At 36.1% G+C, this 276424-nt stretch overlaps 25 protein-coding genes, 1 long non-coding RNA gene and 2 pseudogenes across 32 annotated transcripts; 16 read left to right on the top strand and 12 right to left on the bottom strand.

Annotated features, from left to right (window-relative positions):
* The first annotated feature begins 8852 nt into the window (after positions 1–8852).
* LOC130713848 (protein NRT1/ PTR FAMILY 2.8-like) lies at positions 8853–10553 on the top strand. Its single transcript, XM_057563661.1, has one exon. The coding sequence runs from the start codon at positions 8940–8942 to the stop codon at positions 10368–10370; it is 1431 nt and encodes a 476-aa protein (XP_057419644.1). The 5' UTR covers positions 8853–8939; the 3' UTR covers positions 10371–10553.
* Positions 10554–11260: 707 nt separating this feature from the next.
* Positions 11261–12852, top strand: LOC130713921 (expansin-like B1). The gene is made up of 4 exons (XM_057563751.1): positions 11261–11498; positions 11825–11934; positions 12059–12373; positions 12506–12852. The coding sequence occupies exons 1-4, from the start codon at positions 11363–11365 to the stop codon at positions 12698–12700; spliced, it is 756 nt and encodes a 251-aa protein (XP_057419734.1). The 5' UTR covers positions 11261–11362; the 3' UTR covers positions 12701–12852.
* Positions 12853–18403: 5551 nt separating this feature from the next.
* On the top strand, positions 18404–22421 carry LOC130710824 (protein NRT1/ PTR FAMILY 2.9-like). The gene is made up of 4 exons (XM_057560196.1): positions 18404–18678; positions 18762–18979; positions 20048–20607; positions 21359–22421. The coding sequence occupies exons 1-4, from the start codon at positions 18573–18575 to the stop codon at positions 22212–22214; spliced, it is 1740 nt and encodes a 579-aa protein (XP_057416179.1). The 5' UTR covers positions 18404–18572; the 3' UTR covers positions 22215–22421.
* Positions 22422–24483: 2062 nt separating this feature from the next.
* LOC130710825 (protein NRT1/ PTR FAMILY 2.11-like) lies at positions 24484–25976 on the top strand (annotated as a pseudogene).
* A 705-nt stretch (positions 25977–26681) lies between these two features.
* LOC130710826 (FAD-linked sulfhydryl oxidase ERV1-like) lies at positions 26682–31263 on the bottom strand. The gene is made up of 6 exons (XM_057560197.1): positions 31018–31263; positions 29980–30057; positions 29348–29395; positions 28389–28453; positions 27619–27696; positions 26682–26941 (listed from the first exon to the last, which is right to left on the bottom strand). The coding sequence occupies exons 1-6, from the start codon at positions 31180–31182 to the stop codon at positions 26827–26829; spliced, it is 549 nt and encodes a 182-aa protein (XP_057416180.1). The 5' UTR covers positions 31183–31263; the 3' UTR covers positions 26682–26826.
* A 5688-nt stretch (positions 31264–36951) lies between these two features.
* On the bottom strand, positions 36952–43273 carry LOC130712851 (ribonucleases P/MRP protein subunit POP1-like). The gene is made up of 12 exons (XM_057562667.1): positions 43066–43273; positions 42318–42423; positions 41542–42005; positions 41243–41339; positions 41003–41113; positions 40641–40925; positions 40054–40172; positions 39439–39963; positions 38767–38875; positions 38095–38678; positions 37492–37659; positions 36952–37374 (listed from the first exon to the last, which is right to left on the bottom strand). Exons 3-12 carry the CDS (start codon positions 41994–41996, stop codon positions 37176–37178), a joined length of 2652 nt encoding a protein of 883 aa, XP_057418650.1. The 5' UTR covers positions 41997–42005; positions 42318–42423; positions 43066–43273; the 3' UTR covers positions 36952–37175.
* A 2595-nt stretch (positions 43274–45868) lies between these two features.
* On the top strand, positions 45869–49027 carry LOC130713595 (protein NRT1/ PTR FAMILY 2.11-like). The gene is made up of 5 exons (XM_057563368.1): positions 45869–46027; positions 46432–46597; positions 46702–46919; positions 47178–47731; positions 47813–49027. Exons 2-5 carry the CDS (start codon positions 46444–46446, stop codon positions 48717–48719), a joined length of 1833 nt encoding a protein of 610 aa, XP_057419351.1. The 5' UTR covers positions 45869–46027; positions 46432–46443; the 3' UTR covers positions 48720–49027.
* Positions 49028–52690: 3663 nt separating this feature from the next.
* On the top strand, positions 52691–56276 carry LOC130711910 (protein NRT1/ PTR FAMILY 2.11-like). The gene is made up of 4 exons (XM_057561688.1): positions 52691–53359; positions 53462–53679; positions 54132–54691; positions 55273–56276. Exons 1-4 carry the CDS (start codon positions 53224–53226, stop codon positions 56138–56140), a joined length of 1782 nt encoding a protein of 593 aa, XP_057417671.1. The 5' UTR covers positions 52691–53223; the 3' UTR covers positions 56141–56276.
* A 4441-nt stretch (positions 56277–60717) lies between these two features.
* On the bottom strand, positions 60718–67263 carry LOC130710266 (ATPase 11, plasma membrane-type). Of its 2 annotated transcripts, XM_057559467.1 has the most exons (22): positions 67090–67249; positions 66821–66922; positions 66595–66714; positions 66400–66498; positions 66163–66300; positions 65876–66010; positions 65582–65761; positions 65278–65484; positions 65085–65204; positions 64882–65001; positions 64602–64724; positions 64405–64509; positions 64172–64316; positions 63434–63598; positions 63062–63300; positions 62826–62858; positions 62623–62704; positions 62355–62515; positions 61934–62119; positions 61667–61849; positions 61405–61580; positions 60718–60992 (listed from the first exon to the last, which is right to left on the bottom strand). In XM_057559467.1, the coding sequence occupies exons 2-22, from the start codon at positions 66875–66877 to the stop codon at positions 60896–60898; spliced, it is 2871 nt and encodes a 956-aa protein (XP_057415450.1). In that variant the 5' UTR covers positions 66878–66922; positions 67090–67249; the 3' UTR covers positions 60718–60895. The 2 variants fall into 2 exon arrangements, with proteins under 2 accessions (XP_057415450.1, XP_057415451.1); XM_057559468.1 differs by lacking the exons at positions 60718–60992; positions 61405–61580; positions 61667–61849 and having other exon boundaries at positions 61955–62119; positions 62327–62515; positions 67090–67263.
* Positions 67264–79453: 12190 nt separating this feature from the next.
* Positions 79454–80265, top strand: LOC130715057 (uncharacterized). The gene is made up of 2 exons (XM_057565049.1): positions 79454–79834; positions 79916–80265. The coding sequence occupies exons 1-2, from the start codon at positions 79667–79669 to the stop codon at positions 80117–80119; spliced, it is 372 nt and encodes a 123-aa protein (XP_057421032.1). The 5' UTR covers positions 79454–79666; the 3' UTR covers positions 80120–80265.
* Positions 80266–86417: 6152 nt separating this feature from the next.
* Positions 86418–88534, top strand: LOC130710119 (uncharacterized). The gene is made up of 2 exons (XR_009010299.1): positions 86418–86683; positions 87645–88534. It is a non-coding gene; the product is annotated as an uncharacterized LOC130710119 (long non-coding RNA).
* A 12860-nt stretch (positions 88535–101394) lies between these two features.
* Positions 101395–102247, bottom strand: LOC130713054 (DNA topoisomerase 6 subunit A3-like). Its single transcript, XM_057562856.1, has 2 exons — positions 101978–102247; positions 101395–101871 (listed from the first exon to the last, which is right to left on the bottom strand). Exons 1-2 carry the CDS (start codon positions 102245–102247, stop codon positions 101395–101397), a joined length of 747 nt encoding a protein of 248 aa, XP_057418839.1.
* Positions 102248–107416: 5169 nt separating this feature from the next.
* LOC130711237 (calcium-dependent protein kinase 10-like) lies at positions 107417–111893 on the bottom strand. Its single transcript, XM_057560769.1, has 7 exons — positions 110999–111893; positions 110755–110898; positions 110524–110676; positions 109915–110030; positions 109634–109801; positions 108435–108665; positions 107417–108183 (listed from the first exon to the last, which is right to left on the bottom strand). The coding sequence occupies exons 1-7, from the start codon at positions 111657–111659 to the stop codon at positions 108010–108012; spliced, it is 1647 nt and encodes a 548-aa protein (XP_057416752.1). The 5' UTR covers positions 111660–111893; the 3' UTR covers positions 107417–108009.
* Positions 111894–122288: 10395 nt separating this feature from the next.
* Positions 122289–133433, top strand: LOC130713885 (uncharacterized). 2 transcript variants are annotated; one of them, XM_057563705.1, is made up of 16 exons: positions 122289–122469; positions 122576–125300; positions 125394–125522; positions 125608–125796; positions 125875–125921; positions 126031–126325; positions 126516–126663; positions 126751–126960; positions 128393–128491; positions 129859–130055; positions 130159–130374; positions 130449–130724; positions 130843–130990; positions 131795–131928; positions 132119–132205; positions 132294–133433. In XM_057563705.1, the coding sequence occupies exons 2-16, from the start codon at positions 122619–122621 to the stop codon at positions 132378–132380; spliced, it is 4944 nt and encodes a 1647-aa protein (XP_057419688.1). In that variant the 5' UTR covers positions 122289–122469; positions 122576–122618; the 3' UTR covers positions 132381–133433. The 2 variants fall into 2 exon arrangements, with proteins under 2 accessions (XP_057419688.1, XP_057419686.1); XM_057563703.1 differs by having other exon boundaries at positions 126748–126960.
* A 3787-nt stretch (positions 133434–137220) lies between these two features.
* Positions 137221–139026, top strand: LOC130715985 (LOB domain-containing protein 27-like). The gene is made up of 2 exons (XM_057566162.1): positions 137221–138400; positions 138599–139026. The coding sequence occupies exons 1-2, from the start codon at positions 137616–137618 to the stop codon at positions 138699–138701; spliced, it is 888 nt and encodes a 295-aa protein (XP_057422145.1). The 5' UTR covers positions 137221–137615; the 3' UTR covers positions 138702–139026.
* A 750-nt stretch (positions 139027–139776) lies between these two features.
* LOC130715984 (zinc finger protein BRUTUS-like At1g74770) lies at positions 139777–151344 on the bottom strand. The gene is made up of 12 exons (XM_057566161.1): positions 150991–151344; positions 149852–150070; positions 148237–148431; positions 147813–148162; positions 147414–147642; positions 144959–146646; positions 144075–144293; positions 143841–143978; positions 142475–142709; positions 142336–142395; positions 140227–140298; positions 139777–140127 (listed from the first exon to the last, which is right to left on the bottom strand). The coding sequence occupies exons 1-12, from the start codon at positions 151279–151281 to the stop codon at positions 140026–140028; spliced, it is 3798 nt and encodes a 1265-aa protein (XP_057422144.1). The 5' UTR covers positions 151282–151344; the 3' UTR covers positions 139777–140025.
* A 3136-nt stretch (positions 151345–154480) lies between these two features.
* On the top strand, positions 154481–160171 carry LOC130711454 (protein EARLY FLOWERING 5). 2 transcript variants are annotated; one of them, XM_057561078.1, is made up of 9 exons: positions 154481–154770; positions 155025–155118; positions 155792–155877; positions 156945–156994; positions 157083–157152; positions 157276–157357; positions 157461–157873; positions 158394–158924; positions 159687–160171. In XM_057561078.1, exons 1-9 carry the CDS (start codon positions 154690–154692, stop codon positions 159906–159908), a joined length of 1629 nt encoding a protein of 542 aa, XP_057417061.1. In that variant the 5' UTR covers positions 154481–154689; the 3' UTR covers positions 159909–160171. The 2 variants fall into 2 exon arrangements, with proteins under 2 accessions (XP_057417061.1, XP_057417062.1); XM_057561079.1 differs by lacking the exons at positions 154481–154770; positions 155025–155118; positions 155792–155877 and adding an exon at positions 155905–156154.
* A 3531-nt stretch (positions 160172–163702) lies between these two features.
* Positions 163703–168142, top strand: LOC130710147 (HIPL1 protein-like). Of its 2 annotated transcripts, none has more exons than XM_057559306.1 (7): positions 163703–163953; positions 164058–164215; positions 164617–165306; positions 165488–165704; positions 166091–166269; positions 166597–166838; positions 167502–168142. In XM_057559306.1, the coding sequence occupies exons 1-7, from the start codon at positions 163863–163865 to the stop codon at positions 167881–167883; spliced, it is 1959 nt and encodes a 652-aa protein (XP_057415289.1). In that variant the 5' UTR covers positions 163703–163862; the 3' UTR covers positions 167884–168142. The 2 variants fall into 2 exon arrangements, with proteins under 2 accessions (XP_057415289.1, XP_057415288.1); XM_057559305.1 differs by having other exon boundaries at positions 164500–165306.
* A 364-nt stretch (positions 168143–168506) lies between these two features.
* On the bottom strand, positions 168507–173032 carry LOC130710148 (alpha-soluble NSF attachment protein 2-like). Its single transcript, XM_057559307.1, has 9 exons — positions 172697–173032; positions 172206–172255; positions 172040–172112; positions 171519–171598; positions 170925–171082; positions 170503–170662; positions 170374–170421; positions 170101–170181; positions 168507–168846 (listed from the first exon to the last, which is right to left on the bottom strand). Exons 1-9 carry the CDS (start codon positions 172842–172844, stop codon positions 168766–168768), a joined length of 879 nt encoding a protein of 292 aa, XP_057415290.1. The 5' UTR covers positions 172845–173032; the 3' UTR covers positions 168507–168765.
* Positions 173033–175488: 2456 nt separating this feature from the next.
* On the bottom strand, positions 175489–176081 carry LOC130713053 (glycine-rich protein 2-like; annotated as a pseudogene).
* Positions 176082–182624: 6543 nt separating this feature from the next.
* On the top strand, positions 182625–190854 carry LOC130711038 (DDT domain-containing protein DDR4-like). The gene is made up of 12 exons (XM_057560475.1): positions 182625–183228; positions 183323–183433; positions 184976–185062; positions 185157–185194; positions 185274–185355; positions 185639–185745; positions 185862–186027; positions 187016–187108; positions 187246–187369; positions 189278–189320; positions 189469–189660; positions 189743–190854. The coding sequence occupies exons 1-12, from the start codon at positions 182932–182934 to the stop codon at positions 190512–190514; spliced, it is 2112 nt and encodes a 703-aa protein (XP_057416458.1). The 5' UTR covers positions 182625–182931; the 3' UTR covers positions 190515–190854.
* A 5299-nt stretch (positions 190855–196153) lies between these two features.
* Positions 196154–197882, bottom strand: LOC130711868 (AAA-ATPase ASD, mitochondrial-like). Its single transcript, XM_057561642.1, has one exon. The coding sequence runs from the start codon at positions 197740–197742 to the stop codon at positions 196168–196170; it is 1575 nt and encodes a 524-aa protein (XP_057417625.1). The 5' UTR covers positions 197743–197882; the 3' UTR covers positions 196154–196167.
* A 5023-nt stretch (positions 197883–202905) lies between these two features.
* LOC130711164 (hydroxyproline O-galactosyltransferase GALT5-like) lies at positions 202906–206765 on the bottom strand. The gene is made up of 7 exons (XM_057560661.1): positions 205772–206765; positions 204873–205105; positions 204505–204795; positions 204285–204413; positions 204026–204199; positions 203459–203566; positions 202906–203343 (listed from the first exon to the last, which is right to left on the bottom strand). Exons 1-7 carry the CDS (start codon positions 206439–206441, stop codon positions 203134–203136), a joined length of 1815 nt encoding a protein of 604 aa, XP_057416644.1. The 5' UTR covers positions 206442–206765; the 3' UTR covers positions 202906–203133.
* Positions 206766–212773: 6008 nt separating this feature from the next.
* Positions 212774–214743, top strand: LOC130711165 (uncharacterized). Its single transcript, XM_057560662.1, has 2 exons — positions 212774–213641; positions 214366–214743. The coding sequence occupies exons 1-2, from the start codon at positions 212937–212939 to the stop codon at positions 214519–214521; spliced, it is 861 nt and encodes a 286-aa protein (XP_057416645.1). The 5' UTR covers positions 212774–212936; the 3' UTR covers positions 214522–214743.
* A 35247-nt stretch (positions 214744–249990) lies between these two features.
* LOC130711252 (transcription factor BHLH089-like) lies at positions 249991–254394 on the top strand. Of its 2 annotated transcripts, none has more exons than XM_057560791.1 (6): positions 249991–250386; positions 250498–250671; positions 250759–250824; positions 251002–251064; positions 251159–251236; positions 254008–254394. In XM_057560791.1, the coding sequence occupies exons 1-6, from the start codon at positions 250240–250242 to the stop codon at positions 254134–254136; spliced, it is 657 nt and encodes a 218-aa protein (XP_057416774.1). In that variant the 5' UTR covers positions 249991–250239; the 3' UTR covers positions 254137–254394. The 2 variants fall into 2 exon arrangements, with proteins under 2 accessions (XP_057416774.1, XP_057416773.1); XM_057560790.1 differs by having other exon boundaries at positions 249995–250386; positions 251002–251070.
* A 126-nt stretch (positions 254395–254520) lies between these two features.
* LOC130711250 (probable myosin-binding protein 6) lies at positions 254521–257009 on the bottom strand. 2 transcript variants are annotated; one of them, XM_057560789.1, is made up of 3 exons: positions 255892–257009; positions 254813–255606; positions 254521–254653 (listed from the first exon to the last, which is right to left on the bottom strand). In XM_057560789.1, exons 1-2 carry the CDS (start codon positions 256604–256606, stop codon positions 254843–254845), a joined length of 1479 nt encoding a protein of 492 aa, XP_057416772.1. In that variant the 5' UTR covers positions 256607–257009; the 3' UTR covers positions 254521–254653; positions 254813–254842. The 2 variants fall into 2 exon arrangements, with proteins under 2 accessions (XP_057416772.1, XP_057416771.1); XM_057560788.1 differs by having other exon boundaries at positions 254521–255606; positions 255892–257003.
* Positions 257010–261530: 4521 nt separating this feature from the next.
* Positions 261531–263055, top strand: LOC130714805 (glycine-rich RNA-binding protein 3, mitochondrial-like). The gene is made up of 4 exons (XM_057564752.1): positions 261531–261667; positions 261908–262135; positions 262222–262328; positions 262468–263055. The coding sequence occupies exons 2-4, from the start codon at positions 261922–261924 to the stop codon at positions 262834–262836; spliced, it is 690 nt and encodes a 229-aa protein (XP_057420735.1). The 5' UTR covers positions 261531–261667; positions 261908–261921; the 3' UTR covers positions 262837–263055.
* A 4705-nt stretch (positions 263056–267760) lies between these two features.
* On the bottom strand, positions 267761–268306 carry LOC130713051 (protein FAR1-RELATED SEQUENCE 9-like). The gene has a single exon (XM_057562854.1). It carries the CDS (start codon positions 268304–268306, stop codon positions 267761–267763), a length of 546 nt encoding a protein of 181 aa, XP_057418837.1.
* Positions 268307–276424: the final 8118 nt, after the last annotated feature.

The raw sequence follows: 276424 nt of genomic DNA, 5'->3' as shown, positions 1-276424 counted from the left end.
AAAATAATTTCAAATTTTAAAATGATAAGAAAAGGTAAAAAAATTAATTACTTTTTAAAATTAATTATTTATTTCCTTCAATTTCCTTATATAAACCACTTAATTATATTAATTTCCTTATTTAAAATCATAAAGACATTAAATGTCTTATGGAATAAATGCTATTTTCGTATTTTTTAAACAAGGAAATTTAAAATAATTAAATAAATTTTAATGCATTGACTATTTATTCAAGGAAAATATTTTCGAAATTAATTATTTATTTTTTCAATTTTCTTATATAAACCACATAATTTTATTAATTTCCTTATTTAAAATCATAAAAAACATTAAATGCTTTATGGAATAAATGCTATTTTCAGTTTTTTTAAATAAGAAAATTTAAAATAATTAAATAAATTTTAATGCATTGACTATTTATTTAAGACAAATATTTTCGAAATAAATTATTTATTTCCTTCAATTCTCTTATATAAACCACTTAATTATAATAATTTCTTTATTTAAAATCATAAAAGACATTAAATGTTTTATGGAATAAATGCTATTTTCGTTTTTTTTAAATAAGGAAATTCAAAATAATTAAATAAATTTTAATGCATTGACTATTTATTTAAGGGAATACTTTCGAAATTAATTATTTATTTCCTTCAATTTCCGTATATAAACTACTTAATTATATTAATTTCCTAATTTAACATTATAAAAGACATTAAATGTTTGATGAAATAAATTCTATTTTCGTTTTTTTTTAAATAAGGAAATTCAAAATAATTAAGTAAATTTTAATGCATTGACTATTTATTTAAGGAAAATATTTTGGAAATTAATTAATTATTTTCTTCAATTCCTTATATAAACCACTTTATTATATAAATTTTCTTATTTAAAATCATAAAAGACATTAAATGCATTATGGAATAAATGCTATTTTCGTTTTTTCTTAAATAAGGAAATTTTAAAAAATTAAATAAAATTTAATGCCTTGACTATTTATTTTAGAAAAATATTTTCAAAATTAATTATTTATTTCCTTCAATTTCCTTATATAAACCACTCAATAATAATAATTTATTTATTTAAAATTATAAAAGACATTAAATGCTTTATGAAATAAATGTTATTTTCGTTTTTTTTAATAAGGAAATTTAAAATAATTAAATAAATTTTAATGCATTAACTATTTATTTATGAAAAATATTTTCGAAATTATTTATTTATTTCCTTCAATTTCATTATATAAACCTTTAATTTTATTAATTTCCTTATTTAAAATCATAAAAAAACATTAAATGCTTTATGGAATAAATGCTATTTTCGTTTTTTTTAATAAGGAAATTTAAAATAATTAAATAAATTTTAATGCATTGACTGTTTATTTATGAAAATATTTTCGAATTATTTATTTCCTTCTATTTCCTTATATAAAACACTTAAATATATTAATTTCCTTATTTAAAATCATAAAATAAATTAAATGCTTTATGAAATAAATTCTATTTTCTTTTTTTTTTAAATAAGGAAATATAAAATAATTAAATAAATTTTAATGTATTTACTATTTATTTAAGGAAAATATTATTCAAAATTAATTGATTAATTCCTTCTATTTCCTTATATAAAACATTTAATTACGTGAAATACATTTTCTTTCTTTTAAAATAATTTTCATTTTCAAACTGGAAAAAAACATTTAAATAATTAATTACGTATTAAATTATCGATTTCCTTATATAAAAAAATTAATGACATGAATCCCCTTTTCCTTGGTTGTAAAATAATTTCAAATTTTAAATTATAAAAAAAGATAAAAATATTTAAAAACTTTTTAAATTCGGTAGCTAAGTGTTATGTAAGGAAATTAATTTTCAAAATTAATTATTTATTTCCTTCAATTTCCTTATATAAATTACTTAATTATATTAATTTCCTTATATAAAATCATAAAAGACATTAAATGCTTTATGGAATTTAACTCAACTTCCGGGATGATACTTGGTTCCATCAAATTAATGATTTTCCCATAAGTCGCTCACCCTACTCTTTTATCCGATTACCCGATGTCCTAAACCTAGATGTCGGCTACAATTGTTTAATCGATGAGACTTTGTTAATTCTTTTTTTCTTTTATGTTTACATTTATTCTATATTTTTCTGATTTTTAAAAATTATAGATGTGATTGGAGTTTTAACTAAAGTTGGAAGAGTTAAAGAATACAATGTTCACGGAAATGTCGAGAAGATTGTTCAATTTGAGCTTTCTGCAGTAGAGTAACCGTATTGGCCTAGATGTGAAAATAATTTCAATCTTTTTTTTTAGACCGAAAAGTCTAATTTATTTCATTATTTGATTTTGTAGAGCCAAAATAAAATGTGCTTTGATAAGGAACTTTGTAGACGAATACATTGATTTCGTCTCCACTGGTCGTGCACACAGAGTAGTGGTTTTGATTCCGCTTGGGAAAGTAAAGACGCACCTAGGTATGTTGTGTATACAATTTTTCATTGCCAAATTAGTGTTTTCAAATTTACTATTTAGTTATTTCTTAATTTATAAAATATGTGTTGTTCACCGATGTAGGCACTACTCACATATAAATAGCTGCAATATTTGGTCCAACCAGAATTTTTTATCGAGCAGCTATTTGAAGAAGATTTAATGGTGAAGTAACGCTCCCAGATCAATGTCTTCACCTTAACAGAATGAAGACCCAATTGTCTTCATAAATTCCAACAAATTTAGCATTTGAGTTGAAGTGAAATTTTGATGAACTTTGTTTCTGTTCTTCACTATGATAAACCTAATTCCTTTGTCAGTACTATTATGACGATCTGTTTTGTTTCTTAAGGGCTGCATCACACGAACTTGGACTATTTTTCTTTTTTTATTTTATTTTTAGACATTGATAAAAACAATGATTAGTATAGCTCAATCATTTTTTTATAAAAACAATACATAGTCACGCATTTAAAGATTTTTTCTATATCAAATTTTAGTTAATTAATAATAACACGCATTTCCTATTTTTAAAATTCAAAATGTTAAATCAAGGTCTTTATCAAACTTTAATTTATAGAAACAAAAAATTATTTTAATTCATGAATGTTTTTTACTATTGTTTATTAAAAAGGAAAACAACATTATTGTAGTTACATTACAATCAATTTTGTAACCAGTTTCAAGAAAAAATGTGGAACCAAACAAAATTACGTTCACTTACATTCAAGAAGGTCGTTAACTGTAAAAAAAAATTGACGTTCGTTTTAATGCGTAATAATATTAATTCCGATCATTTGTTACAAATTTACTGCATTATTAAGTAGTTACATTGAATTAATTACATTGACAAGCATCTTCAGTATAATGGGAAGTCTCTAAAAGAATTTACATGTTTCTCGGATGTTGATTTTTTCGAAGTTATCAAATTCACAACCTAAATAAATTCTGAATTTTATGAAATTTGTATGACGGTAAAATTTATAAGGCATCACAAATTTTCATAAATTAGTCAAATGTGATTAGTCAAATTTTAGTCACGCGTTTAATGATTTTTTTCTGCATTAACTTTTAGTCAATATATAATCAAACACATTTATAATATTTAGCATTTAAAAAAATAAAGGTATTTTTCAACCTTTAATGCGTAAAAAAACCCATATTTATTAAAAATATACCAATTTTATTGCATTAATAACGCGATAAAGTACATTAAATTCAAAATAACAAAATAGTCTAACTTTATTAATTACATTCAATTATTTTTAACAAATATTTCTTAAAAATATCTTTTCTTAAAACCGTTGACTGCTATTTAGGAAAGTCGAATAAAAATACTTTTAAATTAGAATTAAAAAAAATCATAACATTATTTAATTTTAAAATTCATCCATCACAATTAAGTACATTAATTACATCGATTTATTTTTAAAAAATCAAGCAACAACTTAGTAATAATTCCTTAATTACAATTACTTGATTATATACATTAATTATACAAAATTATGTGCGTTAGTTAAGTAAATAAAACCTACATACAAAAATGAAAAATTCGGAATCAAGTAAAAAATTGAATAACGCATTAAATTTTTAAAATTTTTCAAATTATACTAATAAAAATTCGAGCTTCAACAAAAAAAAAATCAATTAGGAATCACAAAAGAGAAATAAGCCTATCTGCCTATATATATACTTTAGTATACAACTCCTTTGATACACAAGTTCAGGCCCAAATCAACAACGTTAGTTTTCATCTCCAAAACTTCCATGCATCATGAATCCGAACTATAGTCTACTTGACCAACTAACTCCTTTAGCACATGATTGGACTATTGTCGTTCGAGTAATAAGGGTGTGGTTTGCTGAAGAAGAGGAGGAAGAAGATGAGGAAGGATACGACGGTTCGTTCTATAATCTGTTGTTGATGGATCGAGAGGTATGTAAACCAGAAACAATTTCGCTATTATTAAATATGTAATTGTATTTTAATTTAATTCACGGACATAAATTCATATGTAACTCCTTCATTTCTAGGGTCAAACAATCCATGCAGAGTGTACGCGTAACCTTCATGAACGTTTTGCCAACAGAATCACGAAAGGTTTGGTATAGCGTTTTGAATATTTCTGGGTATGGCATAAATTCCGAGGTCTTAGTGCATCTAGGCATATCTACAAGATACACTTGCAAAGTAGGACAAGGATGGTTCGATATAATAAAGATGTGTTTCCTATGCGTGATCTGATATTTGACAACGTACATGAAATTCTAAATCCTGACTTTGATGAGTGGTTCTTAGTTGGTATTTAAATACCTTCATTTAAATAACTTCAAATACATCAACACTTCCATGTATTGACATTACCATTAAACAGATGTTATGGAAGAAGTAACGCACGTCGGATATTACAACGAATTTGAGCGGAACCGAGTCCATATGCAGAGCAGAGACATTGAAATTGAATCTCAAGGGCAAATTTGCTTTTATCAATAAAAAATTAGTATTATTAATTTCTATAAATTCCTACGAAAGAAAGTTAACAACTTTTATTTAATTTTTTTTCCAGCAAAAAAATTAAATGTTTTTTATACGGCCAATTTGTCGATGAATTGGATGCACTTCTAAATTCAAAAGACCACAAACATGTTGTTATTATCATATTGTTGGAAGTTGTAACAATTCATCAAGGTACATTTAATTATTTTGAGCAACAAACAAACATAAACTTCTATATAATAAATCAACATGTTCAAACTTAAACTTACAATCGATCGCTAATTTTTTTTCCAGGGGAATATAAACTAACTGCTGGGTTAACTTGCACTAAAGTAATGTTCAATCCTGACATTCCACAAGTAGTGTCCTACAGAGAATGGTATGTATGTACTGTGGATTTCATATTACTTTGAACAAATTTAGATGACAAATAACAACATAATTTTTGTTTCTTCGCAGATTATTTGAGTGTGACGTCGTTCATACTCAAGTAATGAACGTTGTGATTGAAAGATTAATGTTGCTGATGATACTGGATCTGCAACGTTTACCGTTTTTTATCGGGAAGGTTGTTATCTGATGAACAAAAAAGGCTACGAGATATTGGAAAAAAGGGAAAAGGTAAACATAGTCATGTCAAAAAAAAGTATATTTTCATTGCTCACTTAATTCATAATATATTAATTTTTTCATTTTAATTTAAATTCAATGTAGATCGGGAACATGGAAGATCCCCACAAGAAATTTTTTTTTTGAAGGCAAAGAAATGTATTAAATAGAAGTACAAGGGATACTTCAACCCAATACATCAAGAGTTAAGAGACAAAAAGATAAAGTACAAGGGATAGAGCATGCAAATTCTCCCTATACTTCCTAATTTTCCCTGCCAAATGCATTTCAATTTAACCCCAGCCAAAATATGTATTCTATTTATGCAGACTACATACCCAGTAGCTTATCCTAAAAGCCTTGCTGTCATATATCTACTCAGCTAGGAACCCCACAAGAAATTGTAGATTTAGTGCACAAGGAATTTCTTTTCAAGGTTGAAGGGAATGATAGATGCGGAAGGTGGTTTAAATCAGCATTTAACGTCTTGAAAATTTGCAAGGACCCACAAATAATTTCAAAATTCAAAACAAAGGTAAAATTTTAAACTCTTATTGCTAAATAATGATTATTTATATCTACATAATGAATTTTGATATTTCCGATTCAAATGTAAAATCTCTGATTGAGGTATTGGTCATCACTATTGTCAAATATGTTTGTTTTAGACATTGGTCATCACTATTGCAAAATATGTTTGTTTTGCAGACAATCACTAAAAATGTTAAACGAAACAAACCTCCACCTATAATTGAAGACTCAAACACATTTATTAAACATCGTTCAGACGATGAATCCATAACATAAGTTGTTGGAAGTAACGATGCAAAAATGTTCAAAAAGATAAAGTTTTCAAAGAATTAGTAGCATTTTCTCTTACAAATAAAGAGCCTATGTGCTAAACTTTCACTTTTATGTCTTTACCCACGTTGACAATGTGTTTTTTTTTGGTAAATTGACCTCGGTGGTAACTTTAAAACATTTTGACATTTGTGTTTCATATATTGACCATGTTAGTAAAATATTCAATAAATCGTTTTATGTTTGCAAATCTTCGTGCATACGTCAATTTAAATGTGCTTTCGGCCCTTAAACACATTACTTTGCAAAAAAAAACCTACATCACAAATGTGCAAAAAACGAAAAATAAACCAAATACCTATATAGAATAAATAAAAAAGATATTAATTGATTAACAAAAATTAAAAAAAAAAATCTAAAATTAAATTCCCCGTGCAAGGCACGAGTTAAAAACTAGTAGTTACTCAATCAACAAGGTGTAGCATTATTGTTAGGTAATTTGACTCTTTAAACATTTAATTAAGATAATATTTCTCTGTGGTATGTATGAAGAAAATATTCCTTAGTTAAGATAATACAACATAAAATATAATAAGAGATCGAGTCAGATAAAAGCATGATATGATCAGTAGGAACATTCAACCTTCTATATTGCTTGATTCCATGTCTATAAATGTGGGTTTCAAAAAAATTGGTCGAAAAAAATGTCTATAAATGAGGAAATCAATCTATACTTTTGCAATTGGTCAGAATAGGCCGAAGCGATGCCTTTATGGATCTTTGCCTCATACATGAAGAAAATGAGTAGCCCAACCCATAAACTAATCAATTAATATTCCAAGTCTGTTTAGTTTGGATTTATAATGTCAACATTTATAGACAATTAGTAACTTATAAGAGATAGAAAGAAGAGTTGGGTTATTAATCCCCTTTAAAGAAGTAGAAACTAGAATAAATGATTGCTCAAAAAAACATTAACTCAAAGAGAAAAGAAAAGGAAAGCATAAAAATGAAAGAAGGTTTGAAAGAATTTTGGGTAATGGAATGAATACTCTGACCACTTCTGGTGAAAACACAAAGACAAAGTCAGTCCCATTAAAACATGGGACTCAGTTACAAACTTTCTTAGTGAACTTCAATCCCGGTATAAGGAGGACAGTTACAAGATTGTTCGTAAAATCAAGGATCACATGCCGAAATTTATTTAAAAGGCACGTGGAATATATATCCCAAATTCTGCATGAATATAATAAAACCACCTCCTTCTAATGCAAAATTACATCATGAGTCACACATGCAAAAAATCCTTCAGTTATTCTAGCTAAAAAATCTCAAAGCTTTGACTACTTCAAAAGAATCAAGTATGTAAAAAAAGTTGAACACAGTTAGAAACAGAACAGCAAAAAATGGAGAATGTGAGGACTCATTCACCTTCTGCACTGGAGGAGCAAGAACCTATTCCACACTGTCCTTCTCCTGTTTCACCTAGAGAACCAGGAGGGTGGAGTTCTGTCAAATACATCATAGGTATTTATTTGATCTCACTATTTAACAACAATCAATGTTGTCAGTAGTCACAAACATCATTAACTTCCCACTATTTTAATGCATTAATGAATGTTGTTGATTTCTTTGCTTTTCACAGGAAATGAGTCATTTGAGAAATTGGCATCCATGAGTTTGATATCAAATCTAACAATGTACCTGCTCACCAGCTACAATCTCAGTGGCATATATGTGGTTAATGTGGTTCAAATCTGGAATGGATCCTCCAACATTGCTTCATTAGTCGGTGCTTTCATTTCTGATACTTATCTTGGAAGGTTCCACACACTCCTTTATGGCACTTTTGCATCACTTCTGGTAAGGAAATCAACATCTATCTCCTAATTTCCATGCACATAACGTGTTTGATAAAAAAAAATTATCCTATGTACTTCCGCTTTCCAGAATATCATAACTTATAATGTAACCAATATGTATTGAAACAGAAATTATGAAAAGATGCTAACTTTGATTCATTGATTCACTGATGGGGGTATTCATACAGGTTTAGAATCTAATATACTAAGTGGTCTAACAGATGGTTAATTATTAATGTTAAATCATTAACAAAGTTTGAAGTTGTGAATCATTAACTGGTACAAAGATCCTTTGTCCTCATTTGATGTCCACTTCCTCATCTCACCAATAAAATTGTGCTGTGTAGGCATGAATGTGGCTATTATAACTTTACTTTAGGATTTCTCTCCCAGTCCCACTATCAGATGGCTAATTAACTTTAGGACAAAACTTAGGGGTGCAACTATAGCATGACGTGTGGGCTGAAAAAGGAGTAATTGAGGGAAGTTATGACATGAAAAATATTTCCGAAGTAAGTAATTCAGTATTCTATTAGGCAAGCATAAACAGTACACATAGAGTAATGTATCTAAGTTGTCTCCTGAACTTGTGTTATTGAGCATTGCATCAAGCTTTCAAATCCCTTATTGATTCATTATCAGCTTGGATTGTATTTGACAGGGTATATTGACCATGACCCTGACAGCAGCTATACATCAATTAAGGCCACTTTCCTGCAAAGAGAGACCCAATTGTCAATGGCCACATCCTTGGCAACTAGGTATCCTCTTTGCAGGTCTTGGACTCTTATCCATTGGAGCTGGGGGCATTAGGCCCTGCAACATTGCCTTTGGTGCTGACCAATTTGACACCAACACAAAAAAAGGCAGGGCGCAATTGGAGAGCTTCTTCAACTGGTGGTACTTCACTTTCACCATTGCACTCATTGGAGCACTCACATGTGTTGTCTATATTCAAACCAATGTCAGCTGGACCTTAGGCTTTGCCATTCCAACCATCTGTCTCGCTTTCTCAACGCTCATCTTCCTTTTCGGCCGCCACACTTACATCTACAAGAAGCCTCAAGGGAGCATCTTCTCAGACTTGGCCAAGGTGGTTTCAGCAGCATTTAGAAAAAGAAAACTAAACGCTTCTGGGAGAACCCTTTATGATCCTGCTCCTATAGATTTGGAAAATGCTCCCCTTGTTCAGACAGATAGGTTCAAATTCCTTGATAAGGCTGCTATAATAGCTGATCCAAGTGAATTGAACAACCAAGGCATGCCAAGGAATGCTTGGAGACTTTGCAGTTTGCAACAAGTCGAACGCCTCAAATGCTTGATGGGAATTCTACCAGTTTGGGTGACAGGAATCTGCACTTTCATTGTAATGGATCAGCAGAACACTTTTGGGGTTCTTCAAGTTATTCAAACCAATAGATCCATTGGACCACACTTCAAGGTTCCACCAGGTTGGATGAACCTGATATCAATGCTAGCACTTTCAATCTGGATATACATTTATGAGTGCATCTACATTCCTCTAGCAAAGAAAATCACCAAAAAGGCCACAAGATTAACCATGGAACAAAGAATCAAAATTGGTGTTTTTCTATCCATCCTGTGCATGATTGTGGCTGCAATTGTTGAGAAGAAGCGCCGCGACTCGGCTATAAGACACGGAACCTTTCATTCACCCATGAGCTTTGTTCTGTTGTTGCCACAGTTTGCACTGTCAGGCCTGAATGAAGTCTTTGCTGCTGTTGCTATCATGGAGTTCTTCACCTTGCAGATGCCAGAGAACATGAGAACTGTTGCTGGGGCAGTTTTCTTTCTGAGCTTGTCTATTGCAAATTACATTGGTTCTCTGATTGTCAATGTTGTGCATAGAGTAACATCACAGAAAGGAAGGACACCGTGGATTGGTGGTCATGATTTGAATCACAATAGGCTTGAGTACTACTATTATCTTATTGCTGCCTTGGGAGCTTTGAATTTTATCTACTTCAATTTCTTTGCTAAAAAGTATTTGAGAAATAAGAAGGTGCAACCAGTGGATTTAGATATGGTGTTGGAAATGGTAGGCACCGAGACAAAGGGAAACATGATCATAGTGTCCTCCTGATAGAGTTTTAATTACTCCAAAAAGTCAAGTTCTTTGGTGCTTTGTGTTTTGCTTAGAGAAGCTAGTTTTGGTCTGGTTGTAATATACAATTTATTATTATCCTTTTTTATGTCTTGAACACTTTAAAATGTTCCCAGTAAGATACTAGTAAATTAGTCTAGGGATTCAATTTGATTAAATTTTACCTCCACTAGGTATTGTTATTTGGTCATATATGTTAGCACTTCCTTTCACAAATTACTAAATAATCAACATTGTTGTAACTACAATTCTCAATATCATTCCAACTATCGCTTTTTTCTATTCCGTGTTCCAAATACCTGACCGGGTGCAATACAGACGTATGATCATTAGGCTTTAACCGGGTTAATTTTTTCCACCTCTTAGAAAGAATCAAAGAAAAGAACTTAAAACAAAATACTTAAAATTTCAGATTTAGTTTACATTAGATGTGTTGAATTTACTACCATTAATGAATCTATGAGTGCATTACAATAAAACCTGGCTGCTAGATTTTTTATTGGGAATGGAGTCTTGAACAATAATCAAGTTTAGTTGTTTCACCTTTCTTCTTAATCTATTTATTCAAATAATGATGGTGTTAGTAGCACATATGGATATACATTATAGTAAGAACTGAAGATTCCTTCAATTTGAGGTTCCTCTGGTAGCCTTTGATTTTGACCCAACAAACCATGTATTCATAATATAAATGAATAAATCTTGGACGTGTTCATTAGTGTTTATAATTTTGAACACAGAAAAAACTATGCTTTAGTGGAATAGTTCAAAACAAGTCTATATTAGAATATTTAGATAGACCCAGGTGTAAGAAAAAGTGGGCTATATCACCCCGGTATATATGTAGGAAGGTTGTGCTATAAATATGACTCCATATCTCAATTGCTTCACAAGTCACAACTTTCTCTGCTTCTTATTATCACATAAAGCATTCTCTCTACTATTTGCGGCTAAGAACTTGTCATTCAGACATGGAACTTAACTTCAAGCACCAACTTGGCCTTATTTGTGTGATATTGATATTTCCAGCACTGTGTAACTGCAAGGAGTATTATACTAAATCCAAAGCAACCTATTATGGCACCTCTGATGGCTATGGGACTCCAAGTAAGTGATATGCAAATAAGTTGTTTGTACTAGGAATCAGGATGGAACACATTTGCATTTTTCACTAATGAAACTAACTAATTGCTTTGCTTATGTGAAAACCATTTTAAGAATATTCATTTAAAGGTGCATTGTTTCACTTTTAATTTCCAATCACATGTATAAAAGTGCATTGTTGATAATGCAGATGTATGGCTGAAAATTCTCTTATAATTGACTCTAGAGCCAAAGTTAATTCTGTTAAGAAACTTCTATTAATAGCTTATGACTATCAAAATTGATTATAAAAAAACGTACCTAATTCAAACATGATAAATATATTTTAGTTGGAGTTTGTGGCTTCGGAGAATATGGAAGAACGGCCAATGATGGTAATGTCGCAGCTGTGTCTGCTAGGCTATGGAAGAATGGAGCCGGTTGCGGTGCATGCTATCAGGTATTTCTAATAATCCTTTGCAAAAGAAAGCTTCATCATAATTGAACATGGAAGAAAACCTTGCAAGTATCTCCACTAATAATTGTTTAAGTTCTAACAAAATTAAATGATGATGGTGATTAAGGTAAGGTGCAAAATACCACAATACCGTAATGACAATGGAGCATATGTGGTGGCAACAGACTATGGTGAGGGAGACAGAACAGACTTCATCTTGAGCCCACGCGCATTCTCGAAATTGAGATGCAACAAAACTGCATCTGAAGCATTGAAGAAACACGGTGTGCTTGATATTGAATACAAAAGAGTCCCCTGCACATTCAAGGGCAACAACATCATATTTCAAATCACTGAACACAGCAGAAACCCCGGTTACTTCGCCATCGTGATTCTCTATGTCGGTGGAAAATCTGATATCACTGGTGTTCAGATGTTGCAGGTATGCATAAACACAATTCTCACATAATAGTTTCTAATTTAATTTGTTCTGTTGAAAATGCTTCTTCTTCTATTCAATTACTTGTTTGTGGTTGTGTTGAATGTGTTTTGTTGAAATGTGTCAATGATGTAGAAAGAGTACCACAAATGGGAGCTTCTACGCAGGTCTTATGGTGCAGTGTTTGACATTGCTAACCCACCTAAAGGTGAAATCCGGTTGAAGTTCCAAGTGAGTGATGGCAGTGCATTGCCTCATTGGGTGGGGCCTAAGTTTGCAATCCCTGCAAATTGGAAGGCTGGAGCTACTTATTCCACAAAATTGGTGTAATTACAAGAAAAGAAACACTTTAAGATCCCAATAAGAGTTATTGCTCTTTTGCCAAAGGCACTAGAATAATGGGTTACTTGTACTTTTTTTTAATCTCAAACTACATATATATGGAGTATGAATAAAATAAATGTAGTACACTTTCTCTTTTACTCATATTTGATATTTGGCTTCCAATGCAAACATTTTTGTTTTTAGCACCAGCCTTGATATTGTTAAAGTTCATGACTTACTAGCCAAGGAACCTGTGATATGCAGAGGTCTTGTAATATTTAATGAGTACAAGTTAAAATTGAAGTATTCAAAAATTGAGTAAATATAAATTAGTATGTTCAATGATTATAATTACATATAGTCAGCATAGAAAAATGTTTGAATATGAAGATATGCTATTTCAATGAGAAGATTAATCTTGTACAGATCAAACTTATCTCTGCAATTACTAATTCACAACACTTGCTTTCATTATGATGTAGCTTTGTCTTGATATTTTTTCACAGCTTTTTAAGCATCAATTCAACACTAAATCCTGGAAGCATAGAAAAACCTACAAAAATAAGTCAAGAAATTAATCAAATAAAATAACAGCCCCTATTATTTGATTGTATAGAAACAAACAACCATATGGGCAGTATGGCACATCAAAGGTACACATTTCAATAAAAAACAATTGAACGAAACATAATAAAGTAATAACTTGGCTGACATGACAAAAGCCTTATCTTTCTGGTCACAGCTGAGATAAACAATCATAGAAACACACCATAAACATTAGGTATGTAATTTAATGGAAAAGCAAAGTCTACACAATCTTTCTGTTTCTGTTGACCCATTTGTTTTTGCTTCTTTGTTTAATATGATTTGTAAGTTGCATGACCACAATCAACATTAATTTGCATGTTTTATTAGAAAATGGTTTTTTTTTAAGGAATTAGAAAATGAATTGGATCAGGATACCTTACTTTTGTGTTTGAATCCCTCTCATAGTGTAGTTATGGATTAGCCTCACTGTGTTCTGTTGTCTTTGGCAAATGTAGTAACTGCGTGTTACCTTGTAAATTGGTATAATATTCATCTACTATTCTAATCATGTGAGGATGCATCTAGGATAATCTTTGAAGGATAATAGAATTTGTATTTCCTGATCAGCAAAGCATGCATGGCACCCAACAATTATTGTTCTGATCAAATTTTCCTTGATTATAAATTCTCAGTCATAACTTTTAAAATGCAAAGTTTATTTCCATTGTTGATTTGTTCAATATCAATGTCTTTACAATCACCAGAACCTATAACCTCTAGACATGGGAAGCTCATCAAGTTTTTACTTCTTCACTGAGATTGATGAACATCATCCGTTTACATTCTTATAACCACGAGGGACTGATCATGCTTCACTAAGAAATAAGTAGTCGCAGTACCACGATTTCATCAATCTAACCCAGCAGGTGCTCCACTCCAACCTTAATGATTTTCCAAGGAATCATTCATTCCAAGTTCCACAAGCCTCCTTCGGCCAGTTCAACAAGCTTCCTTTTTGGGCCAAGTCCAATTCCCCTTTATAGGCCAAGCTTCCTTATTGAAATGCTATCAATATATTTGAATTATTTGTCTGATGCAGCTCAAAGGTGGAAGGAAGAGGTCAACTTCAACTTCAACCTTTGGGCATTATCCTATGAAGCTTCAGAATACAAGCCACGGTCATCATAGTGTGTTCCCATGTAGCGTTCTAGCAGAGCTAACGCTATCTTAACTCTATCAAGGCAAAAAAGAACTATACTAGTATATGCTTGCAAGTTTTAGGATTTTTGGAGCATTCGATCTGCCTCTGTATTTTATTTTTCTTAGGTGTAAAGTCTTTTGGTAGTTTCCTTGTGTTGTTAGGCTTCTGCCTTTTCTATTGTTGGTTTTTAGCATGCTAGTCTGGGTAGAACTGCGTATTTGTGGACTATATGATAGTGCTATTTTCCAGGATAGTCCTGTGGCGTTTTCCTTCAGTGTAGATGCCGTATGGCTTGGCTTTTAGCCTTAACCTTAGAGACACCTATGAACAAAAAAAGTGATGCAGCTAACATTTTAGTTGCCCAACCAAACCTTATTGTAAAAGGTGGACCCTATTTTTAAGATAGAAATTAGAAATATGATTTTTATTATTAGACTAATATTTGAGATACAAACGAGTACTTAGTTTAAGTGGTATATATTTAATTCTCATTTATAAAGTTTTTTGTTCGAGTCTTGTATATGAATATAGAAAATTAGGGGCGTAACTAGGATTTTGACACTGGTGGACCAATTAGATCAAACAAAATATTTATATGTGTACAATTGAAAATACTCTAAAAAATTATAGTGGACAAAAACAATCCACCATAATTTTGGTTCACCGTGGTTTCTATTGTTTATCTAAAATTCATTATGACTTAAAAGAAGAAACAATATTTTTACCTCATAAATACAAGAGTATTTTGATATGAATCACATTTTTCATTAAATATGTTAAGGGAGAAAAATGTAAACGTAATTAAGTATGTTATGAAAGTGAAAACACAATTAATGAACATTTTAGTAATTTTATATCCAAAACTAATTTTATTTATTTTATCCCAACAACATTCTTCATTTTTTAAGCATTTGCGTAAGATTTTCATCAAACTTCATTACATCGAGCATAATTAGTTTGATTATAAGAGATACTAACCAATTTATAAGTTTGTGAAAACTAAAAGTCTGAATAAATAATAATCTAAGAAATGTGGTTGTCTTTCGGTATTATTTATATTTATAAATACATTAAATCAGTTTAGCATGTACAATAGTTGTGTTTAGCTTAATGGTAATTCATGTTGAAGAAGTCTTTTGTGTTGGAGGTTCGATTAATGTTCAAAACATTTTTCCTTTTTATAATTTTTTTTGGTTAAAAAATGAATTTAATACTAGAGTGAGAGGGTTCGAACACAGAGCAAACGGGAGTGTGAGAGATTCAAACACAGGAAGTGTATAGAAAAAAATTACAGATTAACCACCACGCCACCTTGTTTTTTGTGTAGAGAGTTGTCTCAGTATGTATATTTACTTTACTACAAGGGCTATAAGAAAATATACATAGTATCGAAATGAAAATAAAAAATATAGGGGGCGGCAGCCCAGTGAGCCACCGCGGTGCCTCCGCCCCTGCTCACTATAACGGACGTTCCATACCATAATAAGATTATTTTAGGTGAAAAACACTTATTCAGAAAAAATACTAATATTTGAAAGAGAAAGAACATAAAATAAAGGAAACATAAAAAAATGAAATACTTCGTTGTATTATGAGCGAGGGTGTCATTATTTTGATATGTTAGAGCTAAATTTAACATTAAAGTTATGAAACTGTTTCAAAACCAATTGTTAATTGGCAACTTTCATTTAAATATTCAATTAAGGATTGCTTGAGAAGTTAAACAAGAGTGATTACATAGCACTAGTAGTAGTACTGTAGCACTTTGGATAAGGGTATGCAAAGTAGGCAATATCTAGCCTCTCATATTTCCTTGAACTTCCTTGTTCAACTTGCTCTTTTCAACTTGGAAGTGGAGAAAACTTGAAATACATCCAAACAAAGGTGTCCCAGTTCGAAGTTGGAGTTAGTAAGTTAGTACAATAATTTAGCAAACATCAAACATGGATATTCCTTTAATTGCTTAATCATTACTCATTCACCATGTTACTTAGATCAACACACATTTAAAATTAGCTAGCTGCCATGGTTTCAAGAATCTTATATATTTGACCAAACCAAAGCAGTGAACATTATGTTCAACTCTGCCTGAATTTTACCCATTAACAGAAAGTTTGTTGAAAACATTGTATTTTAGCATTCTTCTTTAGGTCTTGCTAGCTAGAGCCCTGAGAAATTAAAGATTTTTTTTGTTGTTGAGAAAAACCATAACAACACATGAAGCCTAAAATGTTTTACTTTATGCATTCTTAATAATAAGTGTCTTAACGTTATATTTGTTGACATTTATCTTCTATGATTACTAATTAAGACTTGATAAAAAATATAAACCACATATTTTTGGACAACTTTAACACTCTTCTATTAGTAGAAGGAATCTCACTGTCACTCGAGGAATAGAGTATGAATACAGATACAAATTATATAAAAGAAACTCTATATAGTTTCATCAAATAATTTAAAAAAAAAACCAAAAGCGTCATGTTCTTAGAGTTATAATCTTTTTGACTTCTTGTTTTGACTAAAATGTTGGTCTATACTCGTGTTTTGACAAAAATCTATGGAGACAGATATGGTGAAAGTGTGAGATGGATACTGGATGATGTTATAGGCTCAAAACGCTCGGTGGACTAAGGATATCCACGGTATAGCACAGCAGGATGTGTATACATATTTATACAGTCTGATTTGAAGTGTAGTTAAAACACTTAACTTTAGTGAAGATATTGTAAATGACTTCCGAGTTGGTAGTCATGCTTGGGCAGCTTCGTATTATTAATTATGTCGACTGTTTTACTTGACTGGCTATTGGATGAGACAAATCTTGTTTTTCATTGTCCTGGTCGATCAACACAGCATTCACTCGGCTATGAATCATTTGAGTGGTCCATGATGATATTGGGTCATTAGACAATCTGGCTGGCAATAATAGATGAGAAAATTATCGTTTCACACTGAAGTGACTAGTGATGAGTGGTGTATAAAATTCTGAGTAATCTGGATAAAGTTAAAGGCAGAGACTATTTGGACCATCCCTCTTTACTATCCACACCATCCCCTTAAGTGCAAAAATACATTTATACCCCCAAATATTTTAAAAAATAACTGCTCCAATTAAAAAAAAAACCCTAATCCCAACATAAGGGAAATCGACGTCTGTTAAATTCAAAACCTTCCGCAATCAAGATAGCGGTAACTACCGCAGTCAAGATAGCGGTAACTTCCGCTATCAAGATAGTTGTAACTTCCGCTATCAAGATAGTAGACACAACAAACGTGAGCATTAGACAAAACATAAGGGAAATTGACGTCTGTTAAATTCAAAACCTTCCGCAATCAAGATAGCGGTAACTACCGCAGTCAAGATAGCGGTAACTTCCGCTATCAAGATAGCTGTAACTTCCGCTATCAAGATAGCTGTAACTGCTATCTTAATAGCGGAAGTTACAGCTACCTTGATAGCGGACGTTACAGCTATTTTAATTGCGGTAGTTACCGCTACTAAGATAGCGGTAGTTACCGCTACTAAGATAGCGGAAGTTACCGCTACTAAAATAGCGGTAGCAATTAAACGTCCGCATTTTAAGTGGCGGAACGAACCAGAACCCACATATTCAACCCAGATTTACGCGAAAAACCCGTAAAAATCCCAAAATCTCACCTATTTTGAGCTTCTAATCTTCTCTTGATCTCACTCACTTATCTTCTACACTGATTTGAAGCTTCAAGGTGTGTGATATATTGATTTAGAAGATGAAATATGGATGGGGGAAGGTGAGAGTGGAAGAGGAAGAAGATGAAATATGGATGTGGGGGGTATTTTTGGAATTATAAAAAAAGGGGATGGTGTGGATAGTAAAGAGGGATGGTCCAAACTCTGCAAAAGTTAAAATGGGACTCAATGATTGTCCAATAAGCAATAATTCATCAACATGATTATGAGAAAGGTGTGAGATTGCAAGTCAAGTATTACAATTTTCCAGAGCACGCAAATTCCAACCACTTGCTTTCTGTCACTTTAAAGCCACAAAGTACAGAGGATTAATCGATATAAAGAATTTAATATCATCTCATATGAGTTAACAATTCCAAAAACTTTGGAACTCTTGCTTTATCTCAGAAATATCTGGGGTAAAGCTCCAAAATCTTATGGAGAAAAATGAGCAGAAAAGTGTGGAAGACAATGAGAAAGGTGTAGTGAATAATGATTCAAAGATTAACTACAGAGGATGGAAGGTCATGCCCTTCATCATTGGTAAGCAGAGAAAGAAAAGCTTGTGCATTTTCCATTTTCCATTGTTGAACATGTATTTTTAGTGACTCATGTGCATGATACAGGAAATGAAACTTTTGAGAAGCTGGGAACAATTGGCACCTTGGCCAACCTCTTAGTCTATCTAACAACTGTGTTCAACATGAGTAGTATTACAGCTACAAATATCATCAACGTCTTTAATGGCAGTGCAAATCTAGCTACCTTACCAGGAGCTTTTCTTACTGACACTTATTTTGGTCGCTATAAGACACTGGGATTCTGCACATTTGCTTCCTTTCTGGTATTAGTCTTTGAGTTTGGAATATAAGGCTTTAAGCATTCATGGCATGAAAAGACATTAAATTCATTGGCAAACAGATATATTTCAGTTAATCCAAAGTATATCAATTTTCATTTAACCTAGAAACCTAGAAACAGATATATTTCAACAATGTTTGTATCACCATCTCTTTCACCAAAATTAATTATGAAACGTAGACTCACATAATTTTCTCCATAATTGATTATGACAGTTTGTAGAAGAATTTTCAAATATGCACTTTGCCGATGTATCAACACAAATTTTGACTGCAATTAATGTAAATCTATCACTTTTAGTTGAGCCATGCATCTCAATAATTGTAAAACTGAGTTAAATGTGAAGTAATTTATGTTTGAATGCATTTAGAGATTTTAGTGTAATGTTATAAAATTCATTTCTGAAATACTACAATTCATTTGTAGCTTCATCTAAAGTTGATCTGGGGCTCAAGTTATTTATAAAAGAAATTATCTAATGTGTTAGAAATAAATAATAATAATAATAATAAATCTTTGTGACCATTATCCAACAATTTTAAGTTTTTGGGATAATTGGTTCTTAATATGGTATCATAGCTTCAATGATCAAATGGTATAGAGTTTGATCCTTCTTACCCTAAATTCTTCTTAAAAAAAAGTTGAGTTTTAGCACATGGTAGGTGAATATGTTAGTTTTAAGCCCAAACAGGCTATTGTGCGAGGGGACACGTTAGAAATATTTGGTTCTTCCTTAACTTGTTAAGCTTTTGGCATACTAGGTTATTCACGTTCTCTTACCCAACTGCTTAATCTTTTGAGATACTTGATTGTTGATATAGTGCATATTTAGAAACTCTTCCCCAATTAATCTATGAAGTCGGAGTCAATTAAGCTATTGTAAGTAGCTTTTTAGTTTAGAATTGATTCTGATGATAGAATATGACCCAAACATGTTAGTATGTTACTAAATACTCAAAAGTTGATTATGACAATGAAAAATCAATTCTAACACTTGCAAACATCGAAGCAAACATGCCATAATTCTTGTATTTCATTGGCTTTCAAACAGGGGTTGCTTATTATACAACTAACAGCATTGATTAAGAGCATGCATCCACCACACTGTGAAAACGAGAGCACCACTTGCATAGGGCCAAGCACAGGGCAAATGGCATTTCTACTGATAGGATTTGGATTTCTGATAGTAGGAGCTGCAGGGATCAGACCTTGTAATTTGGCATTTGGAGCTGATCAGTTCAACCCCAACACTGAGTCTGGGAAGAAGGGAATCAATAGCTTCTTCAATTGGTACTTCTTCACCTTCACTTTTGCTCAGATGGTGTCATTATCACTAATAGTTTACATACAAGCAGATGTAAGTTGGGCACTTGGGTTAGGAATTCCAGCTGCTTTGATGCTGTTTTCATGCATAGTTTATTTCCTGGGAAGCAGATACTATGTGAAAATTAAAGCAACAGGTAGTCCAGTCACAAGTATGGTTCAAGTTGTGGTTGTGGCTGTGAAGAAAAGGAGCCTGAATCTACCAGAGTTTCCATTGGATTCTTCACTCTTTACCTATATGTCTTCCCAGTCTATTAACTCCAAGCTTCCTCACACTTCTCAATTCAGGTAACCTATTTAACATTTGCTGATTTCTTCATAGAAATGAGTATGGTCGGTTCTAAATGTAGGAAGAAGATTAAATCAAAATTTAGAGTTCCAAATTGCATATTTATTGTTATAGGCATGAATCTGAATTAGAAGCTTGAAATCCTAGCAATCAAGTGAGTAGGGCTTTCCTTCACAACTCTCAATGGAGCGAGATTGTGGAGCCGTAACATGATTACATATGGATTCACGCAGAGCCAAATTCACAGTCGATAGAAACAACTTCTCTTAGCTTTTGACATTTTGTGACTGTCAAGCGCGATTTTAACTTTATTGTCATTTTACACGGTATATCCAAACATACACTTCCTATCATAGACCTATAGGATAAGAGTCACATCGTAATACACACTTGCTTGGGCCAATGTTGTGAGAATTGATTTTGGATAGAGCTGATTTCGTTAAAATTAATTGTGAAAAGAGTGAGTTAAATCGAGTTTAAAGTGATGTGACTTATGATTAGATGTATTTATGGGAGAAGATGTCAGTTTTATAAGATAATGTTGTGAAATTCCGTAATGAAAAATCTCACAATTGATTATATTCTAATTTCTTGCATAATTGATTTTATTTCGAATGCCAACCATCTATTTAACCACCAATAAAAGTGATTCCAACCAATCAATGAAAATGAAAATTGATTCAAGGCTCCTAAACGTGGCACACTATGAATATTAGATAAATTCTAACACTAAAATGTTTATGTTTCCAGGTTCCTGGACAAAGCTGCAATTATAACCTCAAAAGATCAGATAAACCCTGATGGCTCTGCATCTGATCCATGGAAACTTTGCAGCATGCAGCAAGTGGAAGAGATGAAATGCTTGCTGAGAGTGATCCCTATTTGGATTTCAGGCATGCTCTACTATATTGCCATTATCCAGCAGAGCACCATGCTAGTCTTCCAAGCCCTTCAATCCGACAGGCGAGTCTTCAACACCAATTTCAAGATCCCAGCAGCTTCCTACACCATCTTCACCATGCTGAGCCTGAGCATATGGCTCCCTATATATGATCGAATCATCGTGCCCTCGCTCCGGAAGCTCACCGGAAAAGAAGGCGGCATCACACTTCTTCAAAGGATGGGAATTGGCATGTTCCTATCTGTGCTCTGCATGCTAGTTTCTAGTGTGGTGGAAAATCAAAGAAGGACCATGGCTCTGACTAAGCCTGTAGTAGGATGGGAACCAAGAAAAGGTGCCATTTCTTCAATGTCAGGGTTGTGGTTGGTTCCTCAACTAGCATTAGCAGGACTATCTGATGCATTTACATTGGTGGGGCAAGTTGAGTTTTTCTACAAACAGTTTCCTGAAAACATGAGAAGCCTTGCAGGGTCTCTTTTCTTCTGTGGCTTGGCAGGGTCAAGTTATTTGAGTAGTTTGCTGATTTCCATTATCCATAGGGTGACTGAAAAATCTGCATCAGGGAATTGGTTGCCTCAGGATCTCAACAAGGGGAGATTGGATTACTTTTATTACATAATTACTGGTTTACAAGTAGTTAATTTTGGTTACTTTATTTTGTGTGCTAAGTGGTATAAGTACAAAGGGGTTGGAAGTGCTAGTTAGAAGCAGTGGCCTTTGGCCTGATCAAGTATCAACACAATCTGAATTAGAAGGTTTATTGGTGTTTAATGATTTTATGTTGAAAGTTGATGATGTCTGAACTCTGAAAGGCATCTACTATATAGACAAATAGACATAATATGTTCAGAGAATTATATTTTATAAGAAAAAAATAGAAATTCAATATAAATTTTGGAATTTTTATGATTGTGAATTTGTGATTAAAAATAATTCCATTGAAAATATTTTGATTTTAGTATTCAGAGCTTGACCACCAAAACTCATGATCAATTGACATTAGGCTGTTTTCGGATGAAAATATATATGGTTTAAACTAAAAATATTGTTCAAAGTTTCACTTTAACCAAACAAAAATATCAATTCATTGAATCAATCCTGATTTTGGAACACATATTGACAATTTCACATGCATTTTTTTTCCTCTACTTAAAATTTATTTCTATATATCCATCTACTTAAAATTTCAAGAGCAATTTAAAATGTTCCTATGCAAAGAAAAAATAAAGAAATATAAAAATATATTTTAAAATATAAAATAAAATAATTATTTTTCTAAAAGTTCTAATATTACTTACATTTCTTAATATGTGATTAACAATTTACAAAATTAAGGGAGTATTATTATATATCACATATGCCACATTTTTGTTTCTTCTTTTTTCATGCTTTCATCAAGGTTGTAACTTGTAAATATAGTAACTTGTCAAAAAAGATTGATAATCTTAAATTCTTAATAGGCTATGCAAATATCAAATGGAAAAAATGCTAGCAATACAATTTTTGTAATGAAACACCCCAACTGACTTATTATAATTGATTTATTTTTAAACTCAATATATTTCTTTTCTTTTTTTTTGAAAATTACTTAATATATTTCTTACTTGTTAAAAAATGTGTTGATATTATAACTATTGCTAAAACTCGAGAATGCACATGCTTACCTACCATATGCTTTTAATTATTTTTATTAGAATAATTGGGAATATAAGAGATCGAACTCTAACTCATTTGTTCGTAGATGTGCTTAATTTTTTTTATTAGAATAATTGGGGAAGAAGATATCAAAGTCTAATTCATTTGGTGGTAGATGCTCGAATTCCATTCCATGTTAAACAAACAACCAGTTATCTTAAAATTCCTATCAACCTAGTGAACTAAGTCATTAGCATTAACTAAACAAGAGGACTAACTCTTGAGTAATGAGTAATGTACAAGGCAAAAAAGGGACACGCACTTCACTCGCTCCCTGCAAGAGGGATTATTGTCTTATTGATGATAGGAGCTGCGGGGATCCGACCATGTAACTTAGCATTTGGAGCTGATCAGTTTAATCCTAACACAGATTCTGAGAAAAGGGGAATCAATAGTTTCTTCACTTGGTACTTTTTCACTTTCACCCTTGCTCAGATGTTATCATTAACAATTATTGTCTACATACAGTCAAATGTAAGCTGGGCAGTGGGTTTGGGAATTCCCGCACCCACGGGGTCCGTTGCCAACCCTAACCGGGTGGCATCTGCGGGTTGTGCATGTGTTGGGTTTAGAAAAAAAAAACATGAAAAGAGAAGGAGGGTGACAACTTCGATCGTCGTTTTGGTGATGGCTTCTTCTAACTTGCGTGCTAACTTGGTGAGAGCTTGAAGCTTCCATAGATGGAGAAGATGGTGAGGGGTCGGGGATGGCTTCGAACAACAGGATCTGTAGCGACACTATGTTGGGACTTGGGGTGGTTTCTGAGTAGAAGGAGAGTGTTTGTTGATGGCAGAAGACATTATGTTGGTTGAAATAGAGAGTTAGCGAGTCTCGGAGAGAAAATCATAGCATATAGGAACACTCCAGAAGCTCAACCATGGTGCTTGGCTTGTTTAGAAATGAAACCAGATGCACTTTGCTGACTTGATTTTTTTGAGGTGACTAGGTGATGAGGGAGGGGCTTCCATCTAGAGTGTTCTCTTGATAATTCATGGAATTTCTATGTTAAAGAAAACCCTACTTTGTAACTTTAATAACATATGTAAGGGCTGATAATTACATGCATAAGGCTTCGGGTTTGGATTTGGGTTTGGGTTTGGGTTTGGGTGCAGATTTAATCAATCTCACACCCGAACCCAAAAAGGTTTTAAAATTCGGGTGAAACCCAAACCCCAACTCAAACCCAAAAAATCGAGGTTCCCCCGAAATTTCGGGTTGGGTTCGAGTCGGGCCCCGCGGGTTTGGGTTTTCCTGCCATCTCTACCTATAACTAGTATAGTGCAAGTTACAGAGGTTGCAGCGAAGAAAAGGAGGCTGAAGCTCCCAGAATATCTATATCCTTCCCTTTTCAGTTATGTGGCTCCCAAGTCAATGAATTCTAAACTTCCCTATACATATCAATTCAGGTAACAACATCAAGCCTTTAGCATTTGGTGGTAGATATGATTGGTTTTTAAGAAATCTTTACCATATGGCTTATCAACAGGTTCTTTGACAAAGCAGCAATCCTGACCATATGGCTGAAGAAAAGGAGGCTGAAGCTCCCAGAATATCTATATCCTTCCCTTTTCAGTTATGTGGCTCCCAAGTCAATGAATTCTAAACTTCCCTATACATATCAATTCAGGTAACAACATCAAGCCGTTAGCATTTGGTGGTAGATATGATTGGTTTTTAAGAAATCTTTACCATATGGCTTATCAACAGGTTCTTTGACAAAGCAGCAATCCTGACCCCACAAGATCAATTAAATCCTAATGGATCTGCTACTGATCCCTGGAACCTTTATAGTATGCAGCAAGTGGAAGAGGTGAAGTGCTTGCTCAGGCATTTTGTACTTTGTTGTTATTGTTCAACAGCATACTATTTTAGTGTTCTAAGCCCTTCTCTGAAACAGGCGTAAAGGGCAAAGCGAGTTCATGATCCCAGGACCATCCTACTATGTCTTCCTGATGATTAGCGTAGCAATTTGGTTACCCATCTATGACCGAAAGGTTGTTCCTTTTCTCCAAAGGCTCAACCGAAAAGAGGGTGGAATCACACTCCTTCAGAGAATGGGCATTGGCATATTTTTCTCTATTCTCAGCATGTTAGTATCTGCCATGGTTGAAGAGTGCCGCAGGACTCTGGCTCTAACTCAATCACTAGGGGTGGAAACGAGGAAAGGTGCAATTTCATCAATGTCAAGTCTGTGGTTTATTCCTCAGCTGGCACTGGCTGGACTAACTGAAGCATTTATGTCTGTTGCACAAGTTGAATTTTACTAAAAACAGTTTCCTGATCAGAACATGAGAAGCATTGCCGGCTCTCTTTACTACTGTGGCCATGCAGGGTCAAGTTATTTGAGTAGTCTGCTTATCTCCGTCATAACTCAAATCACCGCCAGATCCAAATCAAGAAATTGGTTACCAGAGGATCTGAACAAGGGGAGATTGGATAACTTCTATCGCATCCTTGCTGCTTTGGCGAATTCTACCATACCCCCATTGTATGGTACATGACTGACGCGATTTGGCGTGTACCAATAGGGGACCGACACCTGACAACATACTTAAATATTTGTTATATTTTAAAACATATACGGAAAAAAGGAGAAAAAGACACTTAAATGTTATTGGTCCACGTCACCTATTGTATCATACCCCAACTAAGTGTTGTGGTATCCTAGCAAGCACATGCTGCTTTAGAAGTTGTGAATTTAGGCTACTTTGTGTTATGTGCAAAGTGGTATAGGTACAAAGGAACGGATAGTAGTTCCATTGAACTTGATAAAGTGACAAAACAATCTGAAAGAAATGCTAATGGTGTTTGATGATTCGAGTCTCTAGCTATTGTGTGGAAAAATGTTTCAACAATCTTTCATTCATCCTTGGCCCAAAAATGAAATCTGATGTTCATCAAGCGGAGACCCAAGCAGCATATAGACAAGACCAGAATAGAGTATAGCAACAATGGCGCAGTTTGTGCTGTTTCAAATAGATAGACATTTCTTAGTATACTGTACATTACTTTTTTAGGAAAGGGTACCGTCATCCGTGTCTTAAGGCTCTAAATGGAAGATAAAGTAAAATTACATGTTGACATGGTTTTTTTTATAGGCAAATGTTAGTGGTTAGTTGTTAGTAAGTTAGAAAACCCCGTCAAATTTCCCTTCCAGGATTCGAACCCTGGACCTTCCCCTCCCCAACCCTTATGTCCCCTAGCTCTTACCACTTGATTAGATTTTAGTTTGCTTCCTACATTATTAAGGACAAGAATATACCTATTGGTTTGGAGACAGACTGTCTCAGTCAATATCAATCAACACACGAGCCTCTTCTGTTTGGTTTGTCGTTGAACTCAAGCAGATCACATTTGAGTTAACATAGCAAAAACTTATTTTTCTGTTGATGCGTTGGGAAGGGAGTTTTAATGTTTGCGGCATGGCAAATGGCAAACCAAACGGGCACATACAAAAATAAATTTCTAGAATTAGGGTAAGGTATGCGAAAATTTAATAAATTAAGAATAATATAAAAAATGGCTAATGGAATATCTGCACATACCTACTCATAGCAATTATCCAAATGTAGCACATACTTCACATGATATATGCAGCTATCATTTTTGAAATAAAATTCTACTATATCTTCCCAAAAAATGATGTGCTTCCAATAATTTCACATGCTTTCTGCTCACACTCCAGTTTGCCCCACCTTGCATCAACTCTTTCGCAGGGAAATACCGGTTTACCAAGGCTGTTTGAAGCATCGGGTGAATCAGTAACTACAGCACTAGTTTAGACTTTAGAATAAACTGTCAAGGACCAACTCCCCAAAATGTTCAAGTTATTAATGGAGTCTCACTAATAATAGTTTTATATTTAATTTAATACAATCCCTCATGCAAACTACTTTTGGGCTTGATGCATGGATCAGACACAAGCTGGTTTTACCTTTTGGTGAAATTCAACTTCATTTATGAGAATGGGTAAGGAAGGATCAAAATCATGACCACTTTGTCAGAGGCTAGAATACTATGTCAAAAGCCAATTCGTTCAAAAGCTTAAGTGATTAAGTTAAGGCTCATGCGTGGTTTTATTTCTCTGATATTACAACAGAAAATGAAACAAATTTTTTGACAAAACCTATCAGTTTTTAAGATATATATTAGAAGGAGCACTTGTTCTAGGTATGAATATAACAAGGACATTTCAACTAGTGTACGCCTGGAAAGGTGTAATAAAATAAATTTAAAAAAGGAGTATTTGTTGAAGATTTCACCCTTCAAGAAAGATATTTGTCAGTATTCCAGAAAATTAGATTAGTTTTAACAAGACATACCCATTATCATGCTATAAGTGACCCCCAAGCCCCAAGACACGGTGGTTATAGTCAACAAAAACATCTTACGAAACACAACAGACAGAACTTACCTTCTATTGACAACATTATGCACATGACATAGCCAATGAGAAAAATGAGCATGCGACTCAGCCTGGACAGGATTTGCTCTGCCAAACATATCAAGAAGCACACAATAGAGGTCATGTAGAACATAAACTTCAAACTACTCAATGGTGCAACAAGTGGAACTTATGTCAGCTCAAAAAAAGGTTAAGAAACGCAGATTAGTTCAGAAAACACTTTAATGTCTGTGAATAGAGCCAATATGTGGGAATTTGAACATGCTTAAAGTGATATTATTGATCTATCTTTACTACTTTGTATTGTTCCCAATGGGCCTTGTTAAAAAACAAAAATACAAAGACAAAACTGCACTTGATAAAAATTATAGGGAAGGATGAAATGAGATCGATTTTATGGATGATCTGGTTGACTTACTAGATTTTATTTGGTTGAAGCAAAAACAAGAAGTCTGAATTCGTTGTTGACAGGAAAATGCTATATATAAGAGAAATGACACACTTTCAGTTAGTACTTAATACCCACAAATAATTGCCAATGTTCAAACTTCCGGTAGGTTTACTAAAATCCATCTAGTCATGACTTCACAAATTCGACCCAATTCATTATATGTTGTCTGAATTAATACTAAAATAAAAATTTATAGACAGTAATCGTTCGACCATCTGAATAGAAAATGAAATTTTAAATGATAAAAGAGAAGGGAAGCAAAGCCAAGACAAAAAAATTCTATTAACAGATTATCAACTACGGGATGAAGAGTGAGAAATTAATATACCTAAGAACTTCTTTAAAGTGATCTGCGCATTCCTTGCAAGGGTACAATCGCGTCAAGATCTGTACCTGTGTTCCAAATACAGTCTGTTACAACAAGTTCCTTAAGGCCTACAAGGATAACGCAATGCATATACTACTACCATACGGATGGAAATTTTAACCAGTGTTACAAAACTCGAACAAGTTGTCAACTCAGTCAGGGTATTAGGTCGATGGGTCACTGGTCCAACCAGTGAGCCATTGGTTGGACTGGTTTTGTAAATAACATTTCTAAATTTATTTTTTGATATGATTTTATTTAAATATATTTAATTAAAATAGTTACAAATACTAAAATGTGCACTTATATAACTAAACAACAAAGTGGCGTAGCAGTCATACTCATGAGCACTTTGCTTTTAGGGCTGCGAGGTTTGATACTGGCTAGATAAAATTTGAACTTTTTATGACTTTTGAAGGGTAAGTGTGCCAGACTGAGTCAACACCAGGTCTACAGAGGCCAAGGCAACACGGGGTCACCGTTTTTGACCTATTCAAAGCCGTTTTGATGACATTTGATCTGGTCTGATTGCAAAAACGATCCATACCCATGATCAGACTGGCCATATGTCCGGTTCCTTTTAATAACACTGATCTTGACATAGTATACTTTATGTTTTATAGCCATCCATGAGTAGTCATTAGTGTAAGAACGATGTTTAGGACGTGCTAAATGTCAAGCATATTGGACCAGTCATATTTATAGCTCAATATCTATCTTTGTATTTGATTAAATGAAGGAAAATATTAATTTAAGGATGGGTATTAGAAATTGGGAGGCCTATACTCAACCCAAAAGCTACAATATTAATTCAACTGCAAGGGGTTCTCCTACAAATTACAATAAAGACTCAACTAAGACCATAGTGAGTTCAAACTTCTATCATTTATAATAAGGGATAAAAGAGGGAAAGAAAGTACATGTTCTTTGACATCCTTCTTCTGTTGTCTTGTAGGATTATCTGGATACTGAAAATAGAACCCAGGAAAACATCGAATATTTCATGTTGTTTCAGTAAGATAATAAGACATCAAAACCAGACCTGCTTACCACATGAATAAGAAAAAGATTACTTTATTTCACCTTCTGAACATCCTCATGTGTAAAAATGCAAACTATTAATTTACTATGCGGGACTCAACTAGGGTGTGACACCACTAGCAGAAAACAAAACATTTACTTCGTAGATGAAAGCAACAGCATGTAAAGAGTTGATAAGTTGAAAGTCAGCAACATAAAAGAACTAGTAATCCACTATCTTGGTTGTGGGAATGAAAGGAACAAAAGGTTCAAAGATATGGAATTATTTTACAAGAAGTACAAAGTAAAATCTCTTTAAAGTTAAAAGAACATCCCACATGAAGTAATTAACAAGCAATGTCATGAAGCAACTAACAAGGGGAGAAAATTATCACTACTCACTAATGTATTTGTTCCCTTCTTAGATAAAATAATGTGATCCTTATGCAACAGGTAAGAAGAATTTAGTGCACGTGATAAAACTACATGTTTGAAAGAAATAACAAAACAATAGTATCAGTGATGACAAAACCTGAGCAGCAAGAGTGTGAAGAAAAGTCCATGTTGCCCTCCCAAGCTCTTCTTTAGTCACGGGGGGAGCAGACTTTCCCTATAGAAACAAAACTGATGAAAGTTAAACCAATCAAAACATTTCATAAGCAAAAAAATACTCTGGACATCTGAATACATGATTAATGACTTATTGGACTAAACACAAATGCCCTAATAGGATTACAAGTAATCACTAACTTTACATATATCACAATAAATATGGTAAAATACACTTAAACTTTGAAACATTTAAACAATTGGTAACTGTAGGATATTTTTTATGTGCTCCTGCAATGTCCTTTCCTCAACTATAATTGTCCAGATATCCTTCACTATAGAAACCTTTATTCATGATGATTCAGATTAAGCAACATTTAGATTACCAACAAAATCAAACATAAAAGGAAAAATAAATAAAAAGCTAATGTATCATTTGGTTTCCTGCAAAGAAACCAAATTACTGAATTAATTTGGTTTCCTGTATAGAAAAAGGTATTAAACTTCTTATATCACCATTCACCACCAAAAAGCAGTAATCATAAATTTGAAGTTCTGCTTTACCTCCCACCCTTCCAATAAAAATGATAAATTCACTATTAACCAGTAAAAGAAAGCATTTAGGGTCCAATTTGATAGGCATTGCAAGAGAGAAACTTAGCAAACTAAAGTAGTTTATTATGAAAATAAAGCCCCTAAAGTTCTGCATGAAATTTTTTCCAAGAAGGCAAATTTATTATTCACTCTGCTATGAGAAATTGAGAATGTTTGTCCTGCCTGATTACAGAAAAAGGATACAAGGAGATCTAACCCATAATCATCATATGACAATAATAACTAAAGAAAATGTCAATTTCACCACAGCTACGCAAAGCATGAATTACAATACACATTTTATAAGAAAAACAAATCAAATTCCAATGGAACCTAATCAACAGTAGATTTAAGTTCAGAAGCCCAAAGAACCAATAACAAAACCACGCTCGCAGACACAACACAAATAGTCATTGATGATGGATACCTTGAGGATGTTATCGCCAGATTGTAGAGAAGATGTTGTTTTTGCAAGTGGGGCTTTGATGGAGAAAAGAGAGGCTCTACCAGAGGACTGGACATGAAGTCCTACGAAATTGGAGACATGGTCAAAGCTATGAAACAAGGCCTGAAGTGGATGATTCTCAGACATGTTACTTGATAGCTGAGTTGGGGAGAGAAAACATGGGAGAACAAAAAGTAACAATCACAATCACATTCAGCATAACCATAGCTCATCATTAAAACAAAAATTAAATCAAACCATATGAATTACATGTAACTAGAAATTAAACCCGGGACGCACGGGTTCGGTTTTAATTTGTATTTTTTAATTGTAATATTTAAATTTGCAGAAAGGTAAGAAAGCAATATTTAGAAAAAGATTTAAAATATATATATAATTAAATATAATTGAGTTATGATACTCTCACACTTTCTTTCTTTAATAAGGGAAAAAAGGATCAAACCAGTAGATTTCTTTTTTTTTCTTCATCGAAAGAAAAAAATAGGTAGATTTCTATTGAGATTGAAATGAGAGTAGTTTTTTTTTTGATATAAAAGAAATTTAATTACTTAATTAGATTAGTATTGAAATGAACGTGGTACTCTACTATTTTTTTTTTCTAATATTGATTTAGTCATTGCAGTGATGTTATCAGTTGTGCTAATTTTTTTTATCAAGATTGATGTGTTGTTTACCATTGCTGGTGGCATATGAGTTCTTTTAAAATCACTTTCACGAACATAAAAATAGATTCTATCTAACTGTAGGATGGACGTCATTTGTTCTCTTTGAATGATTAAGTTGCTATTTTTTTCCATAATATGACAATATTGAGGAGTGAAAGATTCATATTTCTTATCAAGAATATAGTGAGTACTACATTTTACACTTATCTTTCTAGTGCAGTATATAAATTTATGTGGCTCACACTTTGTTACTGATTTGTGTCATTTAAATATAGAAATGATGATATATTTGTATGATTTCAATTGAATGAGAAGAGTTGTTTAGTAAATTACCATATATGTGAAACTCACAGTATTATTTTCCAATCATCTGCAAGGGGGATATATATCACTAAGTAATTTGTGTTTCTTGTTGTTGTTGATGATCTTTCTCTTGCAATAAAGAAATAAGATAATTTAAAAAAGCAATTTTGAAATTAACTAAAATAATTAAAAATGACATACTTGTTGAAGTAGTTAGAGACAATTGTCATTTTTTTCTCACCAGCAATTGAAGTCTAAGAAATATGAATAATTTGAGTTTGTGAGTGATTTCACTGGTTTGTTTATATAGAGATATAATAGATGCATGGTTCAATATAATACATTTCATTTTTTATTTATTTAATGTAGATAGTTGAATAGCCTCTTGACATTAATAATTTTATTCAGTTTTTGACACTGGTATTGCCATCATGCCACTATTTTTAATTTAATGTTAGTTTTTCTTCGGAGTTACTATGTTAAGGAGTTCTAAGAGTTTGTGAGTTTAAGAAAAATAGACATATATTCCTGCAGAAAATTGGACAGCAAACTAAGACCATTGCATATCAAGATTAATTTTGGCGGAAGCATGCTTTATTGTTAATAGTTTTTTTTTCTTGGACTAAATTGATATTAGTTTAAAATTAACATTAAATTTGATTTTAATTTAAGGTATTGTGCTAAAACCATTTGCAGATATAACTTTGTGGCTTGTTACACTTTTGGCATGGATGTTACTCTTTTGCTTATACATTTGATACTTATTAAGTTTAAAACTGAAATCATTAGTGCACAAGTTTCCACTACCCGTTCATTGACTCACTAAGCTATCTCATTAAAACACCAGTTTTTTTACTAATGTATGTAGGTTCTCATGTGTATTTGTACTTAATACTTAACTCAAGTGAGCTTTACTAATATACTAGAAATAATACCCGTGCGTTGCACGGGTTTATGTACACTATTTTTTTTTTAATATAGTATAAAAATTATTACAGTGTAATTAAATTTCTTTTGTATTAGTATTAAATTAATTTTAAAAACTTTGGTTGTAATATATTTTATTGATTTGTGTTCTCTGTTTTTAGGTTTATAATTGTGGTTTCAACTACAGAGGTGTTGATTTATCATATATCCGGTTGTAAACATTGATACTCAATTATTGTCCCCATATGTTATTCTATTTTTCAAGTAATAAGGTTTTAGCTTAATTGCACTTTTGGTCCCCCAACTTTGGCCTTCCTGCGAAAATCATCTCCAAACTTTAAAATTAGCAAAAAACGTCCCTAACATTTACACCCGGTTGCAAAATTGGTTTTCCGTCCAATTCCATCCAATATTTAACGGAATATTCCTCAAAAAATTAATTAAAAAATTTAGTATCTGAAACATTCATCATCTTCATATTAAAAACCCAGAAATTCAAAAACTCAAACTCAAATTCACAATCTTCCCAACAACAAACCCATATTAAATTCAACCACAAAAATTTCCAGAAATAAAAGCCAATACTCATTTTCCCTCACCCAAATACAAAAATTCAAAAATATTGTTCAGAGGTGGGGTTTTGACATGCACCAAAGAAGAGGAGGTGGGGTTTTGACCTGGAATTTTGACCCACCTGCATTGAACCCAAATCTGAATCTGCCATAGACCACCCCGCCGCTCCTCGTCGTCACCGAAGCACCACCGCCGCTCCTCTTTGAATCCTCCATCTCCATCTCTCTACCTCCCTCGATCCTACTCTCTTTCTTTGCCTGTTTTTGTTTGGTTTAGAGTAGAGATGAAGAAGGCATAGGAGTAGATACGCGACGGCGGTGGTCGGTGACTGAAGAGCTTCAACAGAGGTGGTGATGGCGCGACGCTTCGTAGACTGGAGATCCACGTAAAGGAGGCGCTGCGAACCCAGAGGTGGTGGTGGCGGCGCGTTTGGTGGTGATACTGCCAGATCTTGATTTTGAAGAAGAGAGAGGAAGTGGTGGCAAATGGCTCTAGCAAAAGAAGGAAGTGGTTTCGAAGAAGAAGGTGGTGGTGGTGCTCGATCTAGATTCCCACATATCTGACCTCAAATCCTAAAAATGCACTCTGATTTCTTTGAGTGAAAGGAGAATGGAAAGGATTTGCTTTTTTATGTAAGGTGTTTGATGGTTTTTTTTTATGTAAGGTGTTTGATGGTGACTGGGTTTGAAGAGATTGATTTTTTTTTTTCTGGAATTTTTTCAGCTTTATGTTGAAGATGGTGATGAAGATGTTTGAAGAAGATGAACATTCATCAATTTTTAGGTTTTTGTTTTATTTTCTTATTTTTTTTATTTTTATCCTAGAATTCGTTAAATATTAGATGGAATTGGACGGAAAACCAATTTTGCAACTGAGTGTAAACGTTAGGGACTTTTTTGCTAATTTTAAAGTTTGGGGACGATTTTCGCAAGAATGCTATAGTTGGGGGACCAAAAGTGCAATTATGCCTAAGGTTTTAATATAAGTTATAATAACATTTTTTTTATACTTTTTATCCACAATAAAATAATTTTAACTTTTTTTTGAACTTGAAATAATTTTAACTTAAAAATTATAATAAGTTATAATTTTAGTATCGTAAAATATTATTTAGTAAATTTAAATTTATTCAACTTTTGTTATAATTATTTTTCTCTGTTATGCTTCCTCAAGTTATTTTTACTTCTATATAATAGATCAAAAATCATATTAATTATTTTTTTTCAAATAATATACACATTCGATATAGTAATAATAATATCTTATAGAGACATTTTTTAAAAAAAAATTCAACTATTTTTTCGATATTAATTATTAATAAATAATTTTTTATAAGTAATAAATAGTAATAAGTTTTATTTTTTATTTTTTTAAAATTTCTCAACTTATGATTAATAACTAATAAGATTTATAATTATTATTAACAATAATGTAAAGAGTATAAACAAATTATTATTAACAATCTAATATTGTCATTAATGTAAGGTAGTCAATTTCAATTATTATTATTTTTGAAAAATTCACCTCAAGTTGTAATGAATAATTAAAATTTAAATAATTTAAATATTTCATTTTAAATAAGAGAAATTGAAAAGTTTTAAATTTTAATATTTACTTTTAAATATGAGAAATTGAAAAGTTTAACAATTAATAATTAATATAATGAATAATTTTGATGTATTTTTTATTTTATTTTCAATTTTTTTATTTAATGTTTTTCATTCAAAATAAATTTACTATTTTTTATGTGTTTAATGTTATTTTTTCAAGTCTGCTTTACATATGTATATATATATATATATATAGAAATTTTTATTTTAAAAGTATTTTATCTAAATTAATTATTAATAAATATGATTTTGTTTTTAATTTTGATTTTTTAAATTTGTTAAATGCAAAGCTCAAGTCAATTTTAAGTCTATGAATGTTGTTATTTAATATAAGTAGTTGAATAGTTTTTTATAATACAAATTTTTTCAGTTTTTAATTTATTAAATTATATATTTTTTAATGTATTTAATATAAAAGTATGTGAGCTTTTATAATTTAATGCATTTATTGCATGCAAAAAGCACAAGTGTGCTTTACATATATATATATAGATAGATATAGATAGATAGATATTTTTTTTTTGGAAAAACCAAATATATATATATATATATAAATAATTACTTTGGGAAATAAGAGCCCCAAGTACAATATAGATAGATATATATTGATAGAAATTTTTTGATTTTAAAAGTATTTTATCTAAATTATTTATTAATAAATATTATTTTGTTTTTTATTTTGATTTTGATTTTTTTAATTTGTCAAATGCAAAGCTCAAGTCAATTTTAAGTCTATGAATGTTGTTATTTAATATAAGTAGTTGAATAAGTTTTTATAATACAATTTTTTTTTTCAGTTTTTAGTTTATTAAATTTTTTGTTTTTTAATGTATTTAATATAAAGGTATGTGAGCTTTTATGGTTTAATACATTAATTGCATGCAAAAACACAAGTGTGCTTTACATATATATATATATAGATATAGATTATATATTATCAGCTACAGAACGACGAGAGAGTGAGAGTTTTTTTTTTTTTTGGTCGAAGAGAGTGAGAGAGACGCTGTGAGGCTGTGAGCTATATATATAAACCTTGGTGTATTTTATTTTATTAAGAAATATTAAAATTCAAATGTAGATATTTTAATGTAATTCATTTTTTTTTGTACATTAGAAAGATAAATTGCACCCGTCAGGAATCGATCTCTGGACCTCTCCCTACCCAACCTAAATGTCCCCATATGATAGCTCAAGTGGTAGGAGTGGACCTCTCCCTACCCAACCTAAATGTCCCCATATGATAGCTCAAGTGGTAGGAGCTGCAGACATTTAGGTTGGGTAGGGGGCAATTGTGTGAGCTTTTCTGTATGATCTCATTGGATTTTTTGGTTTTATTTAAATAGGTTGGGGTTTTCACGTTTTAAGTAAAGTAAAAATAAATTTTTTATTTGCGAATGGAATAATTAAGGGTCTATTTGATTTGAGAAAACATTTTCAATTTTCTTTTTGCTTTCTCATTTTCTGAAAATTTTGTCTTTTTGTTTTTATTTCCACCATTGCCGCTACAACTTCGCCGCCACCCCACCACCACTGCCCCTGCCACCCACCACCATAGCAATTAGAGATGCTATCAATGTGAGTAATACATAAGCATCCATGCTTGTGGACATTTACGTCAATGGTTGGTTAACGTCATCAGCATGCATACCTTGTAGTGTGAAGACTATTAAGTATCACAGCCACGAATCCAACAGTCAGTCCTCCAACAGCTTGTAGCATAATGTGCAGCTAGATTAATCTCAAAACCTTTCAAAAAAAGTTATCAAGCTAGTTTTATTTTCTCTTCTCTCTATTTCACAGTCACTAAACAAAGACAATGATATAAAACCAGTAACATTGACAAAAAGTGATAAATAAGTTACAACGCTCAAATGTTACGAGCAATTACAACTACGGATAACTTCAAATGTATGATTATATAAAAGATTAAGCTATTTCCTTCTTTGCCGCTGCTTTCCTCTTTTTCTGAATAGGAAAGTTTCCAATTTGACTGTACATGTAGCAATGTAAGTTGCATAGTTCAGTTCAGCATAATAACATGTTAAAAGAACTCAACGTCAGTTTTTTGATTTTCCAGAACAACAGAAGCTAGAGCAAGTCTATATGCTACGGATCGTAAATTCCAGACAAGTACGTATATTTCCCTCCTCCTTTGTTTCACAGGCATCTCCTTCCACTGTTCCTCTCTTAAATGAGACAGTAAAACTGCCTCACAAAATCCCTCTGCTACGAGCCTCTTGCTGCAATGACATTGCACAGGGTAAGATTCTCCACAACAAGGCATTTAATGTGTACCTATTTTATATTCAGATTATTAGGAAAGAAGGGTCCAAAAAAAAAAGATAAGATTTCAATACCTTCCTTGAACCGAAGCTGTTGTGACAAAGCCAATAGGCCACCGGTGAGACGCTCTGGCAATTGAATCCTCTGGTATCTGCATTCCCCATTTACCAGAGGAATGCTCTTTGAAGTATAATTTCATAGCAGACTGAGACAGTTGAAGTTCCTTTTCGCTTTTCTCTGAACTGCAATGGCATACACAGTCATAACATATGGATTTAAAACACTAAAGTTACTCTTCATTGTAGTTTTCTAACCTCCCCTGTATATTGCATTTGTTGAACCAACCAACCTTCCCCTCCCCCCCCCCCCTTCAAAAAAAAAAAAGAAATTCTAACTAATTCCTAAAAAATCTAATTTTTAATGAACACTTCATGGAACTGTTAGTTAATGATCAACCATTTCTTGTGTGGAACTCATGAAAATAAACATTTTGACTGATTACACAAAACCCCTTTTATTTCTTAAACCATAAAAAATACCAACCTCATTTTACAAATGTAGAACAGTTAAATCCCTTCTATATTACATTAAAAATGATAGATGTTCTTAATTTCCAAGCAAGCAAAAAGTTCATAATTATTAATAACAAGGAATTCATAATTTCAAAGTTAAATTACCTTGAAGTCCACATAGATATATCAGAAAGACATGGCGCACAGATAACTGCTCCCTCTTTAAAAACGCCTTCCTTGAACGGGTGAAGAATAACTCTTAGAAAACATAGCTTATGGTCATAAATGACAGAGCTCTTATGCATGAGATCCAGATTTTGTTCTCCCTTAATGAACTTGGAGATTATGTCCTTTCCTTCTGCTACATGCGGAAACAATAGCAATTGACCAGCTTTGGTTTCATTGATGAAAGTAGTCAGCATATTACCTGTTCTTGCTATAGTTCCATCAAATGAATTATTCATACAGTTAAAATTTGAAATTTTAGAGCTTCCTGAGAAAGAGATTGGCAATGAATTAGCACTGGTCAAATCTTCCGTAGTCGAAAGATCAAGAGTGTCCATCGCACTAATTTCTTTATTGAAAGTAGTGCGAACAATGCCCCAAGGTGGCAGGATGGGAACTTTAAAACGCCTTACGGAAGGAGGACGTAGTTCTTCTTTTTTATTAAATACAGCATCTTTAGCTGCCATTTGGCATGAGTATGCCTTGCAATCTGGGAAATCTGAAGGGAAAGATGGTAGCTCTATCTGTATAAAGAGAAGTTCCCATGCAATATTTAGTATTTGACACAAAGGCAGCAAATTTGAATTTTTTGGGTAGGGATGCTATACTTACTTCACACGCAATCCAGTGCTTCTCTCGCAAACCTATTGCATGTGCCCCATTAGAGATGAGAGGAATCCAGAAGGCTTTGACCCAACTTAGGGGAAGTATAATGGACCATCTAAAAGATAATCACAGAGGCATTATTATATATCACATAAAAAGTGTTAAAAATATAAAATAAAATCATTCACGTGTCTTCAACCAACATTTAAGCTTTTGGGATAATTCATTAATGATATGGTATCAAAGCCTCTAAGACCAAGTGCTCTAGAGTTTGATACTTGTTGCCTGCATTATTCTAATAAAAAGTTGAATTTCAGCATAAGCTAGTGGGTATGTGGATGGTTCACGCTTTAAATCCAATTAGCTCTCGCATGAGGGGACATGATAGATATACAACATAAAATCGTCCATGTGTCTTCATCCAGTAGTTGGTTCATGAACATAAAAGTTTCAACACATACTTCACGCATCGCAAGGGAACAAGTTTGATCTCTCTAGGGTATTCAGACTTAAATTTTGATAAGTTCATCTTATTATTTCTCATAGATCTTAAGTAGGTATTGCAAATACCTATAGTTTTCAAATAGAAAAAAGTAAGCAAAAGTACTTGAAAGATGTTCATAAACAACAACAGTAATTTCAAAAAAAATTAAAGAAAAAATAGATTAAAGAAGTTACCCTATACTCAAATCCTTCATATCATTTTTTAAAAGCACAATAGGGCAAGATCTTGAGCACCGCACCTTGGTTGAGGAGTTCGCCTCCCCAGACTCTATATCATCAAGACAGAAATTAACCATGCGTTCACAGTGTTTCTCTTTAGCAAGGACACTGTCTTCCACTGGGGGCCTTAACCCTGTGGTGGAAGCATCCCATAGATCATCGACATTAGACTGGCTGTCTACAAGTTTTGACCATGATAATGAAGATAAGCCTTTATTGTTCTCAAACTTTCCACCTAAATTCGCAAGCTCATTGTTATTAGTTTCTTGTGCATCACTCCGTGCTTCAGTTGAAATTGGTTCTGTTGGAGTAATAGTCCTTTTCCCCAGAAGTTCTCGAGGATCCGTCACATTAAGAGATAACATCGCATGAGAAGAAAAATGCTCCTCACTTTTCAATATGGATGACTTAATACTCGGAGAAACAGAGTCTTCTTCTATAGCCACATGTTTCTTTAACTGCCAATGATTCTCTGAAATACTGTAATGTCAACAAGAAGATAGGGCCTTTTTATCATTATCATTATATGTATTTAAACAAATGAACTATTTTTCTATTTAAATAACAAACCTGCTGACAGGATGCAATATCTTCTGAAGAAGATTAAATGTCTGTGATCCCATCAATTCTAATTTTCCAAGCTGGCCCTCAAGTGACAAGCAATTAATTAGGACGCCGCTCTTTTCCATCTGAATAGAGATAAAGATAAAAAGCATATAATGTGAGTTTATATATAGTTTACAACTCTTAAGTTTTTCAACTTTAGTAGGGTTCCATGCAACACTAACACAATTATTGATTCATATGATATGTGAACGGAATATTTATCTAAAAAGATACATTACTAGCAGGAGAGTTACGGCATTTGAGGAATAATGACAAGCTAGGGAGACACATGGATCTACGATGAACCATGCTGATTATGAATGACATTCGCCACTGAAATGTGTCATTGAATGAAAGTCTTTCAAATAGGCAACGCGAATAGAGAATAGCTCAATAAATGACAATATTTGTTACATAAACCTACTGGAGTACACTGGTTCCCGGAACTTCTCCCTTTTCTATCTTTATCCAGAATAAATATACTATGAAAAGATAAAACAAACTAAATACAGATGGGATATCCTATTATAAAGATAAAGAAGAAAGTGAACCTCTTTCTGACAGGCAAATTTTAGACTATCATATCCTTCTTCAAATGCAGAAGCATGTATCCACACCCAAATGTGTCTAAATGAAGAACCACACTTCATCACATCTGATTTTTCACATAAATCAGCATCATGATTACTTAAGTTATCATTGATATCATGTTGACTTAAAGAAGTATGATGATTTCTGCCATCTAGCTCTGTACTCGTATTTTGAGGGAAAGTAGGTCGCCATATATAGGTCACAGGAGCAATTGGCTGAGAAACCGGTGCTCCAACTTGATAAAGCTGTTAAGAAAGAAAAAAAAATTATGTTTAACCAAATAAAGCTGGTACTTTCTAGAGTCAGTAAAATGATCACCCACCATTGCAGTTCCATAGGTTATACCAGAAAGAACAGAAAAATCATGATTTCCAGGCGTTTCTGTTTCCAGAGAGGGCAATAGTACCATTCTTAATACTGAAACTAACGAATCCTACAAACAAGAGGAAACCTTTAATTACACTGAGAAAATTAAACCATTATTATTTGGGGAAGAGAATCTGCAAATTCATGCACTAAATGTGCTTCGAAAATCTAAACAACGAAAAAGAAAATAAACTACCTCTGGACCCTCCAATTGGACAGCAGTATAATAGCTAGAATCATGCAAAAGCACACCTTCTTTGAATCTTTTCAAGACTGCCCTTGAACCTTTCCCTCTGCATAGATACACAGACAATCCTTGTTAGTGTTTCCAAGAGAATAAAAACACTTCTTGTATGTTGCATCAAGCTTCCGCTATACAATTTAAACCTCCAAGCTAAAGAAGGATTAGTTAAATGAACAAGCTTCAAGGCCCCCACCCCATCCAAAATGACTATTTAATCAGTTTCTATTTTTTTTAATCAAAATATGACCAACCTTCCTTGAAAACCCAGTGGAAGGTTGTAACCCCACAGCTTTGTCATGGCGAAACGCTTTGCATGCCAAACATGAGTTCTCAGTCTCTTGGTTCCATCCCCAGAAGTGCAAAAACCATTCTCTGGGTTCATTTTAAGTTCATATCTCCGTCGTATATGCCGAGGAAGCTTCTTTAACTGGTCCTTCTCCAAAACTGATTCATCATGGGCTTTATCAACTGTTCCCAGTTTCTGCCTCTTTCTGTTGCCCCCCTTTCTTGCGATTTGACTATCAAATGCAGTTGTTCTTCTTCTCTTGTTCCTTTGAGAGCTATAGTTGTTGTTTAATCTATTTTCTACGATAGATTGCAGGCTCAGGAGCTCCGGGGCACGTGATTTAGCATATTTCTGCACATTGATTTTGCGAGGTGGTATAGGTACTGAACCTTGAGGCTTTCTGGTTCCTTCAGTAAGCATGGTTAAGAACTATGTACCAAAAATAGATAGAGTTAGCTTACATTGTACTGGCACAAACTAATCTGTAAAGAGTATTTTTTAAAAAAAATTGGCCTAATCAGAATTAAACTAACACCACCTAGTCCAAAAGCAACTCGAGAATGCATAGGGAGTAGGACAGGGAATCAAAAACCATCAAATTCGACAGTATCCTCGTTTTTCATGCGTATGTTCGTTTAAGAAAATTTCAACACCAAGTCCCATATTCTTACATTACCTAACTAACCAGAGATAACCATATCACTTATCACCAACAATAATAAAATGGACACAAATACATACCTGCCCGGTACAACTGTAAAAGAGCCTTTAATGGAACCTGATGATGTTGGAGAGATGTGCAACTAAAAAAAGAAACTCTTTCAACACCAGGATGCAAAAGTGGGAACTGCAAAGACATAACAAAGAACTCAATAGTATGATACTAGATAGTATGATATTAAAAACCTGCATAATGCAATTATACAATACAACAAATAAAAATTCTGCTAACTAATAACAACTTATTATCAAAAAAATAAAAATAACAACTTATATCATCAAAATTCAAATATAGGCTCAACATCATAGATACAATAGCAAATATCATAACAAAGGTTGAATAGATATTAGATACTAGATAGATATTAAATCTCATACTCTCATTGAACATATTACATACCAATTACCAAAACATGATGACAAATTCAAGACTTGATATTTTAATTGACATGAAAAATAAAGTCTAAAGAGTAGAATTTAATCTAAATAACTAATCATCCAATCCCAATGTAGTGTAGTCAAGTTGAGTGCCAATGCCACTTGCACTAAAAAGGGGAAAGAAAACAGAGATTTAAGCAAACAGTGACAGAGGAGAAAGGAGAAGGAACAAAAGGTTGTAAGTTGTAAGTTGTAACAGAGGAGAGGAATCAAAAGTAAGTCAGTAACAACTGAGGAGAAGAAAAAAGCCTTTGGGAGATTAGAGAGAGAGGGAAACTGAGAAACAGAGGTGAGAGGACGCAGAAACAGAGTGGAAAAACGAAAAAATTACCTAAGACCTTGGATGGAGCAGAGACGCGGCGGCCGGAGACCGGAGTAATCGCCGGTGGCCGCGAGGGTGGTTGCCGGTGTTCTCGCGGCCGCAGGTAACCGGGAATGGGCGGAGCGGTGGTCAGAGGTGGATGGGGCAGCAGCTTTGGGAAGGAGATTGGGTGATTATTATTTATTTTTTTTGTTCGAAAGATTGGGTGATTCTGAATTTGGGGTTTAGAAGCTGAAATATGGACTTGGGCCATTTGCACATTTGTTTTTTTCAAACAAATTCGGGAATTTCCGCTATTTCATGTTATTTTCGCCACACGGCTATGGAAATCGCGGTCGCCCCGTCATGCCAAACCGCAACGCCACACACTTTTTGTGGTGACATGTTGAAAATCCGATATGGAAAAACATAATGGCTTTGCCGATATTTAATAACACTTTAACTAGTTTATACAAATAAAACACTGTAACTAGTTTCATCTCTCTGCCAATACTGAGTCACTTTTTCTTCACAATTGAGCAACCCCCACCGATTCCACACAATCGGAAAAACAAACCACCTTCTGATAGCCTCCATCCCAAGCTACCTTCAACCTGTCATGGAGAGCTCGAAGTTCCCCTGTTAGCACATCACTGTCACCCCAAAATGTTGCATACCCCAACAGTCATCGCCCCGCCTTGTCTCGCAAAACACCACCGCCACCAATGATATTCAGACCTGGCATCATACTCTCGTTTGTGCACAGTTCCACCGTACCGGCATCCAATGGCCCATCACCACGCCCCTCACTCCCAGAAGCATACTGCAAACGTCCCCACCTCTAAAACTCCACCACAACCACCTCTAAGACGTCATCACACTTTGATTTTAGTATTTAAAGTTTCACCACCAAGTATGTAAATCAATTTAGACGAGTTTGTTTTCAGTGGAGGATATTTGTGATTTAAACTAAAAAGAAATTAAAGTTTGCCTTTAACTGAACAAACAAGATGAATTTATTGAATCAATCATAATTTTTAAACGCGTATTGACATTTCACACACATCTTATTTTTCCTAATTTATATCTTTTCATCACATCATACTCCCTCTGTTTCATTTAAGTTGTTCACTTAGAGAGAAATTTTTATTTTTATATATTTATCTACTTAGAATTTTAAGAGAACATTAACTAGTTCTTTTCAAATAATGTCCATATGAGAAGCATAAATAAAGATAAAAATACATTTTAAACTGCTCACGTTCGTGAAACGGTGGGAGGGACCAAGTTAGAAAGCCCTATGTAATTAGGTTTCTAAACCTAGCCACCTCTCTCAGTATTCAAGTGAACATATTTATTACAATAGCATAGTTTTCCTTTTATAGAGGTGCAACCCGAACCCTAAATATCCAAGATTTAGGCCTAAGTTAAAATAAATGGCAAAATATATTCACAAATAGCCAAAAAGGGGTGTGAGGTCGTTAGGACACTCAAACATACAGAAATCACTAAAAGGGCGCGAGGTCGCCAAGATCGCTAGTCGTGCAAGCTTCGTGTGATCTCCCTGAAGTCTTAGTTGCAATTGCTCGCCAAAAACTTCTCAATGAATCTTTAATTCACCAGAGCCCAATAGACTTAACCAGAAGAATGAGTTTCCCCAATTTGCTAGTAACATTGATGACTCAAGTCGGGTCACCCCTAATAAGTCCACAAGATATTTTTACCATAAGGAAGGACTAATTGACTATTACCTCCGTTCGAATAGGTCCCCGAGGGTTTGAAGTTTGAACCCTAACATTTGCCATTAGTGGGTTAACGTTTTTTTTTTTTATACATCGGAAAATGAGTTAACCTTTACTAAACGACCAAGACTATTTGGACCATCCCCAATTACTATCCACATCATCCCCTTATAAGCAAAAATTCAATTATACCCCCAATTTTAAAAAACCTAAACTGATTCAATTAAGAAAAAAAAACTCCACACCATCTCCCTCTCTCATTCTCTCGGCCTTCTCTCTTCCTCTCAACTTTCCCAAATAAAAAAAAAACCCTAGCACCACACCATTTGTTGATTGAAACGAAGAAGGAGGGTCATACCAGGAGAAGAAGGAGGGCCATACCAAGAAGAGGAAGAAGATGCTTGAAGGAACAAGGAGGAAGAAGAAGCAATTGTAGAGTAAGCCCCCCCCCCCTCCCTCCATACATTTGCCTAATTTTGGGTTGCAATGGTTGAAGGCCATGGTTGAACTTTTGATTCTTTGAATGCTTTCATGCTTTTCATGGTTATCAACTGCCATAATGCTCCTAATAGACAACAAACTTCACCAAGTCAAACACCAAAACCAGAACCTGCAACAAAATTCGTAATTTAAATTACGGTAACCTCCGCTACTAAGATAGTGGAAGTTACTGCTATTAAGATAGCGGAAGTTACCGCTACTAAGATAGCGAAAGTTACCGCTGTTAAGATAGCGGAAGTTACCGCTACTAAGATAGCGGAAGCAAGAAAACGTCCGCAGTTTAAATGGCGGAACGAACCAGAACCCATATATTCTACCCAGATTTACGCGAAAAAACAGTAAAAATCCCAAAATCGCACCTATTTTGAGCTTCTATTCTTCTCTTGATCTCATCCACTGATTTGGAGCTTCAAATACCTCTAAGGTGTGTGATGTGTTGATTTAGAAGATGAATTAGGGATGGGGAAGGTGAGAGTGGAAGAGGAAGAAGGATGAAGAAGGTGAGGTTTTCTATGTTGGGGGTATTTTTGGGATTACAAAAAAGGGATGGTGTGGATAGTAAAGCGGATGGTTCAAATAGTCTTAGCCTTCCTACACACTCAAGAGTCAAGAGGACTAACTCTTGAGTATTATAGAAGGCAAAAAAAGGGACACGAACTTCACACGCTCCCCGTTCATCCTCTCCTCGTTTGCTTCCATGTTCTTCCTTCCGCAGCGGCAACATCTTACATCTACTATCTCTCCTTCAGGTATTGCTATGATGAATTTCCATTCACTTGTCTGAATTTCCATTTCTACTGATCGATTAGCTTTTGTCATCTCATTGCTTTTTATTTCCAGATATCATCTAAACATAAACTCAGTTGACTTGTTTTTACCCCCAATTTCGATTTTATTATAATCAGAGTGAAATGCAGCATTTAGGCAACAGAACATTGTGTATTGTCATGTTGTTTAGGTTTTGGTTTACTATGCGTACGTACAACACAACATTTTGTTTGGAAAAGATCCAGTTTGTTCAGGTTTACCTTAAAAATAAAATAAAAGATGTTGGACAAAAAATTGTCTGGGAAATGGAGACTAGGTTTGCAAACTAGCTACCGAGAGCAAATTTTTTGGTGGGTGTGGTGATAATACTTTGTGTGGTTTGTAGCACTTGTAGCATATGACCATGAATCCAACGGGGGAAAGAATGACGAAGAGAGAGACTTCGGAGAACGAAGAGGAAAGCTTACTGAAGAACAATGAAACAGATGATGATGATGGTGATGACATCAAGGTTAATTACAGAGGGTGGAAGGTCATGCCCTTCATTATAGGTGAGCAAGAATGCAAGAAGAGTTTTCTGTGCTTTTATGTGTTTTGTTAACTCTTGTTAGTTTTTCAACCTTAATCTTGAGTGGTTCATCTGTGTAACTGGCAGGAAATGAGATTTTTGAGAAGCTAGGAGCGATTGGCACTTTATCCAATCTCTTGGTCTATTTCACTACGGTATTTAACTTGGAAAACATTGAGGCTACAAATATTATCAACATCTTCAATGGCAGCACCAATTTTGCTACACTACTCGGTGCCTTTTTATCTGATACCTATTTTGGTCGCTACAAGACATTGGCATTCTCTACGGTGGCTTCCTTCCTGGTAAATTGCTGATGTCTAATGTCTCCGTCACTCAAATCCATTTCATTTGTTTATTGGAAACGCAATACAGTTAGATACAGTTAGGGATATCTGATTATGAAAATTACGGCTAAGGTTGAAAAGCATAAAATAAGAATTGATATCATCACAGTAGAAGTAATTCCATAAAGCTTACAAAAAAAGCTATCAATTGTACTTTGACAAGATTTGCTTGTTTAAGTTCTGCATCTAATTCCTTGATTTCCCTCTTTCATTCAGGGTTTGCTTGTAATACAACTGACAGCAGCAGTTGAGAAGCTGCATCCACCTCACTGTGAACAGTCCACAACATGCCAAGGGCCAACAGAGGGGCAAATGACATTTCTAAAGACTGGTTTGGGATTATTGATGATAGGAGCTGCGGGGATCCGACCATGTAACTTAGCATTTGGAGCTGATCAGTTTAATCCTAACACAGATTCTGGGAAAAGGGGAATCAATAGTTTCTTCACTTGGTACTTTTTCACTTTCACCCTTGCTCAGATGTTATCATTAACAATTATTGTCTACATACAGTCAAATGTAAGCTGGGCAGTGGGTTTGGGAATTCCCGCAGCATTGATGTTCTTGTCTTCTATAATCTTCTTCGTGGGGGACAAAATGTATGTGAAAGTTAAGCCAAGTGGTAGTCCTATAACTAGTATAGTGCAAGTTATAGTGGTTGCAGCGAAGAAAAGGAGGCTGAAGCTCCCAGAATATCTATATCCTTCCCTTTTCAGTTACGTGGCTCCCAAGTCAATGAATTCTAAACTTCCCTATACATATCAATTCAGGTAAACAACATGAAGCAGTTAGCATTTGGTGGTAGATATGATTGGTTTTTAAGAAAACTTTACCATATGGCTTATTAACAGGTTCCTTGACAAAGCAGCAATCCTGACCCCGCAAGATCAATTAAATCCTAATGGATCTGCTACTGATCCCTGGAACCTTTGTAGTATGCAGCAAGTGGAAGAGGTGAAATGCTTGTTGAGAGTGTTACCCATATGGGTTTCAGGCGTGTTGTACTTTGTTGTTATTGTTCAACAGCATACTATTTTAGTGTTCCAAGCCCTTCTCTCAGACAGGCGTATTGGGCAAACCAAATTCATGATCCCAGGAGCATCCTACTATGTCTTCCTCATGATTAGCGTGGCAATTTGGCTACCCATCTATGACCGAAAGATTGTGCCTTTTCTCCAAAGGCTCAACCGCAAAGAGGGTGGAATCACACTCCTTCAGAGAATGGGAATCGGCATATTTTTCTCTATTCTCAGCATGTTGGTATCTGCCATGGTTGAAGAGCACCGCAGGACTCTGGCTCTGACTCAACCACTAGGGGTGGAAACGAGAAAAGGTGCAATTTCATCAATGTCAGGTCTGTGGTTCATTCCTCAGCTGGCACTGGCTGGACTAGCTGAAGCATTTATGTCTGTTGCACAAGTTGAATTTTACTACAAACAATTTCCTGAGAATATGAGAAGCATTGCAGGCTCTCTTTACTACTGTGGCCATGCAGGGTCAAGTTATTTGAGTAGTCTGCTCATCTCCGTCATCATCCAAATAACCGCCAGATCCGAATCTGGAAATTGGTTACCAGAGGATCTGAACAAGGGGAGATTGGATAACTTCTATCGCATTCTTGCTGTTTTAGAAATTGTGAATTTAGGCTACTTTGTGTTATGTGCAAGGTGGTATAGGTACAAAGGGACAGATAGTAGTTCCATTGAACTTGATAAAGTGACAAAACAATCTGAAAGAAATGCTAATGGTGTTTTATGATTCGAGTCTCTAACTATTATGTGGAAAAATGTTACAGCAATCTTTCCTTCATCCGTGGCCCAAGAATGAAATCTGATGTTCATGAAGCAGAGACACACCAAAATATAGACGAGACCAGAATAGAGTATAGCAAGTTAGCAACAATGGCGCAGTTAATTATGCTATTTCAAATAGATAGACATTTCTTAGTTTAAGTTGATATATAATGATGTACATTATTTTTTTAGGAAAGGGAACCGTCATCCTGACGTTTGTCTTAAGGCTCTAAATGGAAGATAAAGTAAAATTACATGTTGACATGGTGATTAGATTTTAGTTTGCTTCCTACATTATTAAGGCTACGTTCAGAAGAGTTTTTTTAGATTATTTTATAGCATTTAACTTATGCAAGATTTTGGATAATATGAAAATAGCTTATGATTTACTTATTTTAAATTTACTTTTAGAAGTTACTCGTATTATTAGCTTATTTAGTTTATAAGTATTTGTACCCAAAAAAAATTAGTTTATAAGTAAGCATTAATTATACCTAGTTATGAATTATTGAGTTTATTTCAATAAGTTTATCGTTTAATAATTGCTTTTGTGGTAAGTGTTGTTTACCTAAACAGAACATAAGTCTTCCTTACTTTTCTTACCATAGGATGCTTACTGCATGTTTGGATACATAGTGAAATTTTGTGGAAGTTAAAATTATGGTGAACAATCACAAAAGTTAAAACAAAAGCTTCTATTCATAAAAAATTTGGTTCATTGTAATTTTTCACCATGTAGATTACTTACTCTGTCTCTTTTTTTTTTTTACGGATACTTACTTTGTCTCTTAATCATGAAGTCAGAAGTACGATTTTCCTATGTTATAATGAAATATATTTCGTGGTAGTCGCTTAGAGCTTATTGCAAGCACACCCACAAAAGGGAGATTAATCATTATTATTATTATTATTATTATTATTATTATTATTATTATTATTATTATTATTATTATTATTGACGGCGGATATTGAGCTAAAAATAAAAGACAAGCCCTAAAACGTGCGAAGCTCAAATAGGCTGTCAGTTCCAACTAGATTAGTTGAGTTGCAGCCGCACCCTCTACTAGGGTTTCTCCATTACAGTGCGATCTTCTCCCCTTGGGGGCTCCTCCCCCTTGAGGAGGCTTTTCTCCTCCTCTAGCGAGTTTTCTTTTCCTACTTAGTAGGTTTCTCCCACAACAGGTGGGTCTTCTTCCACAATAGGTGGATTTAATAGCCAAATAAGTGGGTTTTTTGTGTTTGGGTTTCATCTCTTCCCTCTGGCCACCATGTTCCTCCGTCCCCGCCGCCCCTTCCTCCATCATGGCCGCCTTGCCACTGTCGATGCCTCCTTCGTGACCATCCTTGCATCCACCCTCACCATCCTCGTCCCCCTCTGTTCAGGTTGCATGTAGTGCAGATCTGTTTCAGATTTGCAGTTGTTCTTTTTCAGGATCTTAATGTCTTTAGATTGACTCCCCATAGTGTTGTTGGAGCCACGATCTAGGCTCCCATGAAGGTCGTTCAGAGCGATGCTGCCCCAGCAGAGTCGGTGGAGTTGCGAGAAGTGGAGCGGTTGCTAAAAATAAAATATTAACACTGCTCAGAAAGTCAGTTTGACTCATTGGTGATTTTTGAAATTTTGGATCTCTGCAGGTGCCCAAGCTCCAGATCTAGCACTGTATGCTGTTGTTGTGGTTGGTTCTACATAAGTTTTCCTCATCTCCTTGTACTCAGAGTTGCCGTTTTGACCCCTTGTGGTGTTGTGTTCACCGATACAATACAACTCCGGCAGAGCCGTTTCGTTGTAGGAAGGGAGCACTGGTTAAAAATGTTATTATACCTTCTTTGCTCAAAAGTCATGGGGCTCTCTGTTATTTTGGGGCTTGAGGGGCTTTTGTTTAATTTTAGGGTTTTTTACTCCATGTTTTAGCTAGTTGTTTTCAGCTGAATGTAGGCATGTTTGTTCTTAATTTTCTCATTCTTTTGTGCATTGTAGTAGCACTTTTAGAGATGTTTTCTCGCACGTTGTAATTAAGTGCGGTTTAGCAAACCATTGAATTTAATCTATACACTTGTTGACAAAAAAAAATCCAACTAGATTTGAATATAATGGTGTGTTACTATTGTCAGTCTGGTGGTGGACTTGAGGTCACCAAGGACGATACAGATTATATATTGGGTCCAGCAAAGCACTTGAGTTCACACTTCACATCGTCAAATTATACAAAAACTAATGGATTTGTTGAAAATCAGTTTCTCTCTTTGGAGATCACTAAACCTATAATTTTGTTATTTAGCGGTAAAAATAGTAATATTTTATAACTTTTACGAGTGAAAAAGACTTGGCTAAATATATATTGATGAAAATTTTCATGTGAAAATTCAAACATATTCATTGTATGTATTAGCTGGATAACAGGATAAGGATCAAACATGGGTGGTGCCAATGCCATAACAATAATAATAAATATAGACCGCTTTTGACCATTGTATATGTCATGGGTGTTGATTAATGAAAATGGACCTAGCTAGTGCAACATATGCCATATCAAATCATAGTAATTGCATGCTTCGATTGCATTTGTTTGTATACCATTTAAGTGAAGGTGTGTTCATTCCACACTGTTCAGTTCACTGTTGACATCCGTGTGCCGACAAGACACGTTTCGTTTGCGGCAGTGTTGCGAGGTCTCAGTCTCAGCCCCGCCATGAACGCTGATCATTAACTGCATGCGTCTCATAGTGGTTGAGAAATGAACATTTGCGACGACAATCACAAATAAACTTTTGGACTCAGTGCAAGGGCAGTTACGTTTCAATTCAATGTCCAAACAGTATTAAATTTGAAAAAGACACAAAAGTGCTACAATCTCACTCCTTTTCTTCAATATAGACAAACAAGTGAGAATTTTTTTTCAATAATAACATAATGTTTTCCACACTTGATGTTCTTCCGGATATTGTCTGATAGCTGTGGTGGAAATTGTCTCAATGCACGGTGGTGTGTGAAACATTTCCACGAGGAGTATATTAGTGAAGTACTTACACTCTGATGATCAAGTTAATTTTTAAATAAGAAAATGAAACTCATAATCTGAGAAAAATCTTTGATAAATAAAATAAGTAATGCTTATACAATTAAATGATCAAATCAAACTTGTATTAATAGAGTTTGATTTGAATAATTAAACCATCAAGGAATGACATTTGAGTCCATGGTCACGCTTGAGCCGTATTCATATGGTTGTTTGTACCAATTTTGTTTTACTCGATTGACTATTTGAAGTTTTGGGTATGGTCAACACGAGACATTCATTTTCTCTTTAATAACGATACACAGACTACGCTATAATGTCGACTATTGGCAAATACCTCACTTTTTTTTACAGGTTTTGACTGTCATAAAATGAAAAGTTTGATAAAACATGTTTTCTAACGGTCTAAAGCCGTGATCCCTTGGTGATTTATAATATAGAATAATCCACCAATTTCTTTCTTTCTTTCTCTTTCACTCCTAACTAAGATTTTCTCCTTTTATATATTGTAATGGAATAATTATATTGTAATGTAAGGACAACTTTGCAGTCGGATCTCATGGCTGATATATGATAATGTTAGTAGTACTATTTTCTAAATTAAAAGGTACTTTCCATTTGCAGGGGAGACTTTTAAGGGACCGTGATCCAAAAACATTTAATATGGCACATTAAGTATTTGAAAAATATACATAGAAATTGATAGACCCCAAAATCAATTATGGGCTGAAAGCATTAATCCTGATCCTAAGCCCAGAGTGTGGCGCGTGTATGAAAGAAGGGGAAAGAAAGGAAGAGCCTAGAAGGGAGGTGAGCTGGCAGAAAGAGGGAAAGATGCTCTAGGAAGTTTGTTACGGGAATCAGGGGATGGGGTGTATAAAGGGGTATTTCTGTTAGCCTTTAGAGGGTATCTGAGAATTAGCTATGTTGTAATAGAATAGAGAGGACTTGCCTTCTCTATAGGAGCTCAGCTCTGGAGTAGCATCAGCTACTATTCTCTTGTATCCATTTTTCCAGTTAATCAAATCACTCATTCCTTCTTAATTCCTGTTATTTCCATACACTGTTACATTGGTTTGTATCAGAAATGCAATTTATCATAAACATATTACTATATGACGGTTTTTAACTCTCACGACTCACCATAAAGTTGTATGTTTAAAAGATGTTTGACAATAAATGTATGTCCGAATCATTACTTTTAAATATTTTTTCAATTTAGTAAAAAATAATAATAAATTCATTGAGTTCTGGTGTGATATATTCAATGTTCATAGTTTGACTAATTTGAGGGAGTGGTTTTAGCATGTCATAAGCAAAATAAGAGTGAAATCTCACTCTCTCAAATCTGTATATAATAAACTGTGTCCTTTTGCTGTCTATTTCAACTACATTTCTTCTTCTCTGCCGCAAGAGAAGAGAGTAACAGGGATTGTATATAATCTAGAAAAGATGGGGGAAAGTGAGGCAGGGGGAATATCAATGAAGACAATTGAGCTAGAAAGAGTGGAGAATAATGAGAAATATCCGACAGATGAAGATCCCAAGGTTAACTATAGAGGATGGAAAGTCATGCCCTTTATCATAGGTAAGAACTACTAAAGAGTGAAAAACCTTATTGTAATCTCTTTGTCTTTTTTGTGTCTGTATTTTTGAGTCACATCCTTGAACTTTTGAGTAACTCATATAGGGAATGAAACTTTTGAGAAACTGGGAGCCATTGGCACTTTATCAAACCTGTTGGTGTATCTTACAACAGTGTTCAACCTGAAGAACATCACAGCTGCAAACATGATCAACATCTTCAATGGCAGCACCAATTTTGCTACCTTGCTTGGTGCTTTCTTCTCAGATACTTATTTTGGTCGCTACAACACACTGGGATTCTGCTCACTCACTTCCTTTCTGGTACTATTTTCATGCTTATCCTCTATTCCCATGACATGCCACCACAAATTATAGCATGTTAAAATTAACTTATTTTTACCCAGAATCAATTCTAACATCCAGAAGCTGCTCACTAATTGTATATTTGCAAACATTTCTATAATTGATTCTAAAACCAGAATCAATTCTGGATAGAAACTTTGTATGTTCCTTCTTCTGGATGCAGAACTATTCTTAGAAAAAATATACTGATCCAAATATGCTAAGAAGTTTCTCCTCGGAATCAATTCTGTCTTCAGAGTCATTGTAATTGTAGAAGGATTCCAAGGCCAAAAGATATGATCTCATGTTAGAAAATGTAAACATAATTCCAAAAAAATGAATTAGTTCTGGTCAACTTTTCCCAGATAGCTTAATGAAAAAATTGGTGGTGATTTCATTCCAATTTGTAACTTTCCCCTGCATCCAAATAGGGGTTGCTTTTAATTCAACTTACAGCTGGGATCAAGAATCTGCACCCACCTCAGTGTGGAAAGGAAAGCACCACATGCAAACAGCCAACAGCAGGGCAAATGACATTTTTGCTTGCTGGATTTGGTTTGCTGTTGGTAGGTGCTGCAGGGGTGAGACCATGCAATTTGGCATTTGGAGCAGATCAGTTCAATCCCAAGACAGAATCAGGAAAGAAAGGAATCAACAGCTTCTTCAATTGGTACATGTTTACCTTCACTTTTGCCCAGATGGTGTCCTTGACACTAATTGTGTATATACAATCAAATGTGAGCTGGGCAGTGGGTTTGGGAATTCCTGCTGCTTTGATGTTCATAGCTTGTGTGTTGTTTTTCATTGGGACCAAAATGTATGTGAAAATTAAACCAAGTGGTAGCCCCATGACTAGTGTTGTCCAAGTTATAGTGGTTGCAATCAAGAAAAGAAGGTTGAAGCTACCTGCAGAACATCCAATGCTTTCCCTCTTTGACTATGTATCACCAAAGTGCATTAACTCTAAGCTTCCTTACACATATCAATTCAGGTAACCACATCAAGCTTTTAACTTTAACTTCATCTGATTTCTTAATAGCCTGTACAACCTATCTTTATCAGAATCAATTCTGAAACTGAGAAACTATTTAGTGCCTGATTGGATCAGCATTATCGCAATTGGTTTTAGATAGAATTGATTTTAGTAAAATTGATTAGAGTAAAAGTGAGTTGAAAATGAAGTGATTTATGTTCAACGGAGAATTGATTTTAGGACCGAAATCCATTCACCAAAATCACTCTCAAACATATATATATTCTTCCAAAATTGAGTGCATTTTGAAATTCGTTCAAAAACCACGGTGAAGTCAAAATCACGGTGGACAAAAGCAAAAGCTAAGCTAAGGGAAGTTGCTTCTGTTTACAACAATTTTGACTTTACCAGAGTTTTTAATTATACTCTATTAGAATTGATTATGAGGATCCCTAATAGAGAACCAAACACACATAAAAAAGCTTCTCCCTGAAGTTGATTGTGATTTCATAATCAATAGAATGGTTTCCAAACATGTATTTAATAGCTAACTGATTTGCTCCAAATTTCTAACTGAAATGAACATTATATTACAATAGGGGTTTGGATAAAGCTGCAATTATGACCCCACAAGACAAGATAAACCCAGATGGATCTCCAACTGATCCTTGGAACCTTTGCAGCGTGCAACAAGTGGAAGAGGTGAAATGCTTAGTGAGAGTGTTGCCTATATGGTTTTCAGCCATTTTGTACCATTTGGTTATTGTCCAACAGCACACAATCCTTGTGTTCCAAGCACTTCAATCTGATAGAAGAATTGGTCACAGCAAGTTCATGATCCCTGGTGCATCCTACTATGTGTTCTTGATGTTGAGCATGACCTTGTGGCTACCCATCTATGACAGAATAGTAGTCCCTTTTCTCAGCAAACTCACTGGGATAGAAGGTGGCATCACACTCCTTCAGAGGATGGGAATTGGCATATTTCTGGGTTTACTCAGCATGATAGTTTCTGGGGGGGTTGAAAAGCATAGAAGACATTTGGCTCTGACTGATCCAATAGGATTACAACCAAGAAAAGGTGCAATTTCATCAATGTCTGGTTTTTGGCTAATTCCTCAGCTAACACTAGCTGGACTAGCTGAAACATTCACTGCTGTTGGACAAATTGAATTTTACTATAAACAATTCCCTGAGAACATGAAAACTATTGGAGGGTCACTTTTCTACTGTGGCATGGCAGGGTCTAGTTATTTGAGTACTTTTCTTATTTCAGTGGTTCACAGAACTACTGAAAAATCTGCAACTGGGAATTGGTTACCAGAGGATCTAAACAGAGGGAGATTAGATTTGTTTTATTACATGATTGCTGCTATTGAAGTCATGAATTTGGGGTACTTTCTATTGTGTTCAAATTGGTATAGGTATAAAGTAATTGACACCAATAAAAGCATTGTTAATGCATGAAAGTGTGCTAATAGGTAGGATCTAAAATAGTGCTCCTTTTAGACTAGTAAAGGAATAAAGTAGTAGTGTTGTATGGATTAGGAGACATTTGATGTAATATTCTTAATAAGAAAGGAAAGAAATGGATTTTGCTTCATGTTTCTTTGCTTTGTTTTGCTTACGAGTATTTTTTTCCAGGTGCAAATTCATTTAGGAAATTGTAGCAATTCCTCTAAATAGATAATCTTTTCAGGATTTAAACTTGAATCATCACTCTTCTGATAATTTAGTTTGTCTATCACTAAACAAACATCGTATTGGTACTTACAAGTACTTTAATGTATCTACACAGACATATGTATATAGTAAGTTCCACCTAGTACATTACATTCATACATATGTGTCTTTTATCTCATTTTCACTCTCTTTATCTATCCCTCTCTCTTCTTTCTCTATCACATCAACTATTAGATCTCTCATTTCTTTCTTTTCTATCTTGGTGTAAGGGTAGTTCAAGAACAAACACTTTTTAGTCGTAAGTTCTGACTTCTTTGAGTTTATTAAATAAAACATACCAAGTGTACCCTTGGGTGATATACATTTTTTTATTCATCGGAAAAAATTACAAAGCACAGAAGAACTAAGAAACAAAAAATGAGTCCCTCAGCAAGAGGGTCTTTAACTCAACATCTAGGACATCATACACACAAATCCCTAATTCTCTCTCCCTAAGCCCCAATTTAGCTAGAGAATTAGCCACTTTCTTAACGTCTTTGGAGACATGTTGGAAGACAACCTCCTAATCTTGTTGCACTAAGATTCTCGCTTCAGCCAGATACACTACACAAGAGTGGAAATTGAGAGGACCGCTGCGGTTGAGGTCATTCATTACTTCCAAGCAATCTAGCTCACAAATATAAGTTTTCGAGCACCAACACGCCAAGACAACATAAGACCCCAAATCACGGCCAAAAGCTCAACTAAATAAACATCACATGTATCTTCGAAGCTAGTGAACCTAAGAACCTAAGCACCATTGTGATCCCAAATCAAATCCCCACAACCCATTGTCGAATCTGATACTAATTTAAAAATTATTATCATTTTAAATATTTGATTTATTTCAAATTGTTTACCATTAAAAAATAAAATTATTTTTTAATTTGTTTTCAGTTTGTATATGTTTACTAGATTACATAGGATAATATAAATAAATTATTTAATAAAAAACTTATATTTATATAAATCCAAATATATTTAAATTGAGTGCAGCTTTTATAGAAGAGATGAGTCTGATATAAAAATATTATAGACAGACTTTAGTGCTTTTAAAATATAAAAATGGTAGTGGTGAAATTTATTAAAATATAAAGATAAAAATGAGAATAAATTCAATAAGAGCTTATTAAAAATGCTACAAGCTAATAAAATAACTCCATTTATCAAATACTTTAAAAAAGTTTGTAAACCAGTAAATAAATTTTTTTTTGAAAATGTAGTTAAATAAGCTTTAAATTGGTTAAATGAGTTTTGAGTTATCTGAAAAGTCTTTGTCAAACATAGCTGCAATATAACCTTTGGAGTTTGGACAGATAAAAATGTTAAAGAAATACCAAAATATAATTACTGAAATCAATATTGAATATATTGATAATTTAAATAATTATATTATTCAATAAACAAATTCGTTCACCCAAAATTCAGTAAACGTTTTCCGATGTATAAAAAAAATTTCGTAAACAAATCCATTCGTTCGACCATGTTTGATTATCAATTGTTATTGGAAGCAAAGACACCTTATACCAACGAAACAATCATGCGTGATCTGGGGCGTGTTAATCCACGATTTGGTGACACATATGTTATCTAAATTCTAAACACACACATTGACGAACATAGCATTTCACTATCAAAAACATCTTTTGGAGGTTTGTTCTGACATTGAAAACTTGTACTATTTTTCCTTACTAGGTTTTCCTAAGGGAGTTTTTCCTAGTAAGGTTTTAATGAGGCATTTTTTCCTTGTCTTCCTCCTTTGGTGTTTTTGGGGTGGGTTCTCTTTTGATCTTTTGTAGTTTTGTAAGATCTACTTTTATTATTTTGCTACTTGTATTGGGTTGAAGTACCCCTTATACTTCTCTTCAATATAATATCCTCTCATTGCCTATAAAAAAAAATCAAAAACATCTTTTAGCATTTGGCGCAATAAAATATTTCAATGATCACAGATGTAGTCAAAGGTGCTCATTACCAGGTCAAAAGTTTTCTAGAAGAAAAAAAAACATAGATTGACTACTTGACCACCCTTCTATGTAAGGGATTAAGGATAAAATCACCTTAAACACCTCAAATTCACACTCATATAAGAATTGTAATAGAAGAAGAAATAAGTAAATATCATATGTCATGTAATGTAATTAAAAAAAGTAAACCAAAAGAATTATATGAAAGTTTATGAAAATGTCAAGGAAGGAAAAGTTAATAAACAAATTAAAATTGATTTTGAAAACTCAAATTTCAACAAATTAGTAGGTCAGAAATGCAATTTTCCTTGTATCCAAATAGTCTAAAGTGTGTATTTGGCTTCATGTTTGAAATTCACATTAAACCTCAAAATCACATAAATGCACAAGTTAAGTTTCCTAACGTGTTTTGTCAATAGATAGAGGCATTCAAATTGTAAATTATACGCAAGATGAATTTTATCTACTATCCAAAAAATATATGTCATCTCTTATTTACTCTTACAAGGTTACAAAGTACATGTTTTCGGAATTATTTTTGTATGATTTTAATGTTCTAAAATTAATATAATAAAAAAATGATTACTCAGGGAATTTTATATTAAAAATAATTTGGTATGAGGAGAAAGATTCAAGAAATTAAATGATAGTTAAACGGACACAAATGACTTTGAGGAGAAGAGAAGAAACGACAAAAGAGACATTGTGCTTCTATGACTCATTGAACTCACCCACTGGTTTGTACAAATGACAAGAAATGATTATTGTTTGATCACTAGCTTGGTCAATCGTGATTGCAAAGTGGCTATCATATCATTCATATTTTTGCTGATAAAGTAATGATTGGATCTGAAAGGCATACAGAATGGAAGGATGGTTATCCCATAATCATCAACTTTTCAACACCAATAATTTGTACATAATAGACAAAGTTGCAAGTATTGATGTTAAGGGTCAAAAGTTCTCTACAAGAAATTGAAACATGGGTTCTTCCAATCCATGACGGCTTTTTACAATGTTTTTCTTTTCGGTATATTTCTTACTATGTGTATTATTATGAGTTTCTTTAAAACAAATAGTTGGTAGGGCTACTTAAATACTAAAAAATTGAAGTAAATAAATAAGATCGTTCACAAGCCTGTTCAATAGAAGATACCGAGAATGAGCAGGAAAAATATGATACTTCGTTTTGGACAAGAAAATATGATACCTAAAGTAAATGATAATAGCCAAGAAATTTGGACATCTTATATATAGTTGTTAGGAGTGAACGATTTTTTGATTTCCTTATGTATACAACAACTGACAATCATGAGATTAGTCATCTTAAGACTCGGATATCAATTAAGTGGGTAGAATTCTCCCAACAAGTTATTCTTCATACACGCAACACATGGATCGAACCCTGCACTAGATGGGTTTGATTTGGCTCATTCAATGCTTTGTTTTATGATCGAACAATCATCTAATTGGCAAAAGTGACAGGTGTTTATATATTCAGGAAATTGTAGTTGTCTCTCCTAACAAATGACTTTCCTGATAATTGAACATGTGTTCAAACCCTTAATATCCAGTTTGCTTACCATATGATCAATCCCTTACTCTATATATATATATATATATATATATATATATATATATATATACACACTCCCTCTGTCATTTATTTTTTCCATTTTTACATTTTAAAAATGTAAAATAAAAAAAAATCTCAATTAAAACTACTTTTAAGATTTTATGATGGAGTAGTGTTATGGGCCGAGATGTAAGAACATGGCCAAAAACTATCAGACCATTGCCCGAGACAACCAAGGCCCAACTTTGTCATGTAACACTGTCGTTTAGTTATGCCACATTGGCAAATGGCAAGCAATTAACTCCTAGCAAGCCAAACATGCGTAGATGACCAGGTATATAACTATAAGATTTTGCACTCAAGGCAAGCTAAATGATACTATTCATTTGCTTCTTATTGTTTTTCCTTAGCTAAGAGATTTTCTCTAATCTTGATCTCGCTTGAGTGTCAAAATACCTTTTACAGGTAGGTACATCGACGATTGTGCTGTCATCGCACCATCACAATCCAACCGAGTACGTTCAACCAACTCGGAGATTGTATAATTTATAGATCTCAGGAAGATCAAGTAGTGAATGTTTAGTGCTCCCCTAATACTGAAATTTTGTTCCACTGGTTCTTTGGAACACATGTTTTCACGGTTTAGCCATATCTCCTAATCCTATACATATATGTTGAAGTTGGAAAACTTTAATCCAAGTTCCAAGATTAGCACACAAAATGCATGCCTCTTTCGTGCTGGGCATCATGATTTAGTGGAGAACACCAGACAGGTAAAGTGACAACAAGAAATAAGATGCATAGATGACCTTATAATAGCACTCCTTTAAGTGCTCAAAACAGAGTGCAGAGTAAAAGGCTATTAAAGTTAAGAGTGTAATCCTTACATTTATATTTCTCTCAGCAACATTAGAATGTAACCCTTTACAGTTTACAGTATTATAACTATCCAAATCTTCAGACTGTGTATGCTTGCTGAATTGTGTCTATGTCGAGCCCCTTCAACCTCACAACTGATTCTACATGACCTTTCAGTGTATGAAGTTCTCTCAACCTGCACAATGATTAGGAAATAAATAAATGAAGAACTATGTTCATGCGGACCGACTTAATTTAAATATGGAATACATGTAACCCTCATGAAAGACATAAACATGTGATATGTCTAATCTCATTCCCTAGGAGAATTAATAGTGATGGTGAATGGTGAGGATAGTGGCGGTGGTGGTGGTGGTGGTGGTATAAGTAATAAAATATATATGACAATGCATCGATCCAGCTTATTTATTTTGCAACTTAGATCCAACTTGTATGGAATGTATAAATTCCAGACTTATACTACAAATGTTTTGTAATATAAATATGCATACCCTTGTGTTCATGAGTGCAATATTTTGATGTTTATCCCCAACTTAATTCGTAAACAAATAAAAACAATTAATTGGGAGCATCTAGGTTCTAGATACCTTGCAATTTCAGCTCTCCTTTTAGCTTCTTCTGCCATTTGATTGAGTTCATTGACATGAGTACGCTCAGTGAACTTGGAGTCAGGAGGTTGTAGTCCATGCAATGTTCTTTGTGCATGTGCCCATTGAAGCTCCCTTTGTTCTTTCCCAAAGTCCTTTTGTCTTGTGAAAGCAATCTATAAGACAACAAAATCCATGAGAAGAAAGAAAAAATTAAAACCAACCTTGGATTAACTAACTCAAGAAAACAAACTCTACTCACCCTTTGCTCAATAACAAGATCCCAAGCTCTTCCACTCAAAGCATAGCGGGTTAAAAACTTGATGAAATCAAGGGGGATGTAGAAGATTATGTTATATAACCATATTACACCAGCCCAACCCCAACCTATTCCTTCAATTGCAGCAAAACTCCAGCTTGCATACACCGCAATCAAAGTGGCAATCTACATGCAACAAATCCATCACCAAACTTGACAGGATGAAAAATAATTATTAGTTACAACAGTGTAAACGGTCATGTGACTTACCAGTTGAGCAACAATAAAAGCAGCCACCAGCAAGAAACCAGGACGCTCCACATATGACCAGCCTCGAGACCGAGTTACAAATATAAGAGCCTGACTAATGGTGCTCACTTGGAGATAGATTGCAGAGGCCAGTTTTCGGAAATCATCATGAGCTGTTTTTTCAAGAGACGAGACCCCAAACACTCGCTGAAAACAATATTAGACAAGATAAATCAGTGGACATCCCAAAACAAACAAAAGCCAAGTGAAGAATCCATGAAGGCATACATAGACATTGACATATAATTAGGAACATTAGATCATTAAAGTAATGAGTCCTAGGCACAGCTGCAATAAGGGACAAAGCAACATGCATGGATGCCAGAATACATTCAGATATATGACCGAAAGTACTTTGGGATTGAAGCTGAAGAAGACACACCGGGAAGAAATCTGTTTTGTATGCAGCCCAAAAGAATATGACTGTCATCATTGCCAAGTAACTACCAAGCACAACACCGGTAGTAAATATCTCTGATAGCTTCCAGCTATCTGGAAGAGGTGATGGTTTTACCCTATCTTTTGAGATTGTCATAATAGTACCTACAATGTAATAAAATATTAATCACCAACAAAGCTCAAGATCACATGGAAGTATGCTGCAGGAGACAAGCAGAAAGGAACAATGACAAAGAAAAGAAATAACAAACCATCATTTAGGATGGCAATAATCAGCACCATAAAAGGTGGAAAGTCAAACTTCCATATGAGAGCCAGCAACATGAAACCAAGCTGTAAGCATGCCAAACATGTCGAGCACGGTCAAAAAAATTAGATCCATCTCGTAATTACATTATCAATAATGCCGTGTCAGATAGAAAACAGATCTAGAGTTGAAAAATGATTCACTTACCACAATACGAATTGTAATTGAGACTGCATAAATCTGCATGAAAAAAGAAAGATGTTAGTGACAAGACAGTATAATAAGCACTTGTACTAAAGTAACTCACATGCAGATGGCCTGGATAAATAAATATTCCCCAAAATTAGTGTAAGCATAATGGAGTACCATAATTACAGAAGTAATGATGAAATAGATGATTTGGAGAAAAAAAATGTTGAGAAGATATTAATTCAATTGCTTACCGTATAATTTTTCATTCTCTGGAAGATAGCACGGCTGGTCAAAACAGCACTTATAATAACACTAAGGCCAGGTTCTGTTAAAACAATATCAGATGCACTACGAGCTGCATCAGTAGCGTCAGCAACAGCTATACCAATGTCTGCCTTCTTGAGGGCAGGAGCATCATTCACTCCATCACCAGTCATCCCACAAATATGTTTCCTAGCTTGCAAGCGTTTCACAATCTCATACTTGTGCTCTGGAAAAATATATTAACCAACTAACATAAGCAAAGAATCATATAATCTGAATCACTACACATTCATCTTCCATCTCATACATGTCAAACAATGAGAGAAACAATAATTTGCAATGAAAACATAGAAGTGTACCAGGAAATACGCCAGCAAACCCATCCGCTTTTTCTATTAATTCATCAACGGGTAAGGCAGCAATGGATTCATCCTTATTCTGCCCAAGTAAAGCAGATGAAGGATACATATTGGTGCCCATTCCCAATCGACGGCCTGTTTCCTTTCCTATAGCTAGCTGATCCCCTGACGAGAAAAAGTTGTATAAATGAAAATTAGAAGGAGGACATTTGAAAATTAGGGTTATGTTGAAAACACACCCTTCAATCTAAATGCACAAGAAAAGTTAATTTTCAATTATAACATGGATCTCATAAACCCCTTCAGTACATTATAACAATGAGACTCAGGTTGAGAAGTAGTTGCACTTAATTCAACCCATCTGAAGCAATATCCTTAATCTACCAGCACGTATTTGTAACTTTAAGTTCATCAACGAAAAAGTCGAAATGATATGACTTATGATACTGGACCAGGATGGGAATATACACCTCTGGATGACTGAAGAACCAAAAGAGATGCTGGTATAATGAGTAAGACAAGTTCACTCGGGCAGAAGCATTTGCAGAATAACAGAATTACATGAAAAATAACTTGGATGTCACAGGATAACTGACTCGCAGGATTCAGATTTCATCAGTAGCTTCCATAAAAGATCACTCCCAATCCTCACAGGAGAAAGTAACTATAAAGAGCAGTGATTTTATCACCATAATATAAGCAAGACATTATTCTCAATCCTCACTGTATGTAATATACCTGTAATCATTTTGACATTTACTCCAAGGTTTAGTGCCCTCCTTATTGTTTCTGCACTATCATGCCTAGGTGGGTCAAAGAGAGGCAAAAGGCCAATGAATTGCCATGGGCCTCCTGCACTTTCTTTCCTTCCATCTGGAACTTCCTGTATAAAATGGAGAAACCTACATAACCATTTGTAGTTTAAAATACAATCTACAAATGCATCAATTGATTAAGAATAAATCAATTACTTGGTACGATACAGCAAGAGATCGTAAACCACGCTCTGCAAACTTATCTATCACGGCATGAACTCGACGTTCAATGTCTGCCTTGTTGTGTGCAAGATTTAGGATCTAACAATCATGGTACACATCATGAAGTCAATATGTGAGACCAAATATTAAGTTAACAACAAAAATAACATGTAGACAAGTTAATATAGTACCTGCTCTGGTGCACCTTTGCTTACTCTATGCATTTTACCATCTTGATCAGTATAAGTCAATGCTGTCCGCTTATCAGTAGGATTGAAAGGAAGAAAATGTAGTTCTTGTATTCCAGCACGTGCCTTCAGTAGCAGCAAGTTAAACAAAGAAAAAAGCTACATCAACTTGACTTCAGAAAAACTTCTGTGAAGGTGCAGACTAATAGATCATAGTTGCAGGCTTGCAGCTAATAAATATGCTCAAAGAATAATGACAGTGAATAATAGATCAATGACAAACCTCCTTTGGATCAGCCAGCATCCCAACTATTGCTGTATCTATTGCATCTTGATTCTCAAGTCTAGAAGCTCGAGCCGCCATCAAGACAACAGTATCAGGATCCACTCCTTTTGCAAAAACCTTATTGGTTAAAATAAATAATTAGAATAAGTACATGGGAAAAGACAAAGATAACCGGCAAACAATTCCATTCACCATCCAACCTCAACAAGATTTTTGTCAACAGTAAGCTTATTTAGTGTTAGAGTCCCAGTCTTATCACTGCAAAGCACATCCATGCCTGCCATTTCTTCAATGGCTGTCATCCTTTTTGTGATAGCCCCCTGCAGAAATATAACCATTAGTTGCTACCTGCATATGTCCAACCAAAATGCTCAATTGAAAAACCTAACTGACCTGCTGAGATAACCTGTGAGAACCAATGGCCATGGTCACTGACAAAACTGTGGGCATGGCAATTGGAATTCCTCCAATGAGAAGTACAAGGAGGTTATCAATACCAGGACGATAACGCCGATGTTGGATGGGATACATAACAACAATCTCAATAACCATCCCCACAGCAATTGAGCATATGCAGAAGTTCCCAATGGCAGTCAAGACCTAAATTTGACAGCAGGAAATAGAAAAATTGAAATCTGAACGAAGACCACTGAATAGACTGTTAGAAGAAAAAGAAAATTGCATTCCCTGATGTTACCTTTTGAAAGTGACCAACTTGATTTGTAGTATCTACAAGGTGAGCAGCTTTCCCAAAGAAGGTGTGAACACCAGTAGCAATGACCACACCTTCAATCTCTCCTTGTTTGCAGGTAGAACCAGAATATACACCATCACCAGGGCCCTTTGTCACTGGCAGAGACTCACCTGTGAGTGAAGACTGAAAAGTACAAAGCAAAAAGGAGGGTAAATAAACTATTATTACACATTTGATGGATTAAAACAGCAGAAATTATATGACAGATCATGGATATCATTTAAAAAAAAAACTCACCTGGTCAATTTTTAAAGGATCTCCTTCAAGAAGACGAGCATCTGCAGGTACAATATCCCCAAGTTTGATGCTGATTATGTCACCTGGAACCAGGATGGCGGCATCTTGCTCATTCCATCTACCATCTCGAAGAACCTTTACAAACACACATGAGAAATAAAACTATAAGTTTTTTTCAAAAAAAAACTTCCACAGATGCAATGATTTAACTGCAACAATCAATAATTTAATATGAAATGCACAAAGCTAAATTATTGAGATGAGACAAGATAAACTGATTTTGACACCTTTGCTTTTGGAGCGAGACGTGCCATGAGAGCTGCAGCTGCATTACCAGCATTGTTCTCCTCTATGAAACTGATAGTTGAATTAATGACAAGCAAGGTGATGATACCCACAAAATCTTGCCAATCAGGAGCCTTCCCCTGCATAGATATTTCAAAAACAAGTTCATATAATAATCAACCTAAAAATACACCAAACTCCATTGCCAATAAGAATTCCAAAAAGCTGAGAAAACTCACCCCTCCATTGGCAAGGGCAATAGCCATTATAGCAGCTGCCTCCATAACCCAAGACAGAGGATTCCACATAAATCCCAAAAACTTCAGAAACTTGCTCTCCTGGACAATACCCAGAAGATAATTCACCATCAAAATTCAATTTTTTAAGTGGGATTCAATTCAACCAATTAGATAAAAAAAATTAAAAAAAAGTACTCTCTTCTCTTCAAGCTTGTTGTGGCCAAAAATGGCCAGCCTCTCCTCAGCAGCATCACTGGTGAGACCTTCTCTGCTACATCTCAGATTCTCAAACACCTCTTCAATGGGTATATTCTCCTGCATTCACAAACCTCAGAAAAATACAAAAAAAAAAAAAACCAAAGAAGACAACAAACAACAAACAACAACAACAGAGGAATGGAGCAATTCAGATCTATGTTACCAAATCCACAGCTTCCTTCAACACAGCCTCCAACACTTCAGGCTTCTCCTCCCCCATGTTCTTCCTCTCTCTCTCACTCTAAGCCAGCTGAACTTTCTCTCACTACAAAAAACAAAACCGTTCAGAAATTAGGAGTTGGCGTGCGTGTGTGGAGTGCACCAACCTTAAGACGAAGAGGTGGCAGCAAAAGATTACAACTTTACTAGTAAACTATAGAAAAGATGCAAACTTGTAAAGCATGTAAGGTTAAGGGTAGGAGGAGCAGTAACCTAATTGTGACCACCCCAAAAGATGATAGAATTGAGGATCAAAAATTCAAAACCAACCACTCTTCTTCATAACCCAGAAAAGAAAACCACAAACAGAAGAAAAACCAACCCTATGGACTATGCCATGTGCAACTTAAATAGCCATGTTGGTGCTATACACATACATACAAATGACACAGGGAGCCACTACCTCAGAGTAACAGTCACACCTTTTCATTAACTTTTCTTGGCCTTTTTCTTTTCCTTTCCTTTTATTTCTTTCTTTTTTGAGTCATTTTGCAATGTGCAAGTAGGACAGAAAAAAAAAGACACAATTAATATTGAATTTGAATAGTGTTAGCAACACTGGTTTTATCACTTTTCATTAATCGGTTAAAATTTATATGAATCTCATAAGTTGAAAGTTTGGTCCATATTTTAAGTGAACCTTACTTAAATTTCAATCAATCAATAAGAGTGTATTGAAAAGAAAAGAAAAAATAGTAAAGTGATTGTTGATATATTTTTCATATATTAAATATATGGGTCCTGCAATCTTTAATGTAATGTGTCAAAATTCACCTGTGGTTTTATCTTTTGCTGTCCTAATTAATGGCATTATTCCTAGACGGTTTCTAATTACTTGTTTTTCTTTTACAAGGACAATATTTTGAATAATTAGTATACTACTAAGTACTTTTTTTTCTGTTTTGATATAGTTCACCCTTTTGGTTTGAACCCGAAAGATGGACTAATTTACTAACATTTCTAACAACTAACATTTGCCTATAAAAAAAAAACCCTTTTAGTTTGAGTAACCTCATATAAAACACATATCAAAAAAACCTCATATAAAACATTTTTGTGAAACCACATGAAGTACAATATTAAATGTAAATTAAATGTACATTAATTACTTTTTATATACATAGCAAATAATTCATTAGAGTTTAATGGATATGCACTGACAGTGTAAAATAGTTTTACACAGACATCCAATTGAATTGTGCCAAATCAGAAAATATCTTATTCTTTTAATTAAAATTAAAGTCAAATGTAATTATCTCTCCTATGTGGCATGCTTTGATTGGATGACTGTGTAAAACTATTTTATACTGTCAGTGCATATCCATTAAACTCAATTCAATATATGTCCCTAATATTATTAATTTCCAATTAATATTAAATTTATTTAATTAATAAAATTTATTAGCATTAATTAAATTTTAAAAAATTTATTCAATCAATTAATGCTTACATTTCTTCATTGATTTTTTTGAAAAATTAAATAAATTAACATATTTATAAATGGGAGTCATCAGTTTTCCGAAGGAGAAAAAAAAATGTGTGTCATCACTTTGGAGAGTAAGGCTATAGTGACATACTCACATCTACTCTCTCAATTAGGCTATTTCTAATATTCTTCTCTTTTTTTAGTGGAGAGTGAGTTTCACACACTACATAGAGAGTGTGGTTCTGTTAAGTTAAATTAATTATTTTAATTTAAATAAATTTTAAATTTCAATGTTTAACTTTTGTTTGGTATTAAAATTTAAAACCTTTACTATTTTTTTAATCATGATTATTATTTTTAATATAAATTTAAATTTTTTTAATCATTTATTTCCTTCAAAAAATATCAAAATTTATTACTAAATTAGATCAAAATTTTATTTTCAATTCAATATATACTATTTATCATTTTTCAATTAAACTTATTATCATTTCAAAAAAAATTAAACTCGTTATCATTATTTTATTATCTTTTAATCCTTATTTTTTAATTCTTACTTTATTTTCTATGATCCTCACATCCATGATAATATTAAAATTTTACTTCGCGTCTTAGCACTTTACAATTAATACTAAATTAAGATTAGATTTAAACTTAAAGTAATTTATATTTATATATTAAATTTAAAAATTTTCATTTAGAAAATTAAACTTTGATATTTAAAATTTAAAATAAGTGTATAGAAATAGAAGAAAGATACATATTAAGAAATAAAATTAATATTATAGACTATTTAAAACATATTATTGTTTTCCAAATTTATCCTTTCATTTGTATTTTTATCTCTCCTCATTTATTTATTTCTTTAGCGACATTACTATTTTGTATGCACATTGTATAATTTAATTGCTATTATTAAATTACTTTAATAAGACCGGCTTGAAAAACGGTGTCATCACACTTACAAGAATCTAGCTTCTCTACTACTAACACATTCTTTAATTAGGTAATTTAGTTAACAATAATTACAAATTAGTAATGACTTTACAAGATAACTAGAAATTAAACTCGTGCGTTGCACGGGTTCGTTTTTAATTTGTATTTTTTAATTGTAATATTTAAATTTGCAGAAAGGTAAGAAAGCTATTATTTAGAAGAAGATTTAGAATTAAATATAATTGAGTTATGATATTCTCACACTTTCTTTCTCTAATAAGGGAAAAAAGGATCAAACAGGTAGATTTCTTTTTTTTTTCTTCAACGGAAGAAAAAATAGGTAGATTTCTATTGAGATTGAAATAAGAGTAGTTTTTTTTTTATATAAAAGAAATTTAATTACTTACTTAGATTAGTATTGAAATGAACGTGGTAGTCTACTTTTTTTTTCTAATATTGATTTAGTCATTGCAGTAATGTTATCAGTTGTGCTAATTTTTTTTTATCAAGACTGATGTGGTTGTTTACCATTGCTGGTGGCATAGAAGTTCTTTTAAAATCACTTCCACGAACATAAAAAATAGATTCTATCTAACTGCAAGATGGACGTCATTTGTTCCCTTTGAATGATTAAGTTGCTATTTTTTTTTCCATAATATGACAATATTGAGGAGTGAAAGATTCCTATTTCTTATCAAGAATATAGTGAGTACTACATTTTACACTTATCTTTCTAGTGCAGTATATAAATTTATGTGGCTCACACTTTGTTACTAATTTGTGTCATATAAATATAGAAATGATGATATATTTGTATGATTTCAATTGAATGAGAAGAATTGTTTAGTAAATTACCATATATGTGAAACTCACAGTTTTATTTTCCAATCATCTGTAACGGGGAAATATCACTAAGTAATGTGTGTTTCTTGTTGTTGTTGGTGATCTTTCTCCTGCAATAAAGAAATAAGAATGAGTAATTTAAAAAAGCAATTTTGAAATTAACTAAAATAATTAAAAATGACATACTTGTTGAAGTAGTTAGAGACAATTGTCATTTTTTTCTCACCAACAACTGAAGTCTAAGAAATATGAATAATTTGAGTTTGTGAGTGATTTCACTGGTTTATTTATATAGAGATATAATAGATGCATGGTTCAATATAATACATTTCATTTTTTATTTATTTAATGTAGATAGTTGAATAGCCTCCTGACACTAACAATTTTATTCAGTTTTTGACACTGGTATTGCCATCATGCCACTATTTTTAATTTAATGTTAGTTTTTCTTCGGAGTTACTATGTTAAGGAATTCTAAGAGTTTGCGAGTTTAAGAAAAATAGACATATATTCCTGCAGAAAATTGGACTGCAAACTAAGACCATTGCATATCAAGATTTATTTTGGCGGAAGTATGCTTTATTGTTAATAGTTTTTTTTTCTTGGACTAAATTGATATTAGTTTAAAATTAACATTAAATTTGATTTTAATTTAAGGTACTGTGCTAAAACCATTTGCAGATATAACTTTGTGGTTTGTTACACTTTTGGCATGAATGTTACTCTTTTGCTTATACATTTGATATTTATTAAGTTTAAAACTGAAATCGTTAGTGCACAAGTTTCCACTACCCGTTCATTCACTCACTAAGCTATCTCATTAAAACACCAATTTTTTTACTAATATATATAGATAGATAGATATTTTTTTTTGGAAAAACCAAATATATATATAAATAATTACTTTGGGAAATAAGAGCCCCAAGTACAATATAGATAGATGTATATTGATAGAATTTTTTTTATTTTAAAAGTATTTTATCTAAATTATTTAAGAATAAATATTATTTTGTTTTTTATTTTGATTTTTTAAATTTGTCAAATGCAAAGCTCAAGCCAATTTTAAGTCTATGAATGTTGTTATTTAATATAAGTAGTTGAATAGGTTTTTATAATACAATTTTTTTCAGTTTTTAGTTTATTAAATATTTTATTTTTTAATGTATTTAATATAAAAGTATGTGAGCTTTTATGGTTTAATACATATGTGTATTTGTACTTAATACTTAGCTCAAGTGAGCTTTACTAATATATATAGATAGATAGTGGAGAGAGATAATGCTGTCATTTAAAATACAAATATATTAGACGTGTTCAATGTATTTTATGTTCACAATAATTTAAATGTTCGAATAATAGGTTCATGACTTATATTTTAGTTAATAATTAATATAAATATTTAAATTATTTATTAACATTTAAAATCATAAATGAAAACTTTAAATTATATTAACTTTTTTATATAATTAGTTTTTTTTATAAATTATAGTTTTATTAAGTATAATTTCTAGTCACGTTCAAAAATTATAATTTCTAATCATTATAATTTTTAAAATTAATCATTTTAATACCTAATTTTTTATGAATAATATTTTAATTACATATAAGTAGCTTTTCTTTAATAACTACTTTACTTTATCATATAAGAAATTAAAATCATTTGAGTTTTTGAATGAGATGAAAATTAATAATAGTAAAGTTAGTGATATATAACATAAATGGATTAAATTAAAATATTTTTACAAATTATTGATTTATAGTTATAACTAATTATTAGTGACGGGTGTTTTTCCATCTCTAAATTTTGTCTCTAAAATATGACAAATTGTGGAAAATTAATTAGAGAGTATTGAGACAATAGTGTTAAAGTGATTATTACTGTATTTAAATCATGTCTCTCTCTATTGATGTATTGAGCAAAAGTAAAACATGCATCGGGCAAAAGGGTAATCGAGCAATATTTTTTTCTTTTCACACTAACTTGCATTTAAATGAAGAACATAAAATCCTAATCAAAGCTAGCATCATAAAACTAAGGAAAGGGATAGACGGAATTCTATCCTCAACAGCCTCTACTTGTGCTTTTCATGCTCTTTAACGATCTTCTCAACTCCTAGTCAAAAGAATTGTAGTAGGATTTTTTGTGTCTCCAAAGTAAGAAATGTGTATATCAGATTTTGTGTGTGTGTTGTTGCGCTAAAAACGCATGGGCAATCTGGATAAGGTTACTCTTTCTCTCAAGTAATACATGATTGTAAGTCCTAATTATCGAACCCTTAGGACCAAGTGAATATATTAGTTCTATGGGGTGATTTCAAAGTTCATGCAAATCAATAGTTGAAAATTTGTTAATAATGAGATCTTGCAAACAAGCAATAATAGATATAAAGAAAATCATCAAGAATAAGACGGCCTCGAGATTGAAATACAATTGGATCATCTCCCCCATTTCATATGTGTTATCCTATTTAACTATTGTGTCAACCGTACCTTCTTAAGGAACTAACTCGATGTTAAGGTATTGTTAATTGTTTTACCCGAATACACTACTTACAAGTAACAATCACTGTGTTAATATAAGTGGGTAGATTAAGTCATTTTATTTTTATGCACACCACTTATAGATCGAAGACGAACTAATTATTTGAAAAGCTCACTAAGTCTGTAGGATCTTATTAGCATATTTGTATTTTACTATAATTTGTGAAAATAAAATAAAGAGGAATGGAAGTGTATCTGTTGGATGTGTGATGTGTGATGTGTGATGTGTGATGTGTGATGTGCTGCGGTGGAGGCTGGACCATTAGCCATTAAGACTATGCAGCCACACATGGACGCACTTATCCAGTTATCCTAACTTTTATCAAGAGATTATTGTAATGAATAATACTTTATTGTTAAATATTTATATACGTTTTTTTTTTCAAAAAAAATATTTATATACGTTTTAATTAATGGTTTGAGTTTTTTCGTTTATTGAAAAAATTAATTATTTTATAAAACAAAATAAACATGCGATGTATGTAGGGATGTAATATAATCGGGTTGGTTCAAATTTATGGAGATTAAATGTTCGAACTCATTAATCATATTCAATTTGAATTGGTTCGCACTTCTTGATTCTTGCTTTTTAATTCGAACCAATTTAACTCGATTTCAATTAGATTAGTTTCATAATAGTACTCAGAGTCCGAATGAAATTTACTATTTTAAAATTCGCGTATATGATTTTTTTTGGGAAGATGAAATATTATTAAAAGAATGTAACAAAGTACAAACAAAGTGAAATGGCCTCGATCTGTATGAGCAAACAAGCGCAATAGCCAAGAGCCTAAAACCCCAACACCTCTTCTAAGACGAAAAGGATCAAAGTGTTAGGAAATAACATAGTTGAAGAAGTAAAATAAATCAGGAGCACAATTAACAACACATTAATACAACGTGGAAACTCCAAAATTGAAGAAAAAAACCACGATCGTTGTCAAAGCCGACAACCAGAGAATAAACACTGTGAAAATTGTTACACCACATAGACTTCACTCTCAACCACCTCATGACCCCAGTACACTCATACTCTCCAAAGTGAATATTTGAATTACATCTTACAATACTCTAAAACAAGAGCATAAGAGAAAAATAAAAGACTTATTAGCACTTTTGGTCCCCCACGTTTGTGAAATGTGCAAACGAGGTCCTTAAAGTTTAAAAATAGCATTTGGCTCCGACGTTTGGCTCCGTCAACACTTTTGGTCCCCTGCCAGTTTTCCGTCCAAAAACTAACGGTTTTGAGGGTAAATATGTAATTCAGCAAAAAATTAAGTAAAATATTAAAAAAAAATTAAGAACCCAGAAAAATATCCCCTCTTCATCTCCCTCATCAACTTCATCACGTTGCCCAGGAAAAAATATTTTTCTCTCATAAACATCTTCATCTTCTCCAATTTTTTCCTACTAAATCAATATTTTTCAAACTCAAAATTTCAATCAAAGAAGAAAACTCACCACCTCTCCCTCTTCTCTTCCCCATACCCTCAAACTCTCATCAATCAATCGATCAAACACTTGGATTCATTCTTCCATGGCTGGTCTTCAACAATACAATTTCTTCCCCACTGATCGCTTGTACCCTCATCCACAGCCCTTACCTGCAAGTGGCCTCACGGAAGTCTGCTACAGGAGAAAAGTCCACAATAATTGGGTTTCCTGCGTACCTCGGCAGCGTCTTCTTAAACATTACCAACCTGCCCACAAATTCAAGATCCGAACTGAACAATTTCCCTCTTCAATTCTACAAAATTAAATCAAAAACTTGAAAAGAAAAGTGAAAACGAACCATATGATCGGCGAGGTTGTCACAAACGTTGAGGGTTTGGCTGCAACCGTACTTGGAGAGTTCATCGAAGTGGGACTGGATGGGGGTCGATGGGATGGCCCTAGGTGTCGACGCTGGGGCGCAGTAGCGTCGGGCTTATGCTCGGCTTGGTGTGCAGCCTCGAGCACCGGTCGCCGTGCGCGTCGATCTTAAAGTAGAAGGGACGAGATCGAGGGATTCAACGGTTGTGGGTTCAGAGGAAGGGATTCGTCGGTGCTATTGGTTCAGAGAGGAGAATCGGTGGTGGTGGAGGTTTTTGAGAAGGGGATTTGAAGGGGTTGGGATGGTAGAAGAAGAAAAATGGAGATCTGGAAGAGAGAACAGAGGTGAAGTTGAAGAAGATGATGGTTTTTTTGTGAACGTGAAGATGATGATGATTTTTATTTTTTCATTAATTTTATCAATTTAATTTTTATAAAAAATTCCACGTCAGCAAAGCTATTGTTAAACTTTAGGGACTCCGTTTGCACATTTTACAAACCTGACAAATATAAACTAAAAGTGTTTTCAGGTGCAACTGTTTTGGTGTTTTTGGTGTGTTGAAACAAAGAGCTTGAGATCCTATATATAGCCTTAGACTCGCTCATTCTTCACTATTCTAAACAATGTGAGACTTCTCCAAAATGCATTTTTTGATCTTTTTTTCTCCTTCATTAGCAATGTGTAGACTTACATTGCAATCTACCCCAACACAGAGACCATACTACCACAATAGAAAAGCATAAGAAGGTCCTAGGTGAAATAAACATGAGTAACCACAACCGCGCCCTTTAGGATCCCCTTCTGTCTTCTAACAACACGATCAATTCTTTCACAACCTTTGTTTGCAAGGTAATCTGCAACTATGTTTCCTTCTCTGTATGTGTGCCTTATTTCGAAGCAGTTGATCTCCTTCATCACTAAGTCAATTTGGTTCAATTCATTAAGCAACTTCTATGGTATTTTTTCTCTTGAAACCATCCAACCTACAGTCGTTGTAGAGTCGCTTTCAAAGATTACATTTTTGAAGAGGAATTGTCAATATGAAATTTATTTTAAAGCGTGAAATGTTATAATAAATATAGAAATTAATATAATCCAACAACTATGTTATAATAAAGCATTCCATATGATTTCTAAATCGAACATCTCTAATACAAACATAAAATATGACTACGATGTAAAAGTAAATGTAGTATAAGGTGTAAAACCTAAAAAAAAGTAAATGTAAATTATTTAATGAGTTGAAGCTCTCTGGGTTGAATGTTAAAAAAAAATCAATACTATTGAGTTGATTCGGATTCATCAAATATTCAATCCCTAAATTCGATAATCGAACTGATGGTAGTTGGATTTAAAAAATTTCAACAAATAAATAACTCAATCCAATCCACCATAATATATTTAGAATTAAATTCGCGGATCAGACCGTAACCATTTATACCCTTAAAAATATGAGTAGTGAATCGTGGAGTAAGCTAGAAATAATTAATAAAGTACTATACTATAATACCAAAGAAAAGTGGAAAAGTAATTGTGTTTCTCATACACCTTTGGAGGCAGGAAAAGACAGCATTGATTTTGGAGGCAGGAAAAGACAGCATTGATTTTCAACTTGCGGTATCAAAAAATGAATAAAAATAAATTATGAAAGTAAGGGACGATGACATATTCCTTTCGCTTTCTCCTACCTGCTTCCAGACCTCTCTCCCCTTTCTTTTTTTCTTTCTTTCTTTTTGCATGTTTTTGTATTTGAGCTATAATTAAGACTTTTGTTTCATTTTCACTTTCTACCTACCTTTCTCATTTATCTTAATCATATCATTATCAAATTTCTTATTTATTAATTAATTTTATTCCTATCTCTCTATTATTTTCACTTCATTTACATATTTTTGAGAATATGAACAAAAATTGGGTTAATTAAGTATTTAGTCCTCCTATAATAGGTGAAATTTTATTATCGTCTCTCATCAGAGTAAAATTTGAATATAATCCTTAAGATTTAAAAAATTACTCAGTTTTGATTATTGTTGAAAAGTGTACTCCAATGGGGTCAGATGTACGATAGTGCTGATGTATGGCACATCCCGCTTTGAGAGTGAAAGATTTCTATATTAGAGAGTAAAGAATATGGAGATAAAGAGAGATATGAAATTAAGAATATTTTATAATTAAGAAATTTAGATTAAGTCCTTATTATAAAAAAAAATAGTCTACTTTGATCCCTCATTAAAACATGCTAGCACCACCGTATATTTGGCAAAGTCACCGGAGTATTGTTTGGCGATAACTAAAATTGAGTAATTTCTCAAATATTTGGGATTATATTCAAACTTTACTCTTGTGGGAGACGATATTCAAACTTCACATATTATACAATGACTAGAAACTTAGTTAACCTATGAAATTTTTGTCTGTCTTTACAAAATTCAGTTTTTAATATTGTCGGTGTTGAAATGTTGGCGTGTTTGTTGTGGTATCTTATGCAAGATTAAGGTATGATACCTAAAGTGAGTTGGTTCAATAGTAAACACTCATGTACTCGTTAAAATTTTGATTTTGTTCTATTGTAGTAATGCAGTGTTCTATACTTAGGGACGTGAGATTGCGAGTTATGTTTTTTGAGCTTTGTTCATCTATCAACCATGATCATTTACGCGCATCTCCATTACCATCATTCATTTCCATCACTCGTCCATTTTTCATTAAAGAATGAATTTTCATGAGATAAAGTTAATTGATAAGTAAAGTAAAATCTAAAGATGTAGTATTTACCTTGAATAACATGATAATAATCTATTGAATTACTTAATGTGGGTGTCACACACGATAAAATTTCAAGGTACCACAGAATTTACCTTAAATGTTTTTTTAGAGCAAATGAAAGTTATTCATTGATAAAAAAGATGGATACAATCCCACAAGATGGGGAAAATAAAAAGCAACAAACCACCCAAGAAAATCCTATACAACTACCCAAAGGAGGAGGAAACAACCTACCTAGCACCTAGAAGGAAATTCTCTTTAATACCTTCAGCCAACCCTCGAACGACTTCTTCAATCTTCATCACTACCAGGGAAAAACATGCCTACGGACTTAGCAAGACATCAAGCCTTCAATGCTCGGGTAAAACAAGGACCCGAAGGAGACGGAGGGCTAGGCGATGCAGTCTCAGAAGCGAGATCCACACTCTCAGAATTACGGGGACAACCCTTTGCCTTAAATGTTCGATAAATATGGTAATGAGATTTAAATTTATTTAAGATTTTATGAATTTGGTCACTAAATTAATACTCCATTTTCATCTGCATTTATGCTCTGTTTTGATGCATATATAAAATTGAGATGAAAAAAATAAGAGAAAAAAATATAAGAAGAAAGAATGTAAAGGAAAAATGAGGTAACTTTTAAGGTGTTTGGATTGAGAGAAAAATAATAGAGAATAAAAAAAAATGAGAGTGATGTATTGTAATTACCATTCTACCATTTAATAAAATATTATTATAATACTTTTTATTTATGCTTAGAATGATAATAATATATATTTTACATTATAATTAAAATTTTAGTAATATTTTTATTTTTCTTATTTAAACTAAATTCAAAAATTTTAATTTACAATAATTGTAAACTTATTATCTCTCAAATCATTACAATATTTTCATTAACAGAAAAAGGATGATGCACCGACAGTGTAAAGTTTTTTTGCACCGTCAACCAATCAGATTCAAGGATGTGCCACATCAATTAATGAAATCAAATAAAAAGAGAGATTTTCTCACATCCTTAAAATCGGATTGGTTGACGATGTAAAAAGACTTTATACCGTCGGTGTAAATTAAACTTTACACCTATTAAAAACAAGTTAATGTTTTAGCTAGAACTTATTTTTAATACATTATTTTAATTGAATTAAATTAATAAACTTTGTTTTTCTTTAAAAACTGAAACATGATGTGAGCGAGAGTTTGAGCCTTGGTTGGCGGCGGCCGACAACGAATTTCGTCAAGCTTAACATTGATGGTAGCTCCAGAGAGGCGGAGAGTATGGGTGGTGGTGGGCAGGGCCGGTCCCGACATTTTGGAGGCCCTGGGTTAATAATAAAAATAGACCCCTAAATTTTTTTTTGGAGAAAGTTTAATAGGTACACTAAACCAAAAAAAGGCCTTTTACAGCGCTTTGGACCTCTAGCCGCTGTAAAATAGTATACAGCAGTACAAAGCGCTGTAAAAGATGGGCTTTTTAAAGCGCTTTTTTAAAGAAAAACGCTGTAAAAAGTATTCGAATTTTTTTTTTTGAGGCCCCTTCTTTTTGGAGGCCCTGGGCTGTGGGCCTGCTTGCACAGGCCCAGGGCCGGCCCTGGTGGTGGGCTCGTGCGAGATCATGAGAGGCATTGGTTCTTTGGCTTTGGGGGGGATGCGCTGTATTTGAATGCTCATGCGCAAAACCCTATCTACGAATTCGGGATGTTAGGAAGACTTTGTATGAAAGTATGAGAGTATTTTGATGAGGAACAAACTCCCCTTGACATGAAGTAGAGGATACACGAAAGTGATTTGTGAGGTAAAAGTAAATTATAATAGGGGAATAAGGAAATAGGTGGTATTGTAAATCCACATAAATTAGTGAATAAATTTTCATTAAGATTGATACTATTGGAGATGCTCAAAAGTTGTAAACCAAAATCTATTGCAAATAAAATTTCCTTATTTTCTTTTGGTCCATAAACAAAATTTCCTTGAAGAGCCAACCCTGCAAGGACTTTAGTGGACTATTCCCTGCCTAGCCCCTGATTGACTTTAATGGACCATTTTACATTTCTATTCACATGCTTAGTTTTATTTTAAGATTGGCTTAATTGCAACTTTGGTCCCTGACGTTTACAAAAGCGACGATTTTGGTCCCTCACCTAATTTAATTACATAAATCGTCCCTCACCTAACAGTCAGTGAACAACGTTAGTCCTTCCGTCAAATTTTTAACAGAACGAGGCTGAGGTGGATTATTAGAGTGACGTGGACGACACTAGGAGAGAGAGAGACGCACATGGGTAGCACATGACCTTCCAACGGTCATCTTCTTCCCCCTTTTCTTCTATAAAACAGAGCATGGACATGAGGGGAAAGATGAAGGGTATGGGAGCTTCTCCAACAGTTGCAGCTTGCGTGAAAGGCTAAGGGAAAGACAAAGAAGCTTCTCCAACTGCTATAACTCCTTGGGTTCGAAGGTTATGGGGGGATTTAGCGAAGGTTCCTCTACCTGTTCTGGATCTGGAAGGCGACTCCACAGGTCCAAGCCACTGAAGATTCTTTGCGATTGCGGAGTTGAAGCTCCCCTTGTAGCATCAGGGACACCATACAGTCATGGAAGAGTGTTTTATGGTTGTGGATTGTACAAGGTATGTTTGTGTTGTGAAATTAAGTTGGTGTGGTTGTGTTGTGAATTAACCCCTGTTTTAATTTTGGTATCATTTTCGCAGGTATATGGCAAGAAGCAGTGCAGATTCTTTAAATGGGTTGACGAAGTCGATGGTCATGCAGTGGAAGATAGGGAAGACAAGGTTGTTCGGGCATTGACAAGAAAAATTGTGGAAATGAGGAAGACACAAGGGCAATTGCAAATGTTTTTAGCAATTGCCATATTTGCATTGTTGTTTGTACTGTTCTTGTATGTAACCAAGTAGGGGGAAATGGGTTATGGGAAATAATTGTAGCTTAATCAATGTAAAAATTATGTGTTGTGCCTTGTGAAATAATTGTAGCACGAAAATTGTGAAATATAAGTTGGAGTCTCATTCTGTGGAAATTTGGTAGTGAGTTTGCTATTAAACTGGGAAGTTGCAAGTCCCTTTACAGGGTTGATATATTGTTATCTTCTGGCGTGTTGGATATAAATTAATGCTCGACTGATTCACAAACTCATTGCCTCATTGCATTCACACAGCCATAACAAACTCATTGCCTCATAATTGCCTCATAATACAAAACTAGACAAAATAGCAACTGACAATTGGCAATTTTCAGAATTGGACATTCAAAATAGCAACTGCACACTATTACTAGAGAACTGGACATTTAAAATCTACAATTTAAAATCACATTCATTGGCTCATAATAGAGTCAGCAACATGGCTATTACAAAATATGGATCCCAATTCTAATGGTCCAAAAAGTAAGGACAAAATATAACAGCTCAAGTACACCAATCATTAATACATCCCAAGTCTAATGGTTCAAAAAGTAAGGACAAAACATTACAGCTCAAGTACATCCCAAGTCTAATTCAAAAAGTAATACTTCAAACATAACAGCACAAGTCTAATGGTTCAACTTCTTTAGAGGTACACAATCACTTCTTAGTTCCCTTAAACTGTCCATAACTCCTCTTTTTGGTTCCATTCCCTGTTGCATCTTTTGCATTTGCTGCAGGTTCTTTTGCTTTCCCCTTTGCTGCAGGTTCTTTTACTTTTGCTTTTCCTCTCCCTGTTGCAGCTTCATTCCCAGTTGCAGCTCCATCCCCTGTTGCAGCTCCTTTTCCCTTTGCTCTACCTCTTCTTGTAGCAGCTCCTGCTGTAGCTTCATCTACTATGGCAACTCCTGGTTGTGATGGCTGACTCTGACTTTAGCTTTGTCAATCAAGATGCCCCACCTTATTCTCACCTCCTCAATAATTCCAGCACGCTTCATGTTAGGAGTATGCCTTAAAATAGGCATCAGCTTTCTTGCAAGCCAGGATATGGTGGCTTGCCTATTCCTTGCAGTCCTACTGCATGTATGTGTAGGGTTAAATCCAACTAGCTGAAAGTAAGGCCTGGACTTGGTTCTAGTAATCCTCATGTAGAATGGACATTCTTCAGCACACTCCACAAGCACCCTAGCCTTATCATTTTTTTTGAACCAAAGATTCTTCCTTTGTTCTAGGGCAAAGTCTCTAACAGCACCCTTGAACTGAGCTCTAGAGTTGAATATTTGACCCTTCTCAAATGAAACAAGTTCACCTTCCTGAGGCTGCCTAAACATGGGAAATTTATTCTTACTGTTTTCTTCAGCATCACTGCCAGCTGGGCTTTCAAAGTGATCTGAATCCCCATCTTCATCATCAAAGTCTGAAAGTCTTGAGGGATTTGATAGTCTAGATGCATCACCTTCAAAAACAGATGGAGCAAAACCTGGCTCTGGTGGAAAATTTATAAGAGATTCAGGAGGCAGCACACTCATCCAGTCATAATTCTCCTCATAATCACTATCATCAAATGAGAAGTCAGAATCAGAATCACTTTCATTATCAACCTCAGGATTGTATTCATCATCCCCAGAATCATGATTTCCCTCAACATCAACACTGTCAACAACATGACCCTCAGCAACAACCACTTGTTCACCCTCACCAACACCAACACCCTCACCACCACCAACACCCTCAACACCAACAGCCGGAGTAACACCAACACCCTCACCCTCACCACCACCAACAGCCTGTGCAACACCAACACTCTCATCCCTGTCTAGTATCTCAACATCAGCAGTCTCCACACCATGTTGTACCTCTACCTCAGAGTCATGTTCAGCATAAACATGAACCACACCAACCCCTTTGACATCTTCCAAGAAACAAATAGTATCTGCATCACAGTTTAGTGGCTTAAGACAAGTGACACCTTCACTTTTTGGGTTCTTATACCACACACTTTTAAAACTGGCATTTCCAAAGCTCTTGACAGCGTTGCCCACCTCAATTGAACTTATCTCATCTATGCCCCATCCCTTTAAAACGTCACATGCACCACCAATATATTGAAAATTTGGTACTGTTGTCATTTTACCCCCATGATATATATGCATATCCACCTTGTCAAACACAGTAGGTCTGAAAAGCAAAAATTCAAGGATGAAAAAGACAGAAAAGGACTCAAAGGACTCAATATTCAATTCATGAAAAAGACTGACAAACCGACCCAATATTCATTCAATACAATAGGACTGACAACACATTGCAATATTCAATTCAATGTCATCAAAAGGACTGACAACACACACATTGCAATATTAAATTCAAGATCATCAAGGCTAATATTCAATGTTCAATGTATTCAACCAACAACACTAGTAGACAAAATTACCATTGAATACTCCTGTTTCAGTACAATATTTCACATAGGTACATATATAGAGGGGAAAATAAACGTGCACTGTTGTAGACCAGGATTTTGTGTGTTACATATACACTATATATAAATAAAAGCACCCATATTCAGCCACACATGCACAAAGAAGGGGAATAAAGAAGTGGAATAAACATACCTTGATACATGATTGGGAGGCAACGAATCTAAACCCCATAAAGAGCCAAATAATTGACTGTTTGTCTTAGGGACCACAGCTTCTTTTGCTTTCGATATCTCCATCATATGGTCCCTCTCCATGTACTGCTCTGACTCAATAAGGTTACTCCTCGAGTTTGTCATCGTCTCCGACATAGGGTCCCTCTCCATGTGTTGCTCTGAATCGACAAGGTTGCTCCTCGTGTTCCTCGCGTTCGTCTCCAACATAGGGCCCCTCTCCATTTGCTTCTCCTTCTTCCTTGGCGTAATCTTCTTCCTCGAGTTTGTCATCGCTCCAGTCTTCTCCGCTTCTCACTCGTCTTATCTCTTCTTCCTCTCAGTTACTATTTCAATTTCTCTGCTAGGGCTTTCGAATTGGGGGAAATTGGGTTATGTTGTGTTGGGTCGATTGGAAGGTCATGTGCTACCCATGTGCGTCTCTCTCTCTCCTAGTGTCGTCCACGTCACTCTAATAATCCACCTCAGCCTCGTTCTGTTAAAAATTTGACGGAAGGACTAACGTTGTTCACTGACTGTTAGGTGAGGGACGATTTATGTAATTAAATTAGGTGAGGGACCAAAATCGTCGCTTTTGTAAACGTCAGGGACCAAAGTTGCAATTAAGCCTTTAAGATTTCATAAGTCTAAAATAAATTCATCCAACATAAATACCATTTGAATTGGATCCACATTTACGCGTGATCCATATCTAATAGAAACAAGAAATAATTATTTTTAAAAGATATATAAATTCATATATTAGAACTAGAATTGAAATCAAACATACAAATTCATCTCTAAATTATCCCAATCCTCCGTTTTAGCAAGAACAGCTGGTCCGAATTGCACCTGCATGTGTTTTACAAGTGATCATTATTGAGACAAAATAGGGCGGCATAGACATGTGTGACAGACAGGCTTAATTGGGCCAAGGAAAGAGATACATTTAATGTAGCTAAGGGATGATAAATGTGTAGGTACCCAGTAATTCGTACATATCTGTCCACACATTTGAGCAAAAACTTTAATATATTTTTTATAAGTTTTAACTAAAATAAACATGCATTTTTTTTATTTTGCAGAATTCAATTACATGAATGTATAAATAAAAGGGTGAAACTTACATACCGTTCCATAGGTGCTGGTGGTACTGTTGTCCAACGAAAATATGACAAGTGTATTAAAAAAAATTCCACTTAAGTGAACCGTGAACCGTTACTGTTATCGTGAAAAAAAAAACTTTCATTAAAGAAAAAAAAGATCCCCTTCTTCTCTCTCCATGTTTCGCTGGCGTTGTGACCAAGAAAGAGAGGTAAAAGGGAGAAGAAGAGAAATAGAGAAAGAGAGTGGAAGGAGGAGAAGGAAGCTGGCGACAACGATCTACAGATGGAGAGCGACCAGAACCTGGGAGGCATGCAGCTTTGATGGTCTAGGCAACTACCGCGGTGAGCAGCAGCGAGGTGTTGGGCAGCGGCTGTTTCATGCACGTACGGCGGCGGTGTGGAGCTCCTACAACGACAGGTTCAAGGGCTTTAGCGGTGGCTCTTATTTTCCGCGGCGATGATGACATATGTCGACTTGTTGACGGCCTGAATGACGGTGGTCTTCATCGAGAATTTTCTGGCGTGGGCAGAGATGGGTGATGAAGACCAATCGAGGGAGAGAATCGATCTGCGTCATTGGTGCTCACGATCTATCTCGGCAATGAAGTTTGGACGCAGGTTTAAAGAAGGATCAAAGGGGTAAAGGGGTAGGAGCAATTCGCTGGAATTTTGTGTAAAACAGGGGGAGAAGAAAGTGTTCTCATGTTCCTTAATTCAATTTTTTGATTGTGAACTGGTTGATTATGTTTTGCTGAAAGGGCTTGGTTATGGATCTAGGAAAAAACCATGGTGTACGGGGAGAGAGCAGTGAAAGTAGCAGAGACGTTACGGAAAAAATAATAAAATAACAGAGTTAGTTTGGAGTAAAAATTAATCCACATGTCATATTTTTATTGGAGAACAGTATTAACAACACATATGGTACTGCACTTAAGTTTTTTCCTAAATAAAAATTACGTTAATTGTACTCATAATATTACATACATGGTGGCACAACTGACTTTAGGTTCTAGGTTTAACTCTCACCTCCCCAAGGGTCGAGGGTTCGAATCCCCTTTTGGGTCAGTAAAATCTTGGTTGGTGGGCAGCCCTCCTCAAAGATATTTATCGATGTTCCTGAGAGTGATCTAAAGGTACTTTCACTCTGTTCTACCATTTTATATAAAAAATTGAGTCACAACTAGATGATAAAAAAAACTATAACGCAAGAGTGAATAAAATTTGATACTGTATAAAATATATATGCCTATATCCATATCTTATAAATTTAAGAATGATTATTTATGTTTAAGTTAATCTTATTCAATAGATAAATATTTTACTCATGCACATATGTTAAAATATAGGGTTAATCATCTAATTGGCCCTTGTCTTTGTCTCGCCGTCTGAAATCAATCCCTCCCCGAAAAATTTGCAAATCTAGGTCCTCTTGTTTGTAATAAGTCTGGAGCAGGTCCTCGTCGGAGCCCTGGGCTCCGGCGAGTGATGAATAGGCATGCTGACTGGATAAATGAGGCTTACGTGGAATTAAAAATAAAAAACACATAAAAAATTAAATTAATTAAAAAAATTAAATTAACAAATTCTCTTAATCTAAAATTAACCCTCCCCAAATCAAAATAAACCCCAAAATCAAAATCAACTCCCAAAATCCCTAAATCAGAACCAACCATTGAGATTCATCTTCCAGTTCCAGCTTCTTCTTCCTCATCACCTCCTTCGACTTCAGCTTCTTCCTCATCACCACCAACCACCAGCCAACGCCCACCCTCTACCAAAACCCCAACCCCCTGCAACCGGAACTCGAACCAAGATCTGGATCTGAGTGCGACGGAGAACAAAGGAAGAAAATGAGAGGGAGAGAGCGCGAGAGTCAGAGTGCGACAGCCGGGTGTGACAGAGGACAAATTGTTCGCCCACTGTAACATCCTAAATTTTAGCATAGTTTATAAATATAAATTACTATCATTTAACCTTTAAAATAATTTGCTCAACCTTAAATTTAAATAAAAAAAGTATATTGTTGGTCTTGTGATATGTTAATATGAGCAGTAATAAGATTTTAGAATTATTTTAGGAGTTCTATAAAGAAAAGAGAGAAGTTATATTCCTAAAAGTATAAGTAATTAAAATATCAAGATACATAACATTAAAATATAGTGTCAAATAAAATACATGCATAATAAGGAAAGACATCATTTTTACCATTTTACAAAGAAAAGCCACGTGTGTGATTTTTAATGATTTATTGTCTAAATATCTATAGTTAAAATATATTTAGTTAAAATAATATCAATTATCCTCATATTTTTAAAATAAAGAAGCCACGTGGTGGCAAATAGTCATTTACTATCCAGATATCTATGGTTTTACAAAAGATCTTTGATTAAATAAAGAAAGAAAGTGGTGAGATGCCAAGTGGGTGGACAGGTGTGGCTTGTAATCATTAGTTAGAACAAATATCTCTAGATAATTTGTTGAAGAAGGAAACGTGGACATAATTGATGATTGGGATTTGCCTATAAATAGACATGAGACTTGGGAAGCATGGCAAAGTCATACGTGAAGAAAGGATTAGCTAGAGAAAATGAGAGAGGGAGCGAAACACAGCAAGAATTGGAAAAGAAATGAGATTAGTGGGGAAGAGAAATAGTTAAGTGTGAGGAAGAGAAAAAAAACAAGTGAGGAAGAGAAAGAGTGAAAGAGTGAAGAGAGACAGAGTTTTATGTGTGAGGAAAAATGTAGAGAACGAAAGAAACAGAGGAGAGGGAGCCGTCAGCCGTAGGAAAAAAGGAAGACATGAGGGAAAAGATAAATTAGTAAGGTGATAACTATATCTACTCCTTTTTAATTAAATCTACTCTATATTTTTATAAGTATGTCTAGCCAGTTTTAATTATGTATTTCAACTTTAATTTTATGATTACACATACTCTCTTTTATTCACGTCAATTTTATTTAACGTTGTCTACTTTATAACTACTCTTTTGATCTATTTATTCTCTTATAATATTAAGTTTATGTTTATGATATTGATTTTTATTTAACTTTGTGAGATAATATAATTTGTTATTACATTTTATGTCTTGAAATGGTCGGCTCTGCCACCTCTCTCTGATTACTTAAAAGTTCAGTTTATTACTATTTAGTTGTTTTACCTGAAATGAAAATCGTCATAGACAACTTTTATGTCGTTTTAGTTTCATTTAGTATTTTAAACTTTGTACAATCTCAGTTTAACTTATATGATACCATTTAAGAGATCATGTAACATTGCGGGGCAAACCTGGTGACCTCAAGATGACCAGTATAGGCAAATCCCGAATGTTATTTAAGAACAACACTGCAGGGCAAACCTGGATACTCAAATGTCAGTTCCAGTTAAAAGGCAAATCCTGGGTGCTAAGACATAAGTATGAAATGTTTAATTAAAACACTTTAAGCGAAATGATCCTCTAGCAGTTGAGGTGATCTAGTTGCATAGTTCCTGGAACACAGGTTCCTAGGCAGGGGGACGCCCTTGCATTCGGATAGAGCTCTAAGCCGCAGTTGGGAATATGCAAAAGTGGTCGAAAAGGCCAAGAAAGTGATAACAATGAAACAAAGAATGATCTTTAGTTTTAAAGAGGATTAAATGTGTGATTTTCATTGATGAAACTAGTATCTATTTTTGAAATGTTTATCATCCATATAACTATTTAATTTATGCTAGTTTTTAGAGTGGATATGGATATCACTGAGAATTGTAAAATTCTCATTCCTTCACTTTCATGTTTTTTTTTCAGAGAAAACAAGCAACTCGCTTGAGACATTCCAGATAGTAGACGGGAGTATGTGTCATGTACGCAGGATCACAAGTAGTTAGTTAGAGACACGTCAGGTAGTCAGATCATGGTCACGATATAGGTCACCACGTGTATAAGGAGTCTTTAAAATTATTTTCATGACTCTGATAATGTACTTTTGAAAAAATTATTAAAAAAATAGATTTATTTGTCCACTCGATTTTTAGTACTTAAGTATTTTAACACAAATATAATTATTTCTTTTTACACGTTATTTTAAATATATGTACTTTACAGTGTATGAAATTAGGGGTGTTACACCCACCACCATGCACTGTGATTCCTTCGTCATCTTCATTGCAAACCCTAACCCTGTTTTAGATTTGGGTGAGTAGCGACAGGATTGACCGCGTGAATTAAGCAAGGGGGTTTCGCATGGCAATTTCTTTGCTGATTATGGGTTCTGGTGGGTGGGATTACGATGGGTGGAGGTTATGAGTATTGGATTTTGGGTTGTTGTTGATGATTCCATCTTAACTTTCACGAACTGGGTCAGTTTCAAATCTGCAACTTGGTCTGCCCTCCAAGTGTTTGAAGGAAGTTTGAATCTGGGCATGATGGATGATTTGGTGAAGGTTTCAGTAGCTTCCTAAGTTGTTTGGTCTTTGGGTATTTTTGGGTCTTTTGTTTATCTAGTTGCTTGATTTATGGGTATGTTAAGCTTGTACTAGTTTTGTTCTGCTTGTAATTTAATTCCCTGTTCTTTCTCTCCTCTTTTTGTTAAGCTTGTACTGGGTTCTAGGTTACTTGATTTCTTGTTTTTCACATACGGATGGCTCCATTGTATTGCAATTTTGTATAATATATGAGATTTGAGGGCTTTGGATTCATTTTGTATATGATCTTAATGTTTTTCTGGACAGATTTTACTGCTGTGGGTATGCACAACTCATGACAGCTATTGGCAGGGAAAATTTGTTACTTGGGGGAAATAATTTTTGTTAATTAGATTAATGTTACTAAGTTAATTAGGATTAGTTAATTTTTAGGGTTAACTAGGGTCTGTTAATTAAATAAAACTGATTTTTATTTTTTTTTCCTTGACACGTCAGCCTCATTTATCCAGTCAGCTTGTCTATTCATCACTCGCCGGAGCTCTGGGCTCCGGCGAGGACCTGCTCCAGACTTATTACAAACGAGAGGACTTAGATTTGCAAATTTTTCGGGGAGGAACTAATTTCAGACGACGAGACAAATACAGGAGCCAATTAGATGATTAACCCATAATAATAGAGAATGTATTTTACGCATAGACTTAAATATGTTGTTAATTCATGCAAATACACAAAATATGGATTTTAGTCCTTCAAACTAAGATATTTAGTTTTTAATCCCTAGAAACACACATTTAATTGTTGTCGTTAACTTTTGTTTACGCAACTCACAAGATGATGACTCACCCTTCTAACTTGATGTTTTATCTGACTTAACATCGTGAGATCCACTTTTTTACCCAACTCAATCATTGTCGTTAAATGTTGCTCACTTGGCTTACATATGATTCTACATGCAAAGTCTAGGTGACACTGATAAAAAACATCAAGTAGAAGGGTGAATCATCATTCAGTGTGTCACGTAAGAAAATTTAACGACAAGGACTTAAACAAATACTCTATCAGTCCCTAATTATAAGCTAAAATTGTAAAAATCACACTTATTAAGAAAGCCTTAATTGATGCATTGGCTTTTTAAAAATGGTACAACCTTTCATATTTACCCTTACTTAAGAGGGCAGTACCAGGAGGAAAGAGAATAAAAGTGAGTTTCAATTTTAAAATTTTGAAATATCGTCCTCAAATGATAGCTTAAGTGGTAAGAGTTAGGGGACATTTGAGTTGGATAGGGGAGGTCCAAGGTTCAATCCATGAAGAGTGTGATTTATCTTTCCGATGTACCAATTTTTTTTTTAAAAAAACCAAAAAATCTAAGGACAAATATAGAATAAAATATTAGTTTTTGCATAGTTAACTTTTATTAATTTAGTGACACCACATTAGTCTCAATGTTAGCTTATAATTAGAGACGAAGTATAACAATGTGTGTTTCGAGGATTAAAAACTAAGATATCCTTTTTGAATGACTAAAACTAATATTTACGATATTTATAGAAACTAAAAACATATCTAAGCCTTACACATATACAATTGGAAATGAGTGAAAATAAGAAGAAAAAAAAAACCACAAATTTTTAGGAGTTTTTCCTCCTTTGGTTTAACCGAAATCATAAGGAGAAAATAAATCTCAATGTGAGATGCACTTAAGAAACTTTCTTCTCTATACTAAGGAGAAAACATGAAATATGAGAATGCATTTTAATGATTTAAAAAAAAAATTGATAATGTGAAATAATTGATATTTTTAACTATTCTTTAAAACTGATTTTTTGTGTTAAAAACAATTATTATATTTAATTTTTCAATTATGGATTTATGGGGATTGAAGTCATTTTATAAATATCATTTTGTTTTTTTTTTCTACTTTTCTTTTCACTTTCTCTCCCATCAAATAAATTCACAATCATCACTTTCTACTATTTTTTTCTTTTTCTCTCACTTTTCTTCTATTTACCAAACATATCCTAAAGCATACAGTATAAAAATAAAGTGAGCAGAAACATCCACCGAAACCATGATCCATCACATGATATGTGTCAGTACAGCCTTCAAAGTTCAAACCAGGTACATTCCGTACTCGCCGTATCTCCTATAATATTTTAATTTTTAGGTACCCTCTCTTTTTTTACAATATTATACCCACATATATAATACCATATATATAAAATGATATGTTTGATGCCGAACATTATTTCACCACCTTCTATATCTATACATCGATCCACGTGGAATGTTTTTGATTGTATATTGATGCCGGTAATATTAGTTCACAAAATTATTACAACAAAATATTACTGGTGAAAAAATGGGATAAAGTGATGACTAAAAAGGTTAGTGATCTGGTCATGATTGAGTATATTTAATCAATAAAATTAGTTCAATAAAGATGCGGCAGAAAAACAAGTTAGATTTGTCTAAGAATTATTGAAAAGAAAAAATAAGCTGATTTGAAATGTAACAGATTAAGACAGATATCGCATAAGCTTCCACTCCATTCACTATTATAGAGGGACCTATATATATCTAGCTTGCGTGTCATGACTTGGACTCGAGAATCAAATTATGTTACATCCAATAATGTTATCTTCACACCTCTCTTTAAGGTGGAGAGAGATGGAATGAAGAGAGAAATAGGAAGAAAAGAAAAAGTAAGAGAGAGAAAGTATTAGATGTGATAGATGATAGATCATTAGATTTGGCATCCCACACATTAGAAATGTCACCCCACTTACGGAAACTTAGTTTCCGAAATATTTCAAAAATAAGGTTTCCGAAGTATTTTTTCACTCAAAAGTGGGGTGTTACATGTATTTTGCACTACAATTCACGAATTAATTTCGGAATATAAGATTCCGAAATAATTCGGAACCTGAAAATCCGAAAATTTGGGGTGTGAAATCTAATAGTTTGGGTGTTAAATCCAGCTCTCTAGATGATAAGAGGAGAGAGATAGAAATAAAAAAATGTGAAAATGAAGTGTTTCAAAAATGAGGTGTGTATATATCATTACTCTGTTACATCTAATATAATTAAGTGTAGTATCTAACAATAATAACTAGCTTACCATATCTCTCACATGTTAAGGCCGGCACCTGCAACATCAGGGATACTGATTCAGATTGGTTAACCATGCATGCATATCTCCAATATCCATTGGAATATAATCATGTCTTTGGGGTCGGATACCTTCGCAAATAATGGTTTTTCCTTGTTGATTTTTATGTGCATCTTTGACTCTCTCTCCCCTCTTTTAGTAGCATTTCTTTCATGATTCATGAATAATTCTTGTAATATTTTGTACCAAAAGAGTTAAACTTTTTTTTTTGTTGCTCTTAGCCCCTTCTTGAATAAGAAAAAGAAGGGATAGATATTCTTTAAGTATAGCATGTATGCTTGTTCCGGATCTAAGTCAACATAGAGTAAAGACCTTAATCACATCCAAAATTTTAGCAGACATATAAAGGAGAAATATAGCATCATGTAATAATGAATGAATCTCATTTACAATGAGTGGCCTCCCCTTTTATACTGGAGTGGTCCAAAACTCTAATGCTAGCTTAATTGGGCCATTGAGCCTCATAAATCCTCAGCCCAGAGTTAAGACAGATATCGCATCTCTCACCATAAACCACTTCTCTCACCTGATATACCCTCAATACTAACATATCTTATCCTATTATACTAACATAACAGATATAATAATCAAATTTGATCTTATTTTTTAGATATAACATATTTGATCCATTTTCCTAATATTGTTATGGTAGAAATGTGGGTTTGGCTTGATATTGAATCAATAAATTTTTCTCCATATACATACACCACTTATAGATTGAATCATCTATTAAACTAGTGTTCTTTACTCGTGCGTTGCACGTCGATTAAACTTATCGTAAAGATGAATCAGTAGAAATATGTTTTGACTTAGTTTAAACTCTTTTTAGTAAGTAAACGGATATGGAACCGAACATATGTTACAAATATGTAGATGAATGTACCACAAATAACTATATTAATTTGATGTGATTGTATAAACCTCACAATATCAATATTTGAATAGTAATAAAATAATTCATCTACATTAATTATGGTTGATTGATTTAAGCTCATAATAGATGGTAAACTTGAAAAAAAAATTAAAAATATTTGAACATTCCTTATCTGATATTCATTAAGAATAATACTTTTTTTTGCATAAATACGAATTAGGTTTTAACTTTTAAGTCATAACCTAATTAATTGTTTAGATTGATTTCGAAAATCTTATTTTTTTTCTTCATTTTTAAAAAACCAAATTCTTGTTTTCACTTTTAATTAGCTGACACAGTAAAATTTATAAATATATTTGAAAGGATTTATCTTGGCACACTGCACTACAACGACAACATTTGTTGCATCACCAGAAGCGAGATGACCAACGACTTCAACAACATATTTTCCAAAAAAAGCACATTCAACCTGAACCCTGGTAGCCCAATTTGGAAATTATAAATTTAATTACACATAAAATTAGGGGGGGAAATTTTGAATAAGTAAAGAACATTGAGTGTACCCATCTTGGTCAAGTTAAATAGTTATCATTTTCTGCTTTGCACCATCTTTCTCAAACTCTTGTTCAGCACTTGCTCCGGTTAGAATTCCAATGACATCTGCTCAAAAAAACAACACACATTTAAGGAAAATTAAGAACTATATTTTAAAAATCCAAAGGTTGCAAAAGGGCTTAAGTTGATAGCCTTGTTAGGAACCAATCATACAGAAGTATGTATATCAAAGTTGATCTTGAATGGATGAGAGGTTGGGCGGAAATCATGACTGCTTTCACCAACACCAAAGAATGAAATATGATATACGCGTCCTTCACTCAGCAAAGACTGGAATCGCTAAATAAGAGTCTTTCGAACTGAAGCGCGAACCTTACAACCCTGAAATTAAATAAATTGAGAAGATCAGAGATTGTCCAACAATAAAAACACGAAATTCAAAGTTGGTGATTAAGAAAAAAATTGTCATACCTTGTCATCCATGAGAACCATGTCCATCGAAAAGGGCAGCTTTGAACCACATAAGCTCGAACTTAGTCATAAACGATTCACTTTTGCAACAATAATCCAAAAGGGCAGCTTCGAACCACATAAGTCATCCATGAGAACCATGTCCATCGAAAAGGGCAACTTCGAACCACATAAGCTTGGACTTAGTCATAAACGATTCACTTTTGCAACAATAATCCAGTTCTCCTTGGAGGCATCGATTGTTGCGAGATCGTCGATTTTGCCAGACATCAGAACATAAGTTATTTTAAAGTTATCAGAGGCTAGTTAATGGAAGGAATGATGGAGGTGAAGAATAATATAAGGGACTATATATAGATGAATCACAATTTGGGTTAATGACTTTTGTAGGTGGAAAAAGGAAGGAGATTAATGCTGCAAAAATAAAATTCAAAATTTGAATTTACAGGTTGTCAAGAATTAATACATTTGAATTTGAATATTGATTTTTTTTTAATGAAGCAAATTTAAATATTTATTTCAGAAATGTAACTTCTATAATTGGAGCGAAAAACAGTTTGAACAACATAAAAAAAAATATCTGTATAACAATTTTTTTTTTGAAATAAGAATACTAATGAATTAATGCAATATACGTATAAGAAAAGGGAATATTAAAAACCGTATAACAAAAGCCAAAATCTGTTTTTAGCATTAAAGGATAATTTAAAAAAAATATACGAAAAATAATAATATTTTGAATAATTATTCCATAAGTAATTTGTGATGGGTGGACACTTTTGATTCAGCATTAATGAACGGTTTAAATAATCATTAAACAACAATTAATGAGTTATTTCAAGATTATTTGAATGCTTGACAATGATGGGACACAAAACTAAAATCAAGGAGAAATTAATCTAGCCATAAATTAGTCAAAATAAATTAGAGCTTGACACTTGTTAGCTAAAGAGGAGTGTGGGTGAGAGTGAACTTAAAAGTGTCAACTCATCTAAGTGGGTCTCACAGAGTTCTTCTTTTCTATAGTATATAGATATAGATACTTAAGGAGTTTAACAAACTACTAGTTGTATTGAGAATTGTTGGTATTTTTTTATAATAAGCATATGTGGTTAAATGCATATTTAGATATACATTGAAAAATCATGGTGAACCAAAATTGAGGTAAAAATTATGAACTAGCTTAACTTTTAGGGTTGTTTGCTATAATTTTGACTTTCACTATAATTTTTCATGGTATGTCCTTTTTTTTGAAAGGAAGGAAAGGATTTTCCAACATGCATTCATAGAATAGAACTAACAATATGTTGTTGTTTTTTTTTTTACCAAATATCCATATAGAGCTTCAAAAATAAAAATTCATGAATGTTTGAAAAATGATACACCTTCATCCGTCCTTAATTATAAAGTTTTTTAAAGACAATTATTTTTTAAGAAAATTAGTTATGAAGTTAATCAATGTATTGAGTTCAAATTTTTTTTACCAAATCTTTCACACTTACCCTTGAGTACAAAATCACTCCATTTTCATCTTTTTTTTTTTTTTCTCTATCTCTCTCTGTTTTTTTCTCTTTTCATTTTCTTCTCCCAAATCCCAATCAAAGAAAGGCTTGGCGTAGAAGTGGGCTGAAGGAGTCCGTTGGGAGCCCAATTAAGAGAATGGTGAGTACTTTCCTTAAGAGAATGTTGTTTATCTAAAGTTTACAACTACTCCGAATGTAACTATTAACTAAAGGAGCTCATTTGGTCATTTAGAGTGTTCCTACTTCCATTAAATTAAAATATAGATCGATAATTGATTTAATGAGTAAAATGTTGACTTATTTGCATTCAGCGAAATGATTTCATAGGAATGAGCTAGCGCTCTTATGTTGAAGTTGTACTGAAAGGTCTAAAGATCAGTCACTTCAGTTGGTGTGGCTTTCATTCTACATAGTGAAGATTCTAAAAGTCTTTCCAATTTTCTACCAACAATTACTAGTGATAAAGGTAACGTAGATGCAACAAAAAGAAACTATATTAAGCTTCTCTTGAGCATTGGATAACGTAGGGAGACAACAGAAGCAACAATTGAAACTGTAAATTTGTCAATGTGTCAAGAGAAGCAAATTTAATGCTCAAGAGAAGCCTAACAAATTTGAACATGACATTTCTTTGCTGAATGGTGCATCAACCTGATCTGGGGCTCAACCAAAAATCTGATGCATTAAACCTAAATGCCTAAAAGCAATCAAAATGTGAGACTTCGTTTCATATCGCCAAGGACTAATGACCTTGGTCATAAATTGAACCTAATGGTCAATAACCCTCTTTGGGGGGCTCAGTGCTCCTCATATGTTATGAGGAAATTTGGACATATAAGAGATATGATTTTAAGAAAGAAAAGTTTTATCTTATTTTACAATTAAATATTTTATAAATTTAAATGGAGTATTATGCTTGTTTGGCGTTTGATGGTCCACACCACAAACATAGTATATAAAGCTTCAACACTCAGGATTATAAACTATAACTTTGCTCTTCATCCCACAAATGTGGGACTTTTTTCAACTTACATCACAGTGAACTACCACAGCTTTTCGATTCATTGATATATAACATGGCAGTAAGTGCACACGAATTTTTAAAACAACGGTATTCTGTAACCATGCCCAACACTTCCCTATAAACTCAATGAGCGAGCTTTACAATCAACTTATCAACATGCGCCTCTGAGGGTGATGCATCCATGACACATACTAACAAAGAGCATTTACAAAAGCAAGTTGCAGGCTTTCACCGAGACTCTCCAAGTGCATACCTTAAAATTCAGCCAAGTGATATATTAAACAGTTTGATAAGGACACTAAACCTGCGAACATTCATTATGATGGTACTGCAGATGGAAAGTATTTTGCTACTTGAAAGAGTAAAATAATGTAAAGGAGCTCCATTGTTTTTGTCCAATAAAAGATACACCTCTATTCATTATGACAGTATACAGTGGAGGAACGGCTGGACTATGCACTAGTGAATGATGCTTGGGATGGGTTGTGGCCGGTGACGGAGGTGAGGCACCTCCCACGATATCGTTCTGATCATAATCCTATTATTTTAACATGTGGTGCTCGTCGACGTAATGAGCTGAGGCGGACTAAATTGTTTAGATTTGAAGAAATTTGGTTACAGGAAGGTGACACGTGTGCAAAGATTGTGGCAGAGAACTGGTCTAGACAAGATACAGATATTATGGATAGAATGGCTTATGTGGGCCATGCTTTGGGTTCATGAGGAAAGCAGTGTTTTGGATCCAAGACTTTGCTTCAAAATTTACAGAGAGAGGTTCAGACTGATGCTGTGGTGTCTGAGGTTGAGGCCACTGAGCGTGAGCTGGATAGGCTTCTCGAGCTGGACCAGGTTTTTTGGGGACAGAGATCTCGTGCTAGTTGGCTGCGTCATGGCGATAGAAACACGCGTTACTTTCATCAGAAAGCCACGCAGCGCAGGAAGAGAAATCTGATTGAGTTCATTAAGGATGATTCTGGGAGAGAATTTGTTCAGGACGCTGACATTGGTCGTGTTCTTGGAGGTTACTTCTCGACTTTATTTACTTCTTCAGGGCCAACAAGGATCGAGGAGGCTACTTCTTTGGTCGCAGGGCGGGTAACTTCGCGGCACCAGGCTTTTCTTTCTCGACCGTTTACTAGAGATGAGGTGGAGGAGGCTTTGTTTCAGATGCACCCTACAAAGGCTCCTGGGTTGGATGGTTTTCCGGCACTTTTCTACCAACGCCATTGGAGTGTAGTGGGTGATGATGTTCTGCAGTTTTGTTTGAAGGTGTTACATGGGTAGCTCTCACCAGGTATGATAAACCAAACGCTTCTTGTTTTAATACCTAAGCTCAAGAAACCTGTGTATGCTAGTCAGTTTAGGCCCATTAGCCTTTGTAACGTGTTGTTAAAAATTATTACAAAAACTATTGCGAATAGACTGAAAGTTAATTTGCCTGATATTATTAGTGGAACTCAAAGTGCTTTTGTCCCTGGTCGCTTGATCACGGATAATGCCCTTATTGCCTTTGAGTGCTTCCACTACATGAAGAAAAAAATTGTTGGCCGCAATGGCGTAATGGCATTAAAACTTGACATGTCTAAGGCATATGATCATGTTGAATGGCCTTTTCTGGCGAGTGTTATGTCCCAAATGGGCTTCCCTGGTTCGTGGGTTAATCTGGTTATGGATTGTGTTTCAACTGTTAGTTTTTCAGTAATGCTTAATGGGAATCCCCAAGCCCCTTTCTCTCCGGAGAGAGGGTTGCGCCAAGGGGACCCTTTGTCTCCTTACCTGTTTATCCTTTGTGGTGAGGTGTTCTCTGCTATGATTGAGAGAGCAATTGGATCTTCTGTTTTGTCTGGTATTAGAATTTCGCATTTTGCGCCTGTTATTTCACATTTGTTATTTGCAGACGACTGTATTGTGTTTGCAAGGGCGGATCCGCGAGAGGCAGAGTGTATTAAGAATATCCTTTCATCCTATGAGAGAGCTTCTGGTCAGATGATAAACCTTGACAAGTCAATGCTTTCGGTGAGCCGAAATATGCATGAGAATGGATTTTATGAGCTTAAACAGCTATTGGCTGTTCAGGCAGTAAAAAGCTTTGATAAGTACTTGGGTCCACCAACAATTATTGGTAAGTCCAAGACGCAGATTTTTAACTTTGTTAAGGAACGAGTTTGGAAGAAGCTGAAAGGTTGGAAGGAAAAGGCCCTCTCTAGAGCGGGTCGGGAAGTCCTTATTAAGGTCGTTGTTCAGGCAATTCCTTCCTACGTGATGTCATGCTTTGTTCTGTCGAATGGCTTATGTGATCAGATTGAAGGGCTAGTTAGTAGGTTTTTTTGGGGTGGTGACGTATCCCGTTGGGTTTTAGGGGCTTCAAGTTATTTGATGCGGCCCTTGTGGCGAAGAATTGGTGGCGGATTTATACATCCCCGGAATCTTTCCTTGCTAGGGTTTTCAAGGCAGTTTACTTTTCAAAGGGAGATTTGCTTGATGCTAAACGTGGTTCACGCCCTAGCTATGCATGGTCTAGTTTTTGGGGTGTGCGATGGATTTTCCAAGAGGGTGGTATGTGGAAAGTTGGTAATGGGGAGAAAATTAATATTTGGCAGGATGCTTGGCTTCCAAATGGCCCTCCGGTACACTGTAATTGGCGTGTTGTTGAGGATTATGGTATTCGAAAAGTTTCCAATTTGATTTCTACTCGACATGGTGGATGGAACCAAACTCTGTTGGATATGATTTTCCCTCTGGTGACTGTGGCTTCAATTTTGTCCATTCCTTTGGCATCTAATCGAGGAGAGGATGTGTTATTCTGGCCTATGGCTCAAGATGGTATATACACAACTAAGCTTGGGTACAGGTTTGCTTTGCAGCGACAACATGTTGGAGTGGCGTCATCCTCGTCGGAAGTGGTTTACCCTCCTGATTTCTGGTCTAAAGTCTGGGGTTCGAAGGCTTTGCTACGATGTAAGGAGGTTGTTTGGAGAGCTTGTTCTTATGCTCTTCCGGTTCGTGCTTTGTTGCGAGCTTGCGGTATGGAGGTCCCCACGACATGCCTGCTCTGTGATGCTCATGATGAGTCTGTGGTACATGTTCTGTTGTTGTGTGATGCGGTTAGAGCTTGCTGGTTCTCTCTTGGGGTCCGTTGGGATCCTTCCTCCTCGTCTTTTGGGCAGATGATGCAGGCTATGGTATTGGGTATGGAGGTCGAGGAGGTGGGTCGGGTTTGTGCTATGATTTATGCTCTCTCGGCTACCATTGGTGAGGTCGAGGAGGAGCATTTTTCAGAATTGAAAGAAGCAACACCATTCGCATATGGCGCAGGTCACATCCAACGGAACCTTGTCATGGACCCAGGACTTGTCTATGACCTTACGATCACTTAAACTTTTTATGGTATCGTGAAGTTAGCCAGTCCGAAATTGTGAAACCCTACAACAAGCCTTACACTCCCCCTTCATCCTTATCATACAACATATTGGATTATAATTATCCAGCCATAACAATTCCGTACATCCATATTGGACATCAATTGTTTGTTTTGCGGACGGTTACAAATGTTGGATGTCCATGAATGTATAGGGTGAAAATTATTTCACCTCCAGAGCTGCAAGTTTTTGTTGAACCTTAAATGTTGAGGTTTAAGTATAGAGGTCAAAAGTTGCAGTTTAGAGTTACATTAACTCTAAGAGGAACACCTAACTCTGAGACTGATTATGTCATTGGGGGGTTAACTTGGACAGACGGGAAAGATAGTGTGAACACAACTATTAGTGTTAGGTACCTTTAGTAGTGAGGAGTTTAGGAGCTATGTTGTTATTTGTATTTTTTTGTCTTTGTTTAAAATTGTTTCTATTTTAGAGAGGTTCTAATTGTTGAAGCATATTTGAATGCTCGATGACTTTTTGAGCATATTTTGTCAATCAATATATAACTAGATGCTGATCTTTATATTTTCAAAAAAAAAGAGTTGTATATATGTGTCCATTTTATATCAAATTTGTGGTATTTGAAAGATAATTTTGTCATATATAATGGTCAAGTGGTCAATAGCCTTCAAAACATAATCCATTGATGCAAAACATAATAATAGAAACAACAATGTACAAGCAACATCAAATTATTACCTGTTGCGCGGCTAGGCTTGTCCCACATTGGCGGCGTTTACGTTTGCAAGATAAATGCAAAAGCAGTGCTTACCTCAATTTCAAGCTTCTTTGTTTAAGTCTCACAAAATCAATTTTTTAACTTAAAAAATTACATTAAAATAGGGGATTGTTGTGTATATAAGTGCTCATTAAACATATTCTTTCATATATAATTCTTATTAGAGGGGTAAGAGTTAATTGCAATGTTTGAATAATTCAAAAACCTATCAAAGTTATAAGGAAAATTGAAAGTTTACAACAAGACAATCTATCTTTAGTCCCACATTTCCAAAATTTAACGGTTTTATGACCTTAAAGGTTCTAAGAATTTCTGCACCTAAAATGCATGAATTTGCAGGTGGGATGATAAGATGTCAGCAGTTACACATGATGAATATGTTTTCTATGTTGTATCTTTTTTGCGTACAACTAATTTTCAAACTTTGGAAGCACTTCAGGTTCAAAACCAACAAATATTGCAATTATGTGTGGATGTTGGTATAGGGATGAAGCAATATCTTCCCCAAATCAAAACACATGAAGAGTGGGTAAAACAGTATGGCCTCAAATGGAAAATATGTTGCCCTTCTGAGCTAGATTTTGTGCGGTCCCTTAGTCGTTGTAAGAAGTGGGGGGCTCAAGGAGGAAAGTGTTAGATATTTTATGAATTAGCATTAGTCATTTAATTAGAATGTATAATCTTTGAATTATTAATATATCAATTAATGATAATTAATATTAATTATAGAGCTTAACCTCTTGATGTATATGTCTATTGGGATTTTCTGATGAGTAACTCATGATGAGTTGAGTTGAGTTATATTTTATTTATGCATCTTATTCACTCATTGAATGATTATGAAATGAAAATTTGCATCGTTATGTACGCAAAACACATTATTTTATGTGAGGGGCAAAATAGTATGAGTATCTTATGGGTTTAATTGTACTGATTAATTTTTCTGTATATGTATGGTTTGATTTCGGAATACATCGATGAATTACTAACTTGAGATATCAGTTTTCAATGATTTTGGCTCGGCTTCTAATCATTGACCTTTAATTTTCAGTTTTTAAAAAAGATTTTTGAATCAACTTTTAAAAACAGATTATTTTTTTAGGAAAAGAAATGTGTTATATGGTGAACAATGTCATATTGCTTAGCTATCTAACATATCTAATGAACATGACGAATATTATAGCTTCATTAGCTGAGAATGACAGTAAAATTTACTGTTGAACAAGTAGAATCCTTGATGATAAATCGATAATACCAAGGAAAATAAGTGAACAATGAATAGGATAGAAATTCACGCATACGAATAGGCCTGTTGATAGCATTATTAAAGCCTTGTGGTCCACCTTTGTTTCATACTCAAATCCAGTTCTTGTTTTGGAGCTGGTAGGGAAGGTAGACTTGACTAAGGAACTGGATATGGAACTCGCTCAGAGCTTGTATCTCAAACTTCTTCTTAGCCTTCAACAGCTTCCTCACAACTTTAATGTCAAATTTCATGAGGGCTAACAAATAGTGGGCTTGAATTTGAAATAATTCAACATCAGAAGGCCGTACTCCCAACCACCTCGCATATGAAATTACTAAGTTCTCACTATCATATGAGAGCTCCTTCGAGCCAAATTTATGCACACACATCATCTTGATTCCGTACGCATCTGCATCCATGATGCAAAGGACGGGGATGTTCAATTCAGTTTTAATCTTTTTGATAAAATAACGAGTTGCAACGCCGGGTTCTCCAGAACTAGTGACAATGATGCATGAAAACTTTGAACAAAAATTGTCCTCAGATAAGCGGAAGAGAGTTTCGTATTTCTCCACAAGCAGAAGAAACTATCTTTCAAAACAGTTTATAATATGCAAAATCAGACAGGAAATTAAAACAAACTTCAATTCATAGATATACAAATCAAAAATAAAATAGCTCTGCTACAAGTACTAGTCTAACATACATAAAGAGCCATCTAATCCCGATGGCGGCGCAACAAAGGTTGTCCCCCCTCCTCTCCTCCTCGTTTTCTCCTTGCCCCATTGTTATCCTCAATGGCATAGGGGCAGAAGGGAGGGCAAGCTCGGCTTGGGGCCAGACAAGAACATTGTGCTGAATCCAGAGGTTAGCATTCCAAGCAGCAGCAACATTCTGAGCAGCAGTTGGAGGGAAGACAACACCAAGGCCTACAGGAATACCAAGAAAACCGTACACATCCATCCACGCATAGCTATGCGTGGAGGAAAGAAGTACTCGTCGGGTCCAAGATTGGGCGTCGCTGGGTAATGAACATATGGTCGTCTGTCATGTGCCCTAAACAAGGCCACAAGCCTATATGTATATAGGTCACAACGGATGATGAAACCTTTGAATTAATCATTGCAAGTTCAATGCACAACCCTAGATTATTAGGCCCAACTACTTCCAGATTGTCTCAGATACGGGTTTATGTGTGAACATTAGTTCCACCCGTTAAACATTGATTTGAGCGGATAAAAAGATGTTTGATAAATTGTTTTATTGATTTTCAATATAAGAAAAGCGGTAAAAGAAGGTTTACAGAGATAACAAAGAAGAACATGTATTCATAAATGCATTCACATAATCCTCTGATTGCTTTGAACACAAACACTTATGTAAATGTTCATTTCACTTACGATGTCCAGAGCTATCCACCTAACTACCCCTAGCCTAGGTGAATCTATCGGTTGGAATTCCTAGGCGTAATCCCTTACCATCTAGAAAACCAAAAGGAACATTAAAACTCAAATTCTCTCTCAAAGACATTCCCAATAACAAATTTATCCTAAGACAAGGTACCTTAGGCTTGCGAATCTCCGTTGTTATCCCGGAAACTCCTGTTAGAACTCAAAACCCCACCTGTCACGTGGAAGCCCACTATTGTTCCTACCTAAGATAATCTCACCATAAGACAACTAGTTCATTGAGTGGTTTCTCTCTTGAACCGGACCTGCAATTATCTCCCGATCTCATGCTAGTCCATAAAAATCTAACACAAATCAATGATACTTGAAGTGTAGAAAGCAAAACTTTAACACACAGCGTGACCTAAGACATAGGCATTCTACTTTCATTGATCTAAGCATACACCAACTCATATCAACCTCTCGATCTATTTATAAATTAGTGAAGCTCTTTTGATTATCAATTGATTGGTTAGAAGCATGAAGTACAAATAGAAACACCATACATGAAAGATTTCCATTTACATCAATAATTGAGTTTACAACAATCAAAGAACTAAGCTATAATATTCCAGATACAAAAATATAAAAGAACATATACAAGAGATAAGAAAGGAAGAGATGAAACCCGAAGAACGGAGACAAATCCAAAGCTATGGAAACTTTCTCAAGCTTTCCATAGCCACCAAGAGGTTGTCACCATGCTCCAAAGCTCCACTCCATCAATTCCTAGCCCGGGGACCCTTCCTCCATGAAGCACAGTCTCCTCTTAATGTTTTAGGGAGGAAAAATGGTGAAGAATGGAAGAGATCCTGAGAAAAATCGTGTTCTGGCCTTTTATAAGGGTCCAAGGCAGTTTGGCTCGCTTAAGCAAGCTTCAGATTCGCTTAAGCGAGAGCCTTTTCTTAACACTAAAGTACTCTTCTCGCTTAAGAGAGCATAAGTCTCGCTTAAGCGAGGGTTCACTTTCCTTCTATGCCACTGAATGGTTCGCTTAAGCGAGAAAGAATTCGGCTTAAGCGAGATTGTCTTCCAGAATTGATACCCTCTGCCATATAATTTCGCTTAAGCGAGTAAACATTTGGCTTAAGCGAAGTTCTTCATTTCTTGACATATTGACATCTTGTGGCACAGATCTTCATAGATTTCCACCTATCATTGAAAACAAAAGATTAAATGTGAAAAATATAATATTTACTCTGTTTCTATACTAAAATTAAGTATTTACTAAATCAACTACTTATGGGGATAAAATAATCAACAATGCAAGCATATAGGTCAAATAAGTGCTTAAAATGATATTTAAAAACACGTAAAATTGACACTTATCAATTGTTATGTATATAAGTGTTCATTAAGCATATTCTTTCATATATAATTCTTATTAGAGGGGTAAGAGTTATTTCGAATGTTTGAATAATTCAAAAACCTATCAAAGTGATAAGGAAAATTGAAAATTTGCAACAAGTCAATCTATCTTTGGTCCCACATTGCTAAAATTTTACGGCTTCATGACCTTAAAGGTTCTAAGAATTTCTGCACCTAAAATGCATGAATTTGCAGGTGGGATGATAAGATGTCAGCTGTTACACATGATGAAGATGTTTTCTATGTTGGATCTTTTCTACGTACAACTAATTTTCAAACTTTGGAAGCACTTCAGGTTCAAAACCAACAAATATTGCAATTCTGTATGGATGTTGGTATGAAGCAATATCTTCCTCAAATCAAAACACAGGAAGAGTGGGTAAAACAGTATGACCTCAAATGGAAAATATGTTGCCCTTCTAAGCTAGATTTTGTGCGATCCCTTAGTCGTTGTAAGAAGTGGGGGCTCAAGGAGGAAAGTGTTGGATATTTTATGGATTAGCATCAGACATTTAATTAGAATGTATAATTTTTGAATTATTAATATATCAATTAATGAGAATTAATATTAATTATAGAACTTAACCTCTTGATGGTTATGTCTATTGGGCTTTTCTGATGAGTAACCCATGATGGGTTGAGTTATTTTTTATTTATGTATCTTATTCACTCATGGAATGATTATGAAATGAAAATTTGCATCGTTGTGTACGCAAAACACTTTATCTTATCTGAAGGGCAAGATAGTATGAGTATCTTATGGGTTTAATTGTACTGATTTATTTTTCTGTATGTATGGTTTGATTTCATAATACATCGATGAATTACTAACTTGAGATACTAGTTTTCAATGATTTTGGCTCGGCTTCTAATCAATGAGCTTTAATTTTCAGTTTTTAAAAAGGTTTTCAGAAACAATTTTAAAAAACAGGTTATAATATGCAAAATCAGACAGGAAATTAAAATAAACTTCATTTCATAGATATTCATAGATATACATATCAAAATAAAATAGTTCTGCTACAAGTACTAGCCTAACATACAGAAAGAGCCATCTAATCCCGATGGCGGCGCAACAAAGGTTGTCATCTCCTCCTCTCCTCGTCGTCCTCTCATTACCTCGTTGTTATCCTAAATGGCATAGGGGCAGAAGGGAGGGCAAGCCCGGCTTACGGCCCGACAGGAACATTGTGCTGAATCTCGAGGTTAGCATTCCCCGCAGCACCAAAATTCTGAGCAGCAGGAGGGAAGACATCAGCAAGGCCTCCAGGAATACCAAGAAAACCGTACACATCCATCCACGCATAGCTATGCGTGGAGGAAAAAAGTACTTGTCGGGTCCAGGATTGGGCGTCGTTGGGTAGTGAACATATGGTCGTCTGTCATGTGCCTTAAACAGGGCCACAAGCCTTATATGTACATTGGACACAACAGATGATGAAACCCTTGAATGAATCCTTGCAAGTTCAATGCACAACCCTAGATTATTAGGCCCAACTACTTCCGGATTGTCTCGGATACGGTTTCCAATCCAATTCTAGTCTAGTTCCAAATTTCATTTCATTGCTTGTGGCTAAGCTAGTCCCACATTGGTTACGATTATGTCCTTACCTTAGTTTCAATTTTAAGTTTCTTTGTTTAAGTCTCACATCTCGGAAAGGTGAGAAAGCATATTGTATTGTATAGACTACCATCAACTTGATCAGGATATACAAAGTCTCAACCAGTAATCATGCATCACTGTAATCTTTTCACAATCTCATGTCTAGAGTTGTATATATGTGTCAGTTTTATATCAAATTTGTGGTATTGAAAGATAATTTTGTCATATATAATGGTTAGTGGTCAATAGCCCTCAAAACATAATCCATTAAAGCAAAACATAATAATAGAAACAACAATGTACAAGCAACAACAAATTATTACTTGGTGCGCGGCCAGGCTAGTCCCACATTGGTAGCGTTTACGTTTGCAAGATAAATGCAAAAGCAGTGTTCACCTCAATTTCAAGCTTCTTTGTTTAAGTCTCACAGAAGCAGTCGGGTAATATTTTTTAATTTAAAAAATTACGTTAAGAGAGGGGATTGTTGTGTATATAAGTACTCATTAAGCATATTCTTTCATATATAATTCTTATTAGAGGGATAAGAATTAATTCCAATGTTTGAATAAAGGCTTAATTTCACATTTGGTCCCCTACATTGTCCTTCCTGCTAAAATTATCCCCCATCTATGAAATTAGCAAAAACCGTCCTGTTAGTTTACACTCCACCGTTGTCTTCCTGTGAAAATCGTCCCCCAAAAGGACGGTTTTTGCTAATTTTATAGTTGGGAAACGACTTTCACAGAAAGGGCAAAGTTGAGAGATCAAATGTGCAATTAAGCCTTGAATAATTCAAAAACACTAAAGTCAATCTATCTTTAGTCCCACATTGCCAAAATTTATTTGCTCTTCATTCTTCTTCCCAGACATTTTCTATCGTAATAGTTTGACACTACATTTTTTTTTTTGTAGATTTATTATCTTTTATTTTAAATTTTAAGAATTGAATGATAAATTAGAATTATAAGATGAATCAAATGAGATAAAAATTTGGTAAAATAAGATATATAATTTTGAGAAATAAAAAACTTATCTTATTTTACATTTAATTAAATCTTTTATAAATTTAAATTCAAATTACTCTATTTTAGTATTACTTGACCCAAAATGCCTTCGTATAATTCGGATTTCAACTCTTCGGATTATATATTATAGATTTGGTGTTCAACCCACCCTGTGGACTTCTCTTCATATTTTTCATCAAGAACATGACCAGGTTTGACATCATTATGTGCATATGGAGGTTCACCTAAAATGTTAAAAAGAGCATTGAAACTAAAAGGGTGAAAAAAATGTATCTCAGATAGATTTTAAAGAAGCAGACCAGTGAAAAGAAATTTATTCTTCTTTCCTAAAATATGATTCTTAAGACTTGAGAAGTTTATATTAATGCGTCGATGTATGTGAGAGACAATTAAGAAAGGCAGAAAGATATGTGCACAAAATCTTGAGTTGCAATTGCCATAGTGATGCTTCAATCTCCTTGTATAAAGTATGATGATTACATATGGGTGATTAGAAGTAGTTGCTCCACTATGGAGTAATAACTTTTTTTAATCACCATATGGAAGCATTGTACTTCATTCGTTCCTAATTAACATTCTGAGAAAAGAAAAAACACATAATAAGGAGTGAAAATAATTTTATTAATATTCAGCCTTCATTTTTCTAGGACAATAACTATAGTGCAATAGCCTTGAAAACAAGTGACAATGAAAAGGGGAAAAAATGGGCATCCAAATTGAATTGCTTTAACCTGCTGACAACTAAACTTCTCCAAAAGCCAGCACTGAGACAAAATCACAACGCCATTCCAAACAGGTTTTCCATCCACAAGCTAATACAGGTTTGGTTATACAATTTACACAGAATCCAATATACAAAACCTAAGCCTACAAAGCCTCTAACCATAAGTAATTCTAGAGTATCTCAGCATTTCACCGGGTAACCAAACATATGCTTTTAGAAAAATCACATTTACCAATGAAATTATCAGATTAATAACAGGACAAAGATATACAAAGAATATGTGACCTTTTGAGGCCTGCAGCATGTGCCCCCACAACTTTTGCTGACAAGCTATAAAACTTCTCCAGTATGCAATTCTCCAACGCATGCTTCAGGCATCTAACATCAAAGCCAACTCCAACTCACAGCAATCAGCACTTCAAAACGCTTTAACCTAAAACTTGCTTGCTTTCACGAAGAGATTACACAAACCATACTTTCAAGAACAGCAAGTGGTGAAAGGAAAAGCGAAGCTGGGTGAGCACAAAGGTTACAGAAAGAAAAAAAAAACTTTGTACTCAAACCACAATAGCTTGGCCACTAATCCCATCATGAAGCTGAAGCGAGCCGTCCTTCATCAAATTTATGCTCAAGCTCTTGAATCTCTCCCTTGAATACTGTCTAGATGCTTTTCTCCAGTCAGTTCCAGCTTTCATCATTACCACAAACTCCTCATAACTGATGCGACCGTCCTGGGAGAGAAAATTGAAAAATGTTTTTAAAACTTGTGGAGAATGTGTATATGAGATGTAACATGAGAATTAAGCTGAAAATCCACATCTTCACTCCTCACATGGTTATTAGTTATTACCATCTGAATAATCAAGTTTTGCGAGAAACACTAACATATATGCTTTTGTTTATGTTACAATAGCAGTGTAACTAAAGAAAGAACGAGCACAAAGGAAAATTAAAGAATGAGTCATGAGCATGAAAGCAAAACCTTGTCAGTGTCAACTTCACGCATGATATCATTCAATACATCAGTATCAGTTTCTCCTGAATCCTCTGCCAAGGCTTCCTCTAGCTCACCTAACTCAATATAACCGCTCTCATCTTTGTCAAAAAACATGAATGCTTTGTGGAAATGCTCATCATTCTCCATTTTTTGCAAGTGAATCGTCACAGCTACAAACTCTCCATAGTCAAGTACTCCATTCCCGTCAACATCAGCCTAAGCAATTAATAACAGAGATTTGAATCACAAATTTATCATGACACTTGCATACTTGACAAGTCTAGGCTTGGGGCATGAGTGGAAATTCAATTTATGCTCCTTTCAAATAGATGAAGCACATTTCAAACAAAAAAAGGGAGTATGTGGAGGAGTATAGTTCAATAGAAGTGAGAGGTTGCATCAGCTTTAGACCAATGTGAGTTTGAGTCTAGTAAACTGGTACTGTTTATAATTGAGAAATAGAGATACTTTAACATGTACTACCATATTGCTCAGTAGTATAAATAGAATATCGAAGGACAATGGATTTCATCAACTCAATAACAACAAATCAGGGTTTGTTTTTTCATGATTCAGTCTCTGAACATTTTCTTCAATCTAAGGATAAACTAAAACAACCTTCATACTCAAACTAACAAGTTTCAGAAGTAATTTTTGAATAGCAAATATAATGGTAAAACAAAGTCTCCATAAGTATATCAGGCAATATTGACAATATACGCGCATTGTAATTGGCCTTTATCATTATGTGATGTGATGCGACACAAGATCCAAAACCAATTATGTGCATGTTTGGGTACACAATAGATTTTCACATTAAAAGGAGAATTGATTCTCGGAGAAGCTACTCCTAGTGTGGTAGCAGAATTGATTCTGAAAGATCTGAACGTGAATCCAAACATGCTATAAGACACATTTTTCCTACACATATAGACCAGGAAATCAGGCACACATCAGGTTAAGTAGGAAAGAGAAAATCTCCATCCCTTGAAAGCACAACATCATGTTCATTATAATGGTGCAAAATGCGCACTCTTCTAAGAAATCAAGCAACAGATCTCCAAAAAAGAGTGTTTTTTCGAAGAGCTCCATCAAATTGAAAAATAATCATGGTGAAAATCAAAGAACTAAAATTATATTGATCAATTACATTATAAATGGAATGAAGTTTAGAGAAAGCCTACCACGTCCATCAGCAACTTTATCTCTGGCTCAGCCAATTTTGAACCAACCTTCTGCAAACCAGCCTTCAGCTCCTCATATGATACTCTGCCATCTTTGTCAGTATCCATCAAGGTAAACATATCTTTGATTATTTCTACCTCTTCAACGGATAAATGTTCCGCAATTACCTGTGGCATTTATTCAAAGAAACACAAATCACCAACGTTTCAACTTCCATACTGCTTCAATAAAAAACTGAACTCAACTCAATTATCATTAATCAACGACAATAGATGCTAACCCGAAGAGCTCTCTTTTTGAATCTATTCATTACTGAGAACTGCCTAAGCCTTGCCCTCACAATATCTCCTAATGGTACATTTGAAGCTTTTTTTGCAATTTGTAGCCAGGAATGTTCTGCAACCATAATAAACAAACGTGCATATTTAGAATAACTTTCGATATCACGTAGTTGTGAGGGTTCAAATACGCAACAGTTTTACTTTTCTTTTAAGAGGGGAGAGGGCAATGGGGCAAACGGTCCAGTGAGAAGGATAACATTCCTTTTAAAATACATGTGAGCTTCTATTATGAAGGACAAATCAAATGCAGCATTTTTACAGTTACTAAAACTATTGTTTGAAAGTTGACCTCATAGAAGGAAAATAGTTTAAGCGTTAAAATGGATCACCACCTCAGATCACACATACCATTAAGCAAGATGGAGACTAACACAGGAACTGCCCAATATCCAATAAACCCATGAATTCACTTTTTCTCAGTGTTTACTACTATTTCTATAAGATAGAGAGAATAACAGTAACCTAAACATAAAATTTTCATCACGTACTAAATTCAGCACCAAGTCACTAGTCAGCATACACAATCCTAATGCGGGCAAACCACTTACCAAGCACCTGTTCAGCCGTTAAGCGCTTCTTAGGATCCTGTTCCAACATCTGCCGCACAAGGCTTTTGGCGCTATCCGAAATCTGAGGCCAAGGCTCCCTCTTGAAGTCAATAACCCCTCTCAAAATCGCCAAAGCAACCCCTTGTTCAGTCTCTGCAATAAACCAATACAAAAATCACACCAAAGTCCAAACACTCCACAATCACCAAACACAAACCACCAGTATAGTACCTGCCCAAAACGGAGGCACCCCACATAACAAGATATAAAGAATCACACCAGCACTCCAAATATCAATCTCAGGTCCATAATTCCTCTTCAATACCTCAGGTGCCATATAGTAAGGACTCCCCACAATCTCTGAAAACCTCTCCCCTATCATCAATTAAACCAAAAAACTATCATAAGCATTAAGCACAATTCATCAAACTAAAACAAAACAAGACCAAAATAGAAAGCTAGCCACATTTCACACCAGGTTTAAAAAACACAGACAGTCCAAAATCAATAGCTTTAAGAGCTGAATTCTCTTTCTTATTAGCAAAGAGAAAATTCTCAGGCTTAAGGTCTCTATGCATAACCCCATTGGCATGGCACATTCTGACAACCTCCGCAACAGTCCTCGCCACGTGTGCAGCCGCCCTCTCGCTGTAATGCCCCCGTGCAACAATCCGGTCGAAAAGCTCTCCTCCGCCGCAGAGCTCCATAACAAGGTGAACATTCTCATCATCCTCGTAGGTAGCCCTGAGCTTCACCACGTTGGGGTGGTCCGGCAGCGTGGACATGATCTCCGCCTCTCGCCGGATATCCTCCACGTCCACCGCCGTCCTCAGCTTCCGCTTCGAGATGGTCTTACACGCCAGCTCCTGCTTCGTTTCCTTGTCTGTACAGAGGTAGGTTATGCCGAACTCGCCCCGACCAAGCTCCCGACCGAGAACATACTTGTCGCAGATTCGGCTCCGCGGGTTCGCATCCTTCAGGACCCGGATCGTTGCCTCGGTTCCTCCCACCGCACCCACACCCAACTCTGAGTATGGGTTCGGTTTGGTTTTCCTCCTCCGCCCCCGGTTCGACTCGCTTGCCGTCCGGTTCGATTCTACCGACTCTGGTCTCACGCACGCGTTGCAGTTTCCCATGCGCGCTGTGATTCTGAACCCGCTCACACCATTCAACAAACTCTGTTTCTCTCTCTCTCTGGTTTTTGTTTTCGTTGGAAGGAAGAAACAGAGTGACTGGGTTTTGGTTGTGGTGATGGTGATGGTGACGGTGTTGCCGGCGAGTTCTCCGGTTGACAGGAGGAAGCTAAGTTAGGTGAGGAGGGAAAAAGTCCAATATCTTGTACTGAAACTTGTTTGACTCTACAAAGTACTACTACAAATTTATTTTGACTACAACAACTATGGAAATGATCAGTTTAATATTATATTATTTGTTGCATCATTATTAAACTGATTTTTTTTAACATATTATTAAACTGATTAAAAATTTAAAAATATTAAATGTTATAATTATGTAAAGTTATAAATAGTCCAGTCAAATGTAAAGATTTGGTCCATACGTTTTATTTTGCATGATTTTCTAAGGTTTGGTATTCAAGTTTTGTCTATGAAGAATAATTTATTTGAAAAGTTTTTTTTTAAACAAAATGAATTTAATGAATTGATATAAAGTTCATGAGAACAACCCTCTTATAATTGAGTCAAGACCTCAAAACCGAAACATTACAACCCAAAATACAACCTTTTTCTTGAAAGAAACACCTAACGTTTGAGCCTCGTGAAAACCTTCATTAGAATTTATTTGAAAAAGTTAATCTTATTGAGATATGAATATTTCATCTTTTAAATATGGTTGTTCCTTGAAAAAACGGTTATAGTCAAATCAATAGTATTTTTTATATTATATCTTTCAAGATGATATTAAAATTCGGGGCAATCGTAACGGTTCGTCGCTTGGCAATTCAGAGCCGGCAAGGGTGGGGGTGTTCTTCGGGATGATACGGAGCAGTGGGTGTTTGGGTTTTCAGGCAATGTTGGTGTGTTTGGGATTCTGAAGGCTGAGCTTCTGGCTATCCTCTGTGGTCTTCAGTTTTGCTGGGATCGTGGCTTCCGTCAGGTTGCAGTGTTTTCAAATTTCTTTGGTTGCTCTTTCTATCCTTTAGTTCAGAAAGGAGCTGGTCGTTTTCATGAGTTTGCTTCAATTGTGGGGCGCGTTCATCGCCTCATTCAGAGGGAGTGGTGTTGGAGCATATGCTCCGCGAGGGCAATGCAGTGGCGGATTGTTTGGCGAAAGACGGAGCGCATGTCTCCTCTCCTCTAAGCTTCTTGGATCACCTTCCTTTATCCGTTCAACCTTTGCTTGTGGTCTTTTTTTTCTTTTTTTTTTAAGCTGCTTTGTACCCCAAAAAAAACATGATATTAAAATCTAACAATTATATATCATTTTTTATCCAGTAACAAGTATATACCATATGTTAGATTTTACATAAATATTTGGTAAATTCTGTGGTACCCATAAAATATTTTGGGTATGGTACCCGCATTGAGTAATTTAATACTCCCTCCGTTCCTAATCTTTTGTTGTTTTAACTTTTGGCCTAAATTCCAAAACTTTTGTTGTTTTACAAATCCAATGCATTTTTTCTTAATTTATTCCATATATACCCTCATTTAATACTATACCTCTCACCTACCACCTCTTATTTTCACCAATCAAAATCATAACAAATTTCTTAACCAATAACTATAATTCTCTCTCTTCACTATAAGAGAACATTAAATAGGGGTGCTTATGTCAACAAATATATCAATGATTGCACTCTTAAACAATGTGCATAACCTTAAACAACAAAAGATTAGGAACGGAGGGAGTAGATGGTTATTATATTTTTTAGGTAAATTTTACATTTTCGCATTTCATTTTACTATTCAATTAATTTCATCTCATGAATTTTGTTTTTAATGAAAAATAGTTTTGTTGTAGAGATGAACGATAATGGTTGAGACGCAAAATGACCATGATTGACGGATGGAAAAAGCCTAAAAAAACACAACCTACAAATCTCATGTCTCTAATAATGAAACGTTACATCACTACGATAAAGTAGCATCAAAATTATAACTTGTACATGCTTTTTTATTATCGAATTATCTCATTTTGGGTACCATACCTTGATTTGGGTTAAGGTACCATAGCAAACACCTAAATATTTACATTTATGGAGCTAGCTATGATCCTGACCCACTGAGAAAAATATTATTTCCCTTCTGTAACAAGGTCAACAATTTATGATGACTTTTTCTCCTTTTTATAAAGTAAAAAAGTAGCATTGGTAGCTTTTTCTTCATCTAGAGGTTGGAATTAGGTATTGGCCGGTTAGTAGTTTTTCTTCCAACGAGAGTAAAATACCACCTTTCTTTAATATAAATATATATAATAATGACGTCTCATTTTTATATAGTTTAACACTTCAGTACTTCTCCCATATTTATATGCAATCACATCATATTTTTGGAGTTTAACTATTTAAGCCTATTATTAAAGGGTACGGTGGGAACTTCAACTTGGCCAACTTAACTTCTTTTTATATTTTTGGTAAGATGACAATGACAATGAGCAATGTTTGGATTTCATTATTTTTGTTAAAATCACTCATGCTGACGACAAAACAATGGGATATTCCAATCGATCATATTTCAATTCTTTCCCCTTTCAATTCAATCTTAATAGTACGGAGTACCTCTCAACTAACATTCAAATCAAGCCAAAGAACTTGTTTAGAGTGTAGGAAAACCAATAGAATACAATAATTTAGCTTAGTTTATTGTTCCAAACCATATATAAACCTTATTTAGCCGTCGTCATCTTCATAACCCCAAGCGGGTAACCACATGCTTACGTGGCATAACTCAATGTTCACGTAGCATAACTACCTAACAATCGTTCTAAACCTAACTCACTTAGGCTTTGTTTGGTTGGGAAAGAAAGTAAAAGAAAAGAAAAGTGGAAGGAAAGAAAGAGAGAGGAAGGAGAGAGAACGGAAAGGGAGATGATTTCTTAGGTTGTTTGGTATGAGTGAATGTGGAAGGAAAAGTGAGAGGAAAGAAAATGAGTGTAATGAATAATTACTATTTTATCCTTTACACATACATCTTTATAAATAATTTAAATATCATACTTTAAATGAATATTTCAATTTAAATGGGTTTTAAAAATAAATTCTGAAAACTAATCTACAAATTTAATAAAAAAACTAAAATAAAAAATTGTATGGTATCTTTCAAAGTATACACAATACATTTTATATTAAAAATTACTATTGTTATCGTATTATATATTAAAATATAACATAATATTTACAAATTTATTATTATAACTTACATTACATATATGTTAGCTACCATATGGGCTAACGTAATAAAAAAAATGATAAGCTACCATAACAATAAAAAATGGATAAGCTGGGTTTTGATAGAAATAAATAAAGAAAAAACAGGGGTATTTTAGTCATAGTAGTTAAAATAGGGTGTCATGCCACTTTTCCGTCCGATTTGGGAAGAAAAGTTTTTGAGATGGGTCCGACAGTTTTTTATCTTTCCTTTCATGTTTAAATTGAAACCAAACAATGGAAAGAAAACTTTTTTCTACCTTTTCCTTCCCCCCTTTCTTTCCTTTGTTTTTTTCCACCATTCCAAACACAGCCTTAGTTTACTTGGCCAACCATACTAGTTTAATGTTGATCTCCTCGTCAAGTACGAGTCTGACCCATTGAGACGATCAATTAATCAACTTAGACATTGTACTTTTGGGTCGAACTTATGATCTTAATGTTGAGAATTCAAATATGAGTTGGACCCTCATATTAATTAAAGATGAGTGAGATGAACATTTTATAAGAGATATGACTCATAAACTCAATGCTTAAGACTTTGGGTTAAGATGCAATATTCAAATCTCTTAGTGGTCTTCGATATGATGTTGACTCGTGAGCTTCCTTTGTCTCCTCGTCACTTAGTCTAGTGGCCGGATCTCGATTCAGAACATATATTGATTTAATTTACTTTGTAATCACAAAAATAAATACACGTGTCAAAACTTAAAATGAGATTATTTACGTTTGTGCAAAAAAAATCTTGACATTAGATTGTGGCGGCAACATGGTGATGCAATATGTCAAGTAGTAGTGGTGGTGGAGGTGGTGTTACCTAATAGCGGTGAAGGTAGTTGCGGTGGAGGGGTGGTGGTATAATTACCTGTGGTCATGACAATGGCAGTGACTGTAGTGGGGTACGTGGTGGTGGTTGTGATAGAAGTGGTAGTGACAACGATAATGGTGGTGGTGGCAATGGCGCGGAGGATCAGTGGTGGAGTGTGGTTGTTGCGGTGGAGGTGGCAACGGCAGTGAAAGTGATGGTATAGAAAACATAAATAAGATATGCATAAAAAAATTAAGCTACTTTGTTTATAAAAAAATCTCCTCATCGAATCAAGATCAACGACGTCCACATACTGCATGTATAGGATCAATTTTTTCCGAATGACATATATATATGGTGATGTAACAAGCGATAACGATGGAAAGGCAAGGCCCCGTTTCACTATAAGCTATATCTTTATTTTTGCACTGCATTGGCATGGCTTTCCAGTGAGACCAAATATTTTTAGGGTGAAAAGAGCATAAAATAATCCAAAAGCCCATGTTACCCTATGATTGTGTTGGGTGATAAGCTTGCAAAAAGGAAAATGAATGAATATGCACAGCTCACACCCCAATAAAAATGTTCAAGCTCCTTTCTGAATTCTGAATCTTCAAGGGAAAAAAGCTTTTATTTGCCTGGAAAGTTGGGAGAAAATCGGAAAAGCATTTCATTACGATTAGGTTGGTTCAAAATGATTGTTAACTTTACGTTCCATTTCGTTGTGAATTACAACTATATAATTTAAGTTCACTTTACGAGCTATCTGATGTTGATGGATGCAGAATGTGTATACTTTAGTATATACCTTAGCTTATAACGATAAGTCCCTGACTCCCTGCTTAGAAGAGCATATCCATACGACCAAATCCATTTTATGCCTCCAACCGCATTGGAATCTTCTGTGACATAACAATTCCAAATGATATAGTGTCTATATATATATATATATATATATATATATATATATATATATAAACTATAAAAATATCTCAAATATTTAATATATATGAAGAGAAAAACAAACTTATTAGAGAACTTATAACAATATGAGAAAATAAAAGAAATTTTATGTGAGAATATCATACTCAACCTTGAAGTAAATATTATGCAGCTAACTTTTTTTTTGTTACAAATGGAAGATAAACAACTAACAAACTAATCTAACATGTTCTGGCAAAGCAAGGACACTACAAACGCCGGAGGCAATCTCCACACCCGCCAGCTGCAGTTAACTCGATTATGCAGCTAACTTAAGTCTGATCAGGGTAATTGTGAGTTTTTCATATTTTAATACTCTAATGTAATATTAAAAAAAAAGTGTTTGAAATAATGAAGTTGAAATAGTTTTTTTTTTACTAAATTTTTAAACAATTTCAGTCCAACCTTTAAAACATAAAAATGGTCTTGTGCTTATAGTTCTTAGTTTCAATAAAACCTCTATTCTCATTATTTTTATTTAACGTATCATTGTCTCTCTACCACTAAACAACTTGACTGCTACTGCCACTCTAGCTACTCACGCACCCTGCCATGATCCAACACATTATGTGGACAATCCACCACCACCACATACTACCCTACATATTGCTACTGCTACTTAATATCGATCCTCCACCACAGTCGTCGCTAGTGCCACCATAAGTCCATCACCACTACCACTTCACTGCCACCATCGCCCTCCATGCACCACCACCATCACCACTACCACTTCACTACCACCATCGCCCTCCATGCACCACCACCATCGCTAAAGCAAGTAACATTCGCACCAACACCCGCTATCACCACCTTACAACCACCATCATTCACTACCACCGTCACTTGACAACCTAGGCCTCCATCACCATCATCATTGTCGTCACGACCACCACCGCCATCACCACAACCACCATTGAGCCATAAGGTAACATCCACAAACCGACTACCCAACACCGCTCCACAACACCACCATTGGCACACTTTACCATGACTGGCACCCTCCATTGAAGGACATATCTATGACTTTTTTCGTTCAGGGATGAATAAAACTATAAAAATATATACGCACATTATACTATACAAAGTGATGGTAATGATGATAGAAAATGTCTTACAAAGTAATGACTTTTGTGAATTTAACAAAGTTTTTTAAAACTGATATAATAAAAAGAACTAAACGTCAATTTTATTTTATTTTTTGGTTTTTAAACTAAACATCAATTTATAAAACTTATAACTAGTTTTAATTTTTAAAAATTTTGAAATACAAAACTAAAAGACACCACTAAATGGGCCTTAATGATTGGCACTCCACTTCAGTGACCTAAAACATCTCCTCTTAAAACGGTGTTTCACATTTTCTCTGTCTGTTCACCCCTTTTATGTTTGTTTTTTGGTCAATGTCCCTTTGGTGTATGATTAACTATTTGTTTTTTCGATGGTTTATACTATTGGGCCTATATCAAATGAGAAAAAGGGTTGGCCTTCTACATATTTGGGTTTAGAATAAAGAGTAGGTTCTTTAATCTACATTTGAGCTTTTGACAAAAAAATTAGGCTAGTTTGTTTTTACCAGAAAAATTATAGGCTAGTTTTTTAGCAAACAAAATTATTGGCCAACTATGTTTGATTGACCAAAAAAAAAACTATGTTTTGTAGGACATTTTAGTTAGCTTAAAATTTAATTAGCTTAAAGTTCATTTGATTAATTTAAAATTTCTTTTAAAGTGTTTGGTAAAAGAACTTATTTAAGTAGCTTAAAACTTATTAAATTTATTTTATATATATATATTTTGGTTATATAGAGGGCTAGCGCCCAGAAAAAAAAAAAAACTAAACAAGAACAGAGCGCTGGAGAGAACCTCCGGCAGCATCAAACAACAGTAGGCTTGAACAGCGAAGAGGAGAGCCTTCCAACAAATGAAGCCCTAGGGGGAGCTCATGGGACATGCTAGCAAGAGAATCAGCGACTTGGTTCGCCTCACGACGGATATGAACACACTTCACCACCCAACTTCGACTGAACCAAGCCCGGATCTGATTCACCAACGAAGCATACGGATGCAAGGGAGGGCAACCATTGTTAATCAGATTCACCGCAACTAGGGAATCACTTTCCAAGATAACACGCCTGAAGCCACAATCCCAAACCAAAAACACTGCTGAGAAGATAGCCCCGAGTATATCTTTTTATATTTTAAATAAAAGCTAAATATTAACTATGATGTTTTCTGATCAAACTAATATAAAGTTGTTATCACTACAACCGTCTTAAATATTTTTTTAATCTAGATAAATACAAATTTATATATTAATTAAAAATAATATTATTATATTATAATGTAATAAAAATATGATGAAAATAAATAAATAATTATGATGAATAATTTGAAATAAATTAAAATATTTAAATTCATATTGAAACAGTTTTAAAAGTAATATCATCTAGTTTTCTTATGTTTAAATAAAGTGATGATACATATAAAAACATTCATAAATATGTCATTTTGTGTCATCTTATAAATTTAGCTTGTTTTCGCCAATCACCATACACTCTTTTTGCAATCAGTTAATTTTTTAGCTTTCAATATTCAAAATTCAACTACTAGTTAGCTTATAAGTCTTCAACTAGTTTTTCGCTTTTAGGTAAATTATCAAGTAGACTTGCCAACTCGAAAATATTCTAGCTAACTTAAACTTATTTACTAGTTTAAAGTTTACTTGACTAACAGGGTCAGCTCAACACTAAATGAGACATAAAACAAACTTTAAAGTAATACATTTTTACCTAAAAAAAAATTCTTTAAAAAACATTTGTACGTAATTTTTTTTTTTTCCGAGCTTTTTGAGATGAAAAATCATTTATTAAATTATAATAATCAATTTGAGTTAACATGTATTTTTCAATCGATAATAAAGCTAATTCATATAATCTTTGTTGAGACATGTTGATCTAAGATAAGATTTTATTAATTTTAATTTTGAAAAACTTCTTTCCGCCGAAGCAACAATTACACGAATGAGAGGCTTTTTTTTTTAACTGAGACCTTGATTTTTATTTGAGGTCTTCTTTACAAAAGACTATTGGACTTATCACATGAATGAGAGACATTTTTTACTTAGTAATTTTTTGTTGGCCTAAAGCCCTTGCTTGGGGCACATGGGCCTTGAGTCGGCCTTGTTGACTAGCTTAAAAATTATTTTAGAGTGTTTGGTAAATGAACTTAGGCCCGTTTGAGAAAGCAACTTAATTAAGCGCTTATGGTCATAAGCAACCATAAGCGCTTATTCATAAGCTATTTTGAAAAATTTACTAAAATAAATTGAAAAAAAGCTATATATATAAGCATAAGCTCTTTTTCATAAGCTATCTCGAGTAGCTTATGAAAATAAGCTTAAAACAGCTAATGGTAGGTCATAAGTTGTTTGCATAAGTTCTCACAAACACGCACAAACGCTTATGCTACCAGATAAGCTCGAATAAGCTTTCTCAAACAGGACCTTATTTCATTAGCTTAAAGCTTTATTACATAAATATTATTTTTTTTTACAAAAAATATAAATAGTAAATCTTATCTATATAACTTATAGCATAATTTATATCTAAAATAATCTTGATGACTTTTTTTAAATAGACATTCTCCCGTGAATACTTTTATGTTGTTATAAGGAGGGGCAAGGCCCCGGGAAAAGCACTAAGACGATACTACCGCCTCAAGGATGGGACCAACGGGGACACAATCCCTCACAAGCAAACTATGACACTCCCAAATGGAGAATCAAACGAGTGCGTCCCAAAAGAAAAATCCAAACCAACATTGGCTAGGTAGTCCGCAACAGAATTTGCTTCTCTCGGTGCATGTTGAAAGACCAGAGAACCATTTACATCCTTCAACCTAAGAACCTCATGAGCAATATGCCCTTATTGGTGTGTACTAACATTCCGAATCTCCAATAATTGGAGCACTTCTAATGAATCGCTTTCCACAATCACTTGAGAGAGACCTAGCCCAACTGCCATGTCAATCGTTGTTACCACCGCCATGAGCTCGGCGAGGAACACGTTCTCCTCCATGTAATCTCCAAGCTTTCTGCTAAATCCCTTATGGCAAATCTCATCTACATCCCTCAAAATACCTCCACAGCTGGCCATGAGATTGTAACTTATAGCTCCATCGACAATGATCTTATGTCATCCCTGATCGGGGTTAATCCAACATCGGTCACCTCGTCGACCTGAGTTACGATCGAACACGCCTCGTCTCTTACCTCGAAGATTGGCCAGAGAACTACCTAGGGTCTGGGACACCGCTTGCTGCTCAAGGCCAAGGGCGCGCATGAGACTCCATATACGAGCGCTACAATAGTGGACCTAATTGAAAACCCATTCATTCTGCACTGTCCAAATGGCTAGCAAGGATGACATGAAAAATCAAGGCCAGTCCACCCCAGGATTACCATCAATCAACCCTGTAATGTTACCTACAATCCACTCATCCCAGCCAGCAGAGAAGAACTCATTCACCGCACTCCCCCCCGCTTGCTGCTCAAGGCCAAGGGCTCGCATGAGACTTCATATACGAGCGCTACAATAGGGGAACTGATTGAAAACCCATTCATTCCGCATTCTCCAAATGGCTACCAAGGCTGACATGAAAATCGAGGCCAATCCACCCCGGGATTACCATCGACCAACCTTGTAAATGTTACCTACAATCCACTCATCCCAACAAGCAAAGAAGAACTCATTCACCGCACTTTCCCCCTGCTTGACCCGCAAGCCATAAGTCAGGGACAACACTGCAGTCTCTAAACAAATGAATGTAGCCTCGGCGGAATGAGCATAAATTCTTATCAGTCATGTGCCTTCGCATCCTCTGATCATTAGTAAGCACTCCATCATTCATAAGTTTCCAAGCAAAAACTCTAACGCTTTGTGCATCTTGCAATCTCCATACCAACTTCCACGCTGAATACTTATTAGCTATAAATGTACATTACCAAATAACAACTATCATTTAAGATTAATTTAAATAATGATATTTTATATTTATATACTAAACTAAAAAATTAACATTTGAAAAATTTATACTTTATCACGTAAATATTAAATTCTATCTATATAATTTTAAATTTATAACATGGGCGAGCTTTATTTAAGAGAGAATGAGAAGTGAATCGAAAGGCTTCCGTTTTCTTCTTGATTTTATTTAGCCACTATGTTCACAGAAGCAATAACCGTAAATGAACGGGAACGGTTAGGAAATATTCAAGTACCTAAATTTTCATGACTTTATTGATATGATTGGGAAAAAAATTATATACTTTTTGCATTGAGTAAAAAAAAATTCTGAGGAGTATGAATTGATACAGGTACACTTAGGTACAGTTATATATGATAAATGTTATTCCAATCGCTAAAAGAAAATTATATTTAAAATAATAATTGTAAACATTTTTTTATTTTTTTAATAGATATTCTTTTGCTGTGAATACTAGTTAGATATAAAAATGTACATTTTTATCAAAATTCACTGAATTCCCATTTGATAAAATTATTATTATTTATTTATTCATCACTCTTGCTCTTCTTTGTCATGAAACCTCACCCTTGTGTGGGTAGGTGCTACTGCTGCTGCTTTCGCTCTCCATTTCTTCTCTCTTCACTCTGTTTTTTTCCCATTTGCACGTTTTCCCCACCACCGTTCTAGGTTTTCTTCTCCGATCCTCCTCCGTCACCGTCGCCGCCGGCAACCACTCTCTTCTCCGGGTAAGCTTCTCTCTCTCTCTCTCTTCTCTGTATTTATTCTGAATCTCTTCTTCTTCTTCTTCTTCTATCTCTTCACAGTTGTTGAAACCCAGGCACGTTTTTTCAGGTTTCATTTATGCACGTGAATCCAATTTGCATGAACTCAATTGATGGGACCCAAAAAGCGAAACCCTCCTTCTACTCGTTCAAAACAATCTCCGGCGGCTTCTCCGGTGCCGCAATCGGCCACCGGCGGAGCCGCCAATGCTCCCACTCCACCCGACCCTGACTCCCCCAACGCTCCTGATCAAAATCCCCCTAACCCTAGCAAGATCGAATTGCCTCCCACTCAATCGGAGGGTTCCGGTTCCGATTACTTCACCGCAATCAAGCTGGAATGCGAGCGAGCCCTCACCACGTTCCGCCGTGGTAACCACAACAGGGCGATGAAGCTCATGAAGGAGCTGTGTGTGAAGGAGGAGGGCTCGGTTCACTCGGCTTTTGTTCACCGAATTCATGGGTTTGTGTGCTATAAATTGGCGTCGTCTATTAGTGATACTACTGCGAAGCAACGGCATTTGAGGAACGCGCTTGAGTCGTCGCGGAGGGCTGTTGAGCTTTCCCCGAATTCGGTTGAGTATGCGCATTTCCATGCCACTGTGTTGTTGGAGGCAGCGAGTGAGGCGAAGGACTTTGAGGATGTGGTGCACGAGTGTGAGAGGGGGCTTGCTATTGAAAACCCCAGTGATCCTCTGAAGGAGACTTTGCAGGATGAGAGTGAGCAGAAAGAGACTACTTCAGAAGGGAGGATAGCAAACATGCAGAATGAGTTGAAGCAGCTGATTCAGAAGTCGAACATTGCTTCCTTGTCATCTTGGATGAAGAATCTGAGTAATGGGGAGGAGAGGTTTCGGTTGATTCCCCTGAGGAGGGCGGCAGAGGACCCAATGGAGGTGAGGTTGGTTCAGACTAGAAGGCCGAATGAGATCAAGAAGGTGACAAAGACGCCAGAGGAAAGAAGAAAAGAAATTGAAGTTCGAGTTGCTGCGGCAAGGCTGATGCAACAGAAGTCAGGGTCACCCCTATCTCCGAATGAAGGAGATAGGGATGACAGGGCACTGGATTCATCTTCGGGGTCAGGTCAGAGGATAGGCGAGAGGAGAAGGCATGGGAATATGAGAAAGAATGGCCTTACAGATGAAAGGAGAAATTGGGTGCTGTCATATTGGAATTCTGTGAGCATGGATAGGAAGAGGGACTGGCTTAGGATTAAAATTTGTGATCTCATGTCCCACTTTGGTTCTTCAAAGGATACTTTGCCAAAAGATATTTTATCAGAAGCTTTGTTTTATGCTGAGGCCAACAGAACATGGAAGTTTTGGCTTTGCTGCCACTGTGATGAAAAATATTCCAATCCAGAATGTCACAGACGGCACGTTGTGCAGGAACACATGGAGAGTCTATCGTCAAAATTGCGGAGACTTTTGCCCCAAAGCATTGATAATGAATGGATAGATATGCTTCTTAATTGTTCTTGGAAGCCTTTGGATGTCTCAGCTGCAGTTAAAATGCTTGACAACAAAGCAAAATTTAAGAGTTCACCATTGCCTGATGACTCTTACTTGGATAATCGTACTCATGACTACAATGATTGTTTTCAAGATGCAAGCAGCTCTTACCATGAGAATGAAGATTTAGCCTACAGTCTTCATAGTCGTACGACAGATAGCAGTGACTATTGTAAAATTGTAGAAAATGATGTTAGAGAGGGTGCTGACGACCAACAATTAACGGAAAATCCTGCTACTGATCGTTGGCCTGTATCTGATGACTTAGAGCGTGTAAAACTACTGGAGAAAATTCATGCAGTATTTGAGTTGCTTATTCGACACAAATGTCTTGCTGCTAGTCATCTTAACAAGGTCATGCAATTTAGTATGGGTGAAATACAGGGTCTTGCTGCTGGTTCTCAACTTCTGAAACATGGTGTAGATCAAACACCAATGTGCATATGCTTTTTGGGAGCTTCTCAGCTTAAGAAAATTCTCCAATTCCTGCAGGAAATATCTCATGCTTGTGGATTGGGAAGATATGCTGATAAAAGTGGCAGTCCCGTGAATGATACACCTAATATTAGTCAAGGTCCTGAGATCACAGATAAGATTATTCTCAGTGCAGATGCATCATGCCTTCTTCTGGATGAGTGTCTACTGCCAAGACAAATCACTCCTAGTACAGCCCAGGGGGCTGTCTTGGATGACATGACTGCACCAAGTTCTCCTGATGGATATTTTAAATATAATGATGCTTTGCTATCTTGGATATTTTCGGGTTCACCTATTGGGGATCAATTGACGTCATGGATGCGAACCAAAGAAGATAAAATACGACAAGGTGAGGAAATTGTCCGGGTACTTGAGAAGGAGTTTAGTCACCTACAGAGCCTATGTGAGAAGAAGGGTGAGCGAATAGGTTATGAGGAAGCACTGCAGTCAGTAGAAGATCTTTGTCTTGAAGAAGGTAAGAAGAGGGGAAGTGGTGGTGAATTTGTCCAGCGAAGCTATGAGTCTGTCTTAAGAAAGCGGAGAGAAGAGCTCATTGAGAGTGAGAATGATGTGATGTATGTCAGCAATAGGTTTGAGTTGGATGCTATATCAAATGTATTGCAAGAAGCAGAAGCAATGAATGTTAATCAATTCAGCTATGAGGAAACTTATGCTGGTGTGAATTCTCAGTTGTGTGACTTGGAATCCGGTGAAGAAGATGATTGGAGAATGAAGGACTACATGTATCAAATGGATGGATGTATAGAAATTGCTATCCAGAAATTGAAAGAACACGTATCTATAGAGGTCAGTTTGTGGATTCTTGTCACATTTCTACTAAGATAACAGTGATGATGACCTTTTTACCTTATTTTCTAACCTATTTTGTTAACTGTGCAGCTCAGCAAAATTGATGCCCGAATAATTAGAAATGTTGCCGAGATGCAGCAATTGGAACTCAAGCTTGAGCCTATTTCTACTAATGATTATCGTGCAATATTAGTTCCTCTAGTGAAGTCATACCTAAGGGTTTGTATTCAAACTGCTGAAACATGTATTATTATTATTATTTCATCTTTCACTTAGCTATATGCTCCTCTGTTTGATCTTTTAGGCACTTTTGGAAGATTTGGCTGAGAAAGATGCAAGAGAGAAATCTGATGCTGCAAGTGAAGCATTTTTGGCTGAACTTGCTCTTGATTCCAAGAAGATTGTTAAAGGGGGAAGTGAGAACACAAGACAGGTGGAGAAGACAAAAGATAAGAAGAAGAATAAAGATCACAGAAAAACAAGAGATTTGAAGGTACATCTTGCATGTTGAATTTGTTCATATATTGTGCCATTGTCTATTGCAGCTGCTTAAATTTTCTATCTCTTGCAGGCTACAAGTGGTAATGTGCAGCACTTGCTTCAAACTCAAGCTATTGAGTAAGTATATATTCCTTTATTATTCTGGGTTTTCATTTTTTTATTATATAATCTGCTGGGTACACTGAAAACTCTTATAAAAAATGTTCTCGATGTGCTTCTGTTGCAGTTCCAACCAGGTTGCGCCTGATAGTGACTTTCAAGATCATGAGGTCGTTTCCATGAATGGTGATGATTTGGAACAGCATGAAGATGAATTTAGACGTAAAATTGAGCTAGAAGAGGAGGAAAAAAAGCTGGAAGAAACTTTGGAATTTCAACGAAGGATTGAAAATGAGGCCAAACAGAAGCACCTTGCTGAGCAACAAAAGAAATCATCTGGGGAAGATTTAGACGACATTACCGGTAAACTTCAAGATTGTCAATTAAAAGTGGTTGCTGACGGCTCAGATGCTCACAAACATGTAAGGCTGCATATGTAGATATGGATCTCTTTTTGGACTTTCTGCTACTGCATGCCAAGGGACATAATTACTAGTTACCAGCTTTTAAGTTACCATTGCATGGTTAATGGGACTGTATGGCAAATGTACAAATATACTAAGAATTAGGAATTGCAGGAAATTCACCACTGAACTTGGCACATTTTTTCAGGAGCATTTGCCGAAGGAGAATGGGTGCGCAAGCAATCTTGATGGTTATCTTATTACCACAGCAAATGGTTTCGTGGTGCCAACCACATCTTCATCTGATTCAGCTGCCCAAAATATTATCCATTTGCATCAGTCGGAAGTTAAACAAGGTAGGTGGTGTCTTAAAATGCTGTGTTTTATTTGTTTATTTTTTGCTTGATGTTCTCCACATTTTATGCTTAAATTTTTTGCAGCAGATATGCCTAATGGAATTGTTCCAGAGAATGGTCTACCTTTGCCTGATCGGCGTGTAGGCAAAAAGCATAAACGACATAAGAATTCTTCCAAACTTGTTGACGGAAAGTTTGAATCTCTCTCCCTGGAAAAGGAGAGAACGGGTGGTACACACATTGACAATAACTTAAGAGAGCAGGCTAAATTCCATAACAATCAAGATGCAAACAAGGGTTAGTTTAAACTTTGCTCAAATATTCTTTACATGTAATGCTGGTGCATGGTTATTTTCTTATCTGATGTACTACCTCTGTTCCAGAATGTTAGTTGTTTTAGCCTTTTCCATTTATTCCAAAATATTGTTTTAGAAGACATTTTATCTCACTTTTGTCGACTTATACCCTCATTTAATAAATTTTATCTGACATCACCTTTTATCTTGAGCAACCACCATTCTTCTCTATCCACTACTAATTAGTGGGTATTACTGTGAGTTAGTTGTGAAAAACTAGAGAAAAATAAGTGGATATAATAAGGATATTTAAGTCAAGTTTAATATCAATAAATGATATCTTATTCTTTGTGCATAACCATAAAGGCATAAACAACAAACATTTTAGAATGGAGGTAGTATTTGACTCATCATTCCTTACAAAAATAGTGTTCAACTCAATTATCTTCTGGCTCATAGTTTATGCCACTTTTTATCTGGATGCACAAAATTTAGGAGCTGTGAGGTTGACTTTCCCTTATTTCGAACTTAAGATTATTACAACATTCTATTCTATCATTTCAGCTTTAGTTGCTTATTATTATTATTCATTTACTTGGGTAAGAACTATGGGTTCAGACGTTCAGCATCTTGATTTAAACCTCATGTTTTGCCTTTTTCCACCCCCTAAAATTTTCTTCATCTTTTTATGTGGAAATGGAGCATATAAAATCAAATACAGGCTGCTTGTTTTAGGTCATTGTTTTACCTTGTCCATTCATTCAGAAATGCCACTATTCTCTGTGAACATATATTTTTCATATGTTATAGATTAACGGACTGTTGTGTCTTAGATAAATTAGTTGTGTATGATAAACTTGAATCGGGTCCTTGTATAATACAGTTTCTTTCCATATCTGCCTTTTCTTCTTTGGCACCTGAGTTATTTCTTAGCCCAGTTATCTTCTCTTGGAATCGCTTTTACCTTTCTCTGTATTGTAATTTTCGGATATTGTATATGGTATATTAATTTCCAAGTGTTGCTTAAAATTGTGATATCTGATGGCCTTAGTGTTTTATCATTTTGGTGAGGTAGAAGGGCCTTATTTGATATCACAATAGAACGATATCATGATATCAGTTATACTTTCACTGACAATGTTTAGATTATAGTTTTTCAGCACCAGGGCATCCTTTCTTCTCTGATAAAGAAGTTTTTGGACAAATTATACTGCTGTGCTGTTAAATTAGAATTAAAATCAGACTTTATTCTGTTTGAAAACTCATTAAAAACGCTTCATGCTTCTTTCTTGTGAGAATTATGTCAATATTAAGTTGATTCTTTTTTATTGATGCCAAAATCTTATATCAGTTTATAAGCCTAATTGAAGTCATTTATAGTCTTTTTTCCCCTAAAATATGAAATTTAATTTGTTGTTGCTTGGATGCACCAGAGACCAACGGATCAACTGTGGTAAGAGAATTACAAGTGGAAGACGAGGAGGAGGAAAGATTTCAAGCTGATCTTAAAATGGCCGTACGCCAAAGCCTGGGTATAATATTTCTCTCTCCCTACATACGCATGCAGACTGATGGTTGATATCTTATGCATTGAAGAAGCCAATTTTTATTTTTTATTTTTGCTTATTAACATACAACTTTTTCTTCATGCAAATTCCACCTGCTGTAGATGAATGAAAGGAAATGAAACTGTTTGAATGTGGATTTCCTTGAAAGTTTTCCTTTCTCCTATTATGATCCCTTGGCCTGTTGCTTTCCATGCTAAATATGATGCTGTGAAATCAATACCATAGTGTAGATTTAGCAAACATCTGCACTAGGTTCGTGTAATAGGACACAGCCAGCACTTTTGGGGAAAGGGCTTCATTGACTGCTTAGTTTATTTACATTGTGATGGATATTTGTTAGAAACTTGAGATGATTTTTTAGAAATAGGGAAATCAATCTCATTACAAACAGAGTTAGCCCTCTGTTAGTCTAAAATTCAGAAGAAAATATGACTTGAAGGTAAAAATGGAGATTCTGTGGCTAACAGTTTACTACAACCCACCCCAACCCCTCTCTCCTCCCTTCTATATCTTCAGTTGCCATTAGAAAATGACCGCTCCAGGGAAGGTGCCAAGGTGCCTCTCTCCATTTACAAGCAGCCCAACATGTCCATTTAACCCAATCTTCAGCCCATCCTTCTTTTTTCTAGCATACACGTTTTATGAGTCTATCAACAAACATGCAGCTTCTTGATACGGTATTAGATGCCTTTTTCCGTAAATTAAAATAAATTTCAGCACAAGGTACAGTGATTCGTGCGCTATCTTTACGCAAAGCCCGAATGTTCTTGTGTGAGGTGTGTCGCAAGATAAAAACCATTTTAAAGCCTCAAATTTTAAGCTGTTGTATTGGTTGGTTCTTGAGAATATCTATATGGGCTTGCTTTAGGTTTCATATAATTCCCATTGCCAACTTTATCCACGATTTGATGATTAGATTTCCTTGTAATCTGCTTCTTGATATCATTTGTGTCCTAACTATTAACTAATACCATTTGCGCTCTCATGGATGGTTCTTCAGAGGCCCATTGTATATTGTTGAGCTATATGTTGCAAGGCTGCATTTGCCATTTATCTACATTAACGTTTTCTTGCTAATCACTTTCCTTTCCTTTTTAGTGCATTGAATTGTATAAAATATTTTTTAATTAGCCATTTCTCCAGCTATCAAATGCAATTATAGCCATAACGTTTTTTTGGATACATGTCCATGATACATGTCCATAACTTCTCATCTAATGTTTTCTGTTTACGTTAAATTAGCGTTAATAAATCTTACTGGCTTAAAAAAGAAATTCTGGGTTCATCTTAAACTTTGGTGACTCTCTAACATTAGAGATTCTTCTTATCAGACACATATCAAGCACGTGGAAATTTGCCTTCAGTTTCCAGCTTGAGAATGTCGCAGAGAGCTGTTTCACAAGTAGATTGTTCGGGTTTTCCACAAGTGGAAGACTCAACTGATGATGTGAATGGAGCTACTTCGCTTGGTACTGGACTGAGAAATGAAGTGGGCGAATATAATTGTTTTCTCAATGTTATTATACAGGTAGCTCTTTTGAAATCTTTTTTCCAATTTCGGATGCACTTTTATTTCATTAATGTACTATTTCTCATGACTTAAAAACAATTTTGTCTCTGGTTGAGCTCAGTCATTGTGGCATTTAAGACGCTTTAAGGTGGAATTTCTTGGCAGATCAAGATCGGAGCATGATCATGTGGGTAATCCCTGTGTTGTCTGTGCCTTGTATGAAATATTTATTGCATTGGACCTTGCATCAAAGGATTCCAGGAGAGAGGCAGTTGCGCCTACTTCCCTGCGGATTGCTCTAAGCAACCTGTACCCACATAGCAACTTCTTTCAGGAGGTAACTTCACTGACAGAAAATGGATAAAATATATTTCTTCTGTGGACAATGTGATTAATATGGAGTTTTGACAGGCTCAGATGAACGATGCTTCTGAGGTACTGGCAGTGATATTTGATTGCCTGCATCGATCATTTATGCGTGGTTCAAGTGTTTCTGATGCAGAATCAGTGGAAAGCAACTGCACGGGGTCTTGGGATTGTGCAAACACTAGTTGTGTAGCACATTCACTTTTTGGAATGGACATTTTTGAACAAATGAACTGCCACAATTGTGGTCTTGAGTCCAGACATTTGAAGTATACTTCCTTCTTTCACAATATAAATGCCAATGCCCTCCGAACTATGAAGGTATATTTAGGAAGGATATTTATTTAACATTTAATCATTTATAGTATTTCTGCTTTCAGGAGTATGAGTAGACAATTATGCTTGCTATGTACCATAACTGAATCCCTTCACTTTCCAGGTTATGTTTACTGAAAGCTCCTTTGATAAACTTTTGAATCTTGTTGAGATGAACCATCAATTGGCTTGTGATATGGAAGTTGGTGGCTGTGGCAAGCTAAACCACATCCATCACTTTCTTTCAACTCCACCCAATGTTTTTATGACAGGTACCTCACTTGTTGTGCGTGGAATATTCAATTTTCACAATGTTTGGCAAAACTAAAAATTCAGAAGTTAACTTCTAGCTGAAAGCTGCTGAGCTAGTTAATTTAGAAGGGTCTGGTAAAATTAGCTATTGAACTAGCATTATGAAATCACATAGAAAGACGTTTATGAGTTTTTATATTTAACATTGTTTTATTCATACTGGACGTGTATATATAATATTTATTTTAAAAATAATTATCTCTTTAAATCATTTAATTTATGTTAAATTATTTATCACCTTAAAATTTTCAGATTATTTTTTATCTTTATTCTGATGTTTAAAATTTTATTAAATAAAATAAAATAATATAGGTGAATTGAATTAAATAAGCTGTCCCCGAATGATAGCTCAAGTGGTAAGAGCTAGGGGACATATGTGTTGGTGGGAAGGTCCAAGGATCAATCCCTGGAGGGTGCATTTTATCTTTCCAATGTACCAAAAAAAAAGGAACTAAATAAGCTTATTTTTTCTAAATTAATAAAAAAATTATTTTTTATGATATTTTGAAATAAAAAATTAATTATTTCTGAAGAAAGAGCAGTGGAGAAATTTAATCAAACCAGTAAAGGTAAATATGTGAATAAAAAGTTGAAAACAAGTTACGACCTTAAGCTAGTGAGATAACTTTTTTACCAAACGCAACTAGTTTGGTCAAACAAACTTATGAGTTAGTCACTGAAGTTTTAAGCTAGTTCTAATTGCATTGCCAGACTTTCTTTTCTATGCTATTTTTGTCCTGCTCTTACATGATTTCTATTCACAGTTCTAGGCTGGCAAAATACATGTGAGAGTGCTGATGATATAACCGCAACTCTGGCAGCTCTTAGCCCTAAAATAGATATCAGCATCCTTTATCGTGGTTTAGATCCTAAAAGCACCCATAACTTGGTTTCAGTGGTATGTATTTGAATGACAGTATGCAAGAAATGTTTCTACTTGTATTTAGCTTTTATTATACAGTGGACACATGCAATATAAACATTTGGTAAATAAAGATATTCTAAATATTGCTTTTTCTATTTGTTCATAATTTATAATTGAAGCAACATTTCTTTTTATTCCTAATATGTGTAATTTAAACTTGTAGGTTTGCTACTACGGCCAGCATTATCATTGCTTTGCTTATAGCCATGACCATGAACAATGGATTATGTATGATGACAAGACTGTCAAGGTGAGTCGGATCTATGAATAGATAAATAGTTAAATACAGTTTTATGTCATTATTGCTATGCTAATATTTTTTGGGGTTAAATGACCAGATAATTGGTGGATGGGCGGATGTTCTTACAATGTGTGAAAGAGGGCATCTACAACCTCAGGTTCTTTTCTTTGAAGCTGTAAACTAGATTTCTGGTGGAACTGATAACATCTTTTGCTGGACCGGAGAATGTTGAGTTTGACATCTAATTGGTTTCTGGCGTGGTCCTGTTTATGCAACTATGTTGCGTTGCTGCATACCACAAGTGGTTTCAACAAATAAAGTTGCAAGTTTCACCAATGTCAACAAGTTTTGGCGTACATACATCAGTTCGGATATATAGCATTTTAAAATTTGTGATGGTTTTAATAGGAACAACTGGTTCTCATGGGGCATATGATGACGAATACATATAGTGTACTATGTTATGGGGTGGCTTAGAAGAACCCAGAGAGTAGTGTTTGGCACTGAGACAGATTGGTTCGTTTTGAGAATATCAGATTCATTTCTTGTATCCATCAAATAAGCAGGTTTTGGTATTGCTGGAAGAATCATAATTTGTTGAGGTTGGCCAGCAAAGTGTGAGAAGCTCTTAGGCTGTGTTATGATGGAAATGGTTGCTTATTATTGTTGGGTGGGAACATGTAGCAATTTTTACAAGGGGGGACTTTGTTCTTCAGTGGTGAAAGAAATTTCCCTCCCACCCCTCCTCCACCCAAACAGAAAAATAAAGAAAAGAAAGTCCTGTATAGTATTTATACAATTAGATTTATCAAAATATCAGCTTGTTGCAACTAGGCTGAGAAAGGAGCATCCTTTAATGTTCTACTGGACAACTTTTCTCTCCTTCAGGATACCTATGATGAAACATGCTGCATTCAGGCTTTGAGCCACAGTAAATTCAAGAGCTCCATCCTTTTGATCCATTTAGTGTACTTTGTTCTTTACTTCCATTTTTTAGTGGTAGGGTGGGGGAGGGGCTGGATCTCCATGAGTTTGTTTAAGTATTAGTTAAATTAATGGACTAATGATATTAAATTATAGTTTGCAGATGATAACCTTAGCTTTGAGTGAGGAAAAAGCTGAAAGGTTTTGACAATTTTGTCCTGTACTTTCTGGGAATAGCGTCAAGCCAGATGGATTATTATACTTCATTGTTTCATATAATATTAATGCAAAATGTTGTGCAATTCAGCTTCTATATTTGTACTTGTATGTTCCCTCTGTTAGTCATTGTTTTCTACATTTTATGTGGAAGCAATGCTTCTGTTGCAGGTTGAGCTTCATACTGAATGTTCAACTTTACCAGTAAGATTTCGAGGAGTTCCATTAGTTCGCCATAGTGCATGGAGATATTTTAATCTTGCTATGTTGTCTAATGCTTTTTTTTTCCATCTTTCATTGACTGAGGTAGTATCTTTCTTAGATTATTTTTAAATGTTTCCTCAAATGAATAAAAATGAGGCAGTGTTTGGATGCTATGGTGAAATTGGATGTTATGTTGAAAGTTGAAACAATTACAATTTAATTTAAATAACCAATTGGCAGCCAATTCTTACAGGGGTTTCTCATAATTTGTCATTCTCTTAGCATATGATTTACTTTCAAAATGCAAATTAGTAAATCTAAGAGCTCAAATCAAATCCAAGTAGCTATTTACATTCTCAAAGATTCATGTAGACTCTAGGATGAAGGTGAATCTTGATATACTGAGCTGTGAGTTATCAAATGTGACCTAGCAGAAAAAGGAAATTTTCTGAGATATGTCGTGTATTATTTTTTATTTTGGAAATTCTAGGGAAATATTTAGGTTTTCCTTAGACTCATAGCTGCCCAAACAAGGCAAGATTCAGAATCAGATGACAATAAAGATGGACATCTTTGCCTAGCTAAACATTCACTCTCGGCTATTCCCACTTTATAATATGCAAATATGCTGGGTCTTGAGGCAATTATGCAGCGATGAATGATAATGGTCGTTTTCTAGAGGCATAATGTTCATACATCACAACTTCTAAAAGTCTTGGAGGCCTACTCGAGTGATTGACATAGCTTTAAGGTGTGACGTTTAGGATGGTAACCACTTCATGACTTACCTAAAGGATGACAATAGCTCATATTTTCATTGGACACCCATAAAAAATACTACTACCCACAATTTGTAGGGTAAAATTTCACTAGATGGATATATGGTTGGATATACGTAAATAAATAATGAATAGCTTAACATTTAGTAACATTTAGTAGGTTCATGTTGGTATGAGTACTAACCTAAGCCGCATCATACTCGTGTAAGCACTATATATAACTAAAAATTATAAAATTATAAATTCATATAGAGCAAAACTATAACATTGCAATTATAATAACAAAATTTTAACAATTCCTTTTTAATTAATTTCATCAAAGAAAATAATGAAGACTTGTGGATAATACTTTGTGAAATTTTTTAGTATTGGAATTGAGTTATGTATTAAAATTTGAGTGATCTAACTCTACCTCAAAAACTAGTTTAAGGGGTGAAGATTGTCTTCTCATAAATAAGGGTTGTCTTTGTAATATTTCTAGCCAACCTAAGACTTCTAACACACCCCTCATACTGAGGGTTGGACATCCGAAGTGATGAGGACAAGGACAAGGACAAGGGTCATGGAGCACTAAAAGGACTTGGAGGACCAATGACAAGGGCTAGAGCTAAAAAGGCCAAAGAGACTCTTCAGCAAGTAGTGACAACCATTCTTGAAGACAAAGTGGTAGAAGAGATGGAACCAAAAATCGACAAAGTGGTAGAAGAGATGGAACCAAAAATCATGATGATCATGCAGGCCCAAGAAGAAGAGCCAGCCCACGCATAGGGGCTGCCATGTGATGCTTTGTTTTATTTTATTTCAATAAAGATGCAAATGACCAATTGAATAAGTTGGATCCAAATGCATTATGTTGCTGAATTTTATTTTAGTGTGTTTAATCCACTTCAAGTGGTGTGTGTGTGCGCATGAAGGGCTTAAAGGGAGGGACCCATTCCTTTCTTAAAACTCTTTGAATGTGTTTGAATTTGAATAAGTTCTGAATGGAGGAGTTACATCAGCAAAGTCAAAGGATTGAAGAGCTTTCAAAGCCAAGAATGGAGTTACAAAGACAAGGAAATTAAGTGCATAAAGAGCATTGAATGCTATGTTCCCTGGTCAGAATAACAATTAAGAAAGGGAGTTACATGAAGCAATCAGCCACCAAATACACTTTCAGGGCTGAAACAAATCACTATCTCCCTCTTTTAATTTGTAACTCCTAGCCTAGGATTCCTCTAGAGAAATTACACCTCATCATTTTTTGTAACTAGGCTGAATTTTCTTCTTCTTTATAAGGACCACTCCTTCAATGTAATAGACAGATTATGAATGAATTAGTATTTTTTTTTCCTGAGTGATTCAGATTTGTGAGAGTGATTCTCATAGTTCTTGAGTGATTCAAGAATTAGGCTTATCAAAAGTTTGCCACCACCTTTGTGTGAAGTCTTCATCTTCCATTTCACTAAAACTTCCCCTCTTTTCTGTTCATTTCCCTTCTATCACGAAATTCTTCTTCTTCTTTCTCACATTTTAGAGTTCTCATCATCCAAGATCAATCCTAGACGATCCATTTCAGCCCTTTCATCAACTTGGGGCGTATCACGAAGCGTGAAACTTGCAAGAATGAACGTTTTATGGTGACCTTATAAGAGGTCTACACAACAAACAAATCTAGAATATATTCTGGTACCATATTAGAATTTGAGATACACAACTCTACCTTGAAAGATAACTTAAAAGATGAGGATTGCTTTTCCGTATATAACAGCTATCTAAAAACAATTGTCACTATGTAGCAAGAAAAAAAATCTTAAAACAGTTGTCCCAACATGTTACAAAACGAAAAACAAAAACTCATGTTCAAACGCTTTCTTATTTCAAAGATTAGGAAACAAAAATTTGAGTGTCTTATGACATAGAATGACCAAATTATAATTATAAGATTTTGGTGACATCTAGCAATACTAAGGAATGACATGGACCAAAAAAAGAGCAAACCTTAGGTGTTGTGTTCATTCTCTCCTAAAATTAAGTTTTCTTTAATTTTTAATTAAAATTTTTTTAAAAAAGGAAACACTAACCGTTCATCAGACAAATGTGCTATTACTCCCTCCGTTCCTTATTATAAGCCATTTTTAAGTGTTTTTCTTGTTCCTAAATATAAGTCCATTTACAATATCAATGGAGCATTAATTATTTTTTCCCAAAACTATCCTCATATTTAATATGAAAGAGACAATGAGATTTTGAAATAATAACTTGGAGAGAGAAATTTATAAGAAATTAAATAAGGGTAATCTAGGAAAGTGAATAAATTCTTACAAATTTATTGCTTGTAACTACTTTTCTTAATCTAAGAGAATTGGGTAAAATAGACTTATAAATAGAAACGGAGGGAGTATTTGAATAAGAGGAGTACATGAATGCTATAGATTTTCTTAAAAAAGATATTAAAGTGACCCAATAAATGAGGGTTTGAGAGTGTGTTGGGATTCTGTTAGCACTTTCTAAAAAATGATAGAGAAAGAGTTTGTTTTTGCATTCACGAAGCCATCATGTCATTGTCATGTATTCCACATAGTCATCTTGAGACTAATCTCACGATTAAGTGAATAAACTTTCCAAATAAATCATTTTCATATGCACTGCCCATAGTCGATCCTTAGAATAGAAAAGTGTTTTTAATTTGCTTAGGAAAGTGAATGTAAGGTTTATAGCAATTAAATTTCATTCACATCTCAAAATCACCGACATTTAATAAGAGATAAAAAGATAAATGAGTAAAAAAAGAAGTTTAATATTAAAATATAAAGTTATTTGAGATCGAAGAAAAAGTGTGGTGTAAATTAATCAAAAACCAGATTATAACTTTGATGGAGAGTGAAATCATGGACCTGAAATATAATGCAAACTGATTGGCCTCTTTGCAGTTTGCATGAAATACTGAATATTTCTGTTCTGTTTTCCTGGTACCGAAGCATATGGTAACCCCAAAATTTAGGAGTTCCTCACATTCTCGATCAACACACCTGTCCCTAACAACAGCATCAGTTGTCCCCTCTAATGTTTTACCAAGTCTTCCTCCTCGTACACACCAGATCCGAATATTACTCTGCTGTGAATGTGATCAAAACGCAGCCCATTTCAGTGCTCAGAATATCCCCTGCACTTCTCTCTCCTCTGACTGCTTCCTCTTAATTATTATACCACCAAACCAACCAACACTTGTTCATTCATTCATTTGAAAATTCAGTTAGTTTGTAATCCTTCTCATCATCACAGGGGTTCCAGCATCTTAACAAGGTGGTGGAAACATGACCCTCAAGGGCGGCACAACACAGGCCTGCGCCGCGTGCAAGTACCAGCGCAGAAAGTGCACTCCCGAGTGCCTTCTCGCGCCTTACTTCCCCGCAGACCAGCCCAAGATCTTCCTCAATGTCCACAAGCTGTTCGGAGTCAGCAACATTGTAAAGATTTTAAAAATCCTGGAGCCTAGTCAGAAGAAAATCGCCATGGACTCCATCATCATTCAAGCTAATTACAGGGATAAGTACCCTGTGCACGGTTGCTGCGAGGAAATTGGCAGGCTTCAGTACCAAATTTGGCTTGTGGAAGAAGAGCTTCATGCAGTTTACCAACAGCTTGAAATGTGCAGGCAGCAGCAGCAACACCAGCAGCATAATGACGGCATGGCATTACCTGATGATGTTACTTCGCAATTAGAATTGGGAATGGCACCACGTTCTAATAATGCGCTGCAACTCTTTAACCATCCTCCACCGCAACAGCAGAGTTACAACACGGTTGCTGCGATATCGCAGCAACATTCTTACTCCAACAGCAACAGCGTGGATTATAACAATAACTCGCTGTACATGGATTCTAAGGATAATGTCACAAATCCTTTATGGGTTCAGTATCAGTACCAAAACAACAACAGCAATGATTCAGTAGCTATGCAAACTCAGTTGGTTGCTTCGCAACAGCCATTAGCCATCCAACAAGAAGTTGTTGAAGATTATGATGAGATGCATCCATTTTTTGACACAGTTGATGATAGACAATCATACGTTTATTCCAAGGAGGCTTATGAATCAAGGTATAGATTGATCATTTCTAGCATAAGTATTAATCAGACACTAAAACAACTAGGCTTAATTCTCATTAAATGAGGTTGAGAGTTTAATGCAGAAAATGAATGTATAGTGTTTGACTGAATCAATTACAAGTTATGATCAATTTCCAGTATAATGAAAATGCACATATTTGATATTGTATTGCATTTCTATGCCTGCAGCTCAGAAGAATCACTGAAAGACACGAGAAAGGGCAGTGAGCATGTTTCTGAGAATGAACTGAAGAGTGCTGCTGCATGCTTCAGCCTTACCAGTGTTAACTGATATTAGTGAGCAACCCCCTCCCCTCGGCAAAAAAAGATGATGTACTAGGTTTCATTTTCCCTTTCCTTTTTGGAATCTTCTATTTTTTTTGTAAGTTTTTTATTATTGAGTTTCCAATCTTTCTCGTCGACATTTTAAATAGAAACATACTCTTTCCATGGTCTATCAAATTGTTGGTCATGTGAAGGCGAAGAATAATATCTAGACTGGATATTTTCATCAAACAATACCGATTATTTGTCAGTTTTTAGCTGCTAGCTCATATTCCTCAACAGAAGCACATATAACTGCATGCAAATTTGGGTGCAACTTTAAATCTTTCCTTGTGAAGTAAACAGCCACTCTTGTAAAGAATAATGACAGTAACAGAATATTCTGTCAAGGCTATCAAATAAGAAAAAGCAAACTATGTTCTCACAGAACCAAACCATCATAACAAAATTTGTATTCAAATGTCTTACAGTCACTTTCATGTCCAACACTCACCCCCTCCTTTAAGGTTCCATGCTTCATGTCTATAACAGAACAGAAAAGGAAAAAAGGCTACCAAGTTGACATTCCTTTTTGAAGTGTTTGTTTCATTAATGCAACCTCAATCTTAATCTAATTTGTTGTGTAAATTAAAGGAAGAGGGATAATCACATACATAGACACCTTTTCCCACTTAGTTGGGTTGGCTACACTTTCCATAAAAAACCATGGTTACAGAAAGGTCTCTTAGATCATATTGAAAATGCATTACTTTCTTTCTACCTGTCTCTACTCTCTAGTCTATAGTGTCACTTTGTATTGGAGACAAATTGTTTTCTATTAATCTCTACAGTTAAGACCACACAAGATGATATACTTGTCTTCACTGTAGTTGTGATCAAACACTACTGCTCAATCAAATATGTCAATTTATAATCTATTTATAAGCTCTAAGCTCATCCATTTGCCTCTAGTTTTCCAGTGTATCTGATAACTTCTTATCCATATTGTTAGCAATAAAAGTTAGAACAATACCAAGATGCTTAAGTAACACAAAAATATGGTTTTAATCAGTCAGCTGAGAACTAAAAAAAGATAGCACATATGTACAAATAGGAAGTTGTCCTGAATAATATTGCTTGGTTTTCAGCTATGGTAACTCTCACAACAAGAGAAGAATTAAAATCAATTAAATGCCATAGGCATCAATGTAATCATTTTACATTAAAATGATTATTTTGGCATAAGCCACCGAGATAAACATTAAACATTAAACATTAAATAATAGGATACAATCTAATGTCAAAATACAAAGAAGCTAGGGAGAAGCAAATATCTCCGCTCAATGGAAGAATCAAAGAACTCTGGTGTTATACGAACCACAAGAAGGGCATTTGTGGTAAAGCCAGTGAAAGACGGCTGCTCCTTTCTTTTCACAGTCATTACATAATATAACCTGCAGCTCTTACAAGATCAATCAGGGTATATATTTTGGAAAACCAAACAAAATTATAAATTTTAATCAGGCTGAAAATGAGAAATATTGCTGACAGACCTGAGTTTGACCAGAAAGCTCATCAGAAATTTTCTCTTCAGCCACTAATGCATCTAACATCTCAAAATATACCTGCCAGATGATGGTTTCTCAGATTATTATTTCAAACATTATTGGAGTAGTGTTAAATCTGGAAAATCTCCAAGTTTAGATGAGACAATGAATGATGTTTTTGTAGTATATTCTATGCTTGAAAGTTTTAAATACCGGAACAAGTTCTACTCAAACTCTCAAAGGATTCACTTTCTACTGGTTGGTCAACATGCTAATGAAGAAGTCAACATTCTAAGCCAAAGTCAAGACAAAGTGAGAGGACGTTCCAACACTTACTTATTAGAAGATACGAAGAAACAAACAACAATACTTTATATTGAAGACGTTCTAAGGCTCATTAGATGATGACGTTATCAACTTCAAATGATCACTTATTAGAACGTGTCTACGTGGTGAAAGCTATCAAAGCCAAGCGAAGACGTTCTAGGATGAAATAATTATCTTATTTATAGAATGTGCTAGGGTCACTTATGCTACGAGAGGAAGTTCTGATGCCTATTAAATGGCATTCTGATTAGAAGATGTTCTGAAACACACTAATTAGAATATGAATCAGATTTAGAAGACAAAAGTTTCTATTGTCCAACCTCCAAGGTATATTGTCCTAAACAAGAAAGCTTATTTTAAGGAATAAAGAATTGCTTCTGTACTATGGTCAAAACTTTCCAGAGTTGCATTGCTAAAGGTGCCTGATTGTGTACCAACCCAGCCATGCATTAAATGATACAAAACATGCATTAAATGCTATCTCTAACATCCAATTCAAGAGAGGGAGTGAGTCTAACGGATCTCCCATTCCATGGCCATAAAAGGAGAATGAAGAATCATGGACAGGCTAGACACTTCGTGCACTCAAAGCTCTCATTCAATTCTTTCGTTTATTGCAATCGTTCCTGCATTTATTTCTTCAATCATTTGAATTAGGGAACTTGTTAAAACACTTAGCTGAGATTTAATTTCATTCTCATTTATTGAGTTTGAAATCCAAAATTTGTAAATTTGATTTGGTGTTTCTTCTTCCCAAAACCTTTACTGTTTTAGCTTGAAGAGGTTGTGTCACTACATCTGTAAAGCCTGAAGAGACCATTGCAGAATACTTGCAACTTCGTGGAGAAAAATCCAAGGACTTTTGGAGACTGGAGGGAGCCCTAATTAATAGAGTATTGTATACTATACTCTATTGCTAATGGTTGGGTGAACCAGGATAAATACTTGTGTGATATTCTCTCCCCTTTATCTCTCGTATATTTCGGATTTGATATAACCTAAGGGGATTTGAATTAAGTTTGAAAGTTTTTTTTCTACCAATTTAAATCATTAGAACATTCTATAAAGCTTTTAATTTTGCATAGAACTTTCTAAGACTACACAGAACGTGTTAGTCTAGTTAAAACGTGCTACATTCATCAGAACATGCTAACTGCACAATTTTTGGATTAGAAGATCCTGAGTGTTTTTGAAAATCATAATTCAACTAGCTTTAGAAAAATAATTTCATAAACATAATTCAACAAACATAATTCAACCCCTTTCTTGTGTTTACTTTGTTTATTTTAAGTACTGATAACAAAAATAAAAATCCAACTTAAAAGTTAGCTATTTCATACAGGCAAACTGAATTGTGAACAGCTGCCATGCTCATAGGAATATATAGGAGTATTTCTAGCATGTGAAATGATAAAGAGATAAGAAAATAATAAAACAATTGAAATAAAAAATATGCAAGGTGAACAAAATTGCCAAGTATATCTAACTCTACATCCCAGATGATTTCTTGTCCCTTCGAAATTCCAAAGTCCTTCACAGATTTTAATATTTCGAACTACAAATGACAACCTGAAGTCATAGGTTATGTAAATCTTTCCATGACTGGGTTTCAATTTCTATAATGACACTCCATGTTTTCTTAAATCGAATTATCTGGGGACAAGAAAGTGTCTAGTAATTCTCTAGCACGTGTAACTATGTAAGTGATGAGATATTCCATGGTAAGCATTGCAGCAATATCAACAATATATCATAATGCAGAATCTGTAAGAATGAAAAATAACTGACCTGCATGTTTCCAAGTGACTTGCTACATATTGGGCAGGTATAGTTGAAGCAGGTATATTCCTGGAAGTAACATTATAAATGTTAATAAAGTTGTCTCTGTATTTGCTGCATGTTTGTGGGAAAAAGTACTAGGAAGTACCTGAAAACATGTTGAGTGCATCACATGACCACATGGGAGGGCTTTTACTGGAGAGCAGGATGTGAAGATATATTCATGACAAATTGGACAGTTATCCTCTAAAGATTTCTCCCTGCATGTATGAATCATAAGAGTACGACCCATGCAAGCATTGCAATTCATACAGTGAAAGTATTCTACACCCAAACCCTTTCCAACTCGGCACAGGTTGCAATAGGGACAGTGGTAAATTTGCCTGTTGGACATTTGAAATGTAATCAGTTTAGCAGTATTAGTTTTTTTTTTAAATGATAAAAGATCTACAGAAACAAAATTTGAAAGCTCAGCATAAATATAACAAAATAGCTAGATAGGGTGATAAACATGACTTCATTGTACTTGATCATTTTCCATAACTAAGAGGGAACTTGGACTATAGTAAAACAAGGCCCCTTTATTACTATCATTATAATATTCATGAAATAATATTTAGATCACAAGGTAACAAGGTCGCCCAACCAGAAGTTTCTAAAACCCACTTTCTACAGGTATGAGAAACATTAAGTTGCCATATAACACACTCTTAGGGACTAGCTACTATCTACAGTGGTTTCCCAAGGGCTTTCCATAATTAGTCTACCAATAACTTATAGAAGTGCAAACTTGCCAGTTTCCACTCACGAAACATTCTCACACTTGCACAACTACATCAAATGTTATTCTTCAAGAATGTTCCGGTCATACTGTCATCTCAATGCTCCTCAACCCTATTTTAATTGAAGCGCCAACATATTTAAAACCCTAAACAACACTAAGTAATATTATTGGGTATAGGAAAAGTTAGTGAACTTCTCTCTGTTACAGACACACACATATGCTGACCGATAGTATATAAAATGACGCTGCTTCAGTAGTTTATAAAAATCCTGTTACTGTATGCCGAATATAATTAGACAATAAGTTAATTATTAGTCATGTGGAGTCAGAGGTGCTATAATCTATCAATCTAACAGTTCACGCATGTGTGTGTAGGAAGAGAGTTGTTGAAGCTGGTGGTAATCAGAAACATTCTCACAATTATACCAATGAATAAAAATATTAGAATCTTAGCATTTAATAAACTGCATTTGTGTTATAGATGTCAATTAGCTAGTTATTAGCTCCTTGATTGAATCTAATTATCTCGCTAATTTATGATATTTATCCCGTAAATACAAGATTATTATGCAGGCTTGGACAAATTTTGTCAAAAACTTTGAAGTTTGAACTTTGAACATTTTATGAGATGTCTATTTTACACATCCACCATTGGATTAAACATAAATAAAGCATGTATGTTTTAGTCAAAACTCAAAAGTATAGAAAGAGGCAAATTAAGCTGCATTACCTTTCATCATCAAACAATTTGCATATCCTGCAGTAATATTTCGCCATGGACAAATTACCACAAGAAACTGTTGAGCATGTAGCACTAATTGGTTGAATCATCAAGCACTTCATACACATCATCTTTGTAATAGATTTTCTATAAATATTTAGACAACTGGTCAAACATGAATAACTAAAATAGAAATATCAATTCAAAAAATTAAAACATAAACAGAACACTTACTGTTCTTACCTGTCGATTGAATGATCTGATACCTCATTATGGCAATGTATGCAAGTATGAAGTTGGTTGCAGCAGGGAGCTAAAAGCTTACAGTTTCTCTTGTAGTGTTTGCAACCATGGATTAGTTTGAGAGGGTCCCTGTAAGATGGATGCTTCCCAGGAAATTCCTGTCCCTCGCTTTTGATATAGAATTCTGTAGAAGAGATCTGTTGGCTAATAATCCAACGGCTGAAATTATAAGGAAAGTTATGTTAAACTCCATAAGTTTCCCTCTTAGGCTTGATTTCAGTGTCAAATGTTGCAATTAAGTTCCCTCATTATATTTCAATTGGCTCTGTAAGCATATTAGTCAGCAAGTAACACCATCTGATTAAAGTTTTGTATGCTAACTTCTGTCATATAAATCTCAGTGTTCTCTAATGCATCACGAAATATCTCACTTAAAATTCACAAGCATTCATATGCAACTATGCAAGGCATACATTTGATTATAAAGGTTCTGTATAGCTTACTTCCTTCCGGAAAATCAAGCAAAAGATTCCATAACCTTGCCATTAATGCATGTTCAAATCAAGTTATTTTACATGAAAAAAACATTTGGTCCAAAACCCTCTCCAATTGACTCTAAGTTTTTTTAAGGTGGAATATGCTAATATAAACACCACTAAAACATTCTGAGGGTCATATCAATTGTATTGTTTATTGACACTAAAACTGAGTAGTAAAACCAAATATGCAATATTCTTAAACTGTAAAGCCAAAATTTGAGGGCGGGGGGAATTGTCAAGATCAATTCCCCCAAAACTTAAGTTCTTAGGTGAAGGCAAATGAATGGTTCTTTATATCTCATTTTTGACAAAAAAATCATTAGAAACTCAAAAGTAAGACCAAACCTCATTTGTAATGTCTGTATTATGTATGGCTTTTTCTGAGGATCTAGGCAAGAGTCACTAGATACCCTTCTTATCACCACTTCCAGCTCATGTTGACTCAATTTCAGAAGTCGGTCATAATGCCCAGACTTGTCACCTAATTGAAAAGACTCAACTTCTTTGCATATTGGATTTGTGATACCTGTCACTTCGTTGCGGGCATGTTTGTCATTATCATGAAATTGATTTGTGCATTTTGAACATTGATCATTATTATGTTCTGCACAATGAACCTTATTGTCATCATCAAAATTGTGGTTGGACAGCTCAACATTATCACCAACATGATCCATCTGCAAAAAATTTATGCTTCTGCTGGCAGAGGATCCCTCCTTTAATTCATCTAGAACCTCTTCAGATAAATATTTTGATATAATCTCCAGGGGCTCAACAGTCTGTAGAGGGGCATCATTTGATCCCTCTTTTACCTTAGCTATACTGTACCCATGCCACCATTCACCTAACCATTCATCAAACATTGTATTTTTAGTAGCCATGGTCCATAAGAACATTAAAACATGTTGTTCTTCCTGTGTTAAAGATGCCATTAGCCAAGGTATCATATCTTTTAATATTTCTGCACTTATTCTTCCAAGCATGCATCCTATGATCTTCCCTTGCTCTTGATTTGAGAAGAATTTTCTGATTATAGACCAAATTTCTATTTCCTCACGGTTTATATGATCAGAAAGTAACTTATGCATTGATTTGCACCTTTCTTGTAGCTTCCTGCATAAATGATGATTCCTCAGCATTCTCTTCTGTCTAATCTTTGAATCAATAGTAGAAACCGAAAGGTGTAATTCAGACATCTCATCAAGGATGCGAGATATTTTATTGAAGTGCTCAACTTCGTGTTTGTGATCAAAGGTGTAGGCATGGCTAATGTTTTTGAGTTTACCCGTTGCCTCCAAAGCTGGGAAAACTATCTCATCCTCTGCATCACTATGGATTTGATGAAGAAAACATATGAGGTGGTACCGTTTGTGGAAATCCATCAGCAACTCATCATTGTCTTCTAACTGAGCAGAGCCAAGAACTAGGTAATCCAAATCTTTCTTCATAGCCTTGTGAAATAAAAATATAAGGTCAATTGGTTTTGGATCATCAAGAAAGGAAGTAGAAGAGCAATCTTCTGCATGGAATCTAGGATACTGATATAACTTCACAGCAGTGGCAGAGAAAAATATATGCAGATTAATTCCTGTGGAGTATGGTGTCTCATACTTGCTCACATTGTTGGATTCAGAAGATGAGGAGTTGGGTAAACAACTCTTGCCAGAGGTATCATGAGGCTGCTTATCAGAATTTAAGAAAGAAAACCCACAAGCTTCATTCATTTGCTCAGGTAAAAAAGAGTGTCTACTTTTGAACATTTGCTGCAAGTCTTGTCGAAATTTTTCAATAGAGGTTTTACCTGAATAACCAATGTGGAACCACTCGTGTAACAGTGGTGCAAAAGCTTTACAGACGGAATTATTTCCTTTCTTTATGCAATAGAGAATGGACCTGGATTCTTTCTCAGACAAGTGAACTGAAAACCAAGTTATGACACATTTTAGCAGCCCAAGTGGCATCATATGCAGGCTCAAACTTAGAAGCCTCGATTGCATTCCATTTCTGCCCTTCTCTCCAATGACAGGAAATACCTGATAAAAAATAATGGTGTCAAAATGGAAAACATTAAAAATGTTATCATTTAGCATCCCTTTACAGAGGAAGTACAGCTTGTTGACAAATACGGAAGTAAGTCAACTAAAATATAGGCAGAAATTGAAGCTTTCTCATAAAATTGGACATTTATTCCTTCTCCCATTTTTTGTTCTTCTCTTCACTCAGAGTAAGAAACATTTCATTCTGTCAGAAGTCCCACATTGGCTAGAGATATGGCTAGCTTTTAGATTGAGTTAGTCCCAAATTCTAATATGGTAACATAGCCTATCCTAAATCCGTTTGTTGGTGCAGACCTGCCATATTTGGGCCACCCCGCAGATGTCCAGTCCTGCGCTCCAGATGTCCAGCCCTGGGCGTGAGCGTGTTAGAAGCCTCACATTGGTTAGACATATGGCACAGATAGCACATTTATAAAGGGTAGAGCAACCCTCAACTCTTGAGCTAGCTTTTGGGTTGAGTTAGGCACTTAGGCCTCCCAAATTCTAATACATTCTATGGAGAACTTCACAAATGATTCCGTCCGCATAAGTGAATAGGTTCATCTACTTGCTGCATTTTATCTTGAGAATACTTTTAAAAGTTAGGAATAATTGAAAACCAAAATATTTTTCATTTCATTAAACTGCTTTATTTGAAGATAAACTGAAAGGTTAAGGACCACCATCATATATTATTAACATGTTGTTCTCTCATTCCCTGCCTTGCTTGGTAAAAGAAACTTATAGTGATTTAAATAGCATACCTCAATTTCTTGAAAAGCAAATTGTCTGTTGACTCCTGATACAAATGATTCAAGTTTTCCGCAAAGCTTCTCAACAAATTTGGTTGAAGGCTCACTTTCTGAATTATAAAATAGCAACTGATGCATATATTCAATGTGACTTTCACCGAAAAATTGGTCCATGGACTTGGACAACCGATCATAAGCAAGCTTATTCAGTATAGGATGAAGGAATTTCTTCTGAGCATTGCTGCAACAGAAAGTTTCATTCAGATATTAGACAACTGAGAATAATAATAATAAGCACTGTAGGTGGAAGAATAGGATTGGCTATCAGGAACTTCAGCAAAATAGAAAATGCAAAACAAAGTAGTCAGGTTTTACACACACACAAAAAAGATACTGTGTCAGAAGCATTACCAGTAGAAAACGAGGACATCGGCAAAGAATTTTAGTTGGACAAGTATTGAGTCTAAAGTCTGAAAACAGCTGGAGTTTCTTAGTAGATTAAGTTCTTCCCGAATTTCTTTCAAATCTTTCTTGATGGCATTATGCCAGAGATGAAGCACATTAACCTGGTTAAGCCCATCTTCTATTTCTTGTCCTTTCACTTTCATCTGACTTATATTTTCATTGGGGTTCCTATCGCAAAAACTTATCCCAGCTGATCTTTCTATATGTAGAAATCCATTAGTACTTTGAAATTCTTCACTCTGAAAATTGGTCTGACTAAAAGTTTGTTTATTGCTTCCAAGCCAAGAAACCAAAACCTTCACAAAGATACCTGAATTAGTAAAATGCAGGGAGTTTATAAAAATAGATTCAGTACTGAACCGCGGCTAACCTCCTGTAGTGCTTTTTCCATTGGTGCAATTTCATTTATACACTGAGTAACTTCTGCTTGTTTGTCTGCAGGAAGGAAGGATACCATCCATGGCAGAACTTCCTCCAGCAAAAGTATAGGTACACTACATATGAATTGCCATATAAGTGAGGCCTGCACTTCTGTAGATAATTTCTGGATCAACAGAGGAAAAACCTGCAGCAGTGTACAAATGTAATAATGAGCGTGACGATCAGAAATCAAGAATGTACAAATATGTGCTCATGCAGAGATATGCATATTAGAGAACAAGGCACCAAATTTAATGATGCAGGTCAATAAATGTAATTTCAAAGTATTGTATTTCACTTGCTTGAACCCTGGGCCCTGGCACACATTTCCTTGTCCTGGAATCAACTTCATGGTCAGATCCCTTTAACAGATACTATCATTAACTATATAGATGCCCAAGCAATCAATTTCCAGAAAACTGTATTTTACCCTTCATATCAAAAGCAAGCTATACCAAGCCAGATAGCAAGTCATAATTTATACCCATTACCCACATTACCATTTTTTGGTAGATTAATGTCTGTTGGACATAAGTTTTTCAAGCACATTCAGTATATAAAAGAATGAGTATCTTTTCTTTACTAAAGTTGTAGTAAATCATGCATGACTCAATCACTCAAAGTTAAGAGGTTTTTGTATTTTATGATCCATGTTCACTGGGTGGAGAGGCTTGCTCCCTTTTAAATCCTAGGCTGAATTGTACATGACCCAAACCCATCTTTGCATTTTTTACTCTATATTTTTAGGTTTTTTTATCTTTAGGATATTTATTTGTGAGGAGCTGAGCACACTCCAAGTTGAGAGAGTTTGTTAGATAATAGTCAAGACTCAAGATTCCTAAGCATATTAATCTAGCTCAACATATTAGGACATGTTGTAATATTAGCTTCTGTACTTAAATTGTGTGCAGACACGATAGAAGCAATTTCTAATACTAATTATTTCATCATCTATTAAAATACACTACATCACTCTAGAATCCTCCCAGACCAACGTCAAAGACTGGAATTGTATTATTGAAATCTGAACAAGAATTGGAGAATAGCAATCCCCAAGGTTTTCCCCTTCACAAAGGATCTCTCCTATAACTCTCAAATTGTACCGTATAATCCCCCTCTGATCTGTTTTCTCTCTATTTATATAGATAATCCCCTCCTACCAACCAACTACTTTAACAACCCCTAACTACTATGAAAGCCCTTAACTATGTTTCCCTTCTCTTACATCCTAATATTAGTGGATTTTTTTTCTAGAACGAGAGAAAATGCTTGACAGACACATTGTTTACTAGATAACCAGTACCTAGCTTCTAATTACAATTGCATTCAGCATCATGATATACATAAGAAAAGAAGGAGCCATCGAATAAACTATATATTATCTGAAACAAGATATAAAATTCTTATACAATGTTCATGTTTAAATAATGGGAGGTAAACCAAATAAAGAAAAGTCAGGAAGATAAAATAAACAAATCATTGCATTATGTCTGTAAAATGAATTAAGGAAAGAACATAAAATGAAACTAGAGTAATTTTAAATATCAGTGATAGTTTACAGTCACCTGTTCTTCTTCTTTCAGCATATGCTGGTAGATGGAGGTTTGCAAGATGCCAATGCAGTGGACAAGTTCTTGCAACAGCTTAGAAATATTCTCATTTGGACCCATCAGCTCATCCAACAAGCGAATGATAGAATCAAAGAGGTCATTGGTGCTGTTATGTTCAAGGGAATATGTACATGCCACATTTTTCACATGTATATCCAGTGCGCAGAAGATAACCTGCCAAAAAAATTCAAAGATATTCGGAATCTGAAGTCCAAACCGTAAAAATATAACTGTCAAAACATACACGCCCCTTGTCACAGACTCAGGCACCACAGCTCCACACATGCACTTGTAGACATGAAGTCAATATTTGAAAGACAAGGAGGGGGAGAAAGAGGAGAGTTTACTTCTCTTCCAAGGAATCAATGATATTTCTATTTCCGTTCTTTTCGTTCTCTTGTTAGTGTTTTTTGGCAAACAGTTATGATATGTAGAGTGTAGACCACTAACCGTACATACACCTCATTTATCTCTCTATTATTACATCAAATCATATATCACATCCATTAAATCATCCTTCTCTCTTTTCTTCCTTTATTTATCAAGGTTATATAAGGTGCAGTCATACTTAAAGCCTACATTACAAAACCCCAATAAAATCCAGGACCGCTTATATTTGTATGAATTAACTCAAACATAAGGCAGAAATTCACTAACATCTCATGCAAAAGTAGGTCAATTCTACCTTAAACCGCAGCTAAAAGCAACATAGAATTCATTACAAAAGAAAAAAAAAATAATAAGTCAAACTTTAAATATCAGGGGTTTTAACTTTTAAGCATTTAGCATATAAGAACCAGTCAGATTTAGATACAAACAATGATCATGTTATAAATCAAACTACTGTTAGTCAACACAACCGTCTCGGCAAAATTAGTGATCAAATGTTGAAATTGCGCAACCTAGATGTTCGAATTCCACAAAAACTAACATGTGATTTACAAGGCATACAAATCATAACTAACTACACTCTTTTTCTGCGTGATTTGCAATGTTGTGAAAAAAAATTCATACTAGCTCTATGATAGATAGCAGTTAGCACCAAAACATGCTCTAGATTGTTAACCAAAATTGATACACAGAGTGAAACTAACCTCATCTTCAGCAGCGCAATGATACTTATGAGCTAGTTTCAGAAACTGGAATCTCCGCTGAAGCTTAAGTACTGTTTCTCGGCAATCCTGTAACGACGCCGTTTCCGCCAAGCGACGAAGCTGGTGAAGTTCAGAGCGCAAAGCCTTGTGAAAACAAACAAAGAAGAGTATAGGAGCATCAAGAAGCGAAAACCGCGACAGGAGATCCTCCTCAGCGGCGGCATCGTTCTCGTTCTCGTCCTCCTCCGCTTCTCTATCGGAAAGGGAAGGATCGTCGTCGGTGCCGTCCATCGGCGAGAGTTCCGGCAACCACCATCAACGGTGAGGGAGAGCAAAGGGAAGTTCAGCATGGAGAGAGGAACGGAATTTATCTGCATCGGTGATGTAATTTTTTAAACCGAGAAATTAAATTAAAAAAGAAAAGAAATTGCAGGCTGGGTTCAGTGAAAGAGACGTTGTAACTACCGTGTAAGGGGTGGGTTGTCGCTTGGTGATATGATATGATATTTGAGATGAGAGTGGCATGAAGAGTGCCTGTTTTGGTGATTTAAGAAATGGAGCGTGAAGAGGACGCGAGCTCGCGCCATTGTTTGGCGCGATAGGGATTGGTTTAGTTTGAATAATCAGGTTCAGCCTCTTCAGGGGTCAAGTCAATCAATGTACGGTTGGTTTTTTTAATCATTCTGTTTGAGGGGGACTAGGGGAGGGGTTGGAGTCCATGCTTGCTATAAACATGCCTAGTTCCATGCTCTCATACATTGTCTTCTTCTAAGGGGTGCATTTGGTAAATTTCAATTTATTATTTTTTTTATTATATATAAGTTTTTAGTACTAATTTTATACTTAGATTTTGTTTTAGTCTCTATCATCTAATTTTTATAGTTTTGATATTGAGGCATACTTTTCAACATACAATCATGTCACAATTGTCATGTATTTGATGTAATTTCATATGTGTTGTTATCGTCAATCATTTTAATAGTAAAACTCTTAGAGATCAAGAAATAATAGATACTTTTATTGTTTATTATGAAAAGAAATAGTCATTGATTTGATTCGAAAGCGAAATATATAAAAAAAAAATTATTTTGGATACATGGCAATGATGATGTTGTCTTTTGTTAGCCACATCACTAATGAATAATGGGATATCTTTTAAGTTGTTATGAAGTAAAATTATAGGCATGGTACTATTGCCCAATATTAACAAGGTCCAACGTCAAATGAAAATAATATCAACTATTTATATGTAATTTTTGTTATCATTCAATATCATATCTTCACAAAATCTCATATAGGTTTGTTATACTCATGTGTATAAATACATGTTAAGGAGACACGCATAAGATACATGCTATCTTCTAACCCTGATCATAACTTGAGTGCTACAGACTTGAGTGTTACAGTGCATTGTAACTACGAGAAGACTAAGCCCCTTCCAAGGATGACAAATCCAACGAACCAACCCTTCACATCATGCTATCGAACATTGACACCACCTGTGGGGATTGATAAATTGTATCATTATACATTTGTGGGCCATCCATTTATAACTAGAAGTTTAAGGTAAAGGAAAATATGTACCTTCGCCTAAAGCAAGTGGGACAACTGGAGCCTGGACAAATGGTGCCCAACCACCAATTGTCGTGCTGCCAAAACATAGGCTAATGGCTAGCATTTCAAAGCTCCCACCTAGAGGTCTTAACTTGAAGCACTGCGCCTTCATAAGGTGTCACCATATTTGTGGATAAACAATGTATATGACTTGGAATGACCTTAAAGCATTTGCAAAGCATACAACAAGAAAACAACAAAGTCAAATCATATTTTCCATGGCAGTTTACTGCCTGGTTATTGCAGAAGTTCCTTGCAAGCCAAACCACAAATCTAAAGAAGATATCTCGCCAAAGTAAGACAGATCTATGAGGCCATTACAAAATTCTACAATGTGAACCTTTAGAGGATCCAAGTCCAAAGTCTTCATTATAAAAATGGCAGACTACACCTCGGGAGTCAATGCTCATATTTAGTTGAAAGAGTGAACACAACAACAAAAAGTTGTGCGAGCCAGAGATTCCTAATCGAAAGATGGTGCCACTTTGATGGCCATGACCAACTTCAGGCGGCAAGGCACCAAAATTTCCGAGTCTATGTGTTTTATTGGATTATGATATTTTCTTTCCAGTTGACTTTTGATTATTTGAGCGCAATTACTAAGTTGTTTTGATATTTGAATGATTAGCATGTTGTAATGCATAAAATTCTTGATTGCATAATTGACGATGTGCGCCATTGATAAAGACCTAACAAAAACATATGAATATAAAACTGTTTGAGCGACAATGAAAGCTGTAACCTCACTAACTTAATCACCACCCCCGCTAAACAACAAAGCCAAAGTCACAAAACTTATAACCTCATTGTCCTTCCCCCACCCGAGGTGCTCCATTTGATGAGCGCGACATTGTCTAAGTCTTATATTTGAGGCACTATCTCTGATGAGTTTGGCACCAGAGCTCGTTAAGTCCTTCAATATGTCCCATGTTAGATAACACCCGCATGGTAGCACCCCATCATCTAAGCCCCCGTTTGAGGGCATCAGCACGACACAAGTTGATATTTATATTTGAAGCTACTTATTTTACACATCAATTTTATATATTGTTTATTGTAAGAGAATATTTTAAATATGTTTTTTTTTATTTCAAATTTTAATCATATTAAAAATTATAACATTATTCTTTGATTTTTTTAATTTTTAATACGTTAACAATTGAATGAGACAAGAGAAAGTCGTTAATGCATTGTGTTCATGTAATATCTTTTTACACATGCATATAATTGATTTTTGCCACATAATAAAGTCATTTTTATCAAAACTAAAATTTAAATGAAACGCAACCAATTTGTCATATGTGACATAATACGATTAAATATTAGTGTAAAACTTCTTTACATTCGACAGCGCACGTCAATGAATTCATTTAGAAAACACTTTTATTTCAATTAAATTAATTTATAAAATAATCAAATAGTTGTTTTTGGCAACAAAATCAACATTTTCTTTTTCTTTTTTCTTTTTTGGTCAAAGGTTCATCGGATTAAGGCGTAAGCCAAGCCAAACGGCACTTACAGGCAAAGGGTATCAAACCCTAGAAGGAGCACATACAGCATAGCACACAAATACACAGTAAAGGACAAGCTAGCATGCTCTAATACACTTGAATCAGTGAAATTCAAACTCAGACTAAGCAAACCACAACAAACACACACTTAATCTCTATCCAAACTTGATATGCTACTCTCAAAGCGAAAAATAATCAACATTTTCTTTTTCTTAAGTGTCAACATAACGAATAAATGGGCCTGGCTGAAAAATAGTCCGAAAAGATTATTAAGCCAGGCTCTTTTTTTTTTTGTTAAAAAAAGAACATAAAACCCACATTGTCAAAAATATAAATCAACCCTACAGTATTCCAAAAAAAAAAAAGTTCATCACGAGTGTTACTTGGTGAACGCGATCGTGTTCTCGGCCTCATGCTCAATTGCTCATACCACTAAGACCGTTTATCTCTGTAATTCTGTTCTGTTCATCCTCAATTCCAAAGCGCGGAACAACAGAGAAAGCAAGAAAAGGGTTTCAATTTCAGAAGAAGAAGACGAAGAAGAGAGAGGGAGAGAGGGTTTCAGTTTTCAACAATGAAGACGACGAAGGGTGGCAAGGTCATGAACCCTACCGATGCTTACCGGAAGGAGCTTCGGAAGAAGGAATTGAAAAGGGTACACTTCACTTTCTCATTGTATTCCCCCTAATTTTGTTCCTCTTTTTGTCTAATCCATGACCTAGTTTGTTATTCTACAATTTGATTGAATGTGCGAGTAACTATTCTGCAAATTTGAAATAATGTTATAGAATGATGCAAATAGGGTTTTCCTGAAATTTCACATTATAGCTGTGTATTTTCCTGTTGTGTTTTCGAGGATTTAACTAATGGGTTGTGTACTTTCACTATTTTCCATGGTTTGGTTGACAGAACAAGAAGGAAAGAAAGAAGGTGAGGGAAGTGGGGATTTTGAAGAAAGACCCTGAGCAACTCAAGAAGCAGATTGACAACTTGGAAATGATGAGTAAGTCGTGGTTTAATTGAATTCCAATCTCATCTCTTTTAATTGTTGTTGCTATTACTGTTTTTTTGTTGCCATTATCATGACAATCTTCATTTACACAATGCTTATTTAGCATTGTTAAAGGTATGCTTGACCATTTATCTGCAGTTGCTATAGGTTTAAATGAATCTCTTAGCTTGTGAAATTGTTAGGGCCAATTTGCAGAGTGTGGCACCTAAGGTTGTTTTAGTCCTGGAAAGGATATATTTTTGTCTCCATGGAGCCTGGAGAATGCGCTGTGTCCGTGTTTCACAGAGATAGGGTATACACATGTAAATAGACGCTGTGATTAACCCAAACTTCTATGTATTAGTCGATAATAGATAGCTGCAATGAGAAATAATATTACTACACATGAACTGACTATTCTCCGATTCTGTAATTATATTTTTGCCAATGTGTTGTATGGCGCATTACTGCTTTTTGGCTTTTTTGGTTATGCGTAACTTTTTTTTGGGGGGGGGGGGATCTAGGTTGACTATTTCATTCTTTATTTCTATTCTGTGGCTTGGATGGATCATTTATTGATCAGTTTGTTGTTCTCCTGCCGTTTAGTTGTATACTTATAATACGTTATTGTCTTTGTGGATGCCTTAGCTTATTTAAATTCACTGTGCCTTGTTGTTTGTGGCAGAGGCTGATGGTGCCTTGGATAAAGCAAGAAAGCACAAGAAGAGACAACTACAAGATACACTTAATCTTGTCGTAAAGAAGAGGAGGGTAATAGCTTATTATGTGTTTTTGTATTGTTTTTGTTGGACCACATTGCTTTATTATCTGATAATGCTTTGCAGATTGCCCTATACTTGTGTGCTGTGCACAGTTATGTGCTGAATGAAAAAAGAAGATAAAACATATCTGGTCTCTGGGTTTCTGAAGTCAATATCCAAGTTATTTCTCTGAATGTGACTATGACATTTTTCCATACCCTGATAATTGTGGAGAAGATTTCCTGTCAAATTTCTTTCCCATCTCTGAACAAGTTAAGGAAAACCTGGTGGGTTCAGATAGTGAAAGTCAGTTAATAATTTACAGAGTAATATAGAAACAGGATCTTGTCTATATATGAGAAAAAAGACATTAGCTGTACCATTAAGAGTAGCTGAAGGTCCCTTTTGGGTCACAGCCTGTAAGTGGTAGTTTTTTATAGTGCATGGTGGAAACAAGATACTTTCAATGAATGAAAATAATCATTACATCATAACCACAGGCTGCATCGACCAATGTGGCTGTTATGATGCAAAAGTTTCGTGGTTCATTATTGCCTTCAGTTGCTTTTTTCTTCCGACACAATTAAAAATCACGTGTTATCATCTCAATAGTGATTGCTAATTATGTCCATCTGAAAACCAGTTGTAACTCGCACATTGGTTGATGCACCATTATTGTCCTAGGCAAGTACCATTAAGAGTGGCTGAAGGGCTCTCTTGGGTTTATCACTCACTATTTGTAAGTGGTAGTTTTAGCTGATATATTCTTAGACCATGTAAAAGGTCATGTGTTTGTAGTTACCAGCTGTAATAGGTGGCTGGTGAATTCAGACTTCAGGCAGACCCATGCTCTTACTGCAATTTAAGACTTGAGCGGTAGAAGGAAAATCTGAAACTTAATGAAAATGTAAATTTATGAACTGAGTTTGATATCGCATTAGTAGTATAAGTGTATGTACAGAGGACTCAAAACTCAATCTTAAAACTTGAAAACACCCCTCAACTGTATGCTTTTATTTTAAGTAGTTTCTACTAATTGTTGTCATTGATGATCTAAGTCTAATCTCTTTTACGCAGGAATATGAAGATAAAATGAAGGAGAAGGGGGAGACCCCTGTTATGTTCAGGTGAGGAATTTTCATGGTATTTTAAATAATTATTTATGCCCAGTTTGTATTTGTGTAATTTACACATTCTAGGATGTGTTTTGTGTAGCCATTTGGGGCCTCCTCGAAGGAGAACAACTGCTGAAGAAGAAGAGAGAGTTAATCACCCAAAGCCTGAGGTAGGATTTAAGTTGCTTAGATGCTTTTGTTTTCCTTTTTCCGCTCTTTCTTCCAAACATACAAAGCTAACTGGTGTAAGTGTTATCAATAGTTTCTGAATTATTAAGTGATTTTTATTGCAGGACTCCGTTTATTACCATCCTACATTAAATCCTACTGGGGCTCCACCACCAGGGAAACCTCCTATGTTTGTATCGTCTATAGGTCTGTTGAACTTCTTTATCATATGTCGGTTAAAATCATGGATTTATAAATGATGTTTGTTTGAAATCTCACTTCTTTAATCAATTTTTATGCTGACATGCAGGTCCCAGAATTCCCTTGTCTGGTGCTTCGTCAAGTGCTGCTGCATCATCATCGGCAACAGAGTCCGAAAATGATGTGTTAGCTGTACCTCCACCCCCCCCACCACCACCACTGCCTGATTCTGGCACTGCAAGTTCTGCAGATGGTGCTGTTTTACCTGCTTCTTTGCCATTGCCTCCTCCACCTCCAATGCCGCCAAAGCCTGCTACTGCTGTGCCTACATCATTACCTCCACCTCCTTTGCCTCCTCCACCTCCTGGTCCTCCACCTAAAGATCAAATTGCAAGTCGGCCTATACCCCCTCCACCTCCACCCCTACAACAGTCTCAGCCACCTCCACCTGGCACTGGTGTAGGTATGGAGAGAAATCAGTCTGCATTGACAGATGATTTACCTTTCAAGGCGCCTGGTCAGGTAGGCTTATGTCTGGTTTTAAAGCTTAGATGCACTGGTTTCTGTTGTGGGTATTATCCAAAAGGATTCAATATGGGGATACTGCTACTTTTCAAAATATAGGATGTGAGTGTGGTGGGGAATATTAATTAAATAGTAAAACTATATTTGTATGCTCGCAAAAAAATAGAAAATACTGAATAATGTATTTTCAATTTAAAAAGTACCAAAGTTAGACAAATTTTATGTTTTGGCATGCTTCAGAGTTCAGACCCAATTTTTGATGATTAAAAACATTTCAAAGTATGTTTTAAGCACATTGTGGACATTTTGAAATGGTCGAGTTAGGTATGCTGTTGTCTCTTGCATTTGTCTTTGTATCTGATATTCAATTCACGCTTCATATATGGCAAGTTAGTAGACACTTATCATGGTTGCCAAATGGGAACTCATGTGCTTTCTATAAGTTTAAAACCCAGGACTTGTTATGATTCTCCTTAACAGAAGCTTCTTAAGCAGTAACATATTTTCTAAAATGTAGGTGCAGCTGCCTCCTCCCCCTCCTCCACCCAAGTCTGGTGTTATTCAGTCTGATGGTGCTGCAGCTTCTACTGACAATAAGAATACCCTTTCTAGCCAGGAGATCCCTAAAATGGTTCCTGGGCTTCCTCCTCCTCCTCCAAGGCAACAACCTTCTGTTCCAGGTCCCCCATTAATCCCAAGTTTACAGGCTGATGTATTGCCCCCTGGAATATCCCGATTTTTGCCACCACCACCACCACCACCAACACCTGATATGAGGTCTCCTTTACCTGTTGCGGGACTCCCTGGTCAGGCACTGCCTCCTGGAATGATGGTCCCTCTAATTCATAGGCCACCATATGGTCCTCCACCTGGGCCTCCTCCAATGATGAAACCACCACTTCCACCTGGTCCTCCTCCAAACTTCCACGAAGAGGATCATTTGGCATTAAGGCAACTTCCTCCTCAGAAGCCATCTTATGTTAAATCTGCTGCTTCTACTGTTGTTAAAAGGCCATTAGCTCAGCACACTCCAGAACTTACAGCTATGGTAAGTTGAATTATTTATTTATTTTGTACAGCTTTATCGTTAATCGTTATTTTAGCTCTTAAATTTATTCATCTTTATTTTTCCCCTTATCTCTATAAGTAGAAATTTGTTTACAACTTTATTTGAAAATAAAACAGCGTATCAAGTAAAAGTTCTTTCAATAATGTTTTGGTTATTAACTTCTTCAGAACACAACCAGCTATTGCAAAACATACTGCAAATTAGTCTGATAATACTAGTTCAGAGTGTAGACCAGACTGAAATAAACTTGTAATTTGTGCTTAGGCATGAGCCGTATTTTTTTTGTGCTTGTTCTATCTGATAGAGTTTCTCTCTTGCCGTTAGTTCTAAGATAATTGCTATGCTTTTATTTTTGAAGATGCTATATAGATCAGAAACAACCCTATGAAAATTATTGACAGTTAAAAATATTAGGGAAATATAACTTCCACGCAAGGTTGGCTTTAAGTAGGTAGGGATCAAAGATTTGAATCCCATATAAACCAAAATTAAAATATTAATGAACAGTTATAATGACTTGTTGTATTTATTTAGTATTTACTCATAGAGGACAAATTTTCTTAAAGAGAAGCAATGTAGTTTGAAATTTTGTCTAAGGAAATACAGCTGTTAAATCAGGTAATTTAACAGATGACCTGAGTTGTTTTTATGACAGAACTTAACCTGGCATTGTTTGTTAACATTTCAAGATCTATGTGTGTATTATTCCTCTAATTGAGTCTATATTATGTATTTGACTAGATTCCTGCATCTGTTCGAGTGAGGAGAGAGGCTGCAATGATTAAAACAAAACCAAAACCTTCACTGCCAACAACCTCTAGGACCGTTTCTGGGAAATCAGGGCCGACTAATGTAAAACCAGAGTCAGTGAGCTCATCATCAGCTCCAAAAGCACCGAGCATCGATGACTCATATTCAGCTTTCTTAGAGGACATGAAAGCCCTTGGTGCGCTTGATGGTTGAGATTATGGAGTGGCGGAGTCACATTATGGTGAATGTGTGCACCGTGAAGATTGCTTATTTTATGTTCAACCAACCACTCATGGCCTCACTCATTTTTTTTGTCATGATGATAAAGCATTCAAGACCTTGTAAACTCTTTTGTAACTTCTAGTTTACATTTTAGATATCTATTATTAATAATTACATTTTAGATATTTTGAGATAGCAAAACTCTTAACGGTTTGTCACTGCAAGATTTGAATGTATGCATTAAACTTGGGTGAGTTCTAACGACTATACATAAGACCCTGGTAAAAAATTTAAATGATAAAATCCAGATTTTTTAATTTTAAGTATTCAGTCTCGTATCTTTTTCTTTATCTTCACTTTCTTTCACAATAATACTATTTCATGGATCCACATTACTGTCATGTAGGAAACGATTTCGTTCTTTGTTTCTTAGAATGCATCTTATGTTTGTAACAAAGAGTCTTACATGGAGCGGTGCAAAACTGGCAATATTCTTTTCTAGGATAAAATTCTATTTTTAACTAAATACTCACGTAATCTCTTTCTTTTTATCTTCATTTTCTTACAATAGCACTATTTCATGAATCCACGTTACTATGAAGTGAAGTTTTTTTCTTTTTCTTTTGAGGGCATGCGTAAAGCAATTTGAATCCACTTATGAAAATTGTTTATGTTCTTCAATCTAAGAAATAGTTAGCTCTAAAATCAATTCTCTGATGCCAACTTCTGCAGTTCAACACAATCAATTGTAAAATTTCAGATAATATACAAAAATTAGTTTTCTCATAAATATACCAAACATGAATCATTCCGTTTTCAAATCAGTTTTATGACAACAATGATCACTTGATTGGCCAAACAATGAAGTTCTTGAAGAAATTTGTATTTTACACAAAAATGGGAGGTGTTTTTGTAACAGATGAAGTAATTGAATGAGAAGTGGACGAAAAGGGAAAATACTATTTGACACGACTAATATGCTGTCACAAATACAATTGAAGAGTAATTTGAAGTTGATTATCATTGTTTGGAAGTATGTTTTGACAACATGTTGAAGTCCAATCTTAAGTGGCTCAACATAATGTTTTGTTGGAGGGGAAAAAAGGGATGAAAGTGGATGAATTTTCCAGTTATTTAGCTTGACATATAATTTAGTATAAATTGAATTTAACCTGATACATCAAGTCACCACGCATTGTGCGGGATCTACATATAGCTGAGTTCTAGCAACAACACACATTCTTAAAAGTGCAACACAAATACACAATCATATATTTGTACTTTGCAGGACCTCAAGGTTGAGCAATCAAGTTGCACTCCCTTGGAAACATGTTATTCAGCAACTGGCACTCCAAAGATACATGCTTCCTGCAAAACGAAACACTGTTGGAATATCATTTTTTTTGCAATCTCCAGGTGAAGGTCCCCCATTTTTAATTGACAATGTATATTTTGTCTCCATGGTCATGTCCTAATGTCCAACTACTTTCCATTTAACTTTATGATCATCAAACAAACCAAAAGATTGATTTGTTTTAGTTTAGGAAGCAGTATGAGAGGATCATGGAAACCATTGGAACACACCATATTTGAACTTAGATTACACTATCTGAGGTCTATTTTTGTATTGGCATCTGGGAAAAAAGATTTTAGTGTTTGAGAGATACTCGAGTGAGAGTGATATTTAGTGTAATTGGGTTCTAGGAGTTGAGTGAAACTCCGAGTTAGTACTCTTTGATCATAGTAAAATTCTTCTTGCCACTCTTAGCCATAAAAGTAGACAAATTGCTGAACCACGTTAAATTCTTGGTGTCATTCTTATCTCTTTAAGACTTCTGCTACAAGTAAATATGAAAATGAAAGGTTAATAAAATTTGTGATTGTACAATAATGAATTGGTGTCAACTATATCTAGGATGTTAATTTATGCATTGAATGTAGCCTAATTCATGTTGGGCACCGAGCTCTACATCCAGTACATATAAACCTTGTAGCTGTGGCAGAGTTAAGTGAGAACACATTCACAATGTATATTTCGTCTCCATAGCCAAAGACAACTATATATAGGCCCCGTTTGGAAAAACAGCTTAATTAAGCGCTTATGACCATAAGCGCTTATGACATAAGCGCTTATTCATAAGTTATTTTAAAAAATTTATTGAAATAAATTAAAAATAAGCTGTATATAAGCATAAGCTGTTTTTCATAAGCTATCCTGAGTAGCTTATGAAAATAAGCTGAAAATAGCTTATGTCAGGCCATAAGCTGTTTGCATAAGTCCTCCCAAACACTGACATAAGAGCTTATGCTGTCAGATAAGCTCAAATAAGCTCTTCCAAACTGGGCCATAACTTCATGATCATCAAGTTGCTGATTCAGACAAACCATCGATTTGTTTCAGTTCGGAAAGTAGTTAGGGAGGATCAAGGAAAACCGTTGGAACAGACCATATTTCCACATAGACTACATTGCCTTACATCAATTATTGTCTTGGCATCTCGAAGTCCCACATTTGCCAAATTGTGTTCAAGACTGCTCTTTATAATACTTTGAAAAGCGTGGTTTGACCGCCGAGCTGGGTAGCGCCAGCTTGTGACCTAAGTGGGGGCAACAAGATGATGGAACATTGTCTCTCTGGCTGTAGTTGGCTTGGTTGAGGCCTGCTCGCTCCCATGGTTAAAGTCGAATTCATGGGGGCTCCAGTGACTTCAGGCGACCTACTAGACTGGAAGGCAACATTGTAAGAGACTTCCTAGCTACTAGACCTGGCGGCACCGGAGTGGGCTGGCTTATCAGAGCAGCAAATATACCTCCGGCTCTAAACAGTAGAGGAGTGAGATCACAGGCTGGTTGAACTTTCAGCCTCAACGCCTTCTAAGCTTGGCTCTTGAACCATCATCTTTTTAGCTTTTAGCCTCACCGGAGGCTAGGGCTAGGGATGAAGTATGAGGCCGTACCAAGCACTCATCACAGTCCTCGATACCTACTCCGCCCACACTCTCATATAAAAGGCACTCTTACTCCGGCACTTACAAAAATTTCTCCATGAAACCTCGACTACTAACTTTAGCATCAGAGTGTCTTAATCCCTCTTAGATGTGTTGACAACATATCAAAGTGGAACTTCTTCATCCTTCTAGTAGCTCCCACTTGGAGTGTCTATCGGAGATCCACCGTTTCCCTCTCAATCAACACTGCTCGCATGCAGTGATTTGACCGGATACGTCCAATCACATACTTTATTTATTTGATCCATAGCAAGGGCCAAGTGGATTCTGTCTGTCACCTACTGAATATGAACATACAGTGCAGTCATTAAATAAATAAATTCATACTAATAATAGCATGTAACTAGCAGTTTCTCAACAATAAATTAAAAGATGATGAAGCAACTAAGATGTACCCCACCCACTTAGTTTTCTATATGCTCAGTTTTTCTTGCCCACTTCTTATAATTTAAGTAGGAATTGATAAAACAAAGTCAACTGCATACCTCAATTAACCTCAACTTGTGAAGGTATGTGTGAAAGCAATGCAGCACAGGATATGAAAGCAACTGCTATGCAAGTTTAATTAGAGTGGTGGTATTTTATTTTATTGTTTATTAATATTTTAGTTTTCACCAAGAGGGTTGACTTGAATGAAACAGATTAGATTTGTAATTGATATTTGGATAAAAGAAGAAGAGGGAGAAAGATTGAAAGTGACTGGTTTATTAGAAAAATTGAAAAAACTAAGATAGATGAGAGCATGTCAGAACAAAGACTCAAATACAAAACTGCTTTCATTCAAAAGGCACAAATGTCAACCCTCCAGGGAGCTGTTTTTCCTGTGAATGCTATTTTCTTTGTTCATCTTTTCAAACCAACATTAATGCTTGAACAATTTTATAAGATGTTTGTGAATTGAAATACAGTTGAGTAAGCTTTCAACTGGTTTGGTGCAATGAAGAGTGCTCTTTTCATCAGCTTCTTGTTTTCTTGCTCTCTGCTGCTTTTAGACTCTTCAACTTCACTTCCTCTATGCACTGATTCAAGTCTGTATTTATTTTCATCTTTTAATATCATTACTTTTGAGTATTATCCACTTGGTTTGATTATCATAGATGTGATGTTTTCCTTTTCATTTTTTTTGGTGTAGGGGCACCCTTTACCGTCAATACCACACTTGAATTTTGCCCTTATAATGGAAGCACATGTTGCAACTTCACAGAAGATGCACAAATACAGAAGCAATTCCAACTGATGAAAGTATCTGATCCTGGCTGTGCCTCGCTTTTGAAATCAATACTTTGTGCGGTAAGGTCTTGTTTTTTTCCAAAAAAAAGTGTTATTTCTTGAGTTATTCATGGTCCTGATATGCCATAACTGTTACTGATAACCAACTTTGATCTCTACTTCATGTCATGATTATTTGATCACACATTCACATTTCAGGCTTCAGCTTTAGTGTGAAACCAAACATGGTATAAAAACCAACGTGTTGCCTGAGCTCTTGATACAATTTTGCATTTCAAAATTCAACCCATAAGTTTTTCCCTGTATGCTGTGCTCCTTTCGTTGCTAACTTTCTTTGTTTTTAGAGGTGTGACCCTTTTTCAGCTGAGCTATTTACAGTTCAATCCACACCTAGATCAGTTCCCGTACTTTGCAATTCTGCCATTTCAGCAAATTCTTCACAGTCAAAGGTTGATGTGCAGAACTTTTGCTCTGAAGTGTGGGATACATGTCAAACTGTGTCCATAACAAACTCACCATTCTCCCCTTCATTACAAAGCCAAGGAGGAGGAATACAACTAAACACCAGTGCAACCAAACTAACTGATTTATGGCAGTCCAAAACAGATTTTTGCAATGCATTTGGTGGAGGCTCCAACAATGAATCACTATGCTTTGAGGGAGAACCTGTTGCCTTGAATAACACTGAGACTAGTCCTATAAGCTCCCCACATGGTTTGTGCATTGAGAAAATTGGAAGTGGATCTTATATCAACATGGTAGCTCACCCTGATGGCTCAAACCGTGCATTCTTCTCTAATCAAATGGGTAAAGTTTGGTTGGCAACTATTCCTGATATGGGGTCAGGAGAAAAATTGAAGCTTGATGAGTCAAGTCCCTTTGTTGATCTAACTGATCATGTTTATTTTGATACTCAATTTGGAATGATGGGCATGGCATTTCATCCGAATTTCGCAAACAATGGTCGATTCTTCGCTTCATTCAACTGCGATAAAGATAAGTGGTCAGGGTGTAATGGGAGATGTTCTTGTAATTCAGATGTTAACTGTGATCCTTCAAAGCTAGGTGATGGTAATGGTGCTCAACCATGTCAGTACCAAACTGTTGTTGCAGAATATACTGCTAATGGGACTGCGTCTCAGCCATCCGCGGTACGCATCTCTACACATTAAAAGTAGTTTCTATAACGAGTTTAAGTGCATGTTTGGCAATCAATTCTAGCAAGAAGCTTCGTCAGCTTTTGGGTGCTAGAATTAATTCTGAGAAAAAAAAGTTTGATCCAAACATGCTATAGTTCAATAGAGAGAACTGAGTTACTGTTGATATCTTCAGGTGGAAAGTGCTAAACCAACAGAGGTGAGGAGGATATTTACCATGGGACTCCCATTTACATCTCAACATGGAGGTCAGATACTCTTTGGACCTGGTGATGGGTATTTATACTTCATGATGGGATATGGAGGAGGTTCAGGTGATCCATTCAATTTTGCCCAAAACAAGAAATCATTGCTTGGAAAGATCATGAGGCTTGATGTAGACAACATTCCAAGTGAGTAATGCATACTAGTATAGTGACCCTACATTAGAAGTTTGAGCATTTCTTTTAAAACACCAACACAACATTTATAGCATGTTTGTATTAGCTTCTTTTTCCTTAAAACCAATTATGCAATCCAGAAGCTACTCACATAGCTTCTCCCCAGAATTGCTATATGTCTTTATACTCAATTGGTCAAGTGCTGGTCCTACAATAGAATGGGTTTCTACTTTCTAGGGAATCTTGTAGCAGAGTAATATGGTAAAAAGAAAATGATTAGTTTATACATGTTCATTGCTTTGTTCTCCTAGCATTATAAACTATAAAGTTCATTTAGTACTACTAATCATAACTTTTCCCCCTCAATCTTGACAATGACATTTATCATGAATTTTCAGGTGCATCAGAAATTACCAAACTTGGCCTTTGGGGTAGCTACTCCATTCCCAAGGATAATCCATTCAGGGAAGATAAAAATGTGCAGCCTGAAATATGGGCCTTGGGATTAAGAAATCCTTGGCGATGTAGTTTTGATTCAGAAAGACCTTCCTACTTTTTTTGTGGAGATGTTGGCCAGGTTTGTGAATGCTTCTACTAAAATAATTTTTTTGGTACCAGAATTCTACTATGTGAATGTTTGGATACACCGTGAAAACCCACGATAAGCCAAAATCACTGTGGACAGTAGCAACTTTCCTTAACTGTTGGAGCTGTCCACCCTGATTTTGGTTTCACGATTATTTTCCACCATATATCCAAACATATACTATTTTGTGGAGTTATTGATGTGCTTCAAGGGGAAGAGCATTTAAGAAAAGCAGAAGTCTACTATCTTATATGACTAGAACTTCTACCACAATGAAACATAAGTGGAAATGTTCTTAGTTACATAATTGATTTGCAGGATCTTTACGAGGAGGTGGATCTCATCACTAAAAGTGGAAACTATGGCTGGCGTGTGTATGAAGGACCTTATCTATCCACTCTTACAGAGTCATCTGCAGGAAATACCTCGCTTAATTCCATAAATCCAATTCCCCCAATATTGGGATACAACCATTCTGAAGTAAACAAGAATGAAGGGTCAGCATCTATTACTGGGGGATATGTCTATCGATCTAGGACTGATCCTTGTATGTATGGAAGGTAACAAGCTTTTTCTTTTCCCTTATGGCCTTCAACTGTTTTTCAAAATATTTAGTGGCGCATTAGGATAAATGGTTATGAGTAGCTTATGAAAATAAGCTCAAAACAATTGATAGGTAGATCATAAGGTTTCCTAAACACTTGCATATGCGCCTACGTAGTTGTGCTACAAGATAAGTTCAAATAAGCTATTCCAAACGAGACCTAAGTAGTCGGTGAGGAAATACATAACTATTCGGTTGAGGAATGCAACAAGAGTTTTTTGTTCACTATATCATGAACCAACTAGCTAGTTGATGCTATGATTCATATTAGACCTAACTCTATACGGAAAACTAGCTCATGGGTGAGGACGGTTCTACACCTTATAAGTCATAAGGACTTATTTGACAATATCTCTAATAAATATGGGACCTCAACATAACCTCCTCACGCCCTGGGTGAACATAAGAAGAATTGTGGTTTGAAGGACTAGACATTTGAGTTACCTAATAAATGGATGTGTGCTAGACTCCGATAACATCTTAAGACTATCCCAAAAGTTTAAACTATTAAGTGACCACTCAACATTTCCGTATACATAAACTCTTGCAAGGGAACAACTAGGACCTTTTTGCAATATTATCAACTGTTGCTCATTGATCATTATTCATTGCTTTTCAGGTACCTGTATGCTGATCTTTATGCAGGTGCAATGTGGGCAGCAATTGAAGACCCTGAAAATAGTGGAGACTTCAGCACTAGCAGAATCCCTTTCAGTTGTCCCCATGATTCTCCTATCCAATGTGGCTCAGTACCTGGAAGCTCCCTTCCAGCTCTGGGATACATCTTTTCATTTGGTGAAGACAACAGCAAGGATGTTTATATTCTTGCAAGCACTGGTGTTTACCGAGTTGTTCCCCCAAGTCGCTGTAACTATGCTTGTTCACAAGAAAAGGCAACAACTACTCCTTCTTCATCTCATGCAAGCCATTGGAGTAACTTTTATGGATATCTGTTTCTGCAGATTTCATCTTTCTTGTTGCTTTTGATGGGTTTTATGTAAGCATGTGCTGATACACTATGATCTTGAAGCATGATCAGCTTATTTTTCCTTAAAATCAGTTTCTGTACAAAAGCTACTCACATAAACTTTTCCCTAAAATTGATTTTACCTTTAAAATCAATTGTAGATCAAGGTTTCAAAACCATGCAGTGGTCAAGGCTTTCAAAACCAAAGTGATAAGTACTTTGAAGTGTTTAAATTTACAGACCTTATTGGTGTTGTACTGAACCTTCATTATAATTACATATTCTTAGTGCTACGAATTTGTTTATGCTAAATTATAATGTTTAAAATGGTATCTCAAGAGGAAGTTGCTCAAATGCACCATGTAGTTTGTGATGTAAACGTTTTATTTCCCTCAAGAGTAATTCTTAGATTGACACAAACTCAACAAGTCACTTTTGACACAAATCCAACTCGTCATATTTTAATACATTCACTGGATGTAAGTGCCATTTGACCGACCTCATGACATATATCTAATGATCCTTTGACAAAAATAATCGAAAAGGATGATTGATTTGCAGGTAAAATCAATTTTCTGAGAAAGCTCTTGACAAACTTCCACTTTAAGTTTCAAGACATGGTATAAAATAAAAACATCACAGCCAATGAGCCAATAATTCATACAATGATTACCATGGTATTATTTGTAGCCTTTAACGTGATGGATTCAATTTTGTCCCTTCTACAGCTCAAACATGTTTGGAAAACACATTTTGTCAATTTTTGGGCATATACAAGCGCGATGCATAGATGACCTTGTACTTCAAATAGTAAGAAAAATCATCTAATGATGGGAAAAACTATACACTCACACCACTGCCATTTAAAAAGTTGGAACTTGGAAGTAGCATCAGGAGAGAATTCAGTTTGATTGATTCATGTAAGATCATCCTCTTCCATCTCTTTCACTTTCAATGCATCCTTTATTCTGGATAAAAGTGCCGACCTCCAAGATTCCTACAATGAAACAATCAATTCATATGTAACTTAAATATAAAATTTGATAGGACTTGGGAGAATAACAATAAGTCCCTAGTTAAACACGTTTGGCTACCTCTTGAAGATTGCAAATGCCCATTTCCATTAAAATTACACGGATAGAAACATAACATGGAAATGAGGCTTTGACAGAAGTAAACTTTATATGGTATATGGACCCAACTGACTCTAAAAGTCACACAAGATATGATCATGGCCAAGGAGGTATGCAAATAGCCTTTGTTGAGATCACGTTGACTAGCTACTTGGGAAGAATTAGGTTTTGGCTCAAATTCCAAGATGGTATCAGAGTCTATCCTAGAACCAATATTGGGCCACTAATCGCTGTCTAAAAATAAACTTACCTCCATTGATTTCTCAGTATAATCTACACGCCCCCTCACAACTTTCTCAATTAAATAAAACAAAAAATTAGACTTATAATTATGAGTCCGACACTTCATTGTAGTTCAACATGAGGCACATGAAAAATGCAGTGGAGATACAACATTAAAATAAATGTATGGACGATAAGTGCACAAGAAGGGGTAAGATATGAACATGTCATATCTGAGTAGTGGTGGTAACTTGTGAAAGTAAAATATGAGGATGAGTCAACAAACGTTTGCATGCATATAATGTGGAAACAATTCCTTCCTCTCAGCCCAACAAGAAATAGAAGATTGCGAGGACAGAAATAGGAAGAAATATGTCATCAATGCAATGGCAGCATTTAAGAATAATGGCAAAGACAAACAAAGGATCAATTTTGAATGGGGGTCCGTTCATATCCATGTAGATAAGTCAAAGAACTCTGGGTTCTAGAATAAGGTTTAATAGTTGTACTTGTATTCATAAAAGGTATTACTAAAATCTCATTTTGTGGCATTCAGATAAAATATAATGAATGTTACGGATTTTAGTATGTGATTTCTGAAAAGCAGTCACTCCAAATCTTTATTTAGGTCAACACGAATAGTATTAGTGATGTCTTTATCAAACATGGTGAAATTTGATAAAGAGATCTATCACCATTGCTTCTAAATATTAATCAATTCACATACCAAACAACCTAATTTAATCTAACTTTCTAACATTTAACACAAAAGGGGGTGGGGAAGCTAAAATACCAGTTTTAAACATGAAAAGAATTAGACAAACATTAAAGGATAATCATGTTATAATATTTTTACTGATACTAAGGTCTTGAGACACAAAGTGACAAAGATATACCAATGGGGTTGTGGTATGATACTCGTGCACAACTCTAGTAAAATTTGCAACATCTTCCTTTTCAATTGAAGCAGCCAAATCCTGAAATTTTATAACAGCTTCAATCAATAAAAGTAAACAGTGATCAAGAAAAGAGTGAGAGCAACGTAGCAAAGTAGCAAGCCAAGCTAATAGTACTAGAATCATTTTTCTGTCGGAGTTCAAGGGGACAAGGAGTTATTCCAAACAAACCAAACCGCAAAGCTAACATTGCTGGATAATTCCACCACTTACAGCCAAAAATTTGTATTCACGGGTTCTGGAGAATGTTGGATCTAAGTCCTGCAAGATTGAAGAAAAATATGATAGAAGTATGAGTATAAAGTAACACTCCGATATCAAGAAAGAAACATAAAACACAACCTGATAGCGTTCCAAGGCATTGGTAATTGCAACAATATCCCCTTGACAAAGCTGGCAAAGGCCAGAATTAAGGAAATGCCCTCTAACTCCGTATTTCAGCAAGTTAATGTTTAACGCTTGCTGGGCAATATCTTCATAAATCTTAATTGCCTTCTGATATCTGGGAAATATCAAGTAGATTAATATACTCCAAGTTCTTATACCTTATAATCCACTTCATCCTTAATCAGTTTATGCAAATGAAGTTTAGATGGTCATGGTATGTATATCCCAACGCAACACAGTTGATAGCTTTCAACATTTTAACAATAGCAAGCAGATACACTTCTAAGACAGATGCAGGCAAAAAGAAGTTAAACAAGGATAATTCCAGTATACTATTGAAAAATAGTATCTCAGGGAACAGAAAGAGAGACACTAACTGTTGAAGTTGAGCAGAAAATTGTGCAACTTTCAGTTTGCACTGGATCACGGAGGTTGTTGCATTTGCATCCTCAATTTCATAAAGTTCAGCAGCCCTCTCGAAATATGATTTAGCATGCTCTATGTCTTGATTGAGTTCATATAACTCACCAATTTCCTAAATCCAGAAAGACAAATTTAATCCGCCAAATTTTCATTATTTTCAAAGGATTTAATCTACTCATCAGAACTTCATACAATGTGAAAATGAACAGTATGCATTAACAATGGAAGAGCTTAATAACATAACAATATATGTAATATGAAAAAGTCGACAGAGAATAGGTGATTAGAATGATGAGGGCATGTGCCAACAAGCTTGCCCGAGCCACTTGGCCACCTTTCCCCCTTCTGCATTCAGATGTTCGCACCTAACAATTTATAGAACTATTTTTTCTTTTATCCTCCGCTCCTTTGTCCTACTCAATATCGGATAGGCTGGTTTGCTTGAAGAGAATCTTTTCTATGACCAGACTCGGTGTCCTCTATTATTTTCGCACAAATCTTTTTGGTCCTTAAAAAGAAACAATTTGAGAAGGTTTAACAAAGAATACCTTGCAATACTTTGCAGCCATGATGTGCCTACCAATCTCCGCGAAGATAGTCACTGCTTGATTTAAGCATGAAATAGCTCCTTAAAACATCAAAAGAGAAGCGACAAGAGTTAGCTAAGCTACTGAAACGCATATCCACTGCCCTGGGAACACTAATGGAAAGAAAGACACAAAACAAAAAGGTCTGTAAAATAGTAAGATTATGCTTGATCGTCAAATGTTCAAATCTTAGCATAAGCTCACTCAGTACAACAATAGAAATTCAAAGAGCGGCAAGAGAATCTTTTTAGGTTCAAATCTCTATGAGGTGTATGAGTGTATTTGTAACTTCGTATTTACTTTCAAGTTGGTCAAAATCAATTCACTTCAATGATACAAGAGACATGGATTGGCCAAAAATACATTCAAACTGCATTCGAATGTGCACTCACAAAAATACAAACACACCCATAATGTCAGCAAAAAAAAGTCACATGTAACACAACAAGAAAAGAATCAGGGCCAATTGGAGAGAAGATCACCTTTTTTGGATGTTTTCTTGTAGCAATTTGCAGCATCTACATAAGCATTTGCAGCATCATACTTGCTATCTGTCTGTACTACACACAATCAGAAAGGGGTATATATATCATATACAAATCCAATGGCACAAAATTCCAATCTATCATATAACACTTGTCAACCAACCTTCATGTGACATTCAGCCGCTCTGATGAAAACTGACCCTGCCTTGTCCCCTATACAAAAATAGCACACAGAAACCCTTAATCAAAGCATCAAACACAAAACCCTTACACACTACAAATTACCACAATTCCTCAAAGTAACAAAACCAAGACATCATGAAGCTTTTGGTCTTAGTTTTTTTCCACAAAAAAAAAAGTGCCCAAAACTTCAAAATTCAAATACTTAAATACATCATCTGGGATTTAAAAAAAACTCAAAATTTCAAGCAAGACATTGTTGCTGAAACTGAAACCAACAACACAGTATGATAAAGCAGAAAAAAAAAGTGGAAACTTTTCCTGATCCACGAGTGCCCAGAAGTTCAATATTCAAAACTGACATTTGGGTTTTCAAAATCTCACAACTTGTACAAATAGCTAAAAAAATGATGATGATGCATGAAGCCAAATTAAAAAGACATTTTAAGGTGTAAAGTGTGAGAAGAAACAGACAAGATTTTCCGAGTTTGAAGGAATTAGCAGATTTTCTGAACAGTTCAGCAGCGTCTTCATTGTTGGAAGCAAAGAACACGCAACAACAGCATAGCTTGTTCTCCGCTTTTCTTGCAAGTTCTTGTCCCCTCACGATTTGATCGGCCATTGTTGGAATCAAAGGAACGCTGATTCCTCTTGCTACGGCTACTACTACTACCACTACCACTTCTTCACCACACTATCCATCTTGTTGCACCAGTGAGTGAATCATTCACTGCCATTGGCAACACGCAAGGTGAAGAAGTTGCATTTCAACACGCAAGGTGGTTGGTTATTTCGTTTGAGTAAATATTACTTTGCCCAGAAAGCTTCTAATTTCTAGGATAAATTATAATTTGGCTTAATTACAACTTTGGTCCTTGACGTTTACATCCCCACCTAATTTAATTACATAAATAGTCCCCGACGTTGTAGGTTGCGTGCAACATTAGTCCTACCGTTTATTTCTTAATGGAGGAGACTTACGTGGACGTCTAGTTGGAGAGAAAAATGAGATTTGAGGAGGGAGGGGAGCACGTGAGTATCACGTGAACTCACGTGAACCTTATATGAACCAATTATACCCAAATCTGAAACCCTAGGGATTTAAATCGCGTTACCTTCTTCGTTCTAGGGAGGTCAGGGGTTTGGGTATAATGAGTTCAGATAAGGGTCACGTGATACTCACGTGCTTCCCTCTCTCCTCATACCTCCTTTCTCTCTCCAACTGGACGTCCACGTAAGCCTCCTCCATTAAGAAATAAACTGTAGGACTAACATTGCACGCAGCCTACAACGTCGGTGACCATCCATGTAATTAAATTAGGTGGGGACCAAAATAGTGGCATTGGTAAACGTCGGGGACCAAAGTTGTAATTAAGCCTTATAATTTTAAATATAGTTAACATATTTTTTAAATTAATTAACTTTTTTTTGTTTTTTTTTTACAAGGAGGAAAGCTAAAAGACACACAAACTAGACTACGATGTTAAGATAAAGTGACGCAATGACATCGGATGGAGGGAGCTGCCAAACACGTCGAGGGAAATTCTATCTTGAAGCTTGTTTAGTCAGAAAATTTGTAGCATTATTTTTCTCCTGCGAGACATAAGCAAACCAGTTACTTAAATTTATTAAGTGATTGAATAAATTCTTTTGAGTTAAAATGTTTCAATTAGAAAATTTGTAAGGACTAAAAAATATTATTTCTCAGCAAAAAATAAACAATTCGATTCCCAATCATTATACAATGGTCATTTATAAATTATGATGCATGAGATAAAATTTGACTCTTTGTGGTATGAGTAGGGTTAAGCTTCAAATAAACTTTATAATATTTCACGGTGAATGTTGTTTCATACTAACTGAATAAGCTTCAAACAAACTTAATAATATTTCAACCGCTATCAAAATCATCTTTGATTGGAATATCCATGATTCCATGTCTAGTTTGGTGCATGTTTAATTTAATAATTTATTTGGGTTATCAATTTAATTAAGCACTTAGAGCATAAGTGAAGCACCATCGCCAATGAGTTTTTGTTGGGGACTTGGGCAGACTTCTAAGCAGACTCGTTTTGGGTAGGTAGACTGGACCAAAAATAAAAATTTACTAAATATAACCCTGTCACATGAAGAACAAATATAACCATATAATTATAAGAGCATCTAAGATGCATTTAATCAAATAAACTCAAAATCCAACTTCATAATAAAGCAATTAAGTAAAGTTTAACAAAGCATCACACCATATGTAGTAAGTACCAAAACAAAGTACATACTCAAAGTACCAGAACATAAGCATTAACACAAATTACATAAATAACCAAAAAACAAAGTTCATAATTCATGATGTTTAAATTCCTCCTTCAGCAACATCTTCATTCTTCCATTGCATGATCATCACCATCATCATCTTCAGATTCTCACTCCATCATCATTGCCATCACCTTCATCCGAATCAGATGAAAAGTCTTGTCTAATTCCACTTGCCAGAATGGAGGGAGAAGAAGCAAACGAAGGTGAGCTGCAAATGGTGGAATTGGAAGTTGGAAGCTTACCAGAAACAAACGAATAGGGGAGGTGTGATGGACTCCGACAACGGTGCGACGACCTTGGACGGCTGAAGCAGGCGGCGGTGCGACGGCGGAAGCAGCCTAGAGGCACAACAGGTCGAGAGAGAGTCAAGAGGCAGGAATGGAGGCACAACAGTAACAAGTTCACAACATTAGGTTTTAAAAAATTAGGGATTTAAATTTTTTTTTTTAAAGTGACTCGCTGACTCGGTCATTGACTCGCGAGTCCACCGAGTCCAAGCCAGAAACGAATCTGCTGTCGAGTCAAGGCGTTTTCCACACCTAGACTCACGAGTCTACCGAGTCAACGAGTATACTCACGAGTCTGATAACATTGGGGGCAGACAATTATGCAGTAGTTAATTATTTTGATGTTAATTATATTAGATTATTAATTTAATTAAAATATTAGTAAGTATTATTCTAATCATCACTCTTACATGTTATGTCATCAAATGAAAGACAACTCATGCGAGTTTTCTCTCACAATACACACACAGTAACAAAGAAGAATGAGTTGGTACATGAGAAAGGGAACCACTCCATAAAGATCTAGAACATAATGCCATAAGATCAGGAGAATGCATACAATTGGTGTGAGGAGCACATACAAGAGAGAGGAGGAACATTTTCTGAATCAATATGAGACTAGAAGCACAAAAGGGACCCAAAAAGCATTCCTTCATTTCCAAGTTTTCAACCTCTCCATTGGATCAAAAGAGGGTAATGCATAAAAGACCACCCTCTCCATTGGATCAAAAGAGGGAAATGTCCAGATTCACCGCAACTGTAGAAGCTTCCACCGCCTACGTACCTTCCTCCACCGCCTCCGTACCTTCCTCCACCGCCGCCTCCTCACCACAGTTGCAGCAAGCACCACCGCCGCCTCCTCCCCTTCCACCGCCTCCTCCCCTTCCACCGCCTCCGCCATATCCGCCACCACTACCATATCCACCGCCTTCGCGTCCTCCCCCACCGTAACCGCCTCCGCCATATCCGCATCCACCGTAACCGCCTCCTCCGCGACCATCGCCGCGGCGGCGGCGCGTTCCTTGCACAACTTGGCCGTTAGGCCCAACCACATAAATGGCCTTTGTGCGACCATCGGGATCGAAAAGCGACGATGAACTCGACGTCCTCTCCTCCACCGAGGCATCAGAAACCCTCATATTTGATCTCCGATTGGTGAACGAAGAGATCGTCACTGCCATCGTCAGGGGTGATGAATCTGAAACCCTTATGGTCATTGAACCACTTCACACCTTCCCATTCACCCTTGAACTGCTCATCTTCTTTCTCGATTTTCTCTCTCAACACACAGAAACCAAAACCCTCGTTTCGAAAGATGCCAAAAGCTGAGGATCAAAACACTCGGCCAACGCAACTTACATAGTATACTGTGAAGTCATATAATGGCGAAATGTGAATATATTAAAAAGCAAGTGTTAAAAAAATCATATATTCCGTAAAATTAGAGGATTAAAAGTTCCTAATTGATAAATGTAGATCAATATATTATGTCAGCACCTAGTTGTTAATAAGAAAAATAGATCAAGAAATTTGTTGCAGCCAAAGTCATGACGGGATGACGGTAAGAAAAAGTGAAATTAAAGGAGTCGTCACAAATATTTATTTTACATTAAAAACATTGGAAAACTCACTGAAAGAAGATCTTCGGAACTAAATCAGGTATGGAGTTGATTATGCGTAAGAAATGTCTTAGAACCCTACGACACACGTTTATAAAAACAATAACTTCCAATTAATTGTGCAAAATGTAATAACTTTGAAAATATTTGGATTTTAGAAAAATAAATATGTATAAAGTTTGACGAGCTTTTGAAGCTCGTACCTACATATCCCCATGGTCCAATTTTGTGGATTTTGAAGGTTTGAAGAAGCTGATTTTGAGATAACCTTAAAGAATGTTTTTAGTTTAGGTATCTGACGAGAATTGTTTCTCAACCTATGTATTTTATTTGAAGAGACATCAAATATATGTACTTCTTATGTAGCAACTTGGAAAAGCTTGAAAAAACTTGATTATAGAAGAAACTAGAACTTAACTTTGAAAGGTTTGAAGATGTCATTTTTGGAATATAATTTTATTGAAGCAAGTATTCTTGATATTTTTGTATGTTTTTTTTTGGCTAAAAAACACTTTTGGCCCCTGATGTAATAAGTTTGTGCAAATTCTACCCTTACTCTATTTTTGTCGACGTTTCTACCCTCGATGTTTCACAAATGTGCATTGTCTGCCCCTTCGTCACTTTGACGTTAAAAAATTAACGAAATGAGCTTTATTGGCACTAGCAAAGTCGCCTCAGGATCTACGTGGCATGAAGGAAGAACAAAAGTTATAATATAAATAAAATTGTGTTGCAAAATATGACAATTATGTATGTAGTTCAACTGGTAAAGGGTTTGGTTTTCCACTTACATGACTTGAGTTTGAATCCCCCTCAAGTTCTGATTATAATTAGTGATGTGTCACGCCACGTAGATGGTGATGCGGCATTGCTAGTGTCAACTAAGCCCCTTCCGTTAATTTTTTAACGTCAAACAGACGGAGGGACAGAGGGTAGAATTATCGACAAAAATATAGTAGGGGCAGAATTTGCACAAACTTGAAACATCAGGGACCAAAAGTGCTATTTTTTTTTTAAATAATTCCCGCAGAGTTTATTCTACCAAATGGGTAGTCAATGACCCTGATGATGTAAAAGAAAGAAATGTTATGACGTTGTCATCGATGTGACACTAGAACAAGAGGTATTCTTAGACTGTATAGGTATGAGAATATACAGTTGATAATAGCTTATAAGACTTGATAGGTACTACTCATAACAACAATGTGCATCTTCTTTTTTAGAGTTTAACTCATAAAAACTCAGGTTAAGTGTGCTTGCATTGGACAAATTTGGGATGAGTAACCTATTGAAAAGTTTTCATAGGAAAGCACATGAGTGAGGATAAAAACGTGCTTCATGTTGCTAATACGGGGCTCGTTGAGATGCTACGAATAGTATTAGAGTGGACCCCTCTCAGTACGATGTGAATTCAGGACAAACTAAATAGAAGCTGGTGGGCTTGTGACACCCGAGGCCGACTGAGTAGGAAGTGATCACCTGTGCAGTGAGAAAACACATACAATGAGGAACTCCTGGCAAGACTTTTAGGCAAAGCGACGCACAAATAAATCGACGCCACCCAAAATGAGAGGAATTCCAAAACTTTATAGGTCTGAAACTTAGAGTTAAGGAGGACTTATAAGATTTGATAGGTATTACACATAACAACAAGATGCATCTTTTTTTTCATGAGTCTAATTCCTAAAAATTTCAAAGTTAAGTGTTGGTTTGGAGAAGTTTGAGATGAGTGACCTCATAGTATTTCTCTAGAAAACACGTGAGTAGTGACAAAAACGCATTAATAAGACTCGTGTTGTGTTGGGGCAGACAGGGGAGCCCATGGGCCGAGGAGCAAGATACCAAGAAATATCGACGCCACATATTAATCCAAAACCTTAAGGCATTAGGTTTATGGGTCACATCTCTTATAAAGTCTTCTCCTCACTCATACTTAACCAATGTGGGACTACAACTCCACACTTGAATTCTCAACGACCTTCCCCTCAAGTGCGAGTCACCACCACATTATCATGGCCCCATCCGCGGAAGCTATCCACCTTGTACCGCCGTGCGCTGCAAACGGAACCCGCCGCCTAGCCACACTGCTAGGAAGACTTTCAACACAAGGAGTCGTTACCATGGTCCCACAAACCATCGGCTCTGATACCACTTGTTGGGGGAGACAATGGAGCCCATGGGCCGAGGAGAAAGACATCAAGAGATATAGACGCCACATCTTAACCCAAAACCTTAAGGCATGAGGTTTATGAGTCATATCTCTTATAAAGTCTTATCCTCACCCATACTTAACCAATGTGGGGCTCCAACTCCGCACTTGAATTCTCAACAATTAGTATCTGTTAGGAAATAACAGAGCTGTAGAAGTAAAATAAACTAGGAGCGCAATTAACAATACAATAATATAACGTGGAAACTCCAAAATCGGATAAAAACCACGGTCGTTATCAAAACTCGACAACTAGAGAATAAAAACTATGTGAAAATTGTTAAACACATAAACTTCACTCTCAACCACCCCATGACCCTAGTACACCCACACTCTCCAAAGTGAATATTTGAACTACATCTCACAATACACTAAAGTGTTTTCAGGTGTTACTACTTTGGTGTTTTTTGGTGTGTTGAAACAAGGAGATCCCTATATATAACCTTGGACTCCCTCATTTTCACTATTTTAAGCAATGTGAGACTTCTTCAAGATGTATTCTTTAATCTTTTTTCTTCTTCATTAGCAATATGAGACTTACATTGCAATCAACCCCAACAATCTCCACCTTGATTGTAATGGTCTTCAGTCTTCATTATCTACACCGATAATCATTGTTTTCACCAACAAACATAATTCTCATTATCTATATACCGACAAAATAAATTATCATACTCCACCATAAAGAGTACTCTACACTTGGAACTAAACCTTCCTAAGAATTTTCTTCACTTGGAACTAAACCATTTCAAGAATTTTCACATGCAGAAACCTTGATGAAAATTTATGGTGCAACTTCCATGTTAGCTTTCTCCAGAAGTTCATCAGCCATTGACATAATCACGTACCTTGCATCAATGTCAACCAATGTCCGCACGCTATCACCACACACCTTGCATCTATATCAACTAATGTTTGTGTGTCACCTGAACAATTTCATGCCCAGAACGCCTTGTGTAATCACGATTGCATCAACTCCTCCATGACAACATCATCACAGCTGCAGACCGACTGTAAACTGTGCACCAGGTTGGTTCCTAGGAAAGAGAGGCGGGTCACAACAGACACGCTTAAATACAAATTCTTTCCTAGCCAGAACCTCCCAAAACTACACTTCACAATGTCACACTTCTTCAGCACGTTCGCAATACCACACAAAGTGATATCCATCGAACCGGAAGCTCTGATACCACTGTTAGAAAATAAAAGAGCTGAAGAAGTAAAATAAACTAGGAGCGCAATCAACAACACAAGAATATAACGTGGAAACTCCGAAACCGGAGAAAACCCACTTCCGTTGTCAAAACTGACAACCAGAGAATAAACACTATGTGAAAATTGTTACAACACATGGACTTCACTCTCAACCACCTCATGACTCCAGTACTCGCACACTCTCCAAAGTGAATATTTGAACTTCATCTCACAATAAACTAAAACAAGAGCATTAGAGAAAAAGAAAACACAAATATAAACTTAAAGTGTTTTCAGGTGCTACTACTTTGGTGTTTTTTGGTGTGTTGAAACAAGGAGCTTGAGATCCCTATAAATAACCTTGGACTCCTTCATTCTTCACTATTCTAAGCAATGTGAGACTTCTCCAAGATGCATTCTTTGATCTTTTTTCTCCTTCATTAGCAATGAGGGACTTACATTGCAATCAACCTCAATATGTTGTTACCGTGAGACAAATCATCAGATTAAGATGTTACATTTTTTTTTGGTAGATTACGAAAATAAAGACAACAACAATTCAAGAAACATAAACTACCCTAACTCCCTCAACTGAGCAACCTCAGGAGGGGGAGAATCCCAAACTGTGAGAGCCCACTCTTCCTTCAATCCTAGCTAAGCCAAGAGATGCGCAACCGCGTGCGTTATTCTCGCGCAAGACATGCTGGAAAACTACTTCCCAATCCTCTATGAACAAAAACCGAACCTCTATGAGAAGCATGGCGCACGAATGCAAATTCACAGACTTATTCTTATTCAAGCTATCAATCACATTTAGGCAATCTGATTCACAAACTATCTTCCTGTACCAGGACTGCCAAGCAATACGAAGCCCTTGGACAACCACTAGCAACTCCGCCATATGAGCATCGCCATCGCCCTCAAAGCTGGAGAACCCTCTAAGCCACCTCCCTTGATGATCACGCAGAACACCTCCACAAGCAACACTAGCCAGGGCTCTATTGCAACTGCCGTCAACATTGAGCTTAATCCAACCTATCTCAGAGGCCACACATGAAGACCTCGAGACGTGAAAGGAATGCACCGTTGTGTGGGTGGCTGTAATCATGCTTCAATCTGCCTGAATGTTACGAAGAACTTCCTCTAACCTCCATATATTCGTTCCCAGTATCATATTATTTCGCCAACGCCAAGCCCACCAACAAATGTACACCCAACTTCACTGCCTATCGTGACGAATAATACTCTGAAACCACGACCAAGGATCAGGAGAAAAGAAACCCGCAAAGGAGCCATAGCCCATCCTACTCCAAACCTCCCGCATTAAGATGTTACATTATACATATATAAAAATATTAATGTTCATAACAACATATATTTAATTTCTTAGTATTATATTATTATTACAAAAAATACATGTGAATTGGAATTTCTACATTAAGCTAATAAGTTTTGGATTTATTTGTGTAGTGGCCTCACAAGAATCTAGCCAAGATTCGAGCTGGTCAAACTAATGATAATAGTTTGGACCCCTCGTCGAGTTTCTGGCTTTTGCAACAGCTTTGACGAGTTTTTCTTTTCTCTTTTTTTTTGGTAGTTTCTCCAATTATTCTTGTGATATCTTCCAAATTCCTTTTTTCTTTCCCCAAATAAAAAGAAAGTAATGTGAGAATTAATTTTATTGCTGCCGACTTTGAAAATACCTCATTACTTGCAAAAAATAACTACATAGACAAAGAAAATGTGAGGCCAATCTCCAAACCTTAATTAACTCCATCTATTAAGCAGAGATTAGAGCATCAATTAACAACGTTGAAAGCAACACATTCACTTCCGAACACACGTGTCTAAGTAACACATTGCAACATGTGGTTGCACCCATATATGTCAAAAAACAAAGGGGTTGTAAGTAGCATCCTCAAGTTTTTCGGTAAACTTGTACACTGATGCTGTCTTTAATTATAAAGATAAAGGAGAAAAAGCACAAATGCTGCCAATTGACAATGCAGAGTGGACACAAAACTTGGTTTTCCCCAAGTAATAATATTGGACTATTGGTTGTTCTTTACTTTATTTGCTTCCTTTATTGAGCATTACCAGTTATGATTAGCATAACACAAAATCTAGCTGAGTCCATGTACATGATAATTCAGGTTGTGCCCCACATGCACGGAACAAAACCTAGAACTGTAGTTTTGTGACCCCTACCCCTGCAATTATTAAACACATACTTTTGAACAAACAAACAAAAAACATTACCTACTACAATGAGATGAATTAACTCAAACAATAAGCTTAAGAAAATCCACATATATAGGAGTTTACAATCCATGACTTAAAATATCATTGTTACTCAAATTTTCTTTCAGCTAAAAGTCCAGCAACACTAGTCACTAAGTAGTAGTAGTATTTACCAACACAGGTCAAATTTAGCACAGAGCCTGCAAGATAATTAAACAAATGACCAACAACCTTTACTTTTCCCAAGTTTCTCCCCTGTAGCTATCACCCCAACTTATTTTTGTTTGATTGCATTATTGAGGTACTCTCAAAACTGACAGTCGTAGTCATGCTATTAATCCTTTCGAACTTCAGAAATCACACTACCTGGGTAAACTTATTCCAACAAATCTCCTTTCATACATACTGCTAAAAACCGAACTCTCAACGAAATACTTAAGAAGCCTACTATCTAGCAACTGTGTTGAGTTGAACTTTTGAAATAGGATATGTTTGCTTAAGACCTAAGTGTGAGGCAAAGACAGATAAACTCACTCAATTGAGCAGTTTTTAACCTGAAAGTAAAAGGGAAAACAGAGTAGAGTTGTAGCAATTGACCCAAACTGAAGCCAAATCCAACCTCTCACACACACCAAATTGCTGGTACTGTTAACTCTTCCTCTTGTTCACCATTCAATCAACACAAGTTCACAACACAACACACTCTCTCTTCCTATTTTGCAATCTCTCTGCATATTCACAACACCTCATAGATAGGGTTTCAACTTTCAACCACCTTTCTATTTGAGGGTTTGGATTGGACCCTTTGGTCCTTCCTTCCCATCCCCCTTTTTGATCTCCGCCACCATGTCCGCCGGATCTCCTCCTCCGGTTCCCGCCGAACAATCCTCACCGTCGCCGGAACCGGAACCCAATCCACCGACCATCAGGAGGAGCAGCCGCCCCTCCCGCGCGTGCGCCATCCGCGCCGCTTCCCGCCTCTGTTCCGACCCGCCGGCGATCGAACGGAAGGAGGACTTGCCGCCGGCGAAATGCAGTAAGATCGTCACGCAGCTGGCGGAACCGCCCTCGTCGCCGTCGCAGCTGCCGCGGTGGAACCTGCGGTCTATGTGGGAGTTTGCTTCCGTGCTCAACTTCTTGCATGTGAGCTGCGAAAGCTGTGATCTTTTTCTCGTTGTATTGTTGTTGCTGTTGTTGTTGTTTTGAAAGCTTGTGTTTGTGTGTTTTCTTCTTGCAGCTGTTTAGGCCTCTGTTGAATATCTCACTGGAATTCTCAGCTGAAGAGTTTGAGACAGCTCTGCTTACCCCCAATGACACTTTGTTTCATATACACATGCCTTTGTTAAAGGTTGGTGCTGCTTTTTCTTCTCTTATCTTCGAGTTTGTGGTTTGGTCCTTTGTTCAAGTTTATGGCATTTCACTTTTCTTCTATGAATGAATGCTAGGTTCTTACCTTTGCAACTCATCACCAGTTTATCTATTTAATGTTCTGTCATGGTCCTATACTTTCTAACTTTGCACCTTGAATTTCAAATTGCTGTTTCTTATATTGGTTTAGTTGGATGCTTAACTATAAGATTTGTTTTGAGTTTTGAAGTGTGTGGGTGTAATTATATGATCATAAAGTTTAGACAAGTACTCGCCTCATGGAAACATTCCCAAAACATATTCTACATTAATGTTGGGACTTTGATTGAGTATTTGTTCAATGGGTTAGTTGGCTTCTGTCATATGGGAATTGATTGACAGAACCAAAAACTCAAGGCTTTTGATTTTTGAGTTTTGGAGTACATTACCAATTGATGGCGTAATAGGGAACTTGATAAATATTATATTCTGAGATGGACAATATCGCTTGTAACTGAATTGCATGATTGACAGAGTTTGGTAAGTAAGTAGAGAGCAGGAGCTTAATTGAGAGGATTTTATTATGAGTATGAGAAGCCCTTTATTTACTTTCCATAGGTGAATGTGCATTGTTCGTTTTGTCCACACGCGTGGTAAATGGGGGACTTTGCTGGTTGTGATACTCTGATCTAAACCCCCATTCCTCTGTTGAAGAAGTCGGGGAAACTATATTTATTACTCATGGTTTTAACTTTGAAGGACGAAAGTGATACGCTTTCTGTATTAAATGGTCATACAAATACAAGTGCCTAAAAAATCTGTACCAGTTTTAAAGCTGTATTTGCATTAATCCATTTGTTGGCTTTGGCCCTGTTCCTAATCTTGTGGATGCTAATCAATCCCAAAGGTAATCAAAATTACTCTGGCAAGGCAGTAATGGTTAGTTTGTTAGACAGTGATTATAACAGATTAAGCATCATCTTGATTGAACTACAAAAAGGAAAGGCCAACATTGGGTACCGGAGTCTTCTTTAAACCTAGTTATTACTGAAAGTTATCTGACTTGAACTATTTTTTCCTAGAAGATTCAAATATTATGACAAAAAATATATGGTGAAATGTTCGAAGATTTAGCTCTTTATTGAATTTCAATGGGAAAGAAATGTTTATACTAGAGGCAGGATATTCAATCGATCCATGATGCAATGAGTTTGGGACTGAGATGGGCAGATTAAAAAGTAGTGATACTTGAACTTGTGTTCACATAAATTTTGTTTTTGGTTTGAATATTATAATTACGTCTATCTTGCATTGTTTTCATGTAAGGGAGTAGATATGGTGTTGAGTGGAAAATATTAAATAGAGTGAGTGTCAATGATGTTTTCTGTTAGTGATTCTAGAGTTGAAGTTGTGGTTTTATCCACAATTCTACTGCAATGATCTTTGTCAAGGTGTATTCCTTTACAATATAGTACTTTCTTCTCTCATGTGTTTGCAAAGCTGCTACTGGTCTGATAATAACATTCATCAAACCTTTTGATAGGCAATCCCTCCTGTTACACGAATGGCACTCACACGCGACACTTGGATAACCGTATTATGCAGGAAATTGAGAGATTGGTGGCATTGGGTAATGAGATACTTCTACTCAACAAAGCTTATATTTAATAATAATGTGCATTTTAAAATTTCTAGAGCTAATAAAAGGATGGATCCAAATGCAGGTTGCCGATGGGGATCTTCCAATTGTTGCTTCACATGGGTAAGTATATTTGAAATATTCAAAATCCTAGAATGTTTATCAATCTATTCCTGAGTCTCAGGTTATGCTAACATGATAGGGCGGAGATTGAAGTATATAAATCACTTGATCCAGGAGTCCGTGTTGTCATCTTAAAAGCATTATGTGACATTCGTGTTGAGGTACTATTTAATGTTCTTATATTATATTTTATATCTTTTTGTCTTAAATGGGTGAACTTCGACATGGTAGGATGAGGTACCTTTGCCTGATGTTAGCTTGAATCTTATTGGATGATTATACATGGTCACTTATGCTATGTACGCCATTATGCTCTATGCATGGCATCCACAAATCCCCATTGGCAGAAGACAAACCATTCATGGCCTGACATGGTCTTACTCTGTTTACCCCTTTTATATCGTACCAGTGACATCATGATCAAATTTGAGTGATCTTTTGCAGCAAGAAGATATCCGAAGTTATATTGACAACTCAATCAAACATGGTGTTCAACTTTCAACATTCCGTAAAGAGCGTATTGGAGGTGATTCAAATGGAATTTCTTATTGGTAAATATACTACTGATTTCACTTCATAATGGCTAAAATTTAAATTTTGTATTAGATATTTTTTTGAACATCTAAATCTTTTGTGGTTTTATTCATTTGAAATTTCATTAGTGCAGGTATGAAGATGACCCCATGATTGGTCATAGGTTGTATCGAGAAATAAGGAAAACTGAAGTGGTTCAAATGAAGAAAGGGAAAGCAAGAGGTTCCCAGGTTCTTTCCAGTACATCATACCAGTGGGAAGCTGTTGCTACCAATTTTGATGAATTTCAAGATGTTTCTGTAAGTTACTGGAGCTGGTAAATCTATTATCATGTTAGTTACCACCACTTACCATTGACAAGTGAACATGTTGTAGTAATTGTAGGGTGGCTTGCTTGTAGTTGGGATTTTTGCGTTATAGATTTGAGATTTAGATAATAAATTGCTTTATAAGTTAAAGCCTTAAAGGTAAATTACATATAGTGTTGTTTGAGGGGGAGATCAAAGAAAGCTATAGGTCAAACCTTTAACATCATCCATGAGAACCTTTCTTCATTATATGCATAAGAAAACTAAGTTATACCACGAGGAGAAACTTACTGAAGTGAATAGAAATAAGACAACTTCAAGAAAAATGCTTGGATACCCTTTAGGATACAAATGCATACATAAAAAAAAACCTGTTTGATACCTGAGGGAAAACGACCTTGAGTGATAAAGCTTGGTTTTTGAAAATCCAGTGATTATTTTCTATAGTTTAATAAATTATCGAGTAAGTAAAGTCTGTCTCTTTGGGTTACTTACCAGTTTTGATGGTTCTCACCCAAGGCAGGCAAAACAGTAAATGGTATGGGTGGCTCTCAGAAGCTCAATAAATCTTTGTAGCTTTTGTTAAGCAAGCATTCTGAACGAATCAGAAAGTTAGTTATTTCACCTCGCAAACATCATAAATTGTAGTCTAACCTTTGTTGCTTTAGACTGCAGTCTTCAATCAGTAAGGTGAATGAACCACAAATCTCAAAGTTAGCTGCCGGCTGCCGCTATTATTAAATGCAGATACAATTGTCATGTTTGATTGTTTGATGACCTGCTCTTTGATCAATTATGCATAAAACTTTAACAATGATGATGTTTGTTTATGTCCAGATGATTGGATTGATCTTTTTTTTCATTTTCAGTAATTTAAGGGATTAAAAAACAAAGAAAAGAATCACGTACAATCTTCTTTTGCCATACATTGAGCTGTGTCATACATGTATTTAATCAATTCTTTCATCTACGTTCACAGGAGAAGCTTTTCTCAAGTAAAAACAGAACAGAAGCTTTAGTGGGGAAAAAGCTGAAGATAGACATGCTTCCTGAAATTGAGAAAGCTCATAAGGTACTCTAGGGTTGAGACATTAATTTGTATTCTCAGAGTTGAACTCGAATATCTGTTGTTAAAAAAAGATTTTTAGTCCTTGAAGTATCTTAATTGCGTTTTTAGCTTATACAAATTTTGCTTGTACTCTGGCACAGAAAAAGGAGAAGTTGCTGAAAAAGCAACAAAGAGAAGCTCTTCTTCTTGATAATTACTTGGTTATGGATGGGTTTGGTCCTGGGCGTTCACTTCGTGACAGGAAACGTGTTACCTACACTTTTGGTAAGAGCAAGGGAGTTTAATTATGACTGGAGTAAACATTTTCATGATTTTGGTAGTCAATGCCTATATTACAGTTTGGTTTGAAATTTGATTTAACGGCTGGAGTTGCCTTTTCAATCATGTTCTTTTTGCCAGTTTGACCATCTTCTCTGGTTCTTGTGTACTGCGTTTTTTGTTTAGAAATGTTAGAATATGTACAAATAATCTCATAAGATGTTAATTTTATATTTGAATGTTTTAGATAATTCCAAATTATCTTTAGTATATATCGTGGAATTATTTAGTTATCTAACTGACTAAGCAATTGCCTCTAGATGCTTTCTGCTCTGTTTGTATTAGTGGACTTGAGCTTGTCCTAGTAATGGTTATACTAGTACCTGACCTCATTATAAGATTAAATAGTAGTATAGTACCATTTGGTTCAGTATTTTGTAACCCATCATTAAACACCATATCAACCGAGTAGAATAGAATTTACTATTTGTTTTTATTCCCTCTTTCCTCTTTTCCCTACCTAAGCGCTAGTTTCAAAGGAAAGGGATTCTGTGATCATGGAAAAGGAATACAAAGAATAAAATGTGTTGATATAATATATTAGTTATTACCAGGCTTGTTAATAGCACGCTATAGCGGCGCAATAGCCTATAGCGTAGCGGCCTGGGGGGTTCACCGCTACTCCACTATTCACCGCTATTTGCGCTATTTTCCGCTATAGCGCTTGAAATAGCATTTTTTGGGCTTGCCGCTACACTACGCTATCCGCCATTAACAACCCTGGTTATTACAAAGGACAAAGCACTTACGTTACCCTTATTTATACATTTGACTCCTAATTCTAGTCAAATAGGGAAAATTAAAGAAGGAAATAAAGAAATCAATCTTGAAAAATTATTTAAATAACTTTAGATTACTCTTAAGATATGATCAAGATATTGTAATATATCATTACTTTAACACGCTCCCTCAAGATAAAGCTTACTTAGCTTTAAGCTTGTTACAAATGACTGGTTATCTAGGATTGTTGCAAGGCCAAACTTATTCTCTATAGAGAGTGAACTAGGGTAAAAAAAACCAGCAATTATACACCCCAAAACAAGCAAAGCGGAAACAACATCAATCTAGCCGCAACAACAAAAAAACTGAGATCAGACAACGACCACATCAAAAGAAGCAACAATGTCAACTTGGCAGAGGATTGGTCGGAAAATGGCTTCTTAGATAGATGAGGGTGTCACCTTCGACACTTGATTGAAGAAAATGGGTCAACGCTTATAGTAGTTGAAGCCCTTTACAGAGGATGGAGGCCATGTCGCACTGAGGATCCACCGACCGGTGGCTTCTGAGACAACTTATGATGTCATCTTCGACTCCTGATGATTATAGAGTGGGCTAGCAACTGACAAGGGCTAAAGTCCTGCAACGAGATAATGAGAAAGGAATCAAAACTACCTGGAATGACACATGGTGGATCAGCATTGATAGCAGCTGAAAGCGCAAAATGGAAAAGAAAAAAAAAACAGAGTACCTTGAAAAATTGGGATAACAAGGATTGGCCAGATTGCTTGCTGGAGAGACTGACATTAATAATGTATTATAACAGAACTCAGGACAGGTCCTTAGGAATTAGGATGGTACCACTCTGATATCGTGATAAAGTTATAAGATTTAGTCTGTAAGGTATCGGAAGTAGAAAAGGAATACGGAATAAAACTGAATTGATATAAGAAATTGGGTATGATATAAAAAACAAAGCTTTATTTCGTATTTCTTAACTTTATGCAAGATTTAACTTTGAATTGTTTTGCCTTAACTTCCTGTTTTATTTTGGTTGGATAGGAATCATCTTACATCCTGATTATCTGCTATGTGCCTGTTTTGTACTAACCTTTGTCATTACTCTCATTGCAGATGATTATGATCGCTCCATCAGTGAGGCAATCAAAGTAACAAAGTATGTTGCAATTACTTTTTTTATTTTCCTTTATCTTTGAATGATATGTGTAGTATATATATATATATATTAGGTGGGAGAGGGGTCAGTCACACTCATTCACATGCACTATGACTCATGGCTATATATCTGTCCCTTCCATTGTCAGGCAGAAACAGCCATCCCCAGAACCTATGCGCCGGAGAGAATCAGTAGCAAAAACTGAAGCTTTGACAAATGGTAATCATGGTCCTTCACATGTTGCTGCTCAACATTTAAATTTTGGTATGCCATCTCCAGAATCACCTGACTTAGATGATGATGAGGAGGAAGATCATAAAACTGACGCATTGGGTGGAAGGTTTGTTGTCTTTGTTGCTTTCAAATCCGTTCAGATGCCTTGTATCTGAATTCATACCAACTTTTTATTTTAAAATCCGCAGGCGGCGAAGACTGAGACCTAAGCGGTATTCAGAGAATGATTCCATTGAAGAAGGACCAGGTAATGAGGCAGGCTTTGACAGTGATGATGATATTGTTGGAGAGGTTGTGTATGATGAAGAATATCTTAAGAAACGTAAGCAGAGAAGGGATATTTCTAGTAGCTCTGAAGGAGATGAAGAAGATGAAGAAGAAGATCAAGGGGATGAATATAATCTTGAAGATGAAGAAGAAGACGATGATGATGACGATGACGACGACTTGAGCATCAGTGAGGATAGTGATAGTGACAAACCCCGCAAAGTTAAACAATTGCCAGGTCGTACTAGGAGGGAAACTAAACGGAGGTCTGTTGATGAGATTCAATCAGGTCTAAGACGCAGTAAGAGGGCAACTAGAAATACTATAAACTACCAACAATATGAACTGTCAGAATCAGAAACAGAGGTTACTAAACCTGAGAAGTCTGATGCATCCGGTGACCACTCAGATCCAAGTGAGAATGGGGAATATATGTCAGAAAGTGAAGGTTCTGGCAATGATGGTGAAGATCATGAAATGAAAGTAGATGAGCCTGTTACTTTTCCTGCAGTAGAAGAAGAGAATGAACTAAACCAGCCTGCTGCTGAGAAATTAAGTAGTCCAGGTCAGGAGGAAGCTGAGGGCATGGGAAAGAGACGTTTCCTTGATTTGAATGAGCTTGCCCCTAGCCCTGGTTTTGATGATGGTCCAATTCCAGATACCATAATGAAAGACGAAGACAATGATTACTGAAGCTTCCTTTTCTGCATGATGGCAGAGATAGCAGTTTTCTATCATGGAAGGCAATGTGTATGTATGATAATAGAACTATAAATATTGTTATGAGCCTCAGTAAGTTAGGATCAGGTCTCTTTCTATGGCATAACTGAGCAGCCCTTGGAAGCAGCATGATACTGAGTTATGTAGATTAGGTAGTTATTCTTTTTTAGTGTTTCTACATTCAAAGAGTCCAGCAAGATGAAATGAGGAACTGTTGGGTGTTATTTAGCACATCCAATTGATGTAACAATAACTGTTAAAGGTACTGTAACCTGAAAATAGATGTGGCTTTCAGCTTGCTACTTCTGATCTGCATGAGATCTTAAAAAGCATCTTTGTTGACTGTTTTTTTATTCACATTCTGACTTGATCCGAAACTGGTCTTTTTAATGATAATGGAACCAACTGGGAAGGTTAAAAATAGTATTGAGCTAATAACTTCCTTAAGTACTCCTAAAATTTCATTCATTTCACATGACTCTTTTTTCTTAATATAACAGTAACTTCTTTGAAATATTAGTTTTGGTCTTAGAAAATTATATTTTAATTTACATTAGTTCCTATGAATTCTTAATATATTTAACAGCAATTGCATGTGTTCTTAAAGGTTTACTTTGAAGAAATAATTAATTTTTTTTAAAAAAAGTGTTTTTTTTAGTTACTATTTTTTATACTCTAGAATAATCTAATTTAGTTATAAAATAAATTCTTTGAAGTATCAATTTGATAAGCAAATGGTGGCCACGTGAACTTTCAACAAATGTTTTTAAACAAAATTAAAATAATTTTACATTTCTTGTAACGTTATCCTATAAAGTTTATCTTATTTTTGTAACATTAAGTGCAAAATCACATGTTATTATTTTTCTCTTGTGAATTCAGCACCTTCCACGAGGCACATCTATGCTTCGCTAATTTGGGATATCAAAGACTTATTGAGCCGTGCGTGGCATGTGTTGCTTTATTATACTCTTCATGAAGGGAATTCTTGTGCTGACTTTTTGGCAAAGCATGAAGCGCAGCAGGATAGTTTGTTGGAGTCTTTTGCGCAGCTTCTGGAGGGCATGGGGCTTTTGCTTTTGGCAGATGCCATGGGTATCTCCTCTGTGAGACCTTAGTTTTTTCTTTCTTTCAAAAGTTGTACCAAAAAAAACTTTATTTAATAAAATTTCAGTCTATAATCCAGTTCACTTAATCTTTGTAAAGATATTATTGATTTTAAATATGATTTGTTTAATTTTTGTTTTGAGTAAATATTTTATGCTAAAAATAGTTAAAACATTATTAACATTTTTCTATAAGTAATATATATTTTTAAAGTAATCGATTATTAGGTCATACAATGCGAATTGCCTTGAAAAATATAATTACAAAATAAAAAATAACAAAAAGTAAAAAATGGGGCAAATTCACTAGCTAAAGCGTAACATGTTGGAGTGCGGGTTCACCAAAAAGAGGCAAGTTGGTGGATTGACCCGCCTAAAAATGCATTACTTTGTTATCATGGTTATCATTTTTCCATAGTATTGGCCACAAATACCTAATATTTTTTTTTGTAAATAGGAAAATTAAACAACAAAACTACAACTCTACTTGGTCGGCCAACAAGAGGGGCAGAACCGCCTGAGAAGGAGACTCCAACTCAGTTACAAGAAACTGTAATCTAGCTCCAAAACCTGCCAGACAATCCGCTGGAGCATTGCCTTCCCGAGAAACATGACATAAAGAAATCTCCCAATTGCGCGAGAGAATAAGCTGAATATGCATCAAAGCACTGCCATAGAGATGAAAATCAAGTTTATTCTTACCAAGCGCATTTACCAACTCAAGACAATCCACGCCACAAATGACCTTCTTCCAATTCTTATGCCAGAGAAACCGTAAGCCTAACAACAACGCTTGTGTTTCCGCAAACAAAAAATCACCTCCCTGAGTACCAGCATAGAAGCTTCCTAACCAAGTACCATCGGAGTCCCGAATGAGACCTCCCATTCCCATTCGATGCTGGTCCTCATGATAAGCACCGTCCACCATCAAAGAGACACACCCTGGCTTAGGAGCTTTACACCTCATGCGACCACGCGGGATCTGGTCCATCAGCAGCTCAATTCCTAACCAACGAATGTGCTCCTCCAAATCACGCCTAACCGCATCGCACACAAACTGAATAGTCCAGCTTTTATCCCCCAAAACCTGCCCATTGCGCCACCGCCATAGCCTCCACACCACCGCCAAAAAAAGTGACACATGGGACCTTTGCAACTGCCCTTGGACCCAAGACTGAATGGTAGGCGTGAGAAACTCCGGCCATGCTAACGCGTTGAAGCGAATCCACACCTCCCTTGCATGCGCGAGAAAATATCTAATATGCATGCTAAGAGGGGTCATTCATAATTTTTTTTTTGAAAAAAATAATTATTATAGGAATTTAACTAAAATTAAATTATAGGAACTTACATATTAATTTATAGATTGTTATAAAAAAAATTATTTACCTTTCTATAAATTACTCATCATTTGCTCTTCCGACATTTTTTCTTTTCTTTTCATGATATCAATTTTATTTATATTTACAATTTGTCTACTACTCCCTCCGTTCCTTTTTGGTGCTTACTACCATACCACAACACTTAGTTTGGGTATGATACATAAGAGGATGTGTACAATCAAATTAATCTAGAGTGTAATTAATTAAGTACTTTCTATTTTTATTTTTTCTATCAAATATAGGTTAATATTAATTTCATTATTTACTAAGTAGTCTCAGTTAATGTACTAGTTGAGAATACCCCTACTATTTCATTTCCCTTCTCCAAAAATCTTTCCGTCTTCAGCACATCCGGGTAATCTTCAATTTTGTTTCCATTCTCCTACTATTTCACAAGTCATATGTCTATCTCTGTTACTGTGACTTGTTCTTCCCTAACTTCGTCCATTTAAAATCATCAATTTTGTAAAATAAAACTCTGCTCTTCAGAACCAAAAACAACATACAAATCTGGGGTTTCAGAAACAAAATTTTGGTTCTTCATGGTCTTCCTTTTCCTCCAACATCTCCCTTTCTTAGCCTCTTTTCTTCTCAGCCTCTTTTCTTCTCAGTTCTGATTTAGGGGAAAAAGTGGGTTTCATTGTAGATCTGCGGTTGCAAAAGAAGAAGAAAAAATGGAGTTCATTGCAGATCTGGGATAGAAGAAGAAGGGGCAGATCTGAAACCGCCACCACTATTTTCTCTTCCCCTAGAAACCCTAAAACGCGGATCTGGCGTTGCAGATGAGCCTCTTCTCCCCTAAAAGCTAAACCACCCAAAATCGCGGCTGCCACCACCTCCTGCTTGTTGCCCCACTACCATCACCTTCGTTGTCTGTGAACTGCGCCACCATCACCATCGTTATCTCCAAATCGCGGATGCCACCACTTCTTGCTTGCAGCGCCGCCATCACGTCCCTTTCCCGGTTCCATCTCCATCGTCACTGGCCTTCTCTGATTCCGGCGCTGCCGTCACTCATTGTCGCTGTGACCAACTCCGCCGCAACCAATCTTCTCACCTTGTGAAGCTTCTTTTCTGATTCGTCTCCTTCTTCTCCCTTCACCCCTGTCGTATTGCTGTCGAAGAATGTTTATTTTTGTTTTTGGTCTGATTTTTGGATGTTGCTGTGCTTGTATGACTGAGATGCCGATGAAGAAGATGAAGATGAAGGATGAATTTATGGGTTAAGATGAAACTTAATCTCCTGAATTTGAAAACCCTAAAACACACAAAAACGAAATTTCATGAAATTGGGTTACCACTTAACGAAATTACAAAAATGTTAGGACCATCACATAATTAATACAATTTTTTTTTGTTTTTCATTATTTTTTAAAAAGAAAAATAAAGAAGTCAAAGTTTACGGTCAAAGCAACTCCTATTGGTCCACATCACTCAAGTATGATACAATTGTGGTATGGTAGCATTTACCTTCCTTTTTAACTGTCATTTTAGAATAATTTTTTTATTCCTATTTAACTGTCGTTTTGATGTTTTAAGGTCCATTTTGTCAATTATACCCTTACTAGTAAGTGAAAATTAAATTCTCATTACATCAATTCAAAGTCTTGTCTAGTAAGTGGAAATTAAATTCCAATGAAAGTACCCAAAAAAGACTTTGAAAGTTACATAGAACAATGTTTTAACATTAAATTATGTCAAAGGAAAAGAAGGAGGTTATAAACTTTTATTGATATTAGGGAGGGAAGAATGATAAATGGTTTAATGATATGAGAGAGTGTGGAAAAAAAATTAATTATCCACTATCTTGATTGGAAAACTTTATAACTTCTTAATTATGATGTGAGAGGGTAGAATGAGAAAAAAACCTCCAATAACTCACTATCTTGGTTGGAGAGCTTTTTCCTAGAATGATACTTAAAAAAAACGGAGGGAGTAACAAATATTGTGTTTTTTTTTTGTTACAACGGAAAATAACAAATATTGTGTTTAGCAGCACGTTTGGATATGTGTGGACAAATAATCTAAAGTACGTCAATTAAAAAACTTCATATGGTAATGTAATTTTATTGTCATCCATCGGAAAAAAAAAAAGTAATTTTATCGTCTAAATATGAATTTTAGACGTCTAACCAAATACTTCCTCCGTTTCTTATTAACTGTCCACTTTGAAGAAAAAAATTTGTTCATATATATCTGTCCACTTTGAGTTTCAAGAGAGCATTAATTGATGTTTTTCCAAGAAATACCCTTACAGAAACAATAAATGAAGAAAGATAAAATACGTTTTAAAGGGTGATATAGGAAAACAAATAATATTTTTATGAAAATCAACATAATTAATTGTTTTTCTTAATTTGTGTGAATCTTCTTTTCCTGGACAGATAAATAGGAACGGAGGAGTATGCACTAAACCTAGTACATGTTTAGCGATAATGTACACAAGTTTCCATTAGGATTGAACAGATTAAGAGGCATCATTATCAATGGTGGTGTAACAGTAATTGTTCACACGAAAGTCAACTAAATAATGAGCAACCTTTTAAACGATGATAGTTCTCTTGGTTACATATCTACACATAGCAATATAACAATGGATTAATAATTTAATTTTGTCCATGAAACAAGTATACGCATTATTATGAAAAGGCTAAAGCTTCTCTGATTACTATGTATTAAAAAAATTTGTAAACTAGGAATGGATTACCAAGAAGAGTCAGTGTGTAATTTGAAGCACATTCTTCAGCTAAACAACATATGAAAATAAATTGTGTCTTCAAACATACAACACTCCAGTCTATAAGATCAGGAGTGACTGTAAATTTTTTGTTTCTATTTACTGCATAAGTAACATTAACATGTTCAACAGCAAGTTGCTTTGGGGTAACAAAATTAAGGAGGGTCCTATAATCTCATTAACATTAAATTTTATTCCCTCTTATGGAAGTTCAAAATTAATCCCAAAAGCAGAAGGATTCAGTAGCATACCAAAGACTTTAGATGCTAATAAAATTATAATCTTAACAAAACCCTCAATCCCTCTTTCCCCCCCCCCCCCTTCTCATGTAACATAAAGATAGATGCAAGTACTATGATGAGAAATGTGCCTCACATTCTACCCTCATGCCACAATTTCTTCTACACAACATTAGCACAAATGTTCCACCTCATGCTCTTGTCCTTTGCTTGATCAATTTCTTTGTCATCTCCAATGTTGCCATTTTCCTTAATGTGACCAAAGTGTCCCAATTCCTCACCTTCTTCTTTAATAGAACTACTCTGTCTTAGCACCTCCTCTGCTTTTGCATTAGCTTTTGCTTCCTCAAGTGCTTCAATCAGGTTTGAAAGACACTTATCAGCATCATCCAGTGCAGACTTTGGCATGAGATTCTCAGCAACATCAGCTGGTGTGATCTCAATCTCCCCAATTAGCCTCTTGATTGTGTCAAACAATGCATGATTCTCAAGCTTCAAGTAATTATTGGCAAGAACTTTAAACCCTTCAAAAGTGCAGTAAGAAAGCTCAATATGCTTATCCATTCTCCCCCTTCTGATGAGTGCAGGATCAAGCTTCTCCACATAGTTTGTTGTGAACACAATCAACCTCTCTCCTCCACAAGCAGACCAAATCCCATCTATGAAATTCAACAGCCCAGAAAGTGTGACCTTGCTACCACAGCTTCCTTCTTCTTTATTAGCCTCTTTCCTCACAACATCATGGTTCAGTTTATCACTCTCAACATCCTCTGTAAATTTCTCCCCATTCTTCTTCCTCTGCCCTGTGAGATCAAGAGAGCAATCAATGTCCTCAATAACAATTATAGACTTACAAGTTGTCTCAATCAAAAGCTTCCTCAGCTCTGTGTTGTCCTTCACTGCAGTGAGCTCCAAGTCATACACATCATACCCCAACAAGTTAGCCATGGCAGCAATCATTGTAGATTTCCCAGTACCAGGAGGACCAAAAAGCAAATAACCCCTTTTCCATGCCTTCCCAATCCTAGCATAAAAATCCTTACTCTTACTAAATGTGACCAAATCCTCAATGATCTCCTTCTTCTTCTCTGGCTCCATAGCCATTGTTTCAAAAGTTGCAGGGTGCTCAAAAACAATGTGACTCCACATTGTTTGCTTGTAACTCGGCCATTTGTAACCAGGGCTATTTGTATACAACTTCCTCTGCCTGTTCCTCAAACGAATCTCCTTCCCTTCCCTCATCACATGCTCCAAATAAGAACCAGTAACAGTGTCTCTATATTTCTTGTGGAAAGTTAACTTGTAGAACCTCTTCTCTTGTTCTTGGTAAATCGTCATGGACCTTGATGGGGACATGATTTTGCTACAAACCCACCAAACTTTCACACCTTTGAACTCATCAGTGACTCTCTCATGTTCATCCATGGTGAGAATCAACTTGCAGGCGTCTTTTCCCATCTCTGCTTTGAGCCTCTTTGCGCTCTTTGAAGTGTTGGCGCTGAGGTAGGCTTCTACGGCGGCGTAGGCGTCGCTGCGCTTGAGGCGGTCGCCGGAGAATTCATGGAAAGAGATGCGGATGTAAGGGTAGAAGTAGGTGGTGAGAGTGTGAGTGTGCTTCTCGAAGAAGCGGCGAACCTCGTAGGGACAGTACTGGCGGATGACGGCGAAGAGGAACATGAAGCTGGCTAAGGTTGAGCCCATTGTTGTCCACATCTCTGTCATCTTCATGGGCATCATTGTGTTGTGTTTGTGTGTGTGACTGTGTGTGAGTTCTTGGCTTCTCTTGAGGTTGAAGAAAATGAAACTCTGTGTGTGCGTGTGTAAGTGTGTTGTTTGCTTTGGGTGGTGGAAATGAGAAAGAGGAAAAAAGTAGAAAGCTCACACCTATATTATGTGTGTGTTTAAGTTTAATGAATGGATGCATCAAAAAGTTTATTTGATGTGGTATCTTAAGCTAGACTAAGGTGCGGTACTTAAAATGAGTCGGTTCAACAATAAAGACTCATATACCAGCTAAAATTTTGATTGTGTTCTATTGTAGTAATGCAGCGTTCAATTCTTAGGGACGTGAGATTTGAAAGTTGTGTTTTCTGAGCTCTGTGCATCCATCAACCATGGTCATTTTACGCGCATCTCCATCACCATCATTTGTTTCCACCACTCGTACATTTTTCATCAAAAAATGAATTTCATGAGATAAAGTTAATTGACAAGTAAAGTAAAATCTAAAAATGTAGTATTTACTTTGAATAACATGATAATAATCTATAGAATTACTTAATGGGGTATCATACCCAAAAAAAAAATTGAGGGTACCACATAATTTACGAAAGTTTAATAGATTCACCCTTAAGTTTAAGAGACTCTTTTTGTGAACAAAGGAAAGCTAAAAGAGTAACTAAATATACACTAAGATGTTGTCATTCAATAAAAAGACACTTTATCCGGATTTTTTAACCGTCACAAATATTGATAGTAGCTAAAATCCGACACTAAGATTTTATTGAGTTTATATCTAAATACTCATCCGGATCAAAGAATTCAACTAGAAAGAATGATTTTTATTAGGAACGAAGGAAGTACCTTTTTATTAGAATAATACCAGTAACAATTGAATGCTATAATACTTGATTATAAAGATTTATTGAATATCATGATAAATGTCGGCGCTCGTTTGGAACATAGTTGCATGTATTTTTTAATAGATATTTTTTTCGAAATTCAATTGTCTCAAAATGTTAAGCACACTTAAAAACATTTCTTTTTTGAATCACAATTAAAACAGATTTAGTTCCACATTTTAGAATTTATTCTTTATTGTGAGAATTTTTTTTCTAGATATTTTTCTATATTAAGAAAGTAAGAAGACAAATAAAATAAAATGAAATCTCATTTTATATTATTAATTCAATTTTTACAAACTATGGATAAACCTAAGCGACTCTTTCTGAAAATCAATCAATTTTTTTTTGTAGGTGTTTGCCCTCAATCCAATTGAGGAATCAAGTTGGTTATAATAAAGCTTTAAATTCTTACTTGTGCAGTGAGCATGACTAATTATAAAACTTCACTACTACATTTTACAATAATACTCTTAAAAATATTATTTCTAAAAAATTTACTTTCACTTTCAACTTATTTTTACTAAAATAAATTGTGCCCACAATCAATTTAAGAATGTTAGTCCAAACATGCACCAAAATAATTGTATATGATATTTCTTAAAAAGGCATGTGAGAAAAGGAGAAAGAAGGTTGAGTGGGCAGGATTGGATTATTGGAATGGGAGAAAAGACTGGTGTTAATAAGTAAGCACAATGAGTCAAATGACACTACCAAATTTCTTTTTAAAAAAAATGGAAGAAAAGGACAAGTGAGATAGAATATTAGGTTCCACTAACATCTTTGATTTGGTGGGACTATGTGGAAATTGGTCCCACAACCTGAAAAATATGCGCTGATTCGCTGTATTGTGTGTCTTATTGAGTTATTGGACATGACAATATGACATGACATGAAAATGAAGCTTTGAAACTGAGCAAATACCAAAACAAAACACAAATATGGCCCCCTTATTTCTCAAGGTGCTTAGCGCCATGACAAGTGGAAGTTGAACCTCTCTCTAATGATGTTTGTATGTATTCATCTACCGATAGTCGGAGACTAATCTCTTTTCATCTATAGAGATCGTTAAAGTAAGTTTCGTTCTCCAACAATTTTTTTCTATACACATAATCAATATTTAAACTTTTATTGGTATGTTTAAGAGACCTAACTATCTACTAATTATGTGAAACTTTGTTGGTTCTCAACATAACAGATAATGGGGTCCTTCTCACGCTCACAATACTTAATTTCATGTTCTTTTGTCTACTTGTCCTTGTTTGACACAGTGCCATTGTCATTTTCCTTGTGTTGTTGAAAGTTGAAACGTAATTACACCATAAGAAAAGAGAATAATTGCAACTTGAAAGGTGCTAAAATTACCCGCCGCGCGCTAATGATTTCCACATTAGATACGAGTTAGATGTTTGCATCTTATCCCTTCTCTGCAATTTCCCACTAATTAAAGCCTATAATTATCATTATAGAATTGAATTGAATGTTTAGTTGGGGTCTAAAATGTTCACCAAAAAAAGTTGGGGTCTAAATAAAATGTTTGAGGGATATTCCCTAGTTACAATGACGCAATGAATTGTGAGGTCATCAAATTAATTCCTTCCGAGATTAGCGTTAATTCCCTAGAAGATAGGTATAAGAGTCATGACTCATGATGCATGTTTACATATACACATAAAAAACACAAATTTGTGGCAGTTTTTTACCACCAAAATTTGTGATTTTGTGGTAGATTCACATTCTTGTAGATTGTGGAGCTTTTAACGGCCACAAATTCATGTGTGACTGGTAGATCAATCTCAATGTGTATCATTAGGCCCGGATCCTCTCATATGGATTTCTCTCAAGTTTTTTACGGTGGAAATTTGTGACGGCTTTTTAATCGCCATAAAATGTTGTAAGCTGCCATAACATGTTTCTGTAAAAATTGACCGTGTTTGTAACCGCCACAAATATTCACCGTAGAAAAATTGAGAGATCTCTTCCCTTGTATCATCAGTCCCTTTTGTACATGTTAAAAAATTCATAATGAAGTTTACTTCATCTACTTTTCATGATCATAGAAATCTTCTCTGATGACTTATGAGTCACGTAGGTCACAATCTCAGACTTTAATTGGATAACTTAAAAATCAGAAAATGTTTTTTTTTATATGCTACATTATTTAATTGCTGGTTGAGTCAACTTTCACTTGAGTTTAAAAAGGATAATTATTCTTTCACACCTCTAAAATGAGGTGGAAAGAGGTGGAGGAAGAGAGAGATAGGAAGAAAAAGAAAAGTAAGAGAGAGAAAGTATGAGATGTGATAAATAATAAGATGAGAGAGATAGTAATAAAAAGAGGTGAAAATGAAGTGTTTAAAGAATGAGGTGTGTATATATCATTACTCGTTTAAAAAACAAAACAGGTTGGTAATTAACCAGCGAATCACTGAACAACTGTGGAACTATGAATTAAATATGAAAGTTTGAACTTTTTAGGGACAAGGGTTTTGACTATAAATATTCTCAGCAACATTCTAATCCCTCTAATAGTCAATCTAATCAACTGTTCAAACCTTAATTGATAACTTATGAAAGAAAAAGATGATGTAATTGTAATCTTATTGGAGTGAAAAAAATCTGCTACTCTTCCTAAAAGGGGACATAAGATCGAGGAGAATATTTATCTGTAATCTTCAAGTGCTGGCCATGTGATACCTGATGCTACCTACACCCTTGGGCTCTGGTCATAGACCAAGGAGAATAGTATTGATAAGGACACTTCCTAAAGTGGTATTTAAATTTTGATTAAATGGGTTATGCTAAACAAATTAGACACTTTCTTATGTTATACACAACATCTGTAAATCTGCCACTGCTTGTGCAGTTCTCCTCAGCTGGTAGTGTAAACTGTAAGGATTATCCTGAACTCAAGAAGTAGACAAAATCTCTAGTCATTATCACCCTCTTGGCAGGCTGGTATTTCCTTGAAGAAAAAGACATTGTTTCACTGTTTTAAAGAGAAGGTGGTCATGTAGCTTTCCTAGCTAGTTCCTCTCAAATATGTTAAAATAATAGAGACTAACTTTTATGTGAGAAGAGAAAAATAAAAATGATTGAAAAGAAATACAATTATGGGGAGAAAGTTTGCATGATTGTTACTTGTGCGTGTGGTTATAATGAATTTTGATACATTCACATCTAACGATTAAGACAGAGAATATGCAAACTTCAAATTCATGCACACACTTGCAGCACATGTGCAGTGGCAGGTTGCTCATGAATCAACATGTCGTTTTTGTTTAGCAGCGTACGCAGGAAACATATTGGACCCATGAAGCTTATTTCCAGTTCATTTGGATGGAACATTGCTAGACAATGCCAAAACAAGAAGGAATTCTATTCTACCTCAGAAGATGTTCTTCAAATATTTCAGCAAGTAAAAAAAGTGTATTTTTATTATGAGTTTCTTTCATGAGGTGAGGGGGGACCAGGGACCTGAAGCATCACTATGGCAATTGCAACTCAAGATTTTGTGCACATATAGCTTTCTGCCTTTCTTAATTGTCTCTCAACGACACATCCACTGATCCACACATGTATCAATATAAACTTAGCAATTCATGTGACATAGGTCATTTGTTGTCTTAAGAATCATATTGTAGAAGAAGAAACTTTGCAATTCAATGTCTTAGCACTTCCACTTCTTGTGTTACTGAGAATTTCTTTAATGCAGAGCACAGAACATATGGTACTTAGTTCACATTTGGGATGCTTTATGAGGCTTTTGCACTATATGCATCATGAGGCTAGTAATGGATCTTTTTAATTTAGTACTGTACTTTAACCAATACTGTGCATCTAAAAATACTAAATTGCTTAGCTTAGAATTTCATTTTGGCAGGACTAATCCTTCTAATAGTTATCTACTTTGATAGGTTTTACAAATATTAAGGGATTAAGTTTCATGACAGTCACCTGGCTTGGATTTTCTAACCTTCTAATTGCTACTTGTTTTCCTATGTAGGAATAGGCATCTGGACATTGCCCTGCTCCTAGGATGCACATTATATGCGATAATGCATGTGTTTATGATTATTTCTCTGTGTAGAAACTTCTACTAGCCATGCCTTCGTACTACATATTAACCATATTTTGGTAAATTTTTAATATTTCTGCTTTTAATATTTACTTACTTCCCCACAAATATGTGTTTCATATGTACAATATATTAATGCATTTGACTCTGATCTGAACGCGTGTGTACATACAGACCCTATAAATTAACAGATAGCTAGAATTTTAAAGAGCATGGAACAGATTGTATATTTTTAAGTGGTGTAATTATCCAAGTTACTCTAAGGACCAGATAAGTAATGAAAACTTTCCTATGTTACCCAAAGAATAAATAATATAAAAGGCCATTTTATACAGGGATATACAGTAATCGAAGACTAAAAGCTATGACTGCAAAACTTGTTTTCTTTGTTCCTCAATGAATTCAAAGATGGCACCTTGTACCTCATCGCTATCTCATGTTGCAGCACTGAGGCCTTGTCTGCTTCTGCAATTTATCCCAGAGGCACATCATCTGCCTAGGAGATTGGTAATGGGCTGTGTAATAATCTTCTACACATCCATACTGACAGAATTTGAAGCTATGCCAATAGTATACTGGTCTGGTGCTGTTAAATTGCTCTACCCACATTCCCATACTCACATCTTCCATCTTAAATAACTGCATAATCAAGAAAACGCCAATTTCAACCACAATGGACACTAGATGCATTGGCATTGAGAAACTTGACCAGTTACAGGACAATAAGGGAAAAAGTGCAGTGGTTTACACTAACCCTTAATTTATGCGACTCGAATTGAGATACCACGAAATGTGCTATACTAGAAGACAAAATATACCCTGGTCCATTAGCATAGGGTGGGTAAATCGCTTCTGGCCACTCCTGAAAACAAAAGGCAACCAAAAAATCAATATATTTACAGATACCAAAATTATCACTAGCGAGAAGTTAGATGTGATGCAACAAGTAAGACCCAAGGGAGATTATTAAATCACTCACAAGTTCACAACAAATTTTAGAGTAAGAATTCTGCAAACTCAACAATGCATTTCATTGAATGCTTATATGTATGGTAAACTGAGTAAGTCTCTCCAGCCCAAAACTTCAGAGAGTTGACAAGAAAGTGCTGCACCTTAGTGCATTATGAAACAATGGGGACTTGATTACTGATAGCATGGCACAGTTGAGAGGAAAGGAGAAGACCAGCAGTTGAAGTTTTTTTTAGATCAAAATATAGACACATTCTCGACGACAACTTATAACAACCAAATTCATAGTTTTTTCCCAGACAACTCCAGCTCCTTAACTACAAAAAACAGAAATGCAACAGGTTCTGATTACCTCGTATGTAACAGCCCATTTACCATGCCGCAAGGGTCTGTGGCGGTAATTAATGTTCCCAATATAAAAGCTCATAGATTCCGGAGCATTCCTTGCTGCATTTATAACAGCATCCACTCTTACAAAAGTGTCATCATCACCTTTCATGATATACTCGGCTGAAACTGTGCGAAGCTGTGAAAAAACGTAACACATCTTACATAACTGTGCAAATTTAGTAGTTTTTCAAACTGAGATTTTTAAACAATCCAAGACTTACCCCATATTCACATATGGCTACTGTTTTCAACACAACAAGGTCATAGTTATCCATGTATGGAACTATAACAATATCCCCAAAAAATTCTGCTTCTTTCTTCAACTCTACATTAACCTCTACTCTCGGATGCTGTAAAAATATTCAAACGTCAATAACACGCGCAGCCGCAGGGAACCAAATAACTTTGAAAATGAAAAACATGTCGACTTGGCACCATTACCAGTGCTACAAAGAAACGAGCAACCACTTCTGAAGATTTGATAAGGCTATGTTGCATCCATGACTTCCTCACGGCCATCCGTTCAGCAAAATGATTTCCAGCAGAGAGGACGCCAATGAACAATTCCACGCCAGAGTCAGGAACAGTTGGAGCACACCACATGGTTGAAAATTCAAGATGCTGCTGCGGGGATATACTAGGATGCAATGAAGGCAATGAGGCAACGAAAATAGAGTGGACATCAATATCTCCACTCAAAGTAAGGCCAGTGGCATCCTCAAGAGTAAAGCCCTGTTCGAATCAAGAAGCAATATTAAGAACTTATGCAAATCCATCTTCATGTTGGCATGTTCAATGATATTACTCACAGTGCGATAAGGAAAAGAGGTCACATGCCTCCCATCAATATTAATATGATAGCCCTCCAATCCAGCACTAAGAGTAAGAACAAATAGCTTGTCCTCAGAAAATGGGAATGGCCAGTCAACTGGTATTTTTTTGGTCCGGCCTATCAGTCTCTTCAGCCACCATGCTGATTTAGACTCCATTTCTTCCCTGTCTTCTCCCCCAATCCACTTCTCACACTTCACCAGCTCATCAACTGAATCGAACATGAGCAAGAACTCAATTTAGAGCCATCACAACTAAAATGAATAAACAATACACATGAAAAGTCAAACGATGAAGCGGACTGTGGCACATTTTCTTACAGAGACAGTTATCAATACAAATAAAGGGGAAATCCTAAAGAACATTGAATGACTATATCATACTAAACATAAGAGAGGCAAGTTAAGAACTCGGAACTGAGAGTCATAGCCTTTCAAGGTTCCTAGTAAAGGATCCACATCCTACAATACACTCCCTATAGAAATCAGCAAGCCACACATTCATTCCAAAATAAACAAGCTTGATCAGAAGCCTTTTTCCTTTCACAACTCTTTTTCCATTGAAAGGAAAGTGATAACTGATTAGATACAAGTATACAACAAACAAAGCAAAACTTGTTATTCCTTTAACCAAGCATAAGAATATCCAATCCATCTCCAAGCATCATTCTGGGTCAACCTCAGCTTTCTATGCCAATCCTCTTACATACCCACATAGCAGCAGCAGCATCTATCTATATCATACATTATTCATGCAAACACAAGGAAATTTCCATACATCAAATAAAATGCTATTACTAGCTACCACTTTAGCAGCATGCAAGCACACGTTGTTAAACAAACAATGAACCAGAAATAGAGTTAGCTCATTTCATTACCAGTATCTTCCTCAGCCCTTGATTTGGACCCATCACAGCGCAACGCCGAGCCCCACTGCATGCGATAACGGTTGTTGAGCTCAATCACCGGCTTCCCACTCCAATCCCCTCTCAACCTCGGATTGAAATGCAAGATCCTCGGCGGGTCCTCCCCTTCCACCGTCTTCAACCCCAGCAACTCCATCACAAAATGACTCATCTTCCCCTCCCCCCTCAACGGCCTCCCAACCACCGTTACATGAGACCCCAACGTCAGCCCACAAGGAACCACCACCACGCTCCCCCGCCGCGAAAACTCCGACCCGGTCACCGTAACGGACCTCGGACACGACCCGGATCGGTTCTGCGGCTTCGGAGCAGCGATTCGCGGGTCCCCTGATACAAGCTTCTTCCAGACCCGCTTCCCCTCTCGGCACGCGGATCGGTGAAACTCCGAACTGAATGCGGCGTCGTTTAGGACCAACCCGGACACCACCACGTCGTGGCGGCGAAAGGGTTGCTGGGTCTGACTCGGTTGTTCCGAGAGTCGCGGAGTGGCGCGGGTTGTGGAGAAGAAGAAGGGGAATTCGAGGGTGAACAAGAGGAGGTAGAGAATTGCAATGGCGATGAGAATGTGGAAGGATCGTTGCCTGGTGAATGTGTCGAGCTTTGTTGGTCTGGTTCGCTTCATCTCTGATTTGGTGTTGCCTTCAATGGCGGAAGAGGTTTTGGGTTGGTGATGGTGTTGTTGTTAATGGTGGCGTCTTCATGATTCGTGAAATGGAGACGAAAGTGGCAATGGAAAGTGATGGAGATTTTGAAACTGTGAATCAGAGAGTGATGAGAATGGAATTGAACTTCACTGAGATAACCATGATCGACACGATACTACAGAGGGATTGCATTAGTGCTGTCTGGATTCTCATGGAACTCACACGAGTGGATCCAAGTTGAAGTTAGTGTCATCAAATTATCCTTCTAATCCAAGTTAAACCAAACGTGTCAAATTTTAACTTTTTTGTTGTTGTTGTCGTCGTCGTCTTAAGACATGTCTGTGTTGGGTCAAACGTTAAACCAAACATGCACTTAGTAGGGGTGCACATAGATTGAGTAGATCTGTCAAGCCGCCCTACCTAAGTGCGAAAGTGCAGATTGAATTAAGCAAATAAGTCTAATCGAATGGATTTACAGGTAATCCAACACTGGCCAATTCAGTTATCAGATTCACGAATACATTCATATGAACTATTCCAATACCCGGTATATTATTTGTTAAAAAAACTCTAGGCCCTAGCAGTAAATGTAAATAAAGTTAAAGAAACCCTACAAAAATTCACTTTTATTGTTCGTGAAATGAACCCTACCTAGGTCTTGTGCACAAACTTCTTCACCTCCAGGAGCCCTAGTTGTCGCCTCCACTGTTCTAGACGTCATTCGTCTCTGACCTTCGCGATTAGTGATCAAGCAACTTGTTCAAGTCGACATTGGAACAGTTCCACCATTGTTCATGATACCCATTTCATCACTATTAGACCCACCACAAATCCTATTTGAGCAAGCGTTCTAGCCATATTGAGCCCCTGTTTGAGCCACATAGGTAAGTCTCCTCCTTCTTCTCTTATCTTCTCTTAGACTCATTCATCTCCACAGTTCATTGCCTATAGTTAGTTTCAAATTTTCTTCAAATGTTTTGATTTTGTTAGGTTGTTTCATTTCCGTTTATTGTTTGATTCCTTCATCTCCACATTTCATTGCCTGTGGTTACCAATTTTTTTGACTTAAAAAATTTATTTTTTCATATTTCAGATTTATTATTACTACTTTAATAGCGATCGGATCGACATATTCGATCCAACCCGAATATCGTAGGTTTGGTTGGTAAGGGTTCAAAGGTAAAAATACGTGAAATTCAATACAAACCAACCCAAACAATGGGTAGAACCATCAGCCATTTTAATTTCGACACCGTTGCGCCGCCCGTCAAAGTCGTCGAACGAATTGTAGGATGGGTTGTCTTCTCAATCCCCTTAGCCCCAGCCTTCTTAGCCCAGCCTCTTGGCATGGAAGCTTTCACAATCTCTATGGGTGAAGAAGGCTGAGCAAAGGGGGAAGGAAAATAAGAAAGGTTGGCACCTGAATCCTCCCTGCAAATAGAAATAAGACTAGCAACAACACCACTCACCTCCTCCCCTAGGCCTTCGCCCTCTCCAAGCACCCCGACCACGATAGGACCATGAACCAGAGGGGCAAGCTCAAGGAAAAGGACAACATCAGGAATCCGTTCACCCAAGCAGCACCCCCTATCAAGCCCCAAATCCAACTCCACTTCTTCAAGAACCGTACCTCTAGTGCTTGCTGTGAAGGTGAAACCTTGCTGTGAGCACACCGGAAAGCAGAGGCCTTCGACGCTTAGCTAGGGAAATGGGTTTGATATATTTGCACTGTGAGTGCAAAATTACTTTTTATAAACAATCAATAATTTTTGGTTGCCACATTAAAAAGTTTACTTTCAATTTAATTAAGAAAAAGAATATAACCTTTTTGAGTATATGATATTAAATGGTTAGATGTCAATGTAAATAAGTTTCAGAGTATATGAAAATTAAACTCTTTGAAATAATTTGTTTAAAGGACCCTATCAAAAGTTTTATCAGAAGGTAGTAGCCAGTAAGAATTATGCTTTTATCAAAGACTTTTTATTTAAAAATTAACGTAATTTAACAAACTGCAATGACAGATATATTAGTTTTTTCATGCTTCCTTTTAATCTTGAATAAATTCCCTACTTAAATAGTAACCTGTGTGTTTCTGTTTCCATGTCCCATGTTAGGACATTCATAGACAACAAGTTGAAAATTTTGAAAATGATAATCGGGGTGGGGAATGAGGATATTGACAGAATTGTTTGAGACTATAAAATATTCTGCTATGTTTGTCCATATTATTATAAATTAAAAGCAAACATCATTTCAAATATATAATTGACATCAATTTGGCTTTCTAAAACTCAATGTCAATTAGTCGGTACTTCTAAAATATTGCATTCCTTACTTGGAGATGTCTACATGATCTTTGCGTGTTGAGAGGATTAATCTCATAGTTATTGATTGTGTAGATACTTTGAGGAAAAAAAAATGTTGCATTAATTTTATCTTTTTAAAGAAAATGTTCAAGTACATAATAAAGTGATGTTAATTTAATTTTTAAATCAGATGTTATTAAGGTTCTCAGTGTGAGCCTATAATCTAACGTCTGAAGAGTAGTAGAGTAGTAGTACAATTTAAAAGACTGTTGTAATTAATGTTTATTTACTCTTGAATTGAAAAAATGAAGAGGATGACACTTTCGATCACCTTCCAATTAATTGACCACATTCATAATTTTCGTCATTTCCAACTCCTAACGAAACAGACACATACCAAAAAAAAGTCCTAGCTACAATTAATGTAAATCAGTCATACGTGTGCTGTGACATTAGACGCACGATTAACACGAGAACAAAATTAAATGTATTCTTGTCTCTTTGCACGAAAATGAACAACATAACATGCACACAAAAATCACAAATGCGTAATTGTTCTAGTTAGAAGAAATTTGGAGTTTGAGTTTATTGTAAGGCAACTGCCTTAAATATTTACTGGGGATAATTTTATCCTCCGTACCAATATGAACTCAAATAGAAACCTTATTAGAATATACACGCAATTGTTAAAAAAAGTGAATATACACGTAATTTTTTTTTACAGAAGAAAGATAACGAAAATGAAAACAAACTAATAATTTAATGTGACCCATATAACTTATTGGACTAACTTTTATCACTAGTATGTTCAATGTGATGGTCATTAGCAATTAAAGAGATAAAGTTAGTTCAAGGTTTAAATTCCCTCACTTTCAAAAAAAAGGTTTAAATTCCCTCTCCTCTTCCTTCTTAAAGTGAGTGGTTATAAAAGATAAAAAATCACTAGATAAGTTGTTAAAAGAGATAAGCAATTGCAGGAATGAATCCAGGTAAGTGATTCTACTCATTCTTGTATCAAAGTATGTGAGTCTCATAAAATTAAAGATTTCGTTGTAATTTTCTGTATGATGAAAACCTATAAAAGTCTTACATTTGTGGATCCAATGTCTAGTAGGGAAAATCAGTTAGGGTGAGCATATCTATAAATAAAAGAAGAAGCATAACAGAGAAAGTGGCATGGAGAAGGGAAATCGAAACTTCAAAATCGATCCCATTACTGACCATCAAGAACGTCATTACCGCCTCCAAAGCGACACATGAGTTTTACCATTGATAGGGGAGCACAAGGCACACTTAGAAGAATATGCACCACTTGTCTAACTCAATTTGACATGTTCTCAGGAGCAACATATCAAAGAGAAATGGTTACCTTGTTCCATAATTTGATGCATAAGGAGATTGAAGTTTATGTGGATGACATAATTGAAGATAAACACATAGCTAGTTTGCGAAAGTTGCTTGAACAATTTAAAAACAAAACATACAAATAGTAGATTTTATAAAAAAAAAATTAAAATACTACTTTTGCATTCCTTTTGTGAGTGTCTCTATTTAAGTATGCGTTTGGATTTCTGTTAAACTTAACATGAATTCATGTTTAAGCCAACATGTCAAATTCATGTTTTTTTCTAATCCAAATCCTCCACCGCCTCTTCCATCGAACCAAACTCCCCATCACTATAAACTCCGCTCTAATGGAACCCTTCACGATTTGTGATGACCACATTGGTCTTGATTAGGTGGAGTTCGGGGTTTTGAAACCCACCCTCTCAAACTCAATTTCAGAGGGGAGAAGAATGGCATTGGTGGATCCAATGTTTAGTAGGAAGAAGTAGTTAGGGTGAGTGTTAGAATTTTGGGTATGATAATCCTGGATAACTTCGAAAATCGTGTTTGCACACTTTCCGAACAAAGTATTTCGACCCTATTCTTGCCTGGGTTCACGAAATCCTTGTTGGGATAATTTTGAAGATCAATCTGCTTCTGGCAATAGAGAACAGATCAGAAAGTAGAGAGCGATTCTGGTTTTGTTTTCTGTGTCCTTTTTCCTTAGGCTGCAAGCAACCTTATATAGAAGGTTGTGTTTGCACGAATGATCACAATTGTTCCGAAAAGTCACAATTCTTCAAACAATTTCAAACTAGGGTCACAACTGTTCAGAAAAAAATTTCGAATAGGGCGCTGACCTGGCAGCGGGACCCCAGCCAGGGGCTCCGCCCCTTGGACCCCGGTTCGTATTCGTGGTCAATTATGCGTTGGCTCACCGAGCGTGTACTCCGCACTAACCTGACTCGATTCCGAGCCTAACGCGTAATTACATCAGCCTATAGTATATCACATTACTACTAAAATACATTGATGATTCTAAAATCACCAACAGTGAGCATATCTATAAACAAAAGAAGAAGCATAATAGAGAAAGTGACATGAAGAAGGGAAATCGAAACTTCAAAATCGATCCCATTACTGGCCATCGTGAACGTCATCACCGCCACCAGAGCGGCACAAGAGTTTTACTATTGACAGTGGAGGACAGGGCACACCTAGAAGAATATGTATCACTTGTCTAACTCGATTCAAAATGTTTTCAATTGGAGATCTCCTTCAAGCTTTAGAGGAACCCACCACCTCCACCTTCATAGGAAGGGCACAACACAAGCAGAGTGATTTGTATCTGTAGTTTTTTATTGGTTTCTTCTCATTTATGCGAATTACACTCAATGTGTAATTTAGAGGGTCTAGTTTGATAAGTTTCTTCAAAGCATGCATATGTTCGAATATGCAAGGTCCTGGACCACAAGCTTCGGACAGTCGATGGTGCAGGAGGGCAATCAAAGGATGAACAATGGTGATAATGGTGGTTCTGGTGCCAAGAAGACAAATTCCGTTCAAAACCCACCAACAACCCATCAAGGGCTTTAGTGTTACTTATAACCAAAACCAAATTAAAATTTTAATTAATTAAAAACCTAATTAAAAGGATGTCCCGCTTTACACTTACCCATCTCCCCGCCTTATGAGAATCTAACGACTTAATATCTTTACCCTAGTACGTGACTTATCCAGTATGCACCTTTGGAGCCCCTAAAATTATACTGTGTATTTCAAAATACATATTATTTTAGTTTTCGTTTTATTTTTTAAAATAAATGTTGTTTTACAATGTGTTTATCTCATTTTCTTCCATCTATATCATTATTTAATATATACATACATATATATAATTACCATCTCTTTATTTAATATAACTCCATTTTAAATATAAGTACTTTAAGTTTAACTATACATCAATTAATAATTTTCTTAACTATATGCATATTTCAAACAACATATATTTAAAAATGAATGGAGTGTACTAGTCTAAAATCATGAAGCGTGCACTCCATCAATCGGTGATACGAAAAATCTATTTTGTACCTCTAAGCCCTGACCTAACTGCCTTCCTATTAGGCTACTTCTGACCTTTCCCCAATACCCATCCCATTCTCATACGTAAGATCCCCAGTCAACGGTCAACAATTCATAATTCTCAGCCCCACACTCCCCTTCGCGCGTCACTGAACTAAACAGTCAGTACCTTACCAAATCGATCTCACCCCTCTGCACAAGTCTCCATCCACTGCACACTATCAACCAAAACCAATGTGACCACCACCACCGCCCCCTTCTTTCCTTCACATTTTTTATTTAAAATTTTAAATTTGTTCGGCTCCGATCATCACCACGGATCATAACATATATGTCTGAAGAATTATAAGTCAAGCTTACTAAAATACATACTAATGATTTAGTACTAACTTAATCATCATATTAACAGGAAAAATTGAGCACACAACAATTTTGACTGTATTTAATTTTCAATTTAAAAGTCCGTTTTTGACATTAGAATTTAAGATCACACGTTCCAATGTCCTGAATGTGAAAGAAACTTTAAACCTTCATCGAATCAATGAAAATACTTTCAAAACTGAAAACCAAACTTTACCAAATGTGCTTTTCTTTCCTTCACTCTAGCTTAACTATTTCTCCAACACCTTGAAAACAACAACAAACAACTAGAAGGGTTAATTAGCTATTTTCTCTCTTCCAAGACAAAACAAAACCACCAAACTCAAAAACCCAACTCATTTCTTCCACTTCCAACACCTCCTCCTCCTCACATTCATGGCACACCGCTCCTCTCAACGGCGGAACTTGGCACCACCAGAACCCAATCCGCCGCCTGCTCCGGCGAACCACCCAAAACCCACCATCTTCTCAGCCTCACCTTCACACCACCACTACCCAAAACCAAACCCAGATCTCATCCATGCCTCTAAATCCTCTTTCTTAGTAAAACCCTTCTCCAGCTTAAACTTGAGTCGCAATCACCGCAAACAATCGCAAACCAAACACTCTTCTTCTTCTCTCGTCGACACCCTTTCTCAGACCAAGTCCATGACCTCCTCCGCCATAGTTGAATCCTCCAAATACTCACTCCCCAAACCGAACACTACCCACAACACAGTTCTCGCACAGAAGGACCATGTGAAGAAGACCCACAAGGAGAAACCGAGTTTGATGAAGAATGAGAAGAAGGATTCAATTGACAGGTGTGTTCTGGTTGAGGATGTTAAGAAGAAGATTGAGAAATCGAAACATGATGTTGTGGAGAGAGTTTCGGTTTCTCTGGGTAAGAGTGGGGGAAGGAGAAGATCGTTCTGTGGGTCGCAGGTTGATTTGGGTGATGTGTTTGCAATCAATGGGGCGAAAATGGTTTCAGCTGATATGCCACCGTTTATGCAGATCCATGCTGTGGATTGTGCCAGAAAAGCTATTGATAGTATGGAGAAGTTCACATCCAAGACCCTTGCATTATCACTCAAGAAGGTAAACATCATATCATTTTACATTCTCATTCTATTGAATAGATTTTGGGATTGAATGTTCAAATTGGTCTCTGAAAGTGAGTGTGAATGTGAATGATGGTCTAGTTTGTCCCAAAATAATAAGCAATTTAATCCCATCATGTAATCATTTTGTAAAATGTAGGTCAAGTTAGTCTCTACATGCGTCTCTACATACGCTAATTTGAACAATCTTTATGTGATCAAAAGGTCTAACTTGACTGGCATTTGACAACATTGGAGTCTAATTTGTCTCGCATTTTCATGTTGTAAAATGTCGGTCAAGTTAGTCTCTACATGCGCTAATTCGAACAATTTTTATGTGATCAAAAGGTCTAATTTGACTGGCATTTTATAACATTGGAGACTATATTGCCTATTGGCTTCTTTCATAGATGAACTTAACCTACCCTCACGCTTTTGGGACTAATGTCACCATTCACTCTCAATTTTGGTTTTACTTGATTACTGCATGTTTGGAAATTTCTATAATTAATTGATACTAAAGTCAATTCTGGGTAGAAGCTACAATTCTGGGTAGAAGCTATTCTGAATAAGTTATGTGTCTCAGAATTGATTCTGAGAAAGTTGAGTATTAATGTATGCTTGCATTGGGAATTAGGTGTGGAATTTCAAATTTGAGTCATATGGATTTTGTGTAGATGATTGGTCAATGAATTTTGGTCCGGTGGTTGTGATTTTTGCAGGAATTTGATGGGGTGTATGGGCCAGCATGGCACTGTATTGTGGGGACAAGTTTTGGGTCTTTTGTGACCCATTCCGTTGGAGGGTTTCTATATTTCTCCATGGATCAAAAGTTATACATCCTCTTATTCAAGACCACTGTACAAAAAGCAGATTGATTGAGAAGGAGGTGAATGATTTCTGCTGCTGTAATCAGAAGAATTTTGGTATAGATTTTTCTTAGAAAGACAAAGCTTAGTCCTCTGTATATTGCTTCTGCTTCCAAAATGTCTCTGTTTCTGTCTAATTCTGATCTTCCAGCTCCTAATTGGGTTGATGGTGTTAATGCAATGTAACTAACGGAGTTAATTAATAGAAGAAGAAATCAACTTTACACGCCACATGCTCTTACTTTTTGGCTGAAATCAAATCTGATTGTTGAATTCTGATTTTTTGGTACTATTTTAATTCTAAGTCATTACTGGCTGCGAAGTGCAAACTTTTGTCCAATTATGGTATACAAAGTGGTAATACAATTAAAAAAGTTTTTAGTGCATGCTTGGAGCAAAATATAGTCCAAATTGTTGAAAAAAACTGCTAACTATCATCTTATATTTAAATATTAGGTCGAATATTTTAGTTCCCTAGCTACCATTTTTGCTATGGGTCACTTTCATTTTAGTTGTTGCCTCAATATTTGCTAATGGTCCCGGAAGATTTTGTTACTAGCAAGTTAGTTCCTGGAATTAGAAAATACGTTTGAATATTCTTGAATGTGTAAGTTAATTCCTAGACAGGAATACGTTTGAATTAGGAAATTCGTTTTGAATATTCTTGATTGTGTAAAATATTGTAAATTAATTCCTAGGGCCAAGATTTAGTCCCTATAAGGATTTGTATCGGTTAACGATTTTTTTTTTATTTAGGTTAACTTTATCAATGTTTAACATATTTAGGGACTTCATGTTTTTCGATGTAAAAAAAAAAACATATTTAGGGACTTCTAAATATATGTCGCTCTTCATTCCTATTAACGTACATTTTAATGTTAAAAATTTCATTTTTTCAAATGAATAAGTCAGTTGGATTAGATGGTTTTTTTTTACGGGGATTAGATGAAATTACTTTCACATTCATCTAAATTCTACTCTAAGTCTCTAATACAATATATCCTCAATACCCTTGCTATGTTTGCATGATTGAAAAATATGACTAATGCCCAACAATTAATGTGAGACTTTTTATTATCTAATTACATATGTGATCATCGGGGCTTATTAAATATCCCATGATGAAATTTGGGTTAAATAAAACTCATAGTCTAGATGGACCAATCACATTTAAGATAAATTAGTTAATTTTTTTTATTAATTTATTTACGTTAAATATGCTTGTGTCCCTGATTTATGCACATAAATATAAAATGGTACTTGAAAAAAACACATTTATCTTCATCCCGAAAATATTTCTTCCATTAAACTTAGTCCTTCTTCCTTCATAATCATTTCAAAACCCAAAAATTCATATCTTCATCCTGAAAACTCATAAACCCCCTTATCTTAACCTCAAAGTAAAATTTTGCAGTATTAAGTTTAATGTGGGACCAATAAAATTTAGCATAACTAATAGATAACTGAGCCCCTTAAGTAATTAGTTCTGATCCATAAGCGGTTCGTACGTATGGAAAATGATTTGTTGAGAAAAATCTATCCACTTAATATAATCTTTAAGTCCTCTAGAGATTTAGTCTTATGGTTGCCGAGTGTGGAAAACCTTGAAAAAAAAACTTTAATATGAACTTGAGTTGAATTTAATGGAAATTCTTAACTCTGTAAGTATTGTGTATCATATCATATGAAATAATTGAGTCAAGATATATAATTATGTCTATATTTGAATATCAGTTGGTCTCAAGTTTCTAATCTCACCGACTTAGTCTCATATAACGGCTCAAACTTGTGTTGCACTGGTGCCATACTGGACTGGGCGAGCCCCTAGAGGGGCAACGCCCAGCATGTAGCCCGCCCTGTGGCGGGGCCCTGGCCTTAAAATTGGGCCTTGATCTCGGAGGCCCAATTGGCCCATTAGGTAGTACTCAAGCTCTATAAATAGGAGGTAGATACCAATTGTAAAGGACTTTTGCTCATTTGATGAAATGATACATGAAATTCAGCATTCTCTCTCTAGCGCAATTCTCCACTCTCTAGGTACTATACCTTTCATCAATGTTCATTGCAAGAACATTTGGCGCCGTATGTAGGGACTGTAAACTTTCTACTCCCATTCGCGTGGATTGATTGTGCAGGAAGTTATCTCTGTTTGTGTTTAGGCAATTCTCTGGACTTTTGATTTTGATTCTGTAACCGGTGTTCGTTTTCCGATCGAGTTTGCATCGTTTTTGGTTTGGATGGAGACTCGACGCAGGAGGCAGCATCATTCACCGGTGCGACAGCGAATTTCGCCGCCTCGGCGGCCTCATCGTGTGATCCTGGATTCTCCGGTACGAACGGCGGGAGTACAACCGCCTTCTCCTCCTCCATCACCACCACCTCCTCCATCGCCTTCACAGGTTGGATCTCTGGAGCGCTCACCAGAGAATTCACCTGCTCCAGAGCAACAGACGGCGGTGACACAGGAGCAATGGCGCCATCTGATGCGCAGCATTGGCAACACCCAGCAGAGGAATGAGCATCTACAGGCTCAGTTGGATTTCTACCGTCGCGAGCAGAGGGACGATGGAAGCAGAGAAGCAGATTCCGTGGCTGAGTTCCGTCCGTTCTCGGAGGATGTCGAGAGTGTGGCGATTCCGGATAATATGAAAACGTTAGTTCTGGATTCTTACAGCGGAGATTCCGATCCGAAGGATCATCTTCTGTATTTCAATACGAAGATGGTGATAATTGCGGCGTCATATGCGGTGAAGTGCAGGATGTTTCCATCGACGTTCAAATCGACGGCGATGGCGTGGTTCACAACTTGGCCGCGCGGATCGATTTCGAATTTCAGAGACTTCTCATCAAAGTTTCTAGTGCAATTTTCGGCGAATAAGAATCAGCCGGTGACGATCAATGACCTATATAATATTCGCCAGCAAGAAGGAGAGTCACTGAAAGAGTACATGGCAAGGTACAGCGCAGCGTCGGTCAAGGTTGAGGACGAGGAGCCTCGAGCTTGTGCTCTAGCATTTAAAAACGGTTTGCTACTGGGAGGATTGAACAGCAAATTGACACGTAAGCCGGCGCGTTCGATGGAGGAGATGCGTGCTCGCGCCAGCACTTATATTCTTGATGAGGAGGACGACGCTTTCAAAAGAAAGCGCGCGAAGCTCGAAAAGGGCGACACGTCGCCCAAGCGCGCGAAAAAAGATAAGAATGGCGAAGATAAGGGGGATGGCAAGCAGCAGAGGCAAGATAAAGGGAAGCCGGCATTGAGGCCGACCAAGGAGCAGTTGTATCCACGGCGTGATGACTATGAACAGCGCCGGCCATGGCAATCCAAGTCCCATCGCCAGCGGGAGGAAGCTGACATGGTAATGAATACTGAATTAACGGATATGCTCCGTGAGGCGAGGGGCGCAAATCTAGTGGATGAGCCAGAGGCCCCTAAGTATCAATCACGGGACGCCAATCCCAAGAAGTGGTGTGAATTCCATCGGTCCGCCGGGCACAGCACAGACGACTGCTGGACTTTGCAGCGGGAAATTGATAAGTTGATTCGGGCGGGATATCAAGGAAATCGCCAAGGCCAGTGGCGCAACAACGACGATCACAACAAAACGCATAAGCGAGAGGAGGAGCGAGTGGACACTAAGGGCAAGAAAAAGCAAGAATCAGCGGCTATCGCCACAAGAGGAGCTGATGACACGTTCGCTCAACACTCAGGGCCGCCCGTCGGGACCATAAACACCATCGCTGGAGGGTTTGGCGGCGGTGGCGACACCCATGCGGCGCGGAAACGCCATGTTCGTGCGGTTAATTCCGTTCATGAGGTCGCTTTTGGATTCGTACACCCTGATATAACAATCTCGATGGCAGACTTTGAGGGGATAAAGCCTCATAAGGATGACCCGATCGTAGTGCAGTTAAGGATGAACAGTTTCAACGTTAGAAGGGTACTCCTGGATCAGGGTAGTTCGGCTGATATTATCTATGGCGATGCATTCGACAAGTTGGGACTAACTGACAGTGATCTGACTCCATATGCGGGAGCCTTGGTAGGTTTCGCGGGGGAGCAAGTGATGGTGCGAGGATACGTTGATCTAGACACAATATTCGGGGAAGATGAGTGTGCCAGGGTTTTGAAGGTAAGGTATCTGGTTCTCCAGGTGGTGGCGTCTTACAACGTCATCATTGGGCGAAATACATTGAATCGCCTTTGTGCTGTAATTTCAACAGCCCACTTGGCGGTCAAGTATCCGCTAAGCAGTGGAAATGTTGGAAAGCTGAAGGTGGACCAGAAGATGGCGAGGGAGTGTTACAATAATTGCCTTAACTTGTATGACAAGAAGAGTGCGTTGGTCGGTCATAAATGTTATGAAATTGAAGCTTTGGATGAAAATCTTGACCCACGTGGCGAGGGGCGGGTAAACAGGCCCACGCCAATTGAAGAAACGAAGGCGCTAAAGTTTGGCGATCGCACTTTGAAGATTGGGACCAGACTGACAGAAGAGCAGGAGACGCGCCTGACAAAGCTGCTTGGGGAGAACTTAGATTTGTTTGCTTGGAGCTGCAAAGACATGCCTGGAATTGATCCAAACTTCATCTGCCATCGACTAGCATTGAATCCAAGTGTCAAGCCTGTTTCACAACTTAGGCGGCGCTTGGGAGGAGACAAGGGAAAGGCGGTTCAACAGGAAGTTGACAAGTTGCTGGCGGCAGAGTTCATCAGGGAAGTGAAGTATCCGACGTGGTTGGCAAACGTCGTAATGGTGAAGAAGGCGAACGGGAAGTGGCGAATGTGTGTAGATTACACAGACTTAAACAAAGCATGTCCAAAAGATTCGTATCCCCTTCCCAGCATTGATAGCCTCGTTGATGGTGCCTCGGGCAACGAACTGCTTAGCTTGATGGACGCTTATTCTGGCTATCATCAGATCCGCATGCACCCGGCAGACGAGGACAAAACGGCTTTCATGACCGCCAGAGTCAATTATTGCTATCGCACCATGCCGTTTGGACTAAAGAACGCTGGGGCGACCTACCAAAGGTTGATGGATAGGGTTTTTGCTGGGCAGGTGGGAAGAAACATGGAGGTTTACGTTGATGATATGATTGTTAAATCGGTACGTGGTTTGGACCATCATCAAGATCTGGGGGAAGCATTTGGCGAGATAAGGAAGCACAATATGCGCCTCAACCCGGAGAAATGCTCTTTTGGTGTTCAGGGTGGCAAGTTTTTGGGATTCATGATCACATCCAGAGGAATAGAGATAAACCCAAATAAATGCAAGGCGATTCAGCAGATGAAAAGCCCTTCTAATGTGAAGGAGGTTCAACGTTTAACAGGGCGAATAACAGCGTTATCTCGGTTTCTTCCTAAGTCTGGTGACAGATCTTTCCCTTTTTTCAAGTGTCTTCGCAAGAATGTCGCATTTGAGTGGACGGCGGAGTGTGAGGAAGCTTTTGTTCGCCTCAAGGAACTCCTATCGTCGCCACCAATCTTGTCGAAGCCAATACAGGGACACCCGCTGCATTTGTATTTTGCTGTGAGCGATAGTGCTCTGAGTTCTGTGATATTGCAGGAGGTAGATGGCGAACATCGAATTGTTTATTTTGTTAGTCACACACTCCAGGGCGCAGAGGTCAGATACCAGAAAATCGAGAAGGCAGCATTAGCGGTCCTCGTCACCGCCCGGCGGTTAAGACCTTACTTTCAGAGTTTTCCAGTAAGGGTGCAGACGGATTTACCCCTGAGACAAGTGTTACAAAAGCCGGATTTGTCAGGCAGATTGGTCGCCTGGTCGGTTGAATTGTCCGAATATGGGTTGCAATATGATAAACGAGGCAAGGTTGGCGCACAGTCGCTGGCTGATTTTGTGGTGGAATTAACCCCAGATCGGTTTGAAAGAGTAGACACACAGTGGACTCTCTTTGTAGATGGATCCTCCAATAGCAGCGGCAGTGGCGCGGGAGTAACGTTGGAAGGACCAGGAGATCTAGTACTGGAACAATCGCTGAAATTTGAGTTCAAAGCCACAAACAACCAGGCAGAGTATGAAGCTCTCATCGCCGGGTTGAAGTTGGCGCGGGAAGTAAAGATCGGGAGTTTGTTGATAAGAACGGACTCGCAGTTGGTGGAGAATCAAGTGAAGGGCACTTTCCAGGTCAAAGATCCTAATCTGATCAAGTACCTGGAGCGAGTGCGATATTTGATGACGCTTTTTCGAGAGGTTGTGGTGGAATATGTTCCTCGGACTGAAAACCAGCGGGCGGACGCGTTGGCCAAATTGGCGAGCACGCGGAAGCCCGGCAGCAATAGAAGTGTGATTCAGGAAACGCTGGCGTTCCCCAGCATCGAAGGCGAGCTTATGGCATGTGTGGACAGAGGGGCGACATGGATGGGGCCTATATTGTCTATCCTGGCGGGGGACCTGGTGGAAGTAGAGCAATGCACAAAGGAGCAGCGGCGAGAGGCGGGCCACTACACTCTCATCGACGGACACTTGTATCGCCGTGGTTTTTCGGCGCCATTGTTAAAATGCGTGCCGCCAGAAAAATACGAGGCGATCATGTCTGAGGTGCACGAGGGAGTGTGCGCAAGCCACATTGGGGGGAGATCTTTGGCTTGCAAGGTGTTGAGGGCGGGATTCTACTGGCCCACCCTCAGGAAAGATTGCATGGACTTTGTGAAAAAATGCAAAAAATGTCAAGTGTTTGCTGATTTATCTAAGGCACCGCCAAAGGAGCTGGTAACGATGAGCGCCCCGTGGCCTTTCGCCATGTGGGGCGTGGACTTGGTCGGACCTTTTCCGATCGCCAAGTCGCAAATGAAGTTTATATTGGTGGCGGTGGATTATTTCACTAAGTGGATTGAGGCCGAGCCCTTGGCCAAAATAACCTCTGCAAAAATAGTCAACTTCTACTGGAGGCGAATTGTTTGCAGGTTCGGGATCCCAAGGGCGATCGTATCCGACAACGGGACCCAGTTTTCAAGCAATCAAACTAGAGAATTTTGCAAGGAAATGGGCATACAGATGAGGTTTGCCTCTGTGGAGCATCCGCAAGCAAACAGGCAAGTGGAATCTGCAAACAGGGTAATCCTGCGTGGATTAAGGCGACGACTCAAGGAGGCTAAGGGAGCATGGCTGGAGGAACTCCCGGTGGTGCTATGGTCATACAACACCACTGTGCAATCCACTACAAGGGAAACCCCCTTTAGAATGACCTATGGGGTTGATGCTATGTTGCCAGTGGAGATTGACAACTTCACATGGCGAACCCAGCCAGATTTTGAAGGGGAGAATCAGGCCAATATGGCGGCGGAGTTGGACCTTTTGTCGGAAACGCGTGACGAGGCGCACATTCGGGAAACAGCGATGAAGCAGCGCGTGGCGGCAAAGTTCAACAGCAGGGTTCGCGTCCGAGATATGCAGGTCGGCGACCTGGTCCTCAAGTGGCGATCGGGAGCCCCGGGAAACAAGCTTACTCCTAACTGGGAGGGGCCCTACCGCATTATTAAAGTTCTTGGTAATGGGGCCTATCATTTAGAAGAGCTTGATGGAAGGCGGCTACCTCGGTCGTTCAATGGTTTGAGCTTGCGCTACTATTATAGTTGATCGCAGGCGAGAAAGCGAGCAAGGCGGAGTCGCCGGAGCCAGATATCTTTAAAATTTTCTGAAAAGTGTTTCCAAATTCTCCAATGTATTGCAATAACAAAGCGTGCTCTTTTTCTCCGAAAGGAGTTTTTTAATGAGGCGCTCCATCAATAAAATAAAACGAAAATTCACAAAATTCGTGTCCAAAAATTCCAGGGATTCCCTGACGATCGGAATTGCCGGTCGACTTAAAGAATTACGGCGATTACTAAGTGGGGCAAGCTTGATCCCCAAAGGGGCCTGCTAGAACCCTAATGGTGGCGGCGATTCCACAAACGGCCTTTGATGCCTGGGAATCTCCCCCCGGAAAGTCTAATGTGATCGCCGGTCCCGTAAACGATGTGTTGGGTAAGTCTCGCCAGAATACGACGAGCACCGTTAACTAGGCAAAAGTCTTGGGACCCCCAAATGGCCATTGGGACCCAAGCATTGTAAGCCCCGAGCGGGCAAAGCCCCGGGCGAAGCCCTCGAGAATGGAGGCCATTTATCCCTTTGTGGAAAATGTTAAAGTCTTGGTGGGGAAATACCAAGCAACAAGTCCTAGTTAAAATTAACGCACAGAATCGTTAGGCGTAATTCAATCATATGACGCGTGAAAAAATGGCGCAAGATATAAGGTCGGCGGATGAATATTTGGCGAAAGCATTCCAACATGATTTACAAAATGTCTAACGGCGATATAAAAGCTATGGCGAAAAGTTGCTTATATATATGAATGGCGGAAAAGTGCATGACAAGAAGGCAGTAAAAGCTAAGTGGTGTTAAAATTACATTATTCATTGTTTTCTTTCTCTTTCTCTTGTTCTTCTTCTTCCTCTTCTTCTTCAGTCGCTGTCCAGAGGTGTTGGTCGATCAGGGGAGGATCGTCGGGACCAACCAGTCCTTCAGCGGTTATTTCTTTCATTACTCCCATGGCGCTAAAGTCAAAGTTCGGGTACAAATGTTGGGCCTGATCTTTGGCGAGGTAGAAACCGCGGTCGCGGTTGTCAAGGGCGATGTCAGCGGCTTGTTCCCTCGCCTCAGTGGCTTTGGCTTTCTCCGTCGCCAGCTCGTCCTCGAGCACTTTGATTCTGGCCAGTTGGGAAGCAATCTCGGCATCTTTCGTGGAAAGGGCCTCAGCGTGAGCGCCGGTCGTTTTCTTGATTTCCTCAGATGTGGCTTGCATCACCGCCTCCATGTCAGACCTCGCCAGGGCCAAGGACTCGGCAGACTTTTTCTCTTGCTCCGTCAGCGCCTTCTTCGCTAACTCCAGCTCAGCGCGCAATGTTGCGAGCTCCGACTCCTTAGCAACCAGCATCTCACCTCTGGCGATCAGGTCCTTCTCAGCTTGCTCTTTTTCCTTCTTGCAAGCTTGAAGACTTGCGTCAAGATCATCCGCTTCTTCCTTCATCAGCGCCAGCTGATCCTCCAGTTCGCCGATTTTAATCCCCGCCGTGCCAATCATTTTGTCGGCATAGACTTTGTCTTTTCCTGCCTGTGTCGCCAGTTTGTCGAAACGCTTTTCCCAGGCAGCGGCGGCTTCTTGATGCTTAGCACTTTCGGCCTTCAACCGCTCAGCTTCAACGGCGGCGGCGTTGAACTTCTCAAACGCGTGGGCAAAGATGCACCCAGCACGTAAAAGACTGGCAAGGGTTTCCTCCTTAGTCTCGTTGATGCCTCGGCTCAGCACTTCTTTTTCTATGGCGTCGCGGTTGAGGCCAGTGAGCAGGAATTCTGAGGGTTCGATGGCGTTGGGGAGCATATTGTAATAGCTTGAAGAGCCGCCCTCGGGAGCAGGAGCTTGCTCAATCCGGGCTGCTTCAGAGGTAATGGTGGCGCCAGGGCAGGATCTTTCCTCTTGATGAGGCGGGGAGGGCATGGAGCCCCCATCATTTGTTGGGGGTGGGCTAGGAGGTGCGTCCTGGCGGGTGGGAGATTTCGGGGTTTCATTTTCTTTTTCTTTCTCCCCAGCAGGAGTATCGGAAGACCCAGCAGCATTGGTGGCAGCGGGTTTCTCAACAGCCGGAGATTGGGAAATGTTGGTGTTTGTGTCGGCGGAGGTGGCTATGACACCGGAGGAGGCGATTGTGGCGCCAGCAGTGGACTCGGCGCCAGCAGTGGACTCGGCGGCGGCAGTGGCAGAAGTAGGAGCCGGGACGGTGGTTGTCTCGGTGACCGCGGCGACGGAGGCTTCAGCGACATTTTTGCCTTTAGGCGCAGCAGCAGTGGAGGTCTGAGCGCCAGGGTTGGAGGTGCCGGCGCCGGAGGAGGCTTTGACCAATTTTCTCCTCTTGGGAGCTTTGGCGCCCTCAGCTTGGTTCTCGGCACCGCCCCGCTTTTTCACGTCGCCCTCAGTGTTGAACTTTGGGGAAAAGCGAGCCATTCTCCTCTCGCGGACCTTCAGGAGCTCGGCGTTCGTGAAATTCATATCTTCTGCAACAATAAAAAACATCAGTGACAACTCAGAAGATGAGAAAAGAAGGTGTTGATAAGAAAACCAAGCTATGGACAACCTAGGTATTTGGGAGTCCTTGAGTGGTCAGCGCCCTCAAGGACTGTTGAGCAGTCAAGGATGGGGAGCGGGGCAAGGAGATTCAGAAAAGCTTTGTCGTTGGGGGGCAAGGATTCCTCTGAAGGGTCAGTAATCCCATTAGGCTTCTCCGTCCAGTAAAGAGGGAAAAGGGCGGTCCCATCCCTAAGGGTAAAGGCCTCTGGATAGGCAGGGTGAACCGCCACGCGAAAGTACTTCCGCGCGAAGGAGGACTTCGCGTTACTTTTGTGGGGATTCAAGCACTTCCGGCCGGCTCGGGCCTTTAAGGAAATCCATCCTCTGTTTTTGATGGACTTGGGGTCAACATCGTAGAGGTAGAAGAAACTAGTGGGAGAGGAGGCGATGCCAACCGCGGCGCATAGGATTTCAAAGCACCGAATGAAGGCCCAGGCGTTGGGGTGGAGTTGGCAGGGAGCCGCGTTGATGTCGCGGAGGACGGTTTGGACGAAGGGCGAGAAAGGAAGCCTGATTCCAAGCTCGCTAAACATGTATTCATACGCAAAGAAAAAGTGGGATCTCTTTACGTCGCCGTTTGGCTTATGAAGCCAGGGGCGATCCCCGGGACTGCAAATCCAGATCCTGAGTTTGGCGTTAAACTCATCGTCATTGGACAAGCCACCCAGGGAGTTCACGAATTGCACAATGAGATCGCTATCTTGGAAGATGGAAGGTTGGTCTATAGCCTCGTGTTTGGGGGCTACTTGGACTGGAAGGGGCAGAGTGGCGTAGGTTTTTAGTCGGGAGGCAGGGATCTCCGGAACCTCTAAACGGAGGCCGCCGGCGGCGGTGGAATCAGGGTCGCTTTCGGAGGAGGAAGAGGAGTGATTAGGGGAGGTAGGGTTTGAAGCCATTTTTAGAAGGTAGCGAAGTGAAAGAAAGGAAAAGATGAGTACGTGTATGATGCAGAGATAAGGACAGTAGGACTCACCGGAGTAAGATGTGAAGAGTGGGTAGCGGAAGGGGTGATAAGCGATGGCTCCGGAACGGAAGTTGGCAGAAGGAGTCTGGTAAGCGATTAGGGAGGTGAAGAGGGGTTTCGGAAAGGGATGATTGTAGGGAAGAAGGGTTTTTATAGGGAAAGGAGGGAGTTCGGAAGGGTGACGCGTGTTGGACGCGTGTGGAAGGTTGGAAGTCATGATGGTTTTGGGAAGGTGGATCGCGTGTAATGGGGAGTTACTGCGCACGATGAGACGGTTATGGAAAGTGAAGTGACGGTTCCGGAGAAAGAGGGAAATTGATGTAACTGACACATCACGTGGGGCAGTCACGTGGGGCAGTTAGGGATTTGAAAGAGTTTTGAAATAAGGGAAAGCGCGAAAGGCCTCGCCACTGAAGAAACCAAACGCCATCGCCTGACAGGTGATACCAGCAACAAAGTTTAGTCGCTCCAGAATGATGCCCGCCGGCGAACAATCATGTACCTGCCCCAGCTAATCGCCAGCACGGAGCAATCGCTCTCGCCGCTTGTGGACTTGTGGACTTGTGGACTTGTGGACTTGCCGGCTCGGGTTGCTCGCCAAGTCAGTGGACTGGGTGGCTAAAGATGTTAGTTTCCTTTTGCTCACGCCATGTTGGCGATATAGTTTACCACACTTTCTCAAGTCATGTTGGCAGCTTAGATCCCAGTGTACAATAGGACACATGTAAAGGCATTTAAAAGACACACTTAGCTCTCATACTTCGAGCTCGGTGTCTTGTGGACTAGTGGACTGGGCGAGCCCCTAGAGGGGCAACGCCCAGCATGTAGCCCGCCCTGTGGCGGGGCCCTGGCCTTAAAATTGGGCCTTGATCTCGGAGGCCCAATTGGCCCAATAGGTAGTACTCAAGCTCTATAAATAGGAGGTAGATACCAATTGTAAAAGACTTTTGCTCATTTGATGAAATGATACATGAAATTCAACATTCTCTCTCTAGCGCAATTCTCCACTCTCTAGGTACTATACCTTTCATCAATGTTCATTGCAAGAACACATACATAACAGGTAATGTATCTTAGACAGCGCCTTTCATTCTAGTGTTTAAATATTTTGTTTGTGAATGGAAAGTTAAGAAAAACTAAAGAGCAAATTCTAAAATATCCTAGACAAAAGAGACACAACAATGTCCCGAGGAGTATCAAGACTAGTAATTCACAAAAATTTAAGAATAGATTATAAATTACAAAAATTTATTTCAGAAGATTTTTTTTTTGAAGTTCTTATTTCAGAAGATTGAATAAGCATTCAAGGCAAAAAAAAAAAAAAAGTACAGAACCCGTCACATAAGTTATATAATAATATTGTAAAAATATATAACATATTAATAAAAAAGATGAAATATTATTGATGACCCGAGATTTAAAGCTATTTTCCTGGTTTATTTGCATGTAGTTTAATATAGTTTTTAGGATATTTCGGTCATTTTAGGACACTTTAGGCTTAGTTCATGCATTTTAATGTTTTCATTTAGTTTTAGTATTTTTCTATATTTTTTATGTTATTTTTATAGATTTCATTAGGATTTAATCAAGTTATTTGAATTCGGTATCTTACTCTATCTTCTATTTAATCTCTATTATTGGTTTTTAATTATTTTTATTTTTATTATTATTGTTATTTTAGGAGAAGATGTTGAATCAAGGAGCAAATCAAGGGAGAGAGCCAAGAATCTCGAAGTCTGAAGTAATCTGGATTTCTTTGCTCCGGTTTTGCGCCAATTTCCTCTTGCATCTCGCGCATTTACGCGAAGGAATTAGCTTCTGAAATATTTTGCGCCAGGTTTGCGCGAGATCCTTCACAGAATTCGCGCATTTGCGCGAAATAACAGCCAGACTCTATTTAAGTGCGTTTTTAACCTATTTTATGAATCTTTTCACGTTGAAACATTTGGAGAGACCTTTGGAGGCAAAGCTCTGAGTTCTTTAGGATCCCTTACAGGTTTCTATTGTAATTTTGATGTTTTGCTACCTTTTTCTTGAATTGTTTCCTATGACTATGAGGAACTAATCCTCTCTTGTACTGGGGATATGATGTAGTTTTCTCTAAACTATGTTTTGATACGTTTCAGTTATATATGAATGGTTAATTTAGTTCATGAATTTCTTCTTTACTTTTATTGAATCCAATCGCGAAAGGGTTTCATGCTATCGTTTGCACAATTGAGAAATTGGTAGATGATAGGGATCTAGGAAGAAATTGAATAAGGGTCTCTACGCCTTAAGGATAAGGGTAGCAATTTATTTGTGTTTGCCTGAACATGAAATTGAATCTTCAGTTAATTAGGATTAGGGGATAAGGAATTAGATCACTAATTAACTAGAAGGGGTGCTTGACTAAGGGATTAGCAAGTAAACATATAGGCTTAGCACCGGGAACAGATTTAACTAATTTCATATATAATTGTAGCGGGTAGAAACATAGCAAGGGTAAACGAAATCAATTCCCCGGTGCGCTTTTCTCTAAGTGATTTCAAATCAGTAATTATCTTTTCCACGTTTTCTTGTTACTTCGTTCTATCAACCAACTAAACTCTCTTTTAATTTCGCTTTTCGTCCTTACAACGAGAATTTGGTAACATTAGAAGTAAACTATCACAATCCTTGTGTTCGATAATTAAAACCCGGGGCGAAACGGTATACTTGCAGTTTGGCACATCAATTATTTAATGTAGAAAAGGTTTAGTTGTGACTTGTGAATCGAGGATGAAAGTAAATAGAAGAAGATTCTTACTTTACTGAATCACTGAACTGATAAGGCATTTCATTTGGAGTGATGATTCACAAAAGGTCATTGATAGCGTGTAGTTAGTATTCTCACGTCTCTCTCACCCACTACATCTGGCCTGCAAATTTGGTATAGTCATTCAATTTTCAAATAGGATTTGGGTCCATGCCATTAAATTTAGGTTTCACTAGTCCCTTCTCATTCTTGTCTATTTCTTATTTCTCTCACTTGTCTTTGCTTGAGGTGCTAGAAGACCTTTAATCCTTTGATCGACTATTCGAAACATGTGTCTTTTATTGCATATTTTTTAACCAGAGTTTATTTGAATTTCATTATTTTTCTATTGATCCGAATAACCAGGAAAATGTTTTCTGCAGTGGACGGTGGGGTTTGGTCTGGTTCAGTTTATGTAATAATGTTTTTCAAGTTTCGAAGACCCAGCTTTGAAACATTTGATTCAAAGCTCATTCAATTATTCTAGAGTGATATAAAAAAAAAAGGGGAAAACTGACATATATAATGAATGAGGTGACTGAAAAATAAGAGAGATAAGAAGAGAAATTGAGAAAGTATGCGAAAATGAAATGAAAGAAAAAGTAAGTGTGAATGAATAAAAACGCAACTTAAAGCAATACAGTTTGATTCGCACCTAAAGTTCACCTATACCTAGAGTGATATAAGAAAAGAATAAAGAGAAATGATAAATATGATGAATGATGTGTGATATCAAAATTAAGAGAGAAATGAGGAAAAAAAAGTAGAAGATAATATGATGTAAGAGAAAACAAGTGTGAATGAATAAAAACTCAACTTGAAAGGAAAAATGAAGTATGATATATGAAAAAACTAATATATATATGATAAGGGTGGTTTCAGAGATTTATGTGAAATAAATATTTAGAGACGGTTTTTTGTCTTCACCATATGGTTGGACATAATCCAACCAATCACTATAAATCAGGGTAAATTTGCACGTACGGTGGTGACATTGGTGATAATGGTGGTCCTTCATGCTTGATGGATGCTCCTCCTTCGTTCGTGTAGATTCATCTTTCGTTGGTATATGTGAATACGCTATATACACTCAAGTTACTAAGTGTAAGAGTACGTAGTTTTTTTAGCTAAGTTAAGGACTACGCGTACCTTTATTTGTTTGGCTCCCCTTCATATAGGCAAAGTTCAAAGTATCTTAGGTTATGTAACATCTTCTAAATTCCCAGGTGCGGCGTGACTTGGGGAGAGCCTCAGCCTTTTGAGTCAAATGTTCTTGATGCAGGTGGATGGACGATGGTTCTTGAATCTTCTACATGCTATGCTTCTCCTCGAGCGAGGTGTGCGACATAGGGCACAATGTCGTTGACCTTGGAGTATTCAAGCCGGAAACATGTAATTGGAGAGTGGTTTAAAGCTACCTCGGTGGTTGGCGTCATGGTTGGGGGTCTAGGTCATAGCTTGGTATATCAGAGCCCTTGAGAAATAGGAGTGTTGCTTCCCCTTTGTCTTTGTCCTTTTAACTTGGAATGATACAATGTTTGGATGGTTTTGTGGGCTTGTTGCGACATAGGGTCCTATAGAATAAGTCCACCATAGTTCATGAGATAAATCAATGTATGGTGGGCATTGTATGTCGGTAAATACTTGTACAATAAGTCCACCATAGTTCATGAGATAAATCAATGTAGTAATGTAAGTTGACTATAATATGGATTAGCTCGGCTACGAAGTAAGAACCTTATCTCAATGTGTAGCTGAGATAACTCATGGGTGTTGGAGGTGCAATTGGAAGCTGACTAAAACAGTAGCCCCATAACTCTGCCTCTACCTTGGTGAAGGTCGAGCTATGTGTGGGGGGTGTCAGAGGTCCTTGTTGTCGGAAACCGATTGAATTGTTCTGTTTACATGAACAAACTTTTTTTGAAGTATTATTCACAAAATAATAATTTTTTTAACACAAATTTGTCTAGAACAACTTTTCAAAATAAATTTTACTATAGTTAGAAAATGCATCGTGAGGTCTGCCCGTTTGGTCAAACAAGCTTTAATTTTAACTTGTTTCAAACACGTATTTCGTTTGATGTGATTGGCTCATAGGAGCAGTTTGGCCCCACTTGTCTCACCTCACCTCACTTTCCAAAACTCACCACTTCCTGAACTCCTCACCCACACACGACCCATTCCCCTATCTCTCTCAACCTCTTTAAAGTTCACCACAACCCCACACATTTGCTTAGAGAGATGAGATAGTGGGTCGTGTGTGATGGTGAGGGGTTAGAGAAGTGGTGAGTGTTGGAAAGTGGGTGAGGTGGGATCAAGTGGGGCCAAATTTTCCCTATGAATCAATCACGTCAAACGAAATACATGTTTAAGTTAAAATTATAGCTTGTTTGACATAGCTGGCAGATCTCATGGCGCGCATTGTCTCCATCAATTAGACTTGTCTCTTGTCTCTCACACAAAGATTCTTATTCTCTTTTGTCTTATTATAACAAGTTAAATTTCTAGCTTGTTTGAGTAAGTTAAAATTTTGAGTGTGCGAACAAATTATAATTTAGACTTGTTTCAACTCATCCATCTATATCAGCTTCCACATGACACAAACAACATCATTTTGACAAATATTTTTCAAGTAACCCTAAGTGCTGAGGGCAGTTGCCCCACAAAGTTTTAACTTTCATTTTCCTTCTTTTTGTTGAAAATAGATTTTGAGAATTTTCATTTTGAAGAAAGAAGAAGCCCTAGGTTTCTAACGTTAAAAAAATATTCCAATACTCATGTTTGTGCCAAAGAACCTTAAATTTTTAGATAATTGATTTTGCTCGATAGATGTAGACTGTAGACTGATTAGCTAAGGGTTGTCTAGGGATGACAACGGGTAGGATCGGGCACGAGTTTTACAATTACCAAACCCAAACCCAAATCCTAGAACCCAAACACAACCCCTTATGGGCGATAAAAGGAAATCCATGCCCAAACTCATTGGGTTTATCCGAAACTCAAACTCAAACCCATTAGTTACGTAAAATAGCAATCTGATCCAGGACCTACTTTCATAAAAAAAAGTGAAATTCATAGAAAGAAAAAAAAACAAATATTATTCATCATCCTCGTACATCACCAAAGTGAGACAATAATATTTAGAGTTTACTTTCTCAAACATACAGAAATATAATTAATCATCAATGATAGAGAAAAAAATGAGTGTTGTCAATGTAGCTGTATAAGGAAGAATCAAACCCAGACAATTTTTCATACAAAACTTTTACCCTAGTGTTGTCATGTAGCTCCCTATACAGCTATGTCAGAAACTCCTTTTCTTTTCCAATAAAACCCTTTAATTTTTTGATTACAAGAGGAAGAATGAACCCTTTTATTAATTCTTTTGTGCCATCTCAATGTGTGAAAAAAAAGGTAAAAACAGTAAAACATCATTAGTATAAAAGTTTTCGGGGAAAATATTAGAGAAAATTAAAAGTAAAGCATGTAAAATGATAGAAAAATATTTTTTGTTTTGTTTTTGTCCACTATAGAAAACTAGGGTGGAAAACTGAACAAAAATTGCAGTACTTTTATAACCGGCTCAGCAAGGCCAATAGTTTATATTTTTTGGTCAAATGAACATGATTCCATTAAAAACAATAAACAACTGGTCTTTCGTTTGGCGGCCCAATGAGTTTTTTGGGGAAACAATGAATAGTGTGATTAAAAAAAAAAGAATTGTAGACTAAACAAGAGATACTAATATTTTCCGAAGTACCAAAAAAACAAGAGATACTAATTTTATGTGTTAATCGTCTACTTGACCCCTGTCTTTATCTCGCCGTCTGAAATTAGTCCCTCCCCGGAAAATTTGCAAATTTGAGTCCTCTCATTTGCAATAAATCTGGAGCAAGTCCTCGCCGGAGCCCGGAGCTCCGGCGAGTGATGAATTGGCATAGTGACCGGATAAATGTGGCTGATGTGGATTTAAAAAAATTAAAAATAAATAACAAATCAGATTTATTAATCAAATTAATAAAAAAAATTAATCAAATGAACTAATATTAAATCTATTAACAAATCTAACCTAATCTAACTAAAAAATCAATTTCCCACCAAATAATAAAAAAAAAAAATCCTAAATCAATTGCTTCTTCTTCCTCTCAACCCCAAAACCTTCTTCATCTCCAAAGGACCCAGAAATTCACAAAATCAATTCTCCCTTCCCCCAAAATAAGCCTAAAATTGCTAATATACTTGATATTTGATTGTGCTATTTCAATTGAAGAACATGATAATTTTCTAAACAAAGAACCACGTTTACAAGAAAGAAAAAAAAACAGATCTTGGCCAAAACAGGGTCACCGACAGTAAAGAAGCAAAGGGAGAGCAGACGCAGAGGAGGGGGAACGAGATCTGGGCGGCCTGGTCGTTCGCAACGGCGGAGAGCGTGCATAGGCGGTGAGGTCGAAACAGACGGAGGGAAGCGAACGAGGATAGATGGCAGAGAAGTTCTGGTTTGTTCTTCCAACCTCGCCGTCGACAGGGGAATCGTGAGAATCCTCGGTGAGGGAGGAGAAAGCGGCGTCGCGGCGGTGGTCGAGGTTGCGAAGCGCGATCTGGACGCTGCCGTCGATGGTGGTTTCGCGGCGTTGGAGGAGATGGAGGGAGGTGGTGGTGTGGTGGTCGAGGGTGAGAATCTTGTTCTTGAGAGCGGGAGGTTTGGCGCTAGTGGACTCATGGTGGCGGAGCAGAGAAGTGGAGAGGAGGAGAAGAAACCCTAGTTTGTTGATTTTGGGAATGGAGGGAGAAAGGGAGAAGAAGAACGACAGAGGAAGAAGAAGAAAGATTGGGAATTGGGTTAATTACTTAATTTGGTGGGAATTAGGATTAGGGTGGGGGATTAAATTTGGTTAATTAAATTAGTTAGAAATAGAAATAGGTTTAATTTTGTTAATTATATGATGTGTAATATATTTTTTATTTTTATTTTTAAAAAAATCCATGTCAGCTTCATTTATCCAGTCAGCATGTCTATTCATCACTCGCCGGAGTTCCGGACTCCGGCGAGGACCTGCTCCAGACTTATTGCAAACGAGAGGACCCAGATTTGCAAATTTTCCGAGGAGGGACTAATTTCAGACGGCGAGACAAAGACAAGGGTCAAGTAGACAACTAACCCTAATTTTATTTTGTGTTTGTAATATTTCCAAGGTGGAATAGAACAAGGCATACAACTCCTCAAACGAGTATATTTTTTCCGTAAAAAATGGTGGAAGGAAAGAGAATGATGCATAACTCTTTTAAAATTTTTACACGGGCAAAAACGGGTTCATTTATTATACACAAAGAAATGCTTGTGTAAAGTTACACAAACCTAGGTTGACCTGTTATCACAAGTTCACTAGCAGGTCACCTTTTTTAATTTAAAAAGAGGGTTAACAAAAAAATAGCCTTAATCTGCGATCACCATCCTTAATCTTCTTTTACCTTGTCCCAGAAATTCATCTTCATTCTTCATTATGAAACCAAAAACTCAGACCACACCACCACCGCTGAACCAACCCCAGCCCACATTGCACCTTCACCACAAACCCCAGTCCTACTGCACCACCACCTCAACCACCACCAAGTTTATGTCTTTTTTTCGGATCCGACCTTGTTCAACATTGAAGCTCAAATATGAGAAAAATAAGGTGAAAGCTTCAAGCTTTTCAACCCAGATCAGAAGGAAAGCTTCAGATTTGGCCTTAGCGTCGTTCCTCCTTGCTCAAGCCCAGCCGTAGCTCTAGGTCCTCTTCCATGACAGATTCAGTAAAATCAAAAGCTCCTTACGCTGCTTTTACATTCAACTCTCTCCACCTCTCCCTTCCTTCTCTCTACCTCTCCCTTCTTTCTTCAATGTGGGGAGATCTGAGATTTTTTCGCTGATTGCAAACACTCGACCTCCACCTTGCATATTCCTTTTCCCCCACTTGCAAAACAACATAGAACCCATGTTCACCGATGGGTAAAAATCGAAACTAGCTATGCATTTAAAACAATCAGTGATTGATCAACTATGGAACCATGTTCTTCCCACCAGTAACAAAGATCACAGACCCGCCGCACCATCTCCATAGCCACCAGTTTCCGCCGCGCCATCGAGAAACGTCCTCCTCAACGACAACTACCGCGGAACTCAAGTTCAAGTCTCACGAAATCAGCAATTTTTTCTGGGTTCTGAGTTCAACTTTTCTGGGTTTTGGGAGATTGAAATTGAGATTGAGAACCTGAAAGAGAGAAGCAGAGAGAATGGGATCTGCTCTTTAGTATCTATGTATGTTTCATTGAAAGAAAAGCATAATAATTCCAATTTTCCGTTGGAGTCACCTCCTAGTTTGTTCCGTTCGTTTAATTCTATCATCATCAATTTCTATTTCAAATAAAAAAGAGTGTTGATGATGAATACATTTACTTTTCTGGATTTTGATTGTTAGAGGATGTAGGTGTTGATAATAAAGGTTAGAGATGAAAGAGGATGTGATTTTTTTACTTTAATAATTTTTTAAAAAAATGATTTAACTTGTTGTAACCTGACATAACAGGTCAAGTTAGGTTTGTGTAATTTTGCACAAGTATTTCTTTGTGTATAGTAAATGAACCCAGCAAAAACACCTTTAATATTTTTTTTTTCGAAAGCAAAAGATATACACCATCTCAAGAAAGAGAATGATTGCTCGCCCTCACCAAAAAAACGCTATACACCACCCACAACAAAAGACCAAGCTCCCTATACAACAAAATACCTGCCAAAACAAAACTCCTAAAAGGCTCAAAAGAGCAACAACCTCTTATCCCTCAAAACCCCATAGAAACACCCACCCATCACAAGAACCGCACCAAACAAACAAGCAATCACCTACCAAGAAAGCTAGCTCTAGGATGCTCCACGCGTCGAAATCTGAGCCGCAATCTGGTTCAAGGCCACGACATCAGAACAAGAGTAAACAAGGCCCAACCGTTTCCCCATCAAAAGGGCACTCCTTGCCCTAGTCATAATGCCTCGCGGTTCTGAGAATTCCGCCGGCAAAAACATCAATTGGCGCCCTTCAGAAGAGTCCTCCGGTGGCAAGCTGTAAGAGGTTGTACCCGTGCTCAACTCTTTGTCTCTGTTCTCACCCTTCCTGGGCTGACCTCGACGGCGGGTACTCATCGACTCAATTTTTAGTTATACAACAATAGAAAAATAACAAAAATAAATTATACATATAAATATTATTATAAAATTGTTATGTGTATAAAACTATATTTACAATTAAAAATGGTGCAAGGTTTTAAAAATTTAATGCTAATGATTAATATATTATTAGAAATTATATGATACTTTTTGTAAAATTATATTTATGGTTATATATATATATATATATATATATATATATATATATATTCCATCAATTTCTAACCATAAGACCTTTAGAGATATACTTAATGACCCAGTAAGTGTTCGTCACAGTGGTTCAAAGTGGTTATTTGAACTTATAAGATTAAAAAATTGATCTTCATGAGACACATTTTTAGAGAGACCTTTAACATTTATCACATCCGGGTTGAATAGGATGATCTCAATAGAAAATACATATGGCTAACCCAAAAAGAGACATATCGGTGTCCGATTTAAGTGTAGTTTTTTAGGCGTTGTTTGTGCTGTTAACTAATAATTTTTTTAGCTACTCTCTAACTTGCTATAATTTCTAGAACCACCTCTTTTCAATTTGCTTGTCATATTCTAATTGGGCAATAGTAAAAAACGCACACATGAAATTGTACCTAAATTCTGTCCTTTTAAAAATATTTATTTTTCCAAATGTAACAAAAAAATTAAATTTTTTTTTCCATGTATATCCTTGTATTTACTATACTCTTGTAACTAATAATTAATGTTTTTTTAGACTATTCAATACATTAATTATTTCAGCGTAAATCATGCTATCTCTATTCCTTATTAACTGTTCACTTTAAAGAAAAAAAATTGTTCATATATATATATATCTGTATATATGTCCACTTAACATTTCAAGAGAACATTAAATAATGTTTTTCCTTACAATGCCCTTGTAGAAGCAATAAATGAAGAAAGATAAACACATTCCTTACAACTAATACTTTTGTTTTTCTTTTCTGAAAATTAACAAAAATTAATTGCACTCCTTATCCCTTGGATGTTCTTCGACGGCCTCGAGGGCGACCAAAAAACCTAAGGTTGGTGTTTCCAAGGAAATTTTGCAAGTGTTACCTTGTGATGGTGTAGTGGATGGCACTCAGGATGCAGGGTCATTAGGGAGAGAGTTGATGGTTTTGCCAGTGGAGTTTTCTGAACCGTATAGCATCATGACTGTAGAGGGTATTGCTGCTGCTAGCGGGTCTTCAGTGGTTGGGGTTCTAGGAGACTTAATGCTTTCATCAGGCATGAGCTGATGGGATCAAGAGAAACATGGGGTTGAGGTTGTTGTGGAGGTGGAGGTTGGCGAATTTGTGGTAGAAGCTGAGGTTGGTTCAGTTTCTTATTCTTTAGAGCCTTTTCCTCAAAGGCCTCGAGGACGACCAAAAAAACCTAAGGTTGGTGTTGCCAAGGAAAATTTGCAAGTGTTACCTTGTGATGGTGTAGTGGATGGCGCTCGGGCAGATGATTTCAATTAGAACGTGTTTTGGGGAGATTGGAGTGTCTCCGCAAGTTCTGATTGGGCCCTCTGTTGTGTCAAGGCTTGCTTCTTCTTTTCTTAGACCCTCTGTCGTTCTGCTTTCTACTGGATCTGAGGTGGAGATGTGTTCGCAAGCTGTAGAGGGTATCTGTAGAGGGTATTACTGCTGCTAGCGGGTCTTCAGTGGTTGGGTTCTATGAGACTTAATGCTTTCATCAGGCATGTGCTGCTAGGATCAAGAGAAACATGGGGTTGAGGTTGTTGCAGAGGTGGAGGTTGGAGAATTTGTGGTAGAAGCTGAGGTTGGTTTAGTTTCTTATTCTTTAGAGCCTTCTCCTCAAAGGCCTCGTGGTCGTCCTAAGAAAAAAAAAGAGGTTAAGTGGGCTCCCTTGGATGTTCCTCTACGCCCTCGAGGGCGACCAAAAAAACCTAAGGTTGGTGTTGCCAAGGAAAATTTGCAAGTGTTACCTTGTGATGGTGTAATGGATGGCGCTCGGGATGCAGTGTCATTAGGGAGAGAGTTGATGGTTTTTCGAGTGGAGTTTTCTGAACCGTATGGCATCATGACTAGAGCTCGGAGTGCTGTTTTAATAGGGTAGTGTTTGGGTATGGTTTTTGATTGCTCAGACGATGTTGCCACCTACCAATCGCTGCCCAGATTAATGCGTGTAGATGTTCTTAGGGTGTTTGTGGTAGTTTTGAGGGTTTGCTTTTGTTTTTGGGGACCTTTGTGGGCTTTGGGTTATTTTTTCTCGATCTTTCGGGTGGCTACCTTTAGGCTTGGGTCTTTGTGTTTCTTCTCAGGGGTTTAGCAGGGTTGGTGGTGTTTTGGTTTTTGGGGTGGATTGAGTGTTGTTTTTTGGTGGTCTTTTGCACCCTCTTGAGGCGGGTTGTATATCTCTAACTTTTTACTCATTAATATTAATAATTTTTGCTTGAGAAAAAAAAAGTGTTTCTTCTCTCTCTGTACAGTTAAATAGGAACGAAAGTAGTATTGTATAAACTTTTTAGAAATCAATACATCAATTAATATCATTACATAAAGACAACCTTATAATTAGGGACGAAAAATGTATTTTGTTGAGTTCAATTTTTTAAGCTCAATTAAATACTAAACATACAAGGTTATGTGTATAATTGAACTTGTGGTTGGTCCTAAAGTTGCCAAACACAGTGCGCAGAACACTATTGCCACGTTTTGTTCTGCTACTTTATGTTGATTTGTTCTGTCCTATTCAGTTCTGTTACCAATGTTACCTTAATTTTTATCTTTGGTATTATAGTTCGATCTACAAAGAGAAGAAACACACAAATTAAAAAATGAAATTAATTTTGTTAACTTTCATAAAAGTATTATTTATTTTCTTATTTCATCTTTTAAAATGTATTTTATATCTCCTCATTTATTCTTCTAACAACAATAGTTTTTGAAAAATTAATTCTCTCTAAAATATATAAGTTGATGGATATACAAAGAAACAATTTTTTTCCTCTATGTGGACAATTAATAAGGAACAAATATAGTTTGTTGTTTAAGGATATGCACACAATTTTTGGTTCATTAATTGATATACAGTTTTAACGAAATACTATTATTTTTTTTTTTGGTACAACAAAATATTATTATTTAAAGTTGAGTTATATTAAAGAGAGAAAGTGATTGGTTAATAATTGATGAGAATTATGATAGGTGGAAATAAGAAGTTGTTGATGAGAGATATAATATTAAATCAGGGTATATGTGGAACAAAATGACATAAAATGCTTTGAGTTTAAAAAAAAAGACATATTTTAGAAAATAGAGCAAAAGTTAAAACAACTTTACTAATTTAGAAGTGTTAATAAGGTGGTCTTATTTAGAATTAGGGATTAAATGATTAAAGTGTATAACTGTCTTGATAATAATTTTTTTTCCAATGGAGGTCATGAAAATAAATATGTAAAGGCATATGTGGTATTTTAATTTGTTGAGGGACCAAATTGACAACTTAAGTATACCTCTCTAGATTGGAACGTAATAAAAATTTATCTCTTTCCCTTGAAGAGAACACTTGAAAACTTTATATATTGATAATCTGAAAGATCAGCCATTCATCCTACATTCAATCTGCGCTTCATCTTGTAATCATCAACAATCAATGGATTCATTAGCTACGTGTCTGCATCTAGTTTTTACTATGAAGACTAAATATATGGATTAATTATTTAATTAGGATTTTGGTACATGACATAAAATCAATTGTGATTCAAATGTTTGAATCATTTCATTCTTTAATATTTCCAAATTCAACATTCAAGCGTTACATGTGTGGATCCCCCCTTAAGAAAAGTATCAGTTTCAATTTATGTAAAGTATCAGTTTTAGTTTTATAAATGGAAAAAATATTCACTTAATCAACTAGCTCTACATGTAGAAATTCGGACTCAAACACGATTGTCTTCCACTGACAATACATGTAGACAACCAACACATGTTGACTCAATTTGCAGGGACATACCACTCATCATCAAAAAATTGTGTGTTAAATTTTCGCTATGAATATGAGAATATATACATGTTGACTCAATTTGCAGGGACATATACCACTCATCATAAAAAAATTGTGTGTTAAATTTGCGCTATGAATATGGAATTGTGTTGGTAGAGTGGTGTACGATACATAAATATATCTTTTTAAGCGACTCATAATCTTAGAAGTATGTACTGACCTATAAAGTAACCGGAGGTACCAAACTTCAAAAATAAATTCATATGTAGGCGCATAAAAAACGATTTGAAACTTTACACACGTAAGTCTAGAAAATGAGCAACTTTCTTTGAACTTCCTGATTCACTGGACATCCTACCTGGCATTTGGTAAGACACAGACCACTCTCCTCATTTGGCAAGCTTATCTTTGAGGAACTTGTCCTTCTTTACAAAGACATCGATCATACATAAAATTTGTGTTAGGGCCACTAACTTGAACTTGGGTTCAGACTCAAATCCCTCGTCGTGATCTGGGACATTCACACACACACACACTGACATTAACGTTTTGGGATCATCATTCCCTATTAATAGCCACGTATCAAGGACAAGTGCTTTCCTTCGCAATCTCCTCTTGTATTGATTGAATATGGTCATCATCAAAGTTATCAAATCCTCGTTTCTGAGTCGGTAATCTTGGACAAGGACACCCAATTGATGTAAATATATAGTAATTCTGTAAATTGATTGAGCAAGAGGTTATGGTTCTTCCACCCAAGCTACTTTTTTTTTAAAAAGTTTTGAGAAGTAGTACATGCCACAAACCACAACGAGGTGTGAGAAGTGGTTGTTTACCATTGCTGGTGGCATAGAAGTTCTTTTAAAATCACTTTCACGAACATAAAAATAGATTCTATTTAACTGCTGGATGAACGTCATTTGTTCCCTTTGAATGATTAAGTTGCTATTTTTTTTCCATAATATGACAATATTGAGGAGTGAAAGATTCTTATTTCTTATCAAGAATATAGTGAGTACTACATTTTACACTTATCTTTCTAGTGCAGTATATAAATTTATGTGGCTCACACTTTGTTACTGATTTGTGTCATATAAATATAGAAATGATGATATATTTGTATGATTTCAATTGAATGAGAATAATTGTTTAGTAAATTACCATATATGTGAAACTCACTGTTTTATTTTTCAATCATCTGCAACGGGGATATATCACAAAGTAATGTGTGTTTCTTGTTGTTGTTGATGATCTTTCTCCTGCAATAAAGAAATAAAAATGAGTAATTTAAAAAAGCAATTTTGAAATTAACTAAAATAATTAAAAATGACATACTTGTTGAAGTAGTTAGAGACAATTGTCATTTTTTTCTCACCAGCAACTGAAGTCTATGAAATATGAATAATTTGAGTTTGTGAGTGATTTCACTTGTTTGTTTATATAGAGATATAATAGATGCATGGTTCAATATAATACATTTCATTTTTTTATTTATTTAATGTAGATAGTTGAATAGCCTCCCGACATTAACAATTTTATTCAGTTTTTGAGACCGGTATTGCCATCATGCCACTATTTTTAATTTAATGTTAGTTTTTCTTCGGAGTTACTATGTTAAGGAATTCTAAGAGTTTGTGAGTTTAAGAAAAATTGACATATATTCCTGCAGAAAATTGGACAGCAAACTAAGACCATTGCATATCAAGATTAATTTTGGTGGACGTATGCTTTATTGTTAATAGTTTTTTTTCTTGGACTAAATTCATATTAGTTTAAAATTAACATTAAATTTGATTTTAATTTAAGGTACTGTTCTAAAACTATTTGCAGATATAACTTTGTGGTCTGTTACACTTTTGGCATGGATGTTAATCTTTTGCTTATACATATGATATTTATTAAGTTTAAAACTGAAATCATTAGTGCACAAGTTTCCACTACCCGTTCATTCGCTCACTAAGCTATCTCATTAAAAGACCAGTTTTTTTAATGTATGTTCTCATGTGTATTTGTACTTAATACTTAGCTCAAGTGAGCTTTACTAATATATATAGATAGATAGATATTTTTTTTTGGAAAAACCAAATATATATATATATATAATTACTTTGGGAAATAAGAGCCCCAAGTACAATATAGATAGATATATATTGATAGAAATTTTTTTATTTTAAAATTATTTTATCTAAATTATTTATTAATAAATATTATTTTGTTTTTTATTTTGATTTTTTAAATTTGTCAAATGCAAAGCTCAAGTCAATTTTAAATCTATGAATGTTGTTATTTAATATAAGTAGTTGAATAGGTTTTTACAATACAATTTTTTTCAGTTTTTAGTTTATTAAATTTTTTATTTTTTAATGTATTTAATATAAAGGTATGTGAGCTTTTATGGTTTAATACATTAATTGCATGCAAAAAACAAGTGTGCTTTACATATATAGATAGATAGATATAGATTAATCCTAAAACTCAAGTGTGCTTTACACACACAAATATATAGATAGATATATAGAAGATAGGTAGATTTAAAAGTATTTTATATAAATTAATTATTAATAAATATTATTTATTATTAATTTTAATTTTTAATATTTTTCAAATGCAAATATCAAGTCAATGTTAAGTTTATGAATGTCGTTATTTAATATAAGTAATTGAATAGTTTTTATTATATAAATGTTTTTCAGTTTTTAATATATTTAATATATTTTTGTTATTTTTTAATGTATTCAATGTAAATGTATTGGAGCTTTATGGTTTAATGCATTTAGGCTATGTTTGGCATGTCATTTCAACTAGCTTATAGCTTATTTGACTAGCTTAAAGCTTATTTGACTAGCTTAAAAGCTCTTCAAAAGTGTTTGGTGAAAGAGCTTATTTCAGTAGCTTAAAGCTATAAGCTATAAGCTATCTCAGGTAGCTTATAGCTTAAAGCTTCTAGCTTATTAAATTTATTCTCATTTTTATCCTTATTATTTTATTAAAATTCCACCATTACCCTTATATATTAATAAAAACACTAAACATATTTTCCCCTCACACTTACGTATGCAGTTCCCGCCACCATTCCCGCCACACCGTTGTGCACCACATGTATTAAAAATATTATACTAAGATGATAAATAACTTGAGTTAATAAAAATATTTAAAGTGATAATAATTTTAATATTAATATCATATATGTATTAATGTGAAAATAAAGTAATGTTAAATATAAAAATAATTATATAAGTATGTCATTTTATGTCTTTTTACAATTTCAGCTTGTCTAACAGCTAGTTTTACCAAACACTTTTGTTTCAATCACGTAGCTTTTCAGCTTTCAACTATCAGCTTTCAGCTTGCTTATCAGCTTTCAGCTATCAGATAGCTTATAAGCTTTCAGCTAGCTTTTTAGCTTTCAGCTAGCTTATCAGCTAAACATGCCAAACATAGCCTTAATACATGCAAAACCTCAAGTCTCCTTTACATATATATATATAGATTTTATACAATTTTCACATATTTTGATTAAATTAACTATATCAAAACGTGCATAATTAATTCTCATAAGGAAAACGTGCGAAATAAAATGTTGGTACTAGTCTATTACGAATTCTTGATTGGGGGTTGCTAAGAAGGCCAACGGAGTACTGACATTTGCCATGATCTGGATTTAGGAATTAATGATCCTTGTGGATAGTGAAATTGCAAATTCTTTATTCCTTATATTTAATTTGTACTGCTGTTTGGTGAACTCATTTTAGGTGAACTAACACTTGCACCTTCTATTCATAATATACAGAAAATCCAGTCTTATAATTATAATCTTAGCGTGTCGTGGATGTTTTTCACTCGAACACGTTTGTTTTTCATTAAGGACACTTGTATTAGAAAAACAAATGGATGCTTTGAAGCACGGATACACTTGGAATGAGAGTGTCCATGTATCAGACACACGTACGACACCGATATGCATGTGACACGTGTTGAAAGATTCTAATAAAAAATATTTTTCAACTTAAACACAGTTCGGACATAGTTGAACACTAAGCCAACACTCATTCATGGCTAAACACTCAAAGTGTCTCAGTTTTGTACTCTTAGAAGTTTTTTGTCACGATATCCGTATCGTGCCGTGTCCTACTCCGTGCACGGAACTAACAACTATACATAATTAATGTGTTTTGTTTGTAATGAAAAAGCACTTAAAGCATTTAGTTCCATCATTAATTTGATGCAACCGTAGAAAGTTGGCATTAAGTAGCGTTAAGGCATGTGCAATTAGAGTGAGCTGGAACAGTTAGTGACTTGTGACTTAGTATAAGCTTGACCATGCAATCCAAACAGCTTAATTCCAAATTCAATTATACGTCTACAAAACCCAATGAAGACAGGAAAAAACACGGGCTAACTAGTCTATTCAATTGTATTATGAATGCCAAAAAATTCGGGCTTCACATGAAGCTGGGGAAACCTTAATTGGGCATGGCAAACAGAGACTTTATAGTGCTTAATTAGTTTCTCTTGGATGATTATCACTTTATGGCTAAGCAAGTTAGGCAGTGACGAGTGATGGTTAATGCAGGTAAGAATTTTCATAATTGACTAGTTAGGCAATAATGCTGTGCTGAGGCTGGAAACTTTGTTCAACTGTGTGAACTAGTTCTTGACATTTGACAATGAAGGGTAGCAAGCATTTATCACTGCCACCAAGTTGATGTAGTTATCAATTTTCTTTGATAAATCTACTCAAGAAGAGGGTGTCCACACTTAACACGTACATGGATCACGATGGGTAACTATTACAGGATCAAAGTTTGTAACTCTTCACAACTTGGACTGTATTTGGATTTCCGTTTTTAACACATTTTACACACATTCTAAAACATAAAAAGTAGAAGTTAAAATTTCTCATTGCATTGAAAGCAGTTTCAATTTGAAAGTAACACAATTTTTTTTATAAGCCATTGAAAAGAAATACAAGGAGTACTTCAACCTAATACAAGAAAAGAAAAATGAAATAGAAATAGGAGCAACCAAAAAAAAAGTAGTAGCATAATATGGGAATCCACTTACCCCTTGAAGGAAAGACTTTAGAAACAAGCATCATTAAAACCTTACTAGGAAAAACTCATTTGGGAAAACCTAGTGAAGGATAAAGAGTGCTCATTTTCAAAGTCTAAACAACCCTCCAAGAAGAACTAAAAACCCAAACCCACACCCCAAAACCAATCCAACTAACACAAATACAAATACACTTAGCTATGGGTATATGTAACTTTTACGACAATATAAAAGGAAAAAGTTCGGTGAACTCCGGCTCCATGTACTTCTGGGCGACACAAGGTTTGTGGCGTTTTTTGACCTACCACAAAATTTAAAAGTTTAAGGAAAAAAACATAGAACACAATTGTGGTGGATCATATTTTATGTTTTTTCCTAACATTACACTACGTGATGATAAAAAGTTGCTAAAATATGAGTGTCGCTTGGATGTCAATTGTGTTGAGATCCAACCGGTGCAACCAAATATAAAAATTAGGGATCAAAGTATACTATTATTTATGGTCTCTCAATTTCTCCTCCTGTAAATCAAATCTTGTCATGCCAATTAAAAAAGATATGAGCGGTGCACCTATAAGTTTACATGATGATTTTTAATTGACATGTCAAAGTCTTATTGGTGTGTAACAAAATGAGGTAAATTTGATATTGTAAAATATTTCAATCCAAAAATTAGAGCGGAAGAAAGCAAATTTAATTTTATGAATAATGATAAAAGATTATGGTAAAAGTTTTCTCTTTTAGAATATGTTAGTTCAACGCATGAGAGAGGAGAGGGGGAAGGGAAGGAATGAAATGAAAATGATTTTAATTCTTAATTAGTGTGTTTGGTTAACAGGAAGGAAGAGGGGATGTGATGAGAAACAATTTATTTCTTATTTAATTCATGAAAGGAGGATGGAGATATGAAAACAAATATACTATAATTAGTTAATTACCCTTACTTTTTTTTTTATTAAAAAAACATACATATATGATATGTGGCAAGAGATAGAGCCATCCTAAAAGGGAATAAAAGCCAACAAATCAAAGGGCACCCCTATAGTTACCTTACGGTTAAGAATGTTTTAAAACTAGAAAGGACATTTTTATCTAACGAAATATTTCCTTTTTAATTACTCTATTTTTTTTTGAGGTGAGACAAAATTGAGTTATAAAGGGCTTTGGCCCTCCATTCCCATCCAACAAACATTATATAAATTTTTTTTTTCATACGAACCTATTTGAACTATGATTTGTTTTTCATCACAAATTTTTCACTAAATATATTAACGACACAATTTGTAATATTAAGAGAGAAATGACTTTCCTCTTTAATTTTAATTTTTTTAATTGTATATGTGGAATAAACATCGGCTTAACTCTATGGTAGTAGCTGCCGTAAAACAAATTAAGGATGTAAGTGTAATTAGGAATAATTTTGTGTTGCACCCTTTTTTTATTGTCGTTGTTGACATATATTTTCACATGTTCAAAAAATTGTAATAATTTATCTTAACAAATGTTTTTTCTAGAGATATAACTTGTGCTCTCGCACATGAGTCTAAATTTGCTTAGCATTAGATCAACCAATTATTAGTTTAAAAAAAAAACCAATTATCTACCCCTAGGTTGAGCCAATTTAGTTGTTGGATTTATTTATTGTCATTAAATGATTGCAAAATCATCTGCAAAATAGAACACAACGAGTGAGATTTAGGATAAACGATAGAGAAATGCGGTTGTAGAATCTATACTTTAGTGCATGCTGATTTGGGCCCCTAAAGGATACACATTATTCAGAAATTTTGATTTTGATTTAATATATAAGAGCTATGTTTGGCATGCCATTTCAGTTAACTTATAGCTTATTTGACTAGCTTAAAGCTTATTTGACTAGCTTAAAAGTTTTATAAAAGTGTTTGGTGAAGGAGCTTATTTCAGTAGCTTAAAGCTTAAAGCTATAAGCTTATTGCATTTTGTTGTCATTTTTATCCTTATTATTTTATTAAAATTCCACCATATAGGTATTAATGTTAAAATAAAATAAGTAAAAATTAATATTATATTTTTAAGATGATTTTTTTGTTCCTTCGAAAACCTATTTTTAAGATGATAAATGAATTGAGTCAAATTAAAATATTTAAAGTTATAATAATTTTAATATTAATATCCTATAGATATTAATGTGAAAATAAAGTAATGTTAAATATAAAAATAATTATACAAGTATGTCCTTTTATGTCATTTTACAATTTCAGCTTGTTCAACAGCTAGTTTTACCAAACACTTTTGTTATAATTACGTAGCTTTTCAACTTTCAGCTATCAGCTTTCAGCTAGCTTATCAACTTTCAGCTATGAGCTAGCTTTTCAGCTATCAGCTAGCTTATCAGCTAAACGTGCCAAACATAGCCAATGTATTCTCTTATCATTTGACGGTACAAAGTGTCTTGACTATTAAATTAAAAAGTTTATAAGCTTGCTTTCCACTTGAGCTACGCATTATATGCAGTATAATTAATTATGCAGTATAATTAATCTGATAGCTTTTAGCTATCAGCTTTCAGCTAGCTTATCAACTTTCAGCTATGAGCTAGCTTTTCAGCTATCAGCTAGCTTTTCAGCTTACAACTAGCTTATCAGCTAAACGTGTCAAACATAGTCAAGGTATTCTCTTATCATTGGACGTTACAAAGTGTCTTGACTATTAAATTAAAAAGTTTATAAGCTTGCTTTCCACTTGAGCTACGCATTATATGCAGTATAATTAATTATGATGCAAATCTAATATAGATTGTGGTTTGTCCTTTTGTTATGTTTTGTTAATTAATGTAACCCAAACAAAAGTTTTGTTAATTAATGATTCTTTCTGAGTTTAGCAAAGTGCAGAGTCCTTTTTTTTAATGATTCAGTTACGTTGCAGTTCTCATAAATGTTGATGGAGAACAGGATAATTTAAATTTTTGAAAGAGCCCAAAATTGGCCATCATATTCGAAATATGACTTCAAGCAATGTTAGGTGAAAGTTGGAGGCAGGACATCATGGTTCTTTCACATTGCAATGAACAAAGGACCCAACATCACTACAATTATAATTAGCATTAATAACAATGATTTCCAGCACATTAATTTTTTGGTTATTGCTGTAATGAGTAAAAGTCGTCCAAGAGGTAAGTCTGTTTTAGATTTTGATAAAGTTAATTTTAAAAAATGTTAAAAGATTTGAGGTTAAAATTGTTTAACCTTTTGAAAACAAATGGTTCTAAGGTTGTAATTCTTCTTCCAAGAGACCGTTAGGATCTCCTTCCTTACAGTGGTAGTGCACAATCTTGATTGACTTTATTTGCACGACGGAGTTGCGTTGACACAATAAGTGTATACCTGCAGAAGACATTCTGACACTTATGTCGGTGAGAGAATAAAGAGAGGATCTTAGAGTCTAAGAAGAACTTCAAGTTTAACATAGTGAATAATGTCTACGTAAACGAATGACGACTACGCGTATATTTATAAACTCAATGTCCTTTATAGCAGCGTCTGAAAGTATTTAGGAATCCTTTATGGATGCCTTCCAAGCTATTGGTTGTCCTTGGGTAACCTCACTTGGTTGTTAATGATCAGGTCGAGTTCTTGCCCCTCGGTCGTGCTGAGATGAGATGTTTCTTAACTAAGTCATCTTTTTAGCCTTTATGGTACTGATCACATAAACGCAAGACCTTTATGCTCACTCAAATGTTATTAGGTCTTTTAACTTTTTGAGCTGATCAAAACTGTATTAATTTTTTTTCATGTAATACCACTAACCAAAAAGTTATACACCACGTGATAAAAAAAAGAAGTTATACACCACCATCTAATCATCATATTTGTTGGAATTGTTGCTATCTATTTGAAATTCATACATACAAGGTAGCACTCTCCTAACCATACAAAATAGGAATGTGAATATAACAACAAGAATCAACTCAAGGGTCTATTCATTTATTTATATCCAATTAATTGATCTGCAAGCGACTGCGATTTTGAAAATTTTAGGTCCATGCTATTGCTATCAATTGATCAAACACAACTTGGACCCTGGTCTGCAGAATAATCCGGTCCAAAAGGAAAAGGGAGTAGCATCGGAGGTTCTTCCATTTGTGTTAGAATTTTCCCCAATCAAGAAAAAGGATGGTTATATCTTCTTATTCTTGGGCAGTCTCTGTGTTCCCTTTCGTGTCTTGCCTTTATTTTTGTATCCTTCAATTCCCTAATTTGCTTATTAATAAAATAAAATTATGTATGAATAATATACTTTTTTTATGGATATAAGTTTGGGTCTGTTCGACACCAATCACTATCACGGGTTCGGGCATGCCACCTGGACAAATAAATTGCTTATAGAAGCATTTACATATCATTCATCAACATAACCATTATATCGGCAACAAAAATAAAACACACAAATTTCATTCATCAACATAACCATTATATCAGCAATAAAAAATAAAACACACAAATTTCTGAAAGAAAATAATTTGTCCTCATCAATAGAGTCAGAAAATCCATTTAGGAAATTATTTTAAAGAAATACTCTCCACTTTTAATTTCTTAATTACCTAGAAATAATAGGATTTATATGTGCACATATAGGATAAACATTTCTGATTTTTAAACATACTAAGCTGACCTCTCATTCACCATATAATTGCATTTACATTTTTCTTTCTTACAAAAATTTACATCTATTTTTAGGTGATGATATTTATTGCCTATTTATGTAAGCCTTATATTGTACAGCAGCAAAAACCTTATATTGTTCACTCTTAGTTTTTTATGATGTTAACATGGCCAATCATTTTCCTATATTTTATCTATATTCACCTTCATTCCTTTTATCACCTTTTTCACTCACTTTTTTTATTTTTTTTTCCCTACCACATATCTCTCGCTTATATATCTCTTCTATTTGTTTATTCAGCGAGGTGTGAAATGATTCATTTATTTATTTTTGCCTTTGATTCTCATGTCCTTCACTCTTTGAAAAATTGTAATTATCTCTCCTAATAACCGTTTTCTCAAAATTTAAATTTATGTTCTCACCTTTACAATGAATCTAGCTTGCTTACAACTAGACCATCAAGACATTATTAGTAAAAGTTTTGGTGTGCACTTAGATTTAATGGTATTCCTAAACCGATAGACAAAAACTAATCTCTTATCTCTTTTGAGCATAGAAATCACCGAAGTTAAATTTATCTCTCCCAATCATTTTTCTCCATACACACACCACCCATGTTTGGAGCATTAACAACATCCTTAACATACCTACCTATCTAAAAATTGTGAGGAATTGTTGGTGTGTGGAAAGAGTAAAGACCCATCTTTTCCCTTTCCCACTTGAAGATATATTGAAGAAACATACATGGCATGGGAGGTTAAAATTCCTTTTTAAAAAGGTGGGAAAGGGATGAGATAAAAGCGGCAAAGAGTTAGATAAGAACCGCAGCATCACTACACCACACCATACTCCCGCCCCAAAACCACCACCACCACCACCCAGAAACAATGAAAACGATCAGAAACTAACCTCCTTACACTCACTCTCACTCAAACTTCACTCACTATCACTGTCTCCATCATCAAACTCCAATAAATTAACCATCAAATCCTCACCAAAAAATTGAATGAAATAATGGAACCTCCCCTCTTCAACGACTCCACATTCTCCTCCGCCAACCCCTCCTTGTCTGAAATTTGGCCTCCGGACCCCGACCCCACCACCAGCTCCACCCTCCTTCCTCCGCGCCGGAAAAGAAACCTCCCTCCCTTCTCCTCCTCGGTTGGCTTGCCACCTAATTTTGTTCCATTTTAATTGAAAGTTAGTTAGTTAATTCGCGGCACTGAAACGGTTTTTTTTTTCTAACTGAATTCTGTTACGGTTATGAAACAGAATGATAGTTGCGGCAATAAGCATGTGAAGTTGGGAGATTCCGTGGATGAGTTGAAAGGTGAGCCAGAGAAACAACCACCTTCTCCGCCGCCTCCGCCGCCGCCTAAGCAAGACTACATACACGTCAGAGCCAGAAGGGGACAAGCCACCGATAGTCACAGTCTCGCTGAGAGAGTATTTCTTTCACACCTCTCATAATTTTCAATAAGCTTTGATTTTGAGGATGAAAATGTGTTGAATTTTTTTGATTTTTTGATGCAGGCCAGAAGAGAAAAGATCAGTGAGAGAATGAAAATTCTTCAAGATTTAGTCCCTGGATGCAACAAGGTAGTTTGACATGTTTGAATTAACTTATTTTTGTCTTAGAATCAATTCTGACACTCAGAAGCTACTCGCGTAGGTTTCTATGCAAAATTGATTTGTAGAAGAATTTACAAACATGTTTCATGAGTACTATCACTGCTGAATAATTATGTTTGTTTTTGCTGTTGTTATTACAATTAGGTGATTGGTAAAGCACTTGTACTGGATGAGATAATCAATTACATACAATCGCTGCAGCATCAGGTTGAGGTAGCTATCTTCATCTCTTTGTCTCTAATTTTCTATTGAGCATTACCACTTTAGTGACCTTAACCTTATTTTACAATCACTACTGCAGTTCCTTTCAATGAAGCTTGAAGCAGTTAATTCCAGATTCAACATGAACCCCACTATTGACTGTTTTTCTTCAAAAGATGTAAGTCAAAACCATTCTGTGAACAAAATATTAAGCACAGTTGTATCTAGTACGTTTAGATTCACTTTAAATCTTTATAGAATCACTTTTCCTCGCAGAAGTTATTCCTAGTAGACTTTTCCGTAATCAATTCTCTTCCAAACGTGGAAACTCATTGAAAACCTTGGACTGTGGAAGTTGATAATTGAAATGATTAGTTTTGCAACAATTTTCCTGCTTTACTAAAGAAACAAATAAAAACACAATGATTTGCAGGTTTGGGGGTCCATACAATTTTCCTTTAACTTTTAGCAGTGTAATAAAGTTAAGTATTGAAAATTTAACAAATTGTTATTAAATGCTAAGGAGGTTCAATGAAAAATTCTGTGCCTAACTACTTTTCCATGACATTCTTTTTATACCAATACAAGCTAACACAAGCATGTGTTAAACATGGATAAGGAAAGAAGAATGTAACAGATGTGGATTGCAGAGATCATGGTAAAATGCTAAAATAGTGAATAAGATAATAAAACAAGAAATAATAAGTTAAGACTTGAAAATACGGTTCTCGCACAGGACAGATGTCGAACGCGATGTTGGGACAATCGGTTCGACAATTGCACAACAGTACATAAATTAAATCAACGAAAAAAACACAGGGAATTGTTAACCCAGTTCGGTGCAACATCACCTACATCTGGAGGATACCAATCCAGGAGTCAATTCACTATCAAATAATAGCTCTCAGGTCACATGAAAGTCCCTCCTATACCTAAGTACTCCCCCTTAGTATAGAGCCTCTTCAATGTCTACCACTATTACATAAGTGAATCTAGCTTAGCCCTTCTCCTCTAAGCTATGAGGAAACTTCCCCTAACTCCTAATGATCACTGCCACAGTGACCGATCCCTTACAAGAGATTGAAAGATAGATCTCATGATCAAACAACAATTTGAAGAGATTACAACTCAACTAAACAAACCAACTCTAAGCCATATGATTATCAATGGAGGCAGTAGAGAGGTGTACAAAATAACAGAACAAGGACTCACAAAACAAAACCCTAAAAACCCAATCCTTGGGTGCCCAAGGCACACTTTGCAACTAGGGTTAAGCCTCCTTAAATAGGCTTTCTTCTGGTCTTGATCTTCAATGGGCTTGCACGAAAATAGAGTCCATAAAACAGATCTGGAACAAATCTTTTAAACCAGTAACAAATCTTATCAAATAAGATTTGAACAAAAGATAACATCTTTCACAATTTAAACCAAATCAAATCTTCTTCAACAGATTTGATTCCACTATATTATATTCCAGATAACAAATAGAAGCTTCTTCAATAACCTTAACTTGATTATCACGAAATCCATCCAAAGCTTCTAGAAAAATCAGCCAAACACACAACAGATCCGCAGAACAAATGTGACAGCACGATGTTACAACATCTGCTTCGACATTAGGTTGTTTTTGAAAAAATGCAGACAACCAAAAGTAACAACAAGACTTATTTTCCAATCATAGAATTAGAAAGTAAATGGGGAAAGGCTGTATAGAAAAATACAATGATGCAACAGCATCAGGTAAATTTAAAATTGTGATTTTGAGTGTCTGGCTCAAGCTGCTTTGGCAGTAATTGGGAGTGTCTAATATCAGAGAAGCCTGAAGAAATCAGCGAGTTTATATTTTTGTGAATTCTTTAAAGCCTAGAATCCGATGACCCTGTTACTTGTCATCCAGATTGATTCCATGCTAGTGTGAATTATCACTATAAAGTATAAAGTGATCAAGATGTAGCAGTGATGAATGAATCCTCAACTGAAGTGAACCCTGTTGTTGTCTGTTATTTTCCGCTGATTCTAGGAAATGTTCTGTGACCTATGACAATCTGGAATTCTAGATCTTGAATCTTGAATTGCTATTTTTTTTAATTCATGTTTGCCTGTAGCTGACTGCTTACCAGTTATGTCTTGGTCTCTTTACTGTCCAGTTTTTCATTTTTGTATGTTTTAACTGCTTAATTTGTCGCATTGTGCATGAAGTTTTTTGCTGTGATTGTTAATGTTAGGATCAGATTCTCTTCCAAAAGAATTTAGAGATTCTGGCATCTATGTTACTTATTTATAACAGACAATATTTGATTTTATTCTCTTATTGTTAATATGTCCTGTGATCCATTATTTTCTGAAATAGCTTCACTCTAATCATGGACATGTGTTTTTTATTCTTTTTTATTTAGTTTTAGTACAAACTGGTATATGTAGGACAATTGTGATGGACAAGTGAGGTCCATAATGTTGTCTAGTAATGGTTGCACATTCTTTGGTATAGTTTGGTACACCTTTTTGTTAACGTTCAAGAACTAAAGTGAGACTATTTTTGAAAATGAGGGACCATTTTAAAAATCTGTGATTAAAACCAAATATTGTCCATTTTAAAGGGTCTAAACACATATTTTCCATGCTGAATGATCTTTTCCAGGTCACTGCAAAGCTAACCTTTCTATGCAATTAATGTGAGGCAACAATGAATTACTACTTTTGGCTACAAGATTACTCCACAGATGGAAAAATTTCTTTGCACTCATTTTTTTTATACTTGTCCAAACTTTAGTAGCAGAACAACTTTGGGTCATGGAAAGTGACCTAGTAAGGCAACTCTGTATACTATCTTAGGGAACCCTCCCCCTACCATGCCATTCATTTGAAAAGATTTCTTTTACACATCTTTGCTTATTAGGACTGTTAATTTTCATAATACTGTAGTATTAATGAGTTGATCTGTTGGTTCAGGTTGGTACTCAACCATTTGACCTTGCTGGAATAATATTTGGATCACAAGCATCCAGGGGTTATGCCCAGGGATCACAGCCTGGATGGCTGCATATGCAGATAACTGGTGGTTTTGAGAAAACAACATAACACAAGGGAGATTCATTGGGAATGGCAGACCCTAAAAAAAATCCCTAGGGTTGGTTAGTTTCCATGCTTTATTAACAACCTAGTAAAGTGCTGTAGATTGCTGTATATCTATATGTCCATTGTCATACCATGTTTTGCTTCACTATGTTAGCAACTGAAATAATCTTCTACTGTAATACAGTTATTCTCTCCTGATTTGTACTTGTGTAATTGGCAGGATATGTATTCGCATATGAAAATTACCCCTTGTTATTACAATTGAGTCATTGTAAGAATCAGATTGGAAAACGGCAAATATGGCTTAGATTCCTGTATTCATTGTTTATTAAAAATGATTAAAATTGATATGTTAATGATTCTGTCACATGAATGGAAACCTTCACAAGAATATGAAGCTGCAGTAAGACCTCATCAAACAAGAGTTTACAGTTCTTGCACACAAGAGAGAGTTAGACTTGCAACTTAGCCAAGCCTACTTCAGAGCCAGCAGTATAATTGGCATTTCTTCCATACAAGGCTGCAGTATATACAAATAAGAAAAGGCAAATATTGAAAATAATCATATAAACATTCAGACCTTAGACAGTAATGCCTAAATTATCCTATTGAAGAATACTACAAGCCTAGTAATATGCAGAAGTAAAGAGATCAAAGAAGGTGATCATGCATTGTTCACCTCAAAGGACAACATTTCAATTCAAGTGCCTCATATTCCACTCTCTGCCAAGAGAGTTCTGCTTTCCGATTTCTTCATCCGGCCAAGAACATATGTTTTCTCCATTCTAAAATCTTTTAGCGACTCATTGAGCTTTCCCCCTCCGTTCTCTGCCTTTGATGAGACAGCTTGATGAAGGCTGAGGTCTTTTTCTTCATTATCTTCATTGCCCCCATGGGATGAGTGAGCTTCGTTGAAATCATCTTCTGTAAGGCATCCATATTTTTCTCTGTAGATCCCCAATTCTGTTTCCAAATTTTTTGTTTCTTCCTCAAGTTTGAGAATCATGTCATTATATTCTTGCAAGGCTTCTTCATCATACTCAATCTGCTCTTCCATCATTCTCTGATACTGCAAAGCATCCATCTGTAAAGCTGCCTTCTCTTCCTGTAAGCGCGTGATCATGGCCATTGCATTGTTGGCAGCAACAGCTGAAGCACTTCTTTCTTCGTCCAACTCCATGTACAGAGCCATGAGCGACTTGCGATCCAAATGCACTTGCCTCTTCAAATTGTTAACGTCATCTGCTTCATCTACACCATTTACCTCGTTAGAGTCAGAGGCAAATTCTGTCTTTCCCAGTGATGATTTCTTGCTAAGCCCGCTAGACCATCTTGGACTGCTGTTTGGAGAATCTGCAGGTGGGATTCCAAAGAACCTATTTCTCCATGGAAGTGGGGTTTTTGGAGATTCAATGTTTGAATCCTCGGCTTGTGTCAATAGAGGCAAAGAGGCACCTTTGTCTTCTTCCCTTACTGTATATAAAATTGAAAGGAACAATGTCATGTGTGTTCTGTATTTTCGTCAGCAAAACTTGAAAGCATTCAGCATGTCTAACAATGAATTGAAAAAAGAAGTATGTTTTGGTGAATGTAACTAAAATTCAAACACACATGACTTGGCTGAAAGCATTTCATAACTCGTTAAAAACTCATAGACCAACAATTGTAAAGTAAGCAATTTTTTTAGGTTTAAACTGCATAAGCTTTAGCTAGCATCTATATATAAGCTGAGGAAATTAATGTTTTGTATGCACTCACATGTATTATTCTGATTAACTTCTTTTTCACCTTCCTTGTTCTGTGGAAGCTCTAAATCAATTTGAGACATGGACTTGAGTTTCGAATACCGAAGGAGAGGACATTCGAGACTACGAGATTCCTCATGTTTAGGTGTCAAGCATGGATAAGCTCTTGGTGAAGCAGTGGGAGCTCGTGAAAGGAAAGCCTTGATTTTCAATGGTGCTCCACAGCATGAACACCTCTGAGCACTGTTTTTCTCAGCTTGTAAGACCCCATCATCCTTCAAGCTCAATTGAACATTCTGGCCATTATCCACAGAGCACTCCAGATTTTTATTCAGAACCCCCACAAGGGACTTATAGGTATCACAATCTGATTCCTTCCCGGTTGCGAACGAAAGTAGGCACGCGTCACACAGCTTACTTATCTCAGATAGCTTCTTGTGATTGTGACAGAAAGCCAATGAAGAAACATCTTTCTTGTGAGCCTCACATATGGAGTTGTTGTAATAGAAATTAGGAGTTTTGCAGGCCAGAACATGATTCATCCTCGCGCAAAGCCAGCACGGGATTTCCAATTCAAAATACTTGGCCAACTCAATGGCGAAAAACGCAAGAAACCCATCAAGGAAAAGCACAATTATCAACACCCATTCAAGCACCATGCACAACAAGAAGTGTGGAATCCTTCCCAGTTGATGCTCCACAAAACGAATTAATGATCCGGTAGCCATGTTTGGTTTTCCTTCTTTTTTTATATTTATTTATCTATCTATCTACTTATCTGTTTTTTTTTTTTTTTTCCTTTGAAGAGCCTGCAATTAAAAGCAGAATGCAAAGGATTGAGAAACCACCAAACTTTGTATGTGAAGAACAAAGTGGGGGAAAGAAAGATCGGGATCTTATTCAGAGGAGAAACAGATCATGACCTTTCTGTCTTTTTTCTTGACTTTCCTCTGCATTGCAATGCATTGCATGGGAAGCGAGTGAAGATGTTTTGGGTGGTGGAACTCGTTTGTCTATAAATAGAATAAACAGTTTGGTTGCTGTGGAAAACCAGTCACATTATTATCACAATAACCTAAAATAACGGTCTGTCTGTCATGCATGCTTATCCATAGTTTTGGGGGAAGAAAATTAAATGATAAGATTAGCAAGCTTATTTAAGATGAAGACAACACTTAAAATCAAATGTAATACCAAAAGAGTTCTGGAAACTCAAAATATGAGCTAGACATGAGTCATCAAATCGGCATTTTTTAATTTTTTCCTTTCCTCATTTCTTTCTAGTTACAGAAGTAAGAGTAACTATGTCAGTTTCACCTTTGATAGTTGATCATGATATTTTTTTTTTTGGCTTTATCATGTTGTTTTCAATCTCCATGGCTCTGTTGATTTAAACCTTACTTTGTCGATTCTTTCATATTTGCCGATTTATCATCAGCATTAATTTTCTTCATTTTTGCAAAAATACATTTTGACACTAACAATTGTGTTTTGACTTTTAAAAAAATATACCAATCAAATGGAGTGTGTTTTTTGCTAAGAAAATGATACAATATGATATTTCAGTAGTTGTTGTAATTAAGAGAAAGGAAGAATCGTATGAAAGACTTACATTTTCTTTCCACTTATTTGGACGGTTAGGAAGGAGATAAAGTTTTTCATCAAAATATAATAATATTTCTTTCATACCTCTCTTTTGGGTGGAAAGATGTGGAAGGATGATAGAGATAAGAAAAGAGAGATATAAATAAAAATTGGTGGAAATGAAGTGTATAAAAAATAAAGTGTCAACATATCAATATTGATTAAAATAAAAAGGGAAGGAGATACAGTTTCTTTCACAAGTCACTTGCCTAAGTGACTTGATATTTTGACTTGGCCCTATAAATGCTTGAGGGTACTGTACATTTGTAACAATGGTGACCATTCAAGAAAACAAGTTTATATGTAATAACGTAAAAATGTTATCCGAAGAATGCTCAAGCATTCCAACTCCATGGTTTTGCCCTATCCCCCGGTAATCTCTTGCTTGATCTCGTCTGGCAATTGAGTATAAAGCTGATTAAAATCTCACACTCCATGGCGCCACAAATCTGCAACGCGCAAATTCGTGTCCGTAATATGAACTCAGTGTGTGGAAAAAACATTAGCAGAGAATCAGGTGGTTGGTTGGGGGGCATTTGTGCTGAAGGAGAAATTGAAACGGTTGAAATTGAAACTAAAGGATTGGAATAAGGAGGTCTTTGGGGATTTGCGGACTAGGCGGAATGGAGTGGTACATAAAATTAATGAGTTGGATCAAAAAGAAGAAGTGATGGGGCTGTCCATTGAGGAAATAGATGCAAGAAGAACATTGGTTAGTGAATTTTGGTCGGTTCTGAAGCATCAGGAATCCCTTCTATATCAGAAGTCTAGATCTAAGTGGCTAAAGGATGGGGATCAAAACACCAGGTATTTTCATTCTTTAATTAATTGGCGAAGGCGATCAAATTCAATTGTAGGATTGATGATTGATGAAAATTGGGAGGAGGATCCACAAAAAGTGAAGGGTGAGGTAAGACAGTATTTTGAAACGAGGTTTGCAGCAAATAGTTGGGCTGGCCTGAATTTAAATGGTGTTTCATTCAAAACTATATCTTATGCCGACAATGAACTTCTTACTGCTGGGTTTGATAGTGAAGAAATTAAGGTGGCTGTCTGGGATTGTGGTGGGGATAAAAGCCCTGGCCCTGATGGTTTTAATTTTAAATTTATTCAGAAGTTCTGGGTGTTGCTGAAGGATGATTTTCACAGGGTGCTCAATGAATTATGGAGTAGGGGAGTGTGGCCCAAAGGTAGCAATGCATCATTCATAGCTCTTATCCCTAAGGTGAGTTCCCCGCTTGGCTTAAATGATTTCAGGCCTATCTCTCTGATTGGGTGTATGTATAAGGTGGTCTCAAAGATACTGGCATTAAGGCTGAAGAAGGTATTGTCCAAGGTCATTAGTGATTGTCAGTTTGCTTTTCTGGGGGGGAGGAATATGTTGGATAGCGTGGCGGTAGTTAATGAAGTCCTGCATGCTGCAAAAAAGTTGAAGAAGGAAACACTTATTTTTAAAGTTGATTATGAGAAGGCATATGACCCTGTGAGTTGGGAGTTTTTAGAGTATATGATGGGAAGGATGCACTTTAGCAGGAAGTGGATTCAGTGGATTATGAGTTGCCTCAGGTCAGCTTCTGTATCTGTGCTAGTGAATGGGAGTCCCTGTGAGGAATTCAGTATGAAGAGGGGTCTCCGGCAGGGGGATCCACTTGCCCCATTTTTATTCCTAATAATAGCTGAGGGTCTTACCAGTTTCTTTGCACAAGCAGTACGTTTGGGCAGATTTATGGGGTTTGCGTTTGGGGGAGACTCAGAGATTGGTGTCTCCATGCTACAGTTTGCAGATGATACAATATTTATTGGAGATGCAACAGTCCAGAATGTGCAGACAATTAAATGCGTATTGCGGTGCTTTGAGATTATTTCAGGGCTTAAAGTCAATTTTCATAAGAGTAAGCTGGCAGGGGTGGCAGTGGACCGACATAGTTTGGGGCAGTTTGCAGCTATTCTTCACTGCAAAATTATGTCTACTCCTTTTGTGTATCTGGGAATACCTATAGGAGGCAGACTAAAGAGTCTGGCCTTATGGGACTCAGTTATTAAGAAGATGAAAGTGCGTTTGTCCTCTTGGAAGCAGAAACATATTTCATTCGGGGGTCGTGTGTGCCTGATACAGAGTATTTTATCTGCCTTACCATTATTTTTCCTTTCCTTCTTTAAAGTTCCAGTAGGTGTACTTACAATTTGTACTGGAATTATGAGGAGATTCCTTTGGGGAGGAGTAGAAGGGGATAATAAAATTAACTGGGTTAAATGGTCGGAGGTGTGTAAACCAAAGGATCATGGAGGATTGGGTATAAAGGATTGGAGGTTGTTCAATATGGCGCTTTTAGGGAAGTGGAACTGGAGATTCTTGACAGAGCCTGATAGCTTGTGGTGTCGTGTGATTAAGGAAAACTGTAATACGTGTGGTGAGTCTTCATGGTGGAAGGAAGTTCAGTTGACTCGCTTTGAGGAGGGGTGGTCCTGGTTTGAGCATAGCCTACAGAAAACTGTATTCGAAGGAAATGAGACACAGTTTTGGACAGAGAACTGGCTTGGATCTGGTTGTTTGGAACTTCGGTTTCAGCGCCTGTATAACTTGTCATGTCAGAAACGGGTATCAGTAAAGGATATGGGTGTGTGGGAGAATGGGGTGTGGCGGTGGATGTTTCGATGGAGGAGGAGATTGCAAGGAAGGGAGGTAGGATGGCTTGAGGAGTTAATGGTTGTTTTGGGTAGTGCGCAGTTAGTAGAGGATAAGCGGGACAGGTGGCTGTGGACGTTGGAGGGGGGAGGATCTTTTTCAGTTAACTCTTCTTATGTTTTTTTGCAGGGACAATCTCTAGATGAACCAGATCCTGTATATTCATGGATATGGACTGCGCCTGCACCCTCAAACATGAAAGCCTTTGCGTGGCGGGTAATGTTGGGAAGAATTCAGACTCGTGATAATCTGCTCAAGAGATGCGTTTTAAATACTGCTGCTGAAGCTCTTTGTCCATTGTGTGGGTTGGAGGAGGAGACATGCTCGCATCTGCTCTTTTCATGTCGTTATGCATTGCAGATATGGTATGAATGCTATGCTTGGCTAGGTATCTCTACAGCTCACATTCCATTACCAAAGGTACATTTACTGCAATTTGCTTCCACAGGAGGTAGTAGAAGACAAAAATTAGGTGAAATTACAATCTGGTTGGCAATTATTTGGACCATGTGGGGACTGCGGAATAAGGTAATTTTTAAAGGGGGTGAGGTGGATACAGCTCAAATGTTGGAGCAGATTCAACTTAAGTCTTGGCAATGGTTAACAGCTCGATTGGTTGATTTTTCTTACACTTGGTTTGAGTGGAAAATGAATCCAGGGATGTGTCTCCTGTCATTATGAGAGAACTGGTTATAATATATGACAGCTATTCTGCTGAATATAGTGTATGTGAAATTGCTATTTTGCTATCCTGCTGAAGTAGTTATAATATATGTCTTTCTAGTACACTACTGGCCAGTGGATTTCTAAGACTGTGCTGTTTTCAACTTGCTGCATGATTTGCTCCTTTTGGACGTTTAAGGTGCTGAGACTTGGAATTAAAAGGGTGAGGGGGTAGTATTACACTGGGTTAGAATTAGTGTTTGGTATTTGTAATCAAATTCTTCGGGTGTAACATAGGCTTTTTATTGTGTACTCTTTGCTTTATTGAGGCACAATTCTAAAGCTTTATCTGTCAAGGGTGTATATTTTTTCTTGTTTGTTTTTGTTTCTTTTATCTTTGTATTGGGTTGAAGTACCCCTTGTACTTCATATTAATATATTATTTGGCTTATAAAAAAAAAACTATAACTAGTGCACCACCGTGGGGTAAAGCTTCATCTTGTTTTGTTGAGACTATAGTCTTTTTTTTTTTTTTTAACTTGGGGAGACTATAGTCATTGGAGTAGCATTCTTTGTCTTCATTCTTATACCATTATATTATTTATTTATTTTTGGTCAAATTCTTATTCTTTATTTTTTTGAAAGTCAATGGCATTGCATTATTCAATTACGGCCCAAAGGAGAGCGGGTTGAAACCCATTTCCTTTTATTTTTATTTTTATAAAAACCCATCTCCATCGCATCTTAGTTAGGGTTTTATCCATACACAAACGGCTCAGAGAGGACGCAGCAGCAGGTAAATTCCGAATATTTCTCTTAACTCTTTGTTTCGTTTTTCTTCCGATTTGTTTAATTTTTCGTTTGATTCAATACCTGCGACAAGTTTATTTGATTTGATATGTATGTTTTTTCAATCTATTTTCGTGGCTGATCGTAAGATTACGATCGGAGATATGAGATTTCGATCCATTGGTCACGTTTCCCTTAATTTATTTGTATATTTGCTGTGCTTATGTTTGTGGTTTAATTTCTGCAGGTTACAGCAATATAATGGCTTTGTTTGGTAGACTCGGGAACTTGCTTAAACATGCAGTGAATAGGCAAATAATTAGTTCAGAAATCCGTTCTCGTTTCCTGGCTACACGATCCATCAATAAAGCGGCATCTGCTCCTACCTCAATGCTCTTTGTAGGAGGCATTTCACCTACTACTACTGATCGTCATTTGGATGATGCCTTCTCAATACACGGTGATGTTTATTTAGGTAACTTAACTAATATTCACATTTAAACATATTTTGATCAAAATCCTTAATGTTAATTTAGCTAGGAATAATTATGTCCTTTGTAGCAACGGTAAAGCACACAAAAGTTGATGGTAAACCCAGACAATTTGGCCTTGTCGCGTTCACTACAGTTGAGTGCGCAACAAGGGCGCTTCAGGCGTTAAATGGTCAGGTAATATATATAATGCTGCTTCTACAATTTCATCAATAAATGTGTTTTGTGACTTGGTTTGGGTGATGTGTATTCCTTTCACGGCGATGCTTAGTTTTAATTCTCCATTAACCTTTACGATTTTGTGTGATGTTTTCAGGTCCTGCAGGGTAGACGACTCAGGATAAATTACACTAAAAATAGCCATTCATATATGGATGGTCATCATTATGATCCTCCATGTAGTTGCCATCTGTGTGAATTTTCTGACAATTTCACCCTTCCTACTGACGGTATAAGTAGTTACAGAAGCAAAATGAAGAAAGTGAATTATGGGTGCGGTGATGGTCTTGTCCTTCATCAAATTATTCACTCTTTCGGTGATGAAACTTCTCCTGGTTCCGTTGCTAGTCGTTTTGTAATTGCTGTAAAGGCCTCGGATAGTAGTAGTGGTGGTACAACATGTATTGGTAACAACTCAAATGGTGGACATGATGGAACTTGGGGGTTGGAACATGGGAGAGCATGAGGATTTGGGAGATTTTGAAGACTCATTGGAATGAAATTTCAAGGATGATTAATGAAATTATGTAATTTTGTCTCGTAGAAGTGTAATAATATTTATTGGTATTTTTATTTGAGGAGGGCTCAAATTACTTCAGGAGTAACTTTAATGAGTTTCTCCCCTTCCTAACCCTCCATTCTATTTTAATTAAACGGTTGTGATTAATGGAAAATTGATTGCTCACGTGATTTCATAATTTGAAGTTAGGGAATTTCCTGCTATAATTCCCTGATGATGTCATCTTTGGGAACACACCGACGGTAGGTTATGGTCGATTGAGCCTGTAACAGCGGTGGATGATCTATCTTTTTGTTTTCCCCTTGGACCTGTGCTCTGTTGTGCATCGGGAAAGCTCTCTCGTTTGCGGTGTGGTCTGTGGGTGGTGCGCTGGCTTTACCTCTATTGGTTAGCCATCTGGGCTGGTGGTTTGGCTTGGGTTGAGATTTCTTTTTGTAGGTAGAGCCTTGCTTGGCTTTGTTTTTTCGGTTCTCTTTTTTTTCTCTGCTCTCTCCTCTTGAGCTTGCTGTGCGGGTGTGGGTTAGCTCTTTTCTCTTTCTTTTTCTGGTTCTCCTCTCTTGGGTTTTACATTCTCAAAGTTCATCCGTGGACGTTTTTATTGACTCCCAACCTCTGACTTATCTTGCCGCGGAGAAATATATGGAAAAAAAATCCTCAAAGTGAAACCTCAAAAGAATATCTGATCAGGCATGAGGAAGAAAATCATATGACACATAGAATTCCTCGATGTTCAAGATTTTGCTTCTGAATTAATTTGTGTATATCAGTTATGAGTCACCACCATGGCTCTCATGATTCCTCTCATGATTCCGTTCATACCCAAATCTTTTTGTATTCATGTACACTAGTGAAGTAGGTAGCAGCAGCAACGTTGACAAATGAGGATGCAGGGTGAAGCGGTGCAATCAGTTTCTTTTTTTTTTGAAGTAGAGTAATTAATCACAACCGTTTACTCCTAGAGTCATTTGAGCCCTCCTCTTTTTATTTAAACTAGTATTTTTACCCGTACATGTTATTCATTTTTTGTTATCGTGTGTATTTTTTCTTTTTAAATTTGTGTTTTTTTAATGTTTATAGAAAGGAAATATATTATGAATTAAGAAAAAAAAATATTAATCTTAGATATAAGCAAACATAAATTTTCCTTCCATTTCGAGTGATGAATGTATTTGTTTTTATTTTGCAGAAGCACAATAATTTATGAGTTTTGATTAAAAATGTACTTCACCATTGTATTGCATAAGAAGTCTTCGTTTAAGTTAAATACTCTCAAGTTTTTTTCCAAACAAATTATACCCTTAAAAACTGGTATGATAATAGTTCAGTAGCAAAAACTCATTTAAGATTGTTAGCAGTACTGCAATTAATGCAAAGTTTCTATTACTTCACCCGTGTACTCTTTATGATCTTCAAGTAAGCTCATCGTATAACACACATCCTTAATGTGTCATTTGTAACTTCATATACTTTTCTTAAGTTTGAAAATGAATGAGCCTTTTTGTAAAATTTAGCAATAACCTCAGATAATATTCACTTTTTTATAGCCTTTAATTTCTCAAAATCTGTGGGTTTTTTTGCTACATCTATTAAAAGAAATTTTATGAATTAAAAGTATAAAAATAAATTTAGATAAATAAATCATAAATTTGATAGTTTTTTTTAACGTAAAAAACTATGAAAAGAAAAACTCTATTTGTAAACCATGAAAGGTTAGGAAGACTCAATTATACATGGAAACTGTCTAATATAAAGTAGGATGGAATCAAGAGAAAATCATTACAAAAATGAAGGAGCAAGTTATAACACATTTAGACATTCTAAGCTAAAACAACAGTATCTAACCTCTGGGTATATGTACCTATAAAATGATTAAAAGTTTGAGCCTTTATTCAATGTAGATACGTTAACACAGACTATACGAAGTGCACATTTTGAATGAGCAATGTTACTAATTTATATATATATATATATATATATATATATATATATATATATATATATATATATATATATATAGGGGAATGCTAATGCACACCCACTCTTTTTTTTAGAAGGAGTGCATTAGCAACGCACACCTTTTTCTTTGGACAAAAACCCCATCTTTCACTTTTTAAATTAAGTCACTTCATAAGGATACTTCAGTAATTTTGCAATCTACACTCTCTCCAATTCAGACTTTGTCCAGAAGCTTCATCACTCTCTCTCTCTCTCTCACTCAACCTTTTGTGATATGCACTCTTTCTCTCTCTTAGCCTCTAATTCCTTCCATTGCAGCACCACAACCTCCATCAAGTCTTCATCTCTATCAATCCCTCTCCTCTAAAAGTTAAATGCGACCATAATGAAACTGGTATTTTGCTTTCTAAAATCTGTACTTAGTGTCTGTTAGAATAGGCCCAATCTGTTTCTCTTGAAAGGTTAAAGATATTAAATTTTCATCATCTTCAAATGTAGAAGCACAATCTTTAGGTTGCTCTAAGGTCTAATCGTTATCTTCAGATGTCATTCTCGTTTTACCTTCAATCTGATTTTTTTTAATATTAAAAAAGGAAAGAAGCAAACCCATACAACTTAGGAAATTAGAAATTAGATGTCATACCCATTAATTGGAAGTAAACCCATAAAAAAGAACGAAGCAAACCCATACCCAATATCAGAAATCAGATTTCAATGTGTTTCTATATAAATTAGAAGCAAGTATGAAGCTCTTGACGATGAAGCAAAATGCTTGGCTGCGAAATTACATAGAGTTAGAGAGTGATGAAGCTTCCTGTAGTTTCAGTAGTAAATACCCATACCCAATATCAAATGTCCAAATTTTTCAAACGGGTAAAAGAGAGAAAGAGTGCAGTTGTGTGAGAGAGAGAAAGTGATGAAGCTGCCGCACAAATTATGAATTGGAGAGAGGGTATAGATTGCAAAATTACTTAAGTATCCTTATGAAGTGACTTAATTTAAAAAGTGAAAACTCGGTTTTTTGTCCAAAGAAAAAGGTGTGTGTTGCTAATGCACTCCTTATAAAAAAAGAGTGGGTGTGCATTAGCATTCCCCATATATATATATATATATATATATATATATATATATATATATATAGTTGTAGGGAAAATGGTTAGTGGAAAAGTTGCTTTTTTTAGCGATATCATATTTAGTATTAAAACCACCACTTGTATTAGTATTATTACTAATTAATAATTGTCTAGATCAAAATTAATATATTAATTGTGTACCATGGAATTCTCTAACTTATATGATCTAAATAATAATAGGGTTAATCGTCTATTTGGTCCCTGTCTTTGTCTCGCCGTCTGAAATTAGTCCCTCCCCGGAAAATTTGCAAATTTGGGTCCTCTCGTTTGCAATAAGTCTGGAGCAGATCCTCGCCAGAGCCCGGAGCTCTGGCGAGTGATGAAGTGGCACGCTGACTGTGTTAATAATGCTTACGTGGATTTAAACAAAATTTAAAAATTTAAAAATAAATAACAAGTCAGATTTATTAATCAAATTAACTAATAATAAATCTATTAACAAATCTAACCCTAATCTAATTAACAAAATTAATTTCCCCAAATAAAAAAATCCAAAATCAATTTGGGATTTATCAGAAGCATACCCACCCAGAAAATCAAACCATAACCCAGAAAAACATACCCACCCATCCAGATTCTTCTTCAATTCACCAGTTAATCTCTCCACTCACAGATATTTCTCCCTCCACCATCCACCCGTTATTTTTCATTCTCTTCCTTCTTTCTCAAAGCTCAAGATTGCCTCACCCACACATGCTCTTCTTTCATTGATTTTCCTTCTATCTCCAAGAAAACCGAGACATCTCCAACCTCCGTCACCCTTCATCTTCTTCCTCTCAACAGATCAGAAACCCAGAACCACCGAAACTCGCGCCTGCATGCCCACACCACCACCTCCGTCCTCCACCGCCAAGATCCACACGCGGTTTCTAGATCTGAGCCTCGATCTGCGAATCGTCTTTGCGTTTTTTTCCTAAGCGACTTGTTCTAGGTCCTTTTAGAGTTGCGAGTCTTCCACCGCCCAGTTCTGTTGCTGCATAATTTGGAGGAGGTGGAAGCTCTTGGGGTGGCGGCGTTGGTTGTCTTGGGTGCGCATGATGGCGGACATGAGGGAGTTAGATACTGGAGGGTCGTAGTCTCCGCCGTTGCAAGGGAGATGCCGATCTGAGTCTCCTAAAATTTTCTCCTGAATCTGGGTTCGATACTGGGTACGACTTTATGAAATTGAAAGAAGAAATAAATTTGGGTTTGCTGGCTTTATGATTTTTTGGTTTGGGTTTCGATTGGGGTGAGGTTGGGGTTAAAGGTGGCGGTGGGGAGTGGGTGGGTATGGTGAGAGAGGGTGGAAGGTGAAAAGATGGAGAAATCATGACTTCCCTGCTCTCTATCTCGTCGCACTCTCTGTTGGACTTCTGGGTTTTGAAAGTTTGGGAATTTTGTGTTTTGTGTTGTGTTCTGGGATGTTTTGGTGGTTGTGGGATTTGATATGTGAAATCTGGTTTCTATAGATAGATGATGAAGATGAAAAGGATGAAATATAGGACTTTTGAGGGTTTATTTTCTGGGGTTTTATTGTTTCTGGGTTTGAGGAGTTGATTTTATGAAAATGGTGAAGAGCTTGATGAACATGGAAGGATGATTTGCTGGTGTTGGGGCCAACGTATCTTGGGCAATTATTTAGCCATTGTGTTTGCTTTTTCTGGCTGCGGGTTGCTCTTCTTGTGGGGGGGGGGGGGGATTTGTATCTGGTTTTTAGTTCTAGGTGGAAATATTGCTTCATAGCTTACTGGATTTATGTTTTTTAATGGGTACCTGTTTCGTGTTCTGATCGGTTCTAGATCTTAATTTTTTTCAATTTGGGTATTGAAAAAAGGGGATGAAGATGATGAAATGGAGAAGATGAAGATATTTGTGAGATGACTAGGAATCTGAACAACTCCCTTTGCTTGGAAAATTACTAGTATGTGTCGGCACAATATCCCCATAAATTCATATAGTTCACAACCACATTTAGCAATCTGTGAGTCTAAGTCTATATCAACAGTGAAAGTATCTCGAGCATCATAGCAATTGGACACCTGATACACATATTTAGGCCCATCTCTTCTAATCTTATGTCTAGTGAATTGGTTGATTTTCTCTAGCTCACCTTTAAATTTAGCAAAAATATTTCTGGTGTATATAGATGCCGCATGCTCCTCAAGTTTTGACCTGGTACTCAAAATACGAGACTTATGCCTTGATTCATAATTTTCCTTTCGTTCTGCCTCTAAGCGACTTTCAACAGCTTTCTCAAACTTCAACACAAATTCTTGTAATGTTGTTGATGCATCAACAAAAGAATCAAAGAAAACATTAATACTTTCACTTCTTTGAGTAGTATTCATTCCAGCAAAGAATGTACTCCTGTTATAAATTGGTATCCAAGTTCTCTAATCTTATATAACCCTTGAAGCCATTCATTTTCCTTCAAGTTATACTCGACCATTATGCGCATCCATTCTTCTTCAAAACTTTGAATGCTATGTGAACCTCTGTAATTCAGGTTCCCTATGATACGATTGTCCTGCACGATGCTGGAACAAGAGGTTCAACAATCGCTTAACAATAAAACAAAACTTAACAACAGAAACAATAACACACAGTGATTGTTAACCCAGTTCAGTGAAAACTTTCACCTACGTCTGGAGGGTTTGCACCCAAAGAAAGGAAATCCACTATCTCAAGACTCAGGAATTACAGACACTCATGAACAACTCAGTTCATAGTTCACTTCCTAATCTACCCAGTGTATTTCTACTTAGAATCTCAACCTAAGTATGAGAGCCCCTCTCACTTTCTCTCAATCACTGCCACAGTGATTGGTGAACACAATGAACAAGTAGAGTTTGAACGCAATCAAACACACATAATCTCTCTTTGCTTTATAGAATCAGTGAGCAAAGACAGATTCACAACTAACAAGGACAAAGCACAATTAACAAATCCTAAAACACTCGATCTCTCTCTCTCTATCAGCTTCGACACCTTCATGTTTTAGGTCTTCATCCTTTTATAGACTTCAGCAGCGGTAGCATGGGCTTTAGGGTTGGCACGGGCTGAAGAAACAGATTGCAGTAACAGCAATTCAAAACGCAATCTTGATAGATTCGGTTTCTTATTGCACAAGTAAAGATAGAAACCAATCTTTTAACAAAGATTGTTTCAACAAATAACAACCCAACAAATAAACCCTTATGGAATAGCTACTTGCTCCTCAAGTAACTCAAAAACATATCTTCAGTAAATCTTTAGAGGGCCCACAACAGAAACACAAGCTGACGACTGATGCCCTAGCTTCACGAGGTCAGATGCCACGACATCTGCTTCGACAATCGGTTGTTTTGACAAAATGCATGGCAACATGTTCTAACAATCTCCCTCTTTGTCAAATTTTGTCTAAAACAACTCACAATTAGAGAGGATAAAAACTAGAGAAACAATTCTCCCCCTTAGTCAGATCTCCCCCTCAACTGATGCAACTACACAACCAACTACCATTCTTCAGAAGACATAGTTGGAACAAAAACACTTAGCAGCACAAACACACAACCAGAAGTACAATCAGGCCTTAGCATATGATGACACCAAAATAGATCAGCTTAAAACATCAACGTTTCAGAAATACTGCCTTCAGAAGTTGGCAACACATAAGCTGTCAGAAATACTGCTAATCAGATGCAACGTTTCAGAACTACTGCTATCAGAAGTTAGCAACCCATAATCAGAACTACTGCTATCAGAAGTTAGCAACCCATAAGCTATCAGAAATACTGCTATCAGAAAATGCCTCTTGAAACAAACATAGCCATGATCTTGAACTTGTCTTCAAATTAAACAAACCAAAGCTAACACTATCAGAGCTAACACGATCAGAACACACATAGCAGAAGAAACTTCACAGTAGAAATATACGTCTTCACAGCAGTTGCACAAAATATTACACCACATAGCAGATAGAATCTTCAATCTCAACTACTCCCCCTTTTTAGCACAAATTTTCAAAGGGTGCATCCAAAAACAAAAGAAAATAGCACAAGATCAGAGCAAACTAGTCTTCAGAACTTGACTCCTCCCCAGACCCTTCTGCTCTTTCTTCAGATCCTTCCTCCTCTTCATTACTTGCTTTCTGAGCAGCTGTAGCAGCAGCACTGTGCTCACCACCTTGACGTTCTTCTTCTTGAAGCTTGTGTAGTAACGCATCAACTTTGAGCTTCCTGGAAGTGCTCACCCTGATTGTCTCCTCCAAAGCCTTGGAGACTTCCAGTAATTCAGCAATTATGGCCTTAGTACCAGATTCAGTCACAGGAGGAGCAGATGTTCTGCTGGTTGGTAAGGCAATGTCTAGAACATGTGGCTCCAGAAACAAACGTTGATCCAAAGTGATTGGAACTCCACGAGGCATAGCCACATCATCAGCCCTGAGAATCTGAGGATGTTGCTTCAGAATGATCTCAGTAAGAAGTGAAGGAAATGAAACAGGCAGCTTCACTGCACAAGTATCAACATGCTTCAATGTCTGCTCAAACACAAAAGTTCCAAAATCAAAAGCAATAGACTTGCCAATCCTGCAGATCAACTTGGCAAGCGTTGCAGAAACACCAGAGGTATGCTGAGTAGGAACCCAATTCACAGCACCAATCCTGTTAAGGATAGCATACTTCACACTTAGATTTCCAGTAGACAACAACTTCTTGCTGGGCCACTTCTTCACATGACCTGCAGTAAGCTCCTTGGCAACATCATCCATGGACACTTCTTCATCAACAAATTCAATAGCACTTCTGCCAAGTGCTTGATTGACAACAGCAGGAGAAAACATCACACATTCAGCCCTCACATAGATTTTCCTGAATTCTGCACTTTCAGGAAGTCCTACATCAACAGAGAGATTCACCAAGAACTCTCTCACAAGCTTCTCATAACACCTTCTAACATTCTGAATAGTCTTCATCAGACCTGCTTTCTCAATTAGTGCAATTACATCTCTGCATTCAAGAACATCAGAACCAACTTCCCTTTCCTTGGCCATTCTCCTCTTGCAAACAAACTTCCACTTCTGAACATTCTCTTCTAAGTGGAAAGACACTCTATCAATAGGAACAGCAGGAACATTCTGAGGAATACGCTTACCAGAAAACTTCTTTTTCTCAGAAGATCGAATGTCCTGGATACCGACTTCAACATCTGACTCAGAGTCTTCAACTTCAACTGGAATCTTCCTCTTCTTCTTCTCAGTGGGAGTCTTGTCTTCCTTTTACTTTCCCTTACTCTTCACACTGGCCTGTCTGGATTTCTTTGATGGAGTAGGAGTGATTTCAGGAGAAGAAATCCTTCTTTTCTTCTTCATCCTCGCAGCAATACTATCAGCAAAGGTCTCAGTCAGAGGAACATCATCAGAAGCATCATCAGAGATGTTCTGAACAGTGGCTGGATCCTGGATTGGCTCTTCAGAATTGATATCCGCAGAGTTATCATTCTTTGAATCAGCATCCTTTGAAGAGGATGATACAGAGATATCAGGCTGGGTAGCACCACCTGAATCTTCATGAGAAGTGGAATCCTTTCCAGAATTTTCTTGAGCAGAACTTTCCTTAGACCCAGATGTCTCAACATCAGGCACAACATCAGGGGGCGATTTCACAGGAGAATCTTCATCATTGATTTCCTCTTCGTCAGGAACATCCTCAAGGATAGGAACATTTGGGGTTTTGCTGTTCTTGACCTGTGATTTGTAGACCTTACACGTTGGGTTTCTTGATCTCATCTTCTTGGGAGCTTTCATGGACACAGAAGATGGTTGAGAAGAATCACTCTTCAAACCCATACACTTGACCTCTTTAACAGTTCTTTCAATCTTGGCCTTGACAGATTCCTTCTTTCCTGAACTTTGAGACATGATGAATCGAAAGCAATTATAAACAGAGTACAGAACAACGAAACAGAATTGCAAATGAGAGATGATACGACTGGAAGTAGATAGATGTACAGGCGGTTGAGAGAACACAATTTGCCCGTTGGAGGTAGTTATAGGATAAGTGAACCATGAAGTAACTTTCTTTTTGCTGATGTCACAACGGCAGTTAATGATGACCAAGAATAAACTAGCCGTTAACACACTGGGGCACGCTAATTTCTATGCATCAGAAAGACAAATCCCTAGACTTCCTCTTAATTTTTCAAAAGTGATTGCATCAAGGGGTTTTGTGAAAATATCAGCCAATTGCTTGTCAGTTGTAACATGATCCAAATTAACAATTTTATCTTCCACCAAGTCTCTAATAAAATGATGTCTAATGTCAATATGCTTGGTCCTGCTATGCTGTATGGGATTCTTAGAAATATTAATTGCACTGAGATTGTAGCAGTACAATGTCATGACATCCTATTCAACATCATACTGCTTTAGCATTTGCTTCATCCACATGAGTTGTGTACAACTACTTCCTGCTGCAATATATTCTGCTTCAGCTGTAGACAATGAGACACAATTCTGCTTCTTGCTAAACCATGAAATCAAATTATTCCCTAGGAAGAAACATCCACCAGATGTGCTCTTTCGATCATCTGCACTACCTGCCCAATCTGCATCACAGAATCCAACTAAAGAGGAATTTGTATCATGAGTATAGAGAATACCATAGTCACTTGTGCCATTGATGTACTTGATAATTCTCTTGACTTGTAGCAGATGACTGGCTTTAGGAGCTGCCTGATACCTAGCACAAACTCCGACAGCAAATGTGATGTCTGGCCTGCTAGCAGTGAGATACAACAAGCTTCCAATCATGCTTCTATTGAGACTTTGATCAACATCTTCCCCCTGTTCATCCTTGGAAAGTTTGATGTGTGTAGCAGCAGGAGTTCTCTTGTGACCAGCCTTTTCAAGCCCAAACTTCTTGACTAACCCTTTAGCATACTTACTCTGTGATATGAACATAGAATCCTCCATTTGTTTCACTTGTAGTCCTAGAAAATAGTTCAATTCACCAACTAGGCTCATCTCAAATTCAGATTTCATTTGTCGGACGAAATGCTCCACCATTGAGTTCGACATTCCTCCAAAGACAATGTCATCCACATAAATCTGTGCTATCATGAGCTTACCTTTGTCATTCTTCACAAACAGAGTTTTATCAATTCCACCCTTACTGTAACCATTGCTTACAAGGAATTCAGTTAACTTTTCATACCAAGCCCTAGGTGCTTGCTTCAAGCCATACAAGGCCTTCCTCAACTTGTACACATGATCTGGATGATGTGGATCTGTAAATCCTTTATGTTGTTCAACATAAACTTCTTCACTCAAATAGCCATTCAGAAAAGCACTCTTCACATCCATCTGATAAAGTCTGAACTTCAAGAGACAAGCAACACCTAATAAGAGTCTTATAGATTCCAGTCTAGCTACTGGAGCAAAGGTTTCATCAAAATCAACTCCTTCTATCTGAGTATATCCTTGAGCAACTAGCCTTGCTTTATTCCTTGTGACTGTTCCAGTTTCATCTGATTTGTTCTTGAAGATCCACTTAGTGCCAATGATGTTTACTCCTTCAGGTCTAGGCACTAACTCCCGCACTTCATTTCTCCTGAACTGCTCTAGCTCCTCTTGCATAGCATTTATCCAGTATTCATCAGTGAGAGCTTCATTGACATTCTTGGGTTCTATCTTAGAGATGAAACAACTGTGAGCAATTATACTCCTGGATCTGGTAGTCACCCCTTCTTGAAGATTACCAATAATGTTTTCTTGAGGATGATTCTTCTGAACCCTGATTGATGGAGCTTTGTTTGATGTGATATCTTTGTCTTGCTTTTCATCAGCACTTGTTTCTGACTCATTGTCGAGGGCGGTTGCTGGAGCATCGGCTGGAACATCAGCACCATCATCATCTTCATTCAAAACTGCTTCTTCCTTCTTGCTTGGTTCATCATCCACAGTCACATTCACAGATTCCATCATGGTCCTTGTGCGAGAGTTAAAAACTCTATAGGCTTTGCTGTTCATAGAATACCCCATGAAAATTCCATCATCACTTCTAGGATCAAGCTTCCTCTTAGGATCACGATCCGCAAGGATATAACATTTACTTCCAAATATGTGAAAGTATTTTACAGACAGCTTTCTACCTTTCCATAGCTCATACTGTGTAGAGGATGTCCCTGCCCTGATGGTGACTCTATTATGTATGTAACAGGCAGTACTCATAGCTTCAGCCCAAAACTGGTGCGGAATCTTCTTAGCATGTAACATTACTCTAGCTGATTCCTGGAGAGTTTTATTTTTCCTTTCAACTATTCCATTCTGCTGTGGTGTGATGGGGGCAGAAAATTCATGGCTAATACCTTCTGTTCCACAGAACTCCAAGAATTTTGAATTCTCAAACTCCCTTCCATGATCACTTCTGATTCTTACAATCACACAGTCCTTCTCATTCTGAAGTCTCATACATAGATTCTTGAATATTTCAAAAGTCTCTGATTTTTCTCTCATAAATTCAACCCATGTATACCTTGAAAAATCATCTACACAGACAAATACATACCTTTTTCCTCCCAAGCTTTCAACCTGCATGGGACCCATGAGATCCATGTGAAGCAACTCCAGAACCTTTGTCGTGGTCTGATGCTGGAGCATCTTGTGTGGCACCTTGGTTTGCTTACCAATCTGACATTCTCCACATAGCTTTCCTTCTCCCAAGCTCAAATTGGGCAGCCCCCTTATTGCTTCATCTGCAAGAATCTTTTGCATGCTTCTGTAGTTGAGATGTCCTAGTCTTTGATGCCATACATTCACCTCATCTTCTTTAGATAACAAACATCTGGAAACATGACCTTTTTCTTCTGATGTCCACATATAACAGTTGTCTTTTGATCTGACTCCTCTCATCACAACTCTCTCATCATCAGTGGTCACAACACATTCTATCTTATTGAACTTCACATCATATCCTTGATCACACAGTTGACTTATGCTGATTAGGTTGGCTGTTAAACCATTTACAAGTAACACATTGTTCAAGTTAGGAGATTCTGTGCTAACAAGTTTTCCTACTCCCTTGATCTTTCCTTTAGCTCCATCTCCAAAAGTAACATAGTTGGTGGAGTGACTTCTGATGTCTTGCAAGAAGCTCTTGTTTCCTGTCATGTGCTTTGAGCAGCCACTATCAAAATACCAATCTTCCTTTGATGATGCTCTGAAAGACGTGTAGGCTACCTGACATCTGACTTCACCCTTGGGCTTCCATTGCTTCCTCATCTGAACAGGCTTTTTATCGTACATCTGAGGATAACCATATAACCTGTAACAGTAGGGCTTTATATGACCATTCTTACCACAGTAGTGACACTTCCAAGGTACAGTTTTGTCAAGCTTAAGTTGGGGTTTCACATGCAGAGGTACATGTCGAGGCAATGAATCTGACAACTGATAATTTCTGGGCTTCTTGAACTCAGTTTGTTTTGCAGCGGACACAAATTTCTTTGAACCTTTCTGATTTTCTTTGTTTGTTGTTCTATAGTCAAAGCCAATTCCCTTCAAACTCCCTCCTTGCTTGCTAGTCTCTTTCAGAATTTCATCAAGCATATCAGAACCACTGTTCAACATTCTAACAGATTTGTGAGTAGCTTCAAGCTTTCTTGTCAGAGTTGCCACTTCCTCTTGAAGTCCTGCATTAATCAACACTAGATTAGCTTTTTCCATAACATCAGCATTATTAAACTTACTTTGCCATTCCTCCAGATCTTCCTTCAGCTTTGTGCTGAGCTCTTTCAGCCTTTCATTCTGAGAGACAAGTTGTTCTATCTCACTTTGCTTTTCTCTCACAAGTTTACATGCTTCTTCCCACTTGATGTGTAGCAGCTTGTAAGTCTCAGCCAGTTCCTCATCTGTAATGTCCTCATCACTTGTATCAGACTCATAGATGGTTCCAGAGAGAGCATTGACTTTGTTTACAGATATCTCCTCCTTATCTTCAGTGTCTTCATCTGACCAAGTTACCATCATACCTTTCTTCTGCTTCTTTAGATAGGTGGCGCATTCAGACCTGATATGACCATATCCTTCACATTCATGACACTGCACTCCTTTATTCTGACCAGATCTTTCTTCTTCTTTGGTCTTCCTCTGTGAATTGGACAACTTGGGTTTGTTATCGAACTTCATGTCCTGGACATTAGGCCTGGTTCTTTTGTCAATCTTTCTCAATGCTCTGTTGAATTTTCTTGCTAGCATGACCAGAGCCTCAGAAATATTTTCACCCTCACAATCTTCATCATCACCTTCATCAGTGTTTGACACAAAAGCAATACTCTTATTCTTCTTCTCAGATTTTCCACTCAGTTTCAACTCAAATGTCTGCAAAGAGCCAATAAGTTCATCAACCTTCATGTTCTCAATGTCTTGAGCCTCCTCAATTGCAGTGACTTTCATAGCAAACTTCTGAGGAAGAGATCTCAAGATCTTC

Source organism: Lotus japonicus, chromosome 4, assembly GCF_012489685.1.
Source record: "Lotus japonicus ecotype B-129 chromosome 4, LjGifu_v1.2".
Classification (NCBI taxonomy): domain Eukaryota; kingdom Viridiplantae; phylum Streptophyta; class Magnoliopsida; order Fabales; family Fabaceae; genus Lotus; species Lotus japonicus.
The sequence above is the reverse complement of the archived record's forward strand: the minus strand, read 5'-3'. Positions and strand labels throughout refer to the sequence as shown.

What these genes read in the sequence shown, in the direction of transcription:
- LOC130713848 (XM_057563661.1), top strand. Translation starts at nt 8,940, where the DNA reads ATGACCCTGACAGCAGCTATACATCAATTAAGGCCACTTTCCTGCAAA.
- LOC130711165 (XM_057560662.1), top strand. Translation starts at nt 212,937, where the DNA reads ATGGCACACCGCTCCTCTCAACGGCGGAACTTGGCACCACCAGAACCC. An exon ending in TTGCATTATCACTCAAGAAG is followed by an intron (nt 213,642 to 214,365) that starts GTAAACATCATA and finishes TGATTTTTGCAG; the next exon opens with GAATTTGATGGGGTGTATGG.
- LOC130711164 (XM_057560661.1), bottom strand. Translation starts at nt 206,441, where the DNA reads ATGAAGCGAACCAGACCAACAAAGCTCGACACATTCACCAGGCAACGA. An exon ending in AATGGGCTGTTACATACGAG is followed by an intron (nt 203,567 to 204,025) that starts GTAATCAGAACC and finishes TTTTGTTTTCAG; the next exon opens with GAGTGGCCAGAAGCGATTTA. An exon ending in TCGAGTCGCATAAATTAAGG is followed by an intron (nt 203,344 to 203,458) that starts GTTAGTGTAAAC and finishes TTGATTATGCAG; the next exon opens with TTATTTAAGATGGAAGATGT.
- LOC130710266 (XM_057559467.1), bottom strand. Translation starts at nt 66,877, where the DNA reads ATGGGGGAGGAGAAGCCTGAAGTGTTGGAGGCTGTGTTGAAGGAAGCT. An exon ending in TTGACAAAAATCTTGTTGAG is followed by an intron (nt 65,002 to 65,084) that starts GTTGGATGGTGA and finishes TTAACCAATAAG; the next exon opens with GTTTTTGCAAAAGGAGTGGA. An exon ending in TATTGCCATCCTAAATGATG is followed by an intron (nt 62,516 to 62,622) that starts GTTTGTTATTTC and finishes ATTACATTGTAG; the next exon opens with GTACTATTATGACAATCTCA.
- LOC130713595 (XM_057563368.1), top strand. Translation starts at nt 46,444, where the DNA reads ATGACCATGAATCCAACGGGGGAAAGAATGACGAAGAGAGAGACTTCG. An exon ending in CTACGGTGGCTTCCTTCCTG is followed by an intron (nt 46,920 to 47,177) that starts GTAAATTGCTGA and finishes TCTTTCATTCAG; the next exon opens with GGTTTGCTTGTAATACAACT. An exon ending in CCCTATACATATCAATTCAG is followed by an intron (nt 47,732 to 47,812) that starts GTAAACAACATG and finishes GCTTATTAACAG; the next exon opens with GTTCCTTGACAAAGCAGCAA.
- LOC130711868 (XM_057561642.1), bottom strand. Translation starts at nt 197,742, where the DNA reads ATGATGCCCATGAAGATGACAGAGATGTGGACAACAATGGGCTCAACC.
- LOC130712851 (XM_057562667.1), bottom strand. Translation starts at nt 41,996, where the DNA reads ATGCTTACTGAAGGAACCAGAAAGCCTCAAGGTTCAGTACCTATACCA. An exon ending in AATTTGCCTGTCAGAAAGAG is followed by an intron (nt 40,173 to 40,640) that starts GTTCACTTTCTT and finishes ATCTCTATTCAG; the next exon opens with ATGGAAAAGAGCGGCGTCCT. An exon ending in ATATTGCATCCTGTCAGCAG is followed by an intron (nt 39,964 to 40,053) that starts GTTTGTTATTTA and finishes TTGACATTACAG; the next exon opens with TATTTCAGAGAATCATTGGC.
- LOC130711454 (XM_057561078.1), top strand. Translation starts at nt 154,690, where the DNA reads ATGAAGACGACGAAGGGTGGCAAGGTCATGAACCCTACCGATGCTTAC. An exon ending in TTGTCGTAAAGAAGAGGAGG is followed by an intron (nt 155,878 to 156,944) that starts GTAATAGCTTAT and finishes TCTTTTACGCAG; the next exon opens with GAATATGAAGATAAAATGAA. An exon ending in GAGACCCCTGTTATGTTCAG is followed by an intron (nt 156,995 to 157,082) that starts GTGAGGAATTTT and finishes TGTTTTGTGTAG; the next exon opens with CCATTTGGGGCCTCCTCGAA.
- LOC130714805 (XM_057564752.1), top strand. Translation starts at nt 261,922, where the DNA reads ATGGCTTTGTTTGGTAGACTCGGGAACTTGCTTAAACATGCAGTGAAT. An exon ending in ACACGGTGATGTTTATTTAG is followed by an intron (nt 262,136 to 262,221) that starts GTAACTTAACTA and finishes TGTCCTTTGTAG; the next exon opens with CAACGGTAAAGCACACAAAA. An exon ending in TTCAGGCGTTAAATGGTCAG is followed by an intron (nt 262,329 to 262,467) that starts GTAATATATATA and finishes TGATGTTTTCAG; the next exon opens with GTCCTGCAGGGTAGACGACT.
- LOC130710147 (XM_057559305.1), top strand. Translation starts at nt 163,863, where the DNA reads ATGAAGAGTGCTCTTTTCATCAGCTTCTTGTTTTCTTGCTCTCTGCTG. An exon ending in TGAAATCAATACTTTGTGCG is followed by an intron (nt 164,216 to 164,499) that starts GTAAGGTCTTGT and finishes CTTTGTTTTTAG; the next exon opens with AGGTGTGACCCTTTTTCAGC. An exon ending in CTGCGTCTCAGCCATCCGCG is followed by an intron (nt 165,307 to 165,487) that starts GTACGCATCTCT and finishes TGATATCTTCAG; the next exon opens with GTGGAAAGTGCTAAACCAAC.
- LOC130713051 (XM_057562854.1), bottom strand. Translation starts at nt 268,306, where the DNA reads ATGAATACTACTCAAAGAAGTGAAAGTATTAATGTTTTCTTTGATTCT.
- LOC130711237 (XM_057560769.1), bottom strand. Translation starts at nt 111,659, where the DNA reads ATGGGAAACTGCAACGCGTGCGTGAGACCAGAGTCGGTAGAATCGAAC. An exon ending in GGTGCCTCCGTTTTGGGCAG is followed by an intron (nt 110,677 to 110,754) that starts GTACTATACTGG and finishes GGTTTATTGCAG; the next exon opens with AGACTGAACAAGGGGTTGCT. An exon ending in TCAAAAAGAGAGCTCTTCGG is followed by an intron (nt 109,802 to 109,914) that starts GTTAGCATCTAT and finishes TAAATGCCACAG; the next exon opens with GTAATTGCGGAACATTTATC.
- LOC130713885 (XM_057563703.1), top strand. Translation starts at nt 122,619, where the DNA reads ATGGGACCCAAAAAGCGAAACCCTCCTTCTACTCGTTCAAAACAATCT. An exon ending in GCTCAGATGCTCACAAACAT is followed by an intron (nt 126,326 to 126,515) that starts GTAAGGCTGCAT and finishes ACATTTTTTCAG; the next exon opens with GAGCATTTGCCGAAGGAGAA. An exon ending in ACCCAATGTTTTTATGACAG is followed by an intron (nt 130,991 to 131,794) that starts GTACCTCACTTG and finishes TTCTATTCACAG; the next exon opens with TTCTAGGCTGGCAAAATACA.
- LOC130711252 (XM_057560790.1), top strand. Translation starts at nt 250,240, where the DNA reads ATGGAACCTCCCCTCTTCAACGACTCCACATTCTCCTCCGCCAACCCC. An exon ending in TCCCTCCCTTCTCCTCCTCG is followed by an intron (nt 250,387 to 250,497) that starts GTTGGCTTGCCA and finishes GTTATGAAACAG; the next exon opens with AATGATAGTTGCGGCAATAA. An exon ending in ACTGTTTTTCTTCAAAAGAT is followed by an intron (nt 251,237 to 254,007) that starts GTAAGTCAAAAC and finishes CTGTTGGTTCAG; the next exon opens with GTTGGTACTCAACCATTTGA.
- LOC130710148 (XM_057559307.1), bottom strand. Translation starts at nt 172,844, where the DNA reads ATGGCCGATCAAATCGTGAGGGGACAAGAACTTGCAAGAAAAGCGGAG. An exon ending in GTGAATACAAATTTTTGGCT is followed by an intron (nt 170,182 to 170,373) that starts GTAAGTGGTGGA and finishes ATAAAATTTCAG; the next exon opens with GATTTGGCTGCTTCAATTGA. An exon ending in ATCATACCACAACCCCATTG is followed by an intron (nt 168,847 to 170,100) that starts GTATATCTTTGT and finishes GTTTCATTGTAG; the next exon opens with GAATCTTGGAGGTCGGCACT.
- LOC130711910 (XM_057561688.1), top strand. Translation starts at nt 53,224, where the DNA reads ATGGGGGAAAGTGAGGCAGGGGGAATATCAATGAAGACAATTGAGCTA. An exon ending in GCTCACTCACTTCCTTTCTG is followed by an intron (nt 53,680 to 54,131) that starts GTACTATTTTCA and finishes GCATCCAAATAG; the next exon opens with GGGTTGCTTTTAATTCAACT. An exon ending in CCTTACACATATCAATTCAG is followed by an intron (nt 54,692 to 55,272) that starts GTAACCACATCA and finishes ATATTACAATAG; the next exon opens with GGGTTTGGATAAAGCTGCAA.
- LOC130711038 (XM_057560475.1), top strand. Translation starts at nt 182,932, where the DNA reads ATGTCCGCCGGATCTCCTCCTCCGGTTCCCGCCGAACAATCCTCACCG. An exon ending in CCAATTGTTGCTTCACATGG is followed by an intron (nt 185,195 to 185,273) that starts GTAAGTATATTT and finishes CTAACATGATAG; the next exon opens with GGCGGAGATTGAAGTATATA. An exon ending in TCAAATGGAATTTCTTATTG is followed by an intron (nt 185,746 to 185,861) that starts GTAAATATACTA and finishes TCATTAGTGCAG; the next exon opens with GTATGAAGATGACCCCATGA.
- LOC130710826 (XM_057560197.1), bottom strand. Translation starts at nt 31,182, where the DNA reads ATGTCTGAGAATCATCCACTTCAGGCCTTGTTTCATAGCTTTGACCAT. An exon ending in CTGGCGATAACATCCTCAAG is followed by an intron (nt 30,058 to 31,017) that starts GTATCCATCATC and finishes TTGTTTCTATAG; the next exon opens with GGAAAGTCTGCTCCCCCCGT. An exon ending in AGAAGGATGTCAAAGAACAT is followed by an intron (nt 28,454 to 29,347) that starts GTACTTTCTTTC and finishes TTTGGAACACAG; the next exon opens with GTACAGATCTTGACGCGATT.
- LOC130715057 (XM_057565049.1), top strand. Translation starts at nt 79,667, where the DNA reads ATGGGGGGATTTAGCGAAGGTTCCTCTACCTGTTCTGGATCTGGAAGG. An exon ending in ATGGTTGTGGATTGTACAAG is followed by an intron (nt 79,835 to 79,915) that starts GTATGTTTGTGT and finishes TCATTTTCGCAG; the next exon opens with GTATATGGCAAGAAGCAGTG.
- LOC130710824 (XM_057560196.1), top strand. Translation starts at nt 18,573, where the DNA reads ATGGAGAAAAATGAGCAGAAAAGTGTGGAAGACAATGAGAAAGGTGTA. An exon ending in GCACATTTGCTTCCTTTCTG is followed by an intron (nt 18,980 to 20,047) that starts GTATTAGTCTTT and finishes GCTTTCAAACAG; the next exon opens with GGGTTGCTTATTATACAACT. An exon ending in CCTCACACTTCTCAATTCAG is followed by an intron (nt 20,608 to 21,358) that starts GTAACCTATTTA and finishes TTATGTTTCCAG; the next exon opens with GTTCCTGGACAAAGCTGCAA.
- LOC130711250 (XM_057560789.1), bottom strand. Translation starts at nt 256,606, where the DNA reads ATGGCTACCGGATCATTAATTCGTTTTGTGGAGCATCAACTGGGAAGG. An exon ending in AGTTAATCAGAATAATACAT is followed by an intron (nt 255,607 to 255,891) that starts GTGAGTGCATAC and finishes TTTTATATACAG; the next exon opens with TAAGGGAAGAAGACAAAGGT.
- LOC130713054 (XM_057562856.1), bottom strand. Translation starts at nt 102,247, where the DNA reads ATGGATGTGTACGGTTTTCTTGGTATTCCTGTAGGCCTTGGTGTTGTC. An exon ending in TCTTTATGTATGTTAGACTA is followed by an intron (nt 101,872 to 101,977) that starts GTACTTGTAGCA and finishes TTTGAAAGATAG; the next exon opens with TTTCTTCTGCTTGTGGAGAA.
- LOC130715985 (XM_057566162.1), top strand. Translation starts at nt 137,616, where the DNA reads ATGACCCTCAAGGGCGGCACAACACAGGCCTGCGCCGCGTGCAAGTAC. An exon ending in AAGGAGGCTTATGAATCAAG is followed by an intron (nt 138,401 to 138,598) that starts GTATAGATTGAT and finishes CTATGCCTGCAG; the next exon opens with CTCAGAAGAATCACTGAAAG.
- LOC130715984 (XM_057566161.1), bottom strand. Translation starts at nt 151,281, where the DNA reads ATGGACGGCACCGACGACGATCCTTCCCTTTCCGATAGAGAAGCGGAG. An exon ending in TGCACTCAACATGTTTTCAG is followed by an intron (nt 142,396 to 142,474) that starts GTACTTCCTAGT and finishes TGTTACTTCCAG; the next exon opens with GAATATACCTGCTTCAACTA. An exon ending in AGCTTTCTGGTCAAACTCAG is followed by an intron (nt 140,128 to 140,226) that starts GTCTGTCAGCAA and finishes TAAGAGCTGCAG; the next exon opens with GTTATATTATGTAATGACTG.
- LOC130713921 (XM_057563751.1), top strand. Translation starts at nt 11,363, where the DNA reads ATGGAACTTAACTTCAAGCACCAACTTGGCCTTATTTGTGTGATATTG. An exon ending in GTTGCGGTGCATGCTATCAG is followed by an intron (nt 11,935 to 12,058) that starts GTATTTCTAATA and finishes ATGGTGATTAAG; the next exon opens with GTAAGGTGCAAAATACCACA. An exon ending in CTGGTGTTCAGATGTTGCAG is followed by an intron (nt 12,374 to 12,505) that starts GTATGCATAAAC and finishes TCAATGATGTAG; the next exon opens with AAAGAGTACCACAAATGGGA.